At 34.4% G+C, this 288,358-nt stretch overlaps 1 pseudogene; it reads right to left on the bottom strand.

The window, feature by feature from the left end:
- Window positions 1-126,365: 126,365 nt before the first annotated feature.
- Window positions 126,366-259,797, bottom strand: LOC149565154 (protein CTR9 homolog; annotated as a pseudogene).
- Window positions 259,798-288,358: the final 28,561 nt, after the last annotated feature.

Genomic DNA, 288,358 nt, shown 5'->3' with positions numbered 1-288,358 from the left:
GTACAAGGAGCACCTAGTGAAATGGATTTGTAAACTTGAAGCTAAAGCTACTTGGGTTTTAGAGAGTAATTTCAAGAAGTAGGGCATTAGCAAGGAGCTCATCAATCCAAAGGTACCTTGAACTCTTCTTCACCGAGGGAGAATGGTGCAAGAACACCTAGTGGTAAGGTCAAACCCTAATGAAATTTTGGTTTGTACAACTTAATTTTGTTGATTTGAGTCTAGGAGTTAAAAGTTGTTAAGTAGGTCCTAGGAAGAAAAAAGTTGCTCAAAGTACTTAAACTGGAAAAATAATGTGAAAAGACCTAATGAGTGGTTAAAGTAGGTAAAAAATGGTCATTTCATGATATGAATCTGTGTGGGAAGGTTTGGAACCAAAATAGTCAAGGTTGGATTCTTGGTTTGCAAAAATTACAAAAGTTGTCAAAAGTTTCTCGTTGACAACTTTTCAATTTTTGCAAAGTTGCTTAGCAATATTTTAGGCAATTTTTGGAAACAAACTACTTGGAGTAGTTATGGATTATTTCAATGGCCAACTGAAATGTCCCTTTTCTGATTTTTTTCATGATATTTCCAACCTTTAATTTGATATTTAAGATCAAACAACTAATATCACAAAGATCTGCCAAATTTCTCAAGAAACTCCAAATCGGGTATGCCAGAAATGGTGCCAGAAGCTTCACAGCTTCACCTATTATTAATAAATCTGAAAATGGACATTTTTACAGAAATTTCAGTAGCATAACAGCCTAAAAAATGACATTTCTAGATCTATATAGCCTTTACACAGCAGCTCACAAATGTAGGGCAAAAACTATGCTCATCGGGCTCCCGAAATTAACACAAAAATGCCCGGAAACACCACAAAAACACTAATAAACTATCTCAGAAGTTTAATCACGTCCCAATACATATATTCAGCTCTATTTTAACAGCTTAAAGTCTAAAATACAGCAGAAACCAAAACTGATATGAAATGCTCAACTGAAAACATCAAACTCACGCAAAAAACACACCCAAAAACCCACAAATCTACACTGTTCAGCACAAAGGCAAACTCTGTATGAGCATGCACATGGAATGGCTTCAAAATCTCATCCTTAGCCTTCCTAGAAACCTTCAAACTCTCATTCTTGGGTCTCCCTGGAAACTTGCAAACTCCCGTTCTTGGGTCTCCTTCTCCACAGGTTTGGCAGCCTCTGAAGAATAACAAAGAAATCAGCAAAATCAAGTTCTGGAATGTGTCCAAAATGCCTCCAAACCCCCTTAAAAGAGGGCATAAATGTAACTCACATCCAAGAGAGGTTAATGAAACATATTTTAATAATAATTTTCATTTATTAGTCCAACAGTTTCCAAAGATTAACCCCCTTTTTCCGAAACTTCACTTTCTTGGGCCTGCCTGCCTTAGCAAAGATTATTATTTTTTAATTATTTGAAAAGGGGACATGACAAGTCCTCCCCTCCCAAACATTGCTTGTCCTCAAGCAATGGTTGAACAATAAACCAATCAATCCACATGGATCCCAAATGTAGTCATGAATTATACTACTACCAATTAACACAGGCTCCTGCAATATCCTCTGCAATATGACCAAGAGGAATCCATAATCAAACTGACAATTATAGCTGAACCAAACTTCAAAATCACCACTACCACAATCAAAAACCCATGAGGAACAAACTCTTAGAACATCAGAACCCAAGAAAAGTGGACAAATCAAACTACCAACATAGTAAATACCATCAACGCATCCCACTGGCCTATACAGAATGCACAATCCAACTCTGCAACAATGGTGAATGCTCTCGAATGAAACTATACCAAGTATGGAGAATCCACACACTGTACAACTCCTGCAGTCAACACAACTTTGCAAATCAATGACCACTATCTCATAACCATAACTACCATGCACCCCTGATGGTGAAAAGCCATCACAAGATAAATAGCAAGAATTGGAACCCAAACCAAATCTTCCTGCCATCAACTCCTCAACACAAGGATCAAATGCTAACTGATGTACATACCTTGCAATATAATGTTGATAAAAAAACCAACCTTAGTCAACAACTCACCATGAACAAGTGATACAACCCACTGTGACTGATCACCAGCTAAGTCAGGAGATGTCATAGCCAAAGGAGTAGAATCAATAACAACACCCGTTGAAGCATCACTCTGAAACTCCTTCTCTAAGTCATGTATTATCAAGATGTCAACTGTAGAACCTATCGCCATGTCATGCCCATCACAACTCTCATCTTGAGGCATCAAATTGTCCCATAACTGATGATAAGCACTAGGAACCAAAGTACATCTCTGTATCATTATCTCATCAACATGGTCATCAAAGGTAAATTTATGAGCATGCCTCACAGTGTAATGCCGATAGAATGCACCAATCTCAGTCAGTGCCTTAGACTATAATCCAGATGAAACTAACTGCAATTGATCATTAACCATGTTGGAACTAACTACTACCTCTAAAGATATCACCAAGGGAGTAGTGTTACTAGTAGGAACCATGCCAACTGCCGACTCACCAACATCACACATGATCTTTGATAAATCTCTAGTCTCTGTGCCATCAATACTAGAGGCCACCACCATGTCAGGCATACAACAATCTGCTACAACACCCAACTCAACTGAACCTAACTCTAGTGGGAATGAACCTGATATTCCAATGTTAGTATCAAGAATGGATGCATCCCCATCTCCACTGTCTCTGACAATCTCGGCCATGGACATCCTCGAATCACCAAACACCACTGCCTGTGACTGTATAGAATCAGGTGAAGACTGTAGTCGCTCTAACTCCATGGTCACCTTAGCCAAATGAAAGTGTGACTCCTTGAAAGCCAACTGTGTACTCTCAAGAATCTCATAAGTCACCACAAGCTTCTCAGTAAGCTCACTCACCTCATCTTCCTTGGCCAACAATGCATCATATGTTGTACTGCCCCACTTCATAAGATAATCTCTATCAGCTACCAACTACATATAATCCTGTCTCAGAATCTGGATAGCCTCCCATAAAGAGTGGAACTCTGTCAAGGAAAGATATCTGCCTCCCTGCTCATCACTAGTAGGAGAACCCCATCCATAAACTGCTAACAACTAACGAGCAGCATCAAAATGTTGGCAAGTGATAGCAATGTCTTGGTCACTAACTCTCAACTGATTAGACACATGATGGCACTGGCTTGACTGTCTCCTACAAACCTCCTCTGATGCACTGTCTAAAGGAGTATCCTCAAAGTTACTCGTCTCTAGAGTATTACCATCCATATCCTGTGAATCAAATCTATAACTCATATCAACATATGGAGTATCAAAAACATTAGCATTGCTGTCCAACTCCTCTATACCCAAGGAAACTAAGTCTTCAAAATTGCCCATTGCATCCTCCTGGATGTTATCAATGCCAATATGATCCTGGGACTCATCTATACACACTGCCAAATATGAAATATCATCAACACATTTTAGCAAGTATGGTCGACTGGATATATGAAAAAAGCCCAACATCGGTGTATAAAAACTAATACCAACATTGGACAAGCTGCTAGCACAAGAAAAGAAAACACCATGCAATCTGCTAATCAAATCCATGATAGCACCCAAACAAACACAGCTACCAAAAAGTGTTAAAGATCTCCTATCAACTGAATCCCAAATGCCAATATAACAATCTTGAGTCCATATCTGTAAACTAGAATCAGTTGGTAACTCAAGCAAAATCCTCACTTGAGTAATATGACCAATACCAACTAACTCCACATACCTATCATGATGAGATAATGAAGTCAAAATACTATCTTCACTCACCTTTAGCTGGCGGGATAAATCATGTGAAGTACTACCTACCTCAACCTCATGTGATGAAGCATCTAACTGTGCCTGGTACTCTTTCTCAGTAAAGTCATGAATGCTCAATGTTTGCTCATTTCTACTAGGCATCTCACCATCTTGCACAACAACATCCTCATAATCATCATCTGAACCCACTACACTGTAGTCACTGCCTGTTGTAACTATACCATCCTGAATACCTGTGGCATCACCCTTTGACAACCTGTAAACAATTGTCTCAATTTGAGTATCAAGTTGACCATTACTATCAATCTGTGTAATATCCTTTCCCACCACCTCCTATGGTAGAGTAGAATCTGAGACCTCTACCTGGCTATCAGCTAGTTTCTCAAACTCCTCATGCAAGTTCTTGGGAATTGTGTCATCTGTCCTGTGAGAAAATCTGCCAAATAGAAATCCAGTCAACTTATCCACCTTAGCTGGGTCAGATAACATGTCATTCATTATACGGTGGTGCTCAACCAACTGTTTAGACATGTCATGGCTTATTTTCATAAGTTTATCTCGAATGTCTAAATAACCATCCTTTCTACTATTTTGACTCTGGCTATCAATTGTCCAAGATTGTTCCCTCTGAGACTCTGTACTATACCTGTCCATTCTGGATAAAGTAGAGTGTAACCCCAATAGGATATAACTTCTTCAAACACCAAGAACTAACATGAAAATGATTAAAAGTAGCATGCAACCATAGATTTGGACATGCAACTGATTAGAAGCAACATGCAACCACCAAATTATGACATGCAAGATCTGGGTAGTTGTCAAAACTGACATGCAAGATTTGGGTAGTTGTCAAAACTGACATGCAAACTTCTACAACCACCAAATTCACCAAGAACTAACATGCAAATGATTATAAGTAGCATGAAACCATATATTTGGACATGCAACTGATTAGAAGCAACATGCAACCACCAAATTATGACATGCAAGATCTAGGTAGTTGTCAAAACTGACATGCAAGATCTGGGTACTTATCAAAACTGAAATGCAAACTTCTACAACCACCAAATTCACCAAGAACTAATATGAAAATGATTAGAAGTAGCATGCAACCATAAATTTTTGACATGCAGATGACTAGAAGCAACATGCAATCATAAATTATGACATGCAAGATTTGGGTAGTTCTCAAAACTGAAATGCAAGATCTGGGTAGTTGTCAAAACTGACCTGCAAACTTCTACAAACCCTCAGGCTGGCAAGATCATGGCTCTGATACCACTCAAATGTCTCATTTACTAATTTTTCATCATATTTCCAACCTCTAATCAGATCTTTAAGATCAAACAACTAATATCACAAAGATCCTCCAAATTTCTCAAGAAACCCCAAATCGGGTATGCCAGAAATGGTGCCAAAAGCTTCACATCTTCACCTATTATTAATAAATCTGAAAATGGAAATTTTTACAGAAATTTCAGCAGAATAACAGCCTACAAAATGAAATTTCTAGATCTATATAGCCTTTACACAGCAGCTCACAAATGTAGGACAAAAACTATGCTCATCGGGCTCTCGAAATTAACACAAAAATGCCCGAAAACACCACAAAAACACTAATAAACTATCTCAGAAGTTTAATCATGTCCCAATACATATATTCAGCTCTATTTTAACAGCTTAAAGTCTGAAATACAGCAGAAACCAAAACTGATATGAAATGCTCAACTGAAAACACCAAACTCACGCAAAAAACACACCCAAAAACCCACAAATCTACATTGTTCAGCACAAAGGCAAACTCTGTATGAGCATGCACATGGAATGGCTTCAAACTCCCATCCTTATCCTTTCTAGAAACTTTCAAACTCCCATTCTTGGGTCTCCCTGGAAACCTGCAAATTCCTGTTCTTGGGTCTCCTTCTCCACAGGTTTGGCAGCCTCTGAAGAATAACAAAGAAATCAGCAAAATCAAGTTCTGGAATGTGTCCAAAATGCCTCCAAACCCCCTTAAAAGAGGGCATAAATTTAACTCACGTCCAAGAGAGGTTAATGAAACATATTTTAATAATAATTTTCATTTATTAGTCCAACAGTTTCCAAAGATTAACCCCCTTTCGCCGAAACTTCACTTTCTTGGGCCTGCCTGCCTTAGCAAAGATTATTATTTTTTAATTATTTGAAAAGGGGACATGACACCAACACAGAGGGGAGAGACTATTTAAACATCCCTCAATCTATTTCTAGGGGTTAGATCATGTTTTGAAACTCTACATAGGTGCTTGGCTTCAAGAGTTTTAATTCCTTAGGCTTAGGAAACCATTTCTTTTGTCCAATTTTGAGTTGTTAGCATAGTAATGGATATGGATTAAACTTCCATAGTTAGACTCTCATGGATTTTGGAAATTAGTTAATAGCCTTTGTATAGGTTGTAAATATGGAAGATGGGATTTGTAAAAGATAGTTGGCCATATTTAGAAGTGAGCCCTAGGCAAGCTAGCAGAGCTTGGAAAGGCACAATGTATGCCTGTAAAGAAGTCTAGTGGTGAATAGGGGATTGGTATGAGTCAATTTGATAAGGTATGGAAATATTGGATTACTAAGATTTTTGGAGTTAGAGGAGGAGGTAGGGAGTGGATTTGAACACCTTAAAAGGAAAGAAACTTTGATTTTACCTTAGAAATCCTCAAAATAGGTGTTTTTAGAAATTGTACTATACGGATAGAATAAGATCTAAGACCACCAAAATCCTTTAGCCTAGGTACATAGGAAAAAAGTCCTTTACACACCAACTAGCCTAATTAAGGGTTTTTTGGAGGAAATTTTTTAACCCTTGTTTTTAGGAGGGCTAATAGGGGCTCTTGGGGCTAGAAGGCCATTTTGAGAAATTTGGAGTTGTGGGTAGGGTGGACCTAAAATAATGATGCATAGTGGTGGGGAATATGTCAAGGAACTCATTATGAGAGCCTAAGCTTGATTTGTGAAGAGGAATAGAGTGTGATGGGATTTTCCCTTGTAAGCTTAAATGTGTGTAGTGGAAAGAATGGGAAGGAGAGAAGGTAAACCTAAATTGTTGAGGAGTTTTCTTGGAAGAAGGGGACCTAGAGTGTGATTCCTTAGAGTAGGATTGAAGAAAGAACCCCAAGAGGCCATAGATAGCATCATTTGGAGCTAGTGAAATCTTGTGTAAGTAAACTCCTCATCACTAATACTTGACCTCAACTAGCTTGCCTCCTTCTCTATGACTCAACATCAACTTACTCTTCTTTACTCAAAATTTGCTGAACTTAGCTTGCATAGGGATACTCAATGACCATAGAATTTCTCATATCCTATAGAGATTGGGATAATACAAGATTATTTACAAGTCTAAAAAATACATAACTTGGCTTATATAGAGTGACTTAGTCATAGTGATGGCCGACCAACTCTTCCTTCTATATGACTAAATGTTTAACACTTATAGACAAAAATACTAGAGAGATCAACACATAGATCCTCTAGGTATATGTAGTTGAATTCACTTAAACAACATGTCTTCCTAGATGAAATAATCTATCCACTTATCTCTCACTATTTATTTCTTACAGGATTTCCAAGGTTATGCAAAACTTAGATCAATTTCATATAAATAATTCAAATAATTAACACCAAGTACCTCAAATCTCATTTATATTAACAAATTCCTTATTTTTCTCAAAGCATAAACAATTTTGTTTGGCTATCTGCTCTTATGTTTCAATGAAAAGGAAAAGTTCTACAAAAACTAAATCCACTTTATATGTCTCTAATTCAACTTATTCTAATTTTGCAAATACTGTAAAGCTTTATGGTCAATATACAACACAAAATATTTAGGCATCAAATAATATCTCCATTTCTATAAAGCTTTAACAATAACATAGAATTATTGATCATAAACTAAATATTTAATCTTAATATTATTCAATTTATCGGTAAGGAAAGATACAAGTCTTCCTTCTTGAATCAAAACATCTCCAATAGCACTTCCACTAGAATCACATTCAACTTGAAAAACTTTACTGAAATCAAGAAAAGAAAGTGTAGGTGATTTTTTAGTCTTTTCTTTCAATGTTTCAAAACTCTTTTGTGCTCCATGTGTCCACTTGTAATCCTTTTTATCTCCTCTCATAGTCTTGGTCATAGCATTACAAATAGAACTAAAATTTCTGATAAACTTCATATAAAAATTGGCAATCCATGAAATTATCATACCTCTCCAGCATTCTAAGGTATAGGCCAATCAAGAACAATATTCACCTTATCAGGATCCATCTTCAAACCATCAACAAAAATAAAAAATTCAAGATACATAATTTATTCCTTCATCAATGAATATTTCTTTAGGTTAATTGTTAGTCTTACTAAATATCAAAATTTTTTCCAAATATACAAACAAAAATTCACCCAAGAATTTTCAAAACCTCACTCATCGACCTAATAATATTGCTAGATTCATTCATTAGGCCAAAAGACATAACTAACCATTCATACAAACCTTCATTAGTCTTAAGAGTAGTTTTCCATTCATCTCCTTCTCTAATTCTAATATGATGCTAGCCACTTTTATAATCAATCTTGGTAGAATACTTTGCTCCACCCAAACTATCCATTATGTAATATATCCTATGAAAATGAAATCTATAAGTGTTATCCATTTTATAGCTCTAGAATCAATGCACATCCTCCATTCTCCATTATTTTTAGGTGCTAGTACAATAGGTGTTGCAAAAGGACTCAAAATTTCTCTATCAAAGCCTTCTCAAAAAATTATTGCACTTACCTATTCAATTTAGCCTTTTCATCAGGTGTTAATCTATGTGGTGCTTTATCAAGAAAACTAGCTCTAGGTATCAAATATATACAATGACTTATGCTTCTTATAGGTGGTAAACCACTAGGTACATTATCATAAATAATCTCTTGAAACTTTTCAAACAAGGATTCAATCTTAGGTGCATGATTTAACTTATCTTGTTTCTTAGTCTTCCTAGGAATCAAAGAAAAATGAACATTTTATCCCTTCATATCTTTAGAAAACTGATTAACTTTAACCAAATGTACTCTAACTATGGTATAGTGATCCTCCTTGGGTTTCTCTACTAAAGGAAATAATATTTTTATTTTCCCACCTATCGAAATAGTTGATTCAATCTACCATCATGCAAATCTTGTCTATCATACTACCAAGGTGTACGCAAAAGCATATGACAGTAATCCATCAGCATAATGCCACACAATACTTCATCATGATAATTCCTAATTTTGAATTTAACAAGAAATTTCTCACTTATAAGTAATTTATGCTCCTTTTGGATCCAAGAAACATGATAATTCTTAGGATATCTCAATCTTTGTAAATTCAATTTGTTAACCAATTCTTCAAATGCCAAATTATCAGAACTTCCATTATCAATGATTACCTTGTAGAATTTTCCAGCTACCTTACATCTAGTTTTTAACAAACTTCTTCTCAAAACATGTTCTCTATCAACTTCCTCATTCCATAAGATCCTTCTTAACATCAATTCTTCACCATTTTTAGGTTCATTACAAGTTTCAACAACTCCTTCACTAGCAAAAGTTCTTCTACTATTACCTCCAATCTTATTTTTGGAGTTAGTACATTCAAAATATTTATGTCCTTCTCCACATTTATAACAAGTACCCTTAAACCAAGATCTTTCTTCTCTTTTTCCACCATTATTATTTCTAGTGTAACCAGTATAGCTACCTCTAGTGTAGTTACCTCTTCTACTTGCAAGTTCTTCCTTCCATTTTGAGTTTCCTTTATCTTGTATTGCAATATCAGATATGCTACCTTCTTCATATGTTTGGCCTCTTCTTCTTTGAAATATACCATCTCTTCCTCTCTATCTATGATCATAATTATTTGCCAATGTTTATTCATCCTTCAAAGTGTACTAGTATTCTTCTTCTACATTGTTCATCTTAACATAGCTGATCTCATCTTCAATTGTTATCCTCAAAAATTTAGTTATCTATCCACCTTATCAAATTTTTCATCACATGCCCATAATTCATATCAAATCTATAGAATTCCTTAGTACATTCCTTTACACTTGTGTCATTTTATCTCAAATTTTGCATCTTTCTCAATAAATTAACTTTGTAATCAACAAGGAGAAATTATTTCTTTCTCTTTCCAATCATCTGTAGCCTTGTATATATATGTTATTTTCCCCTTTTATGTCTCTTAACTTGTAAATGATCCAACCAAAATGAAGCACGACCCTTCAGCTTTGTGACTACTATCTTAACCTTCTTATTATTAGGAGTACCTTCATACTCAAAGTATTTATCTATCTTAGTGATCCAATCCAATACAACATTAGTCTCAAGTCTTCCATCATAGAAAGAAACTTCAATAGAAGGTCTAGAATTTTCCCTAGACAAACCTCTTTAAAACCTTTCCACATCTTGTTCAACCTCCTATTCAAGGTTTGGATTTGATGTTGCCTCTTCATCATCACTAACATCTTCAAGATGTACACCTCTTCTTTGTGCTATCTCCACAACTTTAACTCTCAATACAATCTACCTAAACATGTCCATAATAGAATTATCAATGTTTCCTCTACCATGAACCATCTTGACAATAGTTCCTACCAAATTGTAACCTTTTGCAAGTTATAGGTCAAATTGCAGATTTTCCACCCTATAACAAGGTTCTCCAAAATCTAAGCCTTGAGAAAGAACTCTCTCTAATGCCACCTGATGCAAGGATATCCAACAATTTTGGTAAAACATGTAGAATAAACTCAACTTAAAGCATTCAACCCTCCCCACTCAAAGATGCACATGAAAGATAGACATAAATAAATGAAACCAAAGAGAACACAAGGCTAGATGCAACATATTTTTAGGTGTAATTATTTGACTTCACATATAAAGATACCACAACATGCTTGACTGAGAGGCTTTCCGAGTTGTGACCTAATACAAAACAATAATCTTACAATTTCAGAGCCTTAGCTCATATCTTCTATCTTATTTTCTCTAAGAATGCTACTTTCTTATAGCTAACCAAGCTTATTTTATAACCAACTAAACCACAAGTTGGCTAGTCAAGCATCCAATTACAATATAGCTCCATACTTTGAAGAGTAAACTAAATCCATGCAAAGGATACTATAAAATTATGTATACTTAAGGGTAGGTCCACACTTGTCTTAGGAGTCAGTTCCTAGTTGTGCAAGATTGCACATAATCAATGAAAATTGCATCAATCAGAACTACACATTGCATTGGATTAAAATAATAGGAAAATAGGACTGCAAAGAGTGGCATATAACTTGAGAAATATAGAACATAAATTTTTGCACATAGGGAAAAGATCTAAGTTATGTCCTCAACATGATGACAATTATACATAACATAACAACAAAAGTAGCAGTGACTACTTTTTGAATAATAAACTAGTATAGAAAATAAGAAATATTTTTGGTTGATGCAAGATTGTGCAAAGACCCAAGATGCTCATGCATCAGTACTGCCAATAGACGCCACTATTAGAAAAAGAGTGAGTACTCTATGTAGGCTAACTATGCTGATTGTACCTATTGTGCTAAGAGTTACAAAAGCTCCTAGAGTTGGAACCACCATCACCACTTTGAGCTGGAGGGAAAGATACCATCTTTTATTGCTGACTTTGGTTTCCCTTGGAGAAAAGAGCCTTCCTATTACTACATTCTCCCTAGTTTTGTGTGCCATTGGACCCTAATGGTATGTGTCTGCTAGTAGGTGCTCCCACAAAACCGCTATGTCCTTAAGTAATATTCTACTCCACAAGTACGGTCTAGCAAACCACATCCTTAAAGGTCTTAGGTTGAAATACCTTCATGCCCCAATGATACTATTGTTTAGTTCACATATGAAGTGTTACACCATTAGTGGTGAATTATCACTTGTCTCCATCTAAGGTATGAGCTCAGATAATTTATGCTTATACTTTACCACATTCAAGTAAAATTCCTTAGATTGTGAAACACATCTTCTCTCTAATGAATTTTTTGCTCAAGTAAGAAACACTCATGGAAGTTCTCAATGAACAAATCCTACATGACACTCTTCATGTCTAGGCCCAATGTCTTTTCTTCAATATTTGGCCATTTATTTTCAAAGATATTCAAGTGGGTAAAATCATACCTTTCTTTTATATTTGTGTCAAATTCTTGCATCATAAAACATCTATCTAGTATGGCCAACCAATTCTCTACATCATACCCATTATAATCTCCTAGAAAAGGATTTAGTTTGACACATAAGAGCTCCTTCATTTGATTGACTTTGATATACAATAATATATCCTTTGTGTAACCCATCTTAGGGCTCCAATATCTATGCCTCTTAGAATTCCTAGAATAATGTGACCCCTCTTACTCAGCTCTCTCCTTGATAGATAGGCACTTTAAGATAGTATGCAATAGCTTCCCAATACCAGGTTACTCTAAGTCTACATGTTTCTCTCTACTACTCTCCTCCCTATTCCCTTCCTAAACATAACTCACATGATTAGTTTCATGAGAGCTAATATGTCTTTCCCTCCCATGGCCTCTAACTCAGCTTAAGCTACAACCGCTCACAACTAATCTAGTTTTCTCGCCATCCTCCTACAACATCCAAGAAAGAAAAATGACATACCAAAAAAATCAACAAAGGCATGATATCCTAAAAAAAATTTGCATAAATATATGTTTGGAAACCAAAATCAAGAGTTTTTCAAGTTTTTCCTTTTTCTATGTTTGAGCATACAAGTCTAAAGTTTAAGTTGTCCAAGTCATAGAAGATAACTAGTGTTGTTTAAGTTGAATACTTGTCATCTACTAGGCATAACAATATTCCTTGACCTCCCAATGTAGAAAATCAAGCTCTGATACTAGATGTAATGCCCCATTAGGGAACCCAAGAGAAATTAACCTATAATGTTATTGAGTTTGCTAAACATTTTTTTAATAAAAGCTAGTAAAAAAGACTAGTAAAAATAAAAAGCATTTTAAACCATGTGTGCAAGATCCTAATGGGCCAAAAAGTGGCAATATATAAAACTCACTTTTCATCTAAATTTGATGAAATGAAAAGGGTTTATTAAAAAAATTATCATCTTTACATCAATATAATTGCTATCAAATTATGATTTAAGTATGTAATTATTACTCATTTAATAATGAAATTACTTTTAAATTGTTGATTTACATACTGATTCAAAAAAGTTATAACTTTAAAATGGTATAACCTTCTCAAAATCTAAAAGATGCGTCACCTTTTATACTTTTCCTACTATGAGGGGAAAAAATAAATTTTAATTTTGTATATTTTTTAATGATGTAAGGTAGTCAAACATGAGAGCTTTTTTTTTCCAAAAAATGTTGCAGTAAAAAATTCAAAATTATTTATTTCCTTGGAATACAAACACAAAAAAATATGCATCACATTTGAGTATGAGTTCAATTATTATTCTAGAATATTTTTTAAAAAGTTATCATTTTATTGTGGTTAAGGTGGTCAAACATAAACCTACTTTTTATTTTTCCTTGATTTGTTTTGTACTTTTGCATTGAAATTCAAAATGTTGACAAATTAATTTTTTTTTAAATAAAAAAAGGCTTAGTATCTTAGGAACTACATTTAGTTTACTAAAGATTCTATGCTTACAAATATTTCATGTAAGGTTGATAACTAGTTCAATATTTCACATCAAGTTGAGGAACATTAATGTCCTAATCTTTCATTGCCACTTTAAGGCCATAGTTTGGTATACCATGATCTCACACATACCTCTATGTTTATATATGTTTTTTTAAATCATTTCAATACATAATCTGATGGAGGAAACAATTTTAACCAATTGAATTTATTCCAATATAATCCATCTCATTTTTCAAACATTGGCTATGAATTTATTTGTTGAATTGAGGCTTTTCTAAAATAGAATTTGATCTTGCTTCCTCAACCAATATTTTAATAACAAAGATATAGAACTTTCAAGACAAGAGTTTCAATATTCAAAAAGTTTTTATTTAACAATATCCATCCAAGAATTACCCGTAGGTTTTCAATAGTAATTTTAGATCTTTGGAGGTACAAAGAATACATAAATCTCAAAAAGTTTTCTACAATGCTTTCTTCAAACCCTACCTTAATCTGATGCTTTTGATCTTGTAATTCTTTTGTTCTTACAAAATTCACATCTTCCTTTGGTTTCAATTTTTCTCCTCGAGACCCATGTGTGAAGAGGATCAAATCTCCTTATAAAGGCTTTTATCTTCATTAGGGTCCCCAATTGAACAACATGCAAAGCTTGCTCAAATTAATAATATTTTATTATATTAATTTAATTTATTTTGATTCATAGAATATGTTGAGTAAATCTAAGGAAGCTAAGAAAACTAGAGATAGTATATGCTGAGTGAGTTATTTACTAACAAGCCTACAAAACAAAAGGGACACCATATATATATATCAGCTATGACTAAGCATCAGGATATTCAATTGCCAAGTAAACCAATTTTGACATATGAGTTTGTGATGGAACAAACACTTATGTAAATTTTTTTGGACAACTTCTATGCAAGATTTTTGGATTGTAGAAACAACTAAGGAGATAATTACACATTTTGTTAGTGGACGTCAATCTGTAGGAAGGCAAAGTAACCAATCAAAAAATTAGAAGGACTAAATAGAAAAATGGAGAACTCTAGATTGTTGATCATGATCTAGAACCTTCTCAAGTTGTCTATTTAAGAAAGAACCAAGCCCTAAATCAAAAGGATGATCATGTATGTGTGAGAAGGTCAAGGCTAGAGAGAGGAAGGCTAAGTTTGATTACCAAAAGTAGATATCTAATAGAGAAATCTATTAATGAAGGGAAAAACAAAGTATATCAAATAAGCAGAACAATTCAGACAAGGAAAGAGAAGACCTATAATCTAGCATAAAGTGTTAACTAAAAGATCAGGCAGTGAGACATTTTAACAATTGGATTAGGGTAAATCTCTTAGCAGAGTGCTTTTAAAAAACCTATTTAGATCTCCTAATAGAGTTCTTACTTAGTTGTAAGTTTAAATCCTTTAATCATGGTAGATTGAATAAGTCATGTAAGCTTCTAATAGGGAAGACCCCTAACAGGGTAGATCACTAGAAGTGATCAAATATTATAGCATTAATAGGCACACTTTATTGTTGTAGTAGTAAGGATTTGTCAGTGTCATCCCCAACCTAGTTTTTCCTTCACCTTGGAGAGTTTTTGGGTAACCAAATCTTTGTGTTATGTGTTTACATTTATGTTTATGGATGTGATGTATAGTTAAATCTATTTCATTTTTATATTTTATGGTTGTATGGTATATGGTCTAAGATATGAGATGGTCAAATGGCCGATGAATGTACTTATTTTGTTCCAAAAAGTTAAAAGTTTTTGTAGATCTTGATTCACCACCACCCTCTCAATATCTTACTTTTGGATAAGATACTCATCCTTTATCTTAGGAAAAAACCAACTTTGATTTAGGATTTGGACTTGAGAACTATATCCCCTCTTTTACCATTGAGATAATGTAATAGGATGCACTCACCCTAGCAATTCAAAGAAGTTAATTTCTTGTGCCTATAAATTACATAAATTTGAGCAAGAATGTATGCATATATATCTTTAAAAAATAGGAAATGATAGGGATTGGTACATTGTGTAGATCTGGACTCATACGTGACTATAACTCCCTTCCTTTACCACATTATATATATGAATCATAAAGAAAACATACATCTAAACCATATTGATTCAAGTATATGGTAAGTAGCTAGAATCTATATATATAAACATCATAATAATAACTATAATCATTATATGTAGGTATTTAAGGAAACATTAGTAATGGATAATATTGAAGCACAATAACACAAAATGTCCCAAGTATGAAATAACTCATCAAATATATGATAAAATATTGAAAATATTATCACAAACCTAGTAACCAAGTACCACTAAAACAAATTGCATAAGCATTAAAAATGGCAAAAAAGAATTCAACAATATAGATGAAAGAAAAATGGGGGTAGGTGTTAGAAATATAAACTCTATGAGGGGGGTGTGTGAATCATTCCTTCAAAACTTCAACCATAAATTCATTCACCACACATTCATCTCATAATTTTACACGTAAACATAAATAGCTAGCTCAAAGGCTTACAAGATTGTTAGATCTTACCCTATTAAAGGATTTCAAAACCCTATTAGAAGTGTGCCTAATAAAAGGACTTTAACTTACAATGAAGTAAGCACCTTGGTAAAGTTCCATGGAAAACAAACAGATCTATTTTAGTTTAGATAGGTGAATTTATTGAGCAACTTGGAAATAATTTTGAATCTATAATGATTAGATAGTTTGAAGATTTCAAGTAGTCAATGAAGAAGAAGTTTAGGATACCAGGTTTCAATAGTTGAGAAACATTTCAATGATGTTTTCTTTGTAGTTGACATTGATTCTACATATGTTCAAGTTGTTTTTCCAAGGGTAAGGTGGTTAAGGCCACTAGGCTATGAGATCAATGTGGATGAAGCCTCTACAACAATCATGACATTACTTGCAAAAGATGTAGATGCTAAGGCTACTGCCTTTGGGAATTATCATGTGGAAAAATCTAAGATAAGAATGGATTGGATTTGAAGACTACCTTAGTCATAAGAAATAAAAACAAGATTGTCAAGAAGATTAAGTAGAAATTTGGAGAAGGACTAAAAGGAAAATGAAGAAGAAGAAAAAGATGATGATGATGATAATGAAGATATACCTGCTCAATAATTGCTAGCATTAACTCAAGGTCAAGGAGAAGATCAAGCACAAGAAGTAGAAATTAAAGAATGTGTCAAGGAAGAAGATGCCAGTGAGGCACCTGAGACAAAGGAAAGGAAATATATAGCCCCAATAGTTAGTAAACCAAGAAAAGTTGTAAAATCTAAGCCTACAGTTCAAGCAACTTGAACCAGCACAAGAGCTACTACCAATAAGGCTCAAGGGATAGAAAAGCCAAAAGAGAAGAGGACTAAGTTAGCTAGCAAAGAAGAGGAGCCTAAGAAGAGACCAAATAGAAATTTATAGCTCCAGCTAAATCTGATGAAAAGAGGACTGAATCTAATGACAACAGCAACTTTAAAGTGGTAAGCCACCATCCTTCCTCAAATTTAGATTATATATGTGAGAACAAATGGAATAATATTGATTTATCTAGTCTCACACAAATGGGAAAATTTGAGATGAACCAAGTAGAGGAGTCAATATATTCCATGATGGAAGCATTCAAACAAACTCAAATTGAGATTGCCAACTCTCTACCAAAATAATTATTAGATAGAGTTAAGAAAAAGGGGCAATATAGTCTCAGTATAGAAAGACAAATGAAAGAGACTAAACTTGCACAAGTGATGCCAAAATTAGATAGGGAAACAATTTCTAAGGAAATAAAGAAAAATGTAGGTAAATTTGCACCAAAATATAGAGAATTTAGTATACTACAAAATAATATTGAGGATGTTGTACAAAAGACCACTTATATTTGGAAATCAAAATATGGTTTGACAGCACCCAAGGCCACAGTGGAGACATCTATTGAGGTAGGTGAGGAAAAAGATGAACAAAAATAAGTAAGGTTACCATAGTTGACAATAACACAATAACACATGAGGAAGGCACTAAGACACATGAAGATATAGAGGCACTAGTTGAGGATGAGCAGTAGATAGAACAGAGTGTACAAGATACACTAGTATCAAGTTTTAGTCCTCAACATGAGTTGAATACAAATAGTGATATTATAAAGATAAATGATATTTCTAATACTATCACTTAGAACATCAATCCCCTTACAGAGGAAGATTTGAAGAAGATACTTGTAGAATCCACTGCCTAGGCCAAACTATGTGAAAATCATGTACTAGTAAATGTTGTTGAGATTGAGAACGTGGACAAGACATCTGTAGGGGAGAAATTTCAGACACAAAAGGCATCTACAACCCCTCCTCAATTCCCCTTGATACCTACTACATTACCTATTGTAGTATATAAAAGGAAGAATTTAGCTACTTCTATTGTCAATACATTAGTACAAAATTCTCTAGTCTCTGGAAATGAAAAGGAAAAAGAAAATGACAGGGATGAGACACATGGAGAGAAGAAAGATGAAACAAAAGAGCATAAAGGAACACAAGCATAAATAGGATAGGATACTACTCCTACACCTACAAAACAAGATAAAGGTGCATCTATGAATGCAAAGCAAGCAAAGAATAGGACTGAAGAGATAAGTATGACTACAAAACCTATGGAGAAACTTGCAATACAAACACTAGTGACTTTACCAAAAATTGCTACTCCTCCACGTCAAGCTCTTCATAGGCCAAATATAGAAGTTATACTGTACAATCATCTAGGCCAAGTCCAAGCACATCTAAGATAGTTGAAGCTTCATCATTTGGTGATGTGAACTTGGACAAAGTGATTGAGTTACCAAATTTTAATCTTGAAACCATCACTATTGAATAGATGGGCACACTATAGGATGCTCTTGCAAGGAAAAAGGAGCAAGAACTACTCAGAATAGAGAATAGGTTGAAGAAAGCTTTGTTAGATATCAAAGAAATTTTTCTTGATGCATTTGATCTACTGGTACTAGAGGAAACCAAGCCTATCATAGAATGGCTAACTAGAATAGTTGTGTTGGAAATATAGATGAAGTAACTAAGAGGGGAGGGGTGAATCAGTTACCACAAAAGTAATTCAAAAAATCCCTTAGATGTCTACAATACTTACTGCTGATACTCAGTAAATACAACAGGAATACTATAACTCAGTAGATTAACTCATTACTGATCATCTAGCATCCAAAGTTAAATAAATGAACACAAGAGACACCAAATTTAACGTGGAAACCCAATATAGGAAAAACCACCAAGTAACTAGTCACCAATTTTCACTCTTATGAAGTGAACCCTGTTAGGAGCCAACCTTGTTAAAGTTTACAATACACACTGTTAGGTGTGACCTTGTTAGAAGATTTAATCACCCTGTTAGGAGTGGCCTGGTTAGAGGTCTTTAGAATAATTCAACTAAATTGTCACCTTGTTAGAGGATTTACAAGATGGTTGTTAAACCAACTCTATAAAGAGATTATGGATTCACTGTTACAATGATTCAAAAGCAACAATAAAGTGACCTGAATGATATGCAACTTATCTTTTTCTGATTACAGATCTCTATTCAGGTTCATTGGATCCTTACTAATTGAATGCAACTTTGCAGCTTCAACGGGATATCTAATCCTTCATCAGAATTCTCTCAATATTCACTTATTCCATCCCTATCCATATATTCCCACACACACTTCAATTCACAACTTGAACAACTATATATATGCCTTTCATATTATTAAGTTGGCTCAAATATAAGTTACAAAAACTAAAAAATTCATTACATCAATCAGCTGCACTTATTGCACAAAACAATTGAACTTAATATTAAAACAATAAGATCCTTTGCTGGCCGACCTAGCTCAGTAACCACTGCTCCAGAATGATTTTCTAGTGTTAACCAAGTGAAGCTTGGTAAACACTACAAACCTTGCAAAAATCCTTTGAAGACCGAGTGAACTTGGTTAGCACTGACCTTCCTTTGTTGACCTTGTGAGCTTGGTAGAAGCTAACTTTCTACCACATTTCCTTTGATGACTGAGTGAGCTCGGTAAATATTAACCTTGGGAGCTCAGTTAACACTAACTGTCTGCTACAAAATCCTTTGATTCCTGAGTGAGCTCGGTAAATATAAACTTTTCTTTGTTAACCTTGGGAGCTTAGTTAACACTAACTTTTTGCTACAAAATCCTTTGATGCCTGAGTGAGCTCAGTAAGAACTGACTTTACTGAGTAATGTTTGAGAATGCTCAGTAGACATTGTAAATTTCTTTTCTGATCATCTAAGCTCGGTAGACATTGTCTGTTGACTGATATGACATTTGTGTAACATCAAAGACAATACACAATACACAATTGTATCCAACAATCTCCCTCTTTGGCATTTATGGGAACACAACATGTCATAGAAGAATGAAATTTGAAAACAAGTCTAACAAGTCTTTTCCTGTCAGAACAACTTTCTCTATTAGATAGAAAACTCTCCCTCTTTCAGTAATCTCCCTTTGTGAAGGAATTCCATAGCAAAATTTTCCTTTCAAAAAAATTTCAGAAAGATATGATAGTAAAACTCTCCCTCTTTGACAACACATGCGAAAGACAACACAACTCAAATGAATTTTAATGTACCTTGAGTACTGATTCATATGCAATATCTTTTGATTATGTTGCATCAACTGATAGATCTTCAACTTGGTATGCATTGATGCATCACTAACATTTTAGTGAACTTCAGATAGGGGAGTGACCCCTAACTTACCTCTTAGATACAAGAATGCATACTTAGGTAATGGCTTTGTGAATATGTCAGCAGTTTGTTCCTTTGTATGGACATATTCCAATTTGATCTCCTTATCTTGCACCAATTCTCTTACAAAATGATATTTTATTGCAATGTGCTTGGTTTTGGAATACATCACTAGATTCTTAGATATGTTGATTGCACTTGTATTATCATAGAACATAACAACTAGTTCTTTGATTTCTACCTTCATGCCTTCCAACAATTGTTTAAACCAAACAATATTAGAATAGTTTACTATAGAAGAAACATACCCTGCCTCTGCTATAGATTGGAATGTACAATTCTACTTTTTGCTTGTCCAAGAAACCAACCTCTTTCCAAGAAAGAATGCTCTTCCACTTGTAATTTTTATGTCATCAAGGTTTCCTACCCAATCAGCATCAGTAAACACTCTCAAATCTAGATTACCTCCAAATTTGTACCATAAACCATAATCTTCAGTTCTTTTCAAATATCTCATTATTCTTTTGATTGCCATCATGTGATTTTCTCTTAATTTTGCTGAAAATCTTGCTAAAATACCAACTGCAAGGGCAATATCTGGTCTAGTATGGACTATATACTGCAACTTTCCAATCAAAGATCTATACAATATTTGATCTACTTCTTTTGATTCATCTTCCTTGATAAGTTTTAATCCAGTACACATAGGAGTCCCAACTGGTTTACAATCTTCCATACCAAACTTTTTCAATATCTCCTTGATGTATTTTGATTGAGTGATGTAGATACCATCTTTATTCTATTGAATTTGAAGACTAACAAAGAATTTAATTTCACCAAACATAGACATTTCAAATTCCTTGTTCATTTGTTTTAAAAATTCTTTGCAAAGATCATCATTCCCTATGAAAACAGTATCATCTACAAATATTTCTGCCAAGACAATCTTTTTATCTGGTCCTTCCTTTATATACAAGCTACTGTTATCATTAGTTCTTTGAAAACCAATCTGAATAAGATAGTTATGCAATCTTTCATACCATGCTCTAGGGGCTTGTTTCAGACCATACAATGCCTAGTGTAATTTGCAAACCATGTTCTTCTTATCTGGATCAATAAAACCTTCAGGTTGTTCAATGTAAACTTCTTTATCCAGTATACCATTGAGGAATGTTGACTTGACATCCATCTAATAAAATTTAAATCCTTTGTGAGAAGCATATGCAAGTAAAGTTCTGACTCCTTCTAATCTTGTAATAGGAGCAAAAGTTTCTCCATAGTCTATTCCTTCGTCTTGAGCATATCCTTTGCATACTAGTCTAGCTTTGTTTCTTGATACCTTACCATCTTCTGTCAACTTGTTTATGAATATTCACTTAGTTCCAATCATATTTTTATCTTTAGGCCTAGGTACAAGAGTCCATGTCTTGTTTTTCTCTATCTTCTCTATTTCTTCATTCATAGCCTCAATCCAACTCTCATTTCCCAATGCATCTTTGATATTTCTAGGTTCAAAATCAGCAACTAAACATGTACCTTTCACCTTACTTCTTGTCATGGTTCCTTCAAATTTATCTCTAATGATCTGATCTGTTGAATGATGTCTCCTAACATATTTTTCTAATATAGGTTCCTTGCCTTTTGAATGAATTTCATTGTTATCCTCTTGAATTTCAACTTCAAGTTTTGGCTATTCTGGCTCAGTAGATATTGGCTCGGGTCCTTCAGACTTAGTAAACACTTGCTCCGTAGTATCTTAATGTAACTCAAGTTGCTATAGCTCGGTTTGAATTTCTTGTAACTTGGTTACTGATGACTCAGCAGTAGAAGATTCCTGATTGACTGGTACTGTATCAGGTTCAGTGAAAACAAACCTTCTATAATCTTTTGGTTCCCTTTTGCTTTCTTCTTTAGTCCTTTTTGCAAACTCATCAACTTTCACATGTACACTTTCTATGACTTTGTAAGTAGAGAAGTTCAAACATCTATATGCTTTACTTTTGCAAGAGTATCCCAAAAATATTCCTTCATCACCTTTTACATCAAATTTTCCTTTTCTAGATTCTTTCAAAATGTAAAATTTACTTCCAAATACTTTTAGATAACTTACATTAGTTTTTAGCCATACCATAGCTCATAGGGAGTTTTTAATGAGTCCTTTTTTAGTTGTACTCTATTCAAGGTATGAATTGAAGTATTGATAGCTTCTTTCCAATATTTGATAGCAATGCTCTTTTCAATCATTAAGGTTCTTGCACAATCCATGATAGATCTATTCCTCCTTTCACCTATTCCATTTTGTTTAGGAGTTCCAGGGGTTGATACCTATCTTTTGATTCCTCTTTCAATGAAAAAGTTATTCAACTCATGTGAAATGAATTCTCCACCTCTGTCTGACCTTAAGCATTTCAATCTTTTCCCTGTTTCCTTTTCTACTCTGGCCAAATACCATTTGAATTTCTCAAATGCTTCTGATTTTTTCCTTAGATACATGACAGTTATCATTCTTGAGTAATCATCAATAAAAAGAATGAAGAACTTTTCTCCAGTATAGCTTTCAATTCTAATGGGTCGACATAAATCAGTATGCACAATTTCTAATATATCTTCAGACTGATAGTTTTTACTTTTAAAACTAGTATTTCCCATTTTACCAATCTAACAATTCTTGCATAGACCGACCTCAGGTTTCTTTATGTTAGGAATGCCTCTTACCTTCTTGAATTTTCTTATCTTCACCAAATTATCAAAATTGACATGACAAAACCTTTTATGCCATAACCAACTTTCTTCAATTTGAGCAATAAAACATGAACATTCATTAAGTTCAAGATAAAATAAGTTACCTTTTGTTTGATTACCTGATCCAATCAATTTTTCTTTGCCATCCAGCAGTCTTGATTTTCCATGCATGAATTCTACGTTGAATCCATTATTGAGTAGTTGTGCCACACTCAACAAATTATGCTTTAGTCCTTGTACCCAATAGGCATTATCACATATAAGTTCTTTGGTTACAGAGATTCTTCCTCTTCCTTTTATACAACAAGTTTCATTGTTACCAAATCTTACACTACCACCATCATAGTTTTCAAAGTATTCAAACTTAGTTTTATCACCAGTCATGTAATGAGAACAACCACTATCTATGATCCATGTATCATTTTTCCTCAAATGAGAAATGAGTGCCATTTCGTCATCATTATCAAATTCATCTTTCATAGCAATGTAGACAATTTCATCTTCTTCTTCATCATTAGAATCATTAGAATCTTTAGCCATAAAACATGTTTTCTTACCTTTATCCTTGAATGATTTGAAGTCTTTCTTGTCATTGTACTTGTAACCTTTCTTCTCATCTATGTTTTTCTTGTTTATGCACCTAGCAACAATATGACCAACTTCTTCACATGAAAAATAGATTAGAGAAACTTTACCTTTATATTTTCCTCTACCTCTAGAATATTTTCTTTCTAGTAGAGCTTCAATCACCTGAAGATCATTGTTTGAACTTTGGTCCGATTCATCTTCACTTCCTGACTGAGATTCCTTTTTCTTTTTTCTTTTCTCCTTGAGTGAAAGCTTGGCTTCAAATGCTGATTCAATGCTCTTGAAAGCTGGAACATAGTTTTCAAAGTTGTCTAGTTCAAATACAGTTAATCTTCCAACTATGGCCTCTAGATTTATCTTATGATTTTCTTCACATCTTCTTTCTTGAATTGTAGAAACTCTAATTGCATAAATGGGAAGTATAGTTCTAAGAACTTTACTTATTCTTGTCTCTTCCTTGATATCTCCTCGAGATGCTTTGATTGCACTGACACATGCTTTGACTCTTTCAACATATTTTGCATGTTTTCATCCTCTCTCATCCTCATCTGATCAAATTGTCCTCTCAGACTTTCTACTTTGGCTCTTCTTACATTATCATCTCCTCCATAGATTTCTTTCAACTTTTTCCACATTTCAAAGGAAGATTTGCAGTCCTTGATGTCATCAAATTCTTTATAACTTAGAGCAGATGCTATATCTATCATCATAATGTTGTGGGTTTTCTTTTTAGCAATATCATTGATAGATAGTGTACTAGATGGTTCTGCATATTTTTCATCAAGGTATTTTAGTCATGTTTCTCCAATAGAAGCTAGATAAGTCTCATCAAACCTTGCCATGCTGAGAAGTTGTCCCTGTTAAGTCTTGGAATTTCTCTCTTATAAGACATCCTGATCTTTGGCTTAGATCCTTGAAATCTTATCCTCTAAGCACCAAAAGCTCTAATACCAATTGTTGGAAATATAGATGAAGTAACTGAGAGGGGAGGGGTGAATTAGTTACCACAAAACAATTCCAAAAATCTCTTTGATGTCTATAATACTTACTGCTGATACTCGATAAACAGTGTAGGAATACTGTAACTCGGTAGATTAATTAATTACTGATCATCTAGCATTCATTGTTATTAATATGCATGCAAAGGTTAAATAAATGAACACAAGAGACACCAAATTTAATGTGGAAACCCAATATGGGAAAAACCACCAAGTAACTAGTCACCAATTTTCACTCTTCTGAAGTGAGCCCTATTAGGACCAACCCTATTAAAGGTTACAATACACACTGTTAGGTGTGACCTTGTTAGAGGATTTAATCACCCTATTAGGAGTGGCCTGGTTAGAGGTCTTTAGAATAATTCAACTGAACTGTCACCTTGTTAGAGGATTTACAAAATGGTTGTTAAACCAACTCTGTAAAGATATTCTAGATTCACTATTACAATGATTAGAAAGCAACAATGAAGTGACCTAAATGATATGCAACTTATCTTTTGCTGATTACAGATCTCTGTTCAGCTTCACTAGATCCTTACTGATCAAATACAACTTTGCAGCTCTAGCAAAATATCTAATCCTTCGTCATAATTCACTCAATATATCATATTCCCACACACACTTCAATTCACAACTTGAAAAACTATATATATACCTTTCAGATTATCAAGTCGGCTCAAATATAAGTTACAACAACTAAAAAAATCATTACATCAGTCGATTGCACTTATTGCACGAAACGATTGAACTTAATATTAAAACAATAAGATCCTTTGCTAGCCAACCCAACTCGAAAACCATTGCTCCAGAATGGTTTTCTAGTGTTAATCAAGTGAAGCTTGGTAAACACTACAAACCCTACAAAAATCATTTGAAGACTGAGTGAACTCAGTTAGCACTGATCTTCCTTTGCTAACCTTGTGAGCTCGGTAGAAGCTAACTTTCTACCACATTTCCTTTGATGACCAAGTGAGCTCGATAAATATTAACCTTTCTTCATTAACCTTGGGAGCTTGGTTAACACTAACTTTCTGCTACAAAATCCTTTGATGCCCGAGTGAGCTCGGTAAATATTAACTTTTCTTTGTTAACCTTGGGAGCTTGGTTAACACTAACTTTTTGCTACAAAATCTTTTGATGCCCTAGTGAGCTTGGTAAGAACTAACTTTACTAAGTAATGTTCGAGAATGCTCAGTAGACTGTAAATTTTTTTGCTGATCATCTGAGCTTAGTAGACTCTATCTGATTACTAATCTGACATTGGTAACATCAAATATAATAAACAATGAACAATTGTATCCAACAAGTTGAGAAGGTCAATGACATAGAACTAGATTCAAATGAGAAATTACTTGCATGGTCTAAGGAAAAGTTTCAAAATAAGGTCAATGAAAAGATAGAAAGTGCTATTACACTATTATGGGTTGAGTTAGCAACCAAAATTGACAATGTAAACAAGGTACTAGAGAAAATTTTCTCTTTATACACCAAATTGTGCCATCCAACACTCTTCACACAAGAAATTAGGAGACACATATTGAGTTTGGAGAGTCATATATAGTCATTTGGTCTAACTCTACCAAAGTCTCTAGCCCAGATTGAGAAACATTTCAATAATCTCCTAAACTCCCAAAGTCAGTTAACAGTGCTCCACATAGATGAAGCAAACATTAAGGCTAAACTAATCAGCATCTAGTCTATCCTAACTCCACATATGGAGATATTGAACAAGGAACTAGCCTTTGATAGAACACTCATGAAGAAATATTTGCATCTTTCTTCCCATGAAGGCTTAGTACACCTTTCTATTGAGTTGGCTATCCAAATCAAATCATTGGAGGTAGCTTGTGACAATTGGGATGCTACTCTAAAAATTATGCTTGAGGTTCACAAAACATTTTTGGAAAAACACACTATCAGTGTATAACCATTTGAAATATGTGTTAAAAAGGGGGAGAAATAAGTATGAGGGAGATATTGGAGGATATAATATTTTTGGGTGAGCTACTATTTTTGAGGAAAAGAGGAGTTAATGATAGAAATAGGGTACAAAAATCAGCTAATGTAAATATAATAAATAGGAGAAATGATTTTGATTCAAATACAAAACAACACAATAAACTCAAGGGGAGTTATTGAATTTTGAGGTATGACTAGTGAGTCATAAGTTTTTGTGGAAAGGCTAGAGTTATTCATGCATGACCAAGTATTTTTTCCACTCATGCCAAAGGGGGATATTGTTAATCTCAAATTGATTTTGACATATGATAACAATATACTTAATTTATTTTCTTAGTTCATCCCAAAAAAGTAATACATGTAGAGCATAAGTTGTTAGATAATATATGTCGAGCGATAAATATTTAGTATGTGCTGAGTAACTAGTAATTGTCAAATCACTCAAGTGAAGAGCAAATAATATGTGTTGAGCTATTCAGATTCTAAGTGATCAATGGATGTTGAGTCATTTAGAGGCTGACTTACATCATTGAAGTTGATGTTGATGCCGAGCACCAGGGACTTCAAGTGCCAAATTATATAGTTTTGACATAGTTGTTTTTAATGGCACAAACTTGTATGTAAATCATTTTTGGGTCAAAATAAGGATTTTTTTATGATATTTGATGATAACGATGAATCTTAATTATGAATCCCTATGTATTACATGCATCCAATCAAAGAAAGGGAAGGATTAAGTGGAAATATGGGTGAATCACTATCATTGATTCATAGCTAACCCTAAGTTACCTAGGTCTTCTTAAGGAGGATGAACCCTAAAATTTTTATGAATGTGTAAGGAGAAATGAGAGAAGGTTTTTATGTACAAATAGAGCATTCATGGTGACTAAGGAGTTATAATTTGAATTACATTAAAGAATCAGTTAGAGGAGAATAAAGGAAAGGAATCAAAAGACAATAGAGATACCTGATTAGAAAGGATCAAGTACACATCAGAAAAGAGGTGATCTAACATCAAGCAATAGAGTGCTAACTGAAAAATCATTGTTGAGACATTCTAATAAGTGAATTAGTTAAATCTCTTAACAAAGTAGTCTTGACAAGTTTTTGTAAATCCTTTAACAAGGTGCCTACTTTATTGTAAGTTAAAGTCCTTTTACCAAGCACACTTTTAATAGTGTGTTGAAATCTTTTAACAAGGTAAGATCTAACAATCTTGTAAGCCTTTAATATGATAGACCTTTCATAGGATAAATCATGTTTTATGATCAAAACATTGTAACCTTCATTGGATACACTTTATTATTATAGTAGTGAAGATTTGTGGGTGTCATCCCCACCCCAGTTTTACCTTCTTCTTGGAGGGTTTTTGGGTAACCAAATATCTTGTGTCATACATGTGTTAATGTTTTACTTTCATGTTATGGATGTATATATATATATATATATATATATATATATATATATATATATATATATATATTGAGATGGATGTGTGGTGAATGATTTTGAGGTTGAAAGTTTTAAGTGTTGATTCACCCTCCCCACTACCCCCCCCCCCCCCCCTAAGAGTTTACTTCCCTATTGTATTTCCAACACTTTCATGCATTCTCCCCCTTTTTTCATTCTCCCCCCCTTTTGACACTTATGTCATGGGTTGTACATGAATTATTTGTTTGTCAAAGAAAGTTATGAACCTCAAGTATTATCTCCATATATGCATCCTAGTTATCCCATGCTACTTCCAATGATTTGATTTGGATAGATAACTCAACATAAAGATGAAATAAGCCTTCATGTGTAGAAATATGAGAATCTTTCTTCATCAATAATTTGGCAAAGGCTAGTTCTTGCTTTAGTATCTCCATGTGTGGGGTCAACATGGACTAAATACTAATCAATGTAGCCCAAATGTTTGTATTTTCAAAATGCAGGGCTACCAACTAGTCTTGGGAGTTCATCAATTTCCTAAAGTTCTTTTGAATCTATGCTAGAGAATTGGGTAGAGTAGTACCTATTAGATTCATATCTCCTTGCAGAGTGTCAATATCTCGCTACACTTCTTATGTGAACAAAGTTGTATCACACAATTTTTTGTAAAGAAAGAAAATATTCTCTAATACTTTCTTCACACCCCTAATCTTGGTTGCTAACTCAACCTAGTGTAGTGAAATGACACTAGATATCTATTCATCCACCTTGGTTTGAAATTTCTTCTTAGACCATTCCAATAAATTTGCATTGGTGTCTAGGTCTTCGTCATTGATTTCTCTACAATATTTTCCAACTGATTAATGATGGACTCAGATTCATCAAGTGTAGTGAGGCTAAATGCATCAAGAAATGTGTCCTTAATGTCATGAAGTGCTTGTTTCTTCTTTTGCTCCCTTATGAGCAGTTCTTGGTGTTTCTTGCTTGCTAGAGCATCCTAAAATATGTTTATCTTCTCTATTGTGATTGTAGTAAGATCATACTTTGGTAACTCAATCACCTCACCTAAGTTGATTTCACCATAGGATGTAACCTCATCAACCTTAGATGTGCTAGGACTTGGCCTTGAGTCTTGTAAAGGTGTATCTTTAGTACTTGGCTTGTGAAGTGCTTGACTAGGAGTAAGAGTAATAGTGTCAGGTATGGTAACCAATGTCTATATTGTAATTACTTCCTCTAGCTTTTTAGTCAAGACTAATATTCAATCATATTCTTCTCCTTCTCTCTGATCTCTTCTCTACCTTGTGCTTGTGGTGTAGGTGCAGGACTAGCTTCTTGACCTATTTGAATTGGTGCCCTTTCTTTTTAAATTATTGTAATTATAGTTATATTGGTGTTGTTATGTGAAGGCATGATGTCCCTCCTGTGGTATACTACCATATGAATGGAAAGTTGCATGTCTATAGATTGAGAAGGGGCACTTGATAATGCTTGAGTTTTCTCCCCTGCAAATGCCAATTCTACTTTCTCATTCTCATCCACACTCACCAACATAGGATGGTTACATAATTGTGCCTTGGTGGCGGAGTAAGTAAATATCTTCTACCTATCCTCCTATATTAAGGTATTTATGTTCTGAATGGTGGTGTTAGACACATCCTTAACCTTTACTATATCTTCTTGAGGATTGGCACTTCGCATTTATACTACTAGTACATTCTGGTCTAGTTGTTGCTCTTCTTCAACTCTTGCCTCTGTAGTGCCTTCCCCATGTACTTCCATCATAGATTCATCATTTTTTGCTTCAACTATGTCTTCCCCTATTTTTTCTTCATCTACTTCTTGATGTGCTTGCTCAATAGCCTTTTGTGTTATCAGCCCATAAATTACCTTCCATATTTGTGTGCTTTGTTGAACAATAACTTCAATCTTATTATATAAAATGTTAAAATCTTAGTACTTTAGAGTAAATCTTCCCTTGTACTTATCAATAGAATTTTTCATCTTAGATTTGTTCAAATCTGGCATCACTCTTGCAAGTGTAGTCTCTCTGATATTTATCTTTGTTGTGAGACTCTATTTCCATCTTTACTCAACTCTATCATATAGGATCTTTGGTAGAGAGTTAGAAATCTAAATAAAATTCATCTTAAAAGTTTCCATAATTGAATATATAGACTCTTCTACTTTATCCATATCTATCTTACCAAGTTTATCAAACTCAACATGTGTGAATCCACTTAAATCAACATTATCTTAATATTTTCACACAATTTGTCCAAATTAGAAGAGGGACTATGACTTACCATTTTGAATTGGTTGTTATCATCTGACTCTATCCTCTCCTCATCTAATTTAGCTAGGGCAATATACTTCCTTCTTTTCTTCTATTCAAGTTCATCTCCTTTTGTAGTTGTACTAGCTCTCTTGTATTTAGACTTTTGAACCTCATGAGTCTTCTTGTAAGTAGCTCTAGTGCTAGCCTTGGTAATAGGAATTGCAAGCATTTTTTGTGAAGATTTAACAAACCTTTTAGGTTTTCTTGCTATTGGATTCTTTTCTTTCCTCTTCTTTACTTCTATGGCAACAAGTGCTTCATTGCCTTCTTCTCCCTTGGCACCTTCATCAATTTGTGCTTCTTCTTCTCCTTGGTCCTCACCTAGACCCTATGTGATAGAAAGTAGTTCTTAGGTAGGTGTATCTTCATCATCTTCATTATCTTCTTCTTCTTCATCTCCTTTTTCCCCTTCACCAAATTTTTCTTTGAGTTTCTTTACAGTCTTTTTCTTTTTCCTCATCACAGAAGTTGTCTTTAAATTGATTGTGATCTTTGACTTTTCTACATCATAGTTTCCAAAAGTAGTAGCATCCTTATCTACTTCTTTTTCTAGTAAAGCAATGATGGTTGTAGATGCCTCATCAACATTAATCTCATAAGGAAGTGGTCTGAGCCATCTCACCCTTGGAAAAAAAGCTTGAACATATGTGAAATCAACATCAACTAGAAAGCAAACATCATTGAAATGCTTCTCTACTAGTGAGAATGTAATCCTCTATATTTGTTTCATTGACTTCTTAACATCTTCAAATAGCTAGTGATTACACTCTCAAAATTATCTCCAAGTTTCTTTATAAGTTCACCAATCTGCACTGCAATTAATCTATTAGTATTCCAAGCTACTTTCTCAAATGTGGGAAAAGTGTCCTACACATAGAAAAATATACGAACAAGTATTGAACCAATTTTGTATAATGCAATTTTTGTTTTCCTTATGGTCCCAAGTTCTCAAACAACTATTGGATTTGTAACTCAGTAATGTCATAAGAGTGGTATTTCTTCACTATCTTGTAACCCAAAACCACTGCCATACATGGTACACTATTTAACCTACTAGATTAAAAGAACTTATGTGCAATAATTCTTACTACAAAAGAAATTAGGGGATCATAATTGTGTTTGTTTGTCTAATTTTTACAAAATAAAATTTTAATAAAATTAGATAGAAAAATTAAAATAAGTTCTATGTCTTTCCTACAAGGCTTTTGTCTTTTGTCTTTGTATTTTTAAAACCCTATGATAAACCCTTTTAAAATCAAGCTTTGTATCCCAATTAAGCATGCTAGGCCTTATTCTTTTTAAATTTTATTAGGTGGGTAGTTTTTTGAATTTGAAATATTCCTTCAAGATCCATTTAAAATCCCACTTTCTTGTTCCCAAAGTTTTTACACCACCTGATCTATGGTGGTCATTATGTTGCTTAAAGGAAGTGCGAGGATTTCAACCTACATGACATAGCGACTACCATGAAATGGAAGGATGGTGTCATAAAGTGGAGAGTCAATGCCAAATTTTTTAATTACTCTAAACTTTGAGGCAAGGTGGCTAGTGTCAGAATTTCAGTGTTGGAGAAGGGACTAGTTGGAAAAGGGTACAATCAGCATCATCGGGGCTTGGTATTTTTTAGTAGGGTACTATGTCGTAACCAAAAAATGAAAATTCCCTGCAAGTAGTGACAAGGCACCTAACTAGAAAATACAAAGGGTGGCAGACTTTGAAACAAATGGGCATCATATAATTCTCAGTTTATAATGAGGTTGTGCACCTTCATTACTTTTTCAAAAGCATTGATTATGGTAATCATGATGGAAATTTGGAGATCTTCCCGGCACTAGATTTTTAATAGTATTAAGGAGGTCATTATGTCACGATTGGGAAACTAAGGAATCCCACTGATAGCAACATAGCACCTAACTAGGAAATATGAAATATAGTAGAGCCCAATCTTATGATGTCACAAAAGGAATTAAAATATTGAATTATTTACCAACTTGTCAGGTTATTCTAAGTCATACGTGACAAGGACCCAAACTCAAAAGGAAAGGGTAGATGAAATATTGTGATCACTAGATTAAAGTTGAATCAATGATCGTTGCCAAGTCACTATTGAGAGCTACACACCTTTTATTCAAGATGACATGGTCACTAAAGGATAGAATGCGTGGACCCACCACTATTAATATAATATCAATACAAATTTCTCACTATTAGATCAAGTTCAGATCAATGGTAGTCACTTCGTCGCTATGGGGAGTTAATTGTTCTTTAAAGGTAGGAACATAGTGACGACAGAAAGAAAAGGAGGAACCCACCATAGTTTAATATTGATCAAAGACACATCATCAAATTGAAATGAGATCAATGATTGTCGCTATGTCACGTAGACAAAGTGCTCACTTTTTATGCATAGCGATGTAGTGACTTAATGACATGTGTCCACAAGAGCTAGTGGGTCAAGTTTATGTTGCTAGCAGTGAAGGAAAATCATATGTGGAGAAAGTTCATTAGTTTGACTTCCATCATGGCAAGTGGAAAATGAATCATTCCTATTTTTGCTCCTGGATTGTTGAATTTTTTGATATCAATGGTGAAAATTTGAAGATAGAAGGTGGTGCTACTCTAGTTTCCATTATAGTTCATTTATGAGGAATGAAAGCTCCTTGTCCCAGTAGAAAAGAGAGTATATTGCAAAAAAAAATTCCATTTCAATTCCATGCGAACAAGATTTCAAGCTTCCAAACAAAAGAGTTATTGAGAGTTCATGTTGGACATGATAAAACGTGAAAGAATTTCCCTTTGTTCACAACAAATATTGTAAAATTGTAGAGCAAGATAAGCAAAGAATCAAGTAAGTTCCTATGCACCATACTTATTGAAGTAATCTATTTTTTGTAAATTGTATTCACTATGCCTCCAAAGAAGGTTTTCTTGAGTCAAGAAAGACTATTTGGCTAGAAATATCCATGATGATCTCCTCGAATTACTACTTGAGTCCTTAAAAAAAATAGTTAAAGTGAAAAATTTAACCTCTTTAAACCCTAGACTCAAAATTGTAGAGGGGTTATATGATAAGGGAAATTGGGTTAGGGTTGCTAAAACTTCTCAAACTAGGCTTTCTTTGTGTAAAACATGGTTCTTGGAAAGGAATTTATTTTCCCCTCATGCAAATGTCTAGAATTTTGATTTGGGAAGGCTAGTGGTTCCTAGTGTCTTTATGGACAATGACCTCTTAGAGCTTGTTGCAAAAAATTATGACTTAGCAATCAGAGTAGTAAGAAGAATTGATGGCAAGATTCTGATCACAACCAGCCTTGAGGAAATTTCAAAGGTATTTGGCCTAGAGCCATTGATAGACTATCATGTACCCATTGACCTACAAGAATTAGAAAATGAGTATTTGTCAAAGAAGGATGAAATTAGGCAGGTTGCATTGATGGTCCATATAGGCACAATTGGAAATTTGCTTGTAATCACAACAATCTCTAAGGAACCTTTCAAAAAGGAGTATTTCACTACCTAGGTTGTGGAGGCATACATGACTCTATGTAGAGTTCTTGGTGAAGATGAACATAATGTTATGCCCATAATTTTTATGTACATGGTCATTCAGATTTCTTCTTTTGGTGTTGTTGTTGTTTTTTATTTTTCCTCCTATTTAGTAGAAGAAATTCACACAGGCCTAGTGGGGATTGCCAAAGGCAAGGTAGATAAAACTTTGGTTCACTATTCTTTTCTCATGCATATGTTTTTGTTCAAAGGAGTACCATATTTTGGTAAGGAAATTAATTTGAAAAAAGAACAGGATGGAGAAGCACTGTCAGTCTAGTTATGGAGTGCAGATATGACTTGGGATGTAGAAAATGCTAGTTTTGTCAGATTTGATAGATACTTTGCTTCAAAATTGAGATGCCTATTATTCAAGGACAATCCTAGAGTCCCTAAGGCATTTCTAGACCTTATTAGGCCCATAGACAATCCTATTGGTCTGAAAGTGTCACATAATTGGGGAGATATTATCCCATACTCTATTTCAACTATTTCTAGGATTTATGGTATCAAAGGAACTCCTCATGTATTACCCTACCAGGTGCCATCAAAGGTAGGAGTAGCTTAGTTTTTTTGGTAGCTAGGAGGATTGGAGGATAATTATTTGGTGAAAAGGGGAAGATGGTTAATTTTCCCAACTTGCACTACAGCTCACCAATTTGTGATTACAAAAGATGGTTGGTTATTCCTTTATAAAATACTAGACTGGTATAAGATGGTTATGCCTCATTTCCATTTTTATGACACTGAGGGATTCTATGACTTGGTTTTTAGGCATAGAGCTAAGCTTGGTAAAATAAAACATGAGCCATATTACCCTAAAGACATATTAAGAAATTAGTTCTCCTTGTAGGAACGAGAAACCAAGAAATTAAAAATGGAGGGCTTTCTCAAGGGTTTTGGAGTTTAGCCATTATTTTGATGGAGATTATAATCCTCTGGATAATGCCAACACAGAGGTAGATAGAATCAATAAACTCATGATTACTTTTCCTGAAATAATGGAAACTATGAATAAGAAAAAAAAAATATTAATGCTTATCTAGATAAGGCCAAAGAGGTTATGAGGAGATTGGCATTCACCCCCAATGTAGGGGTACGACATTTGATTCTCCAAAAGAGGTTAGGTTATACTCTAATACAAAATAAGAAGGGCACTATGGAAAAGGGTAAACAAATAATAGGATCCACTAGTTTTATCTTTAAAGAGAGACCTAATGAGCTCTCCCCTAAGAGGCAAAAAATAATAAAAGATCAAGGTCCTCACATTGAGAAATATTCACTTACACAATCTCCTTTGCAAATTGAAGAGGAACAACTTACTGGAGAGAAAATTAAATAGTTGGGGTCCCAAGGAGGAGTTTTTATTACATAGGCAAAATTAGATGAGGAAAACCTCCAAGAACCTCATATGCCAAGCCTTGATTTGATAGTCACAAATTATAAAGGAAGGGAACTAGACCCTATGATAGAGCAAGCTAGTCATCATTTTTTGTCAAATGAGTTTTGTTAAGTCCAAAGCCTTCTACTAGTTTGCATGGAGAGAAAACATAGAAAAATATGAGGAAAGGTGCAATAAATTGAAGATTGAGCATCCAAAATTTGAAGATGTAGCTATTCAAAGCCAAATAAAAGAAGAAATGATAAAGGAATTTTAAAATCTAACCCTTGAAGAAGGGAGAGAAATGGTGAGAGCATCGGGTATTTTACTACTACTAAATTGGGATATTGTAGATGCTCTAACTTTTAGTTTTGTTTCTAATAGGTTAGACATACTAGATCAGAACAAACAAGAAATGGAAGGTTCCACTTTTAGTGTAGACCAAGTTGCTTTGGTCATTTGGTCAATCAAGAAAGGGTCTAGAACAATGTCTTTTCAATCAGATAGTACTAGGATGATTGGCAATATAATTGTCTATATGGTAGCAAATACAACCCATGTAGACTTTGCACATATATGAATGTTGGAACATCTCACTTAGTTATGGCTACTGTAGAGAAAGAAGAGAAGGAAATGTCCGAATTGTAGAGTAAATATGAAAAGGTTTTAGAAGCCTATAATAAAGAAATTCAAAAGAGAATTGAAAATTAGACTAAGGTATTGGGATGGTCTTCTAGGTCAAGTATTACATATCCTTGCCCTCTAGTAGATCCTTTTAAATGTACTCCTCTCATAGAAATTCCAGATACTCTATAAAGGCCACAATTTTATAGAGTTGAAGATTTTGAAGAAGAAAAGAGAAAACTATGGGCACTACATGTAGAGCTGAATGTGCAATATGAAGAAAAATTGAGAAAGGATCTCATGTATCTAGTGGATAAAATTTAATGACCATTGTTTTATAATGAATTAGAAAAATTAATAAACATGTAGGATGAAATAAAAGCAATTGATGAGGCCTTGAAACCTATTGTCAAAAAGTAGAGTAAGCAGAGAAAGGAAATCACATTCTTGTGCTACTCTGTCATAAGGTCTTTACATGATCATATTGAAAAAACTTATGATGTTGCTAATGATCTTCCAGAATTTGATGATAAGAGAGTTGAGCTACAAACAAGCTACTTGGATAAGTACAAAAGCCAAAGATTTTATTTATTCCCATGTGCTTTGGACAGGAAGAACAAATTGAAAAATAAAGATGAATGGGCTAAAGAATTAGATGATCTATTTTGTCTAAGAATGAATAAAGTCATAAATGAAAAAGGATGTGCATGGTGGGCAGCCACAACAGAAGAAATAGTAAAGGCCCAGTTATTCTTTGATTCTTTAAAACAATAATTTTTTAATATTGATAAAGTGGAAAAATATGTATTCAAAAAGAAAAGTAATATTCTACAATTTAACTAGTCAGATGACACCCTCTTTGACAAGTGGATGGCTAATATTTCTTCTGATGAGTAGTGGGAAGAGGTTGAGAGTGATGATGATGAGATGAATCAAGATGAAATACAGATCATTGATACACCTTCAAAAGATCAAAAAAGAAAAGAAGACAAAGAAGGGCAATCATCTCATGTGGAAAGTACTTTGTGCTAGATGGATCGTGTGGTAGACATTAAACCAAATATAATTATCTCCTTGGTAGTACATGATGATGCAAATGGAAATTCCAAAGTAGAGGCGACTTTGCAAGAATCAGAGCCTGACACATCATTGGCAAACTTGATAGCTACATATGCCAAGGACTCAATAACTAAAAGCCAATCGTGGGATTTGTAGCATTTGAAAATGTAATAGAAGAGAGGTCTACCAAAGGAATAATTTGATATATAAGTTTTTATGTTACATAGTTTTTTATCTTTTTGTGACAGCTAAATGTAAATATCTTTTGTGTAGTTGACATCTATCAATCTCTTTGCCTAAACCTTGTTGAATCTCACTCTATTTAAGTGAGATTCCAAGGCTAGAGAAGGGTCCAATTTCATTGATAATTTTAGTCTTTACTAAATATGGTTCTGTCTAGTGCAAATCTTATGATGTATATTCTCTCCAAAGACTTGGGAATATATTGATGCTACAAGGGTCTAATTTTTTTTCTAGATTCATTCTGAGTTTTATCACAATTGTATACAATTTTCAAAGGAGATTAATATAAAGTTGAATTGTCCCTATATTTTTTCTCTTCGTGAATTTTGTCTCCATCATTGTTACCTGGTCATTCTAATGTTGTGTGAGCAAAGCTTGTCCAATTGGATGCAATTCACTTAGATTGTATATCAATTCATTATTGTTGTTGATTTAATGAATTAAGTAAATGCTCTAGTGAATTTGATAGCATTGCTAAGGTAATAGGAAGGATGTGTGTAAGAATGAATTCTGGTAGGAATTTCTAATAGTATTGGTTGTAATGCAATCAATTAGATCTATAAATTAAAGGAGACTCTAAATCCCAATGGATGAGGCACTGATCTAGTTAATCCAGTCTATAGATGGAGAGATCATGAATAAGCACCAATTCTAAAATCAAAATCAAATTTATTTCTACCATTTGAAGAGTTTTCAAAGAGGGTCAAAACTTGTTAACATCTAATTTCTAATTCTTAGATAGCTAAAAGAATTAGAAATATTTATAAATCTAAGGAGAATTGTGACCAAATCTATGTCTAAGGGATGTATATCATTTTAAAATGTTAAGGAATGGATGAATTATGTATATGTCAGAGATAGGAGATGAGAATTAGAATGAAACTAAAAGGATTCTCATACAAAAACATTCATTTGAATCATCCCCTAGGTATAACCAGCTTGGTTCTGTAAAGCCTAAAGAGTAGAAAATCTACATTGATTTTGTTGAAGTTGGGTCCAAATATGAAGCATCTATAACTGTTTATAGGAAGTAGTTGATCCTTAGATTATTGTGATCTTTTTCATCTTGGTATTAATTTTTATTACTTAATAGTTGAAAAAAACCAACAAAATGGTGACTCTACTAGGGAGTCATTCAACATGTGTGAGAAGTATTGTAGTTTACTTGGTCTTGTTGTGTACATGTTTGTCAAATCATTTCAGTATTGTTTGTGGTTATGGTGGACTTGTTTTAGTGACAAACCTTGAGAATTTAAAAAGAAAAGGAAACCCAAATGTCACATGTGTACACTGACATATACAGCCCTTTCAAGTGTCTTATCTATCAAGCAAGAGTTGTAGTCTTATGATGTTGTGATTGGTTCCTCTATGTGTCATATATTTTTATATTATCTTGTGTCCTTTCCCTAACGTCAAGAGTTATTTTATTGTTATTTTTTCCTAAGAATAGAGTGGTGACTCACTCAAGGTTTTGAAGCTAGTGCTTATTTGATAAATAGTAAACATGGCTGACAAAAGGAAAAACACAAGAGCCAATCCTTATTTACCAATGTATACTGACTTACCTCAAGGTGGTAGGAAGAACTTGAATAAGAAAAAGGCAAACCCAAACCCCACCTACAAATGAAAAGGTAGTGTATCAATTAATTCTCAATACCAACTAGTGGTAGGGAGAGAATCTTCTTCACTTAGCTCTGAATCAGAAACCACAAGACTCTTAGGAGGAATATTTAGTACCACATTACCAAATGAAAGAATCTTTCAGGACAAGAATATGTCATTAGTAGGGAATGCATCCCCTAGGCCAAATTTGATAGCCTAGATGAATCATAGGCTAGGATTTAGAAGTGCATTTTAAGATCCTTGTAATCCTAGAGCAGTCCCATACATCGAAACTAATCTTATAGATATAGATGATCTTGTTGATTCAAAAGCCATGTCTATAGATTTTAAAGAAGTGCAATCAGAGATAAGAGTTTTGAAGAAATGGGTTGCTATGCAAGAAGCTAAACATTCTCATCTAGAAAAGGAAAGAGAGCAAGCCACACTAAATGGTTTTGTTGAAAGAGATAATTTTCTTAGAAGGATGGCTACCTTAAAAGAAAAAAATAAGAAGTTAGAAGAAAGAACTTAGTCCTTCATGCTGATGTCTTTGGAGATGTAGATAGTTTGACAACCAAAGTTTAGGAACAAGAAAAGTTTCTAAGCCAAAGAAAAGAACCTGTTATTTCCCAAGTTCAACCCTACAAGCCTATCCAAAATAACCAAGTAGAACCTATTGTCAAACAAATAGATAAAGGAAAAGGCAAGGCTATAAGAATCTAAATAAATGAGTCTCAAGTATTAGCAAGTAAATTTGTAAATCCTCCTATGTCAAAGTTAGATCTAGATCTAGAAAAGGCTAGTACAAAGAAAGAAGATCTTTCAATGGAACTCAAAAAGGTTGAGAATGAAGCCATGGCTGTAGAAACTAGGAGAAAATTTTAGTTCATAAAGTCTAATTTTGCATTAGCTTCATGGCCAAACTTGTCTACCCCAGCTATAACTTTTGTACCTACTCATGGATTAGTAATTTTAAATCAGGGAATATCTCAATCTGCCCCTACCTCATCATCCACCATTAGTACTCAAGTCCTTTTCAATCAACCTCAACAATCTCAAAGTGTTGTTTTCATTCAAGCCAATGTAGCAAGCACCTCAAATGTTGCTAGTTTTTAGAGGAAGCCCATCTACATGAAAAAATAAAGAAAAATGTCATTTTTAGGTATTCTTGGTTCTCCACACCCTATATCTTTTGATTTAAGAGACAAAGTTGTCAAGTTCTTTAGAAATAATGTTGTTATTGGTGAAGAGCACTTAAGAATTTTCATAGATATGCTAAATGAATTTGAAGTTGAACATGAGGATCTGATGATGAAGTTATTTGTTTATTCATTGACTAAAGATGCAAGGGATTGGTTTAGAAGATTACCTGATGACAGCATTAGTTCACGGAGTGATTTGGAAAAATTGTTTAAAGAAAAATATGGAGATAATACTAATGTTGGTTTTATGTTGAATGATTTCAATAACATCAAGAAGAACTCTAATGAGTTTGCATTTGATTTCAATGTGAGATTCCAAAAGGGGATGTATAAATTGTTCCAAGTTATGAGGTTGACTAAGGAAGTTTTCCTTACAACCTATTTTAATGCTTTTGATAGCAAGATGGCTTACTAGTTGAGGGATAAAGATCCTAAAACTTTGAGAGATGCTTATAAGATTATAGTAAATATTTAAAATAATAGGAAAACATCTAGAAAGCTTGGTAGGAGAGATGACCCAAAGTTGTTCAATCCCAAGAATAACAATAAGAAGGAGGTTTATAAAAATCCTACAAGTAAGAAACTTGATGAACCCACAATAGGTAGTATTGGACTTGTTGAAAAAGATGAACCCAACTACTTTTAATACACACAAGCCTAATGTTGGTGAGAAAGCCCTAGTGAAGGACAAAAATTTCAATAAACAACCCATAATGTAAAACTATCCTTATACCACTCAATGGAAGGATGGTAAACCAATTCCTAACCAAGCCCAAAATGTAAAAGATTAGGGTACACTAGATCCTCTACAAACTAGCTCTATTAATATGAATGATGATGTGCCATAGTGCATCATATGTCAATCACCTCACTCTTTAGATTATTGTACAGTTGCTCAATCATTTGCTTCAGGTCAAAATGCACAAAATAAGAAGGAAGAAGATAAAAGACATGATGATGTAAGCTATAATATGATCAACATGTGTGACAATTGTATGGATTTTGATTTGGAAGAAACTAGAAGTGATCTTGCAAATAAGAGAGTTGCTTATCAATTACATCATCAAGTGTTCTTAGATGAAAAAGGTTACGATGAAGATTAAATATGTGTTACATCTTCTAAAGTTGGCCATGTAAACTGGAGAATTCCCTCTAAAGAGGAGATTGATAGGATCACTATAGAGATGATTTCCCAAGTGCATAGCAATTACAATTTAAAAAATTGAATAGTTAATAATGATGTTGGGGAACCTTCTAGTATATTCATAAAGGATATTACACACAAGATGAAAGATGAAAACAAGAAGGCTAATGTAGAGATAGTTAAAGTTAAAGACATCAAAACCAAGAAGTGGGAACCCAAGAGGAAGGTTCAGTTCCAAACAAATGAGATAGCAAAAGCAATTGTGCAAGAAAAGAAACTAGGATCTGATATTGTCAAGAAAATAATAGTGCATGTTGTTCAAAAGGTTTCAACTCAAGGTATTCTTGTGAAACCCACTATATTTGAACCAATTGATATGATATCTATGTTATCCCAAATAATGATAAAGGTGCCTTTATTTGAACTATTTAGAATTGAAGAGCATAAAAGCAAAGCATTTTCATGGTTGAGAGGGATAGGAAATAATAACAATATTGTAGAACAAAATGTCATTTCGCAAACCTTGTTGGTTGTAGAAGATAGTGGTATTATATCTCAAATTTCCCAAATGTTCTTGGATGATTCATTAGTAGCATATATAGAACATATTGACCCTTTCTTTCTCAGATTGATTATAAAGGGAAAAACCCTAAAAAATTGCATGATAGATTCAGGAGCCTCTAACATCATCATGCCCTTCAAAGTAATGGAAGCTCTAGCATTGAAAGTAGACACTAAGCAAGGCAGATGTAGAGGTATGAATGCTAGAGAAGTTCCAATTATAGGTACTATCAATGCTCTACCATTTAAGCTAGTTGCATACCTTGACGTAGAATTGACTATGTTAGTCTTTATAGTTGATATTCCTCCACATTATGGAATGTTGATCTCTAGAAAATGGAGTGCTACTATGGGAGGTAGCCTAAAATGTGACGTAATCTATGTAACTTTTTATGTAGGAGATAAGGTTGTTAAATTAGATAGAGAGCAAAAGATCAGTCATATTTTGGGGGAAGAAATTAAAAAATATTCTACTTGTTTCTTAGACACGGGAGTGAATGCATTTAGAGTTGAGTTAGTTATCCAAGAAGTTGAGAAGTTGTCTATTGTGATTGAGCATGAAGTTGAGTGTTGTATGGATTCACAAGTATTATGAGCCATGTATTTTGATGGGGCTAGCTCTAAGGAAGGTTCAGGGGTAGGGGTGGTTTTTGTTTCTCCTAAAATGAATACTTTTAGATATTCCTTCACCCTAACTTTTTCATGCACCAACAATATAGCTGAATATGAAGCTCTTTCGTTAAGGTTGAAAGTTGCTACCCACCATGGAATTAAGAAGTTGCATGCTATAGGTGATTCTGATTTGGTTATCTCACAGATAAGGGAAACATATGCCTCTAAATATAAAAGATTGAAATAGTATAGAAATGTTGTCTGAGATCATATAGAATTCTTTGATGCATTTGGTATTTCATCGATAGATAGAACTCAGAATAAGATGGCCGAATTATTAGCACATGTAGCAATTAAACCAAAGGATGTATCATTTTTAGGAATTTCATAGATTGAGGTCCAAACTAGATCTTATATACCTAACAATATTGAACATTGGCAAGTATTTGAAGATGACAAAGACATTGTAAATTTCTTGTTGAATGAAGATAAATACCATGGTTAGGAATTGGACTATAGTGATTTAGTCTAAACTATAGATGCTAAGGAAATATTTTTTTGTCAAGAGGTCATACAATTAAAGACTAATAAAATACCTAAGGGTCTGGTTAGTTTAGAGAACAAGTTTGACAACCAAGATAGGGTATGACCTAGGGCTACAGATTATAAACCTCTAGAGCTAGAAGAAATAAACCTTGGAACTAATGAGACCCCCAAGAAAGTTTATATTGGTTAGAATTTTTTAGCTAAAATAATAAAGCCCTTGATTGACCTACTAATAAAATATATACATAATTTTGCATGGTCCTATGAGGATCTCAAGGTGAAGACCTTTTTTAACATGTTGTACCATTGAAAGAAAATGTGAAACCTTTTAGGCAAAAGCAGAGACCAGTAAATCCCACCTTAGTACCCAAAATGAAAAAAGAATTTGATGAAATTAAGGGATGGAGGGATAATTACCTATTAGAAATTCCACTTGGGTCTCAAATCTAGTACATATCAAGAAAAATAATGGAGACATCAGACTGTGTGTGGATTTTAGAAATCTAAACATTGCTTCCCTAAAAGATAATTACAGGTTGTCAAACATGGAGGCTATGTTGCAGAAGGTAATTGGTTCTAAACTTATGTCCATAATGGATGGGTTCTTAGGGCATAACCAAGTCCTGGTGAAAGAAGAAGAGCAATTTAAGATAGCACTTACAACTCCATGGGGAACTTATGTATATGTGAGAATGCCATTTGGATTGATAAATCTCGGTACCACTTTTCAAAGGGCTATGGATGTAGCTTTCCATGAGTACATAAATAAGTTTATGGTTGTATACCAAGATGAACTTATAGCTTATTCCAAAAGGGTTGAAGACCATTGTAGACATTTGGAGAAGATTTTTATCAAAGCCTTCGAATATGGAGTGTTATTAAACCCAAAGAAATGTACATTTGGGGTGATAGAAGGTAGGTTACTAGGACACATAGTATTAAAAGATGGTGTAAAGATAGATCTTGAGAGAGTGCTAGCCATTGATAAGGATCCTAAGCCAAAGAATGTGAAGGGAATACAATATTTCTTTGGGCAAGTTAAGTTTCTAAGGAGGTTTGTTACTAACTTTGCTAAGATTAGAAGACCTATTTCAAAAATGGTTAAGAAAGGAGCTACTATCAACTGGGATGGTGAGCCCTCAAAGGCATTTCATGACATTAAAACTGCCATAAAAAATGCCCCATTCCTTAGGACTCCTAACTACAGAAAACCAATGCATATATTTTCCTTTACATATTTCCATATTGTAGTCATAGTATTGTTATAGAAAAATGAAGAAGGATTTGAACAACCTTTTTCCTTTTTTTAGTAAGTCATTACTACCTAGTGAACTAAAATATGAGATAAATGAGAAGCAAGGTTATACTTTGGTGAAGACTATTAAAGCTTTTAGAAATTATTTTGTAGGAGCTACTATCATTGCATTTGTACCTAGTGTAGCTATCAAGGATATATTTTCTCAGCAAGAGGTATCAGGTAGGAGATGCAGATGGATCAACATGATCCAAGAATTCAACATGATCCAAGAATTCAACATTGAAATTTAGATTACAATATCTAATAAGAGGTCAAGGATTAGCTAAGCTTATGGCACAAACTAATTTAAACACTAATCAACTTAATATAATAACAAGTGATTTGAAATTAGAATTATGTGATATGGACCATTGTGAATGGTATACCAATATCATTCATTATCTGCAACATATGGAAGCCCCTTCCCATTTAACTAAGAATGAAAAAACAAGTACCAAGTTACAAGAAATTAGATATATTATTGTCCAAAATGAATTATCATGGAAGAAATTTGAGGGAGTACTATTAAAATGTCTTGATAAAGAAAAATCAAAAGAAGTGTTGAATGAAATGCATTCTAGAGTCTGTGGAGGACATTTCATGGCCAAGACCACTGCACACAAATCTTAGAAATATTCAGGACTAACAAGGTTACTGAGATGGGAGGGGTGAATCAGTAAGCTTTAAAATTTAAACCAATTCAGCATAATAACAAATTCACCATTCATTCATCTACTTTACTGTATGCATGAAAAGATTAACACACTGATTTGGTGACCCAGAAACCTTTCAAATTGAAAGTAAAACTAGGGTGGGGATGATGCCCACGAAACTTCAATACTACAGTATAAAGTTGGCCGGTTAAGGCTTACAGTGATCACTTCTGGTGATCTGCCCTGTTAGGAGCAAGTAGGACTACTAGATCCACCTTGTTAGAGGATTTACAAACATACAATGAAGTATGCACTCTGTTAGGAGATTTACAAAAGACTGTTAAGTCTACCTTGTTAAAGGATTTACAAAACTGATTCACCTGTTAGGATGAAGCATTGGATCTGCTTGCAACTGGTTTGCTGATTAGATCTTATGTACTGATCACTTGATGTGATGGATATATCTTTGCTGCTCCTTGATAACCTTGTTGAATACTCCACTACTGATTCTCTTTCAATTCGCTCTTACTTCATTGTTACTTCTCTTCATCATTTTTTTAATTATTTTCATCATCTTTGCAAATGGCACAATACATTACATATATACCATTCCAATATTTATAGCAACAAGGTCAGCCAAACACAAGTGGACAAAACATTACTGATTTGGTCAGATAGTAGAAAACTCAGGTTCCTCAAACTCACTCGGTGACCTTTTGACACTTGGCATCCACTACATTACACAGCATCGTCATGCACTCGGTAGAGGTAGGGGCTCGGTCCATACTAATCACTCTGAGTAGCTTGGAACTTGGCAACCACTGGTGACTCGATAAACATTGTGTCACTCGATAGAAAGTAACTCCTTTGATTCACTTGATAAGCACTGAATACTTCTTTTACCTTTCTGTCTTGGTAATCACTAAAACCTTTATTTACCTTCCTGACTCGGTAAATACTAAATCCTTCGTTTACCTTCCTAACTCGATAAACATTAAATCCTTCATTTACCTTTCTGACTCGGTAAACATTAAAACCTTTGTTTACCTTTCTGACTCAGTAAACATTAAAACCTTCATTTACCTTCTTGACTCAGTAAACACTAAAACCTTTGTTTACCTTCCTGACTCAGTAAACACTGCTGAACATACTTGGTAACCAACGAATGCTCGGTATGAACTGTAAATTGAGTGATGAACTCGGTAAGCATTCAGAATCAAATAAGTGTTGTAACTAATGAAAAATGTATCATTATTCCAACAATCTCCCCCTTTGGCATTAGTGACAAAAACACTTATGAGCCAAAATTTATATACAAGATCTGACAAAACTGATTTGATTCTGTTGTGCTGAATATAAATGGGCTACCTTACATATAACTCCCCCATACAATATACACAAGGTTTTTACATGAGTTATATGACTTTATTCTTTATTATTTTATTACCTTCTCCCCTTTTGTGTTTGATTTTCCTCTATATATTACTTTCTCCCCTTTTTTTGACAATAATGCCAAAGAATAAAAAAATGTATTTACATGGAGACACCAAAATGTGTGATAAACTCAGAATGTACCTGAAGAATTAGTTGCAGAGTTTTATCCCAATTGTCTTGCAGGATTTTACATGTGCAGAGAGCTACTTGAACTTCTGTAGAAAATTCAATCACATGGTCTACAATAGAGAAATTATTGTCATGAATCAATGTTTTTGAATATGCAATGTGTTTCTGCATTGTGTTCATGACAGGAAGGATTATATTCTGGATGTCAATCAGAGTAGACCTGATCCTTGCTTCCTCTCTCAGCAATTCTACCTGTTTCTCTGATAAAAAATTTGATTCTCAGATGATGGGATGAACTTGCATTGTGGTTAGATTGCAGCATTTGGGCACTGACCTTCATATTCGCATCAATTTTATTCAACTTTTCTTTTACTTCCTTTGTATACTCGGTAACATCACAAAGTTTTGCAAAAAGTGAGGTTACATTATTAAAAGAATTTTCAATGTCAGACAAAATTGAGGTTAATTCAACCTGTTTTAATGCAATATGCTAAGCAATGTGCTCAAGCACCTTATTGTCAAATTTCTTCTCTGCCTTTTCAATCAATTTTTCTTGGCCGGAGGTATCCTCATTGAATTTATTCACCGCTTCTTCTAGTTGTAACAAAATGTGTTGAGATGAATCCACATCAACACCTATAACTTCAGTTAATATGTTTTTAACACTTTCAATAATGCTATACTCCTGGTCTCTTTCATGCCTAAGCTATTTTTGCCTAGCCTTCTGCTCTAATAGCTAACTGATCATTCTCATTTCATCAACTAATGCAGTATCTAGATCTATCTTAGGAATGACAATGTCCTTATCCAGATCTATTTCTTCATCTATTGCCTTACTGGAAAACATGTATCTCTTTGGTTTTTCTACAGTAACTGCACCTTTGCCCTTTGAAATTGAAACAATAGTTGATGATGCTGGACTGGCTGTCAAAACTGGAATGGGACCAACTAAAGGTAAACTAAGAGAAGTGCTAGTTGTATCAAAACTTGATGTACTTCCCAAAAATGATGTACATACTGGTATATTTACAGTTGGAGAACTGACTGGAGCAAAAATTGAGGCCAATGTGGCTGAGGAAGATAAAATTGGTAAGAAACTGGGAAGACTTACTGTACAAGCTGCAGGTGGAAGAGATATAATCGATGAAGTAGCTGCTGCAGTGGATGACTAGGTGGCTGATGATGTGCTTGGAAGCTCGGTAACTGAAGAAGTGACTACCAGCTCAGTAGATGAAGTGCTTGGCACTTGTATTGCAGAAACCTTGAGCTGAGAGGAGACTGGAGGAATTTGAGCAGTGGATGTCTCTGTTGTGCTCACAATTTTGCTTGAAGATCCTATCTCCATAGTAGATTTTATAGTCTTTGGTGGAGAGTGAGGAAGGGAGGCAATGACATCAGCTGCAATTTTTACTAGATCTTCTTCCTCTTTGTCTTGTTCATCTTCTTCTTCTTCCTCCATTTCTATTTCACCTTCTTCTTCCTCAATTTCTTTTCTAGCTTCTTCTTCCACTTCTAACATTATTGAATGGAGATCCCCTGGAATATCTTCAATATCATCATCATCATTATCATCACTACTGTCATTGTTCGTGATTTCAACAGTATCCTCACTGGGTTTGTGTAGATGATAGATATTTTTCCACATGTTTGTAGCATCATTTACCACATGCTCAATATCTTTGACAAGTATCAAACAAGTGTGGAATCTAATTATCATATTGCCTTCATGATCTTTCAGTGATTTCTTCACTTCAACATTAGAGAGATTTGGCAGGAGATTCCTCAGGGTCTGCTCATAAATGTCTTTGACATTTTTGGTTGCAGCTTCCCATCTTGGTTGCAATCTTTCCAATAGCTCTTTGGAGATTTGAGAGGCTATCTGGTCTGGGGAGTATTTCCATTTTACCATTTTGTTCAGTACCAGATCCTCAATCTGCATTTTCTCCTGTTCTGTTATGGTTTCGAACTTTAATGCTTTGAAGTTTGTGAAGCTACCTCCTTCATCTAATTGCTTTAGTCTTGCTTCAAAGGTGAGTGGAGGCTTACCAAATACAGGTTCCTTCTTGCCCTGTCTTGTTCTCCTAGAGAATACTGCAGTGGTTTTCTTTGTAGGTTTGGTGACAGTCACCTTACCTTTCTTTCGTTGAGGCTCTTCTTCTTCTTCCTTTTCTTCATCTCCTCCTCTCCCTTCTATTATCATGAGAGGTCTAGTGTCAGCTTTTAGCTTTTCTATCTTTCTTCTGCCTTTAGAGATTGCTTGAGGAAGCTTGATTTCAAGATCTATTCTAACCTTAGCCTCTTCATAGGTTCCAAATGCAAGCAACTTGGGATCCACTGGTTCATTTACCAGTGCCTCAATGATGTCTCTTGCATCATCAATATTTAGTTCATAGGGCAATGGTTTTACCCATGCCACTCGGGGTTTGACTACCTGGATGTAGACTCTGTCACAGTCAACCATGAAATAGATATCATCCTTATACTCTTCAACAAGTTTTGGAGGTATCCTGAACCTGTTGTTCATCCTTTCCTTGAAATCTTCAAAATAATTATCCATTACCTTATCAAAATTCATACCCATTTTTGCTATGAATTCATTTATTTGATACAAAATTGGAGTATCTTTCCTCCATACAACTGCACCCTTAGATGGAAAGAATTTTTTGTACATAGAAAAATAAACAAACTAGCAAAGAACCAAATTTACAAGGGTTTGTCTTTGCAGTCCTTATGCTATCCATGTTTTTATTGAATTTTTTTAATAGCACATCAGCTAGGTCAAACTCCATATTTTTCTTTACAATCTTATATGCCAAATCTATAGCCTCACAAGGTACACTATTCAGCCTGCTGGAACTATATAGTTTGTATGCAATAACACAAATACCAAATTTTAGTTCTATATCTGAAAAATTATTGAGCTTTAATCCTCTGCCATCCCATTCGGCTTGGGTTAATTTCTAGAGGTCATCTCAACCTAGGGTTTTGGTGGTTTTGGCTTTGGTCAACATTGATAAGCCCGTGATCTTGTGGATCATCTTCTTTGTTATGAGGATGGGTTGTTCTAACCACAATTGTCCATTATGCACACGGCTTAAGATATACCTCACCCATTTCACTTGGAAACTCCTTGGCAGATGCGGGATATGGGTTAAGCCTTTGGTTTCCAAATGTTTGAACTCAGGTTTTAGGGTTCCATCCATGCATAACTCGGCTAGGGTACTATCCATATCTAGTGTCGCTATTTCTTGCACAGTACACTTGAAATGAGTACGAATATCATTGATTAGAAGTACCTTTGGAGGGATCTGCAATTGAGCTCCATGTGGGTCGAGTGATTCAGCGATGGTAGGAACAATTTTGAAATTGGGCGCCTCCCATTCGACTCCCTTCACAAGCATTTCAGAACATCTCTTTGCCTTACTGCCACTGGTGCTTGCGGATGCCATTGCTACTCGATGAGAGAATGATTTTGTAACACAATTTCTTTGCTGGAAAATTGCTTCAAATCACTTGAACTCGTTTGGATGCACTTGAAAATATATATTCTCTGTGAACTCTAAATTCGTGGTGAAGAATGAGATCAAATTTTTCCTTTTTGATCAAAATCTTGTCATTAATGCTCGAGTACGAAGGTAGCTAAGAATTAGGGTTTTATAAATAGTCACTAACTCACTCGATAAACCTTGCAACTCGGTGAACACACAAAACCTTTCTTATCTTCCCGACCAAGCTCGGTAAAGTCTGAAAATCAACCTTACTTGGTAGATGCAACACTGTGAATTATGACTTGTATCTGCAATATTGATTTATCATTTCCACTCCTTCTTTCTGGAACTACTTAGGATATGGCTTGAAGATGCAGTCCCTTATCCTTGTTGATAAGTCTTAATTAGATATGGTGGAGTCACCCATTTCTAGAGTGACATTTTCATCATTTGAATTTTCTTGCTTGGTAGACTTAGGAATCCATTGTTGTTTCATTTGCTTTTGAATATTATCAGCTCTAGTTTTCTTTTCATCTTCAACCTTTCCTATATTCATGCAATTCTTGGCTATATGACCAAGTTCAGTACAGGTATAGCATCTTATGGTTGTATCTTTCTTCCTTAGGTGATGCCTTCTACAATTTATTCCTATGTGTCCATATTCTCCACAATAGTGACATCTACACCAAGTATTATAATCCCAACCAAATATTGCTTTGACAATTTGTTCTGCTAGATTGAGTGATTTTGATCTACATTCAGATGCCTTATGTCCTTGTTTCTTGCATTTGTGACACTTGCATTCAAATTTTGGTTTCTCCTTGCATTCATTGGCTTTGTGACCATGCTGATTGCAATTGAAACACTTGTCATTGAATTTACTTTTGCCATTACTCCAACATTTGTTAGATGTATGACCTATCTTTCCACAATGATTACAAGTGGGTCTTTGATTCCTTTGAGTACCTTGTTCAGACGATTCACCTTCTTCCTTGTATCCAAGACCAGCTTTACCTTTTTGCTTATAGAAATTCTGCTCATTTTGTTGATTTAATTGATTCATGTCTGCTTGAGATTTCATCATCCTTTCATTGACTTGTTTTTCAATTTTTAGATCATTTTCCAAGCTTTCATTGGTTTGTCTTTCAGTTCTTAAGTCATTCTGTAGACTTTCATTTTGTGCTCTGAGAATCCTGATTTCTTCATTTGCATTGGATAGTTGATCTGCTAGATCTTCATGTTCAAGGGATTGATTTTGAGTTTCATGACTTCTATCTACCAATTCTTCTTGTGCTTTGTTTCTTTGTTCCAAAACTTCACATAGCCTGATTGACTGTATTTCTTGCTCTCTTTTAAGCTTTCTTACCTCTTCTTGCAGAGATCCATTCTTTTCTAAAAGTTCTTTGATTGCTTTGTTAGCTTCTTCTGAATTACTTGATGGTAACAAATCTTCAATCCTTTCTTCAACATAAAAATGGTCATTTATTTGTCTTGCAAGTTCGTTTCTTCTTTTTAGAGATTGAGAAAGATGTTCCTTTTCTTCTTTGAGTTGAACCATGGCCATCTCCAAATCTAGCTTCTCATTCTCAATAGTTTTGTCAAGTCTGAATATCTCCATTGTCCTTGATCTTTGCTCAAGTTGTCAAGATCTGACCTGAGAACCATAAAGCTCTGATACCAATTTTTGGAAATATTCAGGACTAACAAGGTTACTGAGAGGGGAGGGGTGAATCAGTAAGCTTTAAAATTTAAACCAATTCAGCATAATAACAAATTCACCATTCATTCATCTACTTTACTGTATGCATGAAAAGATTAACACACTGATTTGGTGACCCAAAAACCTTTCAAATTGAAAGTAAAACTGGGGTGGGGATGATGCCCATGAAACTTCAATACTGTAGTATAAAGTTGGCCGGTTAAGGCTTACAGTGATCACTTCTGGTGATCTACCCTGTTAGGAGCAAGTAGGACTGCTAGATCCACCTTGTTAGAGGATTTACAAACATACAATGAAGTATGCACTCTGTTAGGAGATTTACAAAAGACTGTTAAGTCTACCTTGTTAAAGGATTTACAAAACTGATTCACCTGTTAGGATGAAGCAGTGGATCTACTTGCAACTGGTTTGCTGATTAGATCTTATGTACTGATCACTTGATGTAATGGATATATCTTTGTTGCTCCTTGATAACCTTGTTGAATACTCCGCTGCTGATTCTCTTTCAATTCGCTCTTACTTCACTGTTACTTCTCTTCATCATTTTTTTTGTTATTTTCATCATCTTTGCAAATGGCACAATACATTACATATATACCATTCCAATATTTACAGCAACAAGGTCGGCCAAACAGAAGTGGACAAAACATTACTGAGTCGGCCAGATAGTAGAAAACTCAGGTTCCTCAAACTCACTCGGTGACCTTCTGACACTCGGCATCCACTACATTACATGACATCGTCATGCACTTGGTAGAGGTAGGGGCTCGGTCCATACTAATCACTCTGAGTAGCTTGGAACTTGGCAACCACTGGTGACTCAATAAACATTGTGTCACTCGGTAGAAACTAACTCCTTCGATTCACTTGGTGAGCACTGAATACTTCTTTTACCTTTCTATCTTGGTAATCACTGAAACCTTTATTTACCTTCCTGACTCGATAAATACTAAATCCTTCGTTTACGTTCCTGACTCGGTAAACATTAAATCCTTTGTTTACCTTTCTGACTCGGTAAACATTAAAACCTTCGTTTACCTTTCTGACTCGGTAAACATTAAAACCTTCGTTTACCTTCTTGACTCGGTAAACACTAAAACCTTTGTTTACCTTCCTGACTCGGTAAACACTGCTGAACATACTTGGTAACCAACGAATGCTCGGTATGAACTGTAAACTGAGTGATGAACTCGGTAAGCATTCAGAATCAAATAAGTGTTGTAACTAATGACAAATGTATCATTATTCCAACAACAAAGTGATGAGAGCTAGATTTTGGTGGCCTTCTCTTTTTAAGGATGCTTAGGTAATGATTAGAAAATGTGACACTTGCCAAAGATTTGTAGGTAAGCTAAAAATTTTAGGAAACACCGCATTAAAAAAAATGGAAGTTTGAGCACCATTCCAACAATAGGGAATGGATTTTATAGGTTAGATTTCTCCCAAGTCTAGTACTAGTTATTCCTAGATATTAGTTGCTATTGACTACTTTACAAAATGGGTGGAGGCAATTCATACTAGAAATGCAACTAGTAAAGTTGTCAATAATTTCTTGCTAAATAACATTATTTCCAGATTTGGTTGTCCTCAAGAAATTGTAATAGATAATGCAATGTGCTTTAGGTCTGAGGAGTTCATAAGCTTTTGTGACAAATATGGAATTACAAGATCAATCTCTTCCCCTTATCATCTACAAGGGAATGGACAAGATGAGTCCACAAATAAGAGTTTCTTGAAAATAATAAAAAGGACATTGGATGATAATAAGAAAGCCTAGGATTCTAAGTTGCAATTAGCAATATGGGCTAACAAGGTGATTGTAAAAAAGGCAATAGGAGTAGCACCCTTTGATATTGTGTATGGAATTTAGGCAAGGATGCCTCAAAATAACCTAATAGGGCTCTATAATTACATCTAGTTGTATGATGAAGATATTACTAATGATATGCAAGAAATGTTGGATGAGCTTGTAGGATTAGTAGATACAAGGAAAGAAGCATCTCTCCAGAACCAAAAGTGTCAACTACAGGTCAAGACACTGTATGATAGAAGAATAGTTAGTAAAAAGTTTGAACCTGAAGATTTGGTCCTTATGTGGAATGCATGAATTGAAGATAAGGGAAAACATAGAAAATTTGACCCTATATGCTTGGGTCCCTCTCAATTTGAAGTTTTATGTGGAGAGCATTCTTATTTGCTAAAGGATTTATCAGGTAACATTCTTGAACTGCTAGTTCATGGATAGTTCTTGAAGAGGTGTTTCTGCTAAAATACTTGTTTTATCCATGAATAGTAGTTTTAGGTTTTCTGTACATTTGTATATTTTGTTGGTCTGTGTATAGTTCTTGTGCATAGCACTCTTTTGGTGTGGTTGCTTTCTCAGAAGTTGATGTTATGTCAAGTTTGTAGTCTGCTCAACTAAAGATTCTAAATTTTTAAATAGACATAGGTAGTCTATCATCCCCAAATAGAGCCACATTTGGCCTGATTTTTACAAAATAAAATTTTCATAAAGTTAGATATAAAAATCAGAATATGTTCTATGTCTTGCCTACTAGGGTTTTGTTTTTTGTCTTTGCATTTTTAAACCCTATGAGAAACCCTTTTAAAATCAAGCTTTGTGTCCCAATTAAGCATGCTAGGCCTTGTCCTTTTTAAATTTTATTGAGCGGACAATTTTTTGAATTTGAAATATTCCTTCTAGATCTGTTTAAAATCTCACTTTCTCGTTTCTTGTTTCCAAAGTTTTTACACCATCAAATCTTTGCAAGATCTATGGTGGTCATTATGTCACTTAAAGGAAGTGTAAGGATTTTAACCTATGTGACATAGTGACTACCGTGAAATGGAAGGACAATGTCATAAAGTGGAGAGTTGGTGCCAAATTTTTTAATTACTTCAAACTTTGAGGCAAGGTGGCTAGTGTCAAAACTATCAGCACTGGAGAAGGGACTAGCTGGAAAAGGGTACAATCAAAATCACAGGGGTTTGGTATTTTCTGGTGGGGTGCTATGTCACAATTAGAAAATGAAAATTCCCTTCCAGTAGCAACATGGCACCTAACTAGAAAATACAAATGGTGGTAAACTTTGAGACAAATGAGAATCGTACAATTCTCAGATGATAATGAGGTTATGTGCCTTCATAACTTTGTTAGAGGCATTGATTATGGTAATCATGATAGAAACGTGAAGATCTTCTAGGCACCAAATTTTCAATAGTATTAAGGAGGTTGCTATGTCACGATCGAGAAAATAAGGAATCTCACTAATAGCGGCATAGCACCTAACAAGGAAATATGAAATATAACAAAGCCCAGTCTTATGATGTCACAAAAGGAATTAAAATATTAAATTATTTGCCTACTTATCAAGTTATTTCCAAGTCATACGTGACATGGACCCACACTCAAAAGGAAAGGGTAGATGAAAGATTGTGATCATTGGATTAAAGTTGAATCAACAATCATCACCAAGTCCATATTGAGAGCTACACAACTTTTATTCAATGTGACATGGAAACTAAAGGAAAGAATGTGTGGACCTAGCATAGTTAATATAATATCAATGCAGATTTCTCACCATTAGATCATGTTCAAATCAATGGTAGTCACTTCATCACTATGGGGAGTTTCTCATTCTTTAAGGGTAGTAACATAGAAACCAAAGGAAGAAAAGGAGGGACCCACTAAAGTTGTATTTAAGCATTGATCAAAGGCACATCATTAGACTGAAATGAGATCAATGATTGTCACTATGTCACATAGACAAAATACTTACTTTTTTATGCATAGCGATGTAGCGACTTAACATGTGTCCACAAGAGCTAGTGGGTCCAGTTGATGTCACCAATAGTGAAAGAAAAGCATATTTGGAGAAAGTTCATTGGGTTGACTTCTAGCATGGCAAGTGAAAAATGAGTTATTCCTATTTTCACTTAGCAATCATCAAATTTTCTGAGATCAACAATGAAAATTTGAAGATAGAAGGTGGTGCCACTCTAGTTTCCCTTACAGTTCATTTATGAGGAATGAGAGCTCCTCATGTGAGTAGAAAATAGAGTATATAGCATGAATTTCTACCATTTCCATCCCACACAAACAAGATTTCAAGCTTCCAAACAAAAGAGTTATTGAGAGTTTGTGCTGGACATGATCAAACATGAAAGAATTTCCCTTTGTTTGGAAAAAAAAATCACAAAATTGCAAAGTAGGATAAGCAGAGAATCAAGTAAGTTCCTATGCACCATACTTATTGAAGTAATATAGTTTTCTAAAAATTGTATTCACTATGCCTCCAAAGAAGGTTTTCTCAGGTCAAGAAGACTATTTGGCCAAAAATATCCATGATGATCTCCTCAAATTACTACCTGAGTCCACAAACAAAATGATTAAAGGGAAAAAGTTAACATCTTTAAACCTTAGACTCAAAATTGCAAATGGGTTATATGATAAGGGAAATCGGGTTAGGGATGCTAAATCTTCTTAAACTGGGCTTTCTTTATTTAAAAAATGGTTCTAAAAAAGGAATTTATTTTCCCCTCATCCAAATGTCTGGAATTTTTATTTGGGAAAGCTAGTGGTTCCTAGTGTCTTTATGAACTATGACCTCTTAGAGGTTGTTGCAAAAAATTATGATTCAACAATTAGAGTAGTGAGAAGAATTAATGCCAAGATTTTGATCACAATCAACCATGAGGATATTTGAGAGGTATTTGGCCTAGAGCCATTGATAGACTATCATGTACCCATTGACCTACAAGAATTAGAAAAGGAATATTTGTCAAAGAAAGATGCAATTAGGCATGGTGCACTGAAGGCCCATATAGGAACAATTAGAAATTTTCCTGTAATCACAACAACCTGTAGGAAACCTTTCAAAAAGGAATATTTCACTACCTAGGCTATGGAGGCATACATGACTCTATGTAGACTTTTTGGTGAAGATGAATAGAATGTTATGCCCATAAGTTTTATGTATATGGTCATTCAAATTTCTTCTTTTGGTGTTGGTGTTATTTTTTATTTTTTCTCCTATTTAGTAGAAGAAATCCACATAAGCCTGGTGGGGATTGCCAAAGGCAAGGTAGATAAAACTTTTGGTCACTATTCTTTGCTCATGCATATGTTTTTGTTCAAAGGGGTACCATATTTTGGTAAGGAAATGAATTTGCACAAAGAACAAGACAGAGAAGCATTGTCAATCTAGTTATGGAGTGTAGATATGACTTGGGATATATAAAATGCTAGTTTTGTCAGATTTGATAGATACTTTGCTTCAAAATTGAGATGCCTATTGTTCAGGGACAATCCCAGAGTCCCTAAGGTACTGGTAGAATTTTTGAGGCCCATGGATAATCCTATTGGTTTGAAGTGTCACATAATTGGGGAGATATTATCCCATACTCTATTTCAACTATTTTTAGGATTTATGGTTTCAAAGGAACTCCTCATGTATTACCATATCAGGTGCCATTAAAGGTAGGGGTAGCTGAGCTTTCGTTGTAGCTAGGAGGATTGGAGGAAAATTATTTGGTGAAAAGGGGAAGAGTGTCAATTTCCCAACTTGCACTGCAGTTAACCAATTTTTTATTACAAAAGGTGGTTGGCTATTCCTTTATAAAATACTAGACCAGTATAAGATGTCTATGTCTCATTCTCATTTTTGTGACAATGAGGGATTCTATGACTTGGCTTTTAGGCACAGATCTAAGCTTGGTAAAATAAAACATGAGTCATATTACCCTGAGGACATAATAAGAAATGAGTTCTCCTTGTAGGAGCGAGAAACCAAGAAAGAAAAGTGGAGGGTTTTCTCAAGGGTTTTGAAGTTTAGCCATTATTTTGATGGAGATTATAATCCTTTGGATAATACTAACACAGAGGTAGATAGAATCAATAAAATCATGATTACTTTTCCTAAAATAATGGAAACTATGAATGAGAGAAAATGTTTTTTTTATTAATACTTATCCAGATAAGGCCAAAGAGGTTATGAGGAGATTGGCATTCACTCCCAATGTAGGGGTTGGACATTTGATTGTCCAAAAGAGGTTAGGTTATACTCTAATACAAAATAAGAAGGCCACTATGGATAAGGGTAAACAAATAATAGGATCCACTAGTGTTTTCTTTGAAGAGAGACCTCATGAGCACTCCCCTAAGAGGAAAATAATAATAAAAGATCAAGGTCCTCACATTGAGGAATATTCAACTACACAATCCCCATTGCCGATTGAAGAGGAACAACTTACTAGAGAGAAAATTGAATAGCTAGGGTCCCAAGGAGGAGATTTTATTACCCAGGAAAAAATAAATGAGGGAAACCTCTAAGAACCTCCTATGCCAAGCCTTGATTTGATAGTGGAAAATTATAAAAGAAGGGAACTAGACCCTATGATAAAACAAGCTAGTCATCAATTTTTGTCAGATGATAGTTTTTTAAGTCAAGAGCCTTCCACCAGTTTGCATGGAGAGAAAACATAGAAAAATATGAGGAAAGGTGCAATAAATTGAAGATTGAGCATCCAAAAATTGAAGATGTAGCTATTCAAAGCCAAATAAAATAAGAAATGGTAAAGGAATTTTAAAATCTAACCCCTAAAGAAAGGAGAGAGATGGTGAGAGCATCACGTATTTTACTGCTACTTAATTGGGATATTATAGATGCTCTAATTTTTAATTATGTTTCTAATAAGTTAGACATATTGGATCAAAACAAACAAGAAATGAAAGGTTGGAGATTCAATGTAGACCAAGCTACTTTCATCATTTGGTCAATCAGAAAAGGGTCAAGAACAATGTCTTTGCAATAAAATAGTACTGGGATGATTGGCAATATAATTGTCAAAAGGGTAGCAGATACAACCCATGTAGAGGTTACACATATGAATGTTGGAATAGAAGAGAAGGCAACGTCTAACTTTAGAGTAAATATGAAAAGGTTTTAGAAGTCTATAATAAAGAAATTCAAAAGAGAATTGAACTTGATACTAAGGTGTTGGGATGGTCTTCTAGGTCAAGGATTACATATCCTCACCCTCTAGTAGAGCCTTTTAAATCTACTCCTCTCATAGAAATGCTAGATAATCCACAAAGTCCACAATATTACATAGTTGAAGATTTTGAAGAAGAAAGGAGCAAACTATGGGCACTACATGTAGAGCTGAATTTGCAATATGAAGACAAACTGTGAAAGGCTCTTATGTATCTAGTGGATAAAATTGTATGGCCATTACTTTATGATCAATTAGCAAAAGTGATAAATATATGGGATGAAATAAAAGCAAGCAATGAGGCCTTGAAACCTATTTTCTATAAGTGGAGTAAGAGGAGAAAGGAAAACACATTCTTGTGCTACTCTGTCATAAGGTCTTCATATGATCATATTGAAAGAACTTATTATCTTGCTAATTATCTTCTAGAATTTGATGATAAGAGAAGTGAGCTACAAAGAAGAATTGTCAGCTTCTTGCATAAGTACAAAAGCTAGAAATTTGATTTACTCCCACGTGCTTTGGATAGGAAGTATAAATTGAAAAAAAAAAATGAATGGGCTAAAGAATTAGATGATCTATTTTGTCTAACAATGAATAAAGTCATAAATGAAAAAGGACATGCATGGTGGGTAGCCACAATTGAAGAAATAGTAAAGGCCCAATTATTCTTTGATTCTTTAAAAAAAGATTTTGTTAATATTGATAAAGTGGTAGAATATGTAATCAAAAAGAAAAGTGATATTCTATAGTTTAACTGGCCAGATGACACCCTCTTTGACAAGTAGATGGTTGATATTGCTTCTGATGAGCAGTGGGAAGAGGTTGAGAATGATGATGATGATGATGAGATGAATCAAAAAGAAATATAGATCATTGTTACACCTTCAGAAGATCAAAGGAGAAAAGAAGACAAAGAAGGGAAATCATCTCATGTGGAAAGTACTTTGGGCCAGATGGATGATGTGGAAAAAATATAACCAAATATAACTATCACCTTTGTAGTATATGATGATGCAAGTGGAAATGTCAGAGTAGAGGTCAATTTGCAAGAATTAGAGCATGACACATCATAGCTACATATGTTGAGGACTTAGAATAACTAAAATCCAATCATGAGATTTGTAGCATTTGAAAATGTAATAGAAGAGGGGCCTACCAAAGGAATAATTTGATATATAAATTTTTTTGATAGACAATTTTTTGTCTTTTTGTGATAGCTAAATGTAAATATCTTTTTTCTAGTTGACATCTATCAGTTCTTTATGCCTGAATCGTTTTGCATCTCACTCTATTTAAGTGAAATTCCAAGGCTAGAGAATGGTCCAATTTCATTGATAATTTTGGTCTTTACTGAATATGGTTTGGTCTAGTGCAAAACTTATGATGTATTTTCTCTACAAATACTTGGGAATATATTGATGTTATAGGGGTCTAATGTTGCAAACTTGATAGCTACATATGTCGAGGACTCAGAATAACTAAAATCCAATCATGGGATTTGCAGCATTTGAAAATGTAATAGAAGAGGGGCCTACCAAAGGAATAATTTGATATATAATTTTTTTGAAGCATAGTTTTTTGTCTTTTTCTAACAACTAAATATAAATATCTTTTGTCTAGTTGACATATGTTAGTTCTTTGTGCCTGAATCTTGTTGCATCTCACTCTATTTAAGTGAGATTCCAAGGCTAGAGAACGGTCTGATTTCATTGATAACTTTGGTCTTTACTGAATATGGTTTGGTCTAGTCCAAAACTTATGATGTATTTTCTCTGCAAATACTTGGGAATATATTGATGTTATAGGGGTCTAATGTTTTTTCTAGAGTCATTCTATGTTTTATTATAATTGTATACAATTTTCAAAGTAGATTAATACAAAGTTGAATTGTCCCTATATCTGTTCTTGTTGAATTTTGTCTCCATCATTATTACTTGGTCATTCTGATGTTGTGTGAGCAAAGCTTGTCCAATTGAATGCAATTCACTTAGATTGTATGTCAATTCATTATTGCTATTAATTCAATGAATTAAGTAAATGCTCTAGTGAATTTGATAGGGTTGCTAAGGTAATAGGAAGGATGTCTATAAGAATGAATTCTAGTAGGAATTGCTAATAGTATTGGTTGCAATGCAATCAATTAGATTTATAAATTGAAGTAGACTCTGAATTCTAATGGATGAGGCACTAATCTAGTTAATCCAGTCTGTAGATAGAGAGATCATGAATAAGCACCAATTCTAAAATCAAAATCAATTTTATTTTACCATTTGAAAAGTTTTCAAAGAGTTTCAGCACTCATTTACATTTGATTTATGAGTCTTAGATAGCTACTATTTTAAGAAATATTTGTAAATCTAAGGAGAATTATGAACAAATTTTCTTATAAGGGATGTATATCATCTTAAAATGTCAAAAAGTGGATGAATTATGTATATGTCAGAGATAGGAGATGAGTATTAGAATAAAACTAAAAGGATTATCATACAACAACATTCATTTGAATCATCCCCTAGGTATACCCACCTTGGTTCTGCAGAGCCTACATCATAGAAAATCTACATTGATTTTGTTGAAGTTGGTCCAAATATGAAGCATATATAATTTTTTTTATAGGAAGTAGCTGATCCTTAGATTATTGTGATCTTTTTCATCTTGGTATTAAGTTTTATTACTTAATAGTCGTAAAACACCAATAGCTTTTATGGTCATTACTCTCGTGTTCCATAGTACCCATGTATTCCTTTCAATTGCCACTTTTGCATCACTCCTCATTGTCTTAGGTCTATCTAGGGTTGGATACCCTGTCACTCTATGAATGATCCTCTTTGTGATTTTTATAGGGCTATCCTCCAATCATATAGAATTATCTTGAATTCTACAAAGAACAATCTTAATCCATTCTGTTTTGAGCAAATTTGGAAAATCTAGGGCATGGGTTAACCCTTTTCTCTCTACAACCTTGAATTCTTCTTTTAATACTCTATTCTCACATAATTTTTCATATAACTCTCTTATCTCTATGTCTCCAATGCTTCCAACCTTACAAGTGTAGAAACACCTTATATCTTGTATCATCAAAACTTGTGGTGGTATCATTGATAACTCACCAAATGGGTCTCCTTTATATGAAATGTCATGAATTGCCCAGAAATGTGATTGTTTGATCTCATTACTTATCAATTCAATGTTCAAAAATTCCTTTCCTTCCTTAACCATAGTAGAAGAAGAACTAGATGCCATAAAAACTAACTAGGGTTTACAAAAATTCAAACATTGTAGCTTGGCACATGATAAGTACCTTAAAAATCTAATGACTAGTGTTGAGTAGCAATTGAGTTTAGTTTGCAAACACTTTATCCTTATTTCCAATTTTCCTTCAACTCTTCATGCTCTCTCAAAATTTGAATGATTTCAAATGAGTCAAAAATCAACCATATAGCCCTTAAAACTTCGCAATGAATGCTTAGTGCTTACATAGCTATAAGCTTGACTCCAATAGCGATTCCAACTCACTCGACTTCCATGTAATTTACTTCATGCTCAGAAACCACTACCATCTTGTCCAACACTATCACCTTTGATAGCTCAACATCAACTAATTTTCACTCAACAACCATAGTGAAACTTTTCATGCTCGGCAGCAACATGAAAACTTATAGATTTCTTCTAAGTTCTAACTAATACTTTGCATCTTATTTCATGCACATATGATCTTTTCAGAACTCAATCCTTGGAACTAATGTATAATTGAACTTTAAAATATCAATCCCATACATACATCTTGATTTCCTAGTTGGGGATGGCATGATCACTTAATCCATTGCATGAAGTGATCCCATCTGAACTTCATGTGTTGTAATATTTGTTCTTTCATGTCTTGTTCATCTACACTTTGACTTCTTCAACATCAACCTTTCCTTTTCCTTTATTGAACTCACTACTAGGTGTTTTGGACCTTGTTGGACAATTTCTACATATGTGATCAATCTTCAAATAGCTAAAATATATAGTTTGATTGAACCATCTTTTGTAGTCACTTCTAAAATGTGTTCTAATGTAATTTTCAACAACATGTCCATACTCTTGACAATAGTGACAACTATACCTTGTATTATAATCCCAATTATAAGAGTTTTCATTGTTATTTACCTTTGTCTACTTTTTTGATAATGACTTGGGCTTGGATCTGCACTAATATGCTCTATTTCCATACTTATGATAGTTATATTAGTATCCTTCAAATATTTGTGTGCTTATGGTCTTGGTTTTGCATTCATGTGCCTAATTTCCTTGCTTGTTGTGCACTTGTGGCAATGACCCATGAACTTCTACTTAAGACTCTAATTTGTAGTCTTGCTTCTGCAAACATTAGTAATATGTCCTAATTTTCCACAATTATGACAAGTAGGTTTGGAGTTCTTACCATTGACATTCCTTTGTTCACCACTTTTAGATGATTCTCCGTCTTCAGCAATAGTGTAACCCAATCTAGTAGTATCACTATTGGATTTAGGAGATCTCAACAATTGCACAAAATACTTGATGACTTCACTAGGTCTATTGAAACTTTCAACAAATTCTTTTTCTCTATTTAGATAATTTCTCAGTTGTTTGTTCTGCAACTTTACTGTTGTCACCTCAATATCTTTTCCATTTAATTAAGGATTTGCAATCATCATTTGATTCAATACGTTTCCAGTTGCATGTGAGCAATCTGATTCACCTCTAATGTCTTCTCTTCCAGTCTATTGTCTATATCCTTTTGTCATATTCAATAATTACTTTGTCTTCTTAAGCTTTTGTTTTCTGCTCGGTCACTTCACATAGGAATACTAATTGCACTTCTTGTTCTATTTTGAGATTTCTAACCTCTTCAGTTAGGGATCCATTTTTTTCCATCAGATTTACAACTATTGCATCAAATTCACTTGTGTTTCCATCTGCAAATAATCCACTAGTGTCAATCTCTTGGTAATGTGTGTCATTCTCTTCAATAGCTATCTCTTTCTATCTTTTCATGATCCTATTAACTCGTCTCTTGCTTCATTTAGCTAATGTAGAGAAAGTTGTATTTCAATATTCTAGTTATCAATAATCTTTCCTAGCTTGTAGACATTTGTCTTCAAGATCTTTCCTCAAAGCTACAAAGCTTTCCTTTCTAGAGAATCTTCACTCTAATACCAATTTTTGGAAATACAAAAGGGAAAGTAAACTCAGAGAGCGGGGGGGGGGGGGGGAGTGGGTGAATTAGTCCTTCAAAACTTCAACTATAAATCCATTCACCACACATTCATCTCATTATTGTACATATAAACTAAAATAGCTAGCTAAACATATTCATCCATTGTATGAAAGAAAATAACATTCAGCACATGTATAACACAAGATATTTGGTTACCTAGAAACCCTCCAATGAGAAGGTAAAACTAGGGTAGAGATGCTACAAACAAATATCCACTACTACAGTAATAAAGTGTATCCAATGAAGGTTACAATGTTTGATCATGAAACATGATCTTCCATATGAAAGGTATATATGTTGACATATCAGTCAAATTTTTTATCAGTGACATACACTTATTCAAATTGTAAATAGCTACTGAGCTTATTGTACAAATAATAGCATTTGCCAACAATTTCAGTTGTTGTTGAGTTCTATAGTTGCTACTAAGTCCTTTGGAAAAATTATAGTGTTTATAGAGTAGTTACAATTATTGTGAAGATCAGTAGTCTAAACTGTGCATCTTAATGTATGTCGACTTTACCAGTGCAAACTGAGTTGTGTAGTGCTTACTGAGTTTGCAGTTTATGTGATGCAAGTCCAGTGTTAACCAAGCTAGTCAATGTTCACCAAGTGACTCAATTTATATTGAGCTTGAGGTGATAATTTTTATCGAGTCACACAATGTAAAATAAGAGACTCAGTTTATATGACGAGTTTCACAATAATCACTGAATCACCAGTGTAGACCAAATTCAAGACTACTTGGAAGTGATTAGTATGGACCAAGCTTCTACATCTACCAAGTGCATGATGATGTCGAGCATTGATAGTGGATACCGAGTATCAAAACTTCATCGAGTCAGTCTTCAAAGCCTGAGTGTCTACATTTGAGCCAATTTTGTAATATTTGTGTAAACTTGTATAATGGCTGACTTTGTAATTTGTGTAATTGGATTGGCATATATATAGTGTATTGTATCACATCCAATGTGTGAGTAATGATGCATATAAAATGTAATCTTAAGAGAAGAGCAGAAAGTGCAAATTACAAAGGCTACAGTAGTATAAGGTGTAGCAAAGATTCATCTATCATAGAAAGGTGATTTGTACACTTAAAAGAATCTCATTCAGTAAACCAAGTTACAAATCAAAGATTAGCTACTTTTTCATCCTAATGGGTGAATCAATCAAATTCTTTAACAAGGTAGACCTAACAGCCTTTTGTAAATCTCCTTACTGAATGCATATTTCATTGTATGTTTGTAAACCCTTTCACAAGGTGGACCTAGTAGTCCTTATCGCTCCTAACTGGGAAGATCATCAGAAGTGATCAATGCAAGCCTTAATAGGCCAACTTTATATTGTATTACTAAATCTTGTGGGTATCAGCTACTATCAAGTTACTTTCCTTACCAAGTGAGGTTAGGACACCAACTCTACCGAGCAAGGTTAGAAGTAACTAAAATTTAATATGGTTACTAAGTAATGGAAGAATCTACCAAGTGATCAATGCAAGTGAAGTGGATGAAAATTGTTCAACATGATGTTAATTAATCTACATTTCATACTAAGCATTTATGGTGAAATTTGATAAAAGCAATGGAATCAAAGTCATTTTTACCATGAAATTTTTTAGAGCTATTACGAAGCGTGATCTTCAGAGAATCCAAGTGATTTGAGTGAATTGTTAGAAAAAGTTTTTTAATTCTCTCAAACCCTACTGAGTGAAGATGGCATCCAGTAGTAGCAAGGCAAAGTGAGGTTTAGAAATACTAGTTCATGGTGAATGGAAGGCACAGAACTTCAAGCTCACCCTTGCAATTGTAGAAAACCTAGCTCCAAGTGGAGTGCAGTCACAAATCCCTCCAAAATGTACTGTTGATCAATGATATCTAAACTCACTTTAAATGTGTTATTCAAGAGATTGGCAATTTAGAAATTGATGATGCCCTAGACAAACTATGTGTAAATGGAGTTTTTAAACCCGAACACCAACACTTGGAAACTAAAGGGTTAACTCACATCCCTCACATGCCCTATGAATTTCAAGTAAAATGGATTAGGTTTATCCTTAGTTGGGTGCATAATGGGTAGTTGTGGTTGGACCAACTAGTATTGATCACAAAGAAGATGATTCATAGAATTACTTGTCTCCCAATGTTGTCCAAAGCTAAGACAACCAAAACCCTAGGTCAAGCTGAACTTGAAAAGAAAACCCTGGAAGAATGGGATGGTAGAGGCATGAAAATAAGAAATGTTACTAATGTGGAATTGAATTTTGGCATCCATGTTATTTCACACAAGATTTATAGCTCGAGAAAGTTAAACAATGTGTCGTGTGAAGTAGTTGACCTTGCATATAAGGTAGTGAAGAACAATCTATCTTTTGACCTTGCCAAGCTACTATTGGAACAGTTCAACAAGAACATGGAGGGCATTAGGACATCAAAGAATAACCCATGTAAGTTTGGCTCACTATTAGCATACTTATTCTTTTATGTTCAAAAATTCTTTCCTTCAAAAAGCTCTATTATGTAGAGGAAAGATATGCCAATGCTATATCATATCAATGAGTTTATTGTTGACATGGGTGAGAACTATAATAGTATTATGGACAACTATTTTAATATATTGAAGGAGAAAATGAATAATAGATATTGAATTCCCAAGAAACTTGTTGAAGATTATAAGGATGATGTTTGTTTCATGGTAGATAGGGATAGAGTATACATTCAAGCAATTAGGCCTAGAATAGCATGGGTGAAACCTCTTGGATATGAGGTTAATATTGATGAAACTAAAGACATCATTGAGGCACTTTTTAATGAACCAATTGATCCTAAGGCTACATATTTCAGCACCTATGTTGAAGCTAAAGCAAGGATAGAACTAGAGATCAAGCTCCCTCAAGTGATTAACAAAGGAAAGAAAAGAATTGTTAAACTGAAAACAAGTTATACTCTCTTATTGGCTGAGGGAAAAGGTGAGGATGAAGAGGTAGAGGATGAAGAAGAATTAGAGTAAGGGGAACCACTGAAGAAAAAGGGCAACATAATTATTACCAAGCCAACCAATCCATCCACAACTGTGTTTACCAGGAGATCAAGGAAGAAAGCTGACAAGGAAGGAGAAGACATTATATTTAGCAAAAATTCACCCACCTTCCAAGATATGTTGAAAGAACTTGAAGTAGGAGCAGGTATAACAAATTTAAAGCATTAAAATATGAGATTAGGACTAATGAAGAAAAGAAGCAAATAGAAGATCTGGTCATGATAAAATGGGTAAGTGGAACTCATGTGACTAGCTTACATCTCAGATTCCTAATTTTTAAATGGAGAAGATCAAGCCAAGTTGGAAATTTTCCATGCAAACTATGAAAGGTAGCTTTTACCAAGCTTAACAAACAAAGTGATTGTGGAATCTCTAAAGAAAAATGAGGAAAAATTAACTCTCAAATTCAACACTTGTCTGGTTCTCATGAAAGACATTGAGCATGTTGTAAGCAATGCAAAAAACACATGGAAAAATGTCTATCTTTTACATAAACTGAGTGGTTTTCCTATTGATGTAAAAGATGATGATGATGGAGATAAGGTTGAAGAAGGGGATGATGAAGAGTCAACACATTTTTTTGTTGTTAATTATGAAGAGTATAAAGAGAAAGAGGCTACTAAGGAAGCAACACAAGAAGATGAGGAAACTAATCTAGTCAAGATTGTTGTAGCAGTTATTGCCTCACTTCCTCACTCTCTGAGCAAGTTATTGATAACATCAAGCATGGAGATAGCCTCAATAGGATTGATTGTGACTACTAGTGTGAATAAAAATGTCCAATCACTCCTTGTTCCAATTCAGCTTAGCACATCATTGACTGAAGTGACCTCCACTTCATCTACTAAGTCATAGACTCTCCCCTCTTCTACTGAGTTGGCTACATCAATTTTGAATACATTAGTTTTGAGCACAATAGTTTTGGACACATTTGTGATTGACACATCAATTTTGGATTCTTCAAGTATTTCTATTAGTATTCTTTCAATAAGTGCAGCATTAGTTTTTATAGCTAGTCCTAGTATGTCTACAATTATTTCTATTCTGAGCACACAAGCAATAAGTGCAATGATAGTTGAGACCAAGCCTCAACCGAGCACAAAATTTTTAAGCAAAGGAAAAGGGATGGAGGAAGAAATAGACCTAGATGAGGAAATTGTAATCCCTAATTGGGACATCTCCAAGCTTAATCTAGACCAAATGTAGACATTTGGTGAACCCCTCAAGAAGAAAGCTAAACAATGGAGATTAAGAGAGGAAAGGGATAAAGTATTTAAAATTATTGAGGATGCAAACAATATTTTGGCAGATGTTATAGGTGTAGATATTGATTCTTCACAGCCAATTTTGTACCAATTAGCAGAGGCAGTTCTAAAGTTCAATGAAGATATTGATGGGTAGGATAAGTTATTATAGAAGGATTAGAAGAAATTTGAAAATAAAGTGTTGGAGCACATTGCTCAACAAATAGCTATCTATCAAGTAGAACTTTCTACAATTTTAGGCTCTCTGGAAACATCTTGTACAAATATATCATCACTTTTTGGTAAGCTATGTAATGTTTCTAATTTTACCAAGGAAATAAAGGACAAATTGTCCAAGATAGATGAATACCTTAAGGCAAGCACTCAGTAGTTGCATCTCGACCCTAGTTCAAGATCTACACACTTCAAGAAGACAAGTTTTTTGACAAATATGCAAGTAGAACTGCTTAGAGAAGAAGCAAGGATCGGATCTACGTCAATAGATTTATAGAATATGATTCTTCCCTCCATGGATGCACTGTAAAAACACATTGCACATTCTAAAACTCTCATCCATGAAAACAACTTCTCCATAGCAGACCATATGATAGAGTTGTCTGTAGAACTACAAATTGCACTACATAGAAGTAAGGTCTTGCAAGAGGACTGGCACAAGATCTTGGCAATCATACTCAAGGTACATTCAAAATTTTATCTCATTTTGGCATTAACATGTAAATAAATAGAATAAATCTTTAGAATTAATGTAAAAAATGGGGAGAAAGATATATGCATAGGGGGAGTATATACTATGAATAAGAAGATATGAGAAAGATGTCTAGGAGGAGACAAATGGACAAGGATGTAAAAAGTTATGGGGGTGAAAACGTAATAAGTTGTAAAAACAATGGGGGAGAAAGATATGTACAATAAGTATATATTGTATATAACAAGAAGATGAATAATATATTGTATGAAAGAACCTTATCATGTACAGATATATATCTTGCAAAATCAATTTTGAAAATTCTCAAAAACAGTATACTTTACCGAGCTAGTATCACAAGGTGATGGTATTCAGGAAACTTTTTGGCTGATATGTATTTCTATCACTAACGCCAAAGGGGGAGATTGTTGACATATCAGTCAAATTTTTTATTAGTGACATACACTTATTTAGATCATAAATAGCTACCAAGCTTATTGTACAGATAATAATGTTTGCCAAGAATTTTAGTTATTGTCGAGTTCTATAGTTGCTACTGAGTCCTTTGGACAAATTCTAGTTTTTATAGAGTAGTTACGATTACTATGAAGATCAATAGTGTAAACCGTGCATCTCAGTGTATGTCAAGTTTACCAATGCAAACCAAGCTATGCAGTGCTTATTGAGTTTGTAGTTTATGTGATGCAAGTTCAGTGTTAACTGAGCTACTCAGTGTTAACCAAGTGACTCAATTTATACCGAGCTTGAGGTGATAATATTTACTGAGTCATATAATGTAAACCAAGAGACTCAGTTTATATGATGAGTTTCATAGTATTCACCAAGTCACCAATGTAGACCGATTTCAAGACTACTTGGAAGTGATCAGTATGGACCAAGTTTCTATGTCTACTAAGTGCATGATGATGTCGAGCATTGACGGTGGATGTTGAGTATCAAAACTTCACCAAGTCAGTCTTTAGTCTTGAGTGTCTACATTTGAGCTGACTTTGTAATATTTGTGTAAACTTGTATAGTGGCTGACTTTGTAATTTGTATAATTGGATTGGTATATATATAGTGTATTGTATCACATCCAATGTGTGAGTAATGATGCATATGAAATGTAATCTTAAGAGAATAGAAGAAATTACAAATTACAAAGGCTACAACAATATAAGGAGCAACAAAGATTCATCTATCACAACAAGGTGATTTGTACACTTAAAGGAATCTCATTTAGCAAACCAAGTTGCAAATAAGAGATCAGCTACTATTTGATCCTAATAGGTGAATCAGTCAAAACCTTTAACAAGGTAGACCTAACGGTCTTTAGTAAATCTCCTTACCAAGTGCATACTTCATTGTATGTTTGTAAATCCTTTCACAAGGTGGACCTAGCAGTCCTTATTGCTCCTAACTAGGAAGATCATTAGAAGTGATCAATGCAAGCCTTAATAGGTCAACTTTATATTGTAGTACTAAATCTTGTGAGTATCATCCCACCCCAATTTTACTTTCTATTTGGAAGGTTTCTAGGTCACCAATCTTTGTGTCAAAGTGTTATAAATTCTTCCATGTTTTCAGTTTCTTATGCATGATACTAGATCAAATTAAATGAGAAGGATTAAATGCTAATAGGATAACTAAAGTTAAAAAAATTGTAAGGTTACTGATTCACCCCTCCCCTCTCAGTAACCTAGCCTTTCTGAATATTTCCAACAATGTCCTCTTAAAGGCTTACAATATTGTTATATCTTACCCTGTTAAAATATTTTAACAACCTGTTAGAAGTGTGCCTAGTAAAAGGACTTTAACTTATAATGAAGTAAGCACCCTGTTAAAGGATTTACAATACCCTATTAAGATGACTCTATTAAGAGATTTAACTAATTCACCTATTGGAATGTCTTAGCAATGATCCTATGGTTAGCACTCTACTATTAGATAAGAGACCACCTCTTTCTTGATTTGTACTTAATCCTCACTAATTAGATGTATCTCATATGTCCTCTAATTCCTTTCCTCTTGTACTCCTCTAACTGATTCTGCAATGTCTATCAATTCACAATACCTTAGTCACCATGACTGCTCTATTTGCACATGCAAACTTCTCTTCTTCTTTTTTCTTCCACACTCATAAAAAGTTTAGGGTTTTTCCTCTTTAAGAAGACTTAGGTGACTTAGGGTTAGGTATGAATCAACTATTGTGATTCACTCATATTGTCGCTTAATCCTCCCCTTTTTTTGATTGGCTACATGTACTACATAGGGGTCCTTAACAAAGATTCATCCTTATCATCTAGGATCGCAAAATAATCCTCAAATCAGTTCCAAAATGGTTTACATAGTAGTTTGTGCCATTACAAACAACTATGTCAAAATTGTATTACTCAGCACTTGAAGTGTCTGATGCTTGACATCCACTATCTCTTCAATGTTGTAACTTAACCTCTAAATGACTTGGCATCCACTGATCACTTGGCATCTAAATGACTCGGCACTTGAGTGACTTGGCACTTACTAGTTAGTCAACATATATTGTATATCTCTTGCTCGACATATACTATCTGACAACTTATGCTTGGCATACATTACTTGTTCGGCATGAACTAAGTAAATGACTTAAGTTTATTGTCACTCCTATGTCAAAACTAATATGAGATTAAAAGTAGGCACTAAAAAATCATGTGATAAAAAAAGTATAACTGGTATTTTCAAAATAATTAAATATAGAAAAAAATATAGGTTAAAGAATTGTTGAATTATTCACATCACAAAAAAAAGTTATGATGTAGTCAAAGTTTTTAGTTAATCAAATAAGTGAAAAAATGAATTCTAAAATTATTGTTTTCATAATGATTAATAATTTTTTCTTTGTTGTTTTAATTCTATGATGGGTTTCATGAGAGATGGGTTCTTGTCAACCACTACTCATGATATACGTGTCAATAAGTTTCACTAGAAAATTACATAGTTAAATCTTGATACAAATATCATAATTTGACTTGTGAAAAATATCTTCTACTTATTTGATGAGTTAAACAAGCTCTATAATGAATGTTTCATAAGGTAAAACACTAGTTGAAGGCTTTGCAAATGTGGTAGCAAGTTAAGTAGGCTTAACCTTGGAAGAAACTCCTTCATTAAGCACACTTGAGTTGGAGCAGTAATAGGATACATGACCTTCATGGAAGACTCAACTCTTTACATTTTGTAGCATCATCTAGATGCAATTACCACTATGTGATGTACTATTCATTTTCATGAAAGATGAGTTGTTATGAACCACTAATCATGAAACATGGATCAATGAGTTTGACTAAAAAATTACACAGTAAAAAACCTCATATTCATCAATTGATAAACTAAAGAGACTTTATAATGAATGACTCATAAGACAACACTTGTTGAATGATTTTCCAATGAGATAGCAAGCAAAGTGGGATTAATCTTACACGAAACTCAATAGTTATTTTGGCTTGAGTTGGAGTAGAATTGGGCTAGGTGACCTCTTAGGAAGGCTCAATGCTTCACATCTCTAAATTTCTCGTAAATCCAATAACATTACTAATGAACCATTCATCTCCTCACTTAAATGAAAACACACTACTAGGTACACCATTCATTTTCATAAAAGATATCTGTTCTTATAAATCATTAATTATGAAACATAGATCAATAAATTTGATTCAAAAACTTTATAGTAATATTGTAATAGCAACGTTATAACTTCACTTATATACTATGCAACATATCTACTTGTCTTGTACAATCTAATCGAAAGACCACACCAATAACCACATTAGAATTACTAAGACCAATCAAACTTCTAAATAGTGCAAGGAAGTGACAGATTCTTAAGAAAGTGCTCAAAATCTGCAATATAAGAGGGATACACCAAAGGTCCACCTTAGTAGCCGTGGAAGCAAGAACTTCCTCAAAATTAATACAAACAACTGTATGTCAGAGTATTAATACAAAACAACTATATGTTTCATGCAGGCGAGCAATTAAGCTATTTCCCTTTGTTTGTTACACATTTATTCTGATTTGCTCGATTTATCTATTCTTCCATGCCAACTTTTAAACGACAATGACTTGAAATAAATCAGGTCAGCCATTTAAACTATATTTGGCAACTCCTCATTCACCAACAGCTCCTTCGCTTGATGCCCACAGAACAAATGTCAAATGCAACACTGAATCTGACATTTGTTTAATGAAGTTGTACGTCAAACGTCTATTTGTAGATTTCATGTCTAAGTCGTTGTTGTCTCTTTGTGAGTTTTAGATTTATACATTCTCAGTTGACATTCACCAAAGGAATTAATCAGTCAATCTGGCCTCTTTCATCTGGTTCTAACACGTTAACACCATTGAAAGTTAATGGGCATTTTGTGGTTTTGACTTTGGACAGAGATTTTGTCTGGTCAGAGTTTCGGCTTTGACAAGCAGAAGCAGCTTTATCCTAAATTGGAAATACAAGGTGTCAAAGAGCGTTTTAAGGGATAGATCAACACTGACTGTAGCCATGTGAGCCTTTTAGGGCTTACTCAGCCCATGTCTGTCTATATATCACCATGTACATCTGATCATATTTAGTAATATATTTTTGGAAGAAGGTGAAAATATTGCAGTTTATGTAGTAGAAAAAAATACATAAAGATGGCAAAAGAAGCAGTGAATGACATTAAAAAAATTGAAAACTTTATTAATATTCTTTTATTAACATTTTTTCAATTTCAAAATTTTTTAAGACTTCTTTTAGGTATACTCATTCTTATGTCATTGTCAAGCTTATTTGAGCTCTATCATATCTTATTGTTGTCTGATACTCAAGTTAGGACCCCATTTGGCATTGTCAATTCCAACACTCATGACTCCCCTTTTGGAGGACAAATTTTGCTAGGACAATGTGAATCATGGGTGTCGTGGACATTTGGGCATAATGGATTCTTAGAGCTATGTGGGCACCATGGACCATATGGATGAACAACAAATTTTTTATCAAAACTTGAACCACTATTAGTAGTAGCCTTACCCTTTTCAAATCCAATCTTGACTTGTGTTTATTTTTGTTGAAAGTCGGTCTATGTGTGAAAATGCCTTGAGAACCCAATTTAAAGTATCATCTCCAATTATTCATTTGGACCATCTGACATAGAATTCACTAGCTTCATTCATAAGCATTCATAATTCCTTCTAGATTAGGTATGAGTTCAAGGAGCACCCAACTACATCAACTAATCTCCAAGTATGTCTTCATGACAGATTTTCTATGATTTAACATGTTATTGCAGCAACACTTGAAAGAATCTAAAGAGCATTATATCACCACAATTATCAATCCAACAGTGTAATCTTGCCAATTTCAGCATATTATTTCAAACATAACATCTACCCTACCAAGAGCAAGCTCTCTTTCCTCTTCAATCATAGTTGGAGTGGAGGTTAATACCTACCTATGGCTTGACTAATGCAAGCTCCTATGCATTACATATATATTTTTTTAGCTCCTATGGATGTTGGTTATAAATCCAACAATCAACAATTATAGTTTATAGAAAGAAAACTAAGACATACAATTCAAAATTATGAACAGGAAAAAGCTTATAGTCTATGTTGTCTTGCAAATGTGATTGACGTGTTTTAGCTAGATTTTGAAGGGAATGATATATAGACCATATTTATTTGAAATCTAGATTTTTAGTTGATCTCATCCTAATGCACTTGACCAACATTTTCAAAATCATATTTCAATGGAAAAAAAAACTTTGTATTTTGTTTCTAGATTTGTGTTTCTAAGTTGATTTTAAGTTTTGTATCTATGATACGTTTGTGTTTAACATTATAATTTTTAAAGGATCCTACTTAGTTCTTATATCTTCAATTAATTAATATCTAATCAAATATCCACTCAAAATTTAAAACAAATAATCAATCACAAAGTTGATCTCTCCTATTAGATTTTTGTTGGGCCTAATTAAGTGTTCCTTAATGCAATAGATTAGAAAAAAATTTCTAGTTCGCATTCTCATTTCAAGACATGACATATAGAAACTATAACTACAAGTATAATGATTTAAAATGACACCATTCATCAAATTCCTATGACAAGCACAAGATATGACACAGGAAAACCTTAGGCTAGATGTTATCATAATTCATGATGTTGAAGTAGTTAATTATCCTCTTAGTTGGATGAAATAAAACAACTGATAGATGGCTCAATGGGGATTTACTCATAACATGTCCTAATACTAATGAGAAAATAAAAATGTATGTGAGAAAATTTAAGACTTTTGTGTGGAAAACAAATTAGTTGAAAGAAAGTACTCTACATTAAATAGTTGAACTCAATAGAGACCATGACAATTGAACTCAATAGAGACCATGACAATTGAACTCAATAGAGACCATGACAAAAGAAACATACATAGGATAAAAAAATGATTTGAAGGAGAAAGAGAAAGATTATTGTTGTTTCTTTTTTTATCTAGAAGACTTTCGACACAATTCGTAGTCATAAGGCATGGTTTTTAATGAAGGATATTCTAGAGTGGTTGTCCATAAACTTTATGATCAGATTTGGGTAAAAATAGTGAAGTTTTAAGAGTGATATTATAGTTAAGAAATATTTCCCTTTATCTCCTTCTCTCTTTGGTCTAAATACATCGACAATCTTAAAGAATGGCTAACCATGGCATGTAAGGAAGGTATTCTACCAAGAGGTATGTTTGTTTAGTTTTGCTTTGATTACTCGATCTACACATGGTTGTATGAGAATTTTTATTCTACTAATCACTTTTAGATAGATGTATGATAAGACCAATTTCAGGACCTTCTCTAATTAAAAAAGAAATAGTTTGTCTTTATGTGGACAAAAGTATTGTAGATGAAGTAATTGAGTATAAACATGTATAGGGATTGACTTTAACAAAAATTCTAGTTGAGAAACTTTTAGAAGTAAAAGAACTATGAGAGGTTGGAAAATGGTATTTTTTTCTTTTTAAAATAGATGAAAAGAGGTAGAGCTATGAGATTGTAGAACCATCCAAACTCTACTTGGGCTATTAATAATCCCAAGGTTTCTTTTGGTAGTAAAAAATGCGCTATTAATACTTCTAACAATAGCAAAGTGTAGATTGTGATAATCCAAAAATGTATTGTAACAAGACAATTAAATTTAAAAATGCAGGTCACTTTGTAGATTACTCAAGCTGAAATAGTGTAAAATTTCATTCAAACCATGACTATGGTACTCTTTTACAGTATTGAAGAAAATGAGCAAATGAAAACAAATTATTGGTCCAATGTTGTCTTTAAAGATGTCATGAATGAAATTAAAAATTCAAGGATAAAGCAAAAACGTTAGGTGGATTAAAAATTGACATATTCACTTGAATGTTTGTCTTGATAATAGTAAAGATAAGAAGACTTTTTTTGTTGATAAACTTTGACAATGTTATGTGGAAAAAGACAAATTTGAGAGAGATAATTAAATTACCTATGATGAGTTTAACCCTACTTCAAAACTATTAAAAAAAAGACCTACTTCCATAGAGGTCATTTATTTGTATTGTTAAGTTGAGGACTAACTTGCATCATCTTCAATGTGAAATAAAAAAGGCCAAAAGAACTTTCAGAAGAGACAACTGGTGTTTTTTGTATAGGAGTGATAGAACTTTTTAAAAAAATAGATTTGATTTGTGTGAAAATGTTTTAATTAAGAACATAAAATGACTTTTCATGATTTATTGAACAATGAAAGATTGAAGAGAATGCAAGAATACATTGTCAATATATTAGAATGTGATAAATATGAAAACCTTCTAATTGAAAACATAAATAATTTAATCCTTATATCTTTTCCCAATTTATTCAATAAAAAAGATGTAAAAGAAAAAGAAAAAGCTCATTGCCAATAGTTTAGATTGTAATGATTATGAAAATATTATGGTAAAGAATATAAATGATCCAACCACAATGTCTTTTCATAATTTATTAAACGAGGAAACGATGTATTAGAACATAAATTATTCAACTACAATGTCTTCTATTCGTTTAGTTTATTCTTTATGTTATAAATACACACCAACTTCACATAATGTCTCATTTATTTAGACTAAGAATTAATCTCTTTGAACTCAAGGCCTTTGTTTTTAATACGCATTTAATCTGATCTGCTCGGTCTAGTTATTATTCTTCTCTGCCAACTTTTAAACGATAATGATTTGCAGGAATATAACACAGACATTCATCTTCTCTCTATCTGCAAAATTCCTTTTGAATCTTAAGGTTTGTTTTGATCATATTCCCATAAGATGTTAAGTAGTAGTTGATTTTCTTAAATGAAGTGTTAGATCAGAGGTCTATTTGAAGATTTATATTCCAAGTCGTTCTTCTGGTCGTTGGGGTTTTTAAGTATACATAATCACATTACGTTGAGGAAAGAAATCAATCAATCTAGGTTTGACTATGGCGTCAGTTTGCTATTATATCAAAATCAATCTATAATAAGAGTCTATCTATAATAAGAGTCTGAAGTCAAGATTAACTATTATTGTGTTGTGATTAATTATTATTATTTATTAAGATTGAGGAGACTTGAATGTAAGACCTTTCAAATAATAGGTTCATAATTTATCATTGTGTTGCAGATTCTTGTTTAATATCAATCTATAATTAAACTTGTATCTTATTTCAATATTATTTATAGAAGTTAGAATAGATTGGGTTGGGATTACATTTCAGATTTAATGGATATTCATTAAATATAAGTTAATGAGTTTAATTCAAAATCGATACAATGAAATTTCAATAACAATATCACTAAATGGATACCCTTCAAAATCAATTCATAGAAGTCATAATGTATGATGTTGGAATTATACCTTAAACAAATTTGATAGAATAGATGTTCATGAAACATGAACTAATGAGTTTGACCAAAAAAAACTATTTTGTTGAATCCTAATAGTAGTACTGTAGAACAAATACCCTTCGGTCTTTAATGTTTAGTTGAAGAGATTTAACTTAGGGTTCATGCTCCCTTGCATGAATTTGAGTTTGTATAACACCGTCCATAAAAAGGAATGCATCATTTTTTTAAAATAGATTATATATGGAAATAGCTTAGATGTTCTATCTTGGGAAATTTTTAGTTAGGGTTATCAATCTAAAGCTATTTTGGGTAAAGTGATTTAAAATTTAAAAAAACATCTCTCATGAATATGTATGATTCACCTAATACATAATACATCAACACGAAGCACACTAATAAGTCATCCTATATTTCTAATTAAGGTTTAAGGTCCACAACATCACATATGATATCACATTAGTGTGCTTCGTGTTGATGTGCTCAAAATGAACCCTCAAAAAATAAAGATCAATAATTGTGCTCTATATATTATTAGTGTTTTAATGTGATATCACATGTTTTGTTGCTCTTCAAATTTAAGAAATGCATTTCATTCAATTATTAATATTAATGACCAATAGTGACAACTTAACATTAACAATTTTGAATTTTATAAAACTAAAATATTGTAAAATATTTCAGCAATTCTAAATTAAGAATTTTTAATTCTATAAAAATAAAATATTGCACAATATTTCTCTCCCTTATTTGTTTTTCAAGACATGAATACTTTTCTATATGATGTATTCTATTTCATGTTTACTAACTTATCCAATAAGCATATAGATTTTCTTTTTAAATGACAAAAATCCTATAGTTTTTATTTAATTTTAATTTTTGGATAATTTTTAAAATTAGATGTCCCTTTTATATTGGAAATACTCAATGTAAAAACCATATTTTATTTTATTTTTATTTCTATAATTGCATGTTCTCATACTTTTAATTGACTAAATCAGTTTCAACTTTATTTATTGCTTAAATACCATGAATCATTTGATTGGTTAATTTTAAGAGAAGACATATATTGTTGTCTTATTATGAATTAAATAGCTCTGTCCTTATTATGTAGTATTTTATTGGTTGACTTTAGAAGCAACCATTGAAAAAATAATTTTTTGTTCATTTTAAATTGTTTACATGAATCCTTATCTTTGGATAATTTGTCAACCCTATTAATGTTTGAAATAGCAATGAATACTCATATAGATATAATAATATTTTGAGGTGGAAAAGTTAATCAATTTAAAAGGTATTTGCACCTATAATGTAATAATTGTAATTATTTTGTCAATTTTATTTCGTCAACTTTCTTAAAATATATGTATAAAATTTTCCATTGAATTTATGATCCATTGTATACTATTATTTTGAAAACATATACAACTAAAATTTCATGCAAATCTATACCATTAAGATATATACACTACATGAAGCATTGATAAAAAATGGAATTGGTTTCTCAATACCACTTTTTGTAGCTACAAGTCATTTTGGGTTATTGTTGGCTCTCTCTACATATTCTTACAATGTCATCCTTGAATCTTTAGTGGCATTTACAATCCCCTTAGCTCATTTGGCAATGTGCATTCTATAATATTTGGTCTTCCATTATTCACCACAAGATTGCCCATTTTCGCTAGTAAATTCTTTTCTAAGGCTTGCATTGATGAAAAGAATGGAGTTGGTTATGAAATATTACTATTTGTAGCTATAGTTCATGGTTGGGTTACTATTGGCTCTCCATGAACCTCTTATATTGCCATCCTTGAATCATTGGGGGCATTTGTAATCCCCTTAGCTCATTTCGTGTCATAGATTCTAGAAGATTTGGTTTTCAATTATTGAGGTCAATATTGTCCATTTTCCTAGTATATTATTTTCCAAGCCTTGTAATGAGGAGGTCAGGAGTTTAGAAAACTTGTCAAGTCACTAAGACCTTAGTTCTTCTACACCCCTCTATATGTCACTTATTTCAACAAGTGTTATATGTGGTAAACAATCGAAATAGGATTGAGTATACCCTTAAGACTTCTTTTTTTTGTTTGGATTTGAAACACCCAAGTTTGATAGCCCAATTTGTCTTGTTTTCTCAACTTTGTAATTTAGTCCTAGGAGACACCTAGTTCCAATTAGGCCTCCTAATGTTGTTTTTGCTCCTTTTTGCATATCCTAGTACCCTTTTGGGAATACCTTGAGATTACACAGAATTAGATATGGATTCCACTCCTAACTAGGATAATTTGTACTATTGTAGAAAAGCCTATTTTATACCTAATATGTCACTTTCTTGTGTAAACCCTATTAAAGCTAGGTCTTCTAAATCAATTTCACCAAAATGGACTTTTCAGCCTTCATACCTTACCAAAATGACTTAAATCAATTTTAGGCATTATTGACATGTGTAATAACAAATTTTAATAGGTTCTAATCAAACACCAATCTAAACAAACTCAAATACAATTGAGGAATATCAAAAATTACATAAAACTAGTAGTACCTTTCTTATTCACAACTCCAACTATCACAACATGATGCCAAATCATCCAAAACTTGTTTAAATACTTTCTATCAACTTCCCCAAAAATATTTTTTACTTATGGCTGTTAGATGAAGTTTCCTTTTCATCTTGTAAAAGTTGTCAAGTTGCTCAAAAAGTTCTCGTGCAAATATTTGAAAACTTTAATGAAATATTGAAACTTTTTGTTAGCCCTAACTAATAATGCTATTAATGTATACACGATAGACTCATATAAGTTTTTATGTTGTCATTGATGTCAAGCCTTAATTGGTGAAACATTATGCTAATTCACTAGAGTTCCATATCATTTGATTGATGAAGAGGATTTGATTAATGAGTGTTTGGAGAAAGTATGATGATGAAAGTGATATAAGTGTATGGTATTCAATGGGCACTTGAATGAGTTACACTGTAATAGTATAATTTTTTTTTGGTTATTTTACATGATTTGATTAAGTATTGAGATCATGTATAATGAAGACAATTTGGTCGATGAAAGAAGATGTTGAGTATTATCTACTTGCTACTACAATTGTCACTGAGCACCTATAGAAGTATGTAGGAAGTGTAATATAAACTAAGAAAATTCAATGGTAACTGAGTCTAGTATTCACTAAGTGCGATATATTGTTGATTAAGTAAGAAACAAAATAAAAGATTGAATCTAACACCAACATTTGATGAAAAACTTATTGTTCAAGAAGTTTCAAGAAGCTGGTTATGATACCAACAACTAGAGAAATTAAAAGATGACTCGATGGAGGTCAATTAATGATTTGAATTGAAGCACAAATTTTAAGGTGAAAAAGTATTAACTCAGTTTCCAAATTCATTAAATTTCAGTTGGACTAAGATCAACAATTTTTATTAAGAAAAAAATCAAGGGATCTAAAGAAATGCCAAAGTAGAAGGATTTATATATGAGGGATGAGCATGATGTTCATCATTTCTGATCAAGTTGAAGAAGAATATTGATAGCCAGAGGATATTTGAGTAGAGATGCATTGTGAAGAACAAGAAAGAGAAGTGTTAAGTGGATAAGTTGTTGAGTGGATCAACCAGAAAGTACCAAAAGGAAGGAAGAAGGAAGAGCTTGGGAGAAATAGAGATATGAACTAGAAAATGTAGTGTTAAGCCTAACAAATCATTTTTCTATTGCATTCTAACCATTATAGTAGAAAATATCATAACTAAGTGGACCTAACAGTCTTATTGAAATCCTATATGGTAATATTCTATTATAATGTTTTGTAAGTCCTTTAGAAGAGGCCACTATGTAGATGTTTCATGGAGTGATAAGGTTTAGATGATCTTTGGTGAAAATCCTCTAACAAGGTTACAGGTAATGATGTGTATGTAGCCTTTAACAAGCTATTCTTCTAACAGAGCTCACTTCAAAAAGTGAAATTTTTGGGTTGTTGGTTCCCAAGTGATTTTTCCCTTTATAGGGTTTGAATATTCAATACTTGTTACAAATTTTCTGAATTCTTATTGTGTTGCATATTTATTTTATGTTTATGTTAGTATGAATTTTGATTATATTCTTATGAGGGAGTATCCTAACATTGATGGAGCATTGGAGAGATTGACAACATGATTGTGTGTTACATTCATGACTATGTTTGTCATTGATGTCAACATATATAGAAGATTGGTGGAGTAGAAAACATATATTGAGCTCGTACAGATCAAGCATTAAACATGGGATCGAGCACAATTGGGTACATGTTCTATACTGTTTCCTAATATTGATGTTAAGTATGCATGTAGAAAGTTAAAGATTGGTAGTAGTTATCTAAGATTTATAGAAGACAATTTGTAAACATAGTTCTTGAGAAGAAGTTTATGATGTTTAGATTATATCTCCTAATAGGGATAGAATCTGGATGAGAGAAGTTAGACTGAGACATAAGACATCCTAATGATGATGTCAAAGAGTGTGTGAAGTCTAATGTCACACATGTGAGAAGTTGTAAAGACTGTGAGCTAATAGTATTATTTAACTATGAAAACATGTAATACAATGTGCTATTTTAATAAGGTCCTACTGTAATTAATTGGGAAAGCCACAAGGCCAACTCAATGAATTATTTTGAGGATTTGGTATGAAGGAAAGTTATTTTCCTTGCTATGTAGTGTGTAATGTCATGCAAGTGTAGCGTGTATGTGATAAGTGAAGAAGATTGGTAAATGTGAGTCAGTGATCAAAGAGGTTATTGTAATGCGAGTTTACAGATCTAATATTGAGATCTAAGAAGTGGTTGGTGCGTTCAAATTATATAGTAAGTGGAAGAGCAAGATTTTGAGTTGCTGAAATCAGTTGTATTTCTATTATTCTTAAAGGAATAATATAGAGGCTAGTTGGACAATGAGTTCAGAAATCTTGCCACTAAATTTGTTTGGATAGTAGGTCCTTTTTCCTTCTAGAACTCCTAACAAGGTTTCAAAAACTCCTAATAGGGTTGGAATATCCTCACATGTATTCAAAGTCTCCTAATAGGAACTAATATATACTAAATGTATTTCATTGGCTCCTAACACAGTCCATGCTCTTACAAGGAACTTATATATATTTGTACATCATTTTGTGGGTACTATCCCCACTAGGGTTTACCCTCTTATCAAGGGTTTCCCTAGTTAACATATCTAGTGTTATTGTGTATGTGTATCTTCTTATGGTTGTTGTAAATATTAATCACATGTTTGAATTTTAGTAAGGTTGATAAAATTAGTATTGGTTTGATAATTAGTTAGCATCCCCCCCCACCCCGCTCTCAATTATCTTGGTGAACTTTAATTTCTAACAATTGGTACTAGATCCTTAGGTGCTTGAAGGAAAATCTTACTAGCTTAAGGAGATCAATGCCATGTCATTTCAGAAAAGAAAGTCCTATGTTTGATGGAGTGAACTCTGACAATTGGAAAGAGAAGATGAAGACACATCTACTATGCATGGGTCTAGCCTATTGGTTGATCACAAGGAATGGGAAGACCATAGTAGAAGAAAGAAAACTTGAAGAGTGTATTGAAGTTGAAAGAGATTTTTTCATGTGAACATTCTTTCTGGAGAAGCACTTTTGTTAGCTCTTCCTAAAAATGAGTACATTTAGGTAAAATATTTGGGATCATCTAGTGAGATTTGGAAAGATTTGGAATCTACTTTTGAAAGTGATAAGCACACTAAGAGGGTTAGATTACAAAATTGGATATGTCTATTTTAAGAAGCTAAAATTATCGAAGATGAATCTGTAAGAAGTTATATTGGAAGAATATCATAGTTGTTTCCTGATTTAAGTCTTCTGAAGGAACTAAGGAAGAAGATGAGATCATCTGGAAGATCTTGAAAAAATTGAAACCACCATTCAAATAGGCATTGCAAATGATTGGACAAGTGATACCATGTATTGAGAAGCTCTCTAGAGAGACTCTCCTGGGAAGATTAGAAAAAATAGAAATAAGTTTGAAATAGTCTAGAGATTTTCCTAGAGTGGAGATTTCTTTTAGCACACTAATTGTTCATCCTTCCCTATCAAGGAATGCAAGCACCAATGGAGATTATGCTAGTAGCAGTAGATCAATCTGAAAAAAGATAGAAAAATTGAAGAAAGAATTATCTTGACCTTTAATGAATTTGGTCATTATGCTTCTAAATTTCCTAAAAGAGTAAAGAAGTATAGGAATAATTTCAAGTCTAGAAATCCTAGACAATGTTTGTATGTAAATCATGATGATGAATCAGAAGAAAATATTCAAAGTAAGTGATGACGAGTTAGGTTTTGTTTATATAAAAGAATAAAATACTAAAAAGGAAGATAGAGAGGAAAAATCTCTAGTGTCACAAGTTGAGAAGAAAGTTGATTGGATTATAAATAGTGGCTGTTCACATCATATGATTGGTGAAATGCATAAGTTTGTTGAGTTCAAATATTTTGATGGAGGAATCATTAGAGTTGGTAATAATGTGACTCAACATATTAAGGGAATAGGTTCTATAACTCTTGATGGTAAAACTAACATAGATTATGTTTATTTTTTTGATGGAATCAAACATGATATTCTAAGTGTTGGATAGTTGGTTCACTAGGGATATCAATTACAATTCATAGAAAAGACATGTATCATAAAGGATAATAATGGCAAGATGATTGGCATTGGGACAAGATCCAAAGGTAATATGTTTTAGCTAAATCCAACATTATGACATGTTTGATTGATAAAGTTAACAATACTTGGTTTTGGCATAAAAGTTTTTGTCATATAAATTTTGATATTATTGTGAATGCAAGTAGTATATTTGTTGTTAGGGATTTTCCTAAAATAGTGAAACCTACTAAAGTTGTTTGCAAGGAATGTGATATGGCTAAACATAACAAAATCTCTTTTCCTAGAAAGAAATTTACTAAAACAACAAAGTTGGAAATTGTTCACATAGATTTAAGTGCTCCTACAAAGATAAGAGGGTTTTATGGTGAAAGGTAAATTATGATTCTTTTTTATCACTTTACTAGGATTATGTAGGTAGAATTTGTTAGAGAAAATTTTGAAGCATTTGAGAAGTTTAAGGTGTTCAAGAATAGAGTTGAAAATGAGTCTAGGTTAAAGGTCAAGTGTTTAAGCTCTAATAGAGGTGGATATTTTACCTCAAATGGGTTTAATATTTTTTGTGAAGTGAATGGGATTAAAACAAAGATTTCAACACCTAAAACTCCTCAGTAGAGTAGTATAGATAAGAGAAGAAATAGATCTATAATAGAAGCAGCAAGAGTTATGATGTATCAAAGACATTATAGAGAGATACGATTAATACAATAGTATATACAATGAATAGAGTGTTGATCAAAAAAGGTACAAACAAGACTCCTTATGAATTATGGTTTGGACATGCATGATCAGTGGACTATTTTAGAATTCTTTGAAGCAAGTTTTATACCAAGAGAGATGATGACATTGGTAATTTTGATGTGATAAGTGAAAAAGACATGTTCCTTGGTTATTCAATGAAATGAAACACTTATAGATATTTTTAACAGAGGACTAAGACTATTTTTGAGAGAGAAAATGTGAAAGTGGATGAGAAGTTTGGAGTTCAAGAAAGAATACTTGATCATAATTTTCATGAAGAAGTTAATCCTAAGACTAATAAAGAGAATGTTGGGTTTTTTATGAGAAAAATAATAATTTTCAAAATGAAATCCAAGTTGTGAAATAGAGAGAGGAACTAAGAACTAAACCTAGATAAAAAGTAGGAGTTGACACGGTGACATCAAACAAGAATTTGACAAAGAATTTCCCTGGTAATTAGATTACTGGAAGAAAAGAAAGAGGAATTATAAAAAGAAATGGAGTACATCAAGATTAATCTCTAATTTCTCAAGTTCAATTTAGAACTATTGATGAGATGTGCAAGGATGATCATTGGATTCAATAAATAAAGCCATAAGTAGATCAAATTGTGAAGAATGAGACATGGGAATTGGTTCCTAGACCTAAGGACAAAAATGTTATAGGAACTAAATGGGTTTTTAGAAACAAAATGAATGAACAAGGTGAGGTTGTGAGAAATAAAGCTAGACTGGTATGGAAAGGATATTCACAGTAAAAAGGTCTGGACTATGAAGAGACATTTGCATCTTTTGTTAGAATTGAAGTACTGAGAATGTTCTTGGCTTATATAGAAAATAAGAAGTTCAAAGTGTATCAGATGGATGTAAAGTCATCATTTCTAAATGGAGAACTTGAAGAAGAATTCTGCATTGAGAATCTTGAAGGAGTTCCTTTGACAGAAGAAGGAGATATGGTATGTAAATTGAAGAAATAATTGTATGGATTAAAGAAAACACATAGAACCAAGTGTTGGCTCCTAATTTAACAGTGATTTCAACTACCTTTTATGATTTGAGAAAACTTAGGAATTAGTTAGAAACCATTATAGGCATTCTACAAATCAAAATAATTGGGCCAACTAACGAGACATCAAAGTCTTATCCACTTTGAATTATACAAGATTCAGGCATGTTTACCTCAGGAATTCAATTTCATCTACTCTTAAAGTCAAGATTCATAACATGAATTCCAGTGACAACAAATTATTGATCCTTCTTTCTTCTAACCTAACCCTAGATATCTTGAATCAAGTACAGGCTGACATTTCACACTTAGTTAATAGAAATGTAAATCATTGATTGATTATAGTATTTGCATTATGCAAAACATTCCATTTAGATTAACTCACAAGTTTGGCCAGTGTCTTATCCATTAGGCTAAAATCACAGAGAAAATACACCTACATCTAGATATTAGCTCAACACTTTGTACACAAATTTATCTATGCTCACTTCCAGATCTCATACTTATCATATCTTTACTTAAAACCATAATATTTTTTTTCAATTTGCACTAAGCATTTACATAATCCATTAGAACATTAGCAAAAGAAAAATGAAATATAATTCTTAGAAAATTACAACTGAAATTTAATAAACTTTTCTATCAAATTTTTAGAGAATAAAATAGAGACAAGACAAGGTCTGGAATGAAATCAACTGTCAATGTTTGTATTCATTTCTTTGGATTATATATTATTCAGTGAACATCTCTAGTAGAAAATAACACTATAGACCAACAACTATAACTTTCATATTCAATTATGGAATTTATTAATAGTATGCATGGACCAACTTAAAATTTACAAAGACTCATGCAATGAAAGAAAGTCGGACCCTCCTCTAGCCTTGGGAATTCACTTGTATAGTGTGAGTTGCAACAAGCTTTGGGTCTAGAGGGAAAGGAAAAATGGCCTTAGAACAAAAAGATTTAAAATGAGACAAAAAAATGTCACTAAAAAAAGATGCATGAGAAAAGACAAAAATTGGTGCTTGTTTTCCTTTTGTAACAAAATTGCTTCCTCATTGATTTTCTTATGGTGGGACCAGCTTTGTTGTTGTAGTTTCTTGTATATCCACTACACCTAATGATTGGTCTTGTTCCATCTATTGTTCTCCAGGCTTTGCGACCACTTGGCTTTTATGTGTTGTATCAGGCTATGATATCTAGATATTTATCACAATTGGTTTCTCTTATGCTAGATCATATGTTTGAGTGGCCATGTCCACCATTGCAATTTCTTTCACATTTTCTCTTTCTTCTGCTTGAACTTCTTTGTCAACTAGCTGTATCTATTTAGTGGCAGCTTCTTTGTCTACACTCTCTTTTTCAACTACCATTTGCAATAACTATGTTGATGGGGAATAATTTTCCATCCACTTTTCAAAAAGTGTATCATCTTTCTAGTTGGAACTTAATGCTTTCTGTTATCTCTTTAGAATACCTTTTCCCATTTTCTTTATTTCAAAAAAAATCTTTTTTGAAAGAATCAAAAAATATTTGAACTTGCACAACTTCCTCGAACCAGATATAATTTTATTTGATTACTACTTTATTTAACTTGATGCTCATTAATTCCTTCAACTCATGGGCCCATTATTCTTTATCTTTTATTTTTCCTATGCCTTTGAGTGCATGAGGAAAGAGATCAAAACTTCTGCCAAGATATTTTAAAAAGAAATTATTTGTTCTTCTTCATAGCAAGTCCCTCTTATAATCAAAATCTAAGAGATCATTAGCACGATCAAAAAAATTATGTTAGATCATCAAAGTGATCAATAACTGAGCAACATAAGGTTGTAATAGCATCATCCCTACTACTCTATTTATTCAAAATTAGCCTCAAATCGGCTTCCTTATTATTCAATTCATTCCAAATCTCCACCAACCTTGAAATTTCTTGGTAAAAACGGGGCCAACCTATTGGAAGATTGGAAAGATTGTTGAAAGATTGGAGAGATTGGTTTGATGATGATATGATGCAGGGGACTCCCCTTAATAGCATAAATTGGTAACAAAAACAAAGAAACAACAGCAAATGCGAGAAACAAAATATGGACTTCTTATTATCACCAAAAATGCAGAATTACATAATTCTCAATTACAATATGCTAACCCAAATGGATGCCTTCATTATAGTAATCTGCAAGACAATGCTAAGAACTATTATCCAAAGCTCTCCTAGACAATGTTCGTGCCTTTCTTAAATAGGCAGTTTAATGTTGCCCAGGAGGGTTCTAGATGCTCAAACTTAATAACTATGGCCGACAAACCCTAACAATACACATAGAGTCATCCAAATACATCTTTGACAAATTATTTTAGAAATTTTGGCAGCCCAACTTCCAAAGGCCATAACTCATGAACTGTTGCTCTGATTGGCTATTATAAACACTTTTCGAAAATGCTAGCTCTCTATCTATAAGCATGGAACTACAATAGTGCCCTTCTTTCAAGTTTTTGAACCTCATCCAGGCACTCTAAGGCCTCCAACAGTGAGCCTGAAGATTATTCTACAAATTTTTCCACTGAAAATCCACAATAGCTTCTCTAATACTTAAGTTGGAGCAATGAGATTTTTATGGTAGGCTTATATCTCTAAAATGAAAATTCCTACAGAAAATGAGAATATTATGAGCTAGTATTGCAAAATTATTAAAAAATAGCAAGTTCCCATAAATAGTAAACTCCCTATCTACTAGTCCTTATTAAAATAGAAAAGGCTGAAAACAAAAAAAATTTAGGTGATGCAAGATTGCCCTCACACCCAGGATGCTCCTACATCAGACACCCAAGGTAATTTGAGAAGTGCCCCCATCACATCTTAGGTGTTCAAAGGATAACCAAGACAATTGACCTCTTCCTTTGCTAGCCATGATGAATCCTCAACTAGTCTCCCTTTCCATTTTACCAAATATTCATCATAAGTTCTATTTCTAGTACTTTTTCCAATACAACTATCTACTATCTCCTCAATCTCCTCGATAATCGAACTAGCTGCTGGATAACTCCACTGCACTTCTGCAACTTCATCTCCATCACCTCCTTCATAATACTCTATCAAATTTGAAATATTAAATACTGGTGAAATATTCAATTTAGTAGGCAACTCCACTTCATACGCATTTCCAGAATCATGCCTCTTCACTATCTTGCACGATCCAAACTTCTTTATCTTCATCTTATTATATGTATTTACTGGAAAATGCTCCATTCGCAAATGAACCATGACTTCATCTCTAATATAAAATTCCTTGTATCTCCTTTTCACATCTGCCTTAGTCTTATATTGTGTATTCATGTTTATGATGTGCTTCCTCACCTCCTCATGGATGTTCTTCAAATGTTCAGTAAAATCTTCTGCTTTAGCACTACTTATCTCTCCCTTATCCAACTTCCTCAATTCAAAAACATTTCTGGGACTACTCCCATATACAATCTATAATGGTGATTTACCAATACTCCTATTGACAAAAGTATTATATAAAAATTCTACCTATGGTAAAACCATATCCCATCCTTTTGGTTTATCTCCAACCAAGCATCTCAACAAGTTTCCCAAACTATGATTCATAGCTTTTGTATGTCCATCAATCTGTGGATGATGTGATGAATTGAACTTCAAATCTATGTTCAACTTCTTCCACAATATATGCTAGAAATATCCAACAAATTTTTTATCTCAATATGAAACTATACTCTTTGGCAAACCATGTAATCTCACCACTTCTCTGAAAAAAAAGTCTGTTACATGAACAACATCACTAATCTTTTTGCAAGGAATAAAATGTACCATCTTTGAAAACCTGTCAACCATCACAAAAGTAGAACCATTCTCACATTGTGTCCTCAGTAATCTAAGAAAAAAATCCATGCTGACATCCTCCCATGACTTCTCTAGTACAGGTAATGGCTCATACAACCTTGTATTCTGCTTCACTCTTTTCACCATCTAACATACTCAACAACTTTGTACAAACTTTGTTACATCTTGTTGTAACTATGGCCAGTAATAATTTTCAGCAACCAAAGCTATAGTTTTATCTCTGCCAAAATGTCTAGCCAATCCTCCACTATGCTTCTCCTTGATGAGGTTCTCTCCTATTGAACTTCTTGGAATGCACAACTGGCTTCCTTTGAAAAACATGTTATCTTGGATCATAAAATCCAACCACTTTTTCTTGTCAAGTGTAATAGGTTTTGAACAAGCCTTCCATGCTTCACCAAAATCAGGATCATCTAGATACAATGAACTAAGTTCCTTGAACCCAACCACCTCTATCTGCATTTCTGTCAGCAAAAGTTGTCTTCTACTAAGAGCATCTATGACTTTATTAGACTTCCCACTTTTGTGTTTCAAAACAAGTGTATAACTTTGCAAAAAATCAACTTACTTTAAATTTCTTTGTTCAATTTTCCTTGACTATTCAAATATTGCAAAGCGTGATGATCATTATACAAAAAAAACTCCCTGGGAAGAAGATAGTGTCTCCACTTCTTCAATGCTTGAACTATAACATAAAATTACTGATCATAAATAGAATATTTTATTTTTTCATCATTTAACTTCTCACTGAAATAAGCAACTAGTCTACCTTCCTAGCTCAAAATAGCTCATATTGTAGTACCACTAGCATCATAGTCTACTTGAAACACCTTGTTAAAATTAGGAAGTGCTAAAACGGGCTACTCAGTAACTTTTTGTTTCAACAAATTGAAACTCTTATCTGCTCCTACAGTCCACTTAAACTTTTTCCTATCTCCTCTCATTATTTTAGTCAAGGGTCCATAAACACTGCTAAAACTTCTTATGAACTTTCTGTAAAATGTAGCCAGTCCATGAAAAGATCTTACCTATGTCGCACTCCTTAGAGTAGGCCATTCAAGAATAGCCTTCACTTTCTTTGGATCTATTTTCAGACCTTCTCTTGAGAATACAAATCCCAAATACACCGACTCCTTCTTTACAAAACTACACTTCTTCAGGTTTATCAACAATTTATCTTCCCTCAACATTCAAAAACCTTACAAATATGGATTAAATGCTCCTCCAATGTCTTACTAAAGATCAATATATCATCTACATAAACAATGACAAACTTACCTAGAAACTCCTTCAGTACCTCATTCATGAGCCTCATGAAAGTGCTCGGTGCATTGGTTAGCCCAAAAGGCATGACTAACCACTCATACAGCCATTCCCTTGTCTTGAAAGCAATCTTCCACTCATTACCTTCTCTGATACAAATCTAATGGTACCCACTCTTAAGATCAATCTTTGTGAAATACAAAGCTCCACTCAAATAGTCCATAATATCATCCATCCTCGGAAAATGAAATCTATACTTAATGGCGATCTTGTTGATAACATGAGAATCTATGCACATCTTCCATTCTCCATTCTTTTTTGGTGCTAACACTACTAGTACAACACATGGACTCAGACTCTCTCGTATCAACCACTTCTACAACAACTCATGAACTTGCTTGTTCAACTCTTCACTTTATGTTGGTGTCATTCTATGCACTACCTTATTTGGAAAATTGGCTCCTAGAACCAAGTCCATGTGGTGATTGATCTTTCTCATTGGGGACAATCCATAAAGTACATTATTTGATACAATATCAGAAAACTCTTTGAACATATCTGCAACTTTTGTAGGTACCTCCTCTACTTCTTCTTTGCTATCTTTAGGAATTATAGAAAAACACATATGCTCATGTTTCATACCTTTAAGAAACTCTTTTCCATCAACAAAACATATTCTGGCAGCACTATATACCTTTTCTTCTTTATCTTTCAATGGCTTCAACTTATGTTTCACTCCATCCTTAGTTAGAGTGTAGGTATTTGCTCACCCATCATGTACAACATGCCTACCAAACTACCATGGCCTACCCAACAACATATGACATATGTCCATAGGTATGATATAACATAGTACCTCACCCTAGTAGCTCCTAATCTTTAACTTCACTAAGCATTGCTCATTGACCATAACCTTGTTATCATCTTGCACCCAAGCAATATGGTATGGATGTGGGTGTTTCTATCTCTTCAACTTCAACTTGGTGACCGTCATTTCTAACACTAGATTGTCAGTACTTCCACCATCAATTATCATATCACAAGACTTATCTTCACATCTACACCTTGTTTGATACAAAATCCTTCTTTGATTGGGTTCATTCTCACCACTCAATAGGACTCTTCTATTAACTAGGGCTTCTACTCTTTTAGCATCTTAAGAATGTGAGGATCTAGCACCTTCATCAACATGTGAAACTCTTGCCTGACCTTATGTTCTTAGATTTCTTCTTCCTTGGCACTGGGTACATTAAAATGCTATATGCTCTTCTTCTCCATAGTGAAAACATTTTCCACAGAAGCCTCCTCTTCCAGATCCTTGTCCTCTGCCTCTTCCTCTCTGATCTTTATTTTTTTTATCATGAAAATGATTAGAATTGTTTCCCCTTTGGTTTTGGTTGCTACTTTCGGCCTCATCCTTGTTCTTCTGATCATCATTATGACCTCCATAAGATCATTCGCTAGATCTTCCACCATGAACTCTTCCACTATTCTTATTGTCAAACTTCTTGCTCAGTTTCTCCTCAACTTTTAGGGAAAACTGGTATGCCTCCTAAATACTGCTCATTTGAACTAGACTTAGTTCATCCTAAATGCTTGGCCTTAACCCATTAAGATAATGGGAAAATTTCTCCTTATTAGCTTCTACATGGTCCGTTCTAATGAGAATTCGATAAAACCCTTTAGTATACTCTTGAACAGATTTTCCCACTTGCTTCATTCCTTGCATCTTCTTTAATAGATTAAGCTCATAATCCATACAAATGAATTGTCACTTCATTTTAGTTATCATTCGATCCCATCTAGTGATTTTGTCCTTTCCCTTTCTATTTCACTCCAACTAAACCTCTTGCCACTAGATCTTTGCATGTCCCTCTAGTTTTGCCTTTGCAAACTTGACCCTATCTGGATCCTCAATATCTTCATACTCAAAGTACTCCTCTAGTTCATTGATCCAATCAATCAGCTCTTCTGGCTTAAGATTTTCATAAAATGTGGGAACCTCAAACTTAGGTCTTTTTCCAATCTTGGAGATGGCCCTAAAAAGCTTCTCTTCCTCTAGATTTAGAACTGCCTCTACTTTAGAATTTTCTTCTACTTCATCCTCACCCTTGCTTTCATCTCTTACAAGAAGATTTATTCCTCTTCACATTTGTTCTTCTAATGCTTGCATTTGTCTTTGGAGGGCTCAAAAACCCTCTGGTGTAACACCTACAACTCTTCCACCATGCTGTCTTCGTGGAGGCATTTTTGCACTTTCACTTAAACCCTAGTGCAAACTACCTCACAATCAATGATTTGTCTACTGCTCAACCCAAACCACGATCCTAGTGCAAACTACTTCACAATTAGTGATCTATCCACACACTCAAGAACTCTAGCTCTAATACCACTTGATGTAGGGGACTCCCCTTAATACCATAAAATCATAACAAAAATAAAGAAATAATAGAAAATGTGAGAAACAAAATATGGATTTCTTATTATCACTGTAAATGCAAAATTACAGAATTTTCAAGTACAATATGCTAATCCAAATGGGTGTCTTCATTACAGTAATCTACAAGATAGTGCTAGGAACTATAACCTAGAGCTCTCCTAGAAAATGTTTGAGTCTTTCTTAAATAGGCAATTTAATGCCACCTAGGAAGGTTGTAGATGCTCAAATTTAATACCTAGGGCTGACAGACCCTAACAATACACATAGAGTCAACCAAATACATCTTTGACAAATTATTGTAGAAATTTTGGTAGCCCAACTTTCGAAGGCCATAACTCACGAACTATTGCTCCAATTGGCTATTATAACCACTTTTCAAAAATGCTAGCTCTTGATCTATAGAAACTAAATTGCGCTAGCACCCTTCTGTCGAGTTTTTGGACCTCATCTGGGCACTCTAAGGCCTCCAATGGTGAGCTTGAAGATTTTTCTGTAAATGTTTCCACCGAAAATCTATAATAACTTCTTTGATACTTAAGGTGGAGCAATGTAATTTTTATGGTAGGCTTATATCTCTAAAATGAACCTTCCTATAGAAATGAGAGTATTCTAAGCTTGTATGACAAACTTACTAAAAAAATAGCAATTTCCCATATATATTAACCACCCTATCTACTAGTCCTTATTAAAATAGAAAAGTTTGAAAATAAAATATTTTTGGGTGATGCAAGTACACCCAAGATGCTCTTGCATCATGATATGTTACATTCATGACTGAGTTTGTCATTGATGTCAGCATAGCATGTTTGATGTCTTCTATGGTATTTGACTAGAAAGAATAGTGTAAAGATTAAGTTGGTACGAATGTCTAGTCGAGCATGATAACCACCCAAGGTTATGGGAGATACTTTGGAGCATTTGGTATATGCAGTTAATGTCAAAAATAGAAAGGATAAGTCTAGAAGAAGTCATGTAAGTTTTGGTAATGTTTATTATGAGATAGAGTTTACAGAGGCATGTTCTAGTAAACTTGTTATATCTCCTAGTAGAGCTGATATCTTGATGATCAAGGTTGAGGACATGAAGAAGACATGTTGAGGATGATGTGGCTAAGCTCTCTCATCATAATATTGTGTATATGAAATTTTTTTCAAGTTCCAAGGTCAAAGATTTGTATTATTGCTACGTCTAATGTGTTCTTAATATCGTCCTATAATAATTAATTGAGAAGGACTAGCAACCGACTTAAGAATTATTTTATGGAATTGGTATAAAAGAAGGACATTTTCCTTTATCATGGTATGGATATATGTGGATGTGAATGTTCGGAAGTAGTAGAGAGTACAAAATGTGAAGTTGAGTAGAATAGTGCAGAAGTGAAGGAAACTTCATTGCTAAGGTTTTTTTAAGTGATCAGAGGTTTGGTATTTGGATCTGAGGCTCATGACTTGGTCTACAAGGTTTGGTAGTGATTGGTCCAGTTGACAAGATAGAGGAAAGAAGAAAATACTACTAAATTACTTGTTTGAGTAGTGAGCTCTTCTTGTAGTTGAAATTGAATGTTTGGGAAGTGGGCTCTTCTTGCTTACATTATACCACAACTCCTAACAGGGTTAGCACAACTCTTAATAGGGTTGGAATCTCCTAACAAGGATTCAAAGTCTCCTAACAAGGACTCATTGTACTAAATGTTGTAACAGACTCCTCATAGGGTCTATCCTCTAACAAGGAATATTTATATTAGTACATCATCTTGTGGGCATCATTCCCACTGGGGTTTTCTCTCTAATCAAGGATTTCCCTTGTCAAAATATCTGGTGTAATTATCTATGTGCATCTTTGTATGGTATTTTTTTACTTGGATTGAATGGTAAAATTAGGTAAAATCACTTCCTACTTCACATTTGATTTGGAAAGCTTTGGAAAATAGCTTTGAAGGTGATGCACATTCTAAGAAGTTGTGGCTACAAAGTTGGATTTGTGCATTTTAAGATGATAAGATGATGGAAGATGAATCTATAAAAGCTTTTAGGTTATTAGAAATTACTGTAGGTATCAAAACTCAAGGAGGAAACAAAGAAGAAGATGATGTTATATGGAAGGTATTGAAGACTCTAACATCACCATTCAAGCTAGTAGTTTAGATGATACAGTTGTTTGAAAGATTTCACAAAGGAGAAATTTCTTGGAAGACTTGAAGCAGTTGAGAATGAACTTAGATAGTCTAGAGAATTAACCAAAGTAGAGATAGTTTTTAGTGCCTTGAATATTTAACCTAACCTATCAAGGAGCACAAGTGCTAAAGGAGATTTTGCTAGTATTATTAGATCTAAAGAAGATAGAAAGATTGATGAAGTGGTAGCCCTTCTAGTAAGAAGAGAAAAAGGAGGTAAGAAAATCTTTAAGTGTTGGACTTGTGATGAATATGGTCATTATGCATCTAAGTGTCATAGAAAGGAGGAAAGATATAAGGCAAGTCATAAGACTAGAAAAGATAGAGATTGTTTGTATGAAAATGAAGATAATGATTCTAATGATCAAGCATTAAGTGCCAGTGATGATGAAATTGGATTTGTGGCAATTAAAGAGGAAAATTCTAGAGAAGGTAGATTTGGTAGCACAAGTTAAGAAGAAATATAATTGGATAATTGATAGTGGTTGTTCCCATCATATGACTAGTGATATGAACAAGCTTTTTGACTTCAAAAGTGAAGATGGAGGAATTGTTGGAGTGGGAAACAATGCAACATGCCAAGTAAAAGGTATTGGATCTATAACTCTTGATGGTAAAACTAATATTGAGGATGTATACTTTGTTGATGGTTAAAAAAAAAATATTTTGAGTGTTGGAAAACTAGTAGAAAGATGTTATCAATTGTAGTTCATAGAAAAGACATGCATGATCAGAGATAAAGATGGAAAGGTAATTGGAATAGGAACTAGATCTAGAGTCAATGTATTTCAGTTGAATCCTACTAAAATGACATGTTTGGTTGCAAAGGTAGATGAAATTTAGTTATGTCATAAGAGATTATATCATATAAACTTTGATAATATTGTGAGGACTAGTAAAATGTTTGATGTTAGAGATTTGCTAACAATTGTAAAACCTACTAACACAATTTGCAAGGAGTGTATTTTGGCAAAGCATAACAGAACTTCTTTTCCCAGCAAGAAGTTTACCATCTCAGCAAAGTCAAAGATTGTACACATAGATCTCAATGTTCCTACAAAGACTAGAGTATTCTATGGTGAAAGTTATTTTATGATTCTTGTTGATGATTTTTCTAGAATGATGTAGGTTGCATTTCTAAAAGAGAAATATGAAGCATTTGACAAGTTCAAGATATTTAAGAATAGAGTTGAGAATGAATCTAGTATGAAGATTAAATGTTTAAGATTAGATAGAGAAGGATAATTTACTTCAAATTAGTTTAACATGTTTTGTGAGGAAAATGGAATTAAGAGATAGCTATCAACTCTAAGAACCCCTAAATAGAATGGCATTGTAGAGAAAAGAAACAAGTTTGTAACAGAAGCAACTAGAGCTATGTTAGTAGAAAATTATGTATTTAGGACATTTTGGAGAGAAGTATTAAATACAATAGTCTACACTATGGACAATGTTCAACTTAGGAAAGATACAAACAAGACACCTTATGTACTATGGTTTGGTCACTCACCTACAGTCAAGTACTTCAAAAATATTTGGAAGTAAGTGTTGCATTAAGAGAGATGATGACATTAATAAGTTCAATGCTAGAAGTGATGAAGGTATGTTTTCTGGTTATTGATTAAAAATTGAGGGTTATAGATGTTATAATCGAAGAACTAAGACTATTATGGAAAGTAGGTATTTCTGAAGACTTACAATGATTTGAAAAATGAAGGAGAGTAAAGGCAGGAAAAAAGTTTGGAACCTTTAGTAGAGCCGAGAGTTGAGACAAAAACGCCTACTTTAGGAAAGAACATGATAAAAAATCACAGATTCAAACAAATCGTTGGAAGCAAAGACAAAGGCGTGATGAAAAGAAAAGGAGTTAATGAAGAACTATTCTTGATATCTCAAGTTGAATTAAAGAATGCAGATGAAGCATGTAAAGATGATTACTGGAAGCAATCTATGAAAGAGGAAAAGGATTAGATAGTAAAGAATGACACATGGGAATTGGCCCCCACACCAAGAGATAAGAATGTGATAGGAACCAAATGGGTATTCAGGAAGAAATTAATGAGCAAGGAGAAGTTGTAAGAAACAAAGCAAGATTCGTATGTAAAGGTTACTCACAACAAGAAGGAATAGACTATGAGGAGACTTATGCTCCAGTGGCTAGACTAGAAGTTGTAAGCTTATTTTTAGCCTATGAAACACAGAAAAATTCAAAGTATGTCAAATGGATGTCAAGTCAGCATTTCTAAATGGAGAACTTGAAGAAGAGTTGTATGTTGAGCAACCTGTAGGATGTTCTTTGATAGATGACAAGGACATAGTATGCAAACTAAGGAAAGCATTGTATGGATTGAAGCAAGCACCCAAAACTTGGTATACAAGGTTGGAAAAGTATCTAACAAAGCTCAAATACAGCAAAGGTATAGTAGATAGTAATCTATATTGGAAAGAAACTGATGATGGTTTGATGATTTTGGTAATATTTGTTGATGACATTATATTTGAAGGAAATGATGAATAAAGAAAGAAGTTTATAGAATAAATGAAGAAAGAGTATAAAATGAGTATGATAGGAGAGATGAAATATTTCCTAGGATTGCAAATAGTATAGAATAAAGATGGAATGTTTATTTCCTAGATTAAGTACTTGAAGGTTTTGCTAAAAAGGTTTGGTTTGGAAATATGTAAACCTATTGGAACACCTATGGTAACTGGACATAAGTTATCTACAAAGGATGAGACACCTACCATTGAGAAGAAGCAATACAAATCTATGAACGAAGGTTTGCAATATTTGAATCACACAAGGCTAGATATAGAAAATGCAGTTGGAATTGTTGCAAGATTCCATGCTAATCCCAGAGAAGCACATTATGCAGTAGTGAAAAGGATATTTAGATATCTAAAAGGAACTTTAGAATTTGGATTATAGTATGATAGATCTAATGATTTTATCCTAAGTGCTTGTACTCATGCAGATTGGACAAGCAGTATGGATAACAGAAAGAGCACTAGGGAAGGAGCTTTCTTTCTTGGAGGAAGATTGGTTTCTTGATTAAGAAAGAAGCAAGATTGTACATCTCAAAGTACAGTAGAAGTAGAGTATGTTGCAGCATCAAATAATTGCAATCAAGTGATTTGGATGAAGCAGATGCTGAAGGATATAAGGATAGAAATAAGTGAAGCTATTGTTATTCATTGTAACAACACAAGCATGGTAAATATGTCTAAGAATCTAGTATTGCATTGGAGGATGAAGTAGATTTCTAATAATTACCATATGTTGAGAGAAAAATTTGCAAAAAAGGAAATTAGATTGGAGTATGTGAGCACTAAAGAGCATATTGCAAATATATTCACTAAGCCTCTTCCCAAAGAGACTTTTGTGTATTTGTGTGGTATTCTTGGGGTTATGCCCCTTCCTACATCAGAGTAAGAAGATGCCAAAGTGCATTAGTCTAGCATAATAGAGCACCATTTTTTGTCTAGATTGGATGTTGATGCTTCCTATATGGGGGAGTATCTATGATGGACAAAGTCATTTAAGACTCTTGGTTATGTTGATTTGAGTAGTGTCTTTTGACACTTGAGCTGAGTAAGTATTAGTTGTTGTACAGTTTGATGTAGAGATGTTGGTTGCATAAACCTTTGATGTTGATGTCAATGGGAGAGAAGTGTGGCATGAAAAACATTATACTATGGGGGAGAAGTATTGCAATGAAAGAAGTATTGTAGAAAAATATTATGCTGAGAAAATATTTGGCATGAGTATGGGAGAATGTGCCATGAATTTGAAATAAAAGTTTGGTACAGAGTACATTAAAGTACATCAATGGGGGAGTATGATTGATGAAGAGGATTTGAAGACTAATTGTCTTTTGTTAGTATTCTTGGAACTAGATTTCTTTCATCTATGCGGCCATCAATGTCAAAGGGGGAGATTGTTGGAAGATTGGAAAGATTTTTGGAAGTTGGAGGGATTGGTTTGATGAAGATATGTTACATTCATGGTTGAATTTTTCATTGATGTCAACATAGCATGTTTGATGTCTTTTGTGGTATCTAACAAAAGAACAATGAAAAGACTAAGTTGGTATGATAGCTAGTTGAGCATGATAACCACCCACAATTATGGGAGATACTTTGAACTATCTACTATATGTAGTTAACATGAAAAGATGAAAGGGTAAGTTTAGAAGAAGTTATGTAAGTTTTGGTAATGTCTGTTCTAAGAGAGAGTTTATAAAGGCATTTTCTGGTAAACTTGTTATATCTCTTAGTAGAGTTGATCTATTGATGATCGAGGTTGAGGACATGAATAAGATATGTTGAGGATGATGTAGCTAAGATTTCTCATCATAGTATTGCACGTATGAAAAGTTATTCAAGCTGCAAGGCAGAAGATTTATGTTATCGCTAAGTGTAACGTGTTCTTAATGTGGTTCTACAATAATTAATTGGGGACTAACAACATACTTAGGAATTTTTTTATGGACTCGGTATAAAGGAAGGACATTTTCCTTTATCATGGCATGGATATATGTGAATGTGAATGTTTGGAAGTAGCAGAGAGTACAAAATGTGAAGTTGAGTAGAATGGTGTGGAAGTGAATGAAACTTCATTTCCAAGGTTTTTCTGAGTAATCTGAGGTTTGTGACCTAGTCTACAAGGTATGATAGTGATTGTCCTAGTTGATAGGATAGAGAAAAGTGTAGAGGAAAGAAGAAGATACTAGTAAATTACTTGTTTGAGGAGTGAGCTCTTCTTGTTGTTGAAATTGCATGTTTGGGCAATGGGCTCTTCTTCCATACATTATAGCACAACTCCTAATAGGGTTGGCACAACTCCTAACATGGTTGGAATCTCCTAACAAGGATTCAAAGTGTCCTAATAGGGACTCATTATACTAAATATTGTAATAGACTCCTAACAGGGTCTATCCTCTAACAAGGAATACTTATATTAGTACATCATCTTGTGGGCATCATTCCCACTAGAGTTTTCCCTTTGATCAAGGGTTTCCCTAGTCAACATATCTAGTGTAATTGACTATGTACATCTTTGTATGGTTTCTATTTACTTCTCTTGAATGGTTAAGTTTTTTTAATGAAGATAAGTAGTTTAATTATTGTATAACTAATTCACCACCCCACACCCCCCCCCCCCCCACTCTCAATTATCTTGGTTGACTATATTTTCTAACACAACCTACCCTATCCACTAGATTAAAAAAATTATCCCTTACCCTGTCTTCATGTTGGATTCTTGGCTCCACATGCCGTGACCATATTTTGTCCTTTTCTTCTTCAAGCTCCTCAGTTGTATAGAAATCTAGCTTTTGAGGCATTCTTGGTTAAAGTGTGGCATAGAAGGAGGAGGAGCAGTGATTCTGAGTAGGCTAGACCACTTTTCTACTTTGTTATTCCAAAATTTCTTTTCTAATTGTGCAATTTATTTTCTAATTGGTAGATTTTTCTACCCCTTTCATCATATACTTTTAATACATTCTCAAATTTCTCATTTAATTCTAAGTTGTTTTTGTCCTTGGTAGCAACCACCACCCTAAAATCTACCACTTCTTTATTCATCACAACCACCTTTTCACTGTCTACTTGCACAACCCTATATACGATGAGACTACTTGTATGCTCAAAATCTAATACTTCCTAAATTTTGGCCTTGTCTCTTTTTTGGATGGACTACATAACCAAAGCTTTATGGTCATCACCATACTTAACTACGTTATGGATTTATATCACCTAATTCTTAGCCCTAAATTTGGTCTCTTTTTCTTTTCTCACTGCATCAAAGATTGTTGCATTATCAATGTCCCATTTAGGTAGTATTAAGACTCAATAGTCTTTCAAAATTTTCATTCCCCTTGCAGTGATTATTTGGCTAAATTCCTCCATGAGGTTAGCCTTAACCTCCTCTTCAATCTCAAATTCATGCCTAGTAGGTTTCTCTATTTTTATTTTTTTGCACTTGGCTTCAAAAATTTCTCTATTGATGCATCACAAAAACTAGATGAATGCCCTAGACTTGACAAAATATTCATCCTCTAAAAACTTCCTTGTTTCATTCTCCACAATGGAATCAATTTCTTTTCCTCTAAAATCCTCTATAGTGAGGACTAGTAATGGTATAGGAGGCTCTACAAGTGCTCCTTCCTCCATTTCTATTGCAATTATGACAATATTCCTTTCTCCTCCCATCTATTCTAGTTGCTCCCTCAAGGAGTTTTCATCATCTATATGTATGGGGGTCTATGAGGGGGAGTGTAAGAGAACTTTCAAGAAAGAATATAATCATTTTCACATAACCCATAAAAGATATGAAATAAATATGTAATTAAAATCCACATGCAAGAGCATAGACAATATACCCACAAAAAATTGTGATACAAGATATACCCAAGGAAACCCTCATTGAGAGAAACAAAGCAGCCTCCAAAAGCATCCATCTTCATGTATTATTCAGTAAAAAAACAATGACAATACAATGATTGAAGCCTTCAAAGCCATAGCCACAACCAAGAAATCCATGTGAACAAGCATGAATCCACACATCCCATGCCATGCTTCCAACCTTCACAAGTGCCTCCCTTGGCTAACTTGTCAAGCCTTGTCTCACTCAACTATTTCCCTTTTTTCCTTTTGTCTTCACACACCAACAACTATCCTTGTGGCTACTTATATAGTAGCAAGTCCCACAAAACCACCAAGTGGTATTACATAAACCATGTGCTACCTAATTGATTGACCCCACATTTAATATTAGAATTTTAATTATTTTTCCAAATATTAAATATACATGAAATATTATCACAATGTTACAATACAACTCATCAAGTATATCCCATCAGAATCTTTACATGTTGCACATCCCTCTAGGTGTAACAATACATAATAAAATAAAATAATATTATATAACACCCATTATCTCAACAATCTCTCACTTATTGTGTATGTTGCATAAGGTCAATCTATAGCTACATAAATGAATAAGGGAATAATCCCTCCTAGTACATCCACCATCATGGATCAAAGTACACCATGTCCTACATCCTTGTACCTGCAAGAAAATAAAAGTATCCAACATCTCAAAAATGAATGATCTCACCTCATATTATGCCACTACCATGGAACATACATAGAAGCCATCCAAAGAGAAAGCCACCCAACCTATCACATTAAAAGATAATAAAATCCTATAACAACTAAAATGCAAAGCAAAAAAGCTTGATACAAAGGTAATCACATGTATCTGTAGTTGTAAAAATATCCAGATCTGAAATAGCACCCACAACAAGTGCCAACCTATCCAAATATCTATACCTCCAAAGGTATACCAAGTGAATCTCACATCATCAACATATCTAATCTATAACCTGCAATCACAAGCCTCAAGAGCAAAACCTGCCACATTTATACCAAGAAGTTCCCATTGCAAAACATAATGTCAAATCTATAACCAATCCACTCAAAACATCACAAAGAAATGAATCCATGTAGTATCAAGGACATCCACAATACATAAACCAATAACTTTCCAAAAAAAATCTCATAACAAGTCTCCAATAGTCTCCTAAGCTCTCCACAACCAATAGAGGAAAGAGATAAAGGAATACCCATGTCATCTCTCACATGACATACATAAGCACAAACTAGTTATCACAATATCTAACCAATCTCAAATCCAGTGTAAGCAAAACCAAACATCTAGGAAGATAACCAAGACCATAGAGAAACCATGTAAATCATAACTTGTATCATTTCCTTCTACACACACCTCTAGATGTAAAGCATGCAACTATGATATCCTCCATAAAACCCCAACAAGAAGCCACAAAAACACCCAAACCATACCACATAATGAATCATGGATGTAAGCCTCTCACATGAAGCTCAAACTCATAAACCATTCCTAAACCAAGGAATAATCATTCCTAATCCAATGAATATGCCTAATATAAAACCATCTCCCAAACTTAACCAGCATAGCAACAACATATGCACATGGAGATATCAAATGTTAAACCATGTCTCAAATGAACCCTCCATAACTAACTCATGTACCATATTTCAAGATCCATATCCATGAAAGACAAGCATAAACATAATGCACCTAAGAAAAATAATGGGCTATAACTCTCAAGTAGAAAACTATTGAGTAGACCAAGAGTGAGGAATGAGAATGCTTATCAAGATATCCAAGTGGGGAATGAAAATTCTTATCAAGATATCCAAGTTCCAAACCAAGACACATTTAAGAAAAATCTCCTCACAAGTCCATATCAGGTGAACGCCCCTTAGACTTCCTACTAAAATCATCAACCATCCCAATAATGACTTCTCTGATCCAAGAGAAATCAGCATCACCACCATCTCTAAGTATCCATGAGCACCTATAAACAATCAATCCATGTGAACTCCAAATGCAACATAACAATATCATAAAGTATCCATCTTATGATCAATGTATTCGATATCAAGAAACTAAACACATATCAATGTCAAAGTTCCAACCATGGCCTTAGGAACATAAACATGACAACATGATCTAACCATCTCAACCAAAGACATAGCATGCTCCATATGAACATACTATAACATGTCAAAACTCTAAATGCATATCAAGAGTACATCATGATATAACAATGAAACCATCCTAACTCCAAGGATAACATGTCAAATGAAAGCATAAACCACACCTTTACCAAGAACCTCATTAGTCCTCAAGATGCAACCATCTCCACACACCATGAACAAAGCCATCTCCACATACACTGAAGATAATAAAAAACCCTATGAGTCCTCAAGATCTAACCATCTTCACACACCATGAAGATAACAGTTGCACCACAAAAAAGTCAAAGATGCTTCTACAGCAACAGGATCTAACAAAAATTTCCAACATATGCAAACACTTGATAAACATATTAATGTCAACAACTCCCACTCAACAGTGGTACCAAGTCACCTATGGCATCATAAAATTCATCTCCCACACGAAGATCCTCTAGGTCTACACTCATACAACCAAAATGTCAGTACCAAGTGAAACCAAGATCTCCAAACCTAAAAATACACAAAACCAAACCAAGAACTAATCCTATACTGTCACCCCATCACTGTCAAAAGCTTCCACTAAACCATGTATCCAATCTATCAATGACATCATGATGAAAAACCATCCTCCAACCATGAGAATCAACTAAGGAATCAAACTATCAGAGAACTATGTACATCATGAGCTCCTCAAAAGAAACCAAATAACCATGATCCTCAACCAATAAGATCTACCACCATAACCAAATCAGGAACCCAAAGCAATGAACATCAAGGATATACCTATATATCCAATCATGTCATGCCAAAATACATGGCACCATGATCACATCCATTAACTGAGCATCTAACTTTTAATATGTCCAACCTATCAACATACATTATTCAACCATAATCCTCCACCATGACTATACATGGTAACACCATCTTATTCCTTCTACATAAACAAATATTAGCAAATCATGTGACATAGGGCATAGACAACCCAAATCAAAGTCACCAATCTAAAAATGCATCAATAATGAAATATCAATGGGCAAAGACAATCCATAACTATGCTATAAATGCAACTTGTAAGTATAGACTACTTACAAAACTATACAACTTGTAGACCCAACAAGTCATCATACATATCCAAATCAAATACTGATAACCATATCATCATGAGACCGATCTAAAATATGAACTGAGTATACAATGACATCAATTCTTAAATCTTCAAAGTATACAATGTCATAAACTCGCAATGTTACTATAGTCAATATATACCATAAAATATTTAGATTAATATATCACTTAATAAACCATGCCATATCTACACCAAATTTGAACTGATGTGTAGAGCTCTCCAAGACCTTTGCATTGACTACTCAAAGGCCAAAATCTAACTCTGTATGCCAAAGTTATGCCCTAATCTATGCTAAAATAAATAACATCTGACCTTTGGGCTCTTAAAACTTGACAAAATGTCAAAATCACAAAATCAAACCTACAACAAGTTGTAGTGCTCTAAATTATCTTTCTAACTCCTATACAAAGTCTAAAATTCAATATCTTGATAGAAAGTTATGGTTATTTTACTAACACAGTCTTTTTGCCATTTTCACTACATTTTTTTTTTGACAAAAATTTTGACAGGATTAAATTTGACGGCCATCACAGGCTGAAACTAAAAAAACTCTTTCATCTCCTCTGAACATCGCCAAACTAGGGCATATTATATATCAAATTTATGAAAAATTTGGATCTAAGGGTGAAGTTTGTTTTTACCCAGGAGGTCATTTCTGCAAGCTCTACCTAGAACCCTCATTTAAATGAAACATGCAAAAAATCGTCTTGTCCAACAATTTCACATGCCCAAAATCTACCAATATCCCATCATAACATAACACCCAAAAACCCTTAGATGTACAGTAAACATCTCATATATCTTGCCCTTTCTTTTATCGTCTCATGTATTCCCATGGATTTAATCTAGGGTTACAATAATAAAACCATAGCTTTGATACCACTTGTAAGGAAACTTTCGAGAAAGAATGTAACAATTTCCACATAACCTATAATAGATCTAAAATAAATATGTAATTAAAATCCACATGCAAGAGAATAGACAACATACTCACAAAAAAATGTGACACAAGATTTACCCTGGGAAATCCTCATTAAGGGAAAAAATCTAGCCTCCAAAAGCATCCATCTTCATGTATTATTTAGCAAAAACACAATTGTAATACAAACAATTGAATTGTTCAAAGTCATAGCCACAATTGAGCAATCTATGTGAACAACCATGAATTCACACATCCCATTCCATGCTTCCAAACTTCACAAATGCTCCCTTGGCTAACCTATCAAGCTTTTTTCTACTCAACTCTTTCCCTTATTGCCTTTTGTCTTCACACACCAACAACTACCCTTGTGGCTACTTATATAGTAACAATTCCCACAAAACTACCAAGTGGTATTACATAAGTCATGTGCTAAAACCATGTGCTACCTAACCCATTAACCCCACATTTAATATTGGAATTTTAATTTTTTCTCCCAATATTAAATAATTACATAAAATATTATCACAATATTACAATACAACTCATTAAGTATATTCCATGAGAATATTGACATGTTGCATGTTCATCTAAGTGCAATATTAAATAATAAAATAAAATAATACAATATATCAATATTGTGCAATGTGTGCAACACCCATTATCTCAACAACAAGTACTCTATTAGCATGAATGTTGATTATACTACTTTGGGGGAGTATCCTAAGCATTGGAGAGTATTGACATGTTGCATTCATAAATGTCTTTGTCATTGATGTCAACATGGCATAGCTTTTTAAAGACTACTTGAGTAGTAGAGAGAGATCATAATGGTACAGACAATGGTTTGATTTTCTAGTGATGCATAGTTATGGACATGTTTAGCACAATGTTTTGATGGTGCAATTAAATGCATAGAGTCTAAGTCAAAGATGTATGAAAAATGTACTTGATTTATAGAGAGCAGTTCAAAGACAAAGTATTGGGAAAGTAGTTTTTGATATTTATTTGTTATCTTACATCTAAGATGTAGTAAGAAGATGTGTAGTCAAGCAATGATAGAGGAAAGTTAGCTGATGACATTAGTGAGTGTGTAAGCCCTATTATCACACATGTGAAGTTTTGTATAGACTATGAGCTAAGAGTGGTACTGTAATTGTAATTAATTAATTATCTTGTTATAATTAATTGGGAAAGCTTCAAGGCTAACTCAAGAAATTATTTTAAAAATGTGGTATAAAGGAAATATGTTTTCCTTGTTTGTAGGTATTCATAAGAGTGCAAAGTGTGAAAAGGAGCAAAGTGTTTGAGGAATGTATGTAAGTGATCTAAGGGATTATTGGATGCAAGATTTGTGATCTGGTTACAAGATCTAAAGGAGCACATGTCTAACTAACAAGAGAAAGGAAGAGAAATGAATTATATCTCATTTTTAATATTCTACATGGAATATTATAGAGATCATCTGGATAGTGGGTTCATTTGTCTTTCCCTTGAATTTGTTTGTGCAGTGGGTCCAACTATCTTCCACAACTCCTAATAGGGTTAGAATCTCCTAAAAGGATTCATAGTCTCATAACAAGTACTCATATGTAATGAATCTATTCATAGACCTTTAACAAAGTCCATCCTCTAATAAGGAACATGTATATTAGTACATCATCTTATAGGTACCATCCTCACTAGGCTTTTCCCTCTAATCAAGGATTTCCCTAGTTGACATATTTGGTGTTATCTTGTATGAGTATCTAGTTTTGGTTTTAGTTTATATTACTCATATGGTTAAGTTTGTTTAAGGTTGATAATTATGATAATACTTGGATAACTTATTCACTCCCCCCCTCTCAATTATATCTGTGGACTATATATTCTAACAATTGGTATCAGGGTATTAGGTCCTTAAAGGATAAGCTTAACAACTTTGGGAGATTGATGGCGAATATTTTCAGAAATGATAGTCTTAGATATGATAGAGCCAACTATGATAGTTGGAAGGAGAAAATGAAGACTCATATGTTGTGTATAAGCCCCAGGATATTGGATCTTGACAAAGAATAACAAGACAATTGTTGAAGAAGAAAAGCTAGAAGGATGCAATGAAGATGAAAGAGATCTATTCATTTCTAACATGAGAGCAAGAGAAGCTCTACTAACAACTCTTCCAAAGAATGAATATAGTTAGGTAAAGTCACTTGAAACATCTTATGAAATTTGGAAAGAACTAGAATATACTTTTGAAGGTGATAAACATGCAAAGAGAATGTGATTATAGAATTGGATATGTGCATTTCAAGATGCTAAAATGATAAAAGATGAATATGTAAGAAGTTATATTAGTAGAATATCATAAATTTTTGTAGGAATTCCATCTCATGGTGGAACTAAGGAAGAAGATGAAGTAATATGGAAGTTCTTAAAAATTTTGATGCCACCATTTAAATGAGTAGCTCAAATGATTTAGCTAGTGATGCCCTACACTAAGGACTTCACAAAGGAAATTTTTCTTGGAAGATTAAAATTTGCAGAAGTAGATCTAAGATAGTCTACAGATGTGGCCAGAGTGGAAACAAATTTTAGTGCCCTTAACATTCAACCTAATCTGACAAAGAGTACAAGCATACATGGAGACTTTGATGGTAGCAGTAAATTTGATGAAGACAAAAAGATTGCAGAAGGAATAGCCCATCTTATGAGAAGAGAAAAAGATGGTATGAAAATCTTTAAATATTGGAAATGTGATGAATTTGGTCATTTTGCATCTAAATGTCCTAAAAGAAAGAAAAATTTTAAGGGAAAGTTTAAGCATAGAAGAGATAGAGATAGAAATTTTTTGCATGCTATTGAAGTGAGGAATCTGATAAGAAAGATCAAAGTGAAAGTGATCATGAATTGGGATTTGTCGCTATCAAGGAAGATGATCTTGATAGAGAAATTAGAGAAGAAAGAGCTCTAATTTCCCAAGTAGAAAAGAAATTGGATTGGATAATTGATAGTGGTTTTTCATATCACATGATTTGTGATATGAATAAGTTTTTGAAATTCAAGAATAATGATGGAGGTGTTATTAGAGTTAGTAACAATGCAACGTACCATATAATAGGAATTGTATCCATTACTCTTGATGGTAAAACTAACACTAATGATGTTTATTTCGTTGATGAATTAAAACATAACTTGTTGAGTGTTGGACAATTGGTGGGCAAGTGTTAATAGTTGTAGTTCACTGAGAAGACCTACATTATCAAAAAAAAAGATGGTAAGCTAATTGGAACTGACACTAGATCCAAAGGTAATGTATTTCAATTGAATCCTACTAAAATAGCATGTTTGGTAACCAAAGTGGATAACACCTAGTTGTTGCATAGAAGATTCTGTCACATAAAATTTGATAATATTGTCAAGGTTAGTAGCACATTTGTAGTTAGAGACTTTCCTAATATTACAAAGCCCACTAATTTTTTGTGTACAGAATGTATTTTGGCTAAGCATAAGAGAGTATCATTTCCTAGCATGAAGATCACTACCACAAAGAAGCTGGAGATCATTCAAACATGTCTGAGTGGTCCTTCTAGAACAAGGGGATTGTATTGTGAAAGGTATTTTATGATTTATGTTGATGATTTCACTAGAATGATGTGGGTAGCATTTCATAAAGAGAAATATGAATCTTTTGAGAAGTTTAAGATATTTAAAAATAGAGTTGATAATGAATCTAGTGTTAAGATGAAGTGTTTGAGATCATATAGATGAGGAGAATTCACCTCTAGAGAGTTTAACATATTTTTTGAAGAGAATAGACTCAAAAAGCAGCTATCTTTACTAAGAACACCTAAGTAGAATGAGATTATTGAAAGAAGGAATAAGTCAGTAGTCAAAGCAACAAGAGAAATGTTGTTAGAGAATGATGTTTCTAAGATATTTTGGAGAGAAGTAGTTAATATAGCAATATATACGTTGAACAAAGTATATATCAAAAAAGGTATGAACAAGACACCTTATGAACTATGATTTGGTCATTCACTATTAGGTAAGTATTTCATAATATTTGGAAGCATGTGTTATATTAAGAGAGATGATGACATTGGTAAGTTTGATCCAAGAAGTGATGAAGGTATTTTTCTTGGTCATTCATTGAAAGGAAAGACATACACATGTTTTAACTATAGAACTAAGACAATAGTTGAATGTGAAAATGTAAGGATTAATGAAAAGTTTGGAACTAAGGAAAAGATGGTAGATTATAATTGAGATGAAGAAGAAGATAATTCTGAAATTGTTAGATAGAATGCTAAAGATTTCTTTGAGACTAACAATGATTTGCAGAATGATGTGCTAACTATTGAGCAAAAGAGCAGAGCAGAGTTATCAACCTAGAGAAGAGACAAGAGTTGAGATGAAAAATCCAACCTCTAACAAGAATGTGATAAAGAATCACCCTCCTAAGAAAATAATTTAAAGCAAAGATAAAGGTGTGATGACAAGAAACAGAGTGAATGAGGAGATATGTTTGATATCTCAAGTTGAACCTAAGAGCACAAATGAAGCATGCAAAGATGATCATTTGATTCAAGAAATGGAGGAAGAATTAGATCAAATTGTGAATAATGATACATGGGAGTTAGTTCCTAGACCTAAAGACAAGAATGTGATAGGATCCAAATGGGTATTCAAAAACAAGACGAATGAGCAAGGCAAAGTTGTGAGAAACAAGGCTAGACTTTTATGCAAGGGATATTCACAACAAGAAGGAATAGATTATGAGGAGATATATGCACCTGTAGCTCGAATGGAAGTAGTAAAGATGTCCTTGGCTTATGAAAAAAATAAGAAGTTCATATTTTATTACATGGATGTTAAATCAACCTTCTTGAATGGAGAACTTGAAGAAGAGGTATATATTAAATAGCCTGAAGGTTTTCCTTTATTAGAATATAAAGACTTGGTTTGAAGACTAAAGAAAAATCTATATGATCTAAACCAAGCACCTAGAACCTAGTATGCAAGGTTGGACAATTATTTGAAAAAGCTTGGATTTGGTAAAGGTACGACAAATAGTAACTTGTATTTGAAAGAAATTGACAATGGTTTGCTGATAATAGTAATATTTGTTGATGACATCATTTTTGGAGGTAATAATGAAGCAAGTGATAAATTTGTTGAAGAGAAGAAGAATGAGTTTGACATGAGCATGATAGGAGAAATGAAGTTTTCCCTAGGATTGTAGATTGTACAGAATAGTGATGGTATTTTAATTTCACAAGCTAAGTAACTTAATGACTTATTAAAAAGGTTTGGTTTAGAAAGTTGTAAACCTATTGGTATACCTACGATAACTGGTCACAAGTTATCCACCAAAGATGAGACACCTATAGTAGAGAAAAAGAAGTACAAATCCATGATTGGAGGTTTGTAGTATCTAACTCACACTAGACTAAATATAGCAAACATAGTTGGAGTTGTAGCTAGATTTCAAGATGATCATAAGAAATATAATTATGTAGCAATAAAAAGAATATTCAGATATTTCAAAGGGACATCTAGCTATGAAATTTGGTATGATAGATTAAGTGATTTCACTCTATGTGCATATATTGATGTGGATTGGGCAAGCAATATGGATGACAGAAAGAGTACTAGTGGTGGAGCATTGTTTCTTGAAGGAAAATTGGTTTCTTGGTTAAGCAAGAAGAAAGATTATATTCCATAGAGTATTGTTGAGGCAGAGTATGTTGCAGTAGCAAATAGGTTTAATCAAGTTATGTGGATGAAGTAGATGTTGAAGGATATTAGGATTGAGTTTGAAGAACTTTTCATCATTTACTATAAAAACAAAAGTATAGTGAGTATGTCTAAGAATTATGTATTGCATTCTAAGAGTAATTATATATTTATTAAGTATCATGTGCTAAGAGAGAAAGCAACAAAAAAGGAGATCAAATTAGAGTATGTGAGTACTAAAGATCAGATTGCAGATATCTTTATGAAACCTTTGCCTAAAGATAGATTTGAGTACTTGAGAACTATGATTTGATATCTTTACAAAATCTTTACAAAACTCTTGGTATTTGGTATTGAATAGTGTCTTTGGATGCTCGATATGGTTGAAGACTTGGTGCAGGATATTAGCAATTGGTATTTAACAATTGGTATGTTGTAACATTGAGATTCAGGTCTTTGACATTAATGTCAATGGTGGAGAGTATGCATGAAGGAAACATCTCATAAGATGCAAGAGAGAATATGCATGAAGGAGAGATATCTCTTGAGATAGATTTAGAAAGATATATTAAAATGCATTTAATGTATTTTGAATTGTTTAGTGTGAAGTAAACAATTGATGTCTAAGAAGTAGGTGTATACACCTGTTCTAAACCTATTGTATTGAGATTCTTTTGTATGTGTGGACAACTGATGTTGGTTAGCAGCCATAGCAGAACACTGTTTAGTATTCTTGGAACTTAGATGGTTATTTCATCTATGTTTCCATCAATGTCAAAGGGGGAGATTGTTAGCATGAATGCTAATGATACTAGTTTGGGGGAGTATTCTAAACATTGGAGAGTATTGACATGTTGCATTCATGACTTTGTTTGTCATTAATGTCAACATAGCATGGTTTTGTAAAGAATAGTTGAGTAGAAAACAAAGATATTAATGGTATGGATAATGGTATCTCATGAAGTAAAATTATGGACATGTTTGGCACAATTTCCTAATGACATGGTTAAGTGCGCAGAGTCTAAATCAAAGATGTATAGAAGATGTACCTAATTTACAAAGAGCAATTAGAGACAAGGTATTGGGAAAATAGTTCCTAATGTATGTTCATTATCTTACATCTAAGATGCAATGACAAGATGTACAGTCAAGTAGTGGTAGAGGATAGTCATCTGATGATATCAGTGAGTGTGCAAGCCCTCATATTGCACATGTAAAGTTTTATATAGACTGTGATTCGACAATGGTTTTGTAATTGTAATTAATTAATTATCTTATTATAATTAATTGGGAAATCCTTAAGGCTAATTCAAGGAATTACTTTGAAGATATGGTATAAAGGAAAGATGCTTTTCTTATTTTCAAAGTATCCATAAAAGTGCAAAGTGTGAAAAGGAGCAGAGTGTTTGAGGAATGTGTGTAAGCAATCCAAGGGATTATTGGATGCAAGATTTATGATCTAGTTACAAGATCTAAAGGAGAACATGTCTGGTTGATAAGATAGAGGAAGAGAAAGTACATCTATTTTCTATTATTCTACAAGGAATAATACATAGATCATTTGGATAGTGGGTTAATTGGCCTTACCCTTGAAGTTGTTTGGGCAGAGGGTCTAGCTATCTTCCACAACTCCTAACAGGCTTGGAATCTCCTAAAAATTATTCAAAGTCCCCTAACAAGGACTCATATGTACTAAATGTGTTCTTAGAGTCCTAATAGGGTTCATCCTCTAATAAGGAACATTTATATTAGTACATCATCTTATGGGTACCATCCCCACTGGGGTTTTCCCTCTAATTGAGAGTTTCTCTAGTTAACATATCTAGTGTTATTGTGTATGAGTATCTTGTTTTGGTTTACGTTTATATTAATCATATGGTTAAGTTTGTTTAAGGTTGATAATTTTTATAATAGTTGGATAAATGATTCAGCCCACCCCTGCCCTCCACCCCCTCTCAATTGTATAAATGGATTGTATATTCTAACACACTCCTCAGCTCTTGAAGAAGATCCCTATTCTGATTTTTCTTCTTAGCAATAGGTGTTGTAGGAAGACTCTCATAAAATTACCTCTTGTATAGAGGGACTAGTGGTATATTTATATTCTTTGCCACTACATATCTAGCCTTTTATGCAATGTATACTGGCCTGGGCTTTTGATAGCTTTACTTGCTGACCTCTTCTCAACATCAACAACCTGATCTGAATAAGCTTGAACCAAGATTTCTTTCTTCTAATTCAGGGTTTTCATGAACCCAACAAAATTAATCATAAGCATATTAATTTTATCACCCCAATATTTTACATTAGCTAGGGATCATATTTTGGTTCTAAAGAATTAATGAATTCAAGAACCATGCTATTAACTTTCCATTTTTCTTTCCTAATTTCTTGTTCTTGTAATGAAAATTCATTTCTAATTATATCTTTAGGGAAATTTTTAAAATGGTCATAACACCTTGTTGAAAACATAAGGGGAGTAACTAAGAGGGGAGGGGTGAATCAGTTACTACAAAAATAAATCCCATATCCCTTAGATGTCAGTACAAAATAAACTCTAAAATTTGAACTATGTTGAAGCTTGAAAAACACAGAAAATGCTCAACAAATATTTAACATGCAAATATTAAGATATTATTTGTGATTATTATTATTTTATCTTAGGTGAAAACACATAAGAAAAATAGCATTAAACACATTTCACAGTAGGATTTAACGTAGAAACCCAATTTGGGAAAAACCACCAATTGCAACTAGTTACTGATTTTCACTCTTCTAAAGTGAACCCTGTTAGGAGCCAACCCTATTAAAGGTTACAAAACACATTGTTAGGTGTGACCTTGTTAGAGGCTTTAATCACCCTATTAGGAGTGGCCTTGTTAGAGGTCTTTGGACAATTCAATAGAAATGCTACCTTGTTAGAGGATTTACAAAATAGTTGTTAAGCCAACTCTGTTAAGATATTTTGATCACTACTAAAATGGTTAGAGAGTAATAATGAGATGACCTAATTTTAGATGCAACTAAACTACTAATTATAGATCTCAATTTTGGCTTGCATACTTCATCCTTCTTGATCAAATGTATCTTTTCACCTTCTCAAGGATATTCTACTTATCCTTTTGATTAACTTCCTCTTAACATTATTAAATATTCAATTATCTTCCATGAATTCACACTTTCTAATTCTCAACATGACCTTATATTTATATTTTTCATATTTTGAAGTGAGCTAAAATATAACTTAGAATAATTAGTATTCATCTCCTCAGTCAACTAGAACCAGTAGACAATTCAATTGAACTTAATATGCTAAAACAAGAAAATCTTTTGTTAGCTGACCCTACTCGGTAGAAACTAACTCAAAAATGATTTTTCTATGTTAAATAAGTGTACTCAATTAACACTATATATCTACAAAGTTCCTTAGGTAACTGAGTGAGCCCAGTTAACACTGGTTTCATCCAACATTTCCTTCATTAACTGAGTGAGCTCCACTAATACTCAACTTTCACAAGCCTTTTATTTGATGCCTGAGTGAACTCTGTAGATATTGTATTTTGAACTAGGCAAACTCTGGAATGCTCGGTAGATACAGAAAAATGTCTTTAATACCTGAGCTCAGCATACACTAATTAGAAATAATATGACATTTTGTGTAACATTAAAGACAATACACAATTAATCAATTGTTCCAATAGTCTCCCTCTTTGGAATTGGTGGCAACACAACATATCATAATAAAATGAAAATTTTAGAGCAAGAATTTTGATTTTTATTCATGAACTTCTTCAAATAGAAAACTTTGCCTTTGATATTAGACCAAGTTCATTATTCCTCTTTGATATAAAATTTCTATAAGATATGACATCAAACTTCTCCCTCTTTAACATCTCATGCTGAAGAAAATGTTTATTGAATATCAATGTACCTCAAGTACTAATTCATTTGCAATGTTCCCTTGTCAATATTGCACCAACTGAATGATCTTCAACATGCGTTGGTTGATGCATCACTAAACTTCATTTAGTGAACTTTAGATAGGGGAATGACCCTAGCTTACCTTGTAGATACAAAAATACATCCTTAGGTAATGGATTGGTGAATATGTCTACAATCTATTCATTAATATTTACATATACCAATTTGACTTTTTTATCATGTACCAATTCTCTTAAGAAATGATATTTATAGCAATCTATTTTGTTTTGGTAAGCATCACTAGATTCTTTGGTACATTGATTGCACTAGTGTTATCAGAGTATATGACTCCTGGATACTTGATCTCTATCTTCATACCTACCAATAGTTTTTTTAACCAAACAATATTAGAACAATTGATTATTGCTACCACATATTCTACTCTACTATAGACGAAGAGATACAATTTTGTTTCTTGCTTGTCCAAGACACCAGTTTTTTACCAAGAAAGAATGCCTAACCACTAGTGCTTTTTCTGTCATCAATACTTCTTGCCCAATCAAAATTTGTGAATAATTTTAAATCCAAATTGCCTCCTATTTTTTACCATAAACCATATTCTTCGATATATTTTAGATATCCCATGATTCTTTTAATTACCATCATGTGATTTTCTTTGGAATTTGTTGAAAATCTTTCCAGCATATCAATTGCTAATGCAATATCAGGCCTTGTGTGTACTACATACTACAATTTTACAATCATTAATCTCTATGTGGTTTAATCTACCTCTTTAGAATCATCATTTTTGAAAAGCTTATGTCCAGTAGACATAAGGGTTTCAACTGGTCTCAAATCATCCATTCCAAATTTCTTTAGTATTTCCTTGATATATTTAGATATAGTAAAGTAGATACCATCTTTCTTTTGTTAGATCTACAATCCAACAAGGAATTTTATCTCTCCAAAAATAGACATCTCAAATTCTTTACTCATTTCTTCTAAAAATGCCTTACACAAGTCATCATTTTCTATGAATAAAGTATCATCAACGAATACTTTTGCAAACACAATCTTCTTATCTTGTCCTTCTTTAATATACAAATTACTATTGCCATTTGTTCTTTGAAAAGCAATCTATATCAAGTAATTATGAAGTCTTTCATACCAAGATCTAGGAACTTGCTTAAGACCATATAATGCCTTGTGTAATTTGAAGACCATGTCTATTTTGCTAGGATCTACAAAACCTTCAGGTTGTTCAATGTAGACTCTCATCAAGAATTCCATTCAAGAATAAATATTTTACATCCATTTAATAAACTTTAAATCTCTTGTGAGCTCCTGTATGCTAAAGAAATTGACCCTCTGGAAGCAAGAGTTAACAAAAAAACATTAGTTGGTGTGCATGCATTAAATATTCAATAATGAAATAAAAATAACTAACATTTGCTTGAGTTTTGCAACTCAAAGCAACCAACAACTCAAGTCCTCAAGCAACCTCAAACAGCTCAACAAAGGCACCCATGAGAGGCCTTATTGGTGTGTTGGATTGGAGGAATGTTTGGTATGCTCTCCCAAATACAACTATGTTAGAATCTCTTTATGTGAAGGTGAAAGTGTGATTGATGAAACTATGAAACTATGCTATATGAGATGAAGAACACCTCAAACAATGGCTATGGAGGAAGCCATTTTTGAAAGCATTCAAGGATGTGGAGATGGAATGCAATAAAGAAACTAAGCTAATGTGCAAGATAAACTAGTATGCAAGTGAAATGAAGATCTAAATGCATGAATAAGCTAAATGTAACAATGCAAATGCAATCTAAAATCAGCTACCAAGGGTTAGTATGCAACATGAATATCACTATGAATACTCTGAAACTCAAACTAGCATGATAACACTATGGAAGCTCAAAACTCAAACTAACAAGATAACAATGCATGTGGAGGAGATGAAATTTTTTGAGACAAGAGCTGTATTTATAGGCTTGAGAGAGACCTTGGGTGAGGTGAGATCTATGTGGCATCCACATAGTCTCACAAAGAGACACATTAGCAAGCCATGCAAGTGTTCAACATTAAAGTTTTCTCACACATGTGTGATTAAACTTGAAGAGAAGAATGGGGGACAAAGCTTGCAAGAGGGAGTGGTCTCACACATGTGTGAGCACACACTTAGGCTTAAGAAGGGTTTAGTAAGATGATTAAGGTTATTAAGTGGGTTTAAATGGTGAATAGGCTTAGGAGGATGAAAGGGATAGGTGTAGACAAGGTTTTAGGTTAGGTTTAAGATTAAATTAAATTAAATTTAATTTAATCATAGGTTTAAAAAAATTAATAAGATGGAGGAATTTAAATAAATAGAATTTATTTTAAAAGGGGGATTTACGAAGGATCATGTATTACATAAATTTAACACATTAAGGCTGGAGGTATTTAAATTAAATTTAAATACTTTAGGAAAATGAACCTATTTAATTAAATAAATTTAATTAAATAGGTAGAATAATATGAAAAATATAATTAATTAATTATAATGTCAAGGGCAATACTAAATAAATTAATATAGTTTTTAAGACAATTTTAAATGTCTACATTTTGCCTCTCTTCGATGTAATGTCGAGATGGCATCATATCAAAGTAAAGAAAATATAGGTTACCCTAGAGAATCTAGGAGTCCTAAGAGTGATGACAGAGGAGGAGGGTGCCCCCTAGCAAAAATTGTGCAAAAAATAAATTTTCAGCAATTTTTGCAAAAAGGTCTTTGGAAGAAAGGAAAAAGGAGAAAAAGGAAGATAATGAAGACATTGCATGATTTGTGGGCAGACAGGGGACGAACATGGCTCAGGGAAGACACAAGCTCAAAAGGGGTCTTTGGAGGGCCTATATAAGCCTCTAAGGGGCTAAAAGAGGGTCATTTGCACACCTAGAGAGTAGAGCATCCCTAGCAAAGATGGACCCTATTGATTGTTTGTAGCTGGTGAGCACATCTGGAAGTACCAATGAGTAGCCAAGATGAGCCCACCGATAAGTCATCTGATGCATTTATTGCACTCTAAATGAGGAAAAAATGTGGTAAGGGAAAAGACAACAGTCTCCACCTTGTCATCGATGCAGACGACAAACTGGAAACCACGTCATCCACAAAGATGACAGGATCTATCTTATCATCTGGGTAGATGACAGACTAGGGAATGGGGTCCAAAGAGATGATAGGTTATGACCTATTGTATACGTGGATGGTGAAAGGAGTTAAGGGCAATGGAAATGACTATCCATTGTTCATCATCTTTGTAGGAAACAAATCACAGTCACCGGTGAGAAACTGGCATCTGCAAAGCTGGTCATCTATGTTGATAGGTGTCTACGTGGATCAACATCTATGTATATCAACATTCGCACCAATTGGGAAAAATCAGTGGAGGACAAGGTATGATGCCCCATTCTAGGGATAGCTTAGTCTAAAGAGATTGACCTTCTACATGTCTATGCTAGGGGAGGATACAGTGGTTTTTAGTTAAAGGGAGCATTATCCTCTGATCATAGTGTTGGAGGAGAGGCTAACTGATGTAGATTGGGGAAACATCTAACTATTTGGGTTAGAGCACATCTATGAGTGGCTAGACATGAGGGCATATTTAGCATAGCTATTGGGTCTCATCAAGCAATGACACACACCTACAGGGAGCTTCCATCTGCCTACTAGAGAGGTGACAGTCACTCTAGTAGATGTGTGGCAGATTTTGCGAGTGCCCATCCAGGGGGCTTATTCAGAGTATGTGCTAGAGGGTTCAGATCCATATCTGTCGGAGTGCTTTGGACATCGACAATAGAGGCTACTGGTCCATAGATCATGGATAACATGGAGAGGAGCCTTGGATCTTAGACAACCTAGACTCGCAATGTATTTGGTATTTCTGACCTGGCGAATGTTACCAGACCATGCTAGGCATGGCTTTCCTATTAGCTGGGTGCGAGTGTTGAACACCCTTTTACAGGAGTATGGAGTGGTCTACTGCTAGGGCTAGACCATTCTGGCATAGCTATATCATTATCTATGCATATGTGTGTGTATCAAACATAGAGGACCATGGGGCCAGGGCTAACTCTACTAATGGTATGGTCCTGGGAGCATTTCGAGGTCACTCGACACATTACCAAGCAAGAGACTAGACATCTCAACTAGCCATTTACCTTCAAATACTAGCCTCCAATCTAGTACACCTCCACAGAGTTTGTGGGATTTTGGCGGTGATGTCTTGATGGAATTATCATGTTTGATTGGACTCCATATGATGGGGTCAAGCAGTGGGGTGCAGTTTTAGTTGCAGGCAGAGAGGATGACTTAGAGGATTAGATGTATCTTCAATTTACATAGATTGGCTTCTAGATTATTGGACACTTAGTTCATGTCGTTATGCACTACACGCCTTCTAGAGTGTGGCAGTAGTTTGGCAGGATCTAGGATGCAGTTCCAAATAGGTTATTATACCTTGTCATGTCTCAAGAGTATGGAAGACTCTAGGGTGATAGGACCACCTTGTAGTTAGTGATGCAGCTAGTGCCCTGGGTTCATGGGCAAGATTGCAAGGATCCAGGCATGATAGTAGCATACACACAGTGGTGGGTAGCTCATCAGCTCATGAGACTAACAGTGCCTAGGGTACCTCCTTAGGTAGAATAGGCATAGGGAGAGGGAGAGGGAGCAAGGGATGGTGGGCAAGAAGCTATGATGCCACCACTAGAACAGGGATCATAGGAGGGGCCACGAAGGTGTAGAGCCCTTGTGAGGAGAGGCCCAAGGCCAGTACCAGCACAGGTACCAGTAGAGGCACTAGTATAGGGGCCATAAGTACAAAGACAAGGAAAAAGACAGGTAGAGGATCTAAAAATGGTGAAGGCTAAGCAGGATAGCCTCTGTGTAGAGATAGCACAACTTTATGGGGTGACACAGGTACAACAAGCATAAGCAAATAGTCTAGTGTAGGCCATGGCGGCCATATAGGCAAAGCTACAGGCTTAGAGGGCTAGAGAAAATAATGTGTAGGAGGCCCTACTAGCCCTACAAGTTTGGTTGGATGCCAAGGAGGTAGTTGACATGGAGGTCCACACAAATGTTGAGGAGCTCACAGAGCTAGAGAGACTCCAAGGAGAGGTGGTTACAAGCTGAGTAGGCTACCCATCAAGCATAGCTAGATGTGTACGATAACCAGAGGAACATAGCAAGACATATGTTATCACCTAGAGCAGCTATCATAGTCATGTAGGAGGCCATTTCAGCCACTCAAGAAAAGGCATGAGCCATTTGAGAGGCAGCCTATTATAGGTCAATATATCATGAGGTTGTGCCTACCAATTAGTGGAAACCAAATTTTGAGAGGGATTCTAGCTCATGGACCACAAGTGGTAGGGCCAAATCATAGTAGTCAGTAGGATAGTAGAGACCTCCTCAATGGGGGGACATAGGGGGAGTTAGGCCCTCATAGCCAGTAGCTTGGTTTTTTATAGTGATCAATTTTTTTGATAGATATGTGTAGATGGAATGAGTTTTTGATGAAACATTTGTACTACATGATACTACATGATTTTGTATACAGATTGTATAGACATTATATTTTGATATATACATAACATGATTAGATGGCCCTATGTGTATATGGATTATGTGATGCATATGATATCTATGATGTGGATATTGACACTGCTGATGCGGGATGTGTGTGATGTGATGTTTCCTATGATGTATATATATGATGCCTAAAATGTGGATGATGCAGATTTGCTAGCAATTATGCGATGTATGCATTTTTTTATGTTACATGTATGGATGCATTTATGAGATATTTTATGATGTATATGCCCCTAGATGTGATGTTAAAAAATCGATGCATGTAACTAATGAACCAATGATGCAACCTAATAAAATGAACAAAATGCCTAATGAATGCAACCTAAAATGAAAAATGTAGAATGAATGAACCTAATGAATAATTATCTATCAAAACTTTTCACTCATAGAAACCAAGTAGCATAGCATAGGAGGGGGGAATAAAAAAAACCCTTGTCTCAAGCATCGGTCAATGACACCCTATACTACATGAATCCTAACTACATGATATCAAAATATTCAGTTGTGTTTGTATGAAAGAGCACACCTTAGTTTGATTTTGCAAATGAGTTTATGCATTATGTGCTATAGAAGCATAAATGACATGACTCTTTTGTGTAGACTAGAGAATTTATAACAATAGGTGTAGTTTACATAGTCATGATGGAAAAAATATCATATACACACTAGAGATGTCTAGTTACACCCAAAGTCTTTTTAGAGATCTTTGGTGGTACGTGTACTAACCTGTTGTCCCTAGTGTGCAATGCATTAACATAACTTGAAACTGACACGTATGTAGTAAAGCCTCAAAAATAGATCATACCACAAAAAACACGTGTAGTCAATGAGAGCCATTCAAGTATGACCAAAATATGGAAGATCAAGGTGCACCATGAACGGCTTCCAGTAACACACAAAATGAAATCAACCAAAAAGAGACCTCATGACCAAGTAGTCATTCAGTCCATACTTCTTGCCAAGAACCTTAGGTCGAGAAGTGAATGTTGTAATGCCACATATAAGAAGGATTCATCATATGATTTTTTTTTTTGTGTGACATCAAGTATCGTAAATCATTTGTTTGTTTTTGGCAAATGCTGTGAAAAGAAAAAGTTTATTGAATCGTTAAGTCTTAAATGGTGATTTTGTTTAAGTCCTATTGTGGTCACTGTTGTGGAAAAATCTCAGTGTGATGGGATTGTAACAAGCACTCGATGGGAAAATGCCTCATAGAATAGAGTTCTTTCAAAAAGCTAGAGGTGAAGTGGAGCCTCGCAGACAAGAGGTCTTTTTGTTGGATGCAATAAAAAGCATAAGCTAGATAAGACTTTGCACAAACATGAAGATGAAATCGTGGAATGGAATGAAGGGCAATGAGCCTTATAGATAATGGATCAAAAATGCTTTTTTTAGGAACTTTTTCTTCTTTTTAGTCTTTTTTCAAGAACATTTTATGAAAAAAAGAAAAAATTGGATTTTCTAATTTTATTTTTTTTTTGGATTTTTGTAGGACTATAAGAACACCGTACAGGAACTGCAAAACTCAAGCATAGAACTTCTTAAGATGTTGGATATTTATAGGCTTAGGGAGTGGATCTCCCTCTTGAGTGTCAATCTAATATGCCCCATAACCATATTTGGCTATAATGATAAATGGACCTAGCCAATTAGCTTTAAATTTTCCTTTATTTTCATAGTTCTAGAGATTCCTCATGTTATGCAGCAAAACTAAGTCACCCACCTCAAATTCTCGTGGCTTGACTTTTTTGTGATACTAAAGCTGAAGGCAATTTTGATATATGCAGAGATGGTTTAGGGAATTAAGGCATCTCTCATCAAGGAGTTGCAGCTCTTAGAAGTGAGCAACTCTATATTGTTCTTTGGACATGAGATTCTTGAGAGAGATTCTAAGGGAAGGGAGCTCAATTTTGATGGGTAAGACAGCCTCAAAACCATAAACAAGGGAAAATGGAGTGGCTCCTATGGGGGTATGAATGGAGATACAGTAGGCCAAAAGGGCGGGAGTGATTTGGAGGTGCCAATTACAGCCAGCTACATCAACAATTTTCTTTAGGATTTTCAAAATGGTTTTATTAGTAGCTTCACCTTGGTCATTGCCTTGAGGGTAGTATTGGTGGAAAAATGCTACGTGATTCCAAATTTCCTACACAATTTGGCAACTTCCTAATTTTTAATAGGAATTCCATTACCAGTCATGATGTCTTGAGGTATGTTGAAACAACAGATAATGTAGTTCAATATGGACTTCAAAATCTATTCTCCAATGATGTAGGTTAATGGAATAGCCTTGACCCACTTTGTGAAGTACTCAGTGGTGGCAATAATATACTTGTGGCCATTTGAGGAATTTGGGTATACTTGACCAACAAGATCAAATCCCTAGTGAGAAAAGGGCCATGGGGTAATGGTAGGTTGGAGGTCTTGGGTGGGAGCATGTATTAAATCACCATGCTACTGACAGGGAGCACATCTCTTTACAAAATGATATGCATCTGATTCCATAGTAGGCCAATAGTAACCCATTCTAAGAAGCTTTTTCTCTACCATAAGGCCACTAGAATGGGCACCACAAATCCCTTGGTAGACCTCTTCTAATGTCATTTTGGCTTCATCTGAATTGAGACATTGGAGGAGGGTTCCATCAAAATGTCTTAAGAAAAGTGTGTCACCTAAAATGGTATATCGGGCAGTGCAACATATGAAGGTTTTGCTCTGATTTGGGGTGAGTTTTATGGAAATGGTTTTGTGACATAAATAGGCAAAAATTTCAGCATACTATGGAGACTCAGGACCAACAATCTCACACACCAACTCTAAATTAGTTTGCTCATAAGTACACTAGTGCATTTCACCCTAAATCGTGATAAAAAATTGTGACCAAGGTTTTTAAATGGGTTGGTTGGTCGCATTATAAAGCAAATATTTGTTTTTTTTTAATAACATGCCCATGTTGGTCACAATTGTGACAAATTAATTTTTTCATAATTGCAACACACATGGAAACATAAAACAAAAAAAGGGCAAAAATGTAATTCATATTTCATTTGGTGAAGCTGGGAGTATGGTCTCCATCAACATTGGTGCGAGGGAAGTTGTGAGTCTGGTATCCATCAACATTGGCATGAGGGAAGCAAAAAAGTTTGGTCTCCATCAACATTGGTGTGAGGGAAGCAAAAAAGTTTGATCTCCATCGAAAAGGGCACAAGGGCACATTTGCTACAGATCATTGATGGGTACGCTTGATTGTAGAACATTGTAATAAAACTTTGTTGCAACTTATTGCTATGATTGTAGACTTCCATTTATGCTTTCTTGAATGTCATCACCCTTTTTTTTAGCTCTTGTTCTTGCCACCTCCTTCATGCTCCAATCACATGGTATTTTAATGTTTTTTTTGGGGTTTTTTTTCCCACTTTTTATGATATGAAGTGTATCATCTCATTAGATTCTTCACTCATACTATGCAACTTTCCACGAACTACCTATTTGGATTATGTTCATGATCTGAACTATTAGGGGAAACTCTGCACACTCTGTCTTCTCTCGACTATGTAGGGTTGTAGAATTTTGAATGCTTTTGATCTCCTTAGCGCTTGAAGAGCCTTATCTTTATCAGGTCTTCTTCCTTTGAAATGGATGTCATTTGAATTGACACTGAGTTTCTTATCAAATGCAATTAGCTACTTTGCATAATTCACACTAATAGAAACAACAACACCAACTACTTGTTACTCTTCAAGGAAAAAGTGAGCATCTTCTGCACCCCTTTCACAACTTTCATGCAATCTTTTGTGTTTGTTACAAAGTGCACTCCACATTTAATGATTTGTCTTGATAGAAGTCCTCTCCTTGGAAAATAACAAGCTTTTTCATTCTTGAATAGGGCTTGACTACTATTCTATTTATCCCAAGAATGCCATGTAAAACTCTCTGCCATATACTGACATATTTAGGCTGTATTGTGTTTTTTAATGGAAACTTTTAATGGATTTCTACCAAGCCACTACTTTAAGAATATGCTCTCTTTCATCAAGATTACTTTCTAGGACAGTTACTAAACTTTTTATGTCAAACTTCAGTTAGAAATATGCTTTCTTGTTCAGCAACACAAAATCTACCTTGTCTTCATAATTTTGTAAAGTTCTATGATGCTCATCTTGCAAAATCAACCTTGACATTTTTAAAAATTCATTGAAACATAGTTCATATTCCTTGTTTCTTGTATCATATTTCATTATTCCACAAAGTTTTTCTCATGATCAAATCATACAATTACATAGCCTGAAAGTTCCTTAAATCAAATTAGCATATATATAGAAAAAATGCACAGAGATGGCAGGTTGTGAAAGCAATCATATAGGGCTGCAACATGGATGGCCTATATTAATCCTTGAAACCTACAATGTGTATGAGGGCTTGGCACTACTGATAGTTAACTAAACACATAGAGCACATTCTTTAATTCAGATACTGTTTGACGAACCTCATCAGCAGTACCTTTTTGCTTTTGAAGTGTTGAAGTTGAAAACTTCTACATGGCAACACCAACATCAAAGTGCAACATGTAATTTGAGCGTGCCAAATGTATTTCTCTTAATAATGTTATTTTACAATATTACCACTATTCTACTTCATAATGTGATCGAGCTAAATATAATAAAATTTGGGTGTCAGTGCCAAAATAGAATTTCCTCAAACAATTTTGATACATTTTCACTGCAAGCCCAAACTGTCCTTGTGCAAAGTAAACATGTGCTAGATTTACCCACACATCAGGCATCTAAACAAAGATGTTTCCTGTTGCACCTTCTTGAACTTGTGTGAAAATTTCCTTTGCAATATCAAAATGACCCCTTTCAGCTAGCACAATGCCTGCCCCATTTGCAGCATAGACATTTCAAGGTCTCTGAGCCAACACTTTACAATACAATTCCCTAGCCTTATCAAGATGTATTCCCTCCATATCTAGATCCTTCTTCTCATTGTGTGAAGCTGCAAAATAATTCCAGTTTCTAAGAGAAATATCAGCATAAGCATCCTTACCATCTGATACATTTTGTGCAGTTTTAATTGTTTCTTTTGCTTTAATCCAGTCATCTATTTTCAGTTCCAAGTTGCCAAGCATGGTAATCACATTAACTAAGGTTTTATCCACCTTAAGTGCCTCCCCACTCAATTCTAGGCTTAGTTGGATCTCATTTCGAGCCTGGGCCATGGCTACAGGTCATAGATATGCATCCACATAATCAGGAAACTTGAACAATATTAACCTGTACAAAAGATTTTCTTTTTCAATGTCATGTAGTTGTTCAAACAGCCTGGCAAGATTAAATAGTATGGTATATGAAATATTTTACATATTCAACAATGGATGATTTATATTCCAAGAGATCTTTTGTAGTCAAAATATAAGTTTGAAAATTGTTGAAAATCTAGTATAAGTTTATGTTGAAAATGGTTCTAATATCTTAAATTGAATTCACCAAATAAAGTTATTTGAGAAGATGTTTTGTAGTCAATATAGAAGTTTGAAACATAGAAAATGTTATTTGTTTTTTATTTGTTTCACAGAAAGATTTTGAAGTCAACAAAAGGAAAATCAAGTGATGAAATTTTGTTCCTCTTATGTTCAATGATATAGTTCTATTATCTTTTTTTAAAATTTTTTTAATTGAATATATATCTTAAAATTATTTTAAATAAATCTTAGGTTCAAATTTATTCAATATTTGATTTATTTTTCAAAAATAAGAATCTGTAACCCACTTGAAGATTTTTGTGACATATGACTTCTAAATGATCCATGAGAATTTAACTTATATCTTGAAAATATTCCAAATTGATTTGATTTACATTATTACATATATACATATATGTTTCTAGAGATATTTAGTTTATTTAAATATGTTGTTGCTTTTGATCTTTCTACTATATAGGTAAAATACTAAAGGTTCACCACACAAAGAGTCTTTTTGATGAAATGATGTATTCGCCAAATAAGAAGTATTACAAATGTAGGATGGAATGAATTATTTATTATATCATCCCCAAAATACTCAATAGGAGACAAGAGGTAGTTGAATAATGAGCTTTCCATTGAGTTCAAAGATATTTTTAGAAAAAAACTATGTATTTTTGGAGAATGGTTAACACTATAAAAGACAAGTTATCCAAATAGATTATTGAATTTTTTGTTAGAAAATATCAACTCGGATAAGATTATAAATCAAGGATAACAACATGATTTGGTATCCTATTTCCAAGATAAAATAGGCTACAAAGAAAGAAAAGTGGTTCACTCATAATATTCTAAAATGCTAATTTGGGTATAAATTGTGTCTTGTTGTCTTTATGGGCTTCATTTGGCTGGTCATTGGCTGAAAAACTAGGAATATATAAAGATCAATTAAATAGGGATAATCATTTATAGTTTTTGTATGAACACATTTAGACTATTTTAAATTAAATATATTGATTTTCCTTTGCATTGAGTTGCTATAATAATTTTTTTTGCTTCAAATCCATATAGTAGATTAAATAAAATGTCTCATTATTTCTATATTCACCACTACTTATAGGTGAAAAAAGAACATTCAAGCATTCAAGGACTATTGTGATATTTTTTATGCAAGCTCACAATGTCCAATAGACTTTCAAACAACCAGAATGCTTCATCCCATGTATGAAAGTTTTCATTTATAAAATAGTTATTTTGTGGTATATGAAATATTTTATATATTCAACAATGAACAATCTATCGTTCTCTTGTAACATTTAGCAAATAGTTTGAATACTTGACTTTCTATAATATTTTGTTACTTGTATGCACATTTTTGGGGAGCCAAATGACAAAGATGAGCTTGAAATATTTGAATACATTCCTTTTCATATGAGTGATTATGAACATATGTCAAGATAGATTGAAATATACATATTTTTTTTATCGCACACTTATGTAGTGCACACATTTAGATATGTGTAGTTACTTTTAAGCATGTTAATCTAGTGTAACTTATAAAATGTCTAATATAAGTCTAGGTTGAAAAAGGTTATAATTTTTTAATGGAATTTGTCAAATAAAGTTATTTCAGTAGATGTTTTTTAGTCAACATAGAAGTTTGAAACATAGAAAATGTTAGTTATTATTTTATTTGCTTCATAGAAAGATCATGAAGTCAACAAAAGGAAAATTAGGTGATAAAATTTTGTTCCTAGGTAGGGCCACAATAATGGTTCCCACTTTCCATAATGAATAAATTAGATGGAAAGTGGGGAAGCTAAATTTTAGGGGCTTCAAATGAAGCCAAATCTTTGAATGAAGGTCCCAAGGGGCTTCACTCGAAGGCTCCATGCTGACATTGGTGTGGGGGCCTTGAATGAATCTTAGGGATTCATTCGAATCTGACATGCAAACCTCGTTCATACTCCTAATAAATGATGGAAAAAGCCTTTAAATCAAAAAAAAAAAAAAAAATTTGTCCCATGGTCTCATGTATGAGTTGGTGGACTAGGGTGCTAAAAGGGAAGTCAATAACATCATACCTTGCATCAACATCTCTGTCTATGATGTAGGAGCACCTATTCATTGGATTTCTCATGAATAAATTCATATTTTAAATTATATTTAAATATTATTTAAAAAGCAACTCAATTTAAATAGTGTTGTCACTTTATCCCATGGCAACTCAAGTGAAACACCTTCTTCTTCTAGTCGATGGAAGAATTCCATATCCTTTAAACACACAAGAAAAACTTTAGAATTGATACTAGGGCTTTTATTGATGAATTCAACCCAAACACCATTTCCTAATGCCTCCATGAAAGTTTGCTGAGCCAACTCTAGTTCATCATGCTCAAAATGAAGAACCCAAATGTTGTTTAACAATTCAATGGGTACATCTTCTCTGCTCTTCTTCAGAAGAGACTTTTCTTTGTTAAGAGAATCTAAGGCTACACTGGGGTCTGATGATATCAATAACTCACCCATCTTAATAAAGAAATGAGCATCACGTGGATCTATGTGAGTTTCCTTTCTTAGAATTTCCAAAGCCTTCTCTCGTTGCCCTTGTTGAGCATATATATGGCCTACAGCTTTCAAGCTCTCACAATTCTCAAGGTGAACCTCTAGAACCTTTTCAAAATTTGATAGAGAACTCTTAAGATCTCCCAATTTCATTTAACCTGTCCCAACCCAAAGTATGGCAACACAAAATCCTGTGGCTTCTGGCTTTACTTGACTGATGCCATGTAGTAGCGGCCAGCAATTTCATAATCACCTTTACTATGATAAGATCGTGCAAGATTATAATATGAATGAGATTTCATGAGAGGATGGTCTGTAAAAACAAGAGCTATCTCAGTCAATTATTCATTTGGATCTCCACATTGCTAATCACTTGGATCAATGCTTTTCTCTTTCTTCACAAAATAGGTTTGGTCCCAGAGTTTAGCAAGTCAAGAAAGTGAACCATTTAGGTTAGTGTCTCCCCTCCCAAATGATTTCCTCAAAATCAATATAGATGGGTTTTCAAGGAGTAATCCACGTCCAACAGGAATGGGTGGTACTAGTAGTGGAACTTTAAGCCCTATTTAGTTTTTCTTTTCTACTTCCTTCAGTACTCATTCTAAAAATTAGATGGAAGCTTGGGCTATTCTCTATACTCTCGAGAAAGCCTATGAATCGATCTGGAAAATGATTTTTGAAAGATGGACTATGATTCTTGTCACCCTTCTAAATAGTGGAAATTTTCTAGATTGCTCTTGGAGGCTAGCCCTGGTGGCTATGCTGATGTACAATTTAATATGTTTGAGAATGAATATGAACCTTTTTGTTAATATGATTCTAGATGTTAAGTAGTTAGCTATAGATGCACCCTTATGTTTGATCTTTTTTCTTAAATCAATATAAAAAGGTGTGGCCCCTTAGGCCACAATTTACATGGAAATGAAAAAATGTAAAATAAACATAGATATGAGATAAGAAAAATAATAAACAATGGAATAATAATGAAAGCAATAGCCATTGCTAAATTCTACCCTTCTCATACTTTGTCACTTGCATAAGCTCAAAAGAAGAGATGCTATAAGCCCTAGAAAAGACATAGCTGTTGAACCTAGGAATTCTCATAAAACTTTTCAATCTGGAAATTGTTTCTCATCATGCATCTAAAAAATAAGTCTCATTGTAGATTTTTCTTAAAATCATAGTCAATGAATTTAAGGCTATAAGAACAAACATTCATACCAAATATGACACTTTGGGTTTCAATGTTGAAACTAAAAAGCATCAACCTACATTGGACAAAACAATTTAAACAAATTGAAATGGAGTACCCAAATTGGGAATTGCTAAATGTCTTAATCAACCAATTTTTATGCTCTATAGTAATGATCTAGTATTTATACCAATTATGCTAATTTTTCTGGAATATGTATCATAAATATTGCCTCAAATCCTTAGCCTACCCTATGGGCCCAGAACCTATCCAATTTGCAAGTACTAACTAGAATTAAAAATTGATATCTTGATGTATTTGATAGATAATTGTCAATTGTCTAATTTCTCTTTATTATCATTTCTTGAAGGATTGATTGGTGGATGCTTAACCAATTGATGTCTTAATTATAAATATTTAAATGATTGGATGCTAGAATGGTTGATACTCAAATAGTTGATATTTGCCTATATAAGTGACTGATTGTTTGCTTGCTAGTCTGATTGTTTGGTTATTTTGATATTTGAATCCCAATTGATGATAGGTGGACAATTGAAGGGTTTAATTTGATGGATTCAAGATTGATGATTTAACAAATGTTGATAGTGATGATTGAATTAATGCTGATTTCATATATTGGTGTGTAATGATTTCATAAATTGATTCTTGAATGGATTTCTGATTTTGTATCTAGTTGAATGAAATGACATTTGATGGTGAATTTATATTGATCCTCCCTTTATATTTTATTTATAAAATAATTGCCACCCTTCAAAAGGAATTGAGTCGCCACCCTTCATTGTTGCCTCAGAATAATAATTTATTTCCAAATGATTGTTTGCTTCCTTCATGTTCTCTTCGCATAGAATGGTCTCTCCTTTATATCTTAATCCTTCAATACTCATAACTCTTTATTGCATTCATTTTGATCATTCACTAAAATTAATTAAATTATAATTATATCACATGTTATTTTAATTTTTTATATTTTTACTTTATATTTTTATTATTGAATGTCATGTCAAAAAGGAAACATTATAGTGAGATGCATTACAATATAGAAAAACAACAAGAGAATTATTGAAACAAAGTGATACAACATTCAGATTATAAAATTAGACTATTGTAACTACACAAATTAGCCTAACAAAAACATTAGAATACCATTCCCACAATGACTAAACATTTACCCACTAAACTATACCTCTTCTAAATAATGTAAGATGTTGATAACACGTTGATACTACCATCACACATGTCAAATTAGACTGATACACACTAAAAGCCACCCGAATCAATTGTAGCTAACATCTAGATGCACACTTATAATTGATGTCAATCAGAATACTGAAGGTCTAGAATAGGGCATAGTGGCAGCTAATACAACAGGTACAAACTCATAGAAAGCTCACCAGATTCGCCAAAGTCTACATAACTAAGACTTAGCATCAAAGGCTCTCCCTAGGCACCTCGAAACCACCAAATATTGGCCCCAAAATAGGAGCCCTTCATCTTCAAGCTCTCACATACTTGCTCCACTTGGTATAGTACTCCATAAAGGTCATCTATTCACTTTCAACTTGGATAGCCTACAATATGGTCTTTGTATAAAATTCATTTTTTGTCGTTTCATTATATGGTTTGAACAAGTGTGGAAAAAATTCAAATTTTTATTATGAATTTTCTGTTCACCAATCTATGTTAAACTAATTAGCAAGGTCACTTTCCTAATACTTTATGAACTGGATGCTATTTGCAAGGTTAGTTTCCTAATACTCACTATAGTACTTGCTATTCAATTGAGATAGACATGGCTCATTAGTTTGTTTGTATTCTCTTTGGATTTTGTTAAAGAAGACAGCTAAATGTTATATGATGAACTAAAATTTCTATGGTGTCAATAGGCTTGTGCATCTCTTGAGCCAAATTACCAGCCCCAATGACATTTGTTGTTGTTCAAAAGTGGCACCATACTAAACTATTTGCAAACAACCATGCAGATAGGCATTCTATAGATAGACTTGGGAACATCTTGCCAAGTCTTTAGTACATAATAAAGCAACTGAATTTCATAAATTATTTTTTTGATAGTTGATTTGTTTAAATATTGACCATAAAAAATTACTTAGTACATCTCATCTTTTTTTTGCACAGGAGCTTGTAGTTCTAAAGAATCTAATAGCGAAGAATTTGAAGAAGATATTGTAGCAAAGGTATATTTGGTGTTCTTTTTTAAGTGAAAATGTGATTGGAAATTTTGTATATTGTCATATTTCACTTGCAGAAAGGTCAAATTGTAAATAGAGGTGAAGTTGTATGGATTTAAGTTTCTTCTTCATTATTTATAATGCTCTCGATTCCTCCTTTGTAGCTCTAAAAATACTTGTGTTTTTTCACCTTTCCAGATACCCTTTACCAGGTTCTTCAAGATTCCAAAATATCTTGGGCTGACTCCACTCTAGCATGTCCTAACTCCTTTTTATATGTGTCTTCCTCTTACTACTCCATCTGCAGGTTGCAAACAAATCATACTTCTTCCACCAACGAGTCATTCCATTCAAGAAAGACCATGTCTGATGATATCAATGCACAAAAAAATAGGGAGACAATTGCTAGACTGTGGTCTAACTTAAAAAGAAAACGTGATGGAAAATGTTATTGTCCTTACAAAATGTGTAAGGGCCTTAAGAATTGAAGATATCTAATCACAACAGCTGAGCAACATTGTAGGCAACATGGTCACATTGAAGGAGGAAACGAGTATCTCCCATTGGTATGTATTTTAATAGCTTATAAATTACATAAGACATTATTTGATCATGACATCATGGTCATGGTTAATATAAGGTCATCATTTTTATATAGATCAACATCCCTGAGTTTCATGTTATGGACCATGACAATTTAGAAAATGCAAATTTCCAAATGAGGGAACATAGAGGTGTGAATATTGAAGTAGAAGGTAATGATACCATGGAAGAAGATCAGGATGATGAAGATGATGATGATCAAAATGATCGCGATGATCAAGATGATAATGATGATGATGATGATGGTGATGGTGATGAAGAGTTTGATGTACCTTTACTTGAGAAGGCACACCAGTCCCTATATGAAGGCTCCAAAACAACTCTTCTTGCCACTATATTGCTATTAGTGAACTTGAAGGTTATGAATGGTTTATCCAATGTAGCAATGACATGTATGTTAAGGTATGCCATCTTCTTTCATTATTTTACTTATTGTTCCCTTACAATTAACATTGGGTTTGTGTAGCAATTAATATTCTTTAAATTAAGAAATTATATTTTTGATCATAGATTGATAGGTGAGTGTTTTTCACCACCATCAAACATTTTACCTCACTCGTACCGAGAATTATCTGCCATCATGAAAGATATTGGAATGGAGTATCAAACAATAGATGCATGTCTAAATGATCATATTATATATCATAAACAACATTAATTTGCAACACAATGCCCTACTTGTCATATCAGTAGATATCAATTAGATCGATTAACAAAAAAGGTGCCTCGCAAGGTTCTTTGGCATATTCTCATTATTCCATGTCTGCAACGATTATTCAAGTGCAATAGCTTGGAACAATTTATGGATTACCATGCATGCAATAGAAGTCAAGATGACATTATGCGAATGCCTACAAATGGTTTGGCATTTAAGGAAATTGAGGAAAAATGGCCACACTTTAAAGAAGGACCTTGTAATCTCAAGCTTTCATTGGCAGTAGACTGTGTCAATCCTTACGGAGAGATGAGATCTGCTTACTCAGTGTGGCCTATTTTTTTTATCAACAATAACATACCACCTTGGTTGTCCATAAAGAGAGAGCACATAATGTTGAAACTAATTGTTCCAGGTATTTTTTGATTTAGTGGTCATCTAAATTAATTTATTATTACTAATCCATCAAATGGTCAAAATAATTATGTAATGTTTTTGCTCATTCAACTAGGTAAGTACCAAGTCAAACATATCGACGTATATATTGAACCCCTTATTGACGATTTGGTGGTGTTATGGAATGGGGTTACTATGTATGACATTTGTAGACCAATAGGACAAAGACAATTTCAATTTCATGCAATGCTTGTGGTATGTTCTCTTCTTGACACCTCTTTTTTGGTATGTCAAAGTTAACACATTTAATCCAATTATACACGATCTTGTAGGTCTTTAGACAAAGGGTAAATTTGCATGTCCAGTTTGTGGTCCAAAGATGAAATCTCATCATTCAAAAAGTTTAAGAAAGCAGGTGTTTGATGAGAATAGACACTTTCTGCACAGAAATCATAAGTACCGAATTACCGAAAAAGATCTTTTCAATTGTCTAGAAGAGACTACATCAAAGCCACAAAGAATGACACCTCACTTATGGAAGTTGGCATACAATAAAATAAATCATCGAGGTAATGTCATTCCAATTGATGCTTTTTGTTTCAAATTTATATTTCAATATTGTGTTTTGTTTACAGATGATGTGATTGATGGTTGTGAAGGTCGTCAAGACATTAATGTCCAACTTCCAAAAGGACTAAAAATTTATCCTACGCAATTTACTAGGTTTTCATACTACGAGCAACTCTCAATTGTGCATTTGTTTGATCCTATGCATATTGGAAAGAATGTAGCAGAGACATTATAGAAAATCTTAAATGGAAGGCATGACAAAGATCAAATTGTCAAAATTTGTAGTGACATTGAAGAATCCAACCATGCAATGAAAAATGGTATTTGACCAAATAACAATGGAGATACAAGTGCCCTTAGTTGGTTATTTTCAGAGCAGTAGAGAAATGCTATAAAAGAAGTCATAAAAAAAATATGATTTCCCAAAGGATTTTCTACGAACATAAACAATGTCATATCAAATAAAAGTGAATTTGGGCCAGGGTTGAAAACACACGATTGGCATACATTTATTAAGGTAATTCATGTTATTTTGTATTCACTATATATTTATATACTGCATGTAGTTTCAATTGTAGTCTTTTATAAAATATTGACAAGATCATTTTAAAAATATTGCAGTACATTCTACCTCTATCTCTCCCACACCACTTTGCCAACAATGTCAAACAGGTTATATATGATCTTGGAAAATACATGAGGTGGTTGTCATCTAAATAAATCAATAAAGAAGATATAAAATATTGGAAGAGAAAAATTCCTCTTCTGATGTGTGGAATGCAAAAGTGTCTACCTCCAAGTTTTTTTAATGCACAAGAACACTACCTCATACATCAAGTTGAGGAGATTGAATTGTGGAGACCTATACCAACTAGGTCAATGTGGATGGTTGAGAAGCACTTGAAATTTTTGAAAGGATTGGTTGTATAGAGAGCACATCTTGAGGGTTCTATGGTGGAGGGATATATGGTATACCAGACCATGGTGTACATTATTGAATATCTTCCTAAGTTTGCAGCAAAAATCCATGTAGATCCTATTTGGGATCCCAACTCAATTAAAAAATTTGAAGGGGAGTACTTGATGAGCAAAGGTAGATCGAGGACAGTGAGAGGTAAATCTAAGATGTTATTGTAGTTGATCAATTCATATGAATCTTCAATATAAGTTATTTTTAATTGGTGTATTTTTTTGAAATAGGTGGTCAAGAGTGGGATGCAATACATTTGCATATTGCGAACAATCTTGATTGGATGATGGAATGGATTGAATGATGTCAAAAAAATGGTTGTTCATTAGTTACAGAAGCTCATCATAATGGAGATTCCAATGTTATGCCGATGGTAGTTGATCTAGTAAAGGGTTTAAGAGGTGGAGAAGTACATAGAAATTTATTAATGATCATAACTCGACGTATTTTTCGTATCAACTCACGATGCAAATAATTTACACAAACTTCAAAAATTGCAAGTCAAGCACCACAAAGCTATGTACTATCATGGCCACAAATTTTTCATAAAAAGGTTGGATGACACAAAGAAAACTTGTGATTCTGGGATAATTACAATTTTTGAGGTCACTAATATATCATCTAGAAACAACATACATCCTCAACAATCTCAAAATCAATACTATGGCATCTTGGATGATATAATTGAGTGTGAATTTAACACCTTCAAAGTAGTTCTATTCGTCGTCAAATGGTACAGGTTACAACTAAATCAAAATGATCTAGATAGAATGGTTATTCAACATGATAATGGATTTACAATGATCAATACAAGGACATTTGAGCCAGTTGGAGATGAGCCCTATGTTCTTCCAAGCCAATGTGAGCAAGTGTTTTACTCAGAGGTTCCAAATAAATAGGGTTGGTCATTTGTTGTTAGACATGATCCAAGAGGAAGGCCGATAAAGTATAATGTTATGGAAGAAGAAGATATTGAAGATGATGAAGAAGTAGATGATGAAGATCAAGATGATGGTGATGATGATGATGATGATGGTGGTGATGATGATGATGATGGTGATGATGATGATGATGATGGTGATGGTGATGATGGTGATGATGATGGTGATGATGGCGATGACGATGGCGATGATGATGGCGATGATGATGGTGATGATGGTGATGATGATGATGATGAAGAAGAAGAAGAAGATAATCAATGACTACAAATCTTGTCACCCCTTCTGTTGACGATCTTGCATTCCATATATAAGGTAAATTTGTTCATGTTTATGATGTTTCATATTGTTCATGTCGTCTTCTAATTTATTTGTAGCATACACGTATCATGTAATTTTTAGCGAACTTAAGATAAATGATTAACATATGCAAGAAATTTGATTACATATTTATTGTGTTCATTTCTAATGATTACAACATATGTTATTTATAGTTACCAATGTTTATGTTGTGTCTGATTATGACCCTTTTTGCAAATAGTCAATTAACTATAGGTACATCGTCACCCCTTCTGTTGACGATCTTGCATTCCATATATAAGGGAAATTTTTTCATGTTTGCGATGTTGCCTATTGTTCATGTTGTCTTCTAAGTTATTTGTAGCAAACGTGTATCATGTAATTTTTAGCTAACTTAAGGTAAATGATTAACATATTCAGGAAATTTGATTACATATTTATTGTGTTCATTTCTAATGATTACAACATATGTTATTTATAATTACCCATGTTTATATTGTGTTTGATTGTCACCTTTTTTGCAAACAGTCAATTGACTACAGGAGATTTGACCCATTTGGCGTGGATTATGCATAGTGACATGGATCAGCAGGTATAAGTCAATAAATAGACATAATTTTCTTATATTCTTCTTGTTTATCATTGAGCACGTATGTTATAAATAGACATATTATATAATCATATAATGTATATATAGGCAAAGAAGGTCCGTATAGAAATATAACTATAGAAATATAATTGTATAATCACTTTCAACTTACTACATTTTATATATGTCACTTTCACTTTCCATTTGATGGATTGCAGGACCCGCCAAATAGGTACTTGTCAGATCTATCTACACCAAATGAGGGAAATGAGGAAATGGTAGATGAAAGCTCTACATGTAGTACGGCTAAAAGAGAGAGATCAACTAGAGGTCAAAAGAATAGAAAAAAATTTGATAAACGCATGCAATTTTCCTTGCTAATGGGGGGTCATGTTCTTATGATGATGAGACCAAAGGCAAAATCAAGGTGCCCTTTCAGTACTCACACATTGAGAAAGAATGGATACCTAATGAGCTACCTCCAATTAACATATATTTTTGTGTTAATGAGAGAATATATCGCATTGCACCATCCTCATTACATGGTTTGGGCCTATTTTCCATGGATGGGATAAAGGTATGTTACAACAAAGTTGTCGAATTGTTTAAGTATGTCGGTCCATGTTACAATTACAATGATTGGATGTGGATTGTTCGATATAAAAAAAGTATGCGTAGGTATGGGGTATCAGCTAATTATATACAACAGAAAGAAAATGATCAAAGTAAAAGATTTGCTATGTACATTGATGGGAGACCAAAAGCAATAGGCAATATTGCAGGTTTTATAAATAGTACGTGACCTTCTTCAACTAGTAAGCAACCCAATTGCATATTTGAGGCGCGTGAGGGGAATGAAGTTTTTGTTTGTGCAATAATATCAATAAGTGCAGGAGAAGAACTGCTAATTGATTACCATTTAAATTGCATAGATACAAACAAAGTTACTATCATGAGGGTTGTAAGTACTATTTACCATTTTGTTAATAAGTTTTTTTTTGCTGTCTATTGCTTTTAGTTAGCTAAAAAAATTATGTTTAATCTTTGTGACAGGACGATATGGATCCGACAGATGATAGAGGTCACCAGGATGCTACTCCCACCCCTTCTTCAGTGAGGGTAAACCTTTTTGAAATTGTACAAATTAGATAGTTGAAAAATGTTATATTATTACGTTATTTTATTTATGGTTTTTGAGTTTTTATGATAGTTTTACTGATATTCCTCTCACAATTTGATGTTCAGGATAAGGGCAAAGCAGAAACAGTAAGGACTGAGCCACTAGCTATGCATTCTGATGAGGATATTGCTGATACTCCCAATTTCATAAAAATGTTGAAGAAAAAAATTAGAAAAATTAATATAGAAGCAATGAAAATTTTGGATGAGGCAAATATGGAACCCGAGGAGATGATGAAGAAGCTATCAGATTTGAAAGTGCAAGCTCAACGCTATGAAGTAAGCTCCAATGAATATTTAGTTATAACAAAAGTTTAATAAAGATTTATACTTTATAATCTTTTATGTTGTGAAGTAAAATATGTAATATGTGCAAAAATACTTTATTGATGCAATTTTTTTAAAGGGTTGTAAGAAACTTTAACTACTAAATTCTTGTTATACAAGAATTTTTGGCAATTGATCCACAACTTGGTCAAGGACAACATGGTGAGGTTGGTAGTAGCAGAGCTCTAGCTGCCACTGGTAAAATAATCTTTTAGTTGACAAGTTAGAAGGAATTTTTTATTTCAAACATTCAAAACTTCGTAACTCTTACTTTTATTATTTCAGAATATCTTTGCTAACAATGTATTGTTCAAGTCATCTAGTGCAGGAGACTCCTACAAGGTTGATGGATGCTTGTATGAGATTGCCAACTGCAATGTCAACAACAAGGGGACATCTAGCTAGTAAATCCTTATTTTTCTATATTTGGTTTTGTGTTAATTATGAGTTGATAATATGTACTTTAATCTTGGGATGTATCACATAGTGTATTGTTTTTTTTGTGGTAGGAGATGCACCGTCTGGTACACCGCCAAATGTGGATCATTGTGCATCTATTGGTGATAATTCACCGTCATTTCCTGGAGCTACCCATGTTTCTAGCACGGGATCTATGGAGACATCATTGTTGATTGATGATAATGAATTAATGGCTTTGAAATGTCCTAAGATTTCAAGTACTTTAAATAATTATTTTTTATATTGTAATAAGGATTTTCTTGCAAGATGTAAACATGATAGGAAGTGGTGAATGCAAGGACTTTTGATGTGGAGTGATGCCTCATGACCTTCTTTAGTGTGTCGTATTTTGCAAGTTGTTTAATTATTCTAGAATTCCTTTTTATTAGGGGTTTGGTAGGATTATTTGAATTATCAATGACCTTTTTTCTATACCAGTAATTCTCTAGTTTAGTAATTTGGTACATTGCAATTTCATGCTTTTAGTAGAAGATACTAACCAATTTTTCTACAAAGAATCAAAAGTGGGATTCTTCTTTCATATGATTCATTTTAATGGTTTTTACTATTAATTATCCCATGAAAATTTTTGCAGGGAACGATACATTTTATAGGAGGCTTTATGACCTCACACTACGAAGATTCAGGCCCACCATACGTACTAGGTTATTGTACATCATAACTGAACTAATTTTAGATGAGACTAAGGGACTAGAATGAGTTCATTTTGGATGCAAAGGAGAAAGGGAAATGTCCAAAAGAAAGTACACCAAAAAATCCAAAAAGGTATGCAATAGTATTAACTACTAGTACATTAATGAGCAAATTTAGGGTTCAACTTCAGTATCAACAATTTCAACTAGCTCAATTTAATCTATCTATTGATGAAAGGTATGTAATTCATATGCTGACACAATTGCTTATAAATCTCAATCTCAATCTACACATAAATCCTACATAAGATAAATTGACAAAATGAAGCCCTTTATTCATATTTACTGACAAATTTTAGAGCCTATGTCTCCTATGGGTTCTTTTCTCAAATTTTATCTTCACTGAACTCAAACTCAAATTCAACTAAGAAATTCCTACTCAAATTTGTGACAACCAAATCTTGTGATATGATGTACCATGTTAGATTTTGAGTCATAAAAATAGGCAATGCCTTGACCACTATACTTGTTAACCTTTTACAATAATTGCGCGCTATCTTGAGTTTCCTATCCCCTGTTTTCTTTTGTGTCATGTGTGCATCAAATCTGCACTTAATCTACATGTAAATCTTGATTAAATCCATCATTGAAGATATCAAATACCATATTTTGTAGTATTCTTTTAACTATGATAACAGTATATAATGTTGTTGTTAGCGATTGTTATTTTATACTGTCATCAATTCCATTTTGTGCTTTGTTGCATATCAAAAAAGAAGTGCATATACACTATACATCAAATTTAAGTGTGAAGCATCACAAAATCTAATCTCTATCTTCATATAACAATGTAGTCTGAGAATCCTAAAGAATTTAAAGCTGAGCATTTCCACCACATCTAAAATCCACTCCTCTTTTTCAGTATTTTCCATTGCTGCTAAAGCTTTGATCACATGGATTATGTGTCTATACCCAACCAATAGATTATCCTTTTTAGGGAATCCCTGCTTTTTCTCTTATGAAAACTGTAAAGATGGAAACTCATTAAGAGATTTTTCCTGATATCACTCTACTTCCAATCTTTCTCTTCCATTCCTTAGCTCCTTGCAAGCTCACAAAAGGTGTATCAACTTTGGTAACATGTTAATTATTTGTGTGTAGACAAATTCAAACACATATATCAGTGAAGTAAAGAGACAAAGTACCGAGCCTAACACATCTACCTTGGGGGAGCACTCTTAAAATAAAACATAATGTACAACAAAATTCATAGTGTGTACAAATGACTTTTCATGTGATTTGAACCTTCACCTGCACCTCTTGTTCCTTCACATTCTCATCCTTTTGAATTCAATATTTCTTGCTATGTTGTTTTGTCAAAATCCCTAAAATAGGAGTTATTTCTCCAACATACTACCACACATAATCCTCAATTTTGCTATTTAAATTTTTTTATTATAAATATAAAAGGTATGTAATTCATATGTTGACACAATTGCTTATAAATCTCAATCTCAATCTGGGCATAAATCCTACATAAGATATATTGACAAATGAAGCTTCTAATATGTTCTCTCTGTGACCAAAGGAACTCACCCTTATAAAACCTTCACCTGCAGGTCCAAACCCACTTCCTAGAGTTGTAACTATATGTGCTTTCTCAAGGATCTCAGTAAAAATATCCCATGAATTTTGACCAAGAAATCGAACACATACATATGGCGCATTTTTTCCTCCAAAGACATCAAACCCAAGTGAAGTAAATGTTTCCACAATGATTCTAGTATTCTCTTTATAAAATTCAACAACTCCATGCATGGCCCACAACAAAATTGAGCATCCCACATTAATAATCATCATATGAAAGATTTTAGCACTAATGCAAGTTAAAGTGAACGATCATTATTTTAGTCTCAAATAAACTTCCCTACAGCTTTCCAAATCTCTATGACCAAAACCATACTTTCTTATAATAAGCAATCTCAATCCAATAGAGGAAAGGTCAAAGAAAATTTGACAACAGCTACCTTATCAATGACTCTTTTTTGACATATTGTTTTTTCTTTTCATATCAGCAAGAACAAGTATGATTCATACGAATTAGGTAAGTTAATTATTATGATTCATACGAATTAGGTAAGTTAATTATTCATTGATAAAGAATTGATAAGGTAAATTATCAATTAGTGCTTTATTTGCCTTTTGCTACCTTATCAATGTCTCTTATCAAAAAACATAACTTGAAAATTATAAAATATGACACAACAGAAACCCAGATATTACATATCTATCAAAACAACCATTTTGAAGAGCACTTCTTACCTTTAACCCTTTTAGAGAAAGGCAAGCTAATCCACAAGCTTGTGTAGTATTAGATGCACCATTGAAATTAGTACACATGATACAATTGAAATCATTTACAATAGGGAATCCATCAAAGAATCGAAGCTCATCAGGAACAACTGTCCATCCAAGATGGACACCTATAAAGCCAACATATTTGGATAACGATGAAGTCTCAATTGCAATTTGCATCACAATATACAACATTAGTAACCAAATGAGAATACCTTCAAAAGTACATAAAATAAATGCATTAAAACTTAGACAATTTCAATAAATGGTGATGCAAAGCAGAACATGTCTAGACTCTAGTATGATAAATAGCATGAGCTCCATGGATAAATAGCATGATTACACATGTCAATTAAAGGTATGATTCTATACTTTCTTCCCCTTTTTCATATTTTTGGTGGAACATGCTACTTTATGCTAAAACCTTCATACCAATATATAATAATCCACTATTTAGTACTGATCTTTATATCTATATCATCTAATATATTTCAAACTTTTCATAGGTTGTAAGACACATCAAAGGCAACAAAGGTGAGGCTAGATAAGGTTGGGCAGCACAGACTTGGCTCTGGGGGATATTCGAAAATCAAAGCACATGTTGTAAGTAGCAATAAATGAATTGAAAAGAAAAATTATTTATAAAATTCAAATAATATTTTTAATTAATAAAAAAATGTAGGGCACTGATTTTAATTTGGAGGCCACTAAAGAACACAAAAAAATTGCCTTCAAGCAAGGCTATGCAGTGGTGGTTGAAGGCCTACGACAAGCTTCCATTGCCCCAACCAAGCAGTCTCCTGCATCATGTGCATAGGTAAATATGCCAAAAAATATACTAGAAATTGAATACTTGAGCAGCAATTTATTTGATAATAATGTGCATGACATTGCAATACAGCCATTTAATCCTGACACATATCATACACAGCATCATGAAGCCCCTAATGTGCATCGTAGTGTCGATGGAGGTGCTCATTTGTTATTTAAAACTAATTATGTATTTATTAATACAATTTAACATCTTTAATTGAACTTGGTGTAATCTTTTTGTGTTGAGGATATAGAATCATGTCATGCTAAACGAGTGCCAGAGGATGTTCAGACTGATCAATAGGTAGATCATGTGGCACATTCAGGTAAGGAAAATCTATGTTTTGTTCTTTTAAATTAATTTTTTGATTTATAGTTCTTTGACTTAAATAAAAAATTGTAATTCACTAATATAAAATGGTGGGAATTTAACCTCATGAAGTACTTGTTATTGCAGCGGACCCCCCTTTGGTGTAGTGGCCTCATGATATTCCTAAATAGATGAGGAGGAGACGTGTTAGAACCAATAGAGGAGGGGGATCTTGACGAGGACATCGATATTCCTCTTAGAAATTATATGAAAAAAAGAAATGGAAAGAAAGCAAAAAAGACATGATTATTCATGAATTACTTACTCTTGAATGTTGCGTGTTAATGAATTTTGTGTTAATGAATTATTCGTGAATGTTGTGTGTTTATGAATTTTATGTGTTAATGAATGTTATCATGTGATTATAATGATTGAATGTTATATTTCAAAAATGGATGAATTGAATGTTATTAAATGTTAATGGGGATGACGAGGACATTGATATTCATCTTAGAAATATTATGAAAAAAAGAAACGGCAAGAAAGCAAAAAAGATATGATTATTCATGAATGACTTACTCTTGAATATTGTTAATGAATATTGTGTTAATGAATATTATTCATTAATGTTGGGTGTTAATGGATATTGTGTTAATGAATTATCCATGAATGACTTACTCTTGAATGTTGGGTGTTAATGAATTATTCATGAATGTTGTGTGTTTATGAATTTTATGTGTCAATGAATCTTATCATGTGATTATAATGATTGAATGTTCTATTTAAAAAATGGATGAATTGAATGTTATTAAATTTTAATGGGGAATTTAGAGTGATGTTAGGGGGGGGGGAGGGGCCAAATGAGCTTCCACCTTCACGTGGTTGGCCCTGTTAAGTAGAGAATATTTAACTATTCTCAAAACCAAGTGAAGCTCAAACTTTAAAGATAAGCTTATAGTTAATAGTGACAACCAATTAGCAAGTCGAAATGAAGTTCTTCATTACAAGTACCTTTTTAGTTTTTAAAGCATGATATCATGTTTTAATACTGTATACTTTTTTTCTCTTTAGTTAAAGTATTCTTTTACTATAACAACATAATTTATGACCATTTTAGTAACTATTCTAACATCGCTTTATGACAAATCCTATTTTGACAAAGATGGTGATACGTAGTGTTGTCTATTCCTTCAGAGATTGGATTGCACAGGTCTTTATCTCAACATCAACATGGAAAATGGTGTGAAATTGCACTTTCCTTAATCAAATTCAATAGTTTAAGAATAATCAAATTCAAAAATAAGAAATGATAGTCCCTCCTCATACAATTGAATTTTAATAGGAATGTTGAGAAAACAATAAAAATGTTGCTCCGTGAACAAATTTGTTGTCTTGCAGGACATGCCAAACAATAAGAGGTGTACGTATTAAAAAAAATGAAAATTACTGTAGCAGGTTAGACAAACTCTTTGTGCATTCACAACATTCTTTCTGGATTTGTTCTTGAAACCCGAGGTGTTTTTTTCCCCTATTTTTACTTCCTTTCTTTAATCTTTACATTATATTGCAGAGCCCCTTCTTGGAGATGAAACCAACATTCATAATGACAAGCTGGCTATTGAAGACACTCTTAATGACTTGGTTTTGGATGGCAGTTTTGTGACACCAAAAAGCAACACATTTGACCATGCTTTCAGGTGATATATTTTTTTGCAATTTCCATGGCTACTTCATTTTGGATTAATCATAAATATCAAAAACATTATTCATATTGCACTATAATCTTTGATCCTTACAGAGATTATGAAAAGGAAAGCGAGAGGAAAAAAAGTATTAAAGAGTTTTATAGAATTCAACACATTAACTAGACTTATGATTTTGTACATTTTATTACTTTCATAAAAACATTTTTTCTCAAACAAATGTTTTGAAAGATTAGAACTATACACTCAATATTGGAAAAAGATTTTGAGATCTCTTGTTTGTCATAAAAAAGAATGAAAATTTGGGTCTGCTTTACTAACTTATCCAATGCCTTAGGGAATTCAGTTAGAAACTTCAAAATTAGATTTTTAGAGACAACTCTTGAATTCAAATAGTAAAGCTTATATGATCAACATATTGAAAACTATGAGATATTAAAATTTTGTGGTCCTAAAATGTCTTATTACTCACTGCTAATATTTGGTAGCATCTTCTTATCTTCTTCATTTGTACAAATTGTTTCATTACACTCTATTTTATTATAAATGATTATCTATGCCAGGATGATTTGGGTTATAGAGTTTTTTAAAATGTGGTATTTTTGGCAGGTTTGGCAAGTTTTTTGTGTCGCATGTGTTTGGACAGCCCACAATTGTATCTTGTGATTCCGATTTCAGTTTGTATGTTCTACAAAATGAGGATCGGTTGTTTCAGAGCAGCTATCCCAAGTTAGTAAATAGTATTCTTGGCGAGTTTTCTATGCTCATCATTATGGGTGATGCACAAAAGAGAATGCGATCTCTGGCAGTTAATATGATCAATACTACTAAGAAAAGTGCTAGTTTTTTAGAAGATATTGAGTGGCATGCACTCTATGTCTTTGATCAATGGAACCATCAATAGGACATACTTTTCTCTAAGGAGGCTAAAAAAGTATGTTTTTCAGACTTCCAATTTGTGCTTTCCTTTCGAGGGGTCTTTTAGAGGATGAGTTACCAAAGAATACTCAACCCAGATCTTTTTGTTTCTATGGTAAGCAAGATCCTACTAGGTTTTCTAGCTTATCAATACTGGTATAAGCTTTCTCATGTCAATCATAGTTTATGCATATATTGTTTGTACTGTTGTTAGGCTATAAATAGTAATACTCTAATACATTTATATTTTTACTATATTATAATCTTGTTCTCTACTACAATCGGTTATGGTAATTACAAGGATGTCTGGAGAGGGAAAGGGAGAGGGAGTGCAGTAATGGTAGGTTTGAATTGCAGAGTTTGCTAACTGGTAAAATTACCTCCTCTCATTGATTGCTTTGAATTGAACTACATTGTATTATGTATCTTATTATTATTACATGGGGGAATCCCTTTGAAAGCCCATGATGGCTAGTAAAGTCAAGGATTCTTGAAGGATAGCCTGTACCAAAAGTTGAATTATGCGACCATAATTTTAGTAAGAGATTTGTTCATTGAAATAGATGCAACGTCTTTGACCTAATTCTCATATAGAAGGAGGAGGATTATAAAATAGATGCATCTTTAACTTAATTCTGATGAAAGAGTTGGATTGTAACGTAAAGCGGTAGTAGAAAGTTTAAGCCTAATGGTCTAATAGGTGAACTCTATTAAAATCAAGAATATCATAACTTTTTATGCCATACAAGGAATAATATGCTCTTCACTATCTGCAATATAGTATGACATGAACTAGCTCTCTTAGTTCTCCTGGAAAGCTCTGGTTAATCTCTAAAATAACCAATCAAAATGTTATTAAGCCATTTATTAAAAAATTTAAGTTCAAAATAGTTCTCTAAGATCTAATGTCTTTTAACAATAAAAAAATTGTTTTGAAAGTTCATCTCCTATTTCTAGCAGGGTCGCCATGATCATTATCTACCATGTCTCCTTTGTTTGTGAAACTATATTTAAGAACCCAATCTCACCCCAGGTAATGGATGGATAAGTCTTTAAAAAATTAAATAGAATATTCAGCTTGTAATGATCACTAATAAAATAATTTCTATGAAATATATACAGAGAGAGAGAGAGAGAGAGAGAGAGAGAGAGAGAGAGAGAGAGAGAGAGAGAGAGAGAGAGAGAAATTGAAGCACTCCATCTTATTTGGATATTCATTTTGTGGCTGGGAACACTTGGCTGGGAAGGCTTGTGGAAAGCAAAAAATTTTGTTTGTTTTACATGAAACAAAGTGGGTTGTCTTAATTATCAATTATTTAGGGTAATAGGTTAAAATGTGCATCAAGTCTTGTCAAAGAGGCATCGCCAGCATAAGATATTTTGGTGTGAAGATAAGGGGAAGTCAGCTATCTCCACATCACACAAAAGGATTATATTGAAATTTGTAACAGGCCACTACCCAAACAAACTCTGCACATCTTGGCAAGAGATTTCATGGAAATTTAGAAGTTTAGAATTGAAATTTGAAAACTAAATATTTTATGGAAGGATTCACATGACTAATAAGATGATAAAAAGAGAGCTTTTCTGGCAAGTTTATAGCTATACTAGAATTGCACATAATGGTTTATAACTACAATGGAGTCTTACATTTAATGCAAACTCATAGAGTAAATATTGTACAATCTTGTACAATGGAGCCTGGCATTAAAATCAGTCCAAGAAGAAAAGAATAGGGAGCTATAGAATTGTAGCTCTTGGGATTGACAGTAACCTTCACAACAGTGCTATCAATAAAGAGCCAGGATAATCCAAGTTTATCATAGGAATCATTTGCAACATTTCAACTCTTAGAAACTACAGAAAATACATATAAGAAAAATGGATTGTTCACACAAAATGGTGGCATAAGATGTATGCTGAATTGTGTACTTAAAATAAAACTAATATTATGCTCAGATGTACATAATTTATTTTTATATAGTGGTCTATGAAAATACCACCTTAAAACCAATATTAGGGGTTTAATCAAAAAAAAATTACAACTACTCATAGACTAGTCATTGATAGATGCCAAATAGATAGGAATCTATAAGAGGTATTTAATTTTGAAAAAGTAAAACTTACCTCATATTTGGTACTATGCAATAGGTTTTGTTGTAAAATGCACACAGTTGATTCCATAAGCAAGTTTGCGGTTTCAATTATTTTAGAGTGTATGGATAACAATTTGTTGGTTTGAAATCGGCTTGACATATTTTACCTTTTATATATTGCTTGAAGTGAAACTACTCATTTGACCATGCTAAATAAAACATTAACATGGTCAGATGTGCATCAAAATGTGTTGCCATGTTTTATATCACGAGTTTAGACTCTAGAAAGGGGAGGTGACTTCTTCCAATCAAAACAATCGAAGATATGTCTCAAGCTTTGTCATTCATGACAGTTTGGAAAGATGAGATTTTTTGTAATTAGATCTTAAGAATAATGAAGCATAGTCTTCAAAGAATGTGACTAAATGTTTCATCAGCTTCACCAATGAATGCCATAAAAATGGAGTAGAAAAGAAGGCATAGGCTACCACCAATACTGCCCATACTATTCTATCATTGTAAAGAGGAAATGCTATGAAAAGTAGTGCTCCAAATACTACAATCCAGACAATGATAACAGCCAAAACAGGGATATGGAATTTGTTCATCATGACCAGAAGAAGGGAAAGAGAACCCAGTAAGTAAATCCCCCACCCTATTAATGGATAAATTGTTTTTGGAACAAGGACTAATGGAATCAAATAACTTGCAGCTATACAAAAATGAATTAGTTTCTTCAGTAACACTAAATGCAAAGAGTAGCTCAGTACAAATTTTAATCAATAGAGATTAGATGAAGAGAGTTGTGTCTTAAAGCTTTTCCCATTAAATAGTTCTATTATGGTTGTTACCAGGTAGAACATCGACTATGCTACTGAATGGGTATCTCCTCATCACAACTGTCACATAAGGAAATTATTCATTAAGGCAACATGATTTTGGATATTTTTTGATGATGTTTGTGATTGTGGTGTTTATCAGATGTTGAGCATGGCTGCAGTTGTGCAATTGGCATTTCAGAGTATTGGTGTGGTTTATGGGGACATAGAAACATCACCACTTTATGTGTATGCGAGTACTTTTCCTTATGGCATCAAAAATCCTGATGACGTTCTTGGGGCTTTGACTTTGATCATATATTCTCTCACTCTTTTGTCCCTCATCAAATACATCTTCATTGTATTGTGGGCCAACAATAATGGAGATGGTAAGATTATAACAGCTCTAGTTTCACTTTGTTTTTAGGTCAAAGTTTGATCTTTTTGATGTGAAAACATGTGTTCTAAGTTTAAAGGGATGGTTTCTTTTGCAGGTGGAACATTTTCTCTTTATTCTTTGATTTTCCGCCATGAAAATGTCAGCATGATACCCAATCACCAGGAAGAAGACAAGAAACACTCCTCATATACACTTGAAGTTGTAGGTAGACAGCCCAATAGAGCCATTAGGATAGAGGAAGCTCTTGAACAAAGTAACTTTGCTAAGAGATGTTTGTTAATATTAGCCCTCGTGGGGATGTGTATGGTTATAGGAGATGGCATCCTCACCCCTTGCATCTCTAGTACATATTATTGTTTTTACAATATGTAATGCTTTTTGTTGTTATTTTTCAATATATTGTATGCTTTTTATATCAATGTTTCAATAGTGTGATCTATTATCATATGTTAGAAATCAAATGATCTCGAAGTCTACTTAATTCACAATAAATCCCTTAGATTGTACAAAATTTGTTAACTTTTCCCTTTCATTTGTTCAAGTAGTTTCACTAACACTTAATTTTTTGATATATTTTAGTTCTTTCAGCAGTGGAGGGAATCAAAAGGGTGGACAAGTCGCTCAACCAAGGTGAGTTTTCGTCATTTTCTCACATTATAATATTTGAGATGGGTAGGAAGAGTGGGTCATTTATTGAAATAGGAAGCACCCAACATATAAATTTGGTGTATAAAAGTTAATTGTATATTGGTGCATCCTAGACATTAGACAAATTGGATAACAATTGCTCATACCTTCCAATAGTATCTGACTTTACACAAAAAACTAAAATAGAGTCCATTTCATTGGTCGAAGTGATTTGAAGAACAAAATTTGTGGGGTTATAGGGCAGGAGGAAATGAAGCTAAAACACAATTCCTTAACAAAAGAAAACCAAAATAGAGTATATTTCATTCGTAGAAGTGAATTGAGAAACAAAATTTGTTGGGTTGTAGGGGAAGAGAAAAATGAAGCTAAAACACAATTCCTTAACAAAATAAGATCAATGATATGAATTTGTGTGAGAGTATGAATGGAAAATCAAAAAATCTCTGACCCTTTGATTTGATCAGGTGCTTTAAAGGTCATTGGTGCTCTTGAATATTTTCCACATTATGAACAACACTAGAGTTCACAAAAAATGACTGATTCACCAAGCTTTGGAATGGCCAAATCAGACACTTCAATGTCTCAGCTTGAGCGAAGAAATAAATAAACAAACTATGCTTAAGCTTTTACTATTTCAAACATAGATTACAATATAGACAATTAATGTTGTTCTCATTGAGATTTTTCCTAACTATTTCAATAGTATTCTACACATGTTGCTATTTTTATTTCACAATATCTCATTCATCGCTTTTAGGGGCAGTTGGGCTTATCTACATTTTATACTTATTCTTCCATGCCCTACGTAGACAGCATCTGGATTAATCAAAATTGTAAACATGACCTCCACCACATGAAAATATGATGAATACACTTTTTTTTTTTTATTAATCAAAATGATTTTTTTATCGGGTGATGTTTTAATATAACAATTATTTGACTATCTTAGAAAATAAACTTGATCTTACTTTAGGTTCGATAGGTTCATTGAATTTAGAGGAATAATGCAGGATGATTTGTATGTGTACAAAGATTAAAAAATAGTCATTTAGAAGTTATCTTGGAGAATTACATATTGTTGTTCTAATAAAAAATGATTACATAGAGGCGATGTTAGATAATTACTTTAGGTTGTTTCAACAATAGTTTCAATAGAGCCTCACAACTCTTTCAATTAGATTAGGTGAGCAAGGAGTGCAAGATTAATGAAACATGGGCTATCTCTTTCCATTATCAACATCTATGGATCTATATCTAATTAGTGGGCATACAAGTTATATTGGAGAATTACTTAATCTTGTTCCAATAAAAAAGTGGTTGCATAGATAAGATAAGATAAGATAATTTTATTAATGTCAACTAAAGACCACTATAGGTCTCAACAATAGTTCACTATAACTATCTCAAAGGTGTGTACAATACATATTTTTCTAATATTCAATACATTTTCTTCTAACAATTGTTATCAATACACTCAATACACAAGCACAAATGTCTTTACTTGCCTAGTACCAATAAGGCCTCACACAAGGAGCGCAAGATTAATGAAACATGGACTAACCCCTTCCACTATCAACATCTATAGACCTATATGTAATTAGTGGGCTTAATCTTAAGGAACTCTATAGTTACACATGTTTGTATTGGAGTTGTATTCAGATTGGTGATCTCCCCCAAAAAAACCCAATACCTAATCTATCAACTTTCTGAATAATGCGTCCACTAAATGTACCATTTATTCTCATAAGAGATGAATTTTTATGAATGAATACTAATAAAGCATGCATCAATAAAATTCTCTCAAAAACTACTAGCTATATTCTGATATTAAGATTATAATTTATAAGCATTTTAACCTTTAATATTAAGTAGAATATTTCTATTTATTTATAAATTCTAATATTATAATTTTAAGAAAGTTAACCTTTGTTGCTTAATGCAGTTTACACTCAATCTAATGTTGAAGTAGCTGGTAAGTTTAATGCCAGGGAGTCTGCAATCATCTCAATTTTTTAGCGATTTAATGACATTCATGAATGGCCTAGTTGCATTTCATCTCAACATCCCTAGTACAAATTATACAAAAGCTCTCAAGGTAATGTGAAAATTCTCTTTTTAGAGTTTTAAATGCATTAGGTCAAATCAATGTTTTTCAATTAGCAAGCTTGGTGTGGATTTAAATGCATTAACTTATCAATGTTTTTCAATCTGCAAGGTTAGTCAAGTGTTATAATGAATTTTCTTGTGAGATCTATTAGATTTCTACAATCCATGCTAATACTTTCAAATTTTTGGATTAGATTGTGATTAGAATGTTCTTGTTTCATGATAGTCAAGGTCCAAAATTCATGCTACTCTAAGAGTTATTATAAACCAAAGGAGAAACGGAAATGATGATGAGAGTGGAGATTTTCTAGATTCACTCATCAAAACTACAAATCTTTTGGATGAAGAGATATTGAATCTTATTATGGACCTTATCCTTGGTGGCTATGAAACAACATCTAACTTGATAGCATTAATTTTAAAGTTTCTAACTGAATGCCCTAAGGCATTGGAGCATTATTAAAGAAAACATGAACGGATAGTATTTGAATTGTGGATATTTGTAAATTATGTTGGTTTTAGACAGTTATAGTTATAGTTATATATGCGATCTTATGATGTGAATGGGACTGTAATTTTTTTTGTCACATTTATCTATTTAAAAAATAGATGAAATAATTGGCTTTAATTCCTGACAAATAATTATTTCCTAATTTTGTTCTTCCCTGTAGGAACCAAAATTTAGATGTTGTGCCAATTATTGCAAAGGCTTTGCTCTCATAGGAGCCTTCTAAACTCCACAAAATTTGAGTTGTAAAGCATAATTGCTTGGTGGAAATAGGATATCATGCACATTTCTTCCTCCTTCCCATTGTTTTGTATAAAATAAGTCATTTGACAAACGAAACAATTGTGTGGACGTAGAAATGTGCATGATACCTTGACTCTCATGCATCAAGCAATTACACTTTATAATCAAGTTTTGTGCAATTTTGAATGTTCCTATGAGAGGAAAGCTTTCAAAAAATAATGGGACAGTGCGTCTAAATTGTGACATATCTTGGTCTCAATTGCGACATATCTTCAACTCAATTGCGACACCAAACTGGAAAATTTTATGTCGCGAGTATGGCACTGGCGTAGATAACTAAGGGTTTGTGGTTGGAATTCAGACGCAAAATTGGGTAGGTTTACATCAGAATTGAGACGAATTGCACTTGCAAATGAGAAAATAATAGTTCAGGTTGGCTAGAGAAATTGACAAAATTTGTGTCGATAAGTCCATGTTTATGAAGTCAAAATTACGACTCACAATGAATGTGGCGAGAAATCGACCAAACTTGTCCAACAACAACTTTGGTGGTTTTAGCGACCTACTCTTGTCAAAATTGAGACCTTTTCGTGTCACAATTTAGCCCTAAATTTACTAGTGGTAGGAGTAAAAAGATTCTCAACAAGAAACTCACATTTAGGACTATATCTAGCATGGTGATCATGGTAGAAATAGTAGCCATGGAATCTTCTACTTTGTTATTAGACCTTGGTATCTATTGAAAAACTAGCTCTATGAAGTGTTGTTTAAGATCCTCAACTCTCCTATGGCATGGCAACAATTTCTCATCCTTAGTGTGGTATGCATTTGTAACTTGTTCAAAGACCAATTGTGAGTCTCCAAAGACAAGAAAACTTTTGATATTCCATCTGATAGCTTGATGTAACCCTATGACTAACCCTTCATACTTAGCTATATTGTTTGTGCAAGGGAATGATATTTTATAAGACTTTGGAATGAGGTCTCCTTACTGTGTAACAAACAAAATTCCTACCCCCGATCCCTATTGGGTAAAGGAACCATCCAAATATAGTTTCCATGGTGTACTATAGGCAACAGTCATAATTGTGTCATCTAAAAAATCTACTACAATGGGATGGTCACCTTGAAGAGGAGCTTCAACAAGCTAGTCTGTAATTACTTGTCCCTTAATGGCCTTACGATCCTTATAAAAAATGTCAAATTTACTTGAAAGTAAGACACATTTTGTTGCTCGACCAGTGAGGGAGGCTTTTGGTAGCAAATATTTGAGCAGATCTATCTTGGCAATGAGGTGTGTAGTATGATTAAGAATATAATAGCATAGCTTCTATATGCAAAAGACCACTACCAAACATGCTTGATCAATAGCAGTGTAGTTCAACTCATAGCCAACTAGTGTTTGACTGAGGTAGTATATCGCTTGCTCATTCCCATTATCACCTAGTTGTGCCAAAAGTGCTCCTAAGGTGACTAAAGTAGCTGAAATGTATAGAATCACTGCTCATCCTACAACTAGAGGGACTAGGACTGGAGGATTAGCCAAGTATGTCTCAATTTTTTCAAATGATTTTTGGCATAGACAATCCCATTCAAACATGTTTCCCTTGTGAAGTAAATGTTGAAGTGGATGGACCTTATCAGCTAACTAGGCCACACATCATTTGATGGAATGTAACTTTCCTTAAAAACTTTGGACTTGTTTCAATGTGGTAGGTGGAGGCATTTCCATGATGGCTTTTACTTTGGTGGGATCTACCTCAATACCTCTTCTTGACACAATGTAGCCTAACAACTTGCCAACTTTGAACCCAAAAACACATTTCTTAGGATTTAGGTGCACCTTATATTTCTCCAATCTTTCAAAAATGGTGGTGAGTACATCAATGTGGGACTCACATGTCTTTGACTTTCCTATGATGTCATCAACATAGTCCTCCATTATCACATGTAGAAGATCATGGAATATGGTAGTCATTATTCATTGATAAGTGATGCCAGCATTTTTCAAGCCAAAGGGCATGACTTGAAAACAAAAGGTTCCCCATGGGGTGGTAAATGCTATTTTAGTTTATCTTCTTCTACTATTTTGATTTGGTTATAACTAGGGAAACCATCCATTAAAGGCAACATCTCATGTCCAGCAGTCAAATCCACTATGATGTCTATGTTAGGAAGTGGAAAATCATCCTTAGGACATGCAAGGTTTTAAGTCTTGAAAATTTGAACAAACACGGATGCTCCCAAATGTTTTCCCTATAGGAACAATGTTGGAGAGCCACTTAAGATAATCAATAGTGTGGATGAACTTTGCCTCTAACATTTTCTACAACTCTATTTTGACTAAAAGTGCTACCTTAGGATGCATTTTGTGCAACTTTTGTTTCATTGGTTTAATCTTGGGATCTAGTGTCAAGTGATGCACAACCAAATCTATGTTTAAACTAGGCATATCTCTATATGTCGATGCAAAATTGATTTTACCCTTTCTCAAGAATTCAATCATTAACTTTTGTTCTTTAGGACTTAGGGTAGCTGCAATGTTGGTGATTTGTGGATTATCCTTTGTACCCAAGTTGATTGGAATTGTGTCTTCATTCAAAATAGATGACTTTTCTAGTGGTAATGATCTGAATGGAAAGTCAATCTCTCCCTCTTCTAGTGCCTCTAAGAGGTTTTCACCAAAAGATGCATCCTTTATTTTATCTTTTTCTTCATCCAAAAGTTCCCCAAAAGAGTTTTCACTAGAGGATGTTTCTTTTATTTTTCCATTTTTACTTTATTTTTCACTTTTGTGACTAAGAGAGTTGACTTAGCTACCAATGTAGGCTTCCCCATTGTATTGGATCTCATTTTCATAATCTTGGAGATTCTTAAGGCCAAAGAGTGGCATCACTACTTCATCAAACTTAAAGATATCGAGAGCTGGTGGTGTATCTTGAAGGTCCCAGTTTATCATGTCAGGGTTGGTGAGAGTTAGGTTAGTGGATGAAAGGTTAGCTATGGTAATGGCATGGATATGGTTATCTAGGTCATCCTCAATGTATTGGAAGGGTATTTTGAAGAATTCCTTCTCTTCAATCTCAAAATCAAATTCAACCATACAATAGTTGTCAGCAAAGGATACCTTAGGTTTAATGGAGCCCAAACCACATCCTTTAGGATAGCTATTAGCTTCAAGGGGTTGTCTAATTCCATATTCTTTAGGTCCAAGGCTAGTACCATGATATCCCATGTTTTTGATAATGGGATGGGCCTTAACATACTTATCCTTGGGGAACTTCATAGGTTCATCTTTTCCATGATAGTATAGCCAATCTAGGATATTAGATTCAATATGCTCATCACTAAGTGAACCCTAATATTCAAATGCGGTCTTGTTAATATGCACAGTCTCTTTGTTGGAAGGAGGTGGTAATTGTGAAGCTTTTCCAAATGAACGAGGGGAGAGTGGAAATTGTCCAACACATAAGGAATTTTCAAACTTATATTCTCCCATTCCTAAATTAGTAAATGGAACCTTCTTCCCTCTTGTATTGACCTTAGTATCTTCCACCTTTTCTTTCCTTTGTGGGAATTGGAATCATTATTGGCTAACTCTAACGCTATTGTGGAAGATGATTTTGTTATTGTGAGAGGCTTAGGTATAACTTTAGAAAACTCACTAATTGGCAAAAATTTGTTGGTGCACCTTCCAATCTTTTACAAAAGGATAAAGGCATGGGATCTCTTGGAATTGTGACCTCTCTTCCTTGATGAAGAAATTTCAAGCATTGATGATAGGTAGATGGAACAGCTTTTAGTAAATGTATCCAAGGTCAGCCAAGCAAAATTTTATATGGAAAATCCAAGTGCAGGACATGGCATTCAATATTTATGATAGTTGGTCCAACCTTTAGTGGTAACATGATAACTCCTTTCAATTTTCTTTCTCTCTCATCATAGGCTTTGCTTCTTATCCTTTTATTGACATCTAGGAGGTCCTTTTGAAGTCCCAAGAAATGAATCATCTTTAATGTACATAGGTTCAAACTGGATCCATTATCTATAAGGACTCTTTTAATCTTATGTCATTGTATAAGGACTTCAATGTGGAGTGACAAATTATGGTGGGGATTAGGACCTTGAAAATATTTATCTATGAAGACAAGGTGTTGTTGTGTGTCAAGGCTTCCAATCATGTTGATGAATTGGGAGGCATTAATGTTTTTAGGAATGTGAGACTCTAAAAGGGCATTTTCCAATATTTCTTTGTGGATGGGTGATGTGGTGAGGAGCCGAAGAATGGATATTTCTGTAGGAGTCTTACCTAACTAGGACTACACATCATAGCGAGAAGTGGGTCTTTGTGAAGTGGATGGCACAGTAGGTGCATGTGGAACTAATGGATTAGTGTGATTGGGAGTGGTAGCTTCCAAAGTAAGTCTTCCCTGTCGAGTGGTTGCATCAAAATTAGCTGCTTGTAGGACAAGGGTATTCACATGAGTGTGTACCTCTTTAATGCAATGACACATGGAGTCAAATCCACATATATCATCAGTTTCTATTTTACCACACAAGGAGTCAAATGTTGATATGTGATTAGTAGAATAGTCATAGGGTAAGGCATTTGATGTGCAAGCTCGATTCACATTGTTCATATTTTTGTGATCAAGAAATGGCTTTTGGAATATCTTGAACTTAGCATTTTTAGAGGATGGTCCTCCTTCTACCTCGATTTCTCCATCATCAACAAGATTTTGGATGAAGACTTTCAGTTTTATACACTTTTTTGTGTCATGTCCCTTGATATAATGGTATTTGCAATATTTATTTTCCCTATACCATTTTGATTTGGGTTGATTTTCATCAAAGGCTCATGTATTGGGAAATACCATCAAATTATGATCCACTAGTTTTTGGAATATGGCTTCCAAGGGTTCATGAAATTTAGTGAACACCCTATTGCAATCATAGTCACAATTGTAATTATTGTTGGTATTGTTGTTGTTGTGAGGGAAAAATTGGTTTTGATTGCGAGATTGCTTATTGTTCTGATTCTGATTGTCATAGTTTGAATTGTTGTTGTTTTAGTTATGATAGTTGTTCTTGTTTCCTCCTTGAAGGTTTTGTGCATTTTTAACATCAATGATGCCATCATGTGTGACACCTATGCTCTTGTAACAAAATTTGGGTTTTCTATTGTTGTTGGTGTCATTGTTTGAGGATGATGAGCTATAGTGTTTGATGTCACGTTTGTCTAAAAGCCCATTTTTTATTCTCTTGTCCCTCTTGACTAATGTAGTGAAATCTTCAGGGCTAGCCATCTTCATCTGAAAAGGCATTTTTGGTATCAAATTTTTTATTACTATATTCACAAGGTGGGAATCCTCAATTGTGTAGGGCATGTGGTTAGCATGATGCCTCCACCATTGTAGAAAGTTGGCAAATGTTTCACCATTTCATTGTTCTATGTTGCAGAAATCACTTAATGAGGCATGGTGTTCAATGTTGTAAGAGTATTGTGCTACAATTTTTTTTGTTAAATCATTGAAAGAGGTAATGGAACTCTTGGGTAAGTTCATTAGCCATTCTAGTGTGGGACCTCCAAGGCTTCGTACGAAGAGCTTGTTAACATAATTTTCATTATAGGCTACTTCTTGACACAACACTGAGAATTCTTTGAGATGTGTGATAAGACATGTTTCTCCTGTATATTTATCAAATTTAGGAATCTCAAAGTTTGGTGGGAATGGTATCATGCTAATGGATTTATCAAATGGCAAGGGACCAACTTCCTCAAAAGAGAAATCCTTCTCCTCTTTGTTGGTCATGGAATGTACCAAGTTTCGAAGTTCTTGTAATTGTTGGGCTAAATCTTGGTTTGGTTGCACTTGTGACTATTGAGAATTTGCAATCCCACTTCCCAAGCTATAGGGAGTTCCAAACATATTATAGGGTGGTGGGAGTGCTCCACTTCTACCAATGTATTGATATGCAGTCGTTGGAATTGGAAAAGACGTTTTTACCATAGTTGTGGGAATTTGTAAATAAGCAAAATACATTGGTTATGTCAAAATTGCCTTTTGTTGAGTAGACATTTGTCCAATGTTTAAGCATCCCACAGTTGGACCTGTTAAGGTGGACTACAAAATACTAGTAGGAATAGTAGTGCTAGGTATGACACTAATCATTTGTTGGATATGTTTTGCACTTAATTAGAATGTTGGTTATGTGGTGCCACTTGATGTAGATGTAGCACTAGTTGTCACCATTGGTCCTTGGCTAGATGCTTGGGTTGTGTTTGGTAATATGGGAGCACCACCCTTCATAATCTATCTAAAAAAGGTGGTCTCATCAAATCTTGTAGGGACATTAACACCATCTTTAATGATGTTTAGGAAAAATCTTAGTTTTGTTTTCCCTAATAGATTTTTCCATCATTTCAACATTGTACGGATCTACAAGGAATGTTTGAACATCATCAGGGATATTTTTGTTGTCAATAGGGCTTTCCTCTTGGTATACTTCATCATCATCATTTCCCAAAGTTGTGTTGTGAAAAGGATCTTCTACTTCTTGTGTGGATGTTAAGCTAGGCATGCCAAAGTTTGAGCTAGAAGGAAATCCTCCCCTTAATGACGTTATGTCTAGAGGAAAAGGATTCTCCATCTTTTTTTGCCTTAATGATTCCAATAAGAGAGACATGGGATTGAATGTAAATCTACCAAATTATGTATGTATCATACAATATTTACCAAACCAATGGATGGAAGACTATGGAAGAAAGCAAGGAATGTGGGAGAGAACTATGGAACCTTATGCAATAAAAGGGGTTAGCAACCTAAATGTAAACAAAAGACCTTGGTTTAGCAAACAAAATGTGATTACTAACTATTTGGTGATGGACTTGTGATCCCAAATAAGTTATAGGTGTTTTCTTATGGATAAAAGGTCTAGTGTTGTGATCTCGGAAGGTGTTTTTCTGCTAAAGTTTTTAGGTTCAAATGATCAAGTTCTCTAGAGAAAATTTGCAAATGGGAGACTAGAAATGTGGAAAAAGAAAATGGTATGTGGAAAATTTAGGTGTGGTGGTCACTTATATGGTTAACTAAATCCTCACTCACTAAGAACAAACACCTAGGGCTTACTCTTGGAAAGGTAGACCAATTTCAAAGTTTTGCATTGTACTCAATTCTATCATAGCGGTCTTCTTTAGCTTCTTCTTTTTGAATGTCTTTGATAGCATATCGAAATTGTTTGTCACTGTGTGCTAGTTCTTCGTTTCCTTGTAGACAAATGGTTTGGACAATTTCAACTTCTTATGTTTGACTTTGTCAATCGTGGTAGGAACAAAACAAGACTCAGTTTCAGGCACAAACTAGACTCAACCAATTTCAAATACTATACCGATATAAGACTTTTGAAAATAACCATGAGTCAAGAGGACCCACTTACCACTATTTCACTCATTAAATTTTAGTTCACAATTTCACTCGTTTTGCACTTTTTTGATGTTTGGTATTGGTTTTTAATGTTTAGACAAATAGGTACATAGAACACACCAACAATCCTAATAAGACTACAACTAGGATATACAAAGCTTATCTAAAGGGCATCCTTGATATATGCAAAGTACGTGAGGCCCAAATCTATAGATAAAAGAAAATAATGCCATACAGCCAAGGGGAGATGATAACCCAAATTTCCTCCTTCACTTTCCAAAGGTATAAAGTTCTTTGGGGCTTAGCCAAGAGTGACAATATTTTACTTCCAAGAGAGGTGTCTTTCGATTCAACCCTTGATTCTTATACTCTACCAGAACACTAGAGTTGAGATTGTTCCAAGGGGTGATGAAATCCCTAAGTAGGCCTCCTAAAAAAAAAAATAAGATGACTTATTTCTTGTGCACCCAAGATCACCCAAAGGTGTGAGGGGACAGAATACATAAGTGGCCTTGGAGATTAAAAGACACACATTCTTTCCTAATAAAACTTTAGGTTTTGTAATCTATTTTTGAAGACACAGGTGTTTACAGCATACAATGTTCTTTCCAACTTGAAATCATTGTCAACATAAATAAAAAGCACAGATTCATCAATAAGAAAGTAAATTGATTGTGCACATAAACAAATTGCTGAAAATGAAATCAATTTCTTTTAAGGCATTCAAGAGTAAGTGAATTCATTTTAAGCACCAATTCCAAATGTTTTCTAGCCTAGACATTCATGTCAATTTTCTTAAAGCATTCAACAATGTGTGAATTTTTTTTAAGCACCAAGCCCACATGTTTGCTATCCTAAACATGCATGTCCATTACCTTAAGGCATTCAAGAGTATATGAGCTCATTTTAAATACCAATTCCAAATATTTTCTACCCTAAACATACATTCTAATGAAAAGATGGTTCATTCCTTAAGGGCATTCAAGATTGATTTTTCTACCTAAACATCCATTCTAATGAAATATGAATAAATTTCTTTAAGACATTCAAGATTGGATGAAAAAAATTTCTTTGCGCACTCAAGAGTGTGTTTGGAGATTACTCATTAATTTGCAGCATTCATTCAAAGAACAAATGATTATAACATGTAAGTTAATTAATTTTTAATCCTAAAGTGATAAAAATCATTATAAATTTTCTTAGTGATAAAAATCACTATTGGTTTGTTTTAAGTCTTTCAAGTTTGTTTCCTACGTGAAAATTTGTTAGCAATCCTTGAAAACCACCAATTAGCAAATAAAGATGCTTCAAAGTTTCAAAACTCTATCAAAAAATGTAGATAATAGATCAAAGGTGCAGATGATAGTATGGGGAGACACTGAAATAGGTAGATGCTAAAACTTGTAGACACTAGATAGCGCAGACAACAAAAGACAACAATGTACAATTTTGTAGTTAGATTGTACTATTTGTCAAGCACTAATGACAGTTGAAGATAAAAGATGCTAAAATGCAAATGACAAAAGGACACTCAGTACATAATGTAGATGACAACTTAAAAATTGCAAAGGACAGAATACTATGCGTAGATCAGAGATTAATTTTTGAAATTTTAAAACTCACCCCCAATGTAGACGATAGAATAACCTATGCAAACACTAAAACTATGTTCCCAAATGCAATGTGAGTGTATAAATGCAGAAGGGCACAAAGAAACTAATATGTGTAGATGTTATTCTGCATAGACGTTGGTCTATGGAGACAACAAAATGCAAACAACACTGCATTCAATGTAGATGACAATGCAAGGTTTTTTGCAATGGAATGCAAATTCTTGACAAATTTTTAAGATGAAAATAGGGATGTAGGTCCCATCGGGCATGCCAAAATGTTTGCTAAAGAAATTGATCTCCTAGAATTAAGAATTAAAAAACAAATATTAGTTGATGTCCATACATTAAATATTTAACAATGAAACAAAACTAACTAATATTTACTTGAGTTTTGCAACTCAAAGCAACCAACAACTCGAGTCCTCAAGAAACTTCAAACAACTCAACAAAGGCACCCATGAGAGGCCTTGTTGGTGTGTTGGATTGGAGGGATGTTTGGTGTGCTCTCCCAAACACAACTATGTTTGAATCCCTTAATGTGAAGGTACAAGTGTGATTGATGAAACTATGAAACTATGCTATATGAGATGAACACCTCAAAAAATGGCTATGGAGGAAGTCATGTTTGAAAGCATTCAAGGATGTGGAGATGGAATTCAATAAAGAAACTAGGCTAATGTGCAAGCTAAACTAGTATGCAAGTGAAATGAAGATCTAAATGCATGAATAAGCTAAATGTAACAATACAAATGCAATCTAAAATCAGCTACCAAGGCTTAGTATGCAACATGAATATCACTATGAAAACTCTAAAACTCAAACTAGCATGATAACACAATGGAAGCTCAAAACTCAAACTAACATGATAACAATGCACATGGAGGAGACGAAAATGCTTGATACAAGGGCTCTATTTATAGGCTTGAGGTAGACCCTGAGTGAGGTGGCATCTATGTGGCATCCACATAGTGTGACAAGGCGACACATTAGAAAGCCATGCAAGTGGTCAACATTCAAAGTTTTCTCACACATGTGTGAGAAAACTTGGAGAGAAGAGTGGGGGACAAAGCTTGCAAGAGGGAGTGGTCTCACACATGTGTGAGCACACACTTAGGCTTAAGAAGGGTTTAGTAAGATGATTAAGGTAATTAAGTGGGTTTAAATGGTGAATAGGCTTAGGAGGATGAAAGGGATAGGTGTAGACTAGGTTTTAGGTTAGGTTTAAGATTAAACTTAATTTAATTTAATTTAATCATAGACTTAGAAGAATTAATGAGATGGAGGAATTTAAATAAATAGAATTTATTTAAAAAGGGGGATTTATGAAGGATCATGTATTAAATAAATTTAACACATTAAGGCTAGAGGTATTTAAATTAAATTTAAATACTTTAGGAAAATGAACCTATTTCATTAAACAAATTTAATTAAATACGTAGAAGAATATGACAGATATAATTAATTAATAATTAATTAATTATAATGTCAAGTGCAATATTAAATAAATTAATATAATTTTTAGGAAAATTTTAAGTGTCTACATCATCCACATAGTGCCACAAGAAGAGACATAAGCAAGCCATGCAAGTGGTCAACATTCAAAGTTTGCTCACTCATGTGTGAGCAAACTTGAAGAGAAGAGTGGGGGACAAAGTTTGCAAGAGGGAGTGGTATCACACATGTATGAGCACACACTTAGGCTTAAGAAGGGTTTAGCAAGATGATTAAGGTAATTAAGTGGGGTTAAATGGTGAATAGGCCTAGCAGGATGAAAGGGATAGGTGTAGACTAGATTTTAGGCTAGGTTTAAGATTAAATTAAATAAAATTTAATTTAATCATAGGTTTAGAAGAATTAATGAGATGGAGGAATTTAAATAAATAGGATTTATTTTAAAATGAGGATTTATGAAGGATCATGTATTAAATAAATTTAACACATTAAGACTGGAGGTATTCAAACTAAATTTAAATACTTTAGGAAAATGAACCTATTTAATTAAATAGGTAGAAGAATATATCAAATTTATTTAATTAATAAATAATTAATTATAATGTCAAGAGTAATATTAAAAAAATTAATATGGTCTTTAGGATAATTTTAAGTGTCTATAGCTGCATATGCTGGTAAGGTTCAAACACCTTCTAATCTTGCAATAGGAGCAATAGTTTCTTGATAATCAATACCTTTTTCTTGAGAATAGCCTTACATACCAACCTTTCTTTATTTTTGGAAACTTTTCCATTTTCATCTAGCTCATTTTTTAATACCCATTTAGTGCCAATTACATTTTTATCCTTGGGTGTAGGAACAAGAGTCCAGGTTTTATTCTTCTCTATTTGTTCTATTTCCTCATTCATTTTTTCTCTTCAACTTTCATTATCCATAGCATCTTTAACATTTCTAGGTTCAAATTCAACAAGTAAACATGTACCTTTTAATTTATTTCTTGTCATTATTCCATCTAATTTCTCTCCAATGATCTGGTCAGGTGTATAATGCCTTTGAACATATTTTTCTAGCAGATTTTTTTTACTAATTTCTTCATGAAATTTAGTAGTAAGCTCAGGTCCCACTATCTATGACTTGGGTCCTTCAAACTATGACTCGTGTTGCACTATTTGTAACTTGATAGTTGTTAGAGATTTTGGGGACTCAAGAGGTGAAGCCTCTTGTCTACAAGAGAGATTTGGCAAGGTATCAGGTTCATAGTAAAAAAATCTTCTATAATCCTCAAGCTCTTTGTTGCTTTCTTCTTCACTCTTTTCTGCAAACTCATCAATTCTCACATGTGCACTTTCTATAACTTTATGAGTAGACAAATATATATATTTGTAAGCTTTGCTTCTGCACGAGTATCCTAGGAATATGACTTCATCACCTTTGACATCAAATTTACCCTTCTTGGATTCTTTCAAGATATAGCATTTTCTGCCAAATACTTTCAATTAACTTCCATTATGTTTTTAGTCATAATATAGTTCATACAGAGTTTGATTTGAGTCTTTCTTTACTTGTACTATGTTTAAGGTATGTGTTGCAGTGCTAATAGCTTCCTTCTAGTATTTGATTGCAATATTCTTTTTTATCATTAGTGATTTTGGACAATCCATGATTTATTTGTTCCTCCTTTCGGCTATACCATTCTGCTAAGGTGTACTAAGGGCTAATACTAGTCTTTTAATTCCTTTTTCAATGCAAAATTTATTGAATTCATTGGAAATGACCTCACCACCTCTGTCTGATCTCACAAACTTCAACTTCTTTCTAGTTTCTTTTTCTACTCTTGCTAGATACCACTTGAATTTTTGAAAAGCTTTTGATTTTCCTTTTAGATGCATTACATTAATCATTATAGAATAGTCATCAATAAAAAGAATGAAAAACTTATCTCCATTGTAACTCTCTATTCCAATAGGTCAACATAAATTACTATAAATAAGCTCTAAGACTTCTTTAGAATGATAGTTCTTTCTTTTGAAACTAGCATTTCCCATCTTATCAATTTGAGAGTTTTTGCATAGACCCGTATTAGGTCTCCTCAAGCTAGGAATACCTCTTAATCTTTTGTTTTTTCTTATTTTAACTAGATTATAAAAGTTCACATGACATAATATTTTATGCCATAACCAATTTTCTTCTACTTGAACAATAAAACATGAACTTTCGTTGATATCTAGATAGAATAGATTATATTTTGTTTGTTTTCTAGATCCAACTAAATTTTCCTCTCTGTCTAGTAGTTTGGCCTTTCCATTCATAAATTCTACCTTGAATCCAATGTTATTCAACTATGCCACACTTAGCATATTATAGTTTAATCCTTCAATCCAATAAGAATTATCACATATAAGTTCATTGGTCAATGAGATATATCCTTTTCCTTTTATGCAACAAGGTTCATTGTTTCCAAATCTCACACTACCACCATCATAATATTCCATGTACTCAAACTTTATTTTATCTCTAGTCATATGATGTGAGCAACCACTGTCAATAATTCATGTATCATTTTTTCTAACATGAGAGATAAATTTCATCTTATCTTCTTCATCATCAATTCATCTTTTATAGAAATATATACCATTTCATCCTCCCTGTTATCAGAATCTTTAGCTATAAAACAAGATTTCTTACCCTTGTCCTTGTAATCCTTAGACTTTTCTAATTCATTTTTTCCTTTGTACTTATTACTTTTATTTTCATCCTTGTTTTTTCTATTTCAATACCTTGCAGCAATGTGACCAACTTCTTCACAAGAAAAGCAGATTATAGGAATCTTACCTTTGTACGTTCCTCTTCCTTTGAGATATTTCCTTACAAGCAAGGCTTTGACAACTTCAAGATCACTATTTGAATTTATTCTTCTTCTTCACTCCCTTATTGATTGACCTTTAATTTCTTACTCTTTTTTTTGAGTGAGAGTTCGGCTTCAAATGCATATTCAATACATTTGGAACTAGGAACATAGTTAGCATAGCTATCTATCTCAAAAGCTGTCAATCTTCCAACTAGAGCATCCAAAGTTATATTTCTATTTGGATCACATCTCATCTATTGAATAGCTGACACTCTAATTGCATAGATAGGAAGAAGGGTTTTGAGTACTTTTCTTACAATTGTTATGTCATCAATATCTCTCTAAATGCTCTGATTGTGCTCACACTTGCTTTGATTCTTTCAACATATTTTGCAATGTTCTCATCTTCTCTCATTTTTATTTGATCAAATTATCCTTAGAGACTTTTTGCTTTAGCTCTTCTTACATTGTCATCTCCTCCATAATTTTCTTTCAATTTAACCCACATAGCATAAGTTGTAGTATAGTCTTTGACTTCATCAAATTTAACATAATTAAGAGTAGATGCAATGTTAATCATCATGATGTTATGATTTTTCTTTTCAACAATATGTTCAACTAATAATGTTTTGATAGGAGCCTTGTATTTAGTATCAAGATACTTACAACCTAAATCACTGATAGTTTCTAGATGTAACCTCATCAGTCCTTGCCATCCTACAAAATTATCTTGGTTCAACTTTAGAATCTCTCTTCTATAGCACATCCTGATCTTTAGCTTAGGTCTAGAAACCTTCTCTGCAAGCACCAAAATCTCTAATACCAATCTTTGGAAACATAAGAGGAGTACCTAAGAGGGGAGGGGTAAATCAGTTACTATAAAAATAAATCTGAGGTTCCTTAGGTGTTAGTACAAAATAAACACAAAAAATCAAATATTTAACATGAAAATCTTAAGTTATTATTTGTGATTATTATTATTTTATCTTAGGTGAAAACACATAATAAAAATAGCATTAAACACATTTGACACTGGGATTTAATGTGGAAACCCAATTTGGAAAAAAACACCAATTGCAACTAGTTATTGATTTTTACTCTTCTGAAGTGAGCCCTGTTAGGAGCCAACCCTATTAAAGGTTACAAAACACACTAATAGGTGTGACCCTATTAGAAGATTTAATCACCCTATTAGGAGTGGCCTTGTTAGAGTTTTTTGGATAATTCAACAAAAATGCCACCTTGTTAGAGGATTTACAAAATAGTTGTTAAGCCAACTCTATTAAGAGATTTTGATCACTGCTACAATAGTTAGAGAGTAACAATGAGATGACCTAATTTTGGATGCAACTAAATTTTTTACTATAGATCTCATTTATGGCTTGTATAATTGATCCTTCTTGATCAAATGTATCTGTTTAGCTTTTGAAAGATATTCTTCTCATCCTTCTAATTCACTTCCTCTTAGCATCATTAAATATTCAATTGTCTTCCATGGATTCACACTTTTTAATTCTCAACTTGACCTTATATTTATATCTTTCATATTTTCAAGTATGATAGAACATAACTTTGAATAATTAATATTCATCTCCTCAGTCTGCTAAAACCAACAAACAATTCAATTGAACTTAATAGGCCAAAAAAAGAAAATCTTTTGTCATCCAACCCTACTTGATAGAAACTATCTCAAAAAAGATTTTCTTATGTTAACCAAGTGTACTAAAGTAACCGAGTGAGCTTGGTTAACACTAGTTCCATCCAACATTTTCTTCATTAACCAAGTGAGCCTAGTTAACACTCAACTTTCACAAGCCTTTTCTTTGACGCCTGATTGAACTCAATAGATATTCTCTTCTAAACTAGCCAAACTTTGGAATGCTCAACAAACATAAAAAATTATCTTCAATATTTGAGTGGGCTTGGAATACACTAACTGGTAATGACTTGACATTTTCTATAATATCAAAGATAATACACAATTAATCAATTGTCCAAATAGACCTATCCATTTTTCAATCTTTGAATATAACATAAAATCCCTCAGGATCAATGAATCATGCATGGGATTGGGCCATCTGATATCTATCCTAAAATTTACCCAAATGCTTCTATCCCCTCTTGGTAATAAATTTTTTTTTGGATTACAGTGAAAATGGGAAAAATTGTACCACTGGATTTTCCTAGGAGCTCCTTCTCTTCAAGTTTTCCTAACTGCCATAGGAATTCTACGACTCCATATTTTAGAGTCACTTGGTATGGTAAGACGTGGGGCTTCCCTTGGAAACCATACATTATGAATATAGTGGATACTAATTATGAGATGATGTCTCCCCAATTGTGGCTTATTGTTAGTCCCTTGGTATGATCTTTAGGTCTGATCAATTCTAAGAAGGACTAAAGTATTCTAGGATTATTTTGAGTCAATAGAATCCTCAGCTTGGAAGAAAAATACCTCTCAAATTTCACAAATATAGCATCATTGACCTCCCAAGTCATATCAACACTCAATAACTAGACTTGTAATTTCTCTCCATCCGTCTCCAGCTCCATTTTCATCTCCTCATAGAAAATAGAAACCCTTTTCTCAAGCATATGTACATCAACATAGAATACCAATAGAAGGGTTTATCAAATTTTGTCTTGCTTATAAAATAATCCATTATAGATTTCATCTACTAAATATATGGCAAAATCAAAAATTGAGCTCATGGCATATTGCAGTGTCTAGGAAATGATGAAAACTATGGACCCTTAGATGTGATCTTGCTCATCCATTCCAAAAATCTTGCTGAGGGAGAAATACAATTTTTGTGTCCTAGGATTGAAATATTTACTTAGAAATGGCTCTAGGGTATTTACTATAACCAGGGGTAAATACCCTATCTTCACAAAATTCTCTTGCAATGGACCTCTCCTTAACTATACCCTTTGGGCATCATACCTAGCCTATAGATCACCTAGATCAATCTTCTCATGCAATGCATGGTTATGGTTTAACCTAAAAATCTCCCTAGTCACCTCAAGTGTGACCCTAAAGAGGTTCATATATCTTGGCTATCATTCTCAATAAATTCTCATCAAAAATAGACACCAGGAACATTCAATTTGCCAATGTCAAATTACTAGACATTGCTCAAAGGAGTGTCACTTTTTTTCTCAGAGAACCATTTTTGAAAAAGTTGTAAACCCCTAGTGGATTTTTTAGTGTATCTTAGCGAGTTTTCTTTATTGTACAAACCCTCACTTACTATTAACCGAAGGTTTTTTGGGACTAGCTATTTCATTAGTAGACAAGGGAAATTATTCTAGAAAGTCATTGTCTACATTGATCTAATGGTAAACTACTTTTCGTAAGAAATCCCTTCTTAGAGGCATCTTATCTAATTTATCACAATTAAGACTATAATTTCTAGATAATCAAGAGTTTCAAGCACTTACCCACAAATTTTCTTTCTTCAATGAAAAATTATGTCTGCAATAATTCATAGTTTCGGAGAAATGAAATTTGAGCTCTGCTTCTTCTACAATCAAATTATCTTTTTCTTGGTACTCATAATGAAATGAATTGAAAGTTTTATGTAAATTATCTTCACACAAATTCACATTAATCAACATTAATGTTCTAACAATAAAATTTTAGGCAATCAAAAATTAGAAATTTGGGCAAGATTAGATAGTTCCATTTTAAACTATAATGACTACATTTACTTTTTGGAAAATTGCACATGTTTCATCATGTTGTTTTCTCACTTTAGCTAAAGTTGGAGCACTATCAAGATGTAATAAAGTCACAATTGTTGATCTTAATTTGATCAACAATCCTGACAAATCCTAGTTGTTGTATTTGTCTCAAAAATTTGGGCCCACTAATACATGTGTCTCTTCATCACTTTCTCACTTTAGTTAAACATTATGCAACTTTAAAATGCGAGAACGTGATGATCATCTATTATTTGATGATCCGATGGTCATCAAAAAGAAATACATTTCCTTATATTATGTATTCTTATCAAATTAAAGCTCACCACCTTGAACCTTGTACTAACAGCAACCTCTGGTAACTCATAACATGGGATGGCCCTACCATTTCAAAGCATCATCATGTCGCATTCTCACTTTGGTTAAACTTTGTGCAGTTTCAAAAAGAAAGGATGTGAGAACCATTAATCAAACAAGATCTGACAGTTTCTAGAAACTAAATCTCTTTTGTTACAGTCAGTGCCTTTGACCAACCAAAACATGTTATTCGGACAACTTACTCTAACACATTCCTTTTTATGGCCCACAACTTTGTTTGGTCCCAGTATATCCATCTGGTAGCTTGTTTCTTTCTTTGTTTAGTTAAAGCTTAAGTATTTTCAAAATGTGAGAAACCAACAAGTGTTTATGTTCATCTAATCAATGGCTTGGAAGATGCATGATTTTATACAGCTTGAAACCCAAAAAGAGGGGCTCGTAGGAATAGGTGTCACTTTGTCACTTTCTTTCTTTAGTTAAACATCATGCAACTTTGAAATGTGATAAAGCAACAATCATTGATTATCTAATGATCTGACGATTATGAAAATAACTCACCAACAATTAAGAACTTAAGAAAAACAAAGAGCGGGCTAACCCAAGGAAAACTCAGGTTAAAACAAAGTCATTCACTAGGGTAAACCTCATTTTCTCAAAAATACTTAACAAACTGCGTGAAAACTATACAATAAATAGATTTTCAAAGGTTTTTAGGGCTTTATTCAAAATCTTCTCACACATATTTGAAAATACAAATCATGTCAACCAATTTTTAGAAACCTAGGGTATGAATGACATTAGGGTAATACAATTAGGAATTTTTCTAGGACATAATCAATCAAGAGGCATACAATCCCTAATTACAAAAGGATATCTAGCTTTTTTCGTAACACTATTGAAGGATTTTTAACATGTGAAAAACTAGACCAATAGAGGCTCTATCTAGGGATGGTGAATATAATGAATTCATGTGACAACTTAGAATTTTTGGCAGAAGTAGACTACGTAATTAAAAAAATTGACAATTTGTAAGAGAAAAACTTACAACAAAGAGAACACCATAAATATATACAGAGGGACAAACACATCTATACAAAGGCCTATAGAAAGTACAGACCTAGTTACTATTCATGGAAATAAAAATCATCTTTCTTCTTCAAGAATTGTCCATGAACTGACAATTCAAGAATGTCACTTGATAGCTCCTTAAAATATAAGAATCTTTTCTCCATGTAGAATTAACCAAATGGAGACCTAAAAATATAAGATTAAATTTACTATGTTTACCTTTATCCTCAATTCTTGCATTCCACATTAAAACTAAGTCTTCAAGTTCAAATTTCCTTGCCACTATTTTGCTATCATATAAATGCTTAGCTTGCAATTGTAACTTGACATTCCTAGAAGAGGTTTTGATGTAGAGCTCTCACTGAAATAGAAATAATGATGTGGTGTGGCCTTGTATCACCTTAAACACCCCAAAATGGGGTCAAGAGAGGGCTCTAAACTTTTGAAACATAATTACTCACAAACATGGCCTAGGCACTCAAAATGCACAACTAGGTCTTAAAGCACAAAATCTCCAAATAGTAGTTTTTTTCTTGAAAATGGAATCTATGAGTTTTATAGGGGATTTTAAAGGTTCCAAAACACTATCCAACTCAAACTAGTGGATTTGATCTACATACCTTGTTCCCAAAGGTCAAAATAACAATATTGCCTTTTAGGCCTAGAAGCCCCAATTAGCCCTATCAATGAAGTAATTTGGATTTAGTTTGAAAATACTCTAAAAGATCCAAGAAAAAAACTCTAGATATGAATACCATTTTGGAATAAATATAATATCCCAAAATTTCAAAATCCAAACTTGGTAGATGACCTCTATACCAAAATTGCAGCAATTTCCACAATTAGGCATAATTGCTAGGTTTACAAAGGAAGTACTAAGAAAATAATTTTATAGGCTAAAAAACCCACTAGAATAATTGAAGGTATAAATTAGAGACCACAATAAACCAGTATTTTGGTTTTATCCACCCCCAAAGTGCTACTGCTATTTCAATTCACTCTAGACATTGCTAAGTACATTAAGATGTTTGACCTAGGGCTTGAATGCAAAATGAGTAGATCTAATTCCTATGCTCCAAGATTTTGGAATCTTAAAATACATGGTCCTAACTTTCATTCCCTAGAGGAACAAGGAATTCCAAGGGAATAATTACAAGTTAGGGTATTTTTGGTAAAAAAATGTCAATTGAAACAATGGTTTGGTGCACCCGACAGAGATCCTTTAATATCTTTTGACTCAGAAAACTTGAAGGCTTAAAATAAATTGAATTATTCTTCTAACTCAAGCCAAAATCAATATTAAATAATAATTTATGCTTTCCAATCTTTACTAGTCCATACACAATCATTTTGTTGTTGTTTTACAAGGAAAATAAAAAAATTTATTTATAAAATTTCTCAAGTACAATCATATGTCCTCCACCCACTTGTGAGGGATATATGAAGACCTTTCCCCACTATTCCAACTAATTTTTAAGGGCTGTGACCATTGGGAATTTTAATTTAAAAAGTTGACAACTTTTTACAAAAGTTGTGAAGCAAATTTTGGTGCACAATACAACTTTTTGCAAACTATGCATCAAGCACACTCTTCCCCTACTACGACCTTTCTAAAGGATCCTAAGGACTTAAATTGTTTAAAATAATATGCAAAAACACCTACCCTAACCTAGTAACTAGATGTACCCATGGATCATAGTCGAAACCATTGGTTTATAAAATACCAAATAGTGACTCGACCTTACATTTAAAGCTGTATTAGCAACCAAAATATCTAGGAAATGTTATGTATGACACTTAGGTATGAATTATGTTGGGTGAAGTTTGATGAAGACCTTGGAAAGGTTTGATGCCCTAACTTGAAATTTCACCCTTGAAATTCCTTCTTTCTTTGGGGAATGCAAGTTAGGACTATGTGTTTTAAGATTCAAAAATCTTGTAGCATGGAAAATAGATCTGCTATTTTTTAACCCAAGCCCTAGGCTAAACATCTCAATGTGTTTGGTGATGTCTAGAGTGAATTGAAGTAATAGTAGCACTTCAAGGGTGGATAAAACTAGACTATTGATGGAGTGTGTTCTTTAATTGATCCCTTCAAGTATCACAGTGAGTATTTCAGCCTAAACAATAGTATGGTTATTACTTCCTTTGTAAACCTAGCAGTTAGGCATAATTGTGGAAATTGTTGTAGTTTTAGTAAGGGGGTCATCTGACCAATTTAGAGTCTAAAAGTCTGGGATCTTCTTTTTCTTCCAAAAGGGTATCAATATCTAGATTTTTTTCTTAGATCATTTGGAGTATTTTCAAACTAAATCCCTATTACCTCATTAATAGAGCATATTGGAGCTCCAAGGCCTAAAAGGCAATATTTCTATTTTTTAATCTTTGGGAACAAGGCACATAGATCAAACTCACTAGTTTGAGTTGGATAAGTGTTTTGTAACCTTTCCACTCCCCTATAAACTCATAGCTTCCATTTTCAAGAAAAAAACTACTATTTGGAGTTTTGGTGCATTTAGAGTTCTTAGGCCATGTTAGTGAGTAAGTTTGTTTCAAAGGTGTAGAGCCCTCTCATGACTCCATTTTGGGGTGTTTAAGGTGATCCAAGGCCACACCACATTTTTATTGTTGTTTAAGGGAGAATTCTTGCATCAAGTGGTATCAAAGCAACCTAAGATCCCTTAGGGTAAGAAATTTGACAACACCATGGAAGGAGAAAATGAAGGAGGGTTATCTTCAAGGATAACCAATGTAGAGATTGTGAAATACTTGAGAGCATAGAAGCTAAGGAAAGATGAACAAAGAGATAGAGAGATGCAATTGATGAGGCAAGAGATGGTAAATCTTAACGAAGAACTTTTTCATGAAAGTAGTCAAAACTCTAAAGAAGTTAGACAAGGGAGTGATGAAGAACCCCTTGAGTAGGAGGAAGAAGAATGTCTTGTTGACTAGAGGCTTCTTGTGAGGATTGTGAAATCTATACAGAGGAGAACCATAGATGCTAAGCTTGACTTTCCCACATACAATGGGAAGATAGACCCAGAGGCTACAATGAATTGGGTAGATGGCTTAACTAGTTTCTTTGATTGTGAAGACATCCTTGAGAACCAAAGGGTGAAGATTGCCAAGTCTAGACTCAAGGGCTCTACATTCACACGATCGAACTTCATCCAAGATGATAGGGTGAATAATGAAAAGAATCTAGTGACCACATGGAAGAATATGGTGGCTCTACTCAAAGAGACCTATGTTTGTGAGGATTATGAAGTTCAGCTTCATAAGAATAGAATGAGTTTGAGGCAAAAAGAGATGGGCATCCCTACCTACACAAAGGAATTTCAAAAGTTGGTGATGGAATAAAAACTCATTGAACATGAAAGTTTGAAAATTTCAAGGTACATGTAAGGATCGAGGCTTGTCATTCAAGATGAGTTGAGTTTGAAAAATCCTACCACTATAAACTACTGCTACCAATTGACACTCAAGATGGAAGAAATTTTCAAAAGGAGGAATGAACAAAGTGGTAGAAATAAGGGAGAGAATAGTAGAGGAAAACAAGATTATGGGGGTAAAGGAACATAAGGCAATAAACCCAAAGGATATTCTAACAAAGAAAATACCCAAGAAATAAGTTCAAGAGGTGGATACAAAGGAAGGATAGGAAATGGTAGAGGCAAAAATGGTGGAAGAAAGATTGGGTAGATCAAGTATTACAATTGTAACCAGATGGGCCACTACACAAACAAATGTCATGAGAAGTAGAACAACCAAGGAGAAAGAAGAACTAACATAGTTCAAGAAGATGATGATAATGAAAGTGTTAGAGATTGTACTAGTGAAGAAGGAGCTACTCTCATGATGAAGAGGACATTAATCCAAGCACCCATACCAATGGAGCCTCCACAAAGGAAAAATATCTTCAAGACCAACTACAAAAGACATGGAAAGGTATGTAAGGTAGTTATTGATTATGGTTCTACTAGAAATCTTGTTTCTAAGGAAATGGTAGATAAGTTTAATCTAGAAAGGATACCCTACCCTAATCCCCCCCATGTACCTTGGCTAACCAAATGGAAACAAACACTAATAAATGAATCGGCTTGAATAGATTTTCAAATAAAATATTATAAGGATAGAGTTCTTTGTGACATTGTTGAGATGGACATTTGTCACCTTCTACTAGGTCATCAATGGAAGTATGACCTTAAGGCCAAACATTATGGCGTCACTAATAAATATCAAATCACCAAAGATGGACATAAATATAATCTTCTTCCCAACCCTGACACTCACCAAGAAAAACCCAAAGAATAGTTAGTTGTCATGGTAGATGAAAAAGAGATGTTGGAAACCATCCAAGACTCTTAAATAGGGTATGCCTAAGTCCTCAAAACCAACATGAAAGAAGTCACCCAAGAAGTGCCTAAAGAGGTAAAGGATCTACTACTAAAGTATAAAGGATTTAATGTTGGGGACACACCAGATGAACTCACACCACTAAGGGACATCTCACATCAAATAGACTTCATACTAGGTGCTTCTCTACCCAATAAGGCTACATACAAACTCACCCTAGATCAAAATATAGAGGTATCTAGAAAAATCAGTGATTTTTTGTCTAAAGGACTCGTACAAAAGAGTCTAACCCATTGTGCAATCCCTAGTGTTCTATCTCCTAAGAAATATGGCAAGTGGAGGCTATGCACTAAGTTTAGGGAAATCAAAAAAATAACTATCAGGTATAGATTCCCTATACTAAGGATTGAAGATCTATTAGACCAACTTAGAGAAGTATGCTATTTTTCCAAGATAGACCTTAAATCTAGCTATCACTAGATAATAAAAAGGCCAAGAGATGAGTGGAAAACTACATTTAAAACTACCAAGAGAATATATGAATGGTTGTCATGCCATTTGGCTTTAGCAATGCCCCAAGCACATTCATGAGGCTAATGAATGAAGTGCTTCACGACTTCATAGGAAAGTTTGTAGTGGTCTATTTATATGATATATTGATCTTTAGCAGTAGCAAAGAAGAACATATGAAACATTTGGATCAAGTCCTTAAAAGGTTACATAAGAAGAAATTTGTAATAAACCTTGAAAAATGTGCATTTATGCAAACAAAATTGACATTCTTGGTATTTTTCATCTCAAATGGAACTTTGAAAATAGATCTTGAAAAGGTAGATGCTATCATCAATTGGCCAAAATCTAAGAAATCTAGATAAGTCAAGAGTTTCCATGGTTTGGCAACATTTTATAGAAAATTTGTCAAAAAAATCAATCACATATGTGCACTTTTACTTGATATCATCAAAGTTGGTAGAAAAAAATCAACTGGACCACACAAGTTGATGAGGAATTTGAATATCTTAAGGGGAAAATGACACAATATCCTATTTTTTCTTTGCCCACCTTGAAGAAATTGTTTGCTATGAAAACTAATGCAAGCAAGCGAGCCACAGGTGCAGTTCTTAGTCAAGAGGGAAGAGTAGTTGCATTCTTCTCTAAAAAACTAAATGATGCAAAGAAGAAGTATAGTACATATGACCTACAACACTATGCAATGGTGTAGACCCTAAATAAATTGAGGCACTACTTGCTTCTTAAATAATTCATTTTCTACACAAACAATCATACCTTGAGTTTCCTAAATAGTCAAGACAAACTAAGTTGTGGGCACATGAAGTCGGTTGAACAACTCTAAGCCATCACATTTTCAATCATGCACAAGGACTGAATAGAAAACAAGGTAGCAGATGCACTTAGAATAAGAGTGGGATTGGTTGAAGAATTTCAAATACAAAGTATGGGGATTGATGCTCTTAAGCACTTATACAAGGATGGTCTAGATTTTGGTGACATCAATAAGGTTTTATCTAATCTTTTTGATGCTTACAATACCACTTATTCTAAATATTTATAACAAAATGGCCTCTTATTAAAGGTGGACAACTCTGTATACCCAATAGTTCTATGAAGAGAAAATTAGATAAGAGAAAAGAATTATGGCACTCTAGGAGGCCACTATGGGATTGATAAGACCCTAGAACTCCTAAGAAGGAACTATCATTGGCCTAAACTCCATACTAATGTAAGGAATTTTGTGGAGATATGTACAATTTGTCAAAGAGCCAAAGGAGTGAAAACAAATCAAGGTCTATATCAACCCATAGCAATTCTAGCAAAGCCATGGGATAGTGTAAGTATGAATTTTTTCTTGGAACTCTCAAGAGCTAAATAATGTTTTGATAGCATTTTCGTTATTGTTGATAGATTTAATGAAATGGCTCACTTTGTTTCGTGTAAGAGCTCAAATGATGCTTCACATATTTCTAACCTAGTCTTTAAGGAAGTGGTCAAAATTCATCAATTTCCAACATCAATTATCTCAAATCAAGATGTAAAATTCCAAGGTCAATTTTGGAGAACCCTATGGAAAAAGTTGGGGACAAATATCTCTTTCAGTTCTACCTACCATCCTCAAATAGATGGGCTAACTAAATTTTTTAATAGATCTTTGGGCAACCTTCTAAGATGCCTAAGAACATAGCATGGATATTCTTGGGATACTATCCTTCCCCAAGTAGAATTTTCTTTCAATGATTCAGTGAACAAATCAACAGGGAAGACACCATTCCAAGTAAACTATGGACTTCACCCTAGAAGAGTTATGGATTTGAGAGACTTACCCAATGACTTCAAGATCAGAGCTTAAGGTGAAGAACTCTCCATATAGATCAAATAGATTCATGATTAGGTTAAGGATACCTTAAACCAAAATATTTCTAAGTACAAGGCACAAGAAGATAAGAAGAAAAGATAGGTTCCTTTCAACATAAGGGATTGGGTTTGGGCATATTTGAACAAAGCAAGGCTACCAAGGAGACATGTCAAGTTGTAGATAAGGAAGATTAGGCCATGCCAAATATTGCACAAATTTGGAGAAAATGCATATGAAATTTCTTTTCCTCCAACAATTTCTATCTCTCCTATATTTCATGTTTGTGATCTTACTCTTTTTAAAGGTGATATAGGATCATCTAATGACAATTTGTAGGACACTAATGAGATTAAAACAAAATGAATAAAAGATCTACCACCTAGCCAACCATTATAGTTGGAGAAAATTCTTGATTCAAAGATGGTCAAATGAACAAGAAAGAAGACCTATATAGATCATTTGTTGAAATGGAAGGGTCTCCTAGATATTGATGCTACATGGATGAGTGGGGAATGCATAGAAAAACATTGCACCTCTATTTAAAAATTGCTCTCAAGTGGGACTTGAGTTTTCAAAGCATAAGAGTATGGTATAGGAGCACCAATCTCCTCTATTCAAGGTATCAAAATTCACCCAAGTGAATTCATACCTAAGGGTTATACATAACATTTTCTAGATAGTTTAGGTGCTAATAAAGCCTAAAACATAAGGCCAAGTCAGCATTTGGTATTTTATAAACCAATGGTTTTGACTATGGTCCATGGGTACATCTAGTTCCTAGGTTAGATTATGTGTGTTTTCATGTTTTTTTTTAAAAATTTAAGCCCTTTGGATCCTTTAGAAAAGTCCTAGTAGGTGAAAAGTGTGCTTGATGCATACTTTGCAAAAAGTTGCATTCTGCACCAAAAATTGCTTGACAACTTTTGTAATGAAAAATCCCAACAGTCACAACCCTTCAAAATTAGTTGGAATAGTTGGGAAAGGTCTTCATATATCTCTCATAGGTGGGTAGAAGACATATGATTGTACTTGAGCAATTTTATCAATAAAAATCCTTATTTTCCCTATAAAACAACAACAAATAAAGTGTGTACAGACTGGTATGGATTGGAAAGCTTGAATGAATATTAGATCTAGATTCCTAGTTGAGTTGGAATATTAATTCAATTTATTTTAAGACATCAATTTTTTTGAGTCATAAGATATTAAAGGATTTATGTCGAGTGCACCAAATCATTGTTTTAATTGGTAGTTTTTACCAAAAATGCCCTAACTTGCAATTCCACCCTTGGAATTCCTTGTTTATCAATGGAATTCAATTTAGGACCATGTATTTTAAGATTCCAAAGTATTTGAGCATGGGAATTAGATCTACTATTTTTGCACTCAAGCCCGAGGCCAAACATCTCAATGTGTTTGGCAATGTCTAGAGTGAATTGAAGTAGCAGTAGCACTTTGGGGGTGGACACAATCAAACTATTGGTAGATTGTGGTCTCTAATTGATCCCTTCAAGTATTCTAGTGGTTGTATTAACCTAAGCAATTGTTTGGTTAGCACTTCCTTTGTAAGCCTAGCAATTAGGCCTAATTGTGTAAATTGTTGCAATTTTGGTAAGGGGGTCATCTAACCAGATTAGATTTTGAAAGTTTGGGATCTTATAATTCTTTAAAAAAAGTATCCATATTTAGATTTTTTTTATTGCATCCTTTGGATTATTTTCAAACTAAACCCGAATTACCTATTCGTCATAATAGAGATGGCTTTATGGCAACAATGTTGTAGAATCGATGGTTAGCCGTCAAAATTGCTATGGCAACGTGATAGAAAAAAATATAAAATGTGTGACATTGGAGAGAGTTATTTCCTAATAAATCTATTTCTAAAGTTCAAATTTTTTTATGAACATTCTCAGGAAACTGCAATGCTCTTACCCTTATAACTGGTTTTTTGGTTATTTTTTCCTTTTGGGATAGATGTGATGATTCTTGTGACAGTCAAATAAGAATCATCTAGTCTCTCCCAAAAGATCCTTACAATCTCTTGATTATGTTCATAACCAAAGTTGAATTTTAGAAATAGATTTGTGAGGAAAGAACTCTCTCCAATGTCACAAATTCCATATTTTTTTCCTATTATGATTCCAAAATTTAAAGCTACTAGATTGATCCTACTAGTTGGGAGAAGTTGATTGTTTGTTTTATCATACCTAATCTGATGATAGTTCTATAGGAATTTTTAATCAACCATCTAATTAGCAACTAGACCAATGAATCATAGTGACAAAGGCATAAAATCTATGACTGAAGTCCCTAACAAAATAGATTCAAACAATGAATCATTTGAGAGGGTACTAGAGAAAAAGGGAGAAAAGGAGAAGATATGATCATGATCAAGATAGTGAAAATAAAAACTATGGACATACTAGAATCAATTCAAAGAAATATAATAGAAAATCTATAAAAGTTTTTTATTAGAGGAATGAGATTTATGGAGGTACTGAACATGATGATATTATATATGATACAGAGGGAAAATACATGAATAGAGATATGGAAAAGAATTTTTCATATCTTAGAATAGGTAAGCATCATACCTTTGTAAAAATTCAAGATGATACAGAGCCTAGAATGGTTGAGGCAATGGGAGAAAGAAGTAATTGGGGTAGAGATGTTGAGGTTAATAGGTAAAAAACATGAGGAAGACAGTAATAAATATGATTGTTAAGTCAACAATTATAAAAATATAATAGTCAGAGAATGTTTGCATGAGCTTGCAAGCTCCTTGAGATATTGTTTTGTACCATTTAGTATGTACATGGTATGAGATTTATTTTTTGTCTTTGTAGACATGTTACTAACAAGTAAAAGGTTTCATATTTTAGTTTTCCATTGACTCATAATTTGTTATGGTGGGTTATATATTAGAATTTGATAATTATAGGATGTTTTTTACTATATTTCAAAATAGATTTCTATTTATAAATTGGCCAAACAATATTTCTGGGCTTGCCATTTTGAAAATAATCAGAAGATTGTTTGATTAATATCAACAATGTACTTCACTTGAAACTTCATTTTTACCTTAAATGCATCATGCAATGAGAAATTATGTTTCAAAAGTGTATTATTTCTTAAGTTATTCAAATTTAACTTCTTGTTGGTTCATGGTGGATTAGAATGTATTTAAAAGGAAATAGTGAATTTTTCAAGGTTTCATGTCAAACTACTTGTTACTTGTTACATATAATATCTTAAAATAGTTAAATGCTACCTAACTATGTCCAAGGCATCTCCACACTAGAGCCATACTCCACCTACCACTCTACCTACATACTTGTATCCACAAGATCAAGACCCTTGAACTACTCACTCTAAAAAATATGTAGTTCTAGATTCTAATTATTTTGATGTAGTTGTATTCCTATAACCATTGGTGAGCTTTACTCGCCTAATATAGCTCTTCACCATCATACACCCACTTGGGAAAATCAAGTGGTTTTTTATAATTACAATACTATAATACCTTGGTGCAACCTTTGTGTTGTGGTTTATAGTTAATTTAAGGTTAACCTATATACATCCTAACTCACTCCTTATATAGTTATGTTTAAAAGCTTGTGATAATAATCAATGTGACAAAATCTTGTTTGAAAGTATATATTCCTTTTATTAAATTTAAGGTTGATTACCTAAACATCCATATGTGTCTAAGCATGGTAAGTTACCTGCAATGTCATGAGATCAATCTTTAAAGTACCTAGAATGTCCTCATCACCTCCTACTACTCTAAGGGGAAGTCCATCTTCATTTCTCATGAGAAATTCATCACACAAGTACATCCAGGAATGTCCTCATCACCTCTTGCATAAAATGAATCCAGTATTACAAAACTGCTCCTAAGAAATTAAGTTCAAGTAAAATAAACACATGAATAATGAGAGAGAAGAGGAGGAATCTACTTACCAATAGGCGTTGCCATTGCATCTCTGGCCTTGCAACCTCTTGAATGAGTTTTATTATTTTTCTATTGTATCGAGATCTCTTTGTTTGTGTCTATATACATATATACATATATACATATATATATATATACATATATACATACATATATGTATACATACATACATATATACATACATACATATATACATATATACATATATATATGTATGTATATATACATATATATATATACATACATACATACATATATATATACATATATATATGTATATATATATATATATACATATATATATATATGTGTATATATATATATATATATATATGTATATATATATATATATATATATATATATATATATATATATATATATATATATATATATATATATATATATATATATATATATATATATATATATATATATATGTGTGTGTGTGTGTGTATGTATGTATGCATATAATGAGATCACAAGGGCACAACAATGAGATGCAGAGATCACAAGGACATGGTGAAAAATCCTACATCTCCATTGATCTTCACCAACGTTCAAAGCTCTCCACCCTTGTTTGGAGCTCTCCATCCTCTTTTGCACATAGCTCTCCAATATCAATGAAAAAAATGGGGAATGATTAATGTCATGTTTTCTTTTCTTTTTTTGTTTATAATACATATATATACATATATACATACATATAAATAAAAACATATATACATACACGCATACATAAATGATTAGATACATGTATCTCTCTTAATGCAATATGGTCAAATAGATGTATTGAGTGATGTCATTTATGGCAACATATATTCAGCATCTCATTAATGCATTTAGAGGTAGAAAATTATCTATGTGTTAAATAGTTTGCAATAGCACAGAGAGAAGATGTGATGTGTATGGATCACTTGTTGAGAATTATCTTATGCGTAGTTGAGAAAATCTCTATGAAATTTTCATGATGATGTATACTAGTGTGCAAGTGTGTATGGATAGTATGACACACAATATGATTGAAATACCAGTATGGGTATTTGATAGAGTAAAACATTTTATAGCAAAGAATTGGGTTGTACGACTTGAGGGGTTATTTTGGTAACAAAATAATTACTAAGTCATGATGAGATGACTATGTGGATATTTTTCCATAAGTTATTTCATATTATGCCAAGCATGTGAAAGCATGAAGGTCGACTAAGAAATGAATTATGAATATGAGAGGTATAAGTAAAGATATTATCTATTGAATACAATTGATTAATTGTGTATTATCTTTGATGTTACAAAAAATGTCATATCATTGCTAATCAATGTATGTTGAGCTCACTCAGGCATTAAAGATAGTTTTCTGTGGCTACTAAGAATTCTAGAGTTTACCTAGCTCAGAAGACAATTTCTACCAAGTTTACTTAGGCATCAAAGGAAAGTTTTTGGAAGATGAGTATAAACCGAGCTCACTTGGTTGATAAAGGAAATGTTGGATGGAACCTGTTGGTCTGACTTTTTCTGCAGTAAAAAATTTCTCAGTTAAACCATAGGAAAGTCAGATGTTCTATGTCTAAGTGAAGTTTAAGGTTGTGGATAAACCATATATAAGAAATAATCACCATATAAGCCCTATATTCATCCCTATTCATAAATGGTCGGTCGCAAAATTTTCAAATTTCAAAAGAGGCGAATATGCTTTCATATTCCTTTTCCTTTCTCCCAGGTTACCTTTCTTCCTATTTGTCCCAACCGTCTGATCCGATTAGATCTACCGCTGGCGTTACCTCGCTATTGAGAGTTGCATGCTCATTAAGTATAGCGAGATAGCGAGTGTTTAGTTTTTTAAGCGGTGGGACCATGAAGTGAATGTGCGGCGATCAGAGATTTTCTTATTAAATGTTTTATTGTGTAGGTACACTTTGCAATTCGCCATAAAAAAGGGAAGGTGAGGGACCCACTAGAATATCTGACATCAGAGCCGGAATGTTGATTTTTCCGGAAGTTCCGCCACCTCGCTATTAGAAAATTTAGGCACTTCACCATTAGCGAAGTAGCGAGGCCACGTGAAAATCTAAAAATGATGACATTGCATCTTGCTTGTATCATAATTACACCAGGTGGCATGACCAGTCATAAATACCGTTGTCAGAATCAGTTTTAATTAACAGAAGTAATTACTGGGTAACCCTTGCATTTTTCGGCACGGAATCCTTTTAAGTGCCGAAGCTCGCTACCTCGCTATCAAAAAATTGAGGTGCTTCACCGTTAGTGAGTTAGCGAGGCCCCGTAAAATGGCAAAAGATCGGTAAGATCTTTGATGACGTGTAATGACAGATGACTGTGATAAATTTTGACATGTGCCAGCTATGCAGAGATCCGATTCTCATTAATACCTATCTGACTAAATATACAAGAAATCTTGAACATCAGTTTGAAGTAGATCAACGGAGCTCGCTACCTCGCTATGAAGAGTTGCAAGGAAGATAATTACAGCAACATAGCGAGTTGGGCCCGTCGCCTTCTTTCTTAAGAAGTCTTGTAGCATATCTTTCGATCATTTCTTGATCCGATCAACGGTTGTCGCCGCCTCGTCATGGCAAGGTGCTTGTTCCTTATGCATAACGAAGTAGCGACATGCTGACACGTGTTCTCCGTTGTCAGTGGGTCTAAATGTAAGTGCCATCAAAAGAAAGAATTATGTACGTGGCAAGCTCTCATTGGGTAAAATAACTGACATGGAAAATATAACTCCTAGTTGTTCTCTTTGTACCGCATGATCGTAGGATCTTTGAAGATCAACGGCGCAGTTTTAAATGAAAAATGTAGTGCCACTCTCTGTATTAATTAGACAAGAAAGCTTCGTCCATGAGGAAAAACAGAGTATAATACAGAGAGATTGCATCAGTTTCATTTCACGCGAGAAAAGATTTGAAGCCATTCTTGTGTAGAAGCCATTACTGAAAGAAAAGCGTGCCAAGGTTGATAAAAAATTGTCAAGTTATCTGTTCGCTGAAATTTTGCAGGAATACAAAGGAGAATTGAGATAGATTTCACGTAAGTAAAACTGCCATCATCTTTGTGAGCTTTTAAGTTTTAAAAAGGATAGCCCAAGATGCCTCCTAAGAAGGGATTTACAGGAGCAGTAAACTACCTGGATAGAAATGTACATGATGATTTGCTTGAGTTACTTCCTGAATCTACTGTAGAAACGGTGCAAGTTAAGAGGTTAACCTCACTCAACCCTAGGCTTAGGGTAGCTGATGGATTGTATTATAAGGGTAATTGGGTCCGGGATGCTCAAACTTCTCAAACTGGTTTGAGTTTATTTAAAAAATGGTTTGCAGAGAGGAAGTTATATGCCCCTCATGCCAATATATGGAATTTTGATCTTGGGAAGCTTGTTGTCCCCAGCATGTTTATGGATTTTGACCTGCTTGAAGCTATAGCAAAAAACTATGACCAAGCCACTAAGGTAGTGAGAAGAATAGATGGTCAGGCTTTAGTTACCATCAGTCCCGAGGAGATTCGGAAGGTTTTCAATCTGGGACCCCTCACCATGTATCATGTGCCCATTAATCTGCTAGATTTAGAAAAAGAATATATATCCAAGAGGGATGTAGTTAGACAGGGTGCACTGAAAGCCCACATAGGCCGGATTGGAGGCCTCCCAACCATAACATCATCTTCTAAAGAACCCTTCAAGAAATCATGTTTTAATGCCAGGGCAGTGGAGATATATAGGACCCTGTGCAGAGTCTTCGGAGAGGGCGAAGAAGATTTTATTCCGGTGAGCTTCATGTATATGATCACCCAAATCTCTTCTTTTGGTGTGGAAATAATTTTTGATTTTGCATCTTACTTGGCAAATGAGATTCATCATGGATTGGTGGGGATTGCATAGGGCAAGGTGGAAAAGGTTTGGGGTCAGTATTCCTTACTGATGCATATGTTTCTTTTTAAAGGGGCCACTTATTTTGGTAAAGAAATGGTTTTAAATAGAGAACAAGAAGGGGAAGCACTGCCAGTCCAATTATGGAGTGCAGACATGACCTGGGAAGCAGAAAATGCTAGCTTCATTAGATTTGATAGGCACTTTGCCTCCAAACTAAGGTGCCTCATATTGAGTGATAATCCCAGAATCCCTAAGGCATTAATGCACCTTGTCAGGCCTATGGACAAAACCCATAATCTAAAAGTTTCACATAATTGGGGAGATATTATCCCATATTCAGTCTCAACGGTCATCAGGGTCTATGGATTCAAAGGAACACCCCATGTGTTACCCTATCAGGTACCTTTAAAGGTAGGGATAGCTGAATTTTTGTGGCAGTTGGGAGGAGTGGAGGAGGCCTTTTTGCACAAAAGGGGGACAGGATCAATTTTTCCTACTTGTACTATAGCCCACCAGTTTGTGATAACTAAAGAAGGGTGGGTCTTTCTCCATAAATTTTTGGATCAATATAAAATGGCAGTGTCTCACTCTCGTTTTTGTGATACAGAAGGTTTCTTTAACTCTGCCCTTAGATTGAGAATCAAGCTTCGTCCAGTTCAGCATAAATTCTATTTTCCTGAAGATATAATAAGAAATGAATACTCTCTCCATGAGCAAGAAATAAAGAAAGAAAAATGGAGAGTCTATTCAAAAGTTTTGGAATTCATTAATTGTTTTGATAAAGATTTCAGTCCTCTTAGTAATGCTGCAAACAATGCAGATAAAATACATAAGCTCATGAGTACTTTCTCTGAGATAATGGAAGTAATGAATTAGAAGAAACAGCATTTTATTAATTCTTTTCCAGATAAAGCCAGAGAAATTATGAGAAAATTGGGTTTCACCCCCAGCATTGGAATAGGTCCACTGGTGGTACGGAAGAAAACAGGATATACTATTGTCCGACAGCAGGTGCCCGTTGTGCATAAAGAAAAATAGATAGTTGGATCCACCAGCACTGTCCTAGAAGAAAGACCCCCAGAACCTTCCCCCAAAAGAAGGAGAATAATAAGGGAGGAAGAATCCCTTGATGAAAGTGGCTCACCTTCTCAAACCCCAATAAGAATTGAGGAAGAACAGCTCACCAATGAGCAATTCGAACAAATGGGGTCACAAGGAGAAATTTTTGTTACACAAGCAGAGATTGATGAAGGGAACCCTCAGGAACCCCCTGTACCAAGTTTTGAATTAACTACAGCAGATTTCAGAGGAAGGGAATTGGACCCTATTTTGGAACAAGCCAGTCAGCATTTTTTGTCTGATAACAATTTTGTAAGATCTAGGGCTTTCCATCAGTTTGCATGGAGAGTAAACATGCACATTTTTGAGCAAAGGTGCAATAATATGAGAATAGAACATCCAGAAATGGATGAGGCCTCCATTCAAAATCTAATAAAGGAACAAATGGTGCAAGAGTTCCAAAATATAACCCCTTATGAGGGAAGACAGATGGTAAAAAATGCTAATGTTTTATTATTGCCCAATTGGGACATTGCTGATGCATTAATTTTTAATTCTGTTTCAAATAATTTAGGACTCCAGGATCCAAATAAAGAGGAATTCTTGGGTACAGCATTCAGCAATGATCAAGCGGCCCTTGTTATGTGGTCCCTGAGAAGAGGATCCAGAATTACTTCATCACAGCCTGATGATTCAGGATTAATAGGGAATATCATTGTAAGAAGAGTTGCTGACACTTCAAATGTACAGGCAGCCCACATGAATGTGGATTATTCTAAATTTGCCATGGCTACTGCGGAAAGAGAAGAGAAGGAAATGATTGATATGCATAATAAATATGAAATAGTGGTGGAAGCCTATAATCAAGAGGTAAAAAGGATAATTGAGTTAGAAAACAGGGTATCTCAATTAGAAAAGGTACTTGGAAAGAGAAAAGTGGGAGAATCCAGTACACTAAGAATTGCATATCCCCCACAGTCATCTATGGGATTAACCCCTATTATTGAGATACCTGACACCCCTGAAAGACCCCAATTCTATACTGCAGAGGAATTTGAAGCAGAAAAAACCAAATTACATGACTGGCAGATAGAATTTAGAAATCAGCAGGAAGAGAAATGGAGGCAGGGTGTGACATACTTGAGAGATAAAATACAATGGTCAAATTTTTATGATCAGTTGACAAGGATTTTAACCCTCATGGATGAGTTAAATAAAGAAAAGAATGGACTAGATTCTCTTGCACAGAAGTGGAGACAGAGAAATAATGATGTTACCATTATTTGTATATCTACAGTTCAAATGCCTTATCATCAGGTTGAGAGGATTTTTGATTTATTGAATCAATTAGATAATTTTGAAAATAAAAGAGATTCTTTACAGAGGAAATTGATACTCTATTTTTCAAGATATCTTGCTAAAAAATTCACCCTATTTCCTTGTGCCTTAGAATCTGTTGATACAGTAAAGGAAAAGGACAAATGGAAAAAGGAAATGGATGAATTATTCGATAACAGAATAACAAACATCATCAGTGAGACTGGCTATTGGTTTTGGGCAAAGACAAATGAAGAGCTGGTAAAAATACAATTATATTATGCTGATATAAGAAAAGAATTCGATGAGTTAGAAGAAAATGCCAATTCTTTAATAAAGATACAAAAAGAAACCCTAAGTTTTGATTGTCCAGATGATGATACTTTTAAAAGATGGGTCCGAATTTGGTTTTCACTAAGTATTATGCTTAGTTCTATTTTTGGTCCAAACATTTTGGGAAAGAAATTTATAGTATACTTTTTCTGTCAAAATTTCTGAGATATGGATGAATGTAGAAAGAACTGTGCTTCTTCTCTGAAGGTTTTTCTGAGTCTTTTGTAAAGCATATACCATTTTCAAAGGAAATGAATACGAATTATGAACTGTCCCCATATCTGTTCTTCTCTGAATTTTGTCTCCTTTTTAATACTGAGCTACCTTGATGTTGTGTGAGTAAAAGCTTATGCAATTGATTGCAATTTAGTAAGACTGTACATCCATTTGTTATTGCTATTAATTCAATGGATTAAATAAAGGCTTTGATGAATGTGATGAGGTTGCTTGGGTGTTAATAAGGATTTTTGAATGATAAATTCTGGTAAGAATTGCTGATGAAAATTCGTTGCAAGGCAACAAATTAGATCTAAGAATTTACTTGACTCTGAATTCCCAATGGATTAGGCACTGATCGAAAGTATTTCAGCCCAAAAGAGAAGTATATTATAACTAGCTTTTTTCAAAATACATCATAAAATCAATTTTCACTTATCTTTCCTGTAAGATTTTCAAAGTTGGCCAGCACTTGCCTGCATGGATTGTTTTAGCTTCATTTAGCCATTGTTGTTGGAAACATCTGCAGAGTTATAGAAGATTTCTTGGCCATATCTGTTCAAGGGATGTGTTTATCAGTTATTTACATATATGTTTGAGGATTTAGAGATGAGAATCAAAATGAAACTAAGGATAATTCTCATACAATTATTCCATCTTTGAACCATCCCCGGGTGCACCCGCCCTAGTTTTTACAGAGCCAAAAGAGTAGAAAACCGTCTAAGGTTTTGTTGAAGTTGGACCCTAGTACTTTGCATATGCAAGTGATAATGAGAATTGGCTATTCTTTAGGTTGTGTATGTACTGATATCTAGGTACTAAGCCTTTTGTCGCCTAGTAGTTTTAGCACTGTTAACATCAAAATATGCAAGTGATAATGAGAATTGGCTATTCTTTAGGTTGTGTATGTACTGATATCTAGGTACTAAGCCTTTTGTCACCTAACAGTTTTAGCACTGTTAACATCAAAATAAAACACCAACAAAATGGCGACTCTGCTGGGGAATGTCTAACACATATGTAAAAAGTACTGCAGTTGTCTTTAGTCTTACTAAGTAAGTATGTGTCGTGTGATTTTTATTTTGCCCGTAGCTATAGGGGAATCTTTAGTGTCAAAACTTGAGAATTTAAAGAAGATATAATCCCAAGTACCATTTCTACACACTGACGCATCCAGCTTATCCGAGTGTCTTATCTAACAAGCAAGAGTTGCAGTCTTACAACATCAGTGATTGATCTCTTTGTGCCGTATTTTATTCCCACTTGTGTATTGTTTTCTTTCTATTAGTAAGAAGTGTTATTATATTTTCCCGAAAAAGGGTGGCGACTCAGTCAAGGTTTTGAAGCTAGTGCTTATTGTAACAAAAGGAGAATATGGCTGACAAGAGAAAAAACACAAGGGCTTACATGAGAGCCAATCCCGATGTATCAATGTATACTGATTTACCCCAAGGTGGTAGGAAGAACCAAAATAAGAAAAGAATAGATCCAAATCCTACTTGGAAGCCTAGAGGTAATGCCTCCGTAAATTCTCATTATCAACCGATAATAGCAAGAGAATCATCTTCGCTTAGTTCTAAATCCGAAAATACAAAACTTTTAGGAGGTATTTTCAGTACCCCATTACCAGATCAGAGAGTTTTTCAAGATAAAGACGTATCTACTATGGGAATTGCTTCACCAAGACCAGGGCCTGCAGCAGATATAAATTGTAGGCTAGGATTTAGGAGTTCATCTGATACCCTTTTTAACCCCAGAGTAGCCCCATATATGGAACCAAACCTTATAGATCTAGATGATCCTGCTGATTTCGAGGCAACCTCTGCTGATTCTAAAGAAGTGCAATCTGAAATAGGATTTTTGAAGAAATGGATTGCTGAGGAAGAAGCTAGGCGCATCCGTCTTGAAAAGGAAAGGAAGCGAGCCACTTTGGATGCAATAATAGAAAGAGATACTCTGCTAAGAAGGATGGCTACTTTGAAAGAGCAAAATAAGAAATTAGAAGAGAATACCCCCACTCTCCATCAGGACGTCTTTGGAAATGTTGATAATCTAAGAGCTAAAGTTCAACAACAGAAAAAACTCCTAAATCAAAGGCAAGAACCAATTATTGCTCAAGTTCAAGCTTATAAACCCATTCAAGTTATTCCAATAGAGCCCACTAGAACAGTTCCAGATAAAGGGAAAGGCAAGGCTATAGGAATCCAAATAAATGAGCCTCAAGCCATACTGAGCAAACCTGTACAACCCTCCATATCAAAATTAGATCTAGAACTAGAGAAGGCTCGAAAGGAGAGGGAAGACCTTGCAAAAGAACTTGAGAAGGTTGAAAATGAAGCTCAGGCCACAGAAACCAGAAGGAAAATCCAATTCATAAAGTCTAATTCTGCATTGAATTCATGGCCTAGTTTGTCTATCCCACCTACAAATCCTACACCAGTTAATGCTCCCATAATCTTGACTTAGAAAGCACCCCAATCTGCTCCTACCTCATCTTCCAATATTGGCACTCAAGTCCCATTTGTCCCACCACAGCTATCCCAAGCTACTCTCCTAAATCAAGCTAATGCAGCTAGTACCTCTAACGCTCTTGGTTTCCAGAAGAAACCTATATACCTCGAAAAATATAGACAAATATCATTTGCCGATATTCCTGGTGCCCCCCATCCCATATCTTTTGATTTAAGGGATAAAGTGGTTAAGTTTTCTAGAAATAATGTTGTTACTGGTGAAGAACATTTGAGAATTTTCATTGACATGCCCAATGATTATGAAGTTGAACATGAGGACATGGTGATGAAATTATTTGTGCATTCACTCACAGAGGATGCAAGGGATTGGTTCAGGAGGTTGCCTGATGATAGTATTACTTCATGGAGTGATTTGGAGAAATTGTTCAAAGAACAATATGGGGACAATACTAACGCAGGATTCATGTTGAATGAGTTCAACAATATCAAGAAGAATCCAAATGAATCCACGTTTGATTTCAATGTGAGATTTCAGAAAGGGATGTACAAACTATTTCAGTTTATGCGGTTAAATGAAGACGTTTGTCTTACAACCTATTTCAATGCCTTTGATAGCAAAATGGCCTACCAACTAAGAGATAAGGATCCTAAAACTTTGAGGGATGCCTATAGAGTTGCAGTGAATATAGAAAATAATAGAAAGGCCTCTGGCAAATTAGGGAGGAGGGATGATCCTAAGCTTTTCAACCCTAAGAATAATAATAAAAGGGAAGGTGACAAAACTCCCATAGGAAAAAGGCCTGAAGAACCTACTATAGGCCATGTTTTAGAAATGCTCAAGAAGATGAATCCCACTATTTTCAATAAGACAAATGTTACTGAGAGAACCCCTGTGAATAACAACAATTTCAATAGACAGCCTAGGATGCAGAATTACCCTTACACCACCCAATGGAAAGATGGTAAACCAGTTCCCAACCAGATCCAAAATATGAAAGATAAGGGTACCCCAGACCCCCTGCAAAGGAACACTGTAAATATGAATGATGAGGTACCTTGGTGCATTATATGCCAATCACCTCATTCTGCTAATTATTGTGATGTTGCCCAGTCGTTCGCCCAAGCTCAAGGAGTGCAAGCAGAAGAAGAAACAAAAGAAAAAAACCATGATGATATAAGCTGCAATATGGCGAACACATCTGATGATTTGATAGACTCTGATTCAGAAGAACCTGAGAATGATGTTACCAGCCAGAGAATTGCTTACCAGTTACATCATCAACAAATATTTTCAGATGATGAAAAGAATGATACAGATAAGGTATGCAATACATTTTCTGAAGTAGGTTTCACAAACCTAAGAATCCCCTCCAAGGAGGAAATTGATAGAATTACAGCCGAAATAATTTCACAAGTCCACAGTAATTACAATTTGAGAAATAGAGCAATAAATAATGAGGCAGGAAGGCCATCTAGTATGTTCATCAAAGACACCACTCATAAGACAGATGATCAACACAAGAAAGCAGGTATAGATGTGTCTAAGATCAAGGAGAACAAGGGTCAAAAATGGGAACCAAAAAAGAAGGTTCAATTTCAGAAAGGTGAAGCAACAAAGACCGTAGTGCAACCAGAGAAATCAGAACCGGATGTTGTCAAGCTAAAAGTGGTACCCACTACTCAAAAGACTCCGATTCCAGGTACTATTGTAAAACCTACTATGGTTGAACCTATTGATATGATTTCCATGTTATCTCAAATTACTATGAAAGTGCCCTTGTCTGAGCTTTTTAGAATTGAAAAGCATAAAAATAAGGCTTTGTCATGGTTGGGTGGAATAGCAAACAACAATAGTATTGATGATCAAGCTGTAGCCCAAAAGACCCCATTAATAATAGAGGACAATGGTATTATATCCCAGATTCCTCAGATGTTCTTAGATGATTCATCAGTTGCGTTCATACAAGATATTGATCCTTTTTTCCTTAGTCTAATTATAAAAGGGAAAACCTTGAAAAATTGTATGATAGATTTTGGAGCTTCCAACACTATAATTCCTTTTAAAGTAATGGAAGCCCTAGGATTGAAGGTGGATACTAAGCAAGGTAGATGCCGAGGGATGGATGCTAGAGAGGTTCCAGTAATAGGTACTATAAATGCCTTACCATTCAAACTGGCTGCATTTCCTAAGGTGGAATTAACCATGTCTGTCCTTGTAGTGGATATACCCCCACACTACGGGATGCTACTTTCCAGAAAATGGAGTGCCGCCATGGGGGGAAGCCTACAATGTGACCTTACTTATGCCACTTTCCATATAGGGGACAAAGCTGTCAGGGTAAATAGGGAACCAAGGGTTAACCACATCTTAGGTGAAGAAATTGATAAAGATACCACCTGTTTCCTAGACACTGGGATTAATGCTTTCAGGGCTGAATTAATTATTCAGGAAGTGGAAAACTTACCTGATATCATTGAAAATGAGGTTGAATGTTGCATGAATTCACCAAAATTATGGACAATGTTCTTTGATGGGGCTAGTTCTAAAGAGGGTGCAGGGGCAGGTGTAGTCTTTGTGTCCCCTGAAAATAACACCTTCAGGTATTCATTCACCTTGAAGTTTGCTTGCACAAATAACATTGCTGAACCATTGTACCAATTATCTAAATCTCTTAATAGAGTTGGCTTAATAGTTATTTGTAAATCCTCTAACAAGGTGTCATTTTGATTGAAGTTCCTAAAGACCTCTAACAAGGCCACTCCTAATAAGGTTACAGCTAACAATGTGTTTTGTAACTTTTAACAGGGTCAGCTCCTAACAGTGCTCACTTCAAAAGAGGGAAAATTAGTAACTAGTTGCAATTGGTGGTTTTTCACAAATTGGGTTTCCACATTAAATCTTGGTGTCAAATATGTTAATGGAATTTCTTTTATGCATTTGTAACTAAGTTATAGAAATAAGTAATCATAAATAATTTCCTAATAATTTCATATTAAGTGTTTGCTAAGCATTCTCAGTATTTACCAAGCAACAATAGAGTTCATTTTTTAGAGATTATTTTGTACTGACATCTAAGGGATCTAGGATTTATTTTGTACTAACTAATTCGCCCCTTTTCTCTGAAATGTCCCTTTTCTAATTTTGTATGATATTTCCAATCTTTAATCATATCTTTAAGATCAAACAACTAATATCACAAAGATCCTCCAAATTTCTCAAGAAACCCCAAATCGGGTATGCCAGAAATGGTGCCAAAAGCTTCACAGCTTCACCTATTATTAATAAATCTGAAAATGGCCATTTTTACAAATTTTTCAGTAGCATAAAAGCCAAAAAAATGACATTTCTAGATCTATATAGCCTTTACACAACAGCTCACAAATGTAGGACAAAAACTATGCTCATCGGGCTCCCGAAATTAACACAAAAATGCCCGGAAACACCACAAAAATACTAATAAACTATCTCAGAAGTTTAATCATGTCCCAATACATATATTCAGCTCTATTTTAACAGATTAAAGTCTGAAATACAGCAGCAACCAAAATTGATATGAAATGCTCAACTGAAAACACCAAACTCATGCAAAAAACACACCCAAAAACCCACAAATCTACACTGTTCAGTACAAAGGAAAACTCTGTATGAGCATGCACATGGAATGGCTTCAACCTCCTATCCTTAGCCTTCCTATAAACTTGCAAAATCCCATTCTTGGGTCTCCCTAGAAACCTGCAAACTCTCGTTCTTGGGTCTCCTTCTCCACAGGTTTGGCAGCCTCTGAAGAATAACAAAGAATGAGCAAAAATCAAGTTCTCCTCCCTGCCCAAAATGCCTCCAAACCCCTTAAAAGAGGCCATAACCATAACTCACATCCAAGAGAGGTTAATGAAACATATTTTAATAATAATTTCATTTAATAGTCCAACGGTTTCCAAAGATTAGCCCCCCTTTTTTCAAAACTTCACTTTCTTGGGCCTGCCTGTCTTAGCAAAGATTATTATTTTTTTATTATTTGAAAAAAGGACATGACAAGTCCTCCCCTCCCCAAACATTGCTTGTCCTCAAGCAATGGCTGAACAATAAACCAATCAATCCACCTGGATCCCAAATGTAGTCATGAACTATACTACTACCAATTAACACAGGCTCCTGCAATATCCTCTGCAATATGACCAAGAGGAATCCATAATCAAACTGACAATTATAGCTCAACCAAACTCCAAAATAACCACCACCATAGTCAAAAACCCATGAGACACAAACTCTTAGAACATCAGAACCCAAGTAAAGTGGACAAATCAAACTGCCAACACAATAAATACCATCAACGCATCCCACTGGCCTATACGAAATGTACAATCCAACTCTGCAACAATGGTGAATGCTCTCATATGAAACTATACCAAGTATGGAGAATCCACACACTGTACAACTCCTACAATCAACACAACTTTGTAGATCATCGGTCACTGTCTCATAACCATAACTCCCATGCACCCCTGATGGTGAAAAGCCATCACAAGATGAACAACAAGAAATGGAACCCAAACCAGATTTTCCTACCATGAACTCCTCAACACAAGGATCAATTGCTAACTGATGTACATACCCTGCTGAAGCATCACTCAAAAACTCCTGATCTAAGTCATGTATTATCAAGCTATCAACTGCAGGACCTATCACCATGTCGTGCCCATCACAACTCTCATCTCGAGGCATCAAACTATTCCATAACTGATGATATGCACTAGGAACCAAAGTACATCTCTGTATCATAATCTCATTAACATGGTCATCAAAGGTAAATTGATGAGCGTACCTCACAGCGTAATGCCGATAGAATGCACCAATCTCAGTCAGTGGCTCAGACTATAATCCAGATGAAACTAACTGCAATTGATCATTAACCATGTTGGAATTGACTACTATCTTTCAAGATATCACCAAGGGAGTAGTATTACTAGTAGGAAGCATGCCAACTATCGACTCACCAACATCACACATGCTCTTTGATACATCTCTAGTCTCTGTGCCATCAGTACTAGAGGCCACCACCAAGTGAGGCATACAACAATCTGCTACAAAACCCAACTCAACTGAACCTGACTCTAGTGGGAATGAACCTGATATGCCAATGTTAGTATCAAGGATGGATGCATCCCCATCTCCACTGTCTCTGAAAATCTCGGCCATGGACATCCTCAGATCACCAAACACCATAGCTTGTGACTGTATAGAATCAGGTAAAGACTGTAGCCACTCTAACTCCATGGTCACCTTAGCCAAATGAAACTGTGACTCCTTGAAAGCCAACTGTGTACTCTCAAGAATCTCAGAAGTCACCTCAAGTTGCTCAGTAAGCTCACTCACCTCATCTTCCTTGGCCAACAATGCATCATATGTTGTACTGCCCCACTCCATAAGATAATCTCTGTTAGCTACCAACTACATATAATTTTGTCTCAAAATCTAAATAGCCTCTCATAAAGAGTGGATCTTTGTCAAGGAAAGATAACTGCCTTCCTGCTCATCACTAGTAGGAGAACCCCATCCATAAACTGCTAACAACTGACGAGCAGCATCAAAATGCTGGCAAGCGATAGAAATGTCTCGATCACTAACTCTTAACTGATTAGGCACATGATGGCACTGGCTTGACTGTCTCCTACAAACCTCCTCTGATGCACTGTCTAAAGGAGTATCCTCAAAGTCACTAGTCTCTAGAGTATTACAATCCATACCCTGTGAATCAAATCTAAAGCTCATATCAACATACAAAGTATAAAAAACATTAGCACTGTTGTCCAACTCCTCTGTACCCAAGGAAACTAATTTTTCAAAACTTCCCACTACATCCTCCTAGATGTCATCAATGCCAATATGATCCTGGGACTCATCTGTACACACTGCCAAATATGAAATATCATCAACACATTCCAGCAAGTATGGTCGACTGGATATATGAACAAAGCCCAACACTAGTGTATAAAAACTAATACAAACATCGGATAAGCTCCTAGCACAAGAAAAGACAACATCGTGCAATCTGCTAATCAAATCCATGGTAGCACCCAAACAATCACTGCTACCAAAAAGTGTTAAAGATTTACAGTCAACTGAACCCCAAATGCCAATATAACAATCTCGAGTCCATATCTATAAACTAGAATTAGCCGGTAACTCAAGCAAAATCCTCACTTGAGTAATATGACCAATACCAACCAACTCCACATACCTGTCGAGATGAGATAATGTAGTGACAATACTGTCTTCACTCACCTTCAGCTGGCGGGATAAATCATGTGAAGTACTACTAGCCTCAACCTCATGTGACAAAGCATCTAACTATGCCTGGTACTCTCTCTCATAAAAGTCATGAATGCTCAATGTCTGCTTATCTACACCAGGTATCTCACCATCATGCATAACAACATCCTCATAATCATCATCCTTGAGGTCAAATCTATCTATCACTCTTTAACTAAAATCATCAAATGTAGTTACCTGATCATGACTTTGAGTAGTCATTTCATGATACCACCAATCATAGGCTGCATCTTCCAAGTGTAGACTCGCAATTTGAACAACATCACTCTCCTTCATGGGGTTAAGTGTGAAGAAGGTCTGTAATTTTTGTAGCCATGCTCTAGCTAAAATTTTATTTGTTCCATCAAAAGTAGGTGCTATAAACTTGCTTATTTTATTTTTGAGCTCTCTTCCACTTATGTCATGCTCCCTTCTGTACTCTTTCTTGGGCATCAAAGTGTTCATCATATCCACATATTCTCTAAAAGGAACTGAACTACGAAAGTCATCATCTAAGCCATTATAAGTAGCTCTTAATGTAATCAAGTTACCTGTAACCTCTTCTATAGGATTAATGGCTGAATTTGGTACTGGTGGCTCATCTGCAGGCAAGAAAATAGTTTTGATTGATTTAGATGGTGTGGATTTCAGATTTATTAGCTCCTTTGAAGTGCTCCCTTTCTCATTAATAGATGCAACTCCTTGTAGTTTTTCTGTCAATATTCGCAAAGCCTCCCTAGTTTCTACCAAACTATCCACTGTTCGCTTCTGAGTATTTTGGATGTCTTGGAAGAATTTCTTTGCCATCTCATCTGGATCAGCCATACTTTTCCCTTCCTTGGATTTTGTACTTTTACTTTCAACTGGAGGTTTGATCAAAATTTTTTTATTCTTTTCTCGCTGCAAATATCTTTTTTTTCTTTCACTTAGTTGCATGCAACCATAAATTTTGACATGCAGCTGATTAGAAGCAACATGCAACCACCAAATTCACCAAGAATTAACATGCATATGATTAGAAGTAGAATGCAAACATAAATTTTGACATGCAAGATTTGGGTAGTTATCAAAACTGACATGCAAGATCTGGGTAGTTGTCAAAACTAACATGCAAGATCTGGGTACTTGTCAAAACTGACATGCAAGATCTGGGTAGTTGTCAAAACTGACATGCAAACTTCTACAACCACCAAATTCACCAAGAACTAACATGAAAATGATTAGAATTAGAATGTAACCATAAATTTTAACATGCAGTTGATTAGAAGAAACATGCAACCATAAATTATGACATGCAAAATCTGGGTAGTTGTCAAAACTGACATGCAAGATATGGGTAGTTGTGAAAACTGACCTGCCACTTCTACAAACCCTCAGGCTGGCAAGATCATGGCTCTGATACCACTAAAATTTCCCTTTTCTGATTGTGTATGATATTTCCAATCTTTAATCAGATCTTTAAGATCAAACAACTAATATCACAAAGATCCTCCAAATTTCTCAAGAAACCCCAAATCGGGTATGCCAGAAATGGTGCCAAAATCTTCACAGCTTCACCTATTATTAATAAATCTGAAAATGGCCATTTTTATAGATTTTTTAGCAGCATAAAATCCTAAAAAATGAAATTTCTAGATCTATATAACCTTTACACAAAAGCTCACAAATGTAGGACAAAAACTATGCTCATCGGGCTCCCGAAATTAACACAAAAATGCCCGAAAACACCACAAAAACACTAATAAACTATCTCAAAAGTTTAATCATGTCCCAATACATATATTCAGCTCTATTTTAACAGCTTAAAGTCTGCAATAAAGAAGCAACCAAAACTGATATGAAATGCTCAACTGAAAACATCAAACTCATGCAAAAACCACACCCAAAAACCCACAAATCTACACTGTTCAGCACAAAGGAAAACTCTGTATGAGCATGCACATGGAATGAATTCAAACTCCCATCCTTAGCCTTCCTAAAAACCTACAAAATCCCGTTCTTGGGTCTCCCTGGAAACCTGCAAACTCTCGTTCTTGGGTCTCCTTCTCCACAGGTTTGGCAGCCTCTGAAGAATAACAAAGAATGAGAAAAAATCAAGTTCTCCTCCCTGCCCAAAATGCCTCCAAACCCCTTAAAAGAGGCCATAACCATAACTCACTTCCAAGAGAGGTTAATGAAACATATTTTAATAATAATTTCATTTATTAGTCCAACGGTTTCTAAAGATTAACCCCCATTTTTCCAAAACTTCACTTTCTTGGGCCTACCTATCTTAGCAAAGATTATTATTTTTTTATTATTTGAAAAGGGGACATGAAATTCTCTTAGTTACTCCTCTTACATTTTTAACAATTTGTATCAAAGCTTTTGGTGCTTGCAATGAAGGTTTCAAGGACCTAAGCTAAAGGTCAGGATGTCTTATAGAAGAGAGATTCCCAAATTGAACAAAAACAACTTTGCAAGATGGCAATGACTAATGAGGTTACATCTAGAAGCTATCAATGATTTAGGTTCTTTGTATCTTGATATTGAATACAAGACTCCTACTAGAACATTATTAGTTGAAGACATTGCTGAAAAGAAGAATCATAACATCATGATGATTGATATTGCATCTGCTCTTAGTTATGCTAAATTTGATGAAGTAAAAGATTGCAAATTAGCTCATGCAATGTGGATCAAACTGAAAGAAACCCATGGAGATGAAGACAATGTAAGAAGAGAAAAAGTAGAAATTCTTAAAGGATAATTTGATTAGATGAAAATGAGAGAAGATGAAAACATTGTGAAATATGTCGAAAGAATCAAAGCAAGTGTGTGCACAATTAAAGCATTTGGAGGAGACATTGATGACAAAATAGTTGTAAGCAACGTACTTAGAACTCTTCTTCCTATTTATGCAATTAGAGTTTTTTTTATTCAAGATATAAAATTTCATCCAAATAGAAAAATAATTTTGGATGCTCTAGTTGGAATAATGATAGCTTTTGAGTTGGATAACTATGATAACTATGTTCCTAGTTCCAAAGGTATTGAGTCTACATTTGAAGCTAAACTCTCACTCAAGAAAAAGAGAAAGAAATCAAAAGCCAATTAATCAGGAAGTGAAAGAGAAATAGAAGAAATTTTTGATAGTGATCTTGAAGTTGTTGAAGTCCTACTTGCAAAAAAATATTCCAAACATAGAGGAAAGTACAAAGGAAAGATTACTCTAACTTGTTTTTCTTGTGAAAAAATTGGTCACATTGCTGCGAGGTGCCCAAACAAAGAAAATAAGGATGAAAAGAAAAGTAGCAAGTACAAAGTCAAGAAGGAATTCAAGGAATACATGGAAAAATGTAAGAAATCTTGTTTTATGGCTAAAGATTTTGATAACAGTGAAGGTGAAATGGTATATATTGCTATAAAAGATTACTGTGATGATGAAGGAGATAAAATGGCTCTTGTCTCTCATTTTAGCAAAAATGATACATGGATTATTGACAGTGGCTATTCAAATGACTGGAGATAAAATAAAGTTTGAACACATGGAATACTATGATGGTGTTAGTGTGAGATTTGGAAATAATGAACCTTGTTGCATAAAAGGAAGAGGATGTATCTCTTTGACCAATGAACTTATATGTGATAATGCATATTTGGTTGAAGGACTAAAGCATAATCTACTAAGTGTGGCACAGTTGAATAACACTGGATTTGAGTTAGAATTTATGAATGGGAAGGCCAAACTGCTGGATGGAAAAGGAAATGTGGTTGGATCTAGCAAAGAAACAAAAGGTAATCTATTTTATCTTGATCTTAGTCAAAATTCATGTTTTATTGCTCAAGTAGAAGAAATTTGGTTATGGAACAAAATTTTATGTCATGTAAACTTTAATAATGTGGTTAAGGTAAGAAAACATAAAATAGTAAGAGGTGTTCCTAGCTTGGGGAAACCTGATATAGGTCTATGCAAAAATTGTCCAATTGGTAAGATGGAAAAGACTAGTTTCAAAAGAAAAAACTATCATTTTGAACAGGTCTTAGAGCTTGTGCACAGAGACTTATGTGTACCTATTGGAATACAGAGTTACAATGGAAAAAAAAATTTCCATTTTTTTATTGATGACTATTCTAGAATGATGACTATAATGTATCTATAAGAAAAATCATAAACCTTTCAAAAATTCACGTGGTATTTGGCAAGAGTAGAAAAAGAAACTAGAAAGCAAACAGAGGTGGTGATTTCATCTACAATGAATTCAATGAATTTCGCATTGAAAAAGTAATTAAAAGACAAGTATCGGCTCTTTGTACACCTCAGCTGAATGGTATAGCCGAAAGAAGAAACAAATCCATCATGGATTGTGCAAGAACATTCATGATAGAAAATAATGTTGCAATCAAATACTGGAGGGAAGCAATCAACACTATAGTTCATACCTTAAATAGAGTGCAGCTAAAGAAAAACTCAAATCAAACTCCTTATGAACTAGAGTATGGCTATAAACCTAAGGTAAGTTACTTGAAAATATTTGGTAGGAAATGTTATATCTTGAAAGAATCTAGAAAAGAAAATTTTAATGTCAAAGGTGATGAAAGCATATTCCTTGGATATTCTTGTAGAAGTAAAGCATACAAGTGTTCAAATTTGTCTACTCATAAAATCATAGAAACTGCACATGTGAGAATTGATGAGTTTGTAGAAAAGAGTGAAGAAGAAAATAGCAAAGAGGCTGAGGATTATAGAGGATTTATTTAATATGAACCTAATAACCTACAAAATCTATCTAAAAGAAAGGAGGCTTCACCTCCTAAGTCCCCAAAATCTCCAACAGCTATTGAGTTGTAGACAGTGCAACTTGAGTCATAATCTGAAGGACCCAAATTGTAGTCAAAGGCTACCAAGCTAAAGAGAACAAAGTCTGAAAGACCTGAGTCACAGACAATGGGACTTGATGTTGGTACTTAAGATCATAATGAAATCAATGAAGCTCACTCCAAATCCAAAGAACCTATGTTAGCAAAATATGTCAGACGACATCATGCACCTAATCAGATCATTGGAGACAAATCAGATGGAACAATGACAAGAAGAAAATTGAAAGGTACATTGATATTCATTAAATATTATCTTTGTCATGAGATATCAAAGAGGGAGAAGTTTTTTGTCATAAAAATTGTGTAAATAGAAAGACAAGATGTAAAAAAAGGAGAATGAAATTGGCAGAAGTTCTAGGAGACAGAAGTTTTTTGATAGAGGGAGAAACTAAAGACAGAAATATTTCACACTGATAGAGGGAGTTCTCATGGATAATAATTAGAATAAAACTAATGATAGGTTACTTACTTTATCCTTGCTCAAAAATTTCATTTCTATGATGAGTTTTGTTGCCATTAATGCCAAAGAGGGAGATTGTTGAATATAATTGATTAATTGTGTGTTGTCTTTGATGTTACACAAAATCTCATATCATTACCAGTCAGTGTATGCTTAGTTTTTGATGGCTACTAAGCATTCCATAGTTTTCCTAGTTCAAAAGATAGTTTCTACTGAGTTTACTCAGGTGTCAAAGGAAAGTTTATGGAAGATGAGTGTTAACCGAGCTCACTCAGTTAATAAAGGAAATGTTGGATGGAACTAGTGTTAACCAAGCTCACTTGATTACCAAAGGAACTTAGAAGGTATGCAATTTTAATCGAGTTCACTTGTTTAACACAAGAAATTATTCTAAGTTAATATCTACTGAGCAGGGTCGGCTAAAAAAGGATTTTCTTATTTTTGCATTTGGAGTTCAATTGATTTAACTATTGGTTCTAGCCAACTAAGAAGATGAATATTAAATATTATAAGTTGTATTTGAGATGAGTTAGCAATATGAAAGATATAAATAAAAGTACAAGTTGAGGTCTAGAAAGTGTGTGAAGTGTATGCGAATAAATGAAAGATTTTTTGAAGATCTAATGATGCTAAAAGGAAGCAAATTAGAAGGATAAAGTAGTTTATCCTTGTGAAGCTAAAAATATATATTTGATCAAGAAGGATCAAGTATACAAGCTAGAGTTGAGATCTAAAATCACCAATTTAGTTGCATCCAAATCAAGTCATGTCATTGTTACTCTCCAACCATTGTAGCAGTGATCTAAATCTCTTAACAAAGTTGGCTTAGCATCTATTTATAAATCCTTTAACAAGGTGGCATTTCTATTGAAGTGTCTAAGACTTTTAACAAGGCCACTCCTAATAGGGTGATTAAATCCTCTAACAAGATCACACCTAACAATGTTTTTTGTAACCTTTAATAGGGTTGGCTATTAATAGAGCTCACTTCAGAAGAGTTAAAATTAGTGACTAGTTGCAATTAGTGTTTTTTCCCAAATTGGGTTTCCACATTAAATGTTGGTGTCAAATATGTTCATGATATTTCATTTATGTGTTTGCAACTAATTATAGTAATAAGTAATTGTAGATAACATCTTGTGATTTTCATATTAAGTGTTTGCAGAGAATTTTTGATATTTACTAAGAAACTATAGAGTACATTGTTTAGAGATTATCTTGTACTAACATCTAAGTGATTTAGGATTTATTTTGTAGTAACCAATTCACCCCTTCCCTCTTGGTTACTCCTCTTATATTTCCAACACTTATCTTGTGAAGATAAGTGTACGATATATGATTAATTATGTGACATATGTATGATCTATGTGAGATTTATGATTGATGCAAAGTTGATGATATGTGAACTACATCCAATGTATGATCAGAATAAGTGTGAAATATAGCAGAAAAAAAGTATTGTATGTATATCTATTCTTGTGAAGAACTAAATTGTATAATTTTGTGTTAGGGCAGTGGGCTCTTCTTACATACATTATATTTGATCCACCAACTTCTAATAGGGTTGAGGCTTCTAACAAGGACTCAAGACACTATATGCACTTTGTAGAGTCCTAACAGGGGCAATATCCTTAATAGGATCCTATTATTTAGTGAATCATCTAGTGGGTATCATCCCCACTAGGGTTTACGCTTGGATAGGGTTTCCCTAGTTAAAAAATAATAATTTTATGAGTTCTCTATGTGCATGGTTATATTTATTGTTCAGGATTATTGGATTACTTTCTTATGCAAGTTATAAAGTAATTAACAGTATTTAGTTGTGGGAAAAAGCTTGTAGAATATTTATTCAACCCCCCCCCCTCCTAGTATTATCTATTTCTAACAACATACATGTATACATATATATGTTGGCATAAAGTTATTTGCCATTAGTGACAACACTTTTCTCACAGTATTAACCGAGTAAAGAAGAACTCAGTGTTAACCGAGTTCAGTCGGTTAACTAAGAACTCAGCATTAACCGAGTTCGGTCGGTTAATGAAGAACTCAATATTAACCGAGTAAAGATGGATGCAGTGTTAACCGAGTTCGGTCGGTTAACATAGGACTCAGTGTTAACCGAGCTCAGTCGGTAAACAAAGAAGTTTGTTCTACCGAGTTTGTTTTGCTATTCGGCCGACTCAGTTAAATTTTGTCTACTTTTATTCAGCCGACCATTGCATGTAATTTTAACCAGGATGGTATATATATGTAATGTATTGTATCATTCTAGATGAATGAAAATATATGAAGTATGTGAAGAATGTGTGCGAAAGCAAGTAAGCTGAATTTTGAAGGTTTTCAGCAAAGTCAGCATTGGAGCAGAAAAGTTTTATCTATCATATCAAGGACAATCAGAGCGTAGCGGATCTTATCAGCAATCAGTTGTATTCAAATCCACTGTTTCATTCTAATAGGTGAATCAATTTTTATAAATCCTTTAACAGGGTAGACTTAACAGTCTTTGTACCAAATCTCCTAACAGAGTGCATACTTATGAAGTATGTTTCAAATCCTTTAACAAGGTGGATATAACAATCCTTTATGCTCCTAACAGGGCAGATCACCAAAAGTGATCATTGTATGCCTTAACCGGCTAACTTCCTACTACAGTAAAGAAGATTTGTGGGTTTCATCCCCACCCCAGTTTTACTTTCTATTTTGGAAGGTTTCTGGGTCACCAAAATCTCTATGCTTATGTGTTATGAATGTCTACATACTGCAGATTAGGTGATTAAATATTTTACTGGTTAATATGAATTGATTTAAAATTTTATGTTTACTGATTCACCCCTCCCCTCTCAGTAAACTGTTATATCTTGAATATTTCCAACAATTGGTATTAGAGCTGACTTGGTTCTCAGGACAAAGCTTGACAGCTTGAGCAAAGATCAAAGTCAATGGAGATATTCAGATTGGAGAAAGTTATAGAAAATGAAAAGTTAGATCTTGAAATGGCCATGGTTCAACTTAAAGAAGCAAAGGAACATCTTTCTCAATCCCTAAAAAGAAGAAAGGATCTTGCAAAACAAATGAATGATCATCAGTATGTTGAAGTGAAGATTGAAGACCTGTTACCATCAAGCAATTTAGAAGAAGCTGACCAAGCAATCAAAGAACTTCTAGAAAAGAATGGATCTCTACAAGAAGAGGTAAGAAAGCTTAAGAGAGAACAAGAAATACAGTCAATCAGGCTATGTGAAGCTTTGGATCAAAGAAACAAAACACAAGAAGAACTGGAAGATAGAAGTCATGAAATCCGCAATCAAACTCATCAGTATGAAGACCTCATAGACCAACTCACCAATGCAAATGAAGAAATCAGAATTCTCAGAGCACAAAATGAAAGAATAAGGAATGATTTGAACACTCTAAAGCAAATCAATGAAAGTCTACAGAATGACTTGAGATCAGAAAGACAAATCAATGAAAGCTTGGAAAATGACCTAATCTCTGAAAGGCAAGTCAATGAAAGGATGATGAAATCTCAGGTAGACGTAAATCAATTGAATGAGCAGAATCTTCAAAGACAAACAAGCAAACCTGGTCTTGGATACAAGGAAACTGGTGAATCCTCCAAGCAAGGTGAACAAAGGAATAAAAGATCCACTTGTAATCATTGTGGCAAGATAGGTCATACATCAAACAAATGCTGGAGCAATGGGAAAGCAAAATTCAATGGTAAGTGCTTCAACTGCAATCAGCATGGTCACAAGGCAAATGAGTGTAAAGAAAAACCAAAATTTGAAGGCAATTGTTACAAATGCAAAAAGCATGGTCACAAGGCATTCCAGTGCAAATCCAAATCATTCAATCCAGCTGAACAACTTGTCAAAACCATATTTGGATGGGACTACAACACCTGGTGCAGATGTCACTATTGTGGAGAATATGGACATACTGGCATGAATTGTGCCAGACATCACCTAAGGAAAAAGGACACAACTGTAAGGTGCTATACATGTACAGAACTTGGTCATATAGCCGAAAATTGCATGAATATCAAAAAAATTGAAGATGAAAAGAAAATCAAAGCAAATAACATCCGAAAGCAAATGAAGCAGCAATGGATTCCAAAATCTACCGAACAAGATAAGTCAGATAGGAGTGTCACTCAAGAGGTGGGTGACTCTACCATTTCTAATTAGTATTCATATAAGAAACATTGGAACTGCATCTTCCAAGATTTATCTTATGCAGCTCCAAAGGAAGAAGATGGATCAAATTAGTATTGTAGATACACTCTGACTCCAGGACGGTTCAATACTTTACCAAGTTTGGATTGGATGTAACAAAGCTTCATTAACCAAATAGCAGTTACCGAGTTGAGTCGGTAAGAGACTTTTCCGAGCAAGGTCGGTTCGTGACTCAACCGAGCAAGGTCGGTTCGTGATCCAAGCGAGCAAGGTCGGTTCGTGACCCAACCGAGCAAGGTCGGTTCGTGACCCAACCGAGTAAGGTCGGTACTTCAATATTTTCTTTCAATCGCCGAGTTAATAATATCTACCGAGCTAGTGGATGACAACCTGTCATTTCTTCTGCCATCGTACCAAAACATTTATGGCAAATTTGTTATCAAAAGGGGCAAAATTTGATCTAAATTTTTACTGCGAACAAAGAGCTAAGGTATTTTCTGCAATTTCAGAGCGAGCTTAAGACATTTCCGAGCGAATTTTTCAAAAGAGCGAAAGAATCAATTCAGAATTTTTCTACACCTATCAATAACAATGGCATCTGGAAGTGGAAGCTCTAAGACTAAGAAAGGCTCAGAAATGCTGGTTAGAGGAGAGGAATGGAAGGCGCCGAACTTCAAATTAGCACCAACTATTGCAGAATCACTGGACCCTAATGGTGCTCAATCTCAAATTCCTTCAAAGGTACTTCTTGTCAATGATATAAGATCTCATTTTAAATGCTCTATTCAAGAACTTGGGAACCTAGAAATTGATAATGCCCTAGGTAAAATGAGCATAGATGGAAATCTAAAACCCGAACATAAGCATCTTGAAACAAAAGGGTTAACCCACATTTCGCACTTGCCAAGGAAATTTCAAGTTAAATGGGTTAGGTATGTACTCAGTCGAGTTCACAATGGCCAATTGTGGTTAGAGCAACCAGTGCTCATCACAAAGAAAATGATTAACAATATTACTGGACTCCCCATGCTGAGCAAAGCCAAGACTACCAAAACCCTAGGTCGGGAGGAATTACAGAAACTGACCCAAGCAGAATGGGATGGTAGGGGACTTAAGCTGAATACTGTAGCTGACGTCGAATTGAGATTTGGCACTCACGTCATTGCTCACAAAATCTATAGTTCAAGCCGTCCAAACAGTGTACCCTGTGAAGCTGTGGATCTGGCGTACAAAATAGTGAAAAAGAATTTAGAATTTGATTTATCAGAATTACTTTTATCCCAATTCAATAAGAATATGGAAAGCATTAGAACCTCCAAGAACAATCCCTGCAAATTCGGTTCGCTTTTGATTTGTTTATTCTTCTATACTCAGAAATCTTTTCCATCAAAGGGATCAGTAGTATGGAGAAAAGATATACCAATTCTTTATCAGATAAACAAGTTCATTGCAGAACTAGATGAAAATTTTGATATTATTTTGGATAACTATTTTGAAGAATTTAAGGAAAAGATGAATCATAGGTTCCGAATTCCACCCAAACTGGTTGAAGAATACAAAGAAGACATATGCTTCATGGTAGATTGCGACAAGGTATACATTCAGGCAGCCAGGCCTCAAGTAGCATGGGTGAAACCTCTTCCCTATGAGGTAAAAATTGATGAAGCCAGGGATATCATAGAAGCACTGGTGAATGAACTAGTAGACCCAAGGCAACCAATTTTTGGAACATATGATCAAGCTAAGGCCAGAATTGAACTCCAAATTAAAATTCCTCAGGCCATTAACAAAGGAAAGAGAAAGATAACCCAACTGAAGACGGAAGTTGGCTCTCTTATGATAACAGAAGGAAAACGAGAAGATGAAGAAGAAGAAGAGGAAACCGAGTCAGACAAGGAAAAGGAGCCTCAACAAAAGAAAGGCAAGGTGATCATCACCAAACCTAAAAGGCAAGCCTCTGCAGTCTTCTCCAGGAGAACAAGACAAGGAAAGAAAGAACCTGTACTTGTTAAGCCTCCACTCACATTTGAGGATAGATTGAAGCAATTAGAAGCAGGTGCTAGCTTCACAAACTTCAAAGCATTGAAGTTTGAAACCAGAACAGAACAAGAAAAGATGCAGATTAAGGAACTGGTACTGAACAAGATGGGTAAATGGAAATACTCACCGGACCAGATAGCCTCCTAGATCCCCAAAGAACTATTGGAGAGGTTGCAAATCAGATGGGAAGCTGCAACCAAGACTGTAAAAGACATCTATGAGCAGACACTGATGAATCTCCTGTCGAGTTTCACTAATGCTGAAGTGAAAGAATCACTGAAAGATCATGAAGGCAATATGATGATTAGATTCCACACCTGTTTGATACTTGTCAAAGACATTGAGCATGTGGTAAATGATGCAACAAACATGTGGAAAAACATCTATCATCTACACAAATCCAGTGATGATACTGTTGAAATCAAGGACACTGACAACAGTGATGATGATGAAGATGATAATGATATTGAAGATATTCCAGAGGATCTTCATTCAATCATGTTAGAAGTGGAAGAAGAGGCTAAGAAAGAATTAGAGGAAGAAGAAGCTGAAAGAAAAATGGAGGAGAAAGAACAAGCAATGGTGGAAGAAGATCCAGTACAAATTACAGCTGAAGTCATTGCATCTCTTCCACACTCTCCATCCAAAACAATTACATCAAGTATGGAAATAGCTTCTACTGGTAAGTCCTCTCAGCTCCGTATACCATCTATGCAAGTGTCAATCACTTCATTAACCGAGCTGCAGCCACCTTCATTAACCGAGTCTCCATCAGTCTCTGCAGTAAGTTCATCATGCACATCAAACTCTACTGCAAAATGTATAATAAGTGTACCTACAAATACTACAATTTTGACTTCTCTTAATCAAATTTTTGCAACTATTAGCTCTTCCACTCCATCTTGTATAGAAACATCAATTTTTGATACCATTTGCACATCTCTTAGTCTTCCTTTACATAGTCCTATTCCAGTCTTATCAGCCAGCCCTGCCTCATCAACTATAGTCTCAGTTCACAAGGGTCAAGATGAAGTCTTTGCTGGTAAAGCAAAAAGATACATGTTTTCCAGAAAGACACTGGATGAGGAAATTGATTTGGATAAGGACATTATCCTTCCTAAAATAGATCTTGATACAGCATCAGTTGATGAAATGAGAATGCTCAGTCAGCTATTAGAGTAGAAGGCTAGGCAGAAACAGCTACGGCATGAAAGAGATCTGGAATATAGCATCATTGAGAGTGCTAAAAATATTATAACAGAGGCTATAGGTGTTGAAGTAGATTCTACTCAACACATTTTGATTCAGTTGGAAGAGGCTGTAAACAAATTCAATGAGGATACCTCCGGCCAAGAAAAGTTGATTGAAAAGGCAGAGAAGAAATTTGACAATAAGGTGCTTGAGCACATTGCTCAGCATATTGCATTAAATCAGGTAGAATTGTCTACAATTTTGAATAATTTTGAGAATTCTTTTAATAATGTAACTTCACTTTTTGGAAAACTCTGTGATGTTACTAAGTATACCAAGGATATAAAAGAAAAGTTGAATAAAATTGATGAGGATATGAAGGTCAGTGCCCAAGTGCTGCAATCTGACCTCAGTACAAGTTCATCCCATCATCATAAAATAAGATTTTTGTCGGAGAAACAGGCAGAATTGCTGAGAGAGGAAGCAAGAATTAGGTCTACTCTCATAGATATCCAGAATATGATTCTTCCTGTCATGACTTCAATGCAAAAGCATATTGCTCATTCCAAAACATTGATTCATGACAACAATTTCTCAGTTGCAGATCATATGATTGAACTTTCTGCAGAAATTCAAATTGCACTCTCCTCCAGCAAAATTTTGCAATAAATTTGGATAAGACTTTGGCTCTTATTCTCAAGGTACATTCAGAATTTTTCTCTCATTTTGAAATCTCAGTGTAAATATATGTTATTTGGCATTATTGTCAAAAAGGGGGAGACAGAACTTCAGAACTTCAGAGCTATCCGTGCAAAGATATATGTATTGATCTGTAAATACTGTGCATATTGTATGGGGGAGACAAATAAGATCTACAATTTTGGAAACTTTTTGAAATGTATGTCAATTTCTGTACATAAACTTTGATACATAATTGTTTTTATCACTAATGCCAAAGGGGGAGATTGTTGGCATAAAGTTATTTGCCATTAGTGACAACACTTTTCTCACAGTATTAACCGAGTAAAGAAGAACTCAGTGTTAACCGAGTTCATTCAGTTAACTAAGAACTCAGCATTAATCGAGTTCGATCGGTTAATTAAGAACTCAATATTAACCGAGTAAAGATGGGTGCAGTGTTAACCGAGTTCGGTCGGTTAACATAGGACTCAGTGTTAACCGAGCTCAGTCGATAAACAAAGAAGTTTGTTCTATCGAGTTTGTTTTGCTATTCAGCCGACTCAGTTAAATTTTGTCTACTTTTATTCAACCGACCATTGCATGTAATTTTAACCAGGATGGTATATATATGTAATGTATTGTATCATTCTAGATGAATGAAAATATATGAAGTATGTGAAGAATGTGTGCGAAAGAAAGTAAGCTGAATTTTGAAGGTTTTCAGCAAAGTCAGCATTGGAGCAGAAAAGTTTTATCTGTCATATCAAGGACAATCAGAGCGTAGCGGATCTTATCAGCAATCAGTTGTATTCAGATCCACTGTTTCATTCTAACAGGTGAATCAGTTTTTATAAATCCTTTAACAGGGTAGACTTAACAGTCTTTGTACCAAATCTCCTAACAGAGTGCATACTTATGAAGTATGTTTCAAATCCTTTAACAAGGTGGATATAACAATCCTTTATGCTCCTAACAGGGCAGATCACTAGAAGTGATCATTGTATGCCTTAACCGGCTAACTTCCTACTACAGTAAAGAAGATTTGTGGGTTTCATCCCCACCCCAGTTTTACTTTCTATTTTGGAAGGTTTCTGGGTCACCAAAATCTCTATGCTTATGTGTTATGAATGTCTACATACTGCAAATTAGGTGATTAAATATTTTACTGGTTAATATGAATTGATTTAAAATTTTATGTTTACTGATTCACCCCTCCCCTCTCACTAAACTGTTATATCTTGAATATTTCCAACAATATATACATATACATACATACATATATACATATATAAATACATACATATATATACATACATACACATATATAGACATACATGAAAACAACAATGCACTTTCTAAGAGTTTATAATTGTTCAACAAAATTAATGTTTTACAAGAAAATGTTGTTGAAATAGTACATAAATTGCTTGACATGAGAGGTCTACAAGTGAGGGTGTTGACAAATGTTGAAAACTTGAATGCTGAAATTGATTTTGTTAAGGATATTATAGAAGCCACTCGATATAATCTAGGAAAGTGTTGCGGTAGGTACTATGACATTCGAGACACCAATTAAATTGGTAGTTTCTGATTAACTGGGTTGATTACTTCATTATTACATGATCCAATGGTAATATTAGTTATTATTTTGACATACATGAAAACAATATTATTATTCATTATTATATATGCATACATACATGAAAATAACAATGCACTTTCTAAGAGTTTATAATTGTTCAACAAAATTAATGTTTTACAAGAAACTGTGCCTGAAGAACTATTAGCTTAGAAGCAAGAAAATGTTGTTGAAATAGTACAATAATTTTTAGACATGAGAGGTCCACAAGTGAGGGTGTGAACCAATCATGAAAACTTGAATGCTCAAATGAAACCTATTGATGATCAAACACCTATGCAAAAGTTGCAACACAATGTCAAGTTTATTTTAGATGAGGTAGAGGCGTGTTGGAGTTTAAATGGTAATGTTAACAGTACTAAAACTACTAGGCGACAAAAGGCTTAGTACCTAGATATCAGTACATACACAACCTAAAGAATAGCCAATTCTCATTATCACTTGCATATGCAAAGTATTAGGACCCAACTTCAATAAAACCTTAGACGGTTTTCTACTCTTTTGGCTCTGTAAAACCAAGGCGGGTGCACCCGGGGATGGTTCAAAGATGGAATAATTGTATGAGAATTATCCTTAGTTTCATTTTGATTCTCATCTCTAAATCCTTAAACATATAAGTAAATAACTGATAAACACATCCCTTGAACAGATATGGCCAAGAAATCTTCTATAGCTCTGCAGATGTTTTCCAACAACAATGGCTAAATGAAGCTAAAACAATCTAGGCAGGCAAGTGCTGGCCAACTTTGAAAATCTTACAGGAAAGATAAATGAAAATTGATTTTATGATGTATTTTGGAAAAAGCTAGTTATAATATACTTCTCTTTTGGCTGAAATATGCTCGATCAGTGCCTAATCCGTTGGGAATTCAGAGTCAAGTAAATTCTTAGATCTAATTTGTTGCCTTGCAACGAATTTTCATCAGCAATTCTTACCAGAATTTATCATTCAAGAATCCTTATTAACACCCAAGCAACCTCATCACATTTATCAAAGCCTTTACTTAATCCATTGAATTAACAGCAATAACAAATGGATGTACAGTCTTACTAAATTGCAATCAATTGTATAAGCTTTTACTCACACAACATCAAGGTAACTTAGTATTAAAAAGGAGACAAAATTCAGAGAAGAACAGATATGGGGACAGTTCATAACTTGTATTCATTTCCTTTGAAAATGATATATCCTTTACAAAAAACCCAGAAAAACCTTCAGAGAAGAGGCACAGTCCTTTTTTTATTCATCCATTCTCTCTGAGATTTTGACAAAAAGCATACTATAAATATCTTTCCAAAATGTTTTGGACCAAAAAAGAACTAAGCCCAACACTTAGTGAAAACCAAATTCGGACCATTCTTTAGCCTTGGGATCTCACTTAAATAATGTGAGATGCAACAAGCTTCAGGCTACAGAAGTTGACAGGTGCCCTTCTTTTAAAAAAAAAAAAAAAACAAGAATAACAAAAGGTTGATTACAACAGCATTTCTTGGCGGGTCCCTTTCTGTTATGCTTCTTGGTTGTTATGATCTGCTTTCGCAATCATTCTTCATCTTCAGAGTACATATCCATAAGGTCTGCAAGTGATGTATTATCTTCTGTTACATGTAAAATCACTTTAACCTGGGGATTTTCTATGTCATCATTGCTGATTACAAGAGTAACAATTACTCTTACATCTTCCTCGTCATCTTCTCCTGACATCTGTTCACTAAACTGATCTTTCCATCTGTTGAAGGTATCGTCATCTGGCCAATCAAAACTTAGGGTTTCTCTTTGTATCTTTATTAAAGAATTGGCATTTTCTTCTAATTCATCGAATTCTTTTCTTATATCAGCATAATACAGTTGTATTTTTACCAGCTCTTCATTTGTCTTTGCCCAAAACCAATAGCCAGTTTCACTGATGATGTTTGTTATTCTGTTATCAAATAATTCATCCATTTCCTTTTTCCATTTGTCCTTTTCCTTTACTGTATCAACAGATTCTAAGGCACAAGGAAATAGGGTGAATTTCTTAGCAAGATATTTTGAAAAACAGAGTGTCAATTTCCTCTGTAAAGAATCTCTTTTATTTTCAAAATTATCTAATTGATTTAATAAATCAAAAATCCTCTCAACCTGATGGTAAGGCATTTGAACTGTAGATATACAAATAATTGTAACATCATTATTCCTCTGTCTCCACTTCTGTGTAAGAGAATCTAGTCCATTCTTTTCTTTATTTAACTCATTTATGAGGGTTACAACCCTTGTCAACTGGTCATAAAAATTTGACCATTGTATTTTATCCCTCAAGTATGTTACACCCTGCCTCCATTTCTCCTCCTGCTGGTTTCTAAATTCTATCTGCCACTCATGTAATTTGGTTTTTTCTGCTTCAAACTCCTCTGCAGTATAGAATTGAGGTCTTTCAGGGGTGTCAGGTATCTCAATAATAGGGGTTAATCCCACAGATGACTGTGGGGGATATGCAATTCTTAATGTACTGGATTCTCCTATTTTTCTCTTTCCAAGTACCTTTTCTAATTGAGACACCCTATTTTCTAACTCAATTCTCCTTTTTACCTCTTGATTATAGGCTTCTACCACTACTTCATATTTATTATGCATATCCATCATTTCCCTCTCTTCTCTTTCCGCAGTAGCCAGGGCAAATTTAGAATAATCCACATTCATGTGGGCTGCCTGTACATTTGAAGTGTCAGCAACTCTTCTTACAATGATACTCCCTGTCAATCCTGAGTCATCAGGCTGTGATGAAGTAACTCTGGATCCTCTTCTCAGGGACCACATAACAAGGGCAGCTTGATCATTGCTGAATGCTGTACCCAAGAATTCCTCTTTATTTGGATCCTGAAGCCCTAAATTAATTGAAACAGAATTAAAAACTAATGCGTCAGCAATGTCCCAATTGGGCAATAATAAAACATTAGCATTTTTTACCATCTGTCTTCCCTCATCAGGGGTTATATTTTGGAACTCTTGAACCATTTGTTCTTTTATTAGACTTTGAATGGAGGCCTCATCCATTTCCGGATGTTCTGCTCTCATATTATTGCACCTTTGCTCAAAAATGTGCATGTTTACTCTCCACGCAAACTGATGGAAAGCCCTAGATCTTACAAAATTGTTATCAGACAAAAAATGCTGACTGGCTTGTTCCAAAACAGGGTCCAATTCCCTTCCTCTGAAATCTGCTGTAGTTAATTCAAAACTTGGTACAGGGGTTTCCTGAGGGTTCCCTTCATCAATCTCTGCTTGTGTAACAAAAATTTCTCCTTGTGACCCCAATTGTTCGAATTGCTCACTGGTGAGTTGTTCTTCCTCAACTCTTATTGGGGTTTGAGAAGGTGAGCCACTTTCATCAGGGGATTCTTCCTCCCTTATTATTCTTCTTCTTTTGGGGAAAGGTTCAGGGGGTCTTTCTTCTAGGACAGTGCTGGAAGATCCAACAATCTGTTTTTCTTTATGCACAACGGGCACCTGCTGTCGGACAATAGTATACCCTGTTTTCTTCCGTACCACCAGTGGACCTACTCCAATGTTGGGAGTGAAACCCAACTTTCTCATAATTTCTCTGGCTTTATCTGGAAAAGAATTAATAAAATGCTGTTTCTTCTCATTCATTACCTCCATTATCTCAGAGAAATTGCTCATGAGTTTATGTACTTTGTCTGCATTGTTCGCAGCATTACTAAGAGGACTGAAATTTTTATCAAAACAATTAATGAATTCCAAAATTTTTGAATAGACTCTCCATTTTTCTTTCTTTATTTCTTGCTCATGGAGAGAGTATTCATTTCTTATTATATCTTCTGGAAAATAGAATTCATGCTGGACTGGACGCAGCTTGATTCTCAATCTAAGGGCAGAGTTAAAGAAACCTTCTGCATCACAAAAACGAGAGTGAGACACTGCCATTTTGTATTGATCCAAAAATTTATGGAGAAAGACCCATCCTTCTTTAGTTATCACAAATTGGTGGGCTATAGTACAAGTAGGAAAAATTGATCCTGTCCCCCTTTTGTGCAAAAAGGCCTCCTCCACTCCTCCCAACTGCCACAAAAATTCAGCTATCCCTACCTTCAAGGGTACTTGATAGGGTAACACATGGGGTGTTCCTTTGAAACCATAGATCCTGATGACCGTTGAAACTGAATATGGGATAATATCTCCCCAATTATGTGAAACCTTCAGATTGTGGGTTTTGTCCATAGGCCTGATAAGGTGCATCAATGCCTTAGGGATTCTGGGATTGTCACTCAATAAGAGGCACCTTAGTTTGGAGGCAAAGTGCCTATCAAATCTAACGAAGCTAGCATTTTCTGCTTCCCAGGTCATGTCTGCACTCCATAATTGGACTGGTAGTGCTTCCCCTTCTTGTTCTCTATTTAAAACCATTTCCTTACCAAAATAAGTGGCCCCTTTAAAAAGAAACATATGCATCAGTAAGGAATACTGACCCCAAACCTTTTCCACCTTGCCCTGTGCAATCTCCAGCAATCCATGATGGATCTCATTTGCCAAGTAAGATGCAAAATCAAAAATTATTTCCACACCAAAAGAAGAGATTTGGGTGATCATATACATGAAGCTCACCGGAATAAAATCTTCTTCGCCCTCTCCGAAGACTCTGCACAGGGTCCTATATATCTCCACTGCCCTGGCATTAAAACATGATTTCTCTAAGGGCTCTTTAGAAGATGATGTTATGGTTGGGAGGCCTCCAATTCGGCCTATGTGGGCTTTCAGTGCACCCTGTCTAACTACATCCCTCTTGGATATATATTCCTTTTCTAAATCTATCAGATTAATGGGCACATGATACATGGTGAGGGGTCCCAGACTGAATACCTTCCTAATCTCCTCGGGACTGATGGTAACTAAAGCCTCACCATCTACTCTCCTCACTACCTTAGTGGCTTGGTCATAGTTTTTTGCTATGGCTTCAAGCAAGTCAAAATCCATGAACACGCTGGGAACAACAAGCTTCCCAAGATCAAAATTCCAAATGTTGGCATGAGGGGCATATAACTTTCTCTCTGCAAACCATTTCTTGAATAGACTCAAACCAGTCTGAGCGGTTTGAGCATCCCGGACCCAATTACCCTTATCATACAATCCATCAGCTACCCTAAGCCTAGGATTGAGTGAGGTCAACCTCTTAACTTGCACCGTTTCTACAGTGGACTCAGGAAGTAACTCAAGCAAATCATCATGCACATTTCTATCCAGGTAGTTCACTGCTCCTGTAAATCCCTTCTTAGGAGGCATCTTGAGCTATCCTCTTTAAAACTTAAAAGCTCACAAAGATGATGGCAGTTTTACTTACTTGAATTCTGTCTCAATTTTCCTTTGAATTCCTGCAAAATTTCAGCGAACAGATAACTTGACAATTTCTTATCAACCTTGGCACGCTTTTCTTTCAGTAATAGCTTCTGCACAGGAATGGCTTCAAATCTTTTCTCGCGTGAAATGAAACTGATGCAATCTCTCTGTATTATACTCTGTTTTTTCTCACGGACGAAGCTTTCTTGTCTAATTAATACAGAGAGTGGCACTACATTTTTAATTTAAAACTGCGCCGTTGATCTTCAAAGATCCTACGATCATGCGGTACAAAGAGAACAACTAGGAGTTACACTTGCCATGTCAGTCATATTACCCAATGAGAGCTTGCCATGTACATAATTCTTTCTTTTGATGGCGCTTACCTTTAAACCTACTGACGACGGAGAACACGTGTCAGCATGTCGCTACTTCGTTATGCATAAAGAACAAGCACCTTGTCATAACGAGGCGGCGACAACCGTTGATCGGATCAAGAAATGATCGAAAGATACGCTACAGGGCTTCTTAAGAAAGAAGGCGGTGGGCCCATCTCGCTATGTCGCTATAATTATCTTCCTTGCAACTCTTCATAACGAGATAGCGAGCTCCGTTGATTCACTTCAAACTGACGTTCCAGATTTCTTGTACATTTAGTCAGGTAAGCATTAATGAGAATCGGATTTCTGCATAGCTAGCACATGTCAAATTTTATCAGTCACCTGTCATTACACGTCATCAAAGATCTTGCCGATCTTTTACCATTTCACGGGGCCTCGCTAACTCGCTAACGGTGAAGCACCTTAACTTTCCGATAGCGAGGTAGCGAGCTTCGGCACTTTAAAGGATTCCGTGCCGGAAAAAGCAAGGGGGTACCCAGTAACTACTCCCGTTAATTAAAACTGATTCTGACAACAGTATTCATGACAGGTCATGCCACCTGGTGTAATTATGATACAAGCGAGATGCAATGTCATCATTTTAAGATTTTCACGTGGCCTCGCTACTTCGCTAACGGTGAAGCACCTTAACTTTCCGATAGCGAAATGGCGGAACTTCCGGAAAAAATCAACATTCCGGCTCTGATGTCAGATATTCTAGTGGGTCCTTCTTCCCCTTTTTATGGCGAATTGCAAAGTATACCTGCACAATAAAGTAATTAATAAGCAAATCTTCGATTGCCGCACATTCATTTCATGGTCCCACCGCTTAAAAACTCGACACTCGCTATCTCGCTATACTTAATGAGCATGCAACTTTCAATAGCGAGATAACGCCAGCGGTAGATCTAATCAGATCTGACGATTGGGACAAACAGTAAGAAAGGTAACCCGGGAGAAAGGACAAGGAATAAGGAAGCATATTCGCTTCTTTTGAATTTTGAAAATTTTCGCGCCCAACCATTTATAAATAGAGATGAATGTAAGGCTTACAAGGCGAATATTTCTCAAAGATGTTTAAAAAATTTACTGCAGAAAAAGTCAGACCAACAAGGCGGATGTTTAGAAGTTTTATAATCAAAATTGAAGGCACGAGACTGAAGGAGATGTCCTAAAGTCCTCTAAAAAGGCTCACTCCTAATAGGTTGATTGAAAAAACTTTTAACTAGGTCACATTACAATGTGTATTATAACCTTAACAGGGTTGGCCTCTAACAGGGCATCACTTCAAAAATAGTGAAATTGGGTAGCATGTTACTTGTAGTTTTACCCAAATTGGGTTTTCACGTAAAATCCTTGTGTCAAATTGTGTGAATGAGCTTTGGGTATTTCATGTTTATATTTCTACAAGGTTATTTTGACCTAGGATAGTGACCTACAAACTTAAGTAATTATATGATCTAATGGATGCATGCATAATATAGTTTTATGGATATGAATCTATTAAGCACATAAAAGTTCTATTTGTACATTTGGACCTCGGATAACTAATTCACCCCACCCCCCCATATTATTCTAAATAGTTCCAATAATTGGTATCAGAGCATTGGTGCTTGTGAGGAAATAGTTTGAAGGTACTAAAAGCTAAAGATCAAGATTTATAGAAATGAGGTTCCCAAACTGAACAAAGGAAAACTTTCCTGCATGGAAAATTTTGATGAAGCTACATCTAGGAGGTCTTGGAAACTATGCAAAACCTACCATCACCATTGAGCATGTTGATCATACTAGAACCCTTACTCCTGATGATCTAAAAAAGAAGAAAGAATAAAATTAGGCAATATTAGTGCTTGCCTCTGGCCTAAGATACTCAAAGTTTGATGACATCAAAGGATGTAATTCTACCAAGAAGATGTGGGATGCCATAGAGATGTTCTATGGAGGAGATAAGAATGTTATGAGAGCCAAAGATGAAAGTCTAAGAGGAAATTTTAGTGGCATGAGAATGCAATAAGGTGAGACTATAGTCCAGTATTGCACAAGAATAAAAGATTTTGTGAATGATTTTAGAGGAGAAAATGGTGTTATTGAAGATTAGATTGAGATTAGTAAAGTATTAAGAACCCTACAGCCTATCTATGACAATAGATTTTCTACCATACAAGAACTAAGGTGTGTTCCTGGTAGTAATCTAACCCTTGAAGAACTCATGGGTAGACTCATTGGTTTTGAACATTCTAATTTTGATAATTTCAAAACTAAAAATGTTGAATCTTTTTTCAAAGATAAATTGACACTAAAAGAACCTAAAGAGAAGAATAAAAAGATCAAGCCTATTTCTAGTGACAATGATACAGATGAAGATGATGTCAAAGAGCTTGAGCATTATAGGAAAGGATATTTCATAGAGGTAAAGGAAAATACAAAGGTAAGCTAACTATCATGTGTTTCAATTGTAATGAGGTTGGTCATATTGTTGCTAGGTGTCTAGAGAAGAATAATAATAGAAGTGGAGATAAGTACAAAGGTAAAAGAGACGAGAACAACAAGAATTTTAAATAAAAATGAAAGAAATCTTGCTACATTGCTGGAGAGGAAAAAAAAGATGGATCTAATGACCATGATGATGAAGTTGTGTATGTTGCCATGAAAGATGATTATGATGAAGATGAGACAACTGCATTGATATGTTATGTGAATGAAAGTGGTAGATGAACCATTGATGGTGGATGTTCACATTACATGACTAGAGATAAAACTAAGGTTATTACCCTTGATTACTACAATGGAAATAGTGTTAGATTTGGTAATGATACACCTTGTCTAATAAAATGTAAATGATCAATTAAACTAATAGAAAAGTCATGTGTGACAATGCTTACTATGTAGGACTTAACTATAACTTGTTGAGTGTGTCACATTTAAATAGTTCAGGTTGCAATGTTAAATTTGATAGCAAAAAAGAAAATATTTATGACATTGGTGGAAAACTAATTGAAAATGGAGATTAGAAAAGAGACAATATGTTTTATCTTGACATGAATGATTCTACTTGTCTTTTTGTAAAACTTTATGATATGTGGCTATGGCACGGGAGGTTATGGCATGTTAACTTTGATAACTTAGTTAGTATTAGTAACATGAAAAGAGTCAAAGGTTTTCAAAAATTGAAGAAAATTGATAATGTGATTTGAAAACAATGTTAGTTAGGCAAGATGAAAAAATCTAGTTTTAAAAGTAAGACTCGCTCCTCAAAAGAAATTCTAGATTTAGTTCATACTTATTTGTGCAGACCAATTAATGTACAAAGCTACAAAGATGACAAGTACATTATCCTATTTGTTGATTATTATTCTAGGATGATGATAGTTATATTTTTGAAAGAATAATATAATGCTTTTCAAATGCTTAAGTGTTATCTGGCAAGAGTTGAAAAGGAGACTCACAAAAGCTGGAAATGTCTGAGATCTAATAGAGATGGAAAATTTACATCAAATGAGTTTGAGATATTTTGTAATGACTAAGAAATGAAGACAAGCTTCTACACTTAGGACCCCTTGAGAAAATGGATTTCTAAAAGGAGGAATAGATTTGTAATGGATTGTGCTAGAACACTAATGACGGAGAAGAATGTTCCTTTGAAATACTAGAGACAATCTATAAGTATAGTTGTTCATACTTTGAACTGAGTACAAGTCAAGAAAGGTACAAACTCCACACCTTTTGAATTATAATATGGATACTCACCCAATGTAATAGATTTTAAGGTATTTGGAAGCAAGTGTTACATTATTAAGGACAATAGGAATGGCAAACTTGATGCTAAAAGTGAAGAAGGTATATTACTAGGGTATTCCACAAAAAATCAAGCTTATAAGTGCTTAAATATTAACACTAACAAAGTCAAGGAAATTACAAATGTGAAATTTGATGAATATACAAAGGTACATGAAGTTGAACCTAGGAAGGAATCTGAAGAGGAAAAAAACCTTCATATAGCACTATAAAGACATGAATGTTGATGAAGCTCTGAACTAAGGTGTAAATCAACAATGGCAAGTATTAGTGACTCTTGAGTCTCATACAATGGATGTAAAGTTTCATTAAGGAGCTGAGTTACATTTAAGAATTGAGTTGCATTCACAAGCTGAGTTGCAAACAAAAGTTGGGGTACATTCTTATACTGAAATAAATGTACATGAAAGGAATACCAATTTAACTTATAGAGGAGTACACATTAATTCTAAAGTTCATAGACCATTGAAGAAAGAATAACATAACCAAGATTGTCAAAGTATGTCAAGAGACATCACCCTGCTGAACAAACTATTGGGGATAAAAAATCTAGACCAATGACAAGGAATAATTTTAGAAGTGATACATGTTTTTTGAGAATGCATGAGCCTAAGTTAATAAAGGATGCACTATAGAATGAATACTAGAGTAAAGACATGAAAGAAGAGAGTGATCATATTGAGAAGAAAAAAACATGGACTCTAGTACCTAGACCAAAGAGCAAGAATGTGATTGGAACCAACTGGGTGTATAGACACAAACTAGATGAAAATGATGAAGTCACAATGAATAAGGAAATATTAGTTTGCAAGGGATGTGCACAAGAAGAGGGAATTGACTATGGAGAGACATTTTCCCTAATTGCAAGATTCATAGTAAGAACTTTGCTTGCTTACTCTACATACAAAGGTGACAAAGTTTATCAAATGGGTATGAATTTAGTGTTTCTAAATGGTATACTCAAAGAAGAGGATTACATTGAACAACCAGAAGGATTTGTTGATCCAAACAATAAGAACATGGTATGTAGATTACACAAAGCTTCATATGGTTTAAAGAAAGCCCCAGGAACATGGTATGAAAGGCTTCAAAATTATCTTATGAATATTGGTCTTGTTAAGTTTGATGATAATAGTAATATGGATTTAAGACATGAGGAGGTCAAGGGATCTTACTAGTTGAAATATTTTTTGATGATATCATATTTGGAGGAAAATATATATTGTGTAAGACATTTCCAAATGAAATGAAGAAATAATTTGAGATGTCTATGTTTGGAGAGATAAAACTCTTTGTTGGTTTGCAACTATATCATATGAGATATGGTATTTACATCACTCATTATAAGTATGTAAAGAAAATATTAGAAACTTTTGGTATGGATGATTCAAAACCTATTAGAACTCATGTGGTGATAGGAAACAAACTATCTAAAACTAATAATTCTACTAAAGTAAATCAAACATTGTATAGGTCTATGATTGACGAATTGCAATATTTAGTATATAGCAAACCAGACATTACACTAGTTGTTGCAATTTTTACAAGTTTTTTTGCAAATCCTAAGGAGAATCAGTTAATGGTTGTTGAAAGGATCATGAGATAATTGAAAGGAATAAAATACCATGTTCTATATTACAAGAAAAATGATAATTTTGAATTAAGAGCCTATACAGATGTTGATTGGGCTAGAAATGCTGATTACAAAAAGAGTACAAGTCATGGAGCATTTTTCTTAAGAAAGAGATTGGTCACTTGGACCAGTAACAAAAAAATTTGTACATCTCAATATCCCGTTAAAGCTAAATATATGGCTACTACAATGAATTGTAAAAATGTGCTATGGATCAAATAGCTACTCAAAGGAATCGAGGATGAAATTACTAAATATGTGGTAATTTATTATGATAATACAAGTGCTATAAACATATCAAAGAACCCTTTCATACACACAAAGATAAAGCTCATTACAATCAAGTATCTATTATGGTTCCACAATGCACAACCCCCCCCCCCCCCCCCCCCACTTTTGGCTAGGCTTTTAGGATTCCTAATCTGGGATCTACATTTTAATCTCATGCCCTAGTTCATGTCTGGGTCTTGACGGGAAAAAGCCAATTGATGAAAAGAGAGATTTATGATGAAGAAGATTGTTTTTGCAAAAATAAGGTGTGCTAGTGCATGTCATAAGGTGCATTAGTGCACCAAAAACCCTTTAAACAAATACATTTTTTGCTATGCAAATGCACAACAATGCACCTGTGCAACATCCCATGAACCCAAGTCTATTTAACTCTTCCCCCTCCCTCCTCTCCTCATTATTTTCTTCACCTTCATTGATCTCTACCAAAGCTCCAATGTGAAAAAACCACACTTGCAAGGTGTGACTCCTCTGCTTTCTCTCCTCACTGTGCTAACACAAACAAAAAACATCAAATTTTTGTACACACCAGCACACCACCCTGAGTGCCCTACTGCGCACCAAATTTTACTTCCTCCTTCACAAAACATAAAACAATAAAATAAATAACAAGTTAAAAGCAATATAGGGTACACACTCATGTACCTAATTTGGTGCACTAGTGCACACCTGTATTCCTTTCAAAATACCAACAAACATAAAAAAATAAATAAACTTAAAGCATTTAAGGTGCCCACTAGGGCACCTCATGAGGTGCGCTACTGCACAACTTAAAAGGGGAAAACACATTAAAGAAAAATTAAGCCTAAAATCATGAGGTGAGTTGATGCACATCTTATCCTTAAGGAATATTCCCAAAAATGGGTGCACCAGGTGCACCAATTTTTATGTTTTAGGGCTCTAAATTAGGTTTTTGTGATTTTCAAAGCATCTAGGTTTTTAGGTTTTTTTCAAGTTACTACTAGGGGGTCATGAATTCATTTTTCTCTAACCTTTGACTAATGGACATTCTTCTTCTTTTTAGATATTATGGCATCCTCTTCAGCTTCCTTGGGTGAGAAAATGGCACCAAAACCTATAGTCTTCAAGTTCCAAGGCGTTCCTCTAGAAAAATAAAGGTTTCATGATGATAACTCTAAGATCAAAGATATAGACTTGGGGAATACTGATTTGGGGAAATTCTTGAAGATTTTTAACAAACCCACACAGAGATCTACTATGGTTTCCACTTTGATTCATTGGGGTTTAGTGAATGCAGCATCTCACCCAGTGTCAGTGCAATCTTCAGAGCTCATTTTGATACTTGCAAAACACTTTGTCCCTGAAGAGAGGGTTGTTTAGAGTGTTACAAGAGAGATGATTCTTGATCTATGACCTAACAACATTGAGAAAGTATTCCATCTCCTGACGGTGGATCAATTTATCAAGTTAACCTATGAGGCAGTAGAGAGATGGTATAGAGAACACTTAGAAGAGGCTTCTAAGATCATCCAATCCTCTTATCTTATAGAGAAGACTCCTCTAGGGAAGACAACTAGTAAAGTGGACATGACAAGGGGATATATGAAGGAAGATATTGGATACTTAATCATACTTTTGAGTAGAGTAATGAGTCTACCGGAAGCCAGACACCTCAATATCTTCATGGTACATTTTATCGACACTATCAAGATGGAAAAGATGCCACTTGATTGGGCCACTGCTTTGAGTGAAAATTTGTGTGAATAGTTGGAGATGAAAAAGAACAAAAAGAAGTTCTACATGGTGTCCTACCTGGTGTACTTATTAGTTGCAAGAGTGACAAACTATCTAGGGCTATACAAAAGAGGTAGCATGCATGATCCTAATGCTTAGCCATATATTGTCTATCCATAATTGGTGAACAAGAGACTCTCAAGGAAGAGAAAGGAATATAAAATTGTTAAAGGTGCCTTCATATTTTCCATAATCAAATTCATAGAAGGAGATTATAAAGAGGTTATCTGATGATGCAGTGGCATAAATAATGGAATTGGTACCATGATCAACCTAAAGAAGCTTTCAATGTATCCTAGTTATAGAATTTTTCTCTTAGATATTTCACGACAACTCTCATCTGCATATGACATGGTTAGAAAACAACATAAATAGTGTTGGACATGGTCTTTGATCATAGGACCTTTTCAAGTGAAATAGAAGCAAGATATCCCTTCTTTTGAGTGTAAATGGGATCAATATATCTTGGAAGAGTACAATTTTCCACGGCCATGTTTTAATAATATCGAGAGAGTATAGTATCTAGCAGGAAAAGCATTCACACATGAAAAATCTTTTGAAGACCATTGGATGAATGCGAAAAATGTCTACAATTTTTGTATCAATAATTATTGTAGGATGACTTTGTATTTGGTAGAAAAGGCCTTAAAAATAAAGATTCCATTGCAGATATTGCAATAGGACTTAGAGGAGTTTCTTGACATTTTTTTCAACAAAGATAAAATTGGGGAATAGCCAATTGTGAATGTTGAGGTTGACAAGGAAGATAATTTTGTTGTTAACCATCAAGTGAGGCACGTCATCAAAATGACACAAGATTGGATCAAGAAACCATTTAAACTTGATCCAATACCTGAGACAATAATTATCCATGCACAAGCTCACCCAACCAAAGGTAGAGGGAAGAAAGTCACCATCCCTACCTTTGCAGCTCAATCACCAATAAGGCCCAAAATGTTATACCAACTTGACAGACCAGTTGGATATTATCACCCCAAGGAGAGAAAAGGAAAGGAAAAAAGAATGAGGAGTTCTTCTCAAAGAGTTGAGCTAGAGGAAGGTGAAATCTTGGCACCCCAACAATAAGAGGAAATAAATGTATAAGGGTTTGAGGATATAGGGGCATCACAAGTTTACAATGACCCACAATTGCCACTATTTACTTCACTTAGCAAAAATGAAATAGAAGTTGAGGTTCAGGAGGTCTCTCCACCACAACAAATAGAATAGGCATCCCCTTCTACACCCAAGAAAGGAAGAAAGATTAAAACCCATGTCAAGAAAAGGTAAAGTGTGATCAGAAGAGTAGTGCCTTTACCATCTATCTTAGAACCCATTCCTGAAGAGAAAGAAGAAGAAGAGGATGATGAGGATAACATAACTTTGAATAGGAGAACCTAGCTAGCAAGAGCCATGAAGCAAGAAAGAAGAAGAAGTTATATTGCTACACTGCCATCAATACCATAAGAACCTCTACAAGAAACTACATCAGAGGATGAAATGTAACAATGGATTGATGAGTAGGATGTGGAGGGTACTAACATATTTAAGATGTTAGATTTTGATTTCATTCTTGTAGAGATGAAATTGGTGGGAAACAAAACTAGGGATACACAGACAAATGAGCCCCAATAGGAAGACTGGATTCAAATGCCACTAGAGTCATAAGGTCCTGAAATAACTTCTTCATCCCCATTGCAAGTTTTAGTTGTGGATAAAGGCTCTGCTACTCCCCTGCCTCCAAGTACTAAAGATGAACAAATTCAAAAGGAGTAGGAGGAAGAACCACAAAAAATATCAATCAATGAAGTGTTTAGGGAAGGGAAAATGGTTCAATATCCTCAGCAAACTCCCCATGACACTGAGGTAATAATAGTGGGCTCCACTAAAATAGAGACTACAAAGGAATAGCTTTCATAAAGGGACAAGACCCCAAAAAGGAGCAATAAGGAAAAGGGGCTAGCAAAGAAAACTTCTTCATCCTCAAGAGGTAGGCCTTTGATGGAATGGGTCCCAAGGTGGTTGCACAAAGAAGTGATAAGAAATAAAAAGCCACAATTCATTGTTGATGAAGAGGATATGATTGAGTTTATTTAGGTTTTGAGAAAGCCCAAGTCTCCTTCAAGAGAGGCAAGAGAATTAACATTCATCAACAATGATAAGAATTAAGATTTTCTTGCACAAGTGGCTATCACTCCTATTGATTCAAAAATAGAAGATTTGGGTCCACAACATTATTAGATCAGAGAGGTTATGGTTGGGAAGCCCACATTGGATACAACCAAGTTAATGGTTACAATGGCGATGAAGGAGGTGTTTAGGAGCTTGGAGTAGGAAGGGGTAGAACTAAGAATGTTTTGAAGGGAAAATGAAATCCTAAAAGGATATTTAGCTGAATTTGTTGATCCCTTGGATACTGAGCACTCCAAAAATTCTTTAACTATAGCACTTTAAAGTAGAGATAGGGCAGGAGTACAACTAGATCCATTTGTGAATGCCTGACAAAAATGGTGGGTAAGTTTTGAGGAAAAGGGCATGCTTATCATCAAAGGAAATCTAAATCTACTTCATTCTATGTAGAAAAATGTAGATAAAATGGTAGCAATTTTGAAGCAACATATTAATATTATGGATGAATTACATGCATGGGGAAAAGATTTATAGGTACTACAATTCATAAAGGGGTAGAAGTATAAAATGCTTTTAGATGTATATATAGTAGAGGAGTTAGATCTAATTGATGATTAGATTGAAAAGATAGTAGATAGTAATAAAGTAATGGAAACATTAGATGCAAAAATCAATAAGCTCAAGGACCAAGCCCGAGAAAAAATGTTGCAAGCAAAGAAACACTATAGTGATGCATGTATCAACATTTTTGAAGATGATGCATGAGAGAAATTGATGCCAGTAGAGGTAGTAGCAGAGAAATTCAAGAAGATTTTTGAAGAAGCTACTTGTGATGAGGATATCTGGCGAGTGTTTAGAACAAAAGAAGCCTTGTTAGAGCTAGATACGAAACTTGGGGATTTTGTTGAGACCCATATTGAAGTAGACAACTACAGACAAAAGATCAAGGATAACTATGACACCTTACATTTATTGTATGCAGAAAAAATTGCTAATATTATTAAGAAATTCAAGGACAAGCATCCAAAATAGCTCTGGTATGAAGAGGAACAAAACCCAGAAGCTGGAATTTCAATTTTGACACTTGGTGAAATGTTTTCATTTTTGAACCTTTGAGGTGCATTGTTACATTGATGTGTTGCTGCATTAGTTTACTTTTTGGTTACAAAGTGTTGGTATATTTTTGGAGAATTCAGAGGTGCACAGGTACATTGATATGCTTCTTCCAAGGTGAGCTTTTCCAGAGGTGGGCTGATAGTTAACTGCTAGTTCCAAAATTAGAGCTTTCCATGCATTAGAAACGTATTCTAACAGTAGGTTAACTCTGATAGACACCTAGTGAAGGAGGAACTTCTATTTTTGATACTTCCTAACACTTCTACTTTGACTGAAGGATTTATTCTTCTTTTTCTCTCATAATTTCTTTGTTCTATGACATGTAAAGGCTCATGCATCCAACTAATAAATATAAAAATGGATAGAGTCCTACTAAGCACCAGTTAGATTGTTAGTTTGTATAATTGGTTTTTTTTATTAAATTAAAAGCATATTATTGCATGAAGATATCTCTCACTCTCAACACAAATTGAGGAGATGATTTCTTATAAATATAGGATTGTAATACATATTTGGGGCCACCATTTTTTTTCAATAATATTATGCTTTTGGTGCTCACATTTGGAGTCTAGTGATTCTTGCCTAAATGTGTCATTATTTTGTTAATGTATGTTCATGGAATTGTGATTGAGCTAAAATTTTATTTCATTGTTTCTAGTTTGCAATCTTTAAATTCCAATGTTTTCTATGGTTTTATGAATTCCGCTGACGTATCTAGCTCTAAAAGAAATAACCAAATTGTTCCTACATAACTCTTTGTCTCGCATGAGTGCACTTTTTGTGGCCTTGCAATTCAATGAAGAGTGAAACATCATATGGTTATTAAATTTCCCATCGACAATTGCATCAGTGGAATCAAGGAAGCACTACTCCTATTTTCATTGGTTACCCACCGATTTCTTCGAAAGCTTAACTCGCAGACATGTCTTTTCCAAAGCTTATGTCCATTAGGATTTTACTTTCATGCTATTTTCTTTAAGGTTCTTGTTATTTTCTATACTAACCCCTTGTTAAATTAGGAATTCATATTAGTTTAATTATTAGATTTTATTCATAAGTAAACATAAAATAAAAAAATGTACTTCTTTTGCATGTTTTATTTTGAAGAAGTGAATAGATTGTACATCTCATCTGAAATCATTCAAACTAGTAAAGGTCTCCTCGTGAGCAAAAACATTTATCTTCAACTAAGTAGATTCTAGTACATCACAAGATCGCCTAGAAACTTGAAGTCAATACACAAGATTGACTTTTCAAGAGAGGAGTTCAAAAGAATTCCTACCATTTAGCATTGTGCATAATGATACCTTAATAGAAGTAACTCTAGAAGGAGGGCCTAATTTTGATTTTTGGAATAGAAGAAAAATTTGTCAAAGTTTCAAAATTCTACACTTTTTACAAAGTTCAAAAAAAATTTTGAGTTTTTGAGAAATTAGGGTGTGTTGCTACATTGGTGCACTAAATTTTGTGGTGCACCTCATTTTGTGAGAAAGTGTACATCTGCAGAGGTGCTCTTTTTCTAGAGTTGATGCAAACTGGAGGGTTTTGATCTAGAATCCCCATTGCAGTGAGCTCTAAGATCTTCACCAAGTGCAGAAAAGTTTCTTTAGCTTACCCATTTTTGCAAACCATGTAGTGACAAAGGAATATCTCAAATTCAACCACTTCCATTCAAAATTTCATCACCTTCTTCAACTCTCCCTCCACTTCAACCACCTAAGGGACCACCAAATATTCCAACAGTTCCACCTCCACAACAACCACCTTTAGGTCCGCCAAATCCTCCAATGGCTTTCTTTGCAAATGTTATAGATTCACCAATCAACTTGAGAGGTGCACTCCATGACCTTCCCAAGAATCCCAAGAAGTTTTTCCCAAGGTTCATTTATGGAGAAACACAAACTGCCAAAGATCACATCAAAGTATTCAAAGAAATTTGCAAATGAAAAAAAATTGCCAATGAGGATGTGGTTCTTCATTTATTCCCCTATTCTTTGGAGGAAATTGCCATTAATTTGTACATTAATTTGCCACTTGGATGTATTGGAGATTGGGATTCTTTCAAAAAATTGTTCTTGGAACAATTCAAAACTTTCATCAACCCAATTGTGATACATCAACAATTTATATCAATCAAAAGGGACCCAACTAAGAAAGTTTCACACTTCAACCATTGCTTTCATATGGCATGTAAAAAACTAGAAACACCATACACTATACTAGTTGAAGCTGCCATTTAGATATATCTGAATGCTATGGACAATCTTACTACTATTTTTCTAAAAAGACTCCCTGTAGCAAATATTGACACATTGGATAAAGTCTTCACAGAAGAAATTACCTTTACTAAGAAAGCTAATCCTAATGGAGGAGTATTAATGCTTCCAACTCAAGCTATCATAGCAATGCCAACATACCATGTTGGAGTAGCCATGATGCCTAGTCAATTCATATATATGAACCTAGTTCCATTACAACAGGCACCTGCTCCAAAAAACCCCACTCTTACATTTCCAAGGTATGAACCTCTAAAAGTTGCCTTCTTTGAGAAAAAGGCGACAGTCCCTGCTGAAGAAAACAATAGCTTTGTTTCCAAATTTGGTCAGATGAAAATGACTATGTCACACATGAACAATGAATTGACTCATTTAAGGTAGTCACAAGGATAGAATAAAAAATTTCAAAGGAACAATTTTGGTACTTACAACAACAATTATGGCAAAAATTATAACAAAAATTTCAATGGAAACAACAATAGTGGGAACAACAATGCAGGAAATAGTAATGGAGAGAACAACCTCAATCCTCCTGATTGTAATAGTGGCTTCCAAAGATAGAAATGACAGTGGAATATCCATCCGAATAATGGAAGCATTCCTGTAAACAATAATAATAAAATTGTTTAGTATACAAATATTAATCAGTATGACAATGGTCAAAATGCATCTAACAATGATGGTTTGTACTATAATGGAAATCAAGAGATGCCTCAAAGTTCACAAGTAAATGGCAATGCTCATCTTGTACAATTTAATCCTATCCTATTAGAATCCTATGATTAGAGTTCTCATTCCAAATTAGTCATGAAACTAACTTTCAACATGAAGAGATGTTTGCTCTTCATAACAACAATTGAAATACATACAATTTGAGAAGTAGAAAAAAACCTATGATAGATGGAATTCCTCTAGCTTCACAACCAACTTCTCTCGATCTAAGGGTGAGTAACAATCTGGTGCCACTTAGGCTACCATATGCACGATTGCAAAATTAGGACCAAGGGAATATACCTTCAATATTGAAAAACCCTACTTGATCTACTAAAAAGTATAGTGTCGTAGAAGATTTGAAATGAACAAAGGCCAATATGTCCATGTTTGGCATGTTGCAAAATTGTCCACAACAACGAGAAGCACTCATGAAGACTCTAGATCATACGAAGACTCCCCATAATATGAACATTGTCCCTCAGAAGACAATATCTCAACAGGTTAATGCTATGGAAGTAATGCCCACTATGTGTAAAGACAAGGTGGAGGTGCCCACGTTTTTTCTTAGCATTAGGATATATGGAAAGAATCTTCACAATTTCTCAATTGATTCAAGAGCCTCATGTAATGTCATGCCACTATCAATAGAAAAAAGATTAAAGGTTAGTCCTTCACCTTCCAATAGGATAGTGATATAGTTGGACAAAACGGAGGTCAAAGACATCAAAGTATGGAAAGATGTTCGAATACAGTTGGTTGTCAATCCCCAGATTCACGATGTCATTTATATACATGTGGTTGATATTCTAGAGTCATATGGACTACTTCTAAGTAGAGAATGGAATAAATTCCTAAGAGGATGGTTTCCTATGGATTTCACCCAGTTACGATTACCATGGAAGGGATTGAACAATCAAAACAAGATAGATGCAGAACCCAAATTGAAAACAATGATTATAGAATACAACTCTCTAAATAAGGTGGCATTCCTACAATCAGATTTGGGCTCATTTAAAATGATGGCATTTGATATGATTCCTAGAAAAGTATCAAGTGATCAAGATAAAGAACTCAAGATATTGATCCCAAATGATGAGATCATGACACAGTTCATAGATAGTATAGTGGCTAATTTATAGTGCTTAGGAGAGGAATTTAACCCTAGTATCCTACTTCTTCTAGGATTTTTCTAACTACATAAAGTTAGTCACTCTGAATTTAAATGCCCATTGTGTCAAGAAGCAGTCGCAAAGGTGTTAACACCCATGATACAAGACAAGGATAATAAAATTCTAGAAGATGAACCTATGGAAAATAAAAGTCATATAAACTCATCTAAATCTGTAGAAAAGATTGAAGAGGAAATCAAAGATCTAAATTTATCATTAATGGTACTTCTTCAGATGGTGGAGGTTTATCTTCTCCTCCCCCAAGAATGGTCAAATTTTAGAGAAGATGGTACGTGAAAGGTCAAGGGTGGACTTCAGTAGTGATTCATCTTGAACCTAAGGTTGATGAAATCAAAGAACTGATAGGGGAAATTCAAGACAAATAATAAAAGCATACACTTCCTCTATTAGGAATTCGCAATGGAGAATTGTCAACTCCATCCTGTCGGAAGTTACAATGGGTCCCTAAGAAACAATCATTCCAAGCTCAAGTAAAAAAGAAACTAAGGAAAAACAAGCACAAGGTTAGAAAAACCAAGGAGGATCCAATTTGGACACTTCACTTCAATGGTTCCACATGCAAATTAGGGGTTGGTGTAGGTATTGAATTGGTTAACCCAAAAGGTAAGTCTTTTTTACACATCATACCAATTATAATTTAGATGTACTGATAATGTTGTAGAATATGAAACATTGATCCAAAGACTTCTCTTTGCACTAGAGAAAGGAATTACAGCTCTCATAATTGAGGGAGATTCTTAGTTGGTTATACAACAAGTGAAATTTCTATACTCTTGCAACAACAAAAGGTTACTTGCTTACAAGAAAAGAGTATGGGATTTACAAGATGATTTTAAAGCTTTAAACATAAGGTCCATTCCAAGAAGGAAAAACATGGTAGCAGATGCTCTTGCTATTTCAAAAAGTGCATTACAACCAATTGAAAGAATGAAATTGAAAATATTTTAGTAGAGTTGGTTACTGTTCCATCTATTCTAGACAATATTAAAAACTTTCAAGTCTTTTAGGATGATCAACACATACTTGACTTTATCATGTGCAACGACCACTTTAAAGGGCAAGAAATTGATGACACTCTGGATGAAAAACCTAAGGATGATGAACTTGAGGAAGAATATGGGATCCTAAATCTAAAGACCAACACTATTCCTAAGGGTATGGTTGAGTTGAAATGCATTTTTGATCGTGATAAATCAGCACTTAATAAAAGAATGACCCAAGAAAAGGGGATCAAGGAATGTAATGTGTACAACTTAGGTACCGATGAAGATCTGAGAATGGTTCGGATAGGCAAAGCATGCAATATACAAGAAAGGGAAGATATGCTCAAACAACTTACTGAGTATAAATATGTTATTACTTGGAGCTATAGAGAGCTAAAGATGTATGACCCTTAGATTATTACCCATGATATCTTGTTCAAACCAGATCCCAAACCTTTCTGGAAAAGATAAAGACCTGTTAACCCTATCATTGAACCACTGATAATGAACAAAGTTAAGAAGCTACTAGATGCCAAGATCATCTTCCCCATTCATCATTCCACATGGGTGGCTAATTTGGTCCCTCTATGGAAGAAGACTGGAGAAATTCATCTTTGTGTTGATTTTCATAACTTGAACCTGGCATCTCAAAAGGACAATTATCCTTTACCCTCACTAGATGAGGTTCCACAAATTGTGAATGGTTCAAAGATGATGTCTTTCTTAGATGGATATTCAAGATATAATCAAGTGATGGTCAATGAAGAAGATCAACTAAAGATGTCTTTTACAACTAAATGGGGAATTTTAGCCTACAGAAGAATTCCTTTTGGACTGATTAATACAGGTGCTACATTTAAATGAGCCACGGATGAAGCTTTTAAGTGATTGGTCAATAAGTACATAGTTATCTACATGGATGACTTAACTATCTTTTCAAAGGATTGAAGCACTCACATTGCTAATTTAAGGTAGGCATTCAATAGATGTCGTAAATACAACATATCTCTCAATCCCAAGAAATTTTCATCTGGGGTCACTAAAGGAAAGCTCCTAGGTCATATCATTTCTAAAGTTGGAGTCTCCATCAATCTTGATAGAGTTGAGGCTATTCTAAACTTATCACCACCCCACGGTCAGAAGGAACTCAAGTCTTTCTTCAAGAAGATAAATATTGTGTAGAAATTCATAAGCGAATTTGCAGAAATACTCTGCCCCCTTAATGATTTACTCAAAAAGGGAGCTAAGATAGAATGGGTTTTGGAAATTAAAAACTCATTTAAGGATATCAAAGTGGCTATTTCCATAGCCTTGATACTCGTAAGTCCTAACTATGAGCTTTCTTTTAAGATATATTCTTTTGCTTCAAAACATTCATATGCTAGGATCTTAACACACAAAAAAATAAAATGAAGATGATAGACCTATTGCTTTTATGATTTGTCCCTTGACAAATGCCTAGTTGAATTATTCTAACCTTGACAAATAGTCTTTCACTTTGATCAAGGCAATAAAGAAGCTCTACTATTACATACTAATAAGTAAGGCGTATGCAATCATACCTGATCCAATAGTAAAGACATTATGATGCAAAATGAACTTGGTGAAAGATGAGGGAAATGGATGACAATACTTCAACAATTTGATTTAGAAATTCAACCCATATGGCTAGTTAGAGGTCAAGGGTTATCAAAAATAATAGTTGATAACCAAGTTGAGAATGAAAAGGAATTCAAGTTTGATAGTGAAATGAATGAGAATGACCAAAAGAAAATGATAGTATTTCAAGTTGATATTGATTAGGGTGTAGTAACGGATGTCTAGTACCAAGATATTGTTTATTACCTATTGAAAAACTAGTACCCTAGTGGAATGAATAGTTCACAATGTAGGGGACTTAAGATGAAGTGTGAGTCTTATATGTTGCATGACAGAAAGTTGTACAAAAGAAATTATGAAGGAATCTACCTAAAATGCTTTGGACATGAGGAAGCAAAGGAAGTTTTAGAATAGTTTCACAATAAGTATGGTATAGGGCATGGTTCTGCAGAAGTGACTGCTCCTATGATTTTAAGATCGGGTTATTTTGGCCCACAATATTCAAAGACACTTTTGAACATGTATGTTCTTCCCATATTTTCCAAACTATTGCTAACAATGAAAGACACCTAGCAATGTCATTACAACTAATCTATGAGATACGACCCTTTGCAAAGTGGGGGCTGGATTCCATTGGTCTAATCAATCCACCATCATCTACTAGACACACTTTTATTCTCACAACCACAGATTATTGTACAAGATGGACAAAAGCATAAAGTTTCAAAATTGGACTGCTAAGTTGGTAACAAATTTGTTGGATGAATATATTGTTACCAGATTTAGGAAGCCATTTGCCCTTGTATACGATAATAGATCAGCTTTTGCATCAATATTCTTGACTCAATGGGCATTCAAAAATAATTTTATTATCAATTTCTAATCAAATTATTACCCACAAGGAAATGAGGTAGCAAAATCTATGAACAAGAACTTGATCACGGTAATAAGATAGTTATTGAAGGAAAATCCTAAATATTGGCATCCACAACTCAAATACACTCTATGGATAGATTGTTTAAGAGTCAAGAATACTTTGGGGACATCTCCATATTTTCTTGTTTATAGAAAAGAGCCAGTATTCCCATTAAATCTTGGGATCCCTATTTTGAAATTCATGAGTGGGTATGCTAAAGATGCTTACAAAGTACAAATCAAATTGATGAATCTTTTAGAGATGGATGAAAAAAGGATAGCTACATTGGAGCACATGGCTCAACATCCAGCTGTCATGAAGAGATGGTTCAATAAGAGGGCCACAATAAAATCTTCCAAAATATCTAACCTTGTTCTACTCTAGGATAAGGTGAAAGGAAATCCAGGCAACCACACCAAGTTTAAACGCTTGTGGATTGGTCCCTATCAGATCATGGGAATTCTAGGAGAAAACACTTTTAGGCTAAGTTCCTTACAAGAGGAATTAGTTCCATTGCTAATCAATGGGGAATTTCTAAAACATTATTTTGAATCCTCTAAAAAAAAAATTAGATAGTGTATTTATTTTATGCAAGTGTGTTTGCTTTCAGTTGCTTGTTTTCTATCAAAGTTGTATCTATCCAAGGGGTAGGTGCACTCAGGATTTTATCTTGACATATCTTACTAACTACTCTTTTGGTTTCAATTTTAGGAAGAGTTATTTCTTTGTGAAAACATTTTGATGATGGTGTGTCTTATACTAATTGAGGAACAAATATTACTCGCAATAACTGGCGACTTTCAGTTTTGAATCCAGGATTATAGATTAATAAGTTCTCAAAACTTTGCAAACTTAAAATATTGATTCTCTCAAGTGTTGTCAAATCAAGGTTGAAGACAAAAAGGGACGATCCAAACCACAATTGGCTCAAACAGAAGGGTCTTCTCGAAGGAATTGCAAAGATCATTATTTGGCATGAGAGTTTCTAAAAGTTCTAAAAGAGGAATGCAAGGGATGTTCACAAGAGATTGAATCCAAGAAATGATACTGATGTCTTGGCCACATAGTCTAAGCATGGTAAGGATATAGAAAGAAAACAAACAAAAGAGAAAAGAATGGTGTTAAGAATGAAGGATTCATAAAGGTCTAAAAGAAAGGTAATTAGATAAAAAGGATATGTTATCCAATACCAAAAAATTAATTCATCCAAGAATCAAATGGTGACATTATGAGCTACATGAAGAAAGTATTCTAAAGATTTCCTAGGACTTCAAATGAAAAAGTGACAGCTCGCTAAGAGCCCTAGAACTAATTCTCTCATCTGGTTAGACAAATGATCAATACAACAAATTTCATGAAGATTCCTAATGAATGAGCTAGATGGGGTAGAAGACTATTTCTAAGTTGTTAGAAGCTTCTGATAGACTACATCCTAAGATGTCAAAATAAATTAACACATAAATCACACACTAGGCTTGGTCATTTTGGATCCTAAAGTTTTGATTGTGAAGTCATTCAAAATATGCTTGGAATGTTCAAGATTCACTTGGTGTTTGACACATGGGTACACCAAATGCACCTATAAGGTGCACTAGGTGTGCTAATTTTTATTTTTTAGGGCTCTAAATTAGGTTTTTATGATTTTTAGAGCATCTAGGTTTCTAGGTTTTGTTCAAGTTAGTACTAGGGGTTTATGAATTCATTTTTCTCTAACCTTTAACTAATGGATGTTCTTCTTTTTTGAAGATATTATGGCATCCTCTTTGGCTTCCATGGGTGAGAAAATGGCACCAAAACATGTCATCTTCAAGTTCCAAGGTGTTCCTCCAGCAAAATCAAGGTTTCATGATGATAACTCTGAGATCAGAGATACAAACTTGGGGCATACTGATTTGGGGGAATTCTTGAAGATTTTTAAAAACCCCATTGAGAGATCTACTATGGCTTCCACTTTGATTTGTTCAGGTTTAGTGAATGCAACATCTCACCCAGTGTTAGTACAACCTTTAGAGCTCATTATGACACTCGCATAACCCTTTGTTCCTAAAGAGAGGGTTGTTAAGATTGTTACAAGAGAGATCATTCTTGATCTATAACCCAACAACATTGAGAAAGTATTCCATCTCCCAAGGGTGGATCAATTTATCAGGTTAATCTATGACACAGTAGAGAGATGGTGTAGAGAACACTTCTAAGAGGCTTCTGAGATCATCCAATCCTCTTATCTTATAGAGAAGACTACTTTGGGGAAGACAATTGCTAAATTTGACATGACAAGGGGATATATGAAGGAAGATACTGGGTGCTCAATCATACTTTTGAGTAGAGCAATGGGTCTGCCGGCAGCCAGACACCTAAATATCTTCATGGTACATTTTATCAAGACTATCAAGATGGAAAAGATGCCACTTGATTGGTCCACTACTTTGAATGAAAATTTGTGCGAATAGTTGGAGACAACAAAGAACAAAAGAAAGTTCTACATGATGTCATACTTGGTGTACTTAGTGTATAAACCTAAATCTGATTACATCAATAGGTAATCATATTTAGTCATCTCCTAGGACATTATTGATTAAATATTTACTATTTAATTAATTAATCTTCATCCCCTAGTTAATTTATTTTTTTAATTAACTATAGTCCAATTGATAAAATCAAATGATCACCCAAAATCAATTTATCAATTAAATCCCCCTTCCCCTATTAAATTGAATAAATCATCAAATCTATTCAATTTAATTCCATACTCCCCATTTTATTAAATAAATCATTTAATAAAATATCTAAAATCCTAAGAGCCTCCCTAAACCCTATCCTAACCCCTAATCCAACCCATTCACACATACTAACCTCACTTAGCCACCTAACTAACCCATCCCATCAAATCTAAGCCACTTACCCCCTAACCCCCCTTCTAAGTAAATCCTAATCTCCCTCCTAAACATGTGAAAACTTTAAGTAAGGGTTAAGACTTGCTAACCCAAACCAAAGTCAACAAACTCATCCTCACCCTCACCCTCCGACATTTATGACTCTTGCACCTCTCCCATCCTCACTCATGACTCTTACATACTCAACCACCCTCTTCAAGCCTTTGACCAACCCTTATCCTATCCTCTCACACTCATCCTCCTTGTGACAAGTTTCACCTCCCCATTGGTGCTAAACTAGCACAATCCTTGTGCTCCCTTTTGAGTGCATCCTAACCCGCCCTCACTATCTCATCATCTTGACATATTGGCCATCCATTTCTCCAACCCTTGGCCTATAAATTGAACCTCCTCCCTTCACAAAATCATCCACTTTTCATGCAAAGTTATAATGCTATTTTGAGAGCCTAATAACTACCAAAATACCATCATAATGCTGAAATCCTTCCATACCTCCATTGTTGAAACCCTAATCCACACCCATATTTGATCATCACCCATCTACTTGGAGCTTGAGCACAACGTGAGCATACATCCCCTCTCATCAGGGACATAGCTTCATCATCATGAGAAGCACTTGAGGAGTTTAGCATCTTTGGCATTAAAGAACATTATGTGCAAACACTTCAAATTTGGGGCTTAAAATAAAACTTCATCAAATCTGGAATGCCTTAAAGATTTAAAATGCTCTTATTCCCTCGATTTAATTTTGTTGGTGATGTTGTGAAGTTGGAAAGAATCTTATATGCTAAACAAGTGTGTTTTCAAAAGTTGTAGAGTAGAGCATTAAAGTGTCCAAATAGCAATGAACCCCATGTCTTGCGTGTTTTGAGATTGTGCATTTTCGTGCATCTTAAACTTCTCTCTTTTCATGCAAAGTAAGACCATTAAATTACATGACACATCTACTGAAAGTTGTTAGGAAGATCATCCACAACAACTTAGGAGTGCTTCTAGCGAGTTCATCCACCTTGTAGAAGCGCATCCCCTTTGGTGAGAAGCTCAAATTGGTAAATAGTCTGGCTGGTATATAAATGAGGGGAAGGGTAAACCTTCTCACTCCATCTCTTCAGTTCAAGTGGCATGTTTTTGGGGCTAGTCTAAGGTGGGAAAACTTTCCCATGATTTTAGCATGTCCGAAATAGACCCTTAAGTGGATCACAGCCAGTAACAATCGTTGCAGAGACTCCACAAACCCATTTACAACCCTCTTAGTCTAAAATATCTCACTTTCTTTCATGGTATGTTATTCACGATGCAAGGGAAATAGCATCCCTCAACATTACTCACCATTGTGCTCCCCTGGCAGAGGCATATGACCACTTGGGTTTCATCTCCAAGGGTTTTTGTTCTCGCAGAAGGGGAACTTCTATTTGTCAAGCCTTGAAGGTTCTTTGATGTGTATCCTTTGTCGATTGACTCTTGTATCGACTCACCTCTTCGATTATAGGGAAATATTGCACTAGAACTAGGAGACATCAAGTTGTGGGCCGTTGAATAACATATGACAATCAAATTCTAACTTGTAGGGATAAAGTGTGTGTTTGAACTATCTTAAATTGTGCTCAAGACCTATGAAAATATTTGTTGAACATACACAATTCAGTGGTTACTATCAAAAAAATCCTTTTTCTAAAGAGATCAACTGTTTGTATTTCTCAAAGTTGCTTTTTCCTTTGAGAAATTGTTTGCTCATTTATCCCTTTATTCGAAGAAAGAAAGTTTCACCTTCATCATTTCAAAAAAACATTTGTGAGCAAGTCCATTCGCAACAACTACTTGTCTCGCTGGTCCAATTTTGTCCATTTGTTTCAAAGTGATCTACTTATTCCCCTTAAAAATCACGAAGAAGAACCTAAGTTATAAATCCTTTTTTGGCCCAAAGTCTTTCTCTTTTTTAAAAATACTTTTCCATTTACCCTACTTGACCAAAAATATCACAAATTTTATCTTTGAGAGACCTCACCTTCATATGTAAGAAACAATTCTTAGCAAGCCCACTTGCAACATCGTACTTTTAAGTTTACCTTTTTCCTACACTTATTACCTAGAAAATACTCCACAAAAATTCTAGCTACCAACAAACCCTTTTTTCTCTAAAAGGATCCAACAGTTGCTCTTTTCAATATATCTTTTGCTACCAATCTACTTGATCAAAAATGACACATTTTTCCTTGCTTAGAAGATAGTTAGCTAAATTCATCTTGAAAAAAATCCAAAACTTGCTATTTCTTAATTGATTTATGTTCCAACCCAAGGTCTAGAAGGTATACTTACCATAGTCACTACCTCCAAAAACCCCATAGTTGTGATTTAAATCCTTGGAGATATCTCATGTCAAGCCATCCCAAGACCCCTAACCCTAGGATTGCCAAATTGGATTAGATTGATAAAGACAGAGCTGAGGTAGCATTACAAATTGAATTGGACTACAAAATCCAAAACCTAACCCTTCAATGTGGTGTTCATATGAGCCTTATGAACAAATCTAGTGTTACTCATTCTAATTAGGTCCTTCCTTTCTACACACACACTTACACACTTATAGGTTTAGTCTCTCATCTAGGAATTGCACTATCCTATTTAGGCATTTGAAGTTAGACCATATCCTCTCATCTTAGGTTATTTAAGAAGAATCCTCCAAATGCATTTTTAAAATCTTAGTCTTATTTCCTCACTCACTTAGAAACATTTTTGCATCCCATCTTTCATCATCCTAAGTATCCTTGAAACACACCATTTGCTAGAAACAAGGTTTTCATTAGTACCCAACATCACCTTGAGCTGAAGATTAGGGTCACACTTTTCACATCACCATCACATTTCCACATTCATATCTTAGGAAAACACAAGTTTCTTGCACTTAGCACCATATCATTTAAACTTCCTTAGTATCATCCCTCACTACATTTACAGCTTTAGGAAAAAGCATCCTTTCATGCCACCCACCACACGTTTTGGTAGGAACACACAGAAAAATGAAGATATGGATCCTGGTCATAGTGGTAACACATCTCGAGCTTTAGCATACTCTGTAGTATCCATGACATCATCAGACCCACCACGATGAATCCCAGAAGAACCAAGATCATCCATAGATTTTGAGGCTTTCATGAACCTGCCTAGTCACACTACCATTGTAAATGCCATCATAGATCGCAGCAACGAAACCATCATGGAAAATTTCTTATGGGATAATGTTGGTGTCTTTGAGTTTAGACGTCCACCACCTATTGACATAACAGATCCTACTCACCCATTGTTTGGATGGTAACCACCTTAGATAGAACTAGTAGACCCAAATATACCCTTGACCCAGGTGCCAGTTTCCATTCCACAAAACACTCAACCCATTCCCACTCAACCATTAGTGCATACTACATCTCAACCAACCTCAAGTATACCATTTGCATCTATTTTCACCACTCACTTTTTTGCTCCACCAAATCCTCCATTTGCATCTAGTAGCACTACATTTTCACTTCCACCCCATATCACATCTAGTCCATTTTCTACTCAGATACTACCATTAGGGTTCAATACCTCATCTTCCATCCCACTGAACATCACTATCAACCCCTTTGTAACTAGCCAAAGCTCTTCAGTCGCATTTCCTTTGGGACCTTGGAATACTACTACAACACAAGCACCTATCACTAGTCTTCCCCATAGCACTGTAGTCACATCCACACATCCGACACTGTCATCCACTACTTCACATAGCTATTCACTCCCACCCCTCACTAATTATTTCTCCATGCCACCTTTAGGCAATAGCCCAAATCCACTATCACTATAGTTCCCTACAGTAAACACTTTGCCACAAATTAACTACCTTGTGCCTGTTCCAAATCAGTCCTACTCTGAAGTAGGCACACAACCCACATATATTGGGCATGGTATATATTCCTAGAGCATACCACAAGCATTATCCACATTACCACCATTTCAACTACATTCTTCACATCAGGAGTATGCCCAAGCACCCACATAGAACTATCTCAAAGGGCAGCAACCTTATAGTTATCTACCACACCAACCTCAACAAATGCAACAGTATGCACAACCCACATTCTAGCAAACCATAGCATCCACTCTGCTAGTAATGCAAACTATTTTTCCACAGATGCCATACGATCATTGGAGTTCTCCATCTCACACTTCAGATTCTAGCACATATCCTACATCGAGGGCACTTGGATCGGGGGCATCCGCTCCTCCACTTGTAAATTTTGAATGGGAAGAGATGAAAAATGCTCTCAAAGCCCTCAAGGATGGGACAGACACCAAATTTGAAAATGATTGCCCATAACCTTTTGATAGGACTATCACATTGACTCCATTTGCTAAACATTTTGAGATCCCCAAGTTTGAAAAATTTACGGGGAAAAGTGATCCAGTCACGCATGTTAAGGAATTCTATATGCACTGTTAGGAGGTCACTTATAATGATGTGTCCCTCATGCGGTTATTTCCCAAGAGCCTTAGAAGACCAGCCTTGGAATGGTTCTGTCGTATCCCTCAAGGTACTATTAAATTTTTTGCAAAACTTTTTGAGGTCTTTGTGGGTTAGTATACCCATCTCGTTGAAACTAAATTATCTGTAGTAGACCTCACCCACACTAAAAAAAAGGGAGGAGAAAGCCTTGCAGAGTACTTACAATGCTAGCAGATCCTCACAACAAGGATCTCTTGTACCATCCCTAAGCATCATCTTGTAAAGATGTTCATAAACAATGCACACCCAAGCCTTGCTCATCATATGGTTATGAACTATTTGCAAACATACAAGGACATCAAATAAAAAGGAATGGGCCTTGAACGAGGCCTCATTAAGGATGGTGTCATCAGATTGTACAAAGAAAACACCCAAGACTATGGTCCAAGAAATGACAAAACACGATATTAGAACAAAAACAAGAATACAATGATAGATGGTGCCACTAACACTCGATAGGTCCATATTGTTGGGGTGGCTGCCAATGTTCCCACCAAATTTTTCCAATAACAAATTTATCAACAACAACCCCCTATGTATCACTAGCCACCCGTGCAAACTCATCAGCAAATACTTGTTCCTCATAATCAAACTAATGCTATCACACTATCGGTAGGTAGTAAACCTCGTGTTTATAGGAAACCATGAACATACACCCCATTAGGGGAACCTCTTGATACAATCTTCAAAAAATTGGCAAAAGATAACCTTGTTTGGTATCCACAAACACAACCCTTAGAACCTAATTAGTCTAGAACATCCTAGTACAAAGATAATGAATATTGCAAATTCCATCGTGTCAAAGGGCACACTACCCTTAAAAGAATGCAACTTAAGGATTATGTACAAGAGCTCATTGACTGGAAAGAGATCATAGTGGGGGCACAACTTTCACCTCATGCAAGATTAATGATGTATCAAAATGCTTTCCCTCCTCACAACACAAATCTGGGAAAGGCACCTACAAACCCTCCTATCAACAAACCTAACAATGCTCTAAGTAAATAAGGTGACAATCGCGACACATCTCTAAATTATACCTCAGCATATTTAGACTATAGTAGCTTAATTGGTTCCATATCACAAGTTGAACCATCTATCAATGTCATCAATATCAAAGGCCCAGACACTCAATGTGCAGTTGCTACCCATCAAACGCAACTCAATGTAGCTGGTCCACCTATATCCACACAAATCAGACCACCATCAACATGACCACCTCCATCTCACGTATCTCCATCAAAATCACCTTCACTAGGGCCACAATACAACATCTTGGAACAACTTGGAAACACGCTGGCCTAGATCTCCATCCTGGATCTCTTACAGACAAGCCCACTTTATCAAGAGATCCTTGACAGCACTCTATGTGAGTCATGTGTCCCCTCTGACATAAATGCCACTGAGTTTTGCAACTTGGTTGGCCATCTTTAAGCCTCATGTGCCTCATCCTTCAAAAACACTGATATTCTAGTAGTTGAACCCAATCACATCCTCCCACTTCGCATCATTGTCATGGTTTTTGACTTTGCAGTTAAATGTGTCATGATAGATAATGGATCAGCTCTAAACCTATGTACTCTAAAATTCATCAAATAGGCAAGATATACTAAAGAAAATATCATCAATGAGGTGATCACCATCAAGGCATATGATAATTTGGATTGTACTACTAAAGGAACCATCTTGCTCCCTATCAGAGTCGGTCCAGCCACTCAAGAAACACTTGGTCACATAGTTGATCTTAATCTTCCATCTAACATCCTCCTCAATCATCCATGGATTCATGCCATGAAGGTTGTTCCATCCACATATCATCAGCGCATCAAATTTTTGCATAATGGCACTGAGATAACCATCCATGCAGATCCTAAACCCTTTTCTTATTGCAATGCGATTGAAGCTTCATACACCAATCACTGTCTTGGGATCAAAATTGGTACCACCACGATGAGTTCCTCTAGCACCTACCATGATTTGGACACAATTTTACCTCCACTCTTTCCATAATTAAGATCAACTACCAAGGTTGTGGCGAGTATAGTCTTACAGATGCTTTTTCTATCGGTGCTCTACCACTTGATCCACATACTCAAGGATGCTCGACACATCAAGGGTCCATACCAAAAACCACATCTTGAATCCACCAGCTAGGCCCTATCACATTTGTCACCAAAACTATCCTTGATGGAGCAGAAAATGCACTAGTAACTAACACATGGCTATACAAAGAGCCAGCTCCTAAAAGTGAAGCACTTCTTGATCACTTTAAACAGAAATATCCTTGGTCACATCGCTTGGCCACGGAGCAATGGGATTATCAAGCAGGTGGTTTAGGCCACCAGGACTCAGGTATGAGATAGCCTATAGAAGCACACCAAGGGTGTAAAACCAAAGTCTTGGGCTATGGACTCCTCGTAACTGGGGGCACTATAACAGAAGGCCATGCCTTTATGAACATCGAAAACACTCTCGTTGAGGTTGAAGACATCCATGAGGAAGTTGAAAAGAAAGATTACGATGATATTTTCCTTGATGAAATAATCCTTGGAGCCTTTGTGCTCTGCCAATTATCCTTGAATCTCATATACCTCCCCCTCGCTCACCTCAAACTCGTAGATTGGGACCAACCAACTGTTATTCATGTTGACGAGTTCTCTACCGAGCATGTGCTCCTTAAATTCATGGGGGAAAAAATGCCACATAAATGGCCACCACCACCATCGGCATGTGTCTACAAGTTGGATTCCATAGGTTACTCTAAGGAAGAGGAAATCTCTAGTCACAAAACTGAAATTTGAAAAGAAACAAAAAAGCAAAAAGAGAAAAGAAAAACATCCCATGGTGAAAACTCCCTTGGAGCGCCATTGGAAGACTCAAAAAATGAAACAAAAATAAAGGACATATCTGACAGTGAAAACCTCTCAGAGGCACCTGAGGATGGAGATTTCATCCTCCCCCCACAAGAGCATCGATCTCTTATATCTTTAGTTTTGATAGAAGAAACTCAGCCTGTAAATATCAGCTTGACAGAGATACCACATATCGCATACATTGCAGCCTCTCTACCATCTGAACAAGCGGATCTCCTTCTTGAAGTTCTCCATGAAAATGTGGGCCACTTTGCATGGTCATATCAGGACATGCTGGGTTGGACCCCAAACTAGTCGTACACCATCTGGCACTGGATCCAGGGGCCAAGCCCGTCAAGTAGAAACTTCGAAAAATCCACCCCAAGGTGGCTTTATTAGTCAAAGTAGAGCTAGAGAAGTTGTTAGAGGCCAAAATCATTCAACCAATAGATTATTCTAAATGGATTTCTAATATGGTACCTATTACAAAGCCATCTAGTGATATTAGGATTTGCACTAATTTTAGGGATCTTAATAAAGCTTGTCCAAAGGATGACTTTCCACTACCAAATATCGACATGATTGTGGATCTCATCGCAGGTCATGAACTCTTGTCACTAATGGATAGTTTCTCTAGGTATAATTTGATTCATATTGCAGAAGAAGATCAGCATAAAATGACATTCACTACACCTTGGGGCACATTCTACTACACCATGATGCCATTTGGGTTAAAGAACATCAGGGAAACCTATCAACGCGTGATGACAGTCATCTTCCATGACCTAATCCATAAGATACTTGAGGATTCCATGGATGATATTCTAGTCAAGCCTCTCAATGCTTTGGATCACTTATCTCACCTTGAGGAAGTGTTCAATTGACTAGCAGAATATCATCTCATGCTAAATCCAAAGAAGTGTGTCTTCAATGTTACTTCAGGAAAACTCCTAGGCTTCATTGTGTCACAGCATGGTATTGAGATTGACCCTAAGAAGGTCAAAGCCATCATGGATATGGCTCCTCCTAAGACACTTAGGAACCTTCTTTCTTTGTAAGGAAAACTCCAATCAGTCTGGCGGTTCATTTCTTAGCTTGCTGATAAGTGTCAACCTTTCACTCACCTGCTTAAGAAAGATCAGAATTTCAAATGGGACTCAGCTTGCTAGCACAATTTTGAGCTCATCAAGCAATACTTAGCTAATCCACCTATTTTGGTTCCATCATTTGCAAGGTGCCCACTCATATTGTACATCACAGCTACTCCCAAAACATTAGTTGCTCTTCTAGCACAACTTGACGATGTAGGAAAGGAACGAGCTATTTATTACATCAGTCAAACGTTTGTGGGCTATGAGCTCAACTATACGCCAATGGAGAAGGCATGCTTAGTAGTCGTGTTTGCCACCCAAAAGCTACGTCATTACATGTTGAGTCATATTGCGCAATTGACATCAAAGATTGATCCATTGAAATATATGCTCTCTTGTACAGTACTCATCGGATGCCTGGCAAAATGGGTTATGGTTCTCAGTGAGTTTGAAATTCAATATGTTGATAGAAAGGAAATCAAAGGCTAGGTTATTGTAGATCACTTGGCTGATGCACCCTTAGTTGTAGATCACCCACTCATCATGGAATTTCCAGACGAATACCTATGTTTGATAGAAAAAAATCACTCTGGAAGCTATATTTTGATGGCTCCTATACATCTCATGGCTTCGGTGTGGGCATACTCTTGGTTACACCTCAAGGCAATTATATTCATAAATCTTTCAAGCTACAATTTAAGTGTACCAATAACATTGCAGAGTATGAGGCCCTTGTTGCGGGACTAAAAATTTTCATTGAATGGAATATCACAGAGCTTTAGGTCTATGGTGATTCTTAGCTTGTCATCAAACAAGAATTGAATGAATACCAGACCAAGGATGACAAGCTACTACCTTACAAGGATCTTCTTGATCAATTAAAGGAGAATTTTACTCAAATCCAGTTCATACAATTACCTAGACTCTAGAATAAGGTAGCTGATGCTATGGCTACTATTGGTTCTCTCTTGGAAATACCATATGAAGCTATGCAATATGAATTCTTGGTTGAGCAGCTACATGAACCTACATATGAGAATGATGAATCAACATGGATCTATATCTTGGTTGGCCCCCAATCTCCATAGCACCACAAAATTCATGCTTACCTATAAATGGTATCATGTCTCCTCACCTCACACAAACCCAATGCCAAAACCTTATTCGCAAAGCTTCCCATTACACTATCATCGCCCAAACCCTATAATGTCATGGTTATCATGATACTCTCTCTCAATGCTTAGATAAAAATAAGGTTGCAATGGCTCTCAAAGAGGTACACTCTGGACTTTGTTGTGCTCACATGAGCAGGATGGTGCTAGCAAAGAAAATCCTTCAGGCTGGATATTATTGGCCTACTCTAGAACATGATGCATGTGAATTTGTGAAATGATGTTTACCTTTTCAATAGCATGCTAATTTAATCTGGGCTCCAGCACAGGACTTGCAACCCATTGCACCACCATGGCCTTTTGCCTGTTGGGGATTTGATCTTATTGGTCCTATTGCACCATTTTCTTCAGAAGGGCACAAGTGGATATCACTACCACTAATTATTTCACTAAGTGGGTCGAAGCAGTTCCCCTTGTTACTACCACAGGAGTTCAGGTGTCCAAGTTTATATTTTATCATATCATATGTCACTTTGGCATCCTAGCTACCATTTTAATAGGCCACAGAGGTAATTTGCAAAACCTAAATATGGAGGAATTGTGAACTTCCCTTCACATCCATCACCACTTTTCTAGCCCGTATGCAACATCCCACCTCATTCCTGTATTATAGCATCCCATGTATCATACTCGATGTATCCTACCATTGTACTCTACTAGATGTACCCTATCAAGTGCTTTTTATCCTTTTACTTTACCATATGTAGCATATACAACCCATATAACATGTGTCTCATACCCCTACAGTAACCCTTGTCTCCCATGTACCATACCTATGTGAATGCAACAATATCTGGACCCTTGTACATAAATCACGCTTTACATAATCCCACCTAAACAAACCCATATATCATAGCAATGCTATCTTCTCATCCTAAGCTTTCCCCTATCATGCCTATACCTACTACTGTGTTTTGTTATCACGAGTTTCCATGTCCTTGAATAGTCATACTTGTATGTACTATCTAGGTCTTGTGGAGCCCTCTTGTGTCCCTAAGCCCATTAGTAGCTCATCAATTGGTATCTTTAGCAAAAGGTTACTTTTTCACACTTTGCAAAATCTTTTGTTGTATATTTTGGTTGATTGTTTCCACGTATCTTTTTTTATTTCCTCCTCAAGATTGCCATGATCATTTCATATCATGGTGTTTTTTGACTGGGGCAACTAAGGAGGTTGATTTTGACCACTGTTTTTTTCTACTTCAGAGTTAGTTTGATATTATCCTTGGATATTTCAAGCAATTTTTCATCTTTGAATAAAACATGATGCACTTGGATAATCTTGTTTGCTTGTGGATCACCCAGCATCATTCAAACACTGATCTCTCTGAGACTCATGTGTGATGTTGGGGCAATCCTTGCATACTTGTTTGAGTTAGTCCTATGGAATTTTGGGGAAAAGGCCTTGATGTTCTTAGTAACCTTGGAAGATCCCTAACAATCCTGTATCAAATAAAGTGCTCACACTACATAGTGGTACTTCCTCACAAAGTACCCCATGCTCAAGCTTCCCTTACGCCTCACTTTTATTTTTTTAGAAGCCCTAGTATCCTCCTCCTTTTCATCACCCCTCTCCCTTGAACTATCACTTTTTCCACCCTCAGAATCATTTGATTCAAAACCTTGAACATAAATTCTTATTCATTCTCATCATGATGTGATCCCTATCATAAGTTACTATCCTAGCTCTAAAATCACTGCTATCCTCCTGACTGCAAGTTTGTTGGTCACTCTTTTTCCAACATTATTCTCCTTAGAATCAGTATCTCCTATGTTCACTTTTCATATAATAGAACACTATCATAAGTCAAGCATTGGTTATCCTATTCCACCATCATCATTTGTTTTGCATCTCCTAGAATCAAGTATGGTGTATTATCATAGCTTCTATCCTTTTATCATATCTCAAAATATCATTGCATTCAGTTTGTTATGTTATTCTCACATACTTATCATAAATCTCAAGTGTATCTTTTAGTTTGTGTTCTTTTTAGCATATCATAAATTTATTGTTCTCTCTTTTAGTTTGCTTAAGCTTCAGCATAGTCATTCATCATTAGATTATGGTTCATTTTAGCATAGTCATTTATCATTGGATTATAATTCATTTTCGCATTGTCATTTACCATTAGATTAGGTTTCATTTTAGCATTATCATTCATCATTAAGTTGTAATTCATTTTAGCATTGTAGTTCATCATTAAATAGTTCCATCATTAAGTTGTACTTCATTTTTTGTATTTTCATCTTTTATTTTGTGATTCATTTTTCAATCTTTCATCCATCTTTAGTTTGTGTTAGCATATCCTAAATGTCATGACATTATACTCATTTTCCATCTCATAAATTTTTTGATTATTCTTTAGTTGGTGATTCATTTTACATTTGTCACTTACTTTTTAGTTTGTACTTATCATCATCCACCAACATATTAGATACTCTGAAAAGAAATCACATTCTCTAGGATCGCATCACATCCATCATAAGCCACATCACATCATCAGGATCGTATCAAAACATATCACACCACATAACATCTATCATACAACAAATCTCATCATCGGGGATTAACAATATCATAAGGAAATTCATGTCATCAAGGATCACATCAAACCACATCACATCTATGATATCATAGATAAAAACCACATCACATCATATCTGCACTATCGTAGCCAAATCACATCAAAAACAGATTATATCATATATATATTATCATCAAAAATCACATCCTACATAAAAAAAACTATCATCACAATCATAAAATCATAGCACATATCACATCCTGCATCACCAATCATCAGCAATATCATCAAAACATCACTGCCTATCCAATGCATATCAAACACTATACATAACATCACCAGTCCACAACACATATCTCACCAGAATCATCATATCTATATATCAATGAAAGAAAGAAATAATAACAGTCCATCAGTGTACAATGTCCATATCATACAAATGGGTCTAGGCCTGCACAAAATCTCCACGTATCTCAAAAAATTTGATATATACAAAATACTTAGTATCCAAAAAATAGCCTACTCACCGATGGTCAATCCATCATCCTTGCATCATTATTCTCCTCCTCTGCCCCTCTCCCAGCCCCTAGTGCTACTCATGGTTGAGGTGGTGGCCTCATCAGTCCTCCTCCTATCTTGAAGCTCTCTACCTCCTCCCTCCTCCCTCGCCGCTAGCTCGACCCTACCCTCTGACTATGCCCTGTGCACTCAGACCCACTTGTACTCTCCCCCCCAATGCTCCATCCACTCTCCCCTCCTCCCTACATCCCTGTGTGGGTACTTGTTGTCCTTGATCAGTTCGATCACTTGTAGTGCTCAATCTGCAATGTTGGCACCATGGCATGGTACCTCCCTTGATAGAATCCAACCCTCTCCCTCAAATCCTCCATCTCTACTCAAAGTCTTCACAGCTCATCCAAACCCCCTCCCACTCCCACCTGCACCCGTAAGGTTGCTACCTCCACCACTAGCCTATCTCACTCCTATTGAAGGGCATCTAGTCTCGCCTGCACCCCCTACCACTCCAAAGTCATGGCATCCAATCTTCCCTCCACTTGACCCACCTCCATCTATAGCCTCTACACCTACCCTGTCTGCTTGTCCTGGGCTATGTCTCGCTCCTATCTAAACTGGTCCTGCTCTACCCAGAGCTGGTCTCTCTCTTGCTATTTATCATGGAGCAGTTGGCTCATCACTGCGTGTGCCTGCTCTAGCGAGGCATACTAGGCTGCCAATCCATCATCTACTCCCCCAATAGGCAATCCCCCTACATCTCCCCCTGTTTCCCTTTGTCACCCCTGTGCCTCCTCTCCTTCTCTCTCTGGCTAGGCCCCCCTCTTCTCTCCTCCTCTCTTTGGCTGGGCTCCCCTCTCCTTTGCTCTCCTCTCTAGCCAAGCTCTTCTCTCCTCCCCCCCACCCTCCTACTCTGTCGAGTCGGCTCCTCCTCCTATGTAATCACTGCTACTTGTATTCACAACCCTCTCGCCACATACCACCCCTGTCGGGCTGCTCAAGCTACCTCACCTACCACCACCACTGACCTCATGCCCTGTGCTTTCCTCACTGGTCTTGGCCACACAAAAGTATCTCGATACTCCTATCTGGAGCCTGCATCTACTGCCCCGCCGAACCAATCCCACTACTATTGTTCCAGCTCTAGCCATGACCTCTGTCATGCCCTAAACTAGCAAGGTAAAAATACAACTACTTTTTTTTTTTTTTTGTATCTAACAACTATATTCATAATCATAAATCTACATGTCACTTATAAAATACACATCTATAATTCATCAAGAGAAGAATTAACTGCAATCTTTCTTCATAAATTGCAATTTGATATATTAATTTAATCAACAACCATTTTCCACTGTAATCATAACTTGCAAATTTATAAATCAATAAATTCGTGAATCAATAATAGAATCAAGAGATAAAACCCAATTATTCAACCCTTTTATGAATATATATATATATATTTAAGAAAATCACTCCAACCTTTCAAGTCCTATGCCCATTTTTTTTAATTTTTTAATTTTTAGTTGTCACCAAATTCATACTAAAAAAAAACAAAATAATCTAAACCTATAATCTAATTATGTTCAAAATAAACTATGACAATTTATACAACCATATAATCATACCATCCTACCCCACTAACAATTCACCAATGCTAACTATGCACTACACCTAAAACCCAACTACCCTATACTTCCTCTTAATACACCCTCTTTCCTTACCATATGTCCATTAATCATACTTAACCTAAATTCCTCTTTCTCCAAGGAAGTTGCGTGGGTCTAAGTGCCTATACCTAGATTTGGATGCCAAGCCAAGTGGGCATAATCCTAAGCAAGCGACCATATTCCCAAGAAATGTTTGTTTTTAAGGAAAACATTACAAACTTGACATTCTTCCCCAAAAACATGCTAGAATCGTACTTGCTGACTTGGATCAGAATGTGGCAGCCCATGTCCCATCCTTGATATGTGCTTCTCATCTCTTGATCCAAGGAAGATAGATGTGGGTGAGGGCTGCTATGAAAAATATTACTATTTAATTATATGCTCACAAGGAAAGGTATGTCTAGATTGATTGACCCGAAGTTTTGGGATTAGTAGCTTATCTTTAATAAAGTGAGTCATCCCATACGTGTTAGAGTGGGGAAGGTATTCTCTTTTTTTATTATTTGATTTTTATTTTTATTTTTAAAGCACATTCAAAGTCCTAAGCGAATGGGTAGTCATCTCAAGGGGTGATATTGTAATTATTGTTATTATATTATATTTAATTTTTTTTCCTTAGATGTGACTCCTCTAGGTCACGGGTCTCTTATAGACCTTTACTATAATTAGTTTTTATCAGTAGAGGGTCATTCAAAATCAATCTATGGCTTAGACCTATTTTATTATATTATTTTATTTGGATTATATTATAAGAACTTCCTATATTTTAGTCTCCTAGGCTAGGAATAGATCTTTGTGATTATTATATTGGTTTGTAATTGGAGAGTGAATTTTTTCCCCTTCTCCATACATTTTCTAGAGAGTGAATTACACTCTCCCAGCCATTTGTTTGAGTTCAAGTATGTTTGCTTACATTGTTTTTTTTCACCTATGTGATTTTGCTCAAATGGGAATATTATATACATGAATGCTCACTTTAGTGTTAAATTTAATGGAGGACTAACACTTTAATTAATGCATTCAAATAATCATTTCAATGCAACCTACTGAAAGATGATCTTGAGGTCTTTCCACATGTTTTCTCACTTATTATCAATAAATTTTAAGTCCTTTCTTTAAAAAAAATCAACAAGATATACTATGAAACCTATTAATTCAATCTTTCCTTTATACAATGAAACTTTTCTATATTGAACGAAACTTTTCTATATTGAACTAAATCACTTTGTTGAAATCATCTACATTATCAACCATGATATGAGCACACTTTAGTCATCACATTTCATACATCAACTAGCATATTTTAAAGAAGGTATTCACTTTATCTTGATGGCATTATATACTATTGAATAACAATTTCATGGAACGTTTCCAATGTTATACACACTAAGATTTCACTTGAAACAATGAGTAAATAAATCTAGGATCCAAAGGACTTTTTCATACTATTGTCTTAACTATTACATCAACTTTATAGCTTGCATATGAAAAAGATCCCTTAGAAAATTTACCAATGTATTCATTATAATGAAACCTTAATGAGAATTCTAGCTTTTTATATGGATAATCACAATCGAACGCATCTTCAATTTTTTATTCTAAGATATAATTATGACTATTTCTTATCATGAAACAATCTCATATATGACAGAGAAGATAGTCAACTCCTTTTATTCCAATAAACCACATAAAGATAGAGTCTTATAATGCATTTAGTTAAGAGAACCTCCAAAATTATTTTCTCTGCTCATGACCCATACATCACAGTGGTACAAATGGAGATTTTCACAAAACAAAAGGAACAAGAACTATACTTTTACAAATACAATATTTGATGCCAAAAAAACATCTCCTTCCAAAAAAATGACATGTCCTTTATGCAATCATTCATTGCAACCACATGAAAAAAATGGAGAGTTCTCCATTACAGCAAAATGACAAGTTTGTCTTCAAGAAATGTCCATAAGATGGTTATTCCAAGCTTGTTTCCATTGCTCCCTTGAGCACAAAATCTGCAAATGCATCACAAATAGACAACAAGGACTATGGGTGCTTTCCACCCAACCATAGGTCTCAAAGAGACCACCCCCGCGCTAGGGGAACAAGGCTCAAACCAGGTTACACACATACATCACAAAATTTTGCATGAAGACACAACACAAAACACAATCAACACCCTACCATGGCTTGCACAATGATTCACCATTGGAATCATAGAATGTTGGGTGAAGGTGGGCTCTTCAAGGAGGAGAAATTTTAACATCATAAGTATCATATTGCCAATGCATTTTGCCTCTCAAGGCCACCACAACATAAACAATATATTGTCACTGCATTGCCTCTCAAGGCCTCCAAAACAACCATCTTCTCCTCGTCCACCAAACCTCCTTGTACCTACCAAACAACAAGATTCATGGCCATGATGGAGCCCATGCTCCATGACAATAACAACCTCATCATGAGGTAAAAACAAAATTTTGTTTCTCACCTGCAATGTCAAGCCTAACTTATGCCCTTCACCCAAGGCTTCTCTGCCCTTCCATGGGTGAGTGAAGCCTTCACACCCATAATCACAATCAACACTCACATTCAACAAAAACAACAACAAACTAATGAAGAACAATGAAACACAACCAAGAAAGGATCTCCAAAAGCATAAAACACATTCACTTATTCCCAACACAATGACAAGCTCATAACACAAGATTGACAATGCAATGCATACTCCATTGATAAACTCCACACTTGCAGATTTGCTTAACCATGCTAAAAGAAATAAATGGAAAAGAAAAAATGTTGAGATACCAACCTTGGTCTAGGCTAGGGTAAGGATAATTGTAGTAGAGCTCCCTTAATCACCCTCCAAAACCTAACAGTCTCTAAAATTAGAGAGTGGGTAGACACCCCACTAGTTTGGCCAAGAGCCTCTAATAAAGCCTTCCCACTAACTATTTTTAGCAAAAACACTAAGCCACCTCCTCTTAAAAACTTGTCTCCCCTAATTTTTTCTATTTTTGACTTAGTGAAAAACATGAGAGAAGATAGATATGACAACTCCAAATTCGAATTGATGGAAGAATGCATGGGTAAAAGGGCCCTCTAGGCTATCTAGGTACTCACACGATCAAAATTAGGCCCCTAACTTGCTATACTATCATATGGGTAGCTTATTCTCTCATAAAAGACACTTTGGGACCACCTAATGACCCCTAAATACCCTAGTCAAGTCCAAATTCGAATTTCATTTGATTGAGACTCCTTATGGCATTTTTTTCTATGTGAGGTTAACTTGGCTTCTTCATCGGGGTTAGGTTTAGGTTAGGTTACTTCTTGATAAACCTTGAATTACATGGCATCTCCACAAGGACAACACAAGTGTCAAGTGATACACACAAAACATCACATTACATTAAAAATGACTTATTTTACAATAATACATGAACTAGGCTACTATGCACACATACAATTCACATATACAAAATAAAATGCATTACAATGAGGTTTGAATCTTTTCCACTGATTCAACCTTGGCTATGTCATGCTTGTAGTAGTTTGAGCCTTAATTCCCCTTTAAACCCATGGTCAAATTCTTGCACACTAAACTTGAGTGTCAATAGTCCAAGAAAATCATATAAGCATATGTAAAATAAATCATTATCTCATTCAACATTAGGCTTGTATATATTTCATCATCTCATATCACATTCGATATTTGAGTTCCATACTTTGTTTCTTTTAATTAAATTACTTTTTCTAATAATTTCCATGTAAAATGCTCAAAATACTATAACATCAAACATAACATGGTAAATTTACTATTCTGAATAACTTCATCAGTTAGTTTTATCATTGCAACAAGATGCTGACTCCACAACTTTTGAGTCCCTAGGTATGCGGGTTAGGTCTCAATGCATAACCAAATTTATCTTTTAACTCTAATTTCCACTGTAACATTACCTTCTTACATTACAAGAATTTCTACCATTCAATTTCTATTAAAGCAATGTCAATAGCTTAAAACATGAATAGAATCATTAAATGCATCAATTAGGTCATAATATGTAGAAGTAATTGTGAATCATCAAAATGCAGATATTAAAATGACATAACCCTATAGTCTCAAAAGCGTATCAAAACATAGGATTAAAATCACTGTAATGCAATTATCTCATTGGTACTATGACAGATCGGGTGTGGCCTCACACCCTCAATAAACCATCCCTCTGAAGGGCTAGCTTGTACATTGATACTGGCTCATGTGTCACCCACTAATACCAGTTTGGCTCCCTTGGTGCTGTCTACTGCCATCCAAACTGTCATAGCACCCTGTCTGGCTTGTACTACTCTGCCACATACTCCCACCTCCTGAACACAAAGCATGGGGAAATAGTCTATGGGAGCTTCTCTCCCTCCTCTGCCCAAGGTCCCAGGCCCATGTATGGCCTCCACACCACTGTCATTATATCATAAATGCACACTCTCTAGTAGAACACTCAATCTATGTGGTGGTATGTCAATGGCTCAGCCCAGCTACATGCCACTGGCTCCTCTGCCTGCCTCTCTTACACCCCAATGGCCTGAGCACTGCAATATGCTCCCATGCCCATACCTATAATAGTGTCAAAAACCCAATACTCCTCCCCTGTCGGCCACCACCCTAGTACACTATCTGATGTAGGTCCCAGTATAGCTTGGCCAACATCAGAGAACCCCATGCCACTGGGTGTCCTGCCTCCATTATCTGCATCACCACTGGAATCAATGCCAGCATAAACACTGTACCACCTATATCTAGGGAAATGTACCTTGAAACCAGCCCTAAAAAAGAAATAGATCCACCTCTCTACTGTCACATGATCCAAATGCTCGTCTAGTGCAAACTATCCCTGTTGGATCTTGTACTTGACTCTTAGCCCCGCTAGTCTTTGTACGGCTGCCTCGGCTATCATCTCTCTACTTGCCATGACTTGCATCCTCTACACTAGCAGTCTAAATATGCAATACACATCCTCTAGCGTCACTATCATCTCTCCCGTCGGTAAGTGGAACATCACTGTCTCACTGTACCATCTCTCACATAGCACCATGACCATCACCATGTAAGTGCGAGTATGGGGCAACCTCGCCAAGTAGCCTAGTCTGATCGCCCCAATCCGCACCTAATCAGTTGACATAAATTTCTCTCCAGCATGCAACACTACTACTCGCCACTCCTGTGACACTAATGCATCCAAGGACCACTGCACACCACCAAAACAAATCCAAACGTCAATTTTCTATCTCCTTGTTTATCCTCCCACCCTCCCTTTCCTAAACCCCAATTTTTTTTTGCCTTTTTTTTGCACAACCCTTGTTCTTGCAGAATCACATTCTCATGAAGCCTATGATCACAGTGTTGACCTTGGTATTCCCCTTGACCTTTTTACCCCAATCCTAGTAGTACATTCCCATAGTAGCTACACTTGGAAATCTCACTGATCCTCAATTTTGTGTGATTGTGTTCCCATACTGTGCCTATATTCCCCCTATCCTGATGTGCAAAGCCCTTAAACTGCGGGTATCCTTTCCTACTACCTGACTCGAGTTCCTCTTGGCAGGGATGCTATCCTACTGACTCTACCCCATTCCTACATAAAGTTTCAACGCGGGAATAAGTTCTTGAAAAAATACTTCTTGAATCCTCGCTAGACTCCCGAATGACGCTAGTGTTGCAAGATCACAATTCTGTTGATCCCGCTAGCATTCCTACTAAAACCGTGCCTGTAGGATCACATTTTGACTGTCACAAGAATTCCCTAACAAATACATACACAAAAATCACAAAGCAATTTTTGAACCTATCGATCAATCGGGCGTCCCTCATACTCATCACACTATGTCCACTCGGTACTCTGGTCGCCCAATACCTGCCATCATAATCTCCACTATAGAGCTCCTAACCAACAATATCTCCTCCTCAATATTATTGCAATTGACCCCTTCTCGCCCCCTCTTAGCCTCTTAACACTAGTAAATTTAAGCTTAAATTTTGACACACAAAGGTCAAAATTTTGACAAGAGTAGGTCGATAAGGCGACCAAGCTTATTGTTGATCTTTTTTGGTTAGTTTTTCACCACATATATTCTGTGTCAAAATTTTGACTACATAAAGGTGGACTTACTGACACAAATTTTGTCAATTCCCTAGTCCAAGCTGAAGTGGTATTTCCTCATTTTCCAGTGATGCTCATTGAAATTTCGATGTCAACCTTCATAATTTTGCATCAAAATTGCGACGAATCCAATTTACATTTCTCCATCGGTGGCATACATGCGACGCCAAAGTGGACCAATTTTGTGTCAAAATTTTGACCAAAATATTGCATTTACGTCAAAATTGTGACAAAAGCAATTTACATTTCTCTGTCGATGCCATACAAGCGATGCCAAAGTGAGCCATTTTTGTGTCAAAATTTTGACGAAAATATTGCATTTGTGTCGAAATTGAGAACGAGATATGCAGAAATTTCGACAAACTATCCCATTTATTGTAAAAGCTTTTCTCTCACAAGAGCTTTCTAAACTGCACAAAACTTGATTCTAAAGCGTAATTGCTCGGTGCATGAGAGTCAGGGTATCATGCACATTTCTACCTCCACACCATTATTTTGTTTGTCACATTATTTATTTCATACAAAACAATGGGAAGGAGGAAGAAATGTGCATGTTATCCTGAGTCTCCACCAAGCAATTATGCTTTACAACTCAAATTTTGTGCAGTTTAAAAGGCTCCTATGACTGCAAAGCCTTTGAAATAATTGGCACAGCATGTCTAAATTTTGGTTCTGGCAAGGAAGAATAACATTAGGAAAGAATTATTTATGGGGAATGAAAGCCAATATTTTCATCTATTTTTCAAACAGATAAATGTGAAAAAAAAACTTACAGTCCCAATCACATCATCATAAGAGTGCATATATACCTATAATTGTGTCTAAAACCAACATAATTTACAAATATCCACAATTCAAATATTATCCTTTGATGTTTTCTTTAATGCAAAGTTTTAAATCAACTATGTTATCGCCTTGGATGTAATACCAAACTGTCATTAGGCTAAAGACTATAGCAAGATTTATGATTTACAAATGCAAGGAGAACTACCAAATCAAAGTAGAAAATGACATGAAAAGTTACAATCTATCAATTAACAATCTAGATGAAATATTTCTAGCAATTGAACTATACATTGTAGAAACAAAAAATTGCCTTAAAATTGACACCTCACTAGTTGTTCATTTGCATCCATAATGGCTTCACAAAAGTTGAAAGCTTACAATTTGTCAAGAACACAAAAGGCACTCATAGTTCAGCTACATCAATAAAACTAAAGTAATTCAATTGCATGGTGAGGGAAAGAGACTTTCAATATCGATTGTGGAGTTGCAAATAGGTAAGCGATAAGTATAAAAAGGTAGTACAAGATTTTAATAGCAATTGTGACCTTCACAATTTTTCTCAGTAGTTTTGTGTCATTAAATTGGATAGAAAATTGGTAGTAAAATGTGAAAGAGAACACACATAATGTCACATCAAAATAAGTTTGCATCCTACATATGAGTATGCATCAAAATTGAATATTTACCTCCTCAATCTATCTGTATCAATAAAGAAATAAGACGTTTTTGTAATACAAAATTCTTGAACCCTATTCGACTGTAATCTTTCAAACTTGCAAAATAAAACAAAAGCCATAAGAACTAAAATAAAAGGATTTATTTCTAACAAACTATCATAGATGCTTTTTATATACCTTAGGACATGGTACAAGCTATTTCACAAGCAACACTAAACATTCCAATTTTTTTCTGGCTTACTAGAGTGATGATAAACTATATGCAAAGTAGAAATAGTGTAGCATAATAGATGATTCGTATCTACAATTTTTAATAATAAAAATTATAAAGAATGTAATACTCACAAGTGTCACTACCTAAGAGAATGCAACCCAAGTTTATCATGATCTCTATAGCATTCAGTGCATTTGTAATATCCTACTTATTTGCAAACACTAGTAACACTGTGTCTCGTAGTTCATCTTGCAAGAACAAGAAACTTAAATGATAAAAAGAAATTCTACGGATAACATGAAAATAATTGTTAAAAGAATGAGGCCAATTTTACACATAATAACCAAAGTTGCCATGAGAAAGACATGAAATCTTCTTGATCCATTTTCCAATTGTGTTTATACAATCCTAAAAATTCACTTTGATAGTTCTGACTAATTATTGTTGGAAGGATTTTATTTGCTTCATCAAACAAGTGTATATTGTAGTCTTGGCTTCTTGTATTTTTCAAGATAGTATCATTACTCGTCTAGTATTGTTCAATCTGAAAGGATGATATTGATATGTCATTTTTCTATAATAGCCAAAACAAGGGGTTAACATTTACAAGAACAAGGGATGAAAGCATAAACATAGGGCATCAACAACACAACAAAATAAAACTTTTCCTATGCACTTGGACAAAAGTCTAAGCAACGCTATTGTTAGGATTGCGACAAAGGAAACCCCACTACAACCTATCAACAAGGCCCAAGAGTGATTATTTAAGAGTCAGCATTATCAGTAGAATTTTGGTCAAAACAAAAGTCGAAGCAGTAACTTCAACAACATAGGCCACAAGGCTAGCGGGCATCGCACCTAAAATACAATCTAGCATCCAAAATTGTGACAAGAATGGAAGTGATAGAAGTATAGCTCATAACAACAACATGAGAAGCATCAATATAATCAAAAAAAAATTCTTCTTCATTAGAAAACAAGTCCTCAAAAGGAAAATCTAAAACAGAATCAGAAGCTCTAATTGTCAAATGGTCATTTTTCACGGCCCTCTATCAAGTGACAGCACCTATCCAACACAAAATGGCAATCATTAGGCATGTATCCTATAGAGATGCAATCTCTACAACAAAATGGAAAACCCTCATATTCAATGCTTCACCCATGGCCTATCATCAACCATGATTGAAGTGGAGAGATCTCTATTTCAACTAGAATACAAACGTAGAATAGCCCAAAATTGTACTAGATCCATCCAATTTTAGGAACTAGCAAAGGGAATTTCCAATGGCCTCAGGAAAAAAAACTCACAAAAGTGAAATGAAGATGAGGAAGGAAAACCCAAACATAACTCACATAGGTATGGCTCAATGTCACCAAACATTAGGGACTTCAAAGAATTAGTCACCTAATGGTGTAAATCTTAGAGGCACTAGAGACTCTAAGAATTTATAGACCATACTTTTGCACTGATAAAAGTCCATGTTATCACCACAAAATGGACAAACCTTGCATAAGACTTGACAGCCCAAGCATAGCTCCTTTAACCAAAATTTGACAGACAATTATCTAGAGCATTTAGCGGGTCTAGAACCACCAACAAGAGAAAATATCCTAGCACCTAGAAGCCTAGCTTAGTGCTACACTAGGAGAGTCAAACCCCAACAAAAACCATCCAGTGGATCTCTTCTGATGGGGTGTGTTATGAGTATATTAAGTTCCCCTTTTTCTCTAAAGTGGAAAACATCATGAATTTTGAGTTCAGATCTACGTTATGTAATATTTCGTTACTCATGTTTAGAGACCCTTATAGTATATTCAAAGATACTTATTATATCTACTCTATAATAAATGGCAGTGTAATAGCGTACTAGCATCAGAGTTCATAACCCACATCAAAAGTGGTTAGTTACACAAGAAGAAGCATCAAACATGGGACATGAGAAACAAATTCAGATTGATTTGTCCTCTATTATCATAGGATCATAGTAAGGCACAACACAAACTCTCAAATATAAATAATAGTCAACTGTCATTTTACTTAGATCCCTATGAAAATGTAGCACTAAAATACAATATACATTGGAGTTAAGAATTTGGTTGACAACCAAAATCAATTGAATTGAAATAAGAAACTTCACCAAAGAATCAACTAAATATGTAATTTTAAGCATATTTTGCTACTCAAAATGTTACGACTTCTTCCTTCTTGACCTTAAACTCATGACATTTTCTAGTTTTATAGGGAGAAACACTATCTCTCCAACTGTTAGTTCTAAATGGCTTCCACCTTAGGCGCATAGAGTCTTTGAACTAGATAGATAAAATACACAACCATGTTGAAGACCATGGAAATAGAGGATAACATGGAAAGTACCAAACAACAAGTTGGATGATGATGAAGACTACAGTGAAGGTAGAAGATCCCAAACATCATCAATTAATACCAAACTACCAAATGGAGTATACAAACTTGAAAAGATAAGACACACCTTACAACTAAATGAAACTCTAGAAGCTACCATCAAATGGCATGACATTGAATCATTACCGACAAATGAATACAACATAGAGAAGCTACTAGATATGGTATTTCTATTCATTTTTCAAATGAAAGAGTGCAGTAGGTATGCAACCACGACTAAGGAAAGTGCAATTTCACACCATTTTCCATGTTGATGTTGAGATACAGATGTGTGCAATCCAATCTCCCAAGGAATAGACAGCACCACGTATCACCATCTTTTCCAAAATAGGATTTGTCATAAAGCAATGTTAGAATAGTTACTAAAATGGTCATAAATTATGTTGTTATAGTAAAAGAATACTTTAACTTAAGAAAAAAAACTATACAATATTAAAACATGATATTGTGCTTTAAAAACTAAAAAGGTACTTGTAAGGAAGAACTTCATTTCGACTTGCTAATTGGTTGTCACTATTAACTATAAGCTTATCTTTAAAGTTTCAACTTCACTTGGTTTCGAGAATAGTTAAATATTCTCTACTTAATAGGGCCAACCATGTGAAGGTGGAAGCTCATTTGGCCCCTCCCCCCCCTCCCCCCCCCCCCCCCCCCAAAAAAAAAAAAAAAATCACTCTAAATTCCTTATTAACATTTAATAACATTCAATTCATCCATTTTTGAAATATAACATTCAATCCTTATAATCACATGATAAAATTCATTAACACGTAAAATTCATAAACACACAACACTCATGAATAATTCAAAAGTAAGTCATTCATGAATAATTCATTAATACAATATTCATTAACACCCAATATTAATGAATAATATTCATTAACACAATATTCATTAACAATATTCAAGAGTAAGTCATTCATGAATAATCATATCTTTTTTTCTTTCTTGCCGTTTCTTTTTTTCATAAAATTTCTAAGAGGAATATCAATGTCCTCATCATCCCCATTAACATTTAATAACATTCAATTCATCCATTTTTGAAATATAACATTCAATCATTATAATCACATGATAACATTCATTAACACATAAAATTCATAAACACACAACATTCGTGAATAATTCATTAACACGCAACATTCAAGAGTAAGTCATTGCTAAATAATTCATTAATACCCAACATTAATGAATAATATTCATTAATACAATATTCATTAACAATATTCAAGAGTAAGTCATTCATGAATGATCATTTCTTTTTTTCTCTCTTGCCGTTTCTTTTTTGCATAAAATTTCTAAGAGGAATATCAATGTCCTCATCATCCCCTTCTTGTACTGGTTCTAACACATGTCTCCTCCTCATCCATTCAAGAACATCATAAGGTCATTGCACCAAAGGGGGGTCCGCTGCAGTAACAAGTACTCCATGAGTTAAATTCGCACCATTTTATATTAGTGAATTATGAGCTTTTATTTAAGTAAAAGAACTATAAATCAATAAATTAATTTAAAAGAACAAAACATAGATTTTCTTTACCTGAATGTGCGACACGATCTACCTGCTAATCAGTCTAAACATCCTCTGACACTCGTTTAGCACGACATGATTTTATATCCTCAACATGAAAAGGTTACACCAAGTTCAATTAAAGATGTTAAATTGTATTAATAATTATATAATTAGTTTTAAATAAGAAATGAGCACCTCCATCGATAGTACAATGCACATCAAGGGCTTCATGATGTTGTGTATGATCTGTGTCATGATTAATAGGCTGCATTGCAATGTCATGCACATTATTATCAAATAAATTTTTGCTCAAGTATTCAATTTCTAATATATATGTTGGCATATTTACATGTGCACATGATGCAGGAGACTGTTCGGTTGGGGCAATGGAAGTTTATCGTAGGTATTCAGCCACTGCTGCATAACCTTGCTTGAAGGCAATTTTTCTATGTTCTTCTATGGCCTCTAGATTAAAATTAGTGCCTTGCATTTTGTTATTAATTAACAAAATTATTTGCATTTTATAAATCATTTTTATTTGCAATTCATTTATTGTTACTTCAAATGCGTGCTTTGATTTTTGAATATCCCCCAGAGCCAAATCTGTGCTGCCCAACCTTTTCCAGCCTCACCTTTGTTGCCTTTGATGTGTCCTGCAACCTATCAAAATTTTGAAATATGTTAGATGATATAGATATAAAGATCAGTACTAAATAGTGGATTATTATATGGTGTGAAGGTTTTAGCATAAAGTAGCATGTTACACCAAAAATATGAAAAAAGGGAAGAAATTATAGCATCATACCTTTAATTGACATGTTTAATCATGCTATTTATCCATGGAGTTCATGCTAAGTATTTATCCATATTCTAACATGCCTCCATAAAATTACACATCAATTTCGATAGTCTATATTATCCATTGTCACTAAAAGTAAACGATAAGCTAAAAGTTGAAATAGCTAGTAGATTTTATAGATTAAATTTGTATCCCTACATTCCACACTCAAAGTGTTTTTATCCCCAAGGCTACAACAGGTGTAAACTTGATGGCGAATGTTAGATTTCAGATTGTTTTAGTAGCATTCCTTTTTAACCGTAGCTAAAAAATAAGTATTTTTTTTGTTTTCAATTTAAAAGACATCACCTTTGTGCATCAAGTGCTTCTTTAGCCTCCACACTACATGGAACTGATTTTATAAATGGTGATTGTAACTGAAACAAAATCCCCATTGATTTGCTAAGATAACTAGCAACTAACAAGAACTACCTAGCATTGTTCTAGTAGAAGACTCACGACTTAAGACTTGTCTTAATCTATATTTATTTTGATTACTTCTAGCAGTGTAGCACCATTCAAAATGTGTGAGAAGATCATAAAAGTGACATCATAGTTTGGAGAATGTTTCATATAGTCTACATCCACAACAAACAATTTCAAAGCTAACACTTGGATAGAAAACTGTTTAGATAAGCTTCAACTATTCTTAAAAGTCACATAGTAAAAGAAGAATTAAGGATAGAAAAAAATAAAAAGTCAACTTTAACACTTCTATTGTAGAAATTAAGAAAATTAGTATGTGTTAATGTTTAAACCATTTGCTTTAATGATGCCACATAATTTTGATCCTATAAATAAGGTATAAGAGTTTAAGAAACAGTAAATTTCATAGAGTGGAAAGAAATAGTAGAAATTATCAACATTATTTATAAGAATGAAATTTGGGTTGGAGTTTTCCAAAAAAAAATCATAACTTTAAATGCTTGCAAACAAATGCTTTCATGCAGATTAAAATAACATAAATGCTTACACTTGTAGGGGACATGGCCAATAATGGAGAATGCATGCACAACTCCTCCAAATAAGGAGAGCATTGTAGAACTTTGACATTAGAAAAATCTTCATCATCAGAATAGGTGATTTTTTTGATCGATTTCACTTTTGCAAAATGTTCCAGAAGTTGAGTGTCAGTTTCCAAATAGAGACATTTAGGTAAACAGAAGCTCACCATTATCTTACTGGGAAAAATGCAATCAATAATTCTAATGCTTTTTAAGAGTGAAAAATTCACATCCAGTGTAATATATATATATATATATATATATATATATATATATATATATATATATATATATATATATATATATGATTGACATGTCAAAGGGGTGATTCAATCAAAAGATCAAAACTAAGTGCTAATTAGAGCACTATCAATATCTCAAGTCTCAAAATGATACATCAAATATACAATGAATCTCATGATCAATATAAAGATACAAAAAGGAACAAAAGATAGCATGGACCTAACTACAGCCTTCCCCCTCATCACCAAGAGGAGGAGGAGGAGTAACATCTACACGTGCAGGAGGCACTACACCATCAGAATCTCAAGAATAATCAAAGAACCTTGAGACATGTTGAGCTAGAGGTACTGCATTTTCATATACTACATAATAATGAGCAGCCCGAGAGGTATGATGACAAGTCTCATCTCACTCTAACTATAGGTCTTAGGTATGATTACTATATTATATTACAATTATTATATATCATTATATATTACAATTACTAAATATCATTTATCACTTATACTGCTAACACATACAACTATGGTACATGTAGTTGAGCATTACTATATTTTCAAGACATAATATAGCTAGATGTGAAGTTATATATCATTGACAATTCACATCCAGTGTTATATATATGTGTGTGTGTGTGTGTGTGTGTGTGTGTGTGTGTGTGTGTGTGTGTGTGTGTGTGTGTGTGTGTGTGTGTGTGTGTGTGTGTGTGTGTGTGTGTGTGTGTGTGTGTGTGTGTGTGTGTGTGTGTGTCATTGACATGAGCAGCCCAAGAGGTATGATGACAGGTCTCATATCGCTCTAACTCTATCTATCTTTTTAGCTCTATGGCCTCAGACCATAGATCTACTATGTCACAGTTCCCCTCTTCTAGCTAGTCATGCATCTCTAACTATAACTTGCAACTGTAACTTTCCCACCTACCTCTGAGAAGTCCTCAATCTCTCCCTCACATGTCATAGAGAATCTTGAGTCTGTGCTAATACATCTCCTATGGGTGAAACTTGTGGAGGCTAATTTGGCATGTCATCATCCCGTCCTCCACCCACATCCTATTGTGGTGGCTGCTCTACCCTATGTCTCCTGGCATCACCTCCTACTACACCCATGGTGCTCATTTCTCTGTGAGTTCTCACATGAGTAGGCCTATGTGCCTATTCATTATTGCTCGATCTAAGATCCAATCTAATATTATGAGAATGAATTGTAACAAGAACTACTAGTGGCCATTATAATGGTCTCTCCTCCCTCAAAGGATGTTCTTGTGGTTGATGAACATCAAGGTGTGGTGCCTGACTAACTACCCCTATAGGATCAGTTATATGAGGAAATGAATGTGTGGCCAAATGCTCTATGTACTAGGGAGTGACACCATCATTCACTACATCTAGAAAGCAGTCCCACCTATAAATGGTAAGGCCACTAACATATTCCATACATCTAATTGGGTCCAATCTAGGAGAACAACATTTCTTTACCTCCTTAGTGAACCAGGTGTAAGTACAGTACTCCTATGATATACTATATTGATAGTTGAACTGTCTCTAGATATGGGTTAGTGGAAGTCTCTCTATCTTCAATGAAGAATGGCCATTCAGTGGCTAAGATACCAAGATAAATCCTAGCTATGAGAAGACATCATCTTATGGCTCTATGCCTAGCCATGGTCTATAGGTAACATACATCATGTCATCCAAATGAAGTCTCAAATAGTTTGTCTTACCTAGTGTAGGCTGGATCACCTCTCCACAATACCAATAAATATAAATCTACAAGGGTTCTTGTCAGTCCTCAAAGATAGGAACGTGATTGTTGTCATTAACTTGTGTTTCTGGCATTGAACGTGATGCTTATTACTTTTAGGAGACTAACCATTAGTAAAATTCTTGCAAATTTTTTCAAAAAAATTGTACTTGTCATTACAATTACTGAATATCATTTATCACCTATACTGCTAACACATACAACTATGGTACATGTAGTTAAGCATTACTATATTTTCAAGACATAATATAGCTATATGTGAAGTTATAAGCACACTATTTATATCTTATGTAGGATTTATGCCCAGATTGAGATATATACAATTGTGTCAGCATTGATATTGAGATTTATAAGCAATTGTGTCAGCATATGAATTTAGGATTTATAAGCAGTTGTGTCAGTTATATCTTATGTAGGATTTATGCCCAGATTGAGATTGAGATTTATAAGCAATTGTGTCAACATATGAATTACATACCTTTCATCAATAGATAGATTAAATTGAGCTAGTTAAAATTGTTTATACTAAAGTTGAACCCTAAATTTGCTCATTAATGTACTAGTAGTTAATACTATTACATAGTTTTTCAAATTTGTTGGTGTACTTTCTTTTGGATTTGTTGGTGTACTTTCTTTTGGACGTTCCCTTTTCTCTTTTGTATCCAAAATGAACTCATTCCAATCCCTCACTGAAACAAAGGGAGGATGCTCATACTTTGGGTTTAGGACGATGCTCTTTCTATGTGTCCCTCACAACCTTAAGATGTCTGGAAGCCTTTTGTAAAAATTTCTTATGATCAAAAATATTACTACCAAACTCATGCTCTATATCTTTGGTGAGCTCATCTTTTAATTTTTGATCTTGGTAGTTCCACCTTTTGAGAAAAAACACAAAATTGTTAGATATAGCTAGTATAAGAAAAGACCTGAATGAAAGGAAAAATGTTGCACCAATTAATGATATGAAAAAAAACAATGGGATAAAATTAGTTCAATTATGATGTTCCACCTTTTACGTATGGTGGGCTCGAATCTTCGCAGCATGAGGTCATAAAGCCTCCTATAAAATGTATCGTTTCTTGCAAAAAATGTCATGGGATAATTAATAGTAAGAATCATTAAAATGAATCATGCGAAGAATACTTTTTATAGTGAATAAAAAATACATAAAATGAGATACATTTCATCTTTTTAATGATCTATTTCAGGGTTGGAGGATCAACTTGACCAAAATTGACCAAAAAGAAGTTTGGAAAAAATTTTAAAATGTCTAAAACCAGTCAAACTCTACCAGGGTTTTGTTGCTGATGTTCTGAAACTAAAAAATGTACTATGACTATATTAATCAGTATACCTTGAAAAAAAAATTTACTGCATAATACATATAACTTGCCATGACCTTCATTTTTTGTCATTATTAATTGATGTTGTCACTGATCATACTTGGGATATTATGGAAAACAAATATTGCCAAAATAGACAATGAAGCTGAAAGTGAGCACTCTAAAACTCTAACAGGCAATAGCAATGATGTGGGAAATCATTGAAAAATGAACATTGAATATGAAAGAAGACTCCCACTTTTGGTTCTCTATACAAAAATTGGTTAGTATCTTCTACTAAAAGCATAAAATTGCAATGTACCGAATTACTAAACTAGAGAATTACTGGTATAGACAAAAGGTCATTGATAATATAGATGATCCTACCAAACCACTTCCTATCATGTTTATGTCTTGCAAAAAAATCCTTATTACAATATAAAACAATATTATTTAAAGTACCTAGAATCTTAGGACATTTCAAATGCATTGATTGCTCATTGTCAATCAACAACGATGTTTGCATAGCTCCCGTGCTAGAAATATGCGTAGCTCCAAGAAATGACGGTGAATTATCACCAATACATGCACTATGATCTGCATTTGGCAGAGTACCAGACGATACATCTCCTACCACGAAAAAAACAATACACTATGTGATGCACCCAACATTAAATTACACATTATCAACTCATAATTAACACAAAACCAAATATAGAAAAATAAGGATTTACTAGCTAGACGTCCCCTTGTTCGTAACATTCCAATCAAAAATCTCGTATGGGCATCTGTCAACCTCTTGAGAGTCTCCTGCACTGGATGACTTGAACAATACATTGTTAGCAAAGACATTCTGAAATAATAAAAGTAAGAGTTAAGAAGTTTTAAATGTTTGAAATAAAAAATTCCTTCTAACTTGTCAACTAAAAGATTATTTTACCAGTGGCAGTCGGAGCTTTTCTACCACTGGCCTCACCGCGTTGTCCTTGACCAAGTTGTGGATCAGTTGCCAAAAATTCCTGTATAACAAGAATTTAGTAGTTAAAGTTTCTTACAACTCTTTAAAAGAATTGCATCAATAAATTATTTTTCCCAATATTACATATTTTACTTCACAACATAAAAGATTATAAAATACAAATCTTTATTAAACTTTTCTTATAACTAAATATTCATTGGAGCTTACTTCATAATGGTGAGCTTGCACTCTCAAATCTGATAGCCTCTTCATCATCTCCTCAGATTCCATATTTGCCTCATCCAAAATTTTCATTGCTTCTAAATTAATTTTTTTTAATTTTTTCTTCCACATTTTTATGAAATCGGGAGTTTCAGCAATATCCTCATCAGAAGGCATAGCTAGTGGCTTGGCACTTATTGATGCTACTTTACCCTTATCCTGAACATCAAATTGTGAGAGAAATATCAGTAAAAACTATCATAAAAACTAAAAAATTGTAAATAAAATAACGTAATAATATAACATTTTTCAACTATCTAATTTGTACAATTTCAAAAAGGTTTACCCTCACTGAAGAAGGGGTGGGAATAGCATCCTGGTGACCTCTATCATCTGTCGGATCCATATCGTCCTATCAAAAAGATTAAACATAAAAAATTCAGCTAAGTGAAAGCAATAGACAGCAAAAAAAAAACTTATTAACAAAATGGTAAATAGTACTTACACCGTAAATAAAATAACATAATAATATAACATTTTTCAACTATCTAATTTGTACAATTTCAAAAAGGTTTACCCTTGCTGAAGAAGGGGTGGGAGTAGCATCCTGGTGACCTCTATCATCTGTCAGATCCATTTTGTCCTATCACAAAGATTAAACATAAAAAATTTAGTTAACTAAAAGCAATAGATAGTAAAAAAAAAACTTATTAACAAAATGGTAAAGAGTACTTACAACCCTCATGATAGTAACTTTGTTTGTATCTATGTGATTTAAATGGTAATTGATTAGCAGTTCTTCCCCTACACTTATTGATTTTATTGCACAAAAAAAACTTCATTCCCCTCAAACACCTCAAATATGCAATTGGGTTGCTTACTAGTTGAATAAGGTTGGTACTATTTATAAAACTTGCAATATTACCTATTTCTTTTGGTCTCCCATCAATGTACATAGAAAATGTTTTACTTTGATCATTTTCTTTCTGTTGTATATAATTAGCCGATACCCCATACCTACACATACTTTTTTTATACTAAACAATCCACATCAAATCATTGTAATTGTAACATGGACCGACATACTTGAACAATTCGGCAACTTTGTTGTAACCTACCTTTATCCCATCCATGGAAAATAGGCCCAAACCATGTTATGAGGATGGAGCAATGTAATATATCCTCTCATTAACACAAAAATATGTGTTAATTGGAGGTAGCTCATTGGGTAACCATTCTTTCTCAATGTGTGAGTACTGAAAGGGCACCTTGATGTCACCTTTGGTCTCATCATCATAAGAACATGACCCCTCATTAGCAAGGTAAAATTGCATGTGTCTATCAATTTTTTTTCTATTCTTTTGACCTGTAGTTGATCTCCCTATTTTAGTCGTACTACATGTAGAGCTTTCATCTACCAGTTCCTCATTTCCCTCATTCGATGTAGATAGATCTGACAAGTACCTATTTGGTGGGTCTTGCAATCCATCAAATGGAAAGTGAAAGTGACAAATATAAAATGTAGTAAGTTGAAAGTGATTATACAATTATATTTCTATACGGACCTTCTTTGTCTATATATACATTATATGATTATATAATATGTCTATTTATAACATACATGCTCAATGATAAACAAGAATAATGTAAGAAAATTATGTCTATTTATTGACTTATACCTGCTGATCCATGTCACTGTGCACAATCCATGCCAAATGGGTCAAATTTTGTGTAGTCAATTGACTATTTGCAAAAAGGGTGACAATCAGACACAATATAAACATTGGTAATTATAAATAACATGTGTTGTAATCATTAGAAATGAACACAATAAATATGTAATCAAATTTCCTGAATATGTTAATCATTTACTTTAAGTTAGCTAATAGTTACATGATACACATTTGCTACAAATAACTTAGAAGACAACATGAACAATAGGCAACATCACAAACATGAAAAAATTTCCCTTATAGATGGAATGCAAGATTGTCAATAGAAGGGGTGACAATGTACCTGTAGTCAATTGACTATTTACAAAAAGAGTCATAATCAGACACAACATAAACATTGGTGACTATAAATAACATATGTTGTAATCATTAGAAATGAACACAATAAATATGTAATCAAATTTCCTACATATGTTAATCATTTATCTTAAGTTAGCTAAAAACTACATGATACATGTATGCTACAAATAACTTAGAAGACAACATGAACAATATGCAACATCGTAAACATGAACAAATTTACCTTATATATGGAATGCAGGATCGTCAATAGAAGGGGTGACGACATTTGTAGTCATTGATTATCTTCTTCTTCATCTTCATCATCATCATCATCATCGCCATCATCACCATCATCATTGTCATCATCATCGCCATCATCATCACCATCATCACAATCATAATCACCATCATCACCATCACCATCATCATCATCATCATCACCATCATCATCATCGTCGTCACCATCACCATCATCGTCATCATCATCATCTTGATCTTCATCATCTGCTTCTTCATCATCTTTAATATCTTCTTCTTCCATAACATTATACTTTATCGGCCTTCCTCTTGGATCATGTCCAAATGACCTTGTATTGATCATTGTAAATCTATTATCATGTTGAATAACCATTCTATCTGGATCATTTTGATTTAATCGTAACTTGTACCATCTAACAACGAATAGAACTACTTTGAAGGTGTTAAATTCACACTCAATTATATCATCCAAGATGCCATAGTATTTATTTTGAGATTGTTGCAGATGTATGTCATTTCTTGATGATATATTGGTGACTTCAAAAATTGTAGTTATCCCAGAATCACAGGTTTTCTTTGTGTCATCCAACCTTTTTGTGTGAAATTTGTGGCCATTATAGTACATAGCTTTGTGGCACTTGACTTACAATTTTTGAAGTGTGTGTAAATTATTTCCATCATGAGTTGATACAAAATATATGTCAAGTTATGATCATTAATAAATTTCTACCTACCTCTCCACCTCTTAAACCCTTTACTAGATCAACTACCATTGGCATAACATTGGAATCTCCATTATGATGAGATTCTATAACCAATGAAGCAACACCTTCCCATGTTAATGAGCAACCATTTTGTTGACATCGTTCAATCCATTTCGCCATCCAATAAATATTGTTCGTAATATACAAATGTATTGTATCCCACTCTCAACCACCTGTTTCAAAAATATATACCAATTAAAAATAACTTATATTGAAGATTTATAAGAATTAATTAATTACAGTAACATCTTAGATTTACCTCTCACTTTCCTCGATCTACCTTTTCCCATCAAGTACTCCCCTTCAAATTTGTTAATTGAGTTGGGATCCCAAATATGATCTACATGGATGTTTGTTGCAAACTTAGGAAGATATTTAGTAATGTACACCAGGGTCTGGTATGCCATATATCCCTCCACCATAGAACCCTCGGCATGTGCTCTCTATCAAACCAAGCCTTTGAAAAATTTCAAGTGCCTCTCAACCATCCACATTGACCTGGTTGGTACAGGTCCACACAATTCAATCTCCTCGACTTGATGTATGAGGTAGTGTTCTTGTGCATTGAAAAAACTTGGAGGTAGACACTTTTTCATTTCACACATCAGAAGAGGAATTTTTCTCTTCCAATATTTTATATCTTCTTTATTGATTTCTTTAGATGACAACCACCTCATGTATTTTCGAAGATCATATATAACCTTTTTGACATGGTTGGCAAAGTGGCTTGGGAGGGATAAAGGTAGAACATACTGCAATATTTGTAAAATGATCTTGTTGATATTTTATAAAAGAATTCAATTGAAACTACATGCAGTATATAAATATATAGTGAATACAAAATAACAAGAATTACCTTAATAAATGTATGCCAATTATCTATTTTCAACCCTGGCCCAAATTCACTTTTATTTGATATGACATTGTTTATGTTCGCAGCAAATCCTATGGGAAATCATTTTTTTCTATGACTTCTTTTATAGCATTGCTCTGTTGCTCTGACAATAACCAGCTAAGGGCACTTGTATCAATCTAGTCTCCATTTTTATTTGATCGAATGTAATTTTTCATTGCATGGCTGGATTCTTAAATGTCACTACAAGTTTTGACAATTTGATCTTTGTCACACCTTCCAACCAAGATTTTCAATAATGTCTCTGCTACATTCTTTCCAATATGCATAGCATCAAACAAATGCACAATTGGGAGTCGCTCATAGTACGGCAACCTAGTAAATTGCCTAGGATAAATTTTTAGTCCTTTTGGAAGTTGGTCATTGATGTCTTGACAACCTTCACAAGCATCAATCACATCATCAGTAAACAAAACACAATATCAAAATATAAATTTGAAACAAAACCATCAAATGGAATGACATTACCTTGACAATTTATTTTATTGTATGCCAGCTTCCATAGGCAAGGTGTCATTCTCTGTGGCTTTGACGTAGTCTCTTCTAGACCATTGAAAAGATATTTTTCGATAATTCAGCACTTATGATTTTTGTGCAGAAAGTGTCTATTCTCATCAAACACCTACTTTCTTAAACTTTTTGAATGATGAGATTTCGTCTTTGGACCACAAACTGGACATGCAACTTTACCCTTTGTCTGAAGACCTACAAGATCATGTATAATTGGATTAAATGTGTTAACTTTGACATACCAAAAAAGAGGTTTCAAGAAGAGAACATACCACAAAAATGTGTTAGCCTAGGGGCATCATGTATTGTCCATACAAGCATTGCATGAAATTGAAATTGTCTTTGTCCTATTGGTCTACAAATGTCATACATAGTAACCCCATTCCATAACACCACCAACTCATCGATAAGGGGTTCAATATATACGTTGATATCTTTAACTTGGTACTTAGCTAGGTTAATGAGAAAAAATATTAGATAATTATTTTGACCATTTGATGGATTAGTAATGATAAATTAATTTAGATGACCACTAAATAAAAAAATACCTAGAACAATCAATGTTAGCATTATGTGCTCTCTCTTTATGGACAACCAAGGAGGTATGTTATTGTTGATAACCAAAATAGGCCACACCGAGTAAGTAGATCTCATCTCTCCATAAGGATTGACACCGTCTACTGCCAGTGAAAGCTTGAGATTATGAAGTTCTTCTTTAAAGTGTGGCCATTTTTCCTCTATTTCTTAAAAGCCAAACCATCTGCAGGCATTCACACAATGTCATCTTGACTTCTATTGCATGCATGGTAATCCATAAATTGTGTCAAGCTATTGCACCTTAATAATCATTGTAGACGTGCAATAATGGGAATATGTCGAAGAACCTTGCGAGGCACCTTTTTTGTTAATCGATTTAATTGATATCTACTGATATGACAAGTAGGGCATTGTGTTGCAAATTCATGTTGTTTATGATATATAATATGATCATTCGGACATGCATGTATTGTTTGATACTCCATTCCAATATCTTTCATAATGGCAGATAATTCTTGGTATGAGCGAGGTAGAATGTTTGATGGTGGTAACAAACACTCACCTATAAACCTATGACCAAAAATATAATTTCTTAATTTAAAGAATATTAATTGCTACACGAACCCAATGTTAATTTTAAGGGAACTACAAGTAAAATAATGAAAGACGATGGCATACCTTAACATACGTGTCATTGCTACATTGGATAAACCATTCATAACCTTCAAGTTCACCAATAGCAATACAACGACAAGAAGAGTTGTTTTGGAGCCTTCATATAGGGACTGTTGTGCCTTCTCAAGTAAAGGTAAATTAAGCTCTACGTCATCATCATCATCATCATCATCATCTTGATCATCGTGATCTTCATCATCCTAGTCTTCTTCCATGGTATCATTACCTTCTACTTCAATATTCACACCTCCATGTTCCCTCGTTTGGAAATCTGCATTCTCCAAATTGTCATGGTCCATAACATGAAACTCAGGGATGTTGATCTATATAAAAATGATGACCTTATATTAACCATGACCATGATGTCATCATCAAATCATGTCTTATGTAATTTATAAACTATTAAAATACATACCAATGGGTGATACTTTTTTCCCCCTTCAATGTGACCACGTTGCCTACAATGTTGCTCAACTATTGTGATTAGATATCTTTGAGTCTTTAGGCCCTTACACATTTTGCAAGGAAAATAAAATTTTCCATCACCTTTTCTTTTTAAGTTAGACCATAGTCTAGCAATTATCTCCCTATTTCTTTGTGCGTTGATATTGTCAGACATGGTCTTTCTTAAATGGAATGACTCGTTGGTGGAAGAAGGATGATTTGTTTGCAACTTGCAAATGGAGTAGTAAGAGGAAGACACATATAAAAAGGAGTTAGGCCTCTGAACCAAGTAGGAGTTAGGACATGCTGGAGTGGGGTCAGCCCAAGATATTTTGGAATCTTGAAGAACCTAGTAAAGGGTATCTAGAAAGGTGAAAATAAACAAGTATTTTTACAGCTACAAAGGAGGAATTGAGAGCATTATAAATAATGAAGAAGAAACTTAAATCCATACAACTTCACCTCTATTTACAATTTGACCTTTCTACAAGTGAAATATGACAACATACAAAATTTCCAATCACATTTTCACTTAAAAAAGAACACCAAATATACCTTTGCTACAATATCTTCTTAAAATTCTTCGCTATTAGATTCTTCAGAACTACAAGCTCCTATGCAGAAAAAAGATGAGATATACTAAGTAATTTTTTATCAAAAATATTTAAACAAATCAACTATCAAAAAAACAATTTATGAAATTCAGTTGCTTTATTATGTACTAAAGACTTGGCAAGATGTTCCCAAGTCTATCTATAGAATGCCTATCTCCATGGTTGTTTGCAAATAGTCTAGTATGGTGTCACTTTTGAACAACAAAAAATGTCACTGGGGCTAGTAATTTGGCTCAAGAGATGCAGAAGCCTGTTGACACCAAAGAACTTTTAGTTCATATAGCATTCAGTTGTCTTCTTTAACAAAATCCAAAGAGAATACAAACAAATGAGCCATGTATATCTCAATTAAATAGCAAGTACTATAGTGAGTATTAGGAAACTGACCTTGCGAATAGCATGTCATTCATAAATTATTAGGAAAGTGACCTTGCTGATTAGTTTAACATAGATTGGTGAACAAAAAAATTGTAATAAAAATCTGATTTTTTTCCACACTTGTTCAAACTATATAATGAAATGACAAAAAATGAATTGTATACGAGTCACTCCAAACCCTTAGCTTTTAATACGCTTCATAGATGAGATTCCATTATATGGTTTGAACAAGATGTGGAAAAAAATCAAATGACATAGATATAAGCATTCTCACACCATGAGTGAATTAACAATTGCATAAAGCTTTATTGCAAAAAAATTGTCACTATTATTTACATTGTACATAATTGCTTATATAATGCTTCAATTCCTAAACTAAGAAACTATAGCTAGTGTTCTAACCATGCATAAAAATAAAATTACAATGCAGATGTATGAAATTATATGCATAGCTACTCCTATACTAGTTTATAATACTATATTATAATACAAAAAATCCTCATCTGAGATTTAGAATACTACTTTGATGATAAGCTCGAGGCTTTTGTGACCTACACCAACACACAAGTTGATGGAATAAGATGGTCACATAATAAGGAAAAGAAAGAGGATCAAAAGTTAAGAGTTACTAACTCGAAAAACTTAAAAATGATCCCCTTGAGGTCTTCTATGAGGGACTCTCATGCACATTAAAAACTACACATGCACCCATATAGGTAAAACTTCAAAAGATGAAAATAAAAAGCCTGAATGTAGTTTGGTAGGCACTACTCCATGTCAGAACTGTTAGTTAAATGGCATAATTCCCATCAAAACATGAAAAATTACCTGCTAATTATTAAGAAGCAACACTTTGAAAACAAAACTCAATGAGCATATGGGAAAGTGATGAGAGGATTGCCATTACTAAGAGAAGCCGACTTTTTTTTCTCATCCATATTGGATCTAGCATATGAGATCCAAATTTAGTATATGTCCTAAGGATTTCTACTTCTCATCCACTAAAGAAAATTATATCTGATAGTAACAACTTATGTCATTTGGTAAGCCAATAGAATTGCTAGAAGTCTTCACAATCTACTCCTTCCATGCTACAAGGCTTTTGAATGATCTCTTTCAATGCCTTATCAATGGCTTCCCTTGCCTATTTTCCCTTGGATAGTTAAAAGCTTGATGGTGAGTGGAAGATACAAAACTCTACTATTTCTACTCTAATAACAAGGTTAAGAAATGACCAAGCTGGATGATGAGAAGGCCACAATCAGTACATTCACCAGTATGGATCAGGGCATGGAGAAGGTCTAGGATCAAATGGCAAAGGAGCAACAAAAGATAGTCAAGGTAGCTCAGACTATGCAGGAAATGGAGAAGATTACTAAAGAATAGTTTTCTTGTCTTTTTTATTTTCATCTTTCTAGCTTTTGGCTTTTGGATAGGCTTTCTGTAGTCTATTTTAGTTTGTTTTTTTTCTGGCCTTTTTGTGGGCCTTTGTTTTGGGCTGGGCCTTTGAGTTTATTTTCAGCTATTGGACCTCTATTTTGGTTGGGCTTCTTTTTCTTATTATCGGGCTTTTTTTTTTTTTTTGTAAAACTTATGGGTTTCAGGATCCCTTAAAACCTGTTTATCTTATCAAAAACAAGGTTAAGAAATGACACCCACAACCATTTTTTGTCTGTTTCATAATCCTAAATATAATTAAAATTGGTTCATACAAACTTCCATGGTATTTACCTATTTTCAATGGTCCGATTTTGAAAAAGCTACTCTTGGTTCGATTGAGAAGTTCAAGAGGTCATAAAGTGTTTTAAGCACTTTCTAACTCCCCAGCGCACATCACAACCTGTCAAGCACTATTTGACACCCTACTATACTGATGCCCATCAAGATCTTGCTCACAGTACTTTATGTTGCATCATGTCTATATATATTCCATCTGTACATATTGAAATATTAAAAAAAAAACAATGACAATGAAAATAATTGGATGACACACAGCAGAAAAAGGCCTGATTTGGGGAAGACTTTCTGACAGTAGACAACTGAATACAGTAGGGCTTTATTAGCTCCTACCTAGCCAAGGAAGAATGCCTTACAAATAGTCTATACAAAAAATGAGCAGAGTTAAAGAAGATTTTCTAGGCAAACAAAACAACATCCTTTCATTTTAAAATGATATATAAAGGCATTCTTCCAAAGAGGGGCCAACTCAGTTCATTTTGAGTTTGTTGGGTTTAACCCATAGGCATTACTACACCGAACTAGATCTCAAATAACCTTTATATCAGACCCAGATCTAGAGACTATGAGTGCCAAACTGATAACTTAGCTTTTTGTACAATCAAATCAACACATTAAAAACATAAAGCCATTTGTACAAGGTGATATTTCCTCAAGTTTCTTTGTTGCCAAATTCCTTAAGATAAAGATAGTTACTATAAATAAGTGGATAGATTCACCCAAGAATCTCTCCTATATATGGAATTAATCTATGAATCCTTCAAAGATCAGTCAAAAATAATTGTAAATTTTGATCTATGCAGCCTCCAAACATGATCGAGATCTCAATGCTAAAGAACAATGTGGCTGCATCACAGATCATCTGCTATAAAAAAAACATGTTAACAAGGTTATAGTAGTATATTAGTTCATGTTATGGGTTCCAATATCTATCTTCATAAGTCACACAATATGATCATATCCCCCTTATTTCATTAATTTTCTATATCCATTAGGAATGATTTTTGAATTTTTATGTGCATTGATGAATTTTTTTGTGCATTGACTCTTTTCTAACAAAATGAATATGTTGAAAAATCTTTTCTAACAGTGCCTTATCAACCATGAACATGGTTGTGAGGTAATATGTTTGGTGTCCAACCTCAACAAAAATTGGTTCTGTAGAATAAGAGCATAGCATAATTTCATAAGCTATGTCAACTTCTTCCCCTGCATGCTCCAAGAGGCTTGAAAGTTATATTTGGAAAATAAATGTTGATGACAGTCCTCGTTAATTATAATCCACCTTTTCCTATTCTATTTAGAATAATATTTACTCTGTTAGATCTAATTTGTTAGTATATCAAATAAGATTTGGGGACACTACATTGTGATAGAGGAGTGAATCTAAGTAAGAAAAAGACTAAAACTACACTAGCAACCAAAGTAGGTCATTGAGTTATGAGCTTAATCACAATCACAATCACAAGAAATAGCTCATGGATAGACGAATGAAAGGGGGTATATTTTTTGGATGATAATAGCTCATAGAGACCACAAATTAGACTTCACAATCCATCAAGCTTGAGTTCCCTTCTAACATCTCAATGTATCATTCCTTGAATAGATAGGATTAGTAGCACATAGCTCAGCAAAATGGAGCAATTCCAATTGACAAATGAATATGTTTAAGTTCATTTCCATCATCTTGGTGTATTAGACCCTTGATGTACAACAATATCAACTCATTGATCATGACATATGCTTGCAGTTTTTTGAATTGCCTATTTATTATTTATTCAATATTTTTAGGCATCTATCCCAATTGATTTTGTAGTTCCAATATCTCTATTCTTCTGCATTACTATTTTCTGTCTTATTTTTCATTCTATGATTTGTTTCAATACATACATAGACTATTGTCTTAAGATTTCTTCCTTTTGTCTATTTCTTACAGGTAGCCTAGAAGTGGGTATTATAATGGGCTTAGATTCTAATTTGCCAGTCATGACAGCTGCTATAAAAATTCTCAAATCATTTAGTGTCTCATATGAGGTTGGTTTGTGAAGCCTATTTGAATTGCACACAATTTCCTGAAGAATAATTTTAAGAAATGCTTAAGTGAGTGGAATGCAACAATATTTGGTACCACACATTTTGATAAGATATTTGAATTCTAGTTGTGTTGCAAATAACCATTGAATCTGCTCATTGAACACCTAATGGAATGGTACAATATGCTAAAGAGGCCCATGGAAAAGGAATCAAAATTCAATTCTTAGGTGGGTACACTATTCAACTGTAAAGATTGATTTTTGTATACTGTTAAATCCAAAAACTCAAATTTCAAAAGTTAAATCTCTTTGTTATGTTTTTCTTTAGCACTACTTAGGCTCCATAGCATCAACTCAATGAATATGAAGTTTTTAAAGAAATAATGAAATTAAAAAATTGGGTACATGAAAGATGAATTAGCATTTCAAACACCTGAAGTATTGATAGTAGGGAGTCCATTTCATCCAGTGATGAACCTTTAACTAGGACACAAAGAACAGTAAGTGTAGTCATCAAAGCTATCATACCTATGTTATAACTTAATTGTTTCATTAATAAATATTCAAGAACCTATCAAACATTTTGTTTCTTTTTAGAGATGTGAACCACAAATGACTTTATACATTATTATTTCATTCATTAGAGGTTCACTCACCAAGCAGGGGTGTTGCTCCACTTGCACTTGCTTTTATGACACTGCAAACATAATAATCAAATCTAGCTATTTCCATTCATGCGATGCATCAACAATCAAAGAATTGATGCCAAGGAGGCTCATTTTTGGATGGAATAGACTCGTTGTCATCAATTGTTTAGGTGTTTGAAATGCCATTTCATTTTTCATGTACCAAATTTTCTATTTTAAAAATTTAACTCATAATATTTCATATTCATTGAGTTGATGCTATGTGGCCTATGTGGCACTAAAGCAAAACATACCTAAAAGATTTGATATAAGAGTTTTTGGATTTAGTTGTATAGGGAAACTCATCCCTTCACTTGAATAGTTTAACCCATCTAACAATTAAATACTAAAAACATAACCTTCAAATATAACTACTATCATTTGCTCCATATATCAACTATCAAAACATTAAAGCCCAGTGAGCATCTCAATTGTTTAGGTCAGAAACCTAGATGATTGAAAAAGTGACTCGATGGGTTTCAAACCTTTCCTTTTTAGCTAGAATCAGTGCCCATTCATAGAAATATCTAGGAAACAAAAGGATTTATGTGTTTTATGAAGAATTTTGTAGATACTATAGTCACGACTCCAAGACTCCATAAATGTCCAAAATGATATAGGAGATATTTTTGTTCTTCTCAACCATACATGAGCATGGAAGAGTTAGAAAAGTTTATGCAGTAGGTTTATTAAGCGAATTGGGTGCTCATACATAGGAAAACATCAATTGGCAATGAAGCATGATATACATGTGGCGGAAATTGCTAAAGAGATTGTAGAGAAAAACTTTGTTCAAAATGACCTAATGGGTGCCACGGCTAAGATTGAGCAAAAAATGGCAGAAAAATGTTATAAGCACCTTGATTCCTTGCCTCTTCCTTCATTTATGCCTCTTCTCCTAAATTGCTTGTGCAGCTCCCTCACACGCACTCTGTAGAATCTTTGAAACTAGTAGAGATGAGAAAGATTCTGTTGACCTCATTGCCCAAGCGTATTCACATCCAAATCGACATGCACATGCCCTATGAGCAATATACCTTCCACCCTCTACACTAATCTATCACCTCCCAACTTAACAAAACAATGAAATGGGTGGGTGTTAAACCCTTAGTTAACAAAACAATGAAATGGGCGGGTGCAATGCCCTTTTTCATTTTTTCATGTTCAACTAAGTGTTGGTTGAAATTTTGACCAACACGGGCATGGATTTTTGAAAAAGAGATTTTTCCTTCCATATTGTGACCAATCTAAAACATTTTAATAAATGGTCGCAAATTTTGGTCGCAAAATCACCTCAAATGTACTAGTGTATAGCCCACCCAAGTGCCCTGGCTACCCCTCTCGATCATCCAGCACTCCAGTTTTCCCCACCCCTTTTCATTTTTTCATTTTTTTTCTCTTCTTTGATCTATTTTTCCCTCTTCCGCACCTTCCAGGCTCTTGCCACCTTCCTACTTTTTTGTCAAGACGTTGTCGTGTCACTTTTTCTTTCCCCACTGCCTTCTTGAGGGGGCATCATGCAGTTCATTCTCTCCTCTTCTACTCAAAACTGGGGCAACTATGTTGCTTTAAAAAGTCTTCTTTGTGTCGTTTATGTTTGAACTTCTTTGAAATAGTGTTGTTTCAACACTATGTCAAAGACGGGCAAAATATAGACACCTAAATCTAATTACATCAATAGGTAATCATATTTAGTCATCTCCTAGGACATTATTGATTAAATATTTACTATTTAATTAATTAATCGTCATCCCCTAGTTAATTTATTTATTTAATTAACTATAGTCTAATTGATAAAATCAAATGATCACCCAAAATTAATTTATCAATTAAATCCCTCTTCCCCTATTAAATTGACTAAATCATCAAATATATTCAATTTAATTCCATACTCCCCATTTTATTAAATAAATTATTTAATAAAATATCTAAAATACTAATAGCCTCCCTAAACCCTATCCTAACCCCTAATCCAACCCATTCACACATACTAACCTCACTTAGCCACCTAACTAACCCATCCCATCAAATCTAAGCCACTTACCCCCTAACCCCCCTTCTAAGTTAATCCTAATCTCCCTCCTAAACATGTGACAACTTTAAGTAAGGGTTAAGACTTGCTAACCCAAGCCAAAGTAAACAATCTCATCCTCACCCTCTCACCTTCCAACATTTATGACTCTTACACCTCTCCCATCCGCACTCATGACTCTTATATACTCAACCACCCTCATCAAGCCTTTGATCAACCCTTATCCTATCCTCTCACACTCATCCTCCTTGTGACAAGTGTCACCTCCCCATTGGTGCTAAACTAGCACAATCCTTGTGCTCCCTTTTGAGTGCATCCTGACCCTCCCTCACCATCTCATCATCTTGACATCTTGGCCATCCACTTCTCCAACCCTTGGCCTATAAATTGAACCTCCTCCCTTCACAAAATCATCCACTTTTAATGCAAAGTTATAATGTTATTTTAAGAGCCTAAAAAATACCAAAATACCATCATAATCCTGAAATCATTCCATACATCCATTGTTGAAACCCTCATCCACACCCATATTTGATTATCACCCATCTACTTGGAGCTTGAGCACAATGTGAGCATACATCCTCTCTCATCAGGGACATAGCTTCGTCATCATGAGAAGCACTTGAGGAGTTTACCATCTTTGGTTTACTTTCCTCAAGTTTGTCTTCTTTGGTCCTATCTTAAGTGTTAGTTTTGTTTAGTATGGTTAATGCTTTCCTTAATAGCTAGTATTCAATTTACACTACTAAACTAGGTAATACACTTAGTAGCCGCAAGGGCAACAGACTATCAAAGGCTATACAAAAGAAGCAGCATGTAGGATCCTAATGCTTGGCCATATATTGTCTATCCATAATTGATGAAGAAGAGACTCTTAGGGTATAACAAGGAATAAAAAATTGTTAATGATGCCTTCATATTCACCATAATCAGATTTATAGAATGAGATTATGCAAAGAGGTTATCAGATGATGCAGTGGCACAGATAACAACACTCAAAGAGGTTATCAGATGATGCAGTGGCACAGATAACAACACTCAAAGCATATTACATTCATTTTAGAACATTCACATATCTAAGGGTAGCTGGTACCATGGTCAACCTGAAGAAGCTTCCAAGATATCCTAGTGATAGACTTGTTCTCTTAGAGATTTCTTGACAACTCTCTTCTGCATATGACATGGTTAGAAAACAACGTAAATAGTGTTGGACATGACCTCTGATCATAAGACCTTTTCAAGTGAAATCAAAGTAAGATATTCCTTCTTTTGAGTGTTAATGGGATTAGTATCCCTTAGAAGAGTATAGTGCTCCACTGCCATGTTTTGATAATACCAGGATAGTACATTATCTAGTAGGAAAAGCATTCACACATGAAGAAGCTATTAAAGACCACTGGATGAATGCGACAAATGACTACAATGTCTGTATTAGGGATTATTTTAGGATGACTTTGTATTTGGTAGAAAAGGCCTTATAAATAAAGATTTCATTGCAAATATTGCAACAAGACTCAGGGAAGCCGCTTGACCCTTTTTTCAACAAAGATAAAATTGGGGAACAACCCATTGTGAATGTTGAGGTTGATAGGGAAGAGAATATTTATATTAACCATCAGGTGAGGCACATCATCAAAATGACATAGGATTGCATCAAGAAACCATTCAAACTTGATCCAATAGCTGAGATAGTGATTTTGCATGCACAAGCCCGCCCAGCCAAAGGTAGAGGGAAGAAAGTCACCATCCCTACCTTTGCAGCTCAATTGCCAATAAGGCTTGGAATGGTATGCCAACTTGATAGACTAGTTGGATAT

This window comes from Cupressus sempervirens, chromosome 3, assembly GCF_028749045.1.
Source record: "Cupressus sempervirens isolate cs-2001-9-10 chromosome 3, ASM2874904v1, whole genome shotgun sequence".
Classification (NCBI taxonomy): Eukaryota; Viridiplantae; Streptophyta; class Pinopsida; order Cupressales; family Cupressaceae; genus Cupressus; species Cupressus sempervirens.
This window is presented reverse-complemented; position numbering and strand designations above follow the sequence as displayed.